This window comes from Diuraphis noxia, unplaced genomic scaffold (genome assembly GCF_037042655.1).
Source record: "Diuraphis noxia isolate RWA-SAM2 unplaced genomic scaffold, SU_Dnox_SAM2 contig0001, whole genome shotgun sequence".
NCBI lineage: Eukaryota > Metazoa > Arthropoda > Insecta > Hemiptera > Aphididae > Diuraphis > Diuraphis noxia.
In genome coordinates this window covers 85529196-85743357 of record NW_028301711.1, presented here as the reverse complement: position 1 = coordinate 85743357, position 214162 = coordinate 85529196, and the positions used below count along the sequence as shown (strand labels likewise).

The following is a 214162-nucleotide window of genomic DNA, read 5'->3' as shown; positions in this document are numbered from 1 at the left end:
TAAAATTTACCCAAAATTAAAGTTCTCCGGTTGTAATATTAATTTTGTATTTATATTTTAAATAATTATATTATGTATTCTCCAAAATGTATTTTACTTAACTAAAATCAAAATTTTTTCCCTCCACATATCATGAATATTTGCTAATAATAAATTAATTTCCTGTTCATGACTAATTTAGGTAAAAATCATACATCTATTTTAAAATGCATGCTAATAACTAACATCTAACATCAATATAATATAAATTTCGAATAATTAATGCAACAGACCACATTAATGTGTGAAACATCAATTAGTATACGTTAAATTTATGGCATTAATTCACGATATTTTTTTTTTAAACGTAGGATCACTGAAAAATTTAGATGATGTACGTAAAATACCAAGTTTTTAGTTTCTCTATTTATAATTTTATTAACCTTTTTTCATTGTTATTGCAATTGAAATGGTTAAGGATAATTTTTATAAATTATATCAAGTGGTAACTAGAGCCCAAATTTATAAGCTCTAAAAACCTTAGGAATATGCATTTATGCTCTTATTTTGTAGGAATATATTCTAAAAAATAAGAAATTTGCAAATAAAATTGATTAAATAAGTCTTCTATTTTCATTATTTTTATATGTTTTCATAAAACTATATTATATTAATATAATTCTTTTTTGACATTTTAAATATAAATTAAATCAAATGAAAATTAGTAAATTACAAATTTGATATGTATTGTATATATCCATATACAATAGTGGGCTCTAGTAATAAGTTATACATTGTATGGATAATTTAAACATAATATAATAATGATTTATCTTTCTAATAATTGTTATTGTTTTATTATCATTAAAAAAAAAAGATTTATAGAAACTTGAAACTTTCTTACACCATAGCATAAATTATCATTCCCTTTCAACAATGATGACATTTAAACAAGATAATTATGAACTATTTATAGACAATTTAAATTATTTAGTTTTTATCAAGCTTAGTCAAAAAGCATAAAAATATAATACATAGCCTCACATAAGTTCCGACAATAATATAAAAATTTAAAAAAATACAAGGAAACAATTTTTGATTTGCTGAAGACATAATACATTTAAAATTCATCTACAAATTACTAATTTAAAATTTGGGTGATTAATGTTTTGTATAATTATCAGTTGAAATGAAGTTAGCTTTTAACTGTCAAACATTTGAATTATCCTTTTAATTAACTGTTTTTTTTTTTATCCACTGTAATTTTGTTTTAAGTGACATTTATAATTACACTTAGGCACACTTAGTTATTTGAAAATAATATTAATTAAGTCAGGTATTTTGTTTTTGAAGGGTGGTAAGATTCGATAAAACAGAATCTGATTAAGTTCTTTTGATTTTGATAAATCAATTGAGAAAATAAAAAGATAAATAGTGATATTTTCTTCAAAAATATTTTTGTTTAGAAATAAAAAATAAATACATTTTTCTACCTTCTGTATATACCTTCTTATTTTTATGACGGGTAAAGTAAAATCATTATTTTATATTTAATAATCATAATAAGAAGTATTTATAGCCTAACATTACAATTAGAAGTGTTGTACATACTAGACGGTTTAAATATAGGTATGACGGTTTAAGAAAACATAAAATGTTTAATATGGATATATTATCTCATGAACAATGACTCAATGCTGTAGCATGTGTCTATTTCCTAGATCTTAAACTACTAGACAAGAATTGTTTATAGAAACATCATTATATGCAATGTACAAATATCTCGCAGTGGTGTAGTTTTATATTGATGACTAAATACAATTATCTTCATATATACATATATTATCACATAACCATAAACAATGAATAAAAGTGTAAAAAAAGAGTGCCATATTTTTTGTGACACTTTCTACACGCTTATTACATGTCTAGTAATATAAGGTAGGCAATCTTTGTCAAATATCAGATTTGAGCTTCTCAGTAATTTAAATTACACAATACATACAATGTATCATTATCAGATAACAATGGAGGCTAATGGTTGAATAAAAAAATATAACTAACTTGATATTTTAGATCAAAGTAACAAACATACTTCCTACAGACAGCTTGTCACATTTATTATAATAACCGAGAACATGAATCATTAATTTTGAATAATAGGAAAATTATATAACTATTATAAAAAAGTGCGTTAAGTTCTCTTAATCACTAACATTAATGCAATGTAAACATTGAATAATTAAACTTGAACGATCTAAAAAAAATTATACAATAGATTAACTAACAGACCACACTCATTGTGTGAAATATCAAATAGTATTATATTTATTCTCTTATGAACAAATAATAGTTCAAAACTTAGGTTTTTTGTTTCATAATTATTAATACAGTATTACAGATGGAATATAAATTAAACAGTGTTAAAAACAATTTGTTTATACTGTGTTGTAGGATAAAAACCTCGAATAATCTTATAAATGCAGTCCGTGTTGAAATCATCAACAAATAAGATAAAGCTGATAAAATTTAGTTGAACAAAAAATTCTTACGTTTCTAGTTTCTAGATTTATAGCATAAAATAATTTTAAGGCTAATGGGGTTCATTGATAGTTTATCATTGTATGCATGAAAATAATAAGAATAATTTTTTTTCATTTAAAAATGTAAACTAATAATTTATGTACGTTAAGACATCATGGGAGTAATTGAAATAAACACTAATGGTACCCCCCCATAGTATGTACTGAGTTATTTTGGTCCGTACATTACATTTAATAATAATAATAGTAATAATAATGGCGGATTTTTAACTGATCGAGGATTTAATTAAAAATTGTAAACTACACATCAAATCTTCTTTACACATTCACCAGACATGCACTTCACGGATCTCGCTAATGATGTTGTTAGCATTCTGTAAGGCCTGTTGAGAAAAATTATGTACTTATAATATTTTATGTAGAAATGATAGTAAACATATATACAATACCTTAAGCATATCAATAGCTTCTTTTCTGCGGTTGGATATATGTTCAGATTCATTAAGTAACTCTTCTACTTGGTCGGATTTATATAAATGTGTAACTAGTTCTGATTGCAGGTAGTTCTTCACAAAATTTACTAAAAAGTGCATTATAGCCTTTGGAACACTATCTTGAATAGATTTCCTCACAATGTAGAAATACGATTTGATCAATCTTTCTGTAAATCATCGAGAACAGATAGATCAAAATTAATAAACATTTGACAAGTTAACAATGTGTTATAACAATTTTTAATTAGAAACCAATATGTACCAATTACGTCACAATCACGCAGTTCTTTCTCAGATAAGTTCCTGTTAGATGGACTCTGTAAATCCATGCTGTTAAAACTGTTGACTATAGTCGGAGGCATGCATTCGTTTTGCATTTGATGCACAGGTGTTGTCGCTGGAGAAGATTCTACGGAATTCATTTCACTATTCATGTCCACTTGTTGCTGTTTTGGCGTTTTCTTCAATGATCCAGTGCTGACGACACTCTTTAAAACATAAAATATATAAAAAATAACAAACCAAAATCCTCTGGTAGGGGTGGGCCATACTCTCTACTACACACTCTTATGATAAATAACAAATATTAATGAATTAACGTGTTATTTTTTGTTGACACTTGAAAATTCAAAAATTATTAATCATCCAAAAATGATAAGAGATATAATACAATATTACAATATTTAATTTTATACAAATCAATTCATTTTCTAACAACATAGTGGCTATATATAATGAAAGAAAAAAGTTATTTAAAGAAAATTGACTATGTAGATTAATCTACTCCAGATCTAACTATCTAATGCCATTAAGAATAAGGATAAGAAGCACAGAACATAGTCCTATTGACTGCAGTAAAACGTGAAAAGGTATTATTTTTTAAACATAATGTCATGAAAATAATAGTTAATTTTAAAGGGTTTTTGGATTATTTAAAATATATAACATTGAAATGATTTTTAATGTTCCAAAAAAAGTTTGTTAAATATACAAAAAATGATTTAGATACAAATTAATAAATTGGCTGATTCGATTAATAAAAACTATTTAACTTAAATCCTATAATTTTTTCCAACATTATATTATGTTTTGTTTTGTATTTGTAAATAGTGATTATAATACACATAGACATAACAGAAATGTAAGTATATTGAAATGTGAACAGATTAAACATAATAAATTTATTCATATAAATGGCAAGAACATAGTTAGATTAGACACACAATAATGAATATTTATGAATCATATAACTATCAAAATACCATCATAGAATCACATCAATTTTCTATTATAATTTTCTACGAAAACATGATCAACTGTAGTTATTTTAAAAAACATTATCAGTCTTAGATATTCACAACTTAAGAATATTGTACAAAAAATGACTACAAAAATATCAAGTTGAAAGGATTGTATCTCTAAATTGTATTTCTTATTTACAATTTATTGTTTGTTTAAGAATTATTGCCAACTAGTGGATTTATTAATATTCCAAATATTTGCCAATATTAAATATTTTGGGTTAACTCTAATGTGTATACTTGAAAATACAATAAAACTAAATAAGAAATGAACTAAATGAAATAGTCAACGATATTTGTTTATAGTCTGAATGTAAATTATATTGTAATGATCCTTGATTTGTTATTTAAGTTCATTAATTTTACCATTAATACTATTAATTGTTAATATTTATAATTCAAAAAAATTCATAATCTTAACAACAATTTTAGTATAACAATATATAATAACTAATAAGATATATTTCTTCTGATGGTTTTGTACAATATAAATTTAACAACATTGAAAATCAAATTACATTTAACACTTACGTCTCTATCACATCCAGCCATAGAGTGATTCACATTGTATTTCCTCAACATGCGTTGCCTTGAAAATTCATCTTCTTCAGCACTTTTCATCATCAACGATACAAGTTCTGCATCCCTATGAAAATCTGGATGTTTGGTATTTATGTACGCCAATTCAATGGCCACCAAGTTTTCAACCTATTTGTATAAACATAATTAATATTAATTCTGTTGTTAGTCATAAATACTTAAAATATACCATTGCATTTGTAGTAGGTAAGCGTCTACGCAATAACTGTGTCACAACATCTACAATGCTTTCATGGAGTTTAGGAAATCTGATCATTTCCTGTTGTGATTCAATGCCGCAGTGTTGGATCATACGCTGCATTTCTTCATGCACAAGTTCTACACACCGCAAAGAAGGTTCTTCTAGTCGGCGTATTTGTCTTTTAACTAACAACTCAAAAGATACTTCTGGAACAAACAATGCAGGTCTAGGCCCTGTGGCATTTCTGATGGCGGTCAATACATCCATTTTAGATAAACCTGTCAGAGGATGAATAGAATCCAAAACTTTGCCAAATGTCTCGTGAAATATGTAACATATCCGAGCACCGCCACATCTATAATTAAATAGAATAGTTATTTATGCAAAAAAAAAAAATAGATCAATATGTTTCGTTACAATTCAGTTGTTTCAATATTCTTCGAAGTACCATCAATTGTTGAACAATATGCCGCAGCAAATTTTGTGATGATTTGCAATAATGTTTGACTCTTATCAGATACATCGTCACCAAATGAATACAATAGTGATTGAAATTGTGAAACCATAACATTTACTCTTGTCTAAAACCATACCACAGGTCATAAACATCTTCAAATTATTAATGTATAGGATAACTATATAAAATCACGTAAAGATCATAGGATTCAAAGATTTACTTTTTTTTTCAATACACAATTAATGTTTTATTTATTAAGTACACTGGGCATTTAAATTTTTAAAACAAATAAAGGTGTATTAAAAATAATTTTTTGAGCTGATTTATTATCAACCTTAAAGGTAAGAACAATATTTCTGTTGTCTCATTGGTTTTTTACGGTATGGTATTTTAATTGTTAAGAAAGTTATGAGTATGTAAAATATTAATATACAAAATTGCTGATAGCTTGTTTGAAAATTAAAATATTATAAAAAACTAACAACAGAACCCGGGGCAAAGTGTACATATAAGCACTGTAAGCAGTGCTTACACTTGAAAACAGAAAGTTTTTTTGGTAAAAATCAAGTCAAATAATTAATTAAGTAAAATGTATAAGCTATTTAAATATAGTAGGACATACAAGCCGTCGCACCACCACACAACACCACCCACATCGAAGATGTCCACAATAATGTTCAGAAATGTATTCTTGTATTACTTTATTTATACTTTCTGCCATGTAATGTGAATCGAAAATGCTTGAGCGAGTCTAGTACAGTGATATAGCCATATAGGCATATTGCCATAGGAAGACACGTATTATAACACAGTTTTTAATCATTTTTCATAACGCATACATGACACTGTAATAGTTTAGTTTTTCAAAAAAGTTTGATCATCGAATGCAAGTATGTCATGCATTTATATAGCTCAATGTTTTTTTTTAAGCCCTATCATATAAAATTGGGTTCTTCAGGTAATAAAGATTGTAATTACATCATTCAAAAATTAATAATTAAAAACCATTTAGGTCAAATATCATCATGATGATGTAATTGACGATTTCACTAAACATCAAGCATAATTAATTTGATATAGAAATAAAATATTTTATTATTTGTTAATGAATAATTGTAAAAATCGTAACTAAATTAATTTGTGCATTTTGGTGTGTTACATTGGTATGTACTAATGTTAACACTCATTCACAACCTGTGTCATACCATTGAATAGAACACAAATAATTGTCTAACCTTTAAGTTTGATATTAAGTTAATTTTCGCCAATAACTTATAAATTTAAAGTAAAAACTCAAAAATGGTTTTACTGAACTCAAATTTCATGCTCTAAGTTTGTAAGGTGGAGACAACATGAATGGAAGTTAAATTCTCTTTAAAATTAAAATTTATAATTTATTTTATTATCAACTGATGACTTGAACATTCTGTATGCCATATAAAGTCTTGGTATTTATATTAGTGATACATTATATATATCATACATCATATATATACATTGTATGATAATTGCCATTCAAAGTATAACAATACCTAAATACTTATACTTTCATATACTAACTAGCATAATATTTCTTAGTACAATCAATGATCTCTAATAAGTAAAGATTGTATAAAAGCAGTTGTAGACTTTCTAAATAATTACTTTTAAGTTTGGTAAACAATCTCTAATGTGATGCATTAAAAGTCTGTTAAGTGTCTTTGTTAAGTATGGAGTTCCATTTCGGTTTGCCAATGAGGGATATTTCCTTTGCAAGAAAGTAGATTCATCTTTTAGAGCATTAGCAATTGACTGCAAAAAAATGAAAGTAATAAAAAAGTTAATATAGCACTATTTTACTAGTTGTTCTTTAATTCAAACCTTATTGTCATTTATATCTTGTTGTGATCTATTAACAACACCAATTATTCCAAGTTTAACAGGAATCACCCGACCACACAAAATATCAACTGCATCAGTACCTACAAAAAAAAAAAGCAAGATCTATAAATTACAGAAAATTTGAGATAAGTAAATTAAATATTACCTGCATCCATTAGATCAAGTTTAGTGATTACAGCTAGAGTTCTTTTTCCTTCAGAATCTACTTCTTTGGCCAACTTCAAACTTTCACTATTTGTCATATCTGTGTTAGCAGTACTTACTGCCAAAATAATTGAGTTTGGATTTTGAATATACTTGACAACTAAATTTTTCACTTGAGATTCAATATCTTCAGGTTGGTCGCCCACAGGTACCTAAAAAAAATGTATTTTATGACACTAAAAAATACATTCAATTTTAAATATTAAACATGAAATCATTAGTCTCTACTTTAGTTATTCCAGGCAGGTCCACAAGTGATAAATTTAATACGTGTATGGAATATATTTTCAGGCTAATTGGTTCGTGGCAAATTCCTTTATTGCTTCCAGCAACTCTGTTGGTCTCATTCTGAATTTCATCTCGTATTTCATTAAAATCTTTGAAAACTTTATTCTTACAATGCAGAAATTCACCCCATTCCTCCAAATTAACTGTACCTATATAATTGTGCAATAAAAACATTTAGATTAATTTATTACAATAATAATATGATGAACAATAACATATAACAATTAATTCTATCACCATTTTCAGAACTTCTATGTTCTTTATCAGTGAAAGGACAATTGACAAGCTGCAGAATTAATGGACATCTAGTAACAATCCCAATACCTCTAGGTAAAAATGATCTGCCAACAATACTTTCTATTACTGAGCTTTTACCAGAACTCTGTAAAAAAAAAAAAATAAATAAAATAAAGTGCTAATGATTTTGTTTATTTAAAACTTTGATCAAACCGTTCTATGATGAAAGTATAATATTAAAATATCTATTGTTAAAATTGAAAATCAAAAATTAAAAGTTACATACAAATTTATATATTATTTGCACCTAACTCTAGATTAGAATTATTTAAGAAATATATAACAATTTGACAATATAAATAAATTCACAATATTCCAAAATAGATTTCAGTAATAATTAATGATAGTAATTAATTATTTTTTTTTTTGTATTTAAAACTATAACCTATTAGACATGTATAAACTTGAACTAAAAATAAATTAATATTTGAAACATAAAATATTAAAAAATATTAAATAAATATTATTTAAGACTACAACAAGATAAAATTAATAAAATTTGTTATTGTTACAGTTACAGTTGAAAAGTACAATAAATAACAACATGCCAAGCCATTTTAATGTTCTAAAATTATTTCTATATTTTTGATTTTCATTGGTGTGTCAATGTATAAAAGTGGGACGAAGGTGTTTAATAACTCAACCTTATTTGAGGTCATAAAATTGAGTTCAAATAGTAGTAATAAGTAGTAATAAGTAAATAGTAAATAGTATTATAATAGTGTTTAAAAATGTAACCATCCAATTCTCTGGATCTTGATTCATAACTTAGAGAGGACACTACACGTACATTTGTCGTCTCTGTTTTACAAGTATTTAACATATTAAATTTACGCACAGTAGATCAGGTTTAATTCCATTAGTTTAAAATTTGGAATAAATCAAACTATAATAGAAATTGATGGTTAGAATATTATTTGTGTTTGTACCTTTTGGTATTTATATGGGTTTCTTTAGGATACTTTGTTTTAATTTACACTGTAACTAAATAAATAAGTATGATAACAAAAACCAGTTTTAGCATGATTGACACATCCTCACACTACTCTACCTACAAACAAAACAATTGCTAGTAGCTACTCACATTTCATTGGTCGGTAATGCTAATATAATATAATAGAAGCGGAAAACTATGCGATAAATGAAGCAAGATTGGTAAGTGTATCACCAAGTTATAATCAATAGTCAAATCTATTTATTTAGTCATAATTTACGCTACGTTTCTTACCATCAAGTTACATAATAGGTCAATTCACTTTAAATTTTAATCTAACGGAATTAAACATGATCTGCTGAGCATAAATTTGCAATGTTACACATAGTTACGCACTAGTAAAACGGAGACAACAAATACCAAAAAATATCCTCTTAAATATTTTAAATAACATAATAAGTACATATAAAAGGTTGATGGTGAAAATTAATAATAATAACTAATAAACCATCATCACTTTTAATAGTTAATATTATAATCTACATTTTTTAAATGGAAACTATTTTAAAAATCCTTTATAATAAATTATGTTATTTTGAAAGTAATTAATAAAATATAAAAATCTTAATGTCTAGTAGTATATTTATTTATTATATACAAAAAATAACAATTAGATCAATATATTTTATTCTTAACAATATTTGCATAAACACAAGTTTCAATACTACTGTTAATGTACCATACTTTGCTATAAGTCATACCTTTTACAATAATTTTTTTTTATTTTCAGTTTTTTATGGAGGTGGAACAAGTTCCATTATTTTAAGTTATAATTTTTATGTAGGCAGGTAACAGACTCAAAGTTATACTGACAAACTAAAAAGTAAAAAGTGATAGTATAGATATTACAGTCCTCTTATACTTTACACAGTAGATCAGTATGTTATTACTAGATCTTGGATTTCAATATTTTTTCTGTAATGCTTGACATAATGCTTTCTAAGATACAAATATTATGTTTCAAGTATATTCTATACCAACAACAAATTTTACGTAGGACATTTATTTACATTTTTCAATATCTTTGATGTTTAAGTACATTTTTAAGCGATTTTATGTCATTTTATAACTTATTTCCAGTAATATTACAAAAAAAATAAATAAAATACATAAATATACATATTGTACTAAAATCAAAACTTTAATCATCATTTATAACTAGGGATCAGATTTATATGTATTTATGTAAATTTATATAACCAAAATATATATTTAAATAACAAAAATATGTGTTAAAAAATTCTAAATATTACAAAAAAAAAAAAAAAAAATGATAATATAATTTATAAATTAATAATAAAATGAAGTATAATAAAAAAAAATGGCTAAAATGCACTATACCACCCCCGCAAAATTTTTGATTTTTTTTTGGAACATATTAATATTAACTAATTAAGAATAATGGTGCAATCAGAATTTGTCGGTCAAACTTAGTTTCGAAGTTATGGGCTTTAGAAGTTGGCAATTTTGCGTTTTTTACGCGTGAGCGCAACGCTACGTTTATCACGTCTTTTACAATTCTTTTGATTTTTTTTCCCCGGGGGGGTTTGATGGCCGAGCCTTCATCCAAAGAGAGGTCCGGAGGACCTCGAGTTTGACCGCCAGAGCCGGCAGGCGTAGGGAGTGACTCTACTTGTAACTAGTCAGACCCAAATTTGCTCCCTATACTTTAATTATAGCATTATGGGTAGGTACGCGTATAAAACACAAAATTTTAAAAATTGACTACTTCGAAACTAAGTCCGACCGATAAATTCTGAAACCACCACCGTTCTTAAATAGTTATTATTAGTATGTTCCAAAAAAAAAATAGAAAATTTTGAGGGGGGTGGTAGACTGTATTTGTTCCAAAAAAATATTAATCCAACCATCGAATTATTTTGAATTATGAACAACAAACACAGATTAACCCACGAAAGCTTCATTGTCAGTAGTCACGCAAACACATAATATTAATAAATCATTGTCTATCGTTTATTGAAGTCATAAATATTGAATATATATTGACCGTAGAATAAGTTTAATAATTGATACTTTCTTACTATTTTGTACTTATGGAAACGCTGGAAATTTGAAAAACAAAATCGTATACAATTAATAATAATTATTAAATAATAAAATATCGTAAATGAACAAATTGTCCAAATATGTAGGAAAAAATGGAATTATTGAGAAATATGTAAAAACATGTACTTGTAACAAGATAAATAAAAGTATGTAAAATAAAATATAGTTAATATCAATGGAAATCCTTTGAAACAAATTTATGACTTACCTAAATTAATTTATCAAGTCACAGTAAAATAGTACAGTAACAGTATTTGCATATAAATCTGAGCCCTATTTATAATGTATTAACAGTAAAAATTAAGAAGTTATGAAATTTTAATTTATAGTAAATTGTTATGTTTTTATTTAGCTAAATAGTATGATTTTTAGAGCGTAATTTGATTGCATACTTGGTAATTTTTTAGTACATGAATGCATACATATTACAGTAATTTTAAGAGCTTTAAAACCCAAGCACTAATTATGATTAAGTACTTATCAGGTCTTACAACATTTTTTTACTAATTTATTATTACATTATTTAGCTAAATAAGAGTCACAAATTGTAACACTTATTGGAAAATTATTAATTAATAATTGATAGTGATATTGAACATTTCAAATTAATTAAAATCCAAGGAAATAATGTACTGTAGAAACCACTTATTATGGTGCTGTACATTCTAAAAGACTTCATTTTTATTTTGAGAGGCCAAAATTTGGCTCAGAAGCTACTATTATTATTTTTCTCACTAATCCAACTTATAACAAAATCTCCTACTGGACACACCACTACTAGTTAATATTTTATACTAAATAGATAATAGATTGCAGTTAAATTTTAAATAGGTACAGTACTTTAAGACAGTATTACCAGTAAGATCAAATTTTATTTACAAACAAACATATATTAAAATTCTTAAATAAATAACTCTTAACTAGTTTAAATTAAAGTTATAAAAAAAAATGAAAAAAAAAAAATGTTAACTAGTGAAAAGCCTATTAACATATTTAGTTTTTAAATAGTTTTAAACACTTAATTTTTTGAATTATTTGAATACAAAATGATTTTATTTAAATGTATAGGAACCATAATTTAAGTTAAGATAAAAAATTTGATGCATGAGGATAAAATTATGAAAACAAATATTTGTTTTAAGTGCTTAAGAATAAAATAATAGATAGGTAGTAGACAATTAAAAATGTAATCCAATTGAAATATCTAATAAGTAAATCTAATTGAGTAGATAAAAAAAAAGTGGGTATGTTTGAGATGATATATTATAAATATGTTGTTAATAGGAAACTGCATACTCAAAGATGTTTTTTGACAATTAGGATAGTTAAATGACCAATTGTAATTATTAGCTATAATAAGGAACACAATTATATCAGAGTGAAATTTTTTTTCACACAAAATTGTAGCTAAGTTATTATAAGTTACTACATTGATAAAATTGAACTCATAGTGAAAAGTAATATGAGTCCATAAAATTATTACCTCTAAAAAGTAACAGATCTACATAGTCTTACCATGACAGAAAACGAACATACCTGCGAGCCCACAACTACGATTTGAGGAAGTTGTATGGCATCATAACCGACAGTGTTAAACACGTCTTGTAATCGGTTGATGACAGGAATCAATGCCTCCATTGTAAGCGTCGATGGTCCACTAACAGACGGGCAGACACCACGCAGGCTAGTTCTTCAGGCACGGAGTGACTTACCACCGATGCGTACAACTCGTTGGCGTTAGCTGGAGAACAGGAAAAGATAACTTTTTTTACCTTATTCTAAAGCGTCGTCTACAAATATTCTACCGGGCGTATAAAATTCGGATGTCGGTGGCAGATACCAGTGGTTGGCTAATGTTCTGAAATTCAAACGACAACGGGAACAGATAATATCGAAGTAATAAATAAGAATAACAAACACGATCGGCGGGGAATGGGAATGCGCACAATAAAAATATTAATATATTATAGGTAATGTCTGAAAAATAACAGTCGGTAATGTTCACTGTTCACTGTGTGTCGGGATCGGGCCGATCGGGGATCGACGCGCTGAGGTGATAACGATAACGATTTTCTTTTCTGCCGCGACCCGACGACGACCAGCTGCTGCCTGCTACTAACACTGCAGCTGCGCTACCGCAAATGTGAATAGTCGGACCATGGTAACAGACGCCACCACTGATTGTACCGTAAAAATGGCTGTGAAGGTTTTGATTGATAAGCGAAAAAACAGTGGCTGTCTCGCTGATATCCGCTCAAAACAGTCAAAACGGTCAAAATACGAATTAATTCGTGCCATTCGTGGCTCAAAAGTCATAACCAAATACAAATTTTCAATTTTACGTAAATGCTATAAATGTTAAGATTATATTGGGAAATTTATATTTTATAATATGCCCATGAAGTAAACTCTAAAATCGAGTGACCAAAGAATGAATCAATAGAAAACTACTTTTTATTTCTATGGAATATGCCAATATGGTTATTTGACATTTTTAATAGTAATTATATAGCTATAAATTATAATAGTGTAAACGTAGTGTTTTTTTTAACTTTTTAACTGTCGATAAGTACAAAATGTTTGTTAGAAATTTTTCAGGTCACAAATCATAATTTAGGTACCTACTCAAAACAGTTATACCTATTACAGAACTCAGCCAATCAATATTTATTGAATTGTATGTTAAAATTTGAGTGGAGAAATAAATGGATTTCTTTTACAGAGATGTGTTTTTTTTTTTATCTCATCACTTTTTTGGCAGTGAACAATTTTGATGTTAAACAATACATTCAGTAATAATTATCTACACACTCTAGTTTAAGTATATTTATATGCATATAAAGGAAGTAAAAATTCTGAGATGACGGCCTTGAAATATTTTTTTATTTAAAATATTTTTGGTTATTCAGTTATTATTATTATTAACCTAGCCTTTTTTACCAATTCTTTTTTTGTTTATAATATATGTTTTTAAGTTTTTTACATCTATACATTTTAATAATTTATTTGTGTGAAATTGTGAAATTCGGGCATGTAAGTATAGTATATTAGTATATCATTGAAAAAAATAATACTAATGACCTTTTTTTATTTATTTTTTGCTTTTACATCCATGGAAGGGAGCCTTGACAGTTTTACATTAAATTTAGGGGGCCCTATAACAAAACAGGTTGAGAAGCACTGCATTACAATATCGGGTTTTGTAATTTATGTTATTGCTATATAGTATATTAATAAAGATGTTGGATCTAGTTCTAGAGGGTATGTTACACCTATATTTATTGTCTCCGTCTTACAAGTTTCAAGTGCATAACATAACAAAACTTACACTCAGCATTCAGCAGATCACGTTTACCTCCGTTAGTTTAAAAATTAGAGTGAATTGTCCTCTTATAACATTTAAAGCTAAGATTATTATCTAGAACTAGATGATGTCTTAGGTTTTTAATCATCTTTTAATTTTAAAGTGAGTTGCTGAGTTACAAGTATTTTAAGTTGTACAATAAAGCGTGATTGGTATGTTACCTGGCATAACGTACTTGTAAAACAAAGATAACAAAGTATGTCATTGTGACAGTGTCCTGCCACTATCCCTGCAAGACAACACTACACTCTTATTTTTTGTCTCCGTTTAACAAATGTACAACATAACCAAAACTGTTTAACGTGGGACAATTATATTATACTCCCTCTGTATTTATGTAGATTTACCAACTCCACATCATTAATTTATATTTATAATTATTATTATTATTATTAAAAAATTTTTATTAATTTAAATTGCATAAAAAATTATACATGAATAATATGTTATATGAAGCAAAAAATATTCTGTAAATCATTGTTAAAAGCAAAAATAAAAATACACACACTAGTAACAATAATAAAATCTGTGCAAAGGGCTACTAAAATAAAGATAATAAATTATATACTAATAATATTATTAAATAAATCGTAAAAATTAAAACAAAATACTTATACCAATTAAAATAGAGTACAGGTGATATGATGATATATTGATATATTACTGATATATTATTTAGTTTATCTCATCACAACACTCTAGAAAGCTACCAAATATGAATTTTACATTTTTTAATATCAAAAATATATTTCTATTTCTTCTATGGACCTTTTTTGAAAAGTAAGGTGAATATAAAATATAAATCCATATTCACTTACATAGTTACATGTTACATAATTAAATATATTTTATTTAGAGTATAAAAATGGTATAACTGAACTGAAATATAGTATTCGAAAATTAATTAATTAATTTCACTATCTTTATATTTATTGCATTTTAAATTGCAAGAATAATAATTAAATTAAATTAAAACTAATCTATTACAAAAAATTTTTTTTATAATAATATGTATAACTTAAGTACCTATAGCAGTCGGTAATTTTTTTCTGAATAATACTTTTAATTTTAATTTCAAAAGCGAGTTACCTTAATCGACGTACCAACAAAATATCATTACTATCCATGTTCTCATCTTCCGCCCATTACAATACAGTATTCAGTGCATTCACTGCTTCTGAAGGAGAAACTTCGAAAGAAGCATCGATTTATTATGTACCTACATACATGTATTAGTCTTTACTAGGAACGTAGGTAATACAAATGACAAAATTGTATTTGTCTATAACAATATTTTATAGATTAATTGGGTTGCGGGAATTCTCTTAAAATTTATTTACAAACAAATGGAATTTTGCCATCTCGATTACCGCGTTCACCAGATTATCGGAGGTCTGGACTATCGAAGCTCTACTGTAACTTTAAATTCAATGATTCATAACGGAAACAGTATTCATTCAAATATCTTATTTCAAACAAATCTTAACTCATAATAACAATAAAAATAGTTATTTATATATATGTTTTAGGTTTTAAGGCGACGACATGAACTACTTTTAAAAAACATTGTTTTGAATTGTCAATACTTACAGCTATAAAAACTGAAAATTTTATAAATTTGTAGTCACAAAATAAGTTTCAAATTTTTGAGATTTTGATGATTTATGTGAAGTATTTATTTATTTATTTAGCATACAATACGGACGTGAGCCCAATTTCATATAATATTAATATAACAATTACAATAATGTGATAACAGTGAAATATAAAGATACATAAATACTTGGTTAGGTTATGAAATAGAAAAGAAGGGGTCTGAATTAGCAATAGACATACAGCGTTGAAGTGGTTCATTTAAATCATAATTTGTGGAGGCGGTTAAATTGAAAGAGGTGTGTTGACGGGTGAAGCGTAAAGGGACATTTAAAGGAATTAGAGAGGAATTATTGAACTTAGGATATTATAAAATTATTACTTATGTCAGTAATGTTGGTATTTTTGAATTGCTAATACCTAATAAGTACCTAATATGTACTTTGACCTCTCGTAAAAATTAATTACACTTTTTCAATTAAATACATAACTCAAAATAAGTTAAATAATTTTTGAAATTCAATGAGATATATATGAAAATGGTAATATAAACATCTGTTAAAAATGTAACAGATATTAGTTTTTAGTGACAATGAAAACACTTAGGTAATCAATTTTGTTAAAAACAGGTTTTGATTAAAAATCCTTATTTTTCAATTGTTTTTGTAAAAACATTTTAATTATGTATGGCAGTATGCTGTGTGAATATTTTTAAGGTTTAACTCTTCAGTTTTCACAAAAAAAATATTAACATTTTAATTATATTTATAATTTATATAGTATTAATAAAGATCATCAAGTTTTTAATAGAAAATTATGTTAGGTACCTATACTCAAAGTGTCTCCAACAACTTAGTTCTTAGGCAATGAAGATGTAATTTTAATGAATGTCGTACATACATTTAATATATTTAAGTGACTTTCCTCAATGGCATTCAACACTCGATGCTTACTGACAGCTAAGTAGTACTCCGTATATTATCCCCCTTATTACAATAGAATTTTCATAGTGTTAAAGTTCTAAAATCAATCAATACTATAAGTGTAAAAATACTATGCAAACAATGGAAGTTATTGAAACATAAACCTATGTAATATCAGTGCCATAGAAACTGCGGTGCGGGCGGTTCATTGCACCGGGGCCCCACGTTGCAATTTCTAATATGAGACCCTTACTTAAATAAATTAATATAAGAATTAAGAATCTATACTAAGAACAATTTTTTTTAATAAGATCATAATATAATTATAATGCCGTTAGCACTTTATTATTTTAGCATAATATAGCATCCCCCAGGCTTCAAATTAGCACTCCCAGTTCCCAAACAATAACATGTAACAATATAATTATTTTTAAATATTTTGAATACATAATATATGATGTACAGTATAGTTGCTTAATAGTTTAAATAAATAAAGAGTAGCGATTACATTAACATTTATACAATTTCAACTTTATTATTAGTTATTAATTTGTCTGAACAAAGTATTGAAGAAAAATTGATCAAAATTTTAATTAATTACATTAATTGTATTATAATTAAAAAGTAAGAATATGAATGAGTAAAAATTTAAAATTATTGCAATGCAGTTTATTGCAGTGGGGTTACAGACTGTGGGGGGAAAGCCCCCACAGATCTGTGTACCATCAATTATATCAGCACCCCATATATGCACCCAACGTGCGTCTATTTAAAGGGGCCACAAATTAAATTTGCACCGGGCCCATCTAGTTCTAGCTACAACGGTACTGTGTAATATTATAATATTATATACGTACGACATGTTTACTATAATTAGGTTATACTTGCTCGCTGGTATATTATAATTATTAATTATTATTGCAGTTAATGATGTTTATACACAAATTTCTAGGTAGTTTTTGGTGTGGAATTCTCTACGTTTGTAATATCTAATATTACTAATATTATAGTTCATGGCTTCATGCGGCATGAATTAAATATTAAATCATGCCACCGATATCGGTATTCGGTAGACGGTAATGTTTACTTTTTCATTTTGATAACAACGTTATCTATCTCACATCTCTATGGACAATAAATATTTATTATTATTATTATTTAACCTGTTAGCACAGATTATATAAAACTGTTTTATAATATAATCTGTGCTGTTAGACATCCCATTGGTCGATAATCGTAAATCGATATTCATAAACACCGGAGTTGATCTTTTACCGATCGTTCCGCACTGTATTCGCAATGTTATAATTATTATAGTTTTACCTTAATTAAAACATAGTATATCGACTGGTGGAATAATGTGAAAAATTATCGCCTTGTATAACAATAACAATAATTATTAATAATCACAAATACTATCGTTGAGCGATCGTTCTATTTTTTTTTTTTTTTATCGCAGTTTTTGTCACCTGTCGTTAATCCATAGTGACGACATTATACTGTGCATTTTCATATTCGTTTTCGTTCATACGGATCACACCAATAACTGCATAACGAAATAGGTTGAGTAAGGGCCGCGCCTTATACGTTCGTGACGATGAATATGTAATTACGTTCCAATTTTATTGCGATTTACGCGACTAACAGTCTCCATCCGTGTTTGTTCGTACGATCGTTTAAACGACATTAAAACACTATGAATGGAACTCAGGATAATGCTAGATATGGACCCTCTGACCAGTTAAATCTGTCGAGCGGAACAAACAATGTGGATCACTACAACGATTCCGGTATGGTTTTGAAGTTTCATTGTGCATTCATTGAAAATGATCTTGATTTTTTTTTATTATTATAACCTTGTTAATGTCTACAGTTTGTCTCTAACCGGTTTTCATCCATCATCGGTACCAGTGGCGTATATAGAAATAATTTTTGGGATGGGCTATAATAATATAAGTAACTAAAAAATGATCTATCACCTAGAAAGTACTATATATTTAATAGTTACGACTAATTTCATGGGGGGGAGCTACAGCCCACCAGTCACCTCTTATATACGCCACTGATTGGTGCCTATATTGGTATATCTATAATATTTTTGGAACACATCTTGAATTAATAAATAAAAAATAAAAAACTAAATAAGAATTGCGGAAAAAAATCCCCCCGACGAACGACCCCAGAAAAAAAATCCCCAGAGTGCAATATTACTCACAACGTCTTGAAAATGGTTGAACATATATGTTTATCGTTAATTATTATCTATAATTAGCACATTATTAATATTTAAATTAGTTTTAAGTACATTCGGACATCTTAAAGAACTTAATTTAGAACACCGCCAACGTATAAAATTTGAGCACTCTTTTTGAAAATGATAAATAAATCCGATGTGCGCAGGCTTAGGTTTTTTACCATTAGTTTTAAAAATTTTCACCGTTTCCATAACGTTGTCATTCTGTACTTGTGTAGTGTGTGTTGTGTCCTAAATGTGTATTGAGACCTATAATATGTGGTGCACTGAAAAACGTTGCTAATTTTTATTGTACAATACAATGTTTGAACATAACCAACACTCATTTATTTTAAGATAGAGAATATCAAAATTATGTTTGTGAGCCCATTACAGATAAGATAGGTAGTTGTAACCTTTTACCTTATAATATATATTATCGAAGGTAACCGGTAGGTACCAAACTATACTGCACACAACAATCATATTAAATAACATTTGAAAATTTTATTTCGGGGATTTAATTTTTACAGACTTATATTTAAAAATATAATTTTTTAATAAAAACTTTGTTTTTCTAACAACTATATTAATTTATTGAATGATATAATATAATATAATATACGTATTTGTAATTCAATATTAATAATGTGGTAATTATAGATATAATATATTAATGTTTAGAAAATATTTATGAATGAGGTTGTGAGTAATATTGTAGTCTGGGGATTTTTTTTCCTAGGGTCGGGGATAGGGTCTAGGGCCGGGGTCTTTCATTGAGGGATTTTTTTTTCCGATTACCTGCAATAAATGTGCTTATTTGTAAATGTCTAGACGTCTTATGACGGATAGTGATATACTGATATTGGTACATCAGTACAAATTATAAAAATAATGAATTTGATAAATGAAAAATGGAAAATTAGATCAAACATTATATCTTGATATGTGTATTAACTTTATATACAGTATCTAATACAGGTAGGAATCTCACAAATATAGTTCTACAGCTCGAAAATAAAAATAATCATCAACAAACTTGTTCATAATATTATCTTGCTTATTACAATTGAGTTGCTATTAAAACATAGTATGTTTTTAGTATCTTTCTAAAAATGTTATATCGCTCAGGGTGTCTCTCCAAAAAAAGTTTAATCATGTGTAACATGCAAGGAATAAACTGCAGTTTAGTACTCATGATCATTAAATTTTTTTTCAAAATAAAAGTATTTTCAATAAAATGACCAATACCATTTAATTTATTCATATGAATAATAACATCCCTCCTCCTCTACAGTCAATAAGTATGTATTAAACACTAAAATTTGATTGTTCCATCATACTCAGTGTAAAAACACAACTAGAAGAAAATCAACATTGATTAGTTTTTTATAAGATGAGGTAACCACAATTTAAAAAAAAAAAAACAGTTTTCCCATTTTTTCTTCAATATAACTTTCAATACCTATAAAAAAAGAGCGATCATTTTTCAATCACTTTCAGATATACTTAAAATTTATAACAGATTTTTGAGAAATAAGTTGCAAAATATGCTTAGTATAACTTAATTTATGCCAAAATTAGTTAACACTAAAAATAAAATAACATACCTATAAAAAATAAATAAATATTGGCTCAAACAATTATTTTTTTTATACCCATGCTGTTTAATATTTGTATTTTCAAAGACATTTGTTTATAAGTGTTAATATTTCAAGTCTCTAGAAAGACCAGTTTTAATTTTTTTTTTTTTACTGAAGTTACCACTAAATAATTAAAATAAATTTCATAATTTAGCAAAATTACCGTTTTTAGTCTAATATTAACATTAAAACTAAATTGTTTAAAACAATAGCCCTAAAAATTACATGGTAGGTACAATATTTGATAGTTATTCCTAAATTTGTACAAAACTATTGAGAATTTTGAGAAATAATCTCCTTTAGTAGCAATTTAAGATAATTTTTAACCTTAAAAGAAAGTGCCAAAAATGTGGATACAGAATAAATAAATACCATTGTTAAACCAATAAATCTATTTACTCAAGATATAAAATCTAAAATAATAGTTTAATGTAAAAATATAATTTGATGTGAATTTAATTTAGACATGTAAAATAGATATATTATTTATATTAGATCCTAAGCAAAGCTGATGAATGTATAGATTTTATTAAGATATCTATGTGCTTTTTATTATTGTTTTTGTCTGTGTACAAGATAAGTAGTTGAAATAATGCTTTGATTTTCAACTTCAATGTCTTTTCTGATGGGAAAATGATTCTAGTTAGGGCATCCAAGAGGTTAAAATTTCCAGTAGTTTTCAAAAGCATTGAAAAAAAAAAAATTAAGGAAAACCTCGACAAATATTGATTTTTGTGTTAAGTTTCTGTAAGTGGGAATATTGACATGTAAGTGTAGATATTTTAGATTTACACAAAAAATTTTCATCATTTGATCACAATACATTTTCATCATGTTTAAATTTTTTACAGACTTTTAGTTTTTTTTTATCTATAAATGTCAATTTTATTCATTAGATAAAAAAGTTTGAAAACTTAATACATGGCTCCTAACATATTGTTACAATAGTAGCTGAAAAATATCACAAATAGATAGCCACAAATTTTTTTATAAGCATTTAATGTTCACATTTTGATAACATTAATCAAATTGAAAATTTATAAATTATTTTTTAGTTAAAAATGTATAATATGTTTAATTTTTATAGCTAAGAACTGAACATTTAAAATAAAATTCTATGTAAGTAGTTCATTCTGTAACAATACATTTTGTTGTATTTAGAAATATTATTTGTGGGTACTTAACATTTTTAGAATAAGTAGGTATATGATTATACTTCATACACACAATTACATTTTCAAATGCAATTTTTTCCACAAAAATAAATTTAACTGTGGTACTTATCCTCAGTAATAACATAAATTACTTTAATAACAATAATATCAGAAAACAAATCTACTTAGTCATACTATAGGCAGACAGACAGCTCAGTATTAGCTCAGAATGGTTTTTTTGTATACAATGATTTTATAATATTAGATTTAAATTTAACACATTCATTACAATGACTCTCTAGACACCGTATACACGGCGGCAAAACATTACCTTCTTACCCAATTTTTATTTTTATTTTTGGAGGTCTTCAGTCTTAAATAAATTATTTGAGGAGAGCTCCCCTAAGCCCTTATCAGCTTACACTGAGTACTAGCCTCCACATAATAGTATGTGTACTTGGTAATGTCACAATAGCATGAAATTTTCATCAATGCATTTTGTAAGTAAAGAATCAGCCTAAATAAAAATCTAAAAATTTAAATTTACAGACCAAAACACATATTTAAGTTTTTAGATATTTATTACTAATATATATTTGTCCAAATCACTATTTATTTCATGTTTAATGATTTTGCTTGCTATCTTCCAAAATATAGATACTTATCATCTAGTAATATCTGTTAAATCTAATTTATCATTTTGCAATTTATATGTTCCCTTAAAAATAATTATTGAGTTTATTTTACAAGAAAAATATAATAAAAGATATATCTTAAACATCTTTATTTCAATTTTTATTGGCTGAAGTTAATGGGTTTGTTAAAACTTGTGTGTAAATTGTGATTTGAGACTCCTGACTTATTACAATGTTTGTCATTATCTAGATTTGTTATTGGACAATGAAGAAGAATACATTCATCCTTATTCAGATGAATACGTACTTCTGGAGAGGAAGATGCGTAACCGATTAACTTTTTTCTTTATGAATCCAATTGAAAAATGGAAAACAAGAAGGAGGTTTCCATATAAATTTTTAACCCAAATTATCAAAATAATATTGGTTACACTTCAAGTAATGAATGAGATAATAAATATTTTATTATTTCTGTTATTATTTAATTTATATAATTTTTTTTTTTTAAGCTTTCGTTATTTGCTCATACTCGTTACAGTCATGTAAATTATACGTGGGGAAATAGGATTACATTTTCACATTTGTTTATTAAAGGATGGGACCCAGCACGAGAAATAGTCTCTTATCCACCTGCACTGGGACCATTAGCTATTTATAATATTGAATCATTTTATTCAACAATTAACTATGCTGTGGTTGGTGTAAGTATAGAATTTACTTATTGTAATTATTGTTTGTAAAATATTCTTACTTATCTACTTTTTCTGAAACAACAACTAATAAATAATTTTGTGTATCACAAGAAAAATGCTATATTTTTTTGCTGGCATTATGTAGAATTTTTTTTTGTTTTTACCAAAAATGTAAGTAGGTATGTAAGTATTTAATCATTAATATAAATATAAACAATGTTAAAAAATATTTCGTTAAAATTGTGGGGTATCCAAAATTCAATAAATTTATGAAAACCAGCATTTCATTATTATATAGACATAATCAGCAATAGCAAATTAACCATCATAATTCATAATATTTGAAGATATTATTTAACCTCTCGATTTTATGACAGTTTTACAAGATTTTTTTAAAATTATTTTGTAATTTTAGTTGACTGTCATAATATGTTATTATAATTTTAATAAAAATTAAATTAACTCTTGCTCATATTTAATATTATTAAAATGTCTATTATTACAGTAGAGTTTTGCTAATCTGGAAATCTATTTTTCGTACTTTAGTACTCGTGTATAATGTATATACTCGAGAATACCCATGATTAAGATACATATTATCGACTTATCGTTTCGATTACATATTAAAAAACTGTTTCGTTTAGTGGTGATTGTGTACTCATGTATCATAATAATAACAATAGTAATGTGTAATGTAAAATTGTAATTCAATAAAATATTTTGAATTCGTATAAATATATAAGGTGTTTTTTGTTGATATTTATTAATAACTTAAAAAGAACATAATTTCGTTTAATCCGGATTAGCGAGAACTCTACTGTACATCTTATTTTAAATTATTGATGATAATTTAAAAGATATGATTTTTATTAATGAACTATATGGACATATGGTAATACTATTATTTTTTGAACTACAGATTGTAGATGTAGAATACTTTTTGTTGTCATATGTATGTTTTATTTATTTTTTTAATATATTATATTTTATAGTAATTGAATGATTTTTTTTAAATTTATACTATTTTATGAATATAGTACTGTTTTTGTGGTTATTTTAATGAAGTACTGAAAGTTGTATTTTATCGTTTTAATTTTAAATTATTATATATTTTTATAGTATGCCAACATCAGTAACGCAATTGGATCATACTCATATCTAAGTGAAGATAGTAAAGTTGTAGATCCAATATTTTGTATTGTTCATTATAAAGAAGGTAGCGTGTTTGGTTTCAACGAAAGTTATACCTTTGATGGAGAAATAATACAAGGTAACTGGAATATGTGCTACTAAAATCCTAAGTTACAGTTATTGTGTAGTTAAATTTATTTAATTTAAAATTTTTAGAATGCCTGAATGTTACTATAACTGATGATATAAAAACTAAGGGATTTTCAATCAAGGATTATCTAATTGAACAAAATAAAACAATCTATTTTTCATCTTTATTAAAAGCGAAATTAAAATTTGCATTAAAAACTGTTAACTTCAGAGTTGCCGGAAAGTATTCGCCTCCCGATTGTTACAAATTTGAAATTCAAGTAAATATGATTTTCTGTTAATTTTTAAGAATTTTGTAATGAAACATTAATTGATGACTAGGTAAGTTTGTGTGTTGAATTCTCCAGAAATATGCACAACCTTTTAAAATTTAAAATATAATCTAATTTAAAAATAAAAGCATGACATTTTGAGTAATTTTTATTTAATCATTGATAAAAGTAAATATTTTATAACTGATATTATAAAAATATATTTTTCTTCAATAATGCATTTATCTTAGATTTATTTTATTGTATTATTATTTTAGATAAACAATCTATATCAGTATACATTTAATGGATTTTATTACAGATAACATTAAACAATGAAGATATGGATGGTCAAGTATTGGTAGATTTGCAAGTAAATCCTTTTAGGTTGAATTGTAAAGGTAGCGTGGAATATATCAGTAAGTTAAACAAATAGTTTTTGCAATATGTCAGATAGATATTATTAATATTATTTTTCTTATGTTGAAGTTGATAATAAAGTCGAATCGTTTTTAAGAAGTGTATTAAATTATCTTGTTATCATTGTGTGTACTATTTCAATGATACTATGTACAAGGGCTATATTGAGAGCACAGCTACTGAAGTATGTAAGTATTATAATTTTGTCCAATATCAATGTAATTTGTTACCTAATAAAATTTATTTTCAACTTCAGGAAACAATAAGATATTTTGAAGACATGCTAAAGTCAACATTGAGTTATAAAGCACGGTGGGAGTTTTGGAATTTATGGTATATAATGATAATCATCAATGACATACTAATTATATGTGGTTCAGGAATAAAGGAGCGTATAGAGAAAAAGGTGATATAAAATGATATATTATAATATTGTGTATACCAATCCCTAGACTTTTTTCTCTTTTCTGTATATAAAAATTTGAAAATGTTTCAATAAAACATATATTTATAAGTATCCTCCCCCACACATTGAAAATTATCTTGTGCACCACATTATAATCATATTAAATATTAATATTGTATAGCGAATAAGTATAAGTAAATAACTTTATGTTTTTAGCAATTTATTGGTGACCAATGGAATTTATGTAGTGTATTACTTGGAACTGGAAATTTGCTTGTCTGGTTTGGAGTTCTAAGATATCTAACATTCTTTAAAACTTACAATGTAAGTTTAAATAATGTTTTATTTATCATAATTCATAGTAAATTATACTGTAGGGATAATTAAATGTTTATTTTTAGGGTGTAATATTAACATTGCGGCAAGCTTTTCCAAATACTTCAAGGTTCATTTTATGTGCGATTCTATTGTATGCTGGCTTCACATTTTGTGGTTGGTTGGTATTAGGACCATATCATATGAAAGTAAGGGTTTATCTTAAAATCTTAGATAAAACATTAAAAATTATTTTCTAAAATTTCCATAACATGCTAATTGTAATTTTATCCATTCTTCATTCCTTTCTTTATTATTATAAATTATTATAGCTATATATAAAATTATTTGTAGATATTAAACTTTTAAAATTATACTACTATATTAAGTACATATTATACATATTGTAATTTAAAAATATTTTTCTGAGAATATCTAAAATGTTTATTTAATTAATAAATATGTTCTAACAACTAGTTGTGTTTGAAAAAATGCCTCTTCTTAAATTTCTAATATTTTTTTTTTAAATATTTATTTAAAGTTAATAATTACTAAATATTAGTATACTCTATAAAACACAATAATGAGTTCATTTATTTTGTATTAGTAATAACATGTTTTATAGTATATGATCATAGGCGTTTTCATATTTTTCATATTTCATGTTTTTAAGTTTTCACTTTTAAACAATTATTAATTATTAATTTCATTATAGTGAAATAATTAATTAATAACCCAGTATTTAGCTTAAGTGATATAGTAAAGATTCATATAATTTTTTAATAAATGTATTTGTGTTTTTAGTTCCGGTCGCTGGCAAGTACATCTGAATGCTTATTCTCTTTAATAAATGGAGATGATATGTATGCCACATTTACAATCATGGCTACAAAATCTTCATTATTATGGTGGTTTAGTCGTTTGTACTTATATTGCTTTATAAGTCTATTTATTTATGTGGTTATCAATCTCTTTCTATCGGTTATCATTGACTCTTATGAAACAATTAAGGTAAATTCAATTTAATTTTAAAAAAAAATTCCATTATAAAATGTAATTTAAAATTGTATGATTTTTTGGATTGTGTTAGTAAATATTAAGTGTTTCCCCAAATATAACAGTTCAATTTATTTGGATTAATTTAGATTTGTTTTTTAACTTTGCAAACCACTAGTGCAGAGGTAACTAAATGGTGGCTCCAAACCACATATGGCTGTGGAATAACTTTTATGTGTCAAAAGGATAATAAATTAATTTTTTAAATCCTTATTTCTTATTGTATCTGCATTAATGATATTTTCATTCTATTTTTCTTATTACTTCATTTTATTTTTTGATCTTATCTTTGCCTACTTTCTTTGGTTAAATATGATTATTTAATTTTGATGCCCCCAAAACACCAAATTATTAATTTGTGACTCCTTATAAATGGTATGTGTGTTTGAAGTTAAAATTAGATTTATTAATAACATTAAACATTATATGCTTTCTGGTGTTTTGTGAACATTTTTAAATTAAAATTTAATTGTGATTTGTAAACAATAATGTATATTATTATACTTTTGATTGATTATTTTATGATTTATTCAAAATTTGTTTTTTAGAATCAACCACGTAATTATAAACCTAAGACTGACCTGGAACAGTTTATGGCTGAAGGTACATTTCCTACATCATCATTTGATATTACTGAAGAGACTGATAATTGGGCTCAAGTATCTTTTGCTCAAGCAGTTAGGAGAATATTTTGTAGTTTTTGTATGTAAGTTCAAGTTTAATATAATTATATCTGAATTAATGGATAAACCTAACCTAACCTAACGAATTAAGATAATCAAATTTAATATAATAAACAATAATTGACATATTATGAGTGGCGTTATTCCAATTAGACAATGAGAATAATGATTTACATAGTTCATGGTGAAATATTTTTTATTTAACAAGTTTTATTTTCAGCAATTTCAAAAATTTACGCCAAACATGTTTGTTTATTTATCAAAGAAGCCGACATTTAATTATTTGATTTGAAGATGGCTATCTATCTATTTTTAATTTTATATTTTCGTTACCAATATTTATTATTATTTAAACTATATTATTCACATTTTATGAATGTTTATTATACTATATTTATATTATAGACTGATTATCACTGTGTATCCTATCCTAACGGCACTTCACTAATTGAACTATAATTATTTAATTAATTTAGTTACATAAGAGTGATCTGGTAGGAATATAAGAGAAACTACTATTATAGGCACATTATTTTTATACTTAATTCCACTCAATGAATTGTTAAAAATGTTTATTATTAAACAAGTTATTGTTATTGTTTTGTTTGGTAAATAATGTGAGAGGACAGACATAATAATAATTATTGCTTTCATGAGGCGTTCCTAAAAGTCAATTATTGTTAACCTAAATTTTATTATGCATACCGTTTAACATACATTTAATATGAACTAAGTTATAATGTTTAATTACTGTTTGGAATTGCATTTCACATTTTTTTTTAAGTAATAAATTATATCATGTTGTATTTTATCTATGATTAAATAAACATGAATTGTTGTAACTTCATATTTTGTTTGTTACAATCTTGGGATTTTAATTACCATATGTCAATGCTAGATTAAATAATGTGTTTATGTAAAATATATTATACAATCTAACTTATATCAAGATAATTTTATTTTTGTATTCAATTTATTGTTTTTTTAATAGTTTAATTGTGGTTATACATTTTCACTAATGTAAGTATTTTCAAGTATAATAGGATTTTAAAAATTGTTGGCCATTTTTGAGTTATATACAGGGTGATTCTTTTATCAAACAACACTTATATGGTGTCTGTGTGTAAATACCACCTAACATACACCTATAACACACAAACACTACCCAAAACCACCCAACTTTGGGAGGCTATATCTTGTAAACGGATTAACGAAAAATGAAAATTTAAACGTGAAAATTCATTGAAAAATAGCCTTTTTAATTTATGAAATTTTAAGTATAGGTTGTCATTTGAAAATCAAAAGTTGATAATGGTTAACCTGATAAATATAAGGGTGAAAATATTATTTAATGTAGTTGATACTTTTAGAAGGTCAAAATTTAAAATTCTTAGCTGCTTTTGATAATAATCGAAAAAACAAAAAACAACCAAGAACATTTGTTAAAATTTAAATATAATTATTAAAATATTTACTTGGTTACCTTTTTTCATATTTTTTTTAATATTGATAATAAGTTTTCAGTGTCAAAAAGTTTGATTATTTCATACAAAGTTCCTAATAACTCATAAGTTGCTCATTTTATATTTGAAAAATACTTATAATAGGTACTATAGGAAAAAATTGAAATTCATTTTTTAGTTATAAATGTATAAGATAATTAATATTCATACCTATGTTTTTTGAATTTGATACAAGAATTTTCATAAGTGTTGTTGTTTGAATTAAAAAATAAAGTTTATATTAAATCTATAAGTATTTTTATGATTGTTTGATATTTGGATAAACTTATTAAGTTAAAACCTATTACAGGAAAAGCAATTTACTTGAATTTTTACAGTTTATTTCTAAAATCATGACATGTGGTTGCCATTTACACAAGCAAAATAATTTTTTACTAAAAATAATTACAACTTTTAATGAGGAAATTGTTCCATATTAATTCGCTCAATAAATCAAAATGTAGAGTAGATTATTAAAAATATATTGTACTTTTGAATAAAATTATCAAAACAGTTTTTTAAAGTAGATACAATCGACATTTTGTTGAAAATGATAATAGAATGTATATCTTACACATTTAATTGATCTTTAAAAATGGGTATTATCCGCTTTTAACTTACAGTCCATTTATTTTTATCAACAATACTCATTTTCATTAAGTGAGATTTCGACAGATTCAACAAAAACAATTTTTATACTTCTATTTAAACTTAAACATTATTAAATAGTAAATGTGTCTAAAATACTGTTATGATGACGTCTCACACGCATACTACATACCAAATTTTTGTCCACTAATTCCAACAGTATGCTATTAGTTTTGATATTAGTGAGTTGACCTATTATCATATTTTTAGATAAGAGATACCATTAACTGTGTTCCCTCGTTGGTTTTTTACTATATTTTAATTTTTAAATATATGACTACATACTCAATTCCTAATCTACATACTCCTAACGTGGTACCTCAACTTGAGTCACATGAAACAGTCTGTGATTTGTTTAAATTTTCTTGACTATGCCTACAATTTTGAAAATATTATATGGTTTTTATTGAGCTGTTATGGATATTTTAAATTGTCAATATTTTTTTTTCAATATCTATAACTAATCTTACTTAAGCATATTGAAAATGTAGACTCATAGTCACAATTTATTATCATTTAAATTATGATAATATTGGATATTTAAATTACTTCCTCCAAATATTCAATCTGGAGCTGGGACCTCATCAAAAATAAAAATGTATAATATATTTTAATATTTGATAAAATCTAAAAATAAAAAAATTTCAAAACCAAGAATATTTTAATACTGGTTTTTGATATAATATTTTATAATAAAGCAATAACCATATAGAAATTAAAATTTACAATTTACATTCAACATTTATAATGACATTTTCCATGTATAGGTACCTAATTAGTTTTCAAAATATTTAAAAAAATTAAAATTTTTTTTTAAATATATTAAATTTTCAACTTATTTTTTTTACTCTTTTCAATGTCAATTTTTTTTTTAAGTCAAAACATTTGAAAGTGTAATCAAAGATGAGTAAGCTGTTCTTAAAGATTTTAAAGAAAATAAAAAAAACTAAACCAATTTTTTTAGCTTTGTAACTTGGAAGTTCAAATTTTGATAAGTAATAAATATACATAATAATATAATATCAATGAAATAACTGATTATTTTTCAATTATAAATATATTTATAGTAAGAACTTAGGATTTAGTAGCATTACCTACGGTTATCATTATTTTCTATATACTTTGAATTTTTCAAAATATTTTGAAGAATTGTATGCTATTAACATTCATGTTTATACAACAAACCTTTTAATGTCATTTTATAATATATTAAAAAGCTCATGAGATTAGGTAGTGAGATAAGAGCTTCGTTAGTTTAAAAATTAGTTTGAATTGACCTATTATGAAACTCGATGGTAAGACCATCTGTGTTTGTAATTTTGTATGTTAAAATTTTTTTTAAATAATTCAGTTTTTGTGTGAGTAGTGAACATTTTTAATTTAAAACTCAAAACTTACTAAAAGAATTACCTATTATAAAAAATCCTACACACAAACACAATATTCATAGGTCAATAGTAGGTCGTATTCATTATAGGCCGTTTGACTCTAATTTTTAAATTAACAAATCTTAATGTGATTTTCCAAACTTGAGCCATGTTACAAGATGGAGACAACACTTGCGACACTAACGTCCTCTTAATAATTTTATATCATAAGCAATGATTTTGGCAAAAATTAATTAAACTCGCCAAATTAAGAAAATTATATAAATGTATAATATTGCATAAATATGGATGCTGACACCGTGCCCTCTTTAAATCGTTTTATGTGCCTATACAATAATATTTGTCATAGAATTAAATTAAACAAACCATCATTTTTTAGGTAATTAATTGTGATCTTAACTACGGGCTAGTATGTATATCATTTGAGTCTGAAAATTACAATGATGATTTGAATATTTTATCTGTTGATGAACTGTTAGATGCTGTATATTGTATATAATAATTATCATGGTAAGAAACTACTCTGACAAATGATTATAGCCCCTATTGTACTTGTACAATAAGTAGAATTGTATTCAAATTTATTAAATGCAACAAATCTAAAAATTGTATTACATTCTAGTATCTAAAAAATGTATTGATTTTGAGAATACCAAACCTTTTGGTGATAGCAATAATTATCAAATAAATATTAATATCATCAATCATTTATTCACTTTGAATTTTATAATTTCAACAAAAGATTAGAATACATTGGTATTGACTATGAACATCAAAATATTGAAGTTTTTGACTATAAAGATAAAAGTTCATAAAATATAAATAAGGAAAACATTAAATACATGTAACACAATATTAAGTACTTCAATAAATGATACTGAAGACCAAAATATAAATGAGGAAACGTTGGATCCACTTACCATAGTTTTTTTCAATAAATAACACCAATCAAAATATTGCAGAAGTTAGTAAATAGAGAAGTAATAATTAATTAGTTAGTACTCAAGTAGTTAAAAAGTAAGTTGCAGAATAAGAAAAAATTCTCATCACAATTTACAAAATTATATTAGGAAAATGATAGGAAACGGATGAAGTTTTAAATCCAGATTTTTGGAATAGAAATAAAACTAAAATTAAAGTGTATTAGGCATTTAAAAGTTAGGAATAAACTAAATTGGTGTGTATAAAAATATGTTTTTAAGTACTTATTCTTTAAATTAATCTATTATGAAAGTAACCTCGAGATATTAATTAGAAACACAAATTTCAAGATATATTACCTAGGAAATGAGAATGGAAGGTGAAAACGCTGAACTTTTTGTCAATGAACTGTTTTGTATAATTCACAATTAAGGACATTAACAATTCATGAATACTTAAACATTATTAACTTTAATTTCCAAAGCACGTTCACAACTGGCTCCACTACAACAACAAGAAGTAAGTAGCACATAGTGAATATTAAACTTTTGTGGTTAGGGCTACAGCAGTGTAATAAGACTCAATATATGTGATTCTAGGAGTGCAATAAAAATAAAACAAACTTGAATACTTTTTTTTTAATTAACTTTTAAAACTGTTATAATATTACTATAAACAGTAAAAAATCTTCAAGAAAATAAAACCTAAAAACAAAAAAAAATTCTATAACATAACTTACCAACAAACCATTGTGCATTATGCCACAAATGTTGTCAATATAATTTAAAAAAAACTTAGCTGAAGATGAATACAAAATAAGACATATTCATAAAAATATCAAGCAACAAACGATAAATCCAAAGACAACATTTTTACAAAAGCTGGTGAATGTAATTTATTTACTTGTGATTTAATGACAGTACAGACTACAACAGCAGCTTCTATAATCCATATTCACTAGAGCAAGTTATGTTTATTTTAAAATTAAGCTAGCTGTTAACAACTACACACAGTGAACTTACTAATTTTCTTCTAGCTTCGTAGTATACTCAATTACTGATTTGATGAGAGTCAAACAAAATTCATCACATTTTTACTTGTTTCATGTTTGACTGATATTATTGAAGAAACTTTAAAGAAAAGCTTAAAACCATTTCTTATTTACTCTAATGGTTATACAGCACAGAACTGGAATTGTGTTATACCTATCAACTTCTTTATTACATATTAGCATAAGCAATTACCTTTATAAGTAGGTATAACATAAACTTTTATAAAGAAAAGCCATAGTTAAATGGAGTATGATAGTGAATACAGTGTTATTGAAAGAAAACTTAAAAGCAAAAAGCATATAGGTACTCAACCAAAAAAAAATTTTCCATGCTTGGTTTTGGTATGAAAAAAAAAAATCATAAAAACAAAATATGAAGAAAAAAAATTATTTACAGAGTTATACTGTGAGATCATTGCGTCTGACGTCTTCACGCGGCACTTCATGGCTGGCGGTAGCAGCAAACCGTGAAATAAAACGTATAAATAATATTCTTGTTGCATAAAAGTTAAAGATCGTTAATTATGTTATTATGGTTATTCATGAATATTATATAATATTCATTACGTTTAATACTATTCTGTATTGATATTTTATCATAAGTTAACAATTAATAATATCCAAAACAGTCTATACTCTATACCGAATATTGCATAGGTAGTATTCCAGTACTATTTATTGTCTCAGTCTTACAAACGCGTAACATGGAAAATTTACGCTCAGAGATCTCGTTTTATTAATTTAGCTAAATTAGAATGAATAGACCTATTATGAAACTTGATGGTAAATTGGTATAAGAACATTATCGGCAGTGTTTTGTTGTAAGTTTTTTACGATGATTCAGTTTTTAAGTGAGTTAAGACAGTGGCGTATTTACGGGGGGGGATTGATCCTCCTTGGTCTTTTTTCTATTGTTAAAGAATTTACCTATATATATCACTATTCACTAGACACTAAATCGTGTTTAGTATTTTTATGTGTGATATTCAATGGGTCATCCCCTCCCTATAACAATTCTCAAATACGCCGCTGAGTTAAGAGCATTTTTACTTTACAATTTATTATACACGCATAACTCACTTGAAAACTGAATCATCGTAAAAATAACTTCCAACAAACACAGATTATGTTCTTACTATCAAGTAAAAAGGATCTTCGCAAGTAAAAAGATTTTGTTCGTATATAATATTGCCTATATTTGGCCCCTTATTTGCAGCTAACAAAATGTTATGACTTATAACATAATATACATAATTATTAATTTTCATTATAATATTATAGTATTACTATCTTATTAGTTTTCTTACTTTGCCAGAAATCCTTGGATAAAATGATCAATGAGAGTAATAGTATGAATAATGAATATTCTATTGGATTAACTTTTTACGTTGATGTTTTCTTTACAATTTTACATTTACGTTATTCTTCAATCTCATGTTTCCATTTCTCAAATTTTAATTATATAAATAATGACGTATAAATGTTGAAGTTAATTTAAAAAATATTTGGTGGTATTAGAAGTTTACATTTTGTTAAATTCTTGTCGCTTCTGTAGCCCCTCAAAATAAGTATTCCAACCATCGGCTTTATATAATATGAGATCTATTTTTTACATTTTTTTGTCTAACAATCAATTAGATAGTTAGTTCATTATTTTTAAGTCCAATGAAATTTTATATATTATTTTATAAGATTATATATTTACGTCTTTATGTTTTAATCTATTTAACTTTGTTATGATTAACATTGAAGCAAATTGACCCACCATCAAATTTAGAAGTAAGAATATTATCTAGTGAATCACTTTGATTTTTTTTAGATTTTTAATTTTAAAGCAAGTTATGAGTATTTTTAAATTGTAAATTGTTTATGCATTTTAAATACTCATGACTTGCTTTAAAATTAAAATCTAAAAAACCCTATGTGGTTCCCTAGATAATAGTCTTACTTCTAAATTTGATAATACTATAATATGCCAATAATTCTAATTACTATATATCTTGGTTCATGGTATGTTTATACATCTGACGGTAGTTAGCATATCAATCACCTTATTATGATTTAAAAAAATATATATTGGGGCTATTGGGCTATATCATATACTGGCTTTAATTTCAATAGACAAAATTAGTATAAGAATAGTTTTTTTTGGATTAAACATTACCTGAACCTTATGAATTGGACAACAATTATTCGAAAATTCTGCTAATCCAACAAGCGTTTATGTCAGGATGTAACGCGCGGTTTTTAAAATAAAGAATTTGACAACAAACCGAAGATATCAATGAGCTAGTAAAATGGTAATAAACTAATTACTATAACAATTATAATGACAACAAAAATATAACAATGAAATATTTCTTTTTAAAATGTTTTTATTTTCATAAATAGCCACTATAGGTATTTACGGCGGGCTACACCGGCTTATAATAATAGTAATTAATAATTATAATACTTCCTATATAAATCGTAATAATAATAATAATAATAATAATAACACGGGTGGTCTACCCGTCACAGCGTTTGTCAACACAATTAATATAATATATAGGAATAAATTTTATTTTATTTTTTTGAAAGACTCGGCCGGCCGATCACGCTTCGAGAGGGTAGACCTCACATTTACATAATTGCACTCGAGAACCTGACAAAAATCAACAAAACAAAATAACAATGTATGCGCTCAATATATAGCACACGTCTCTGCAGTATCAACACAATCACAATTAACATGATAAATTTATACACAATAAGGTAGGTACTGCCGATACGGTCATCGGGTCATCACGTTATGGGTAACGATTCACAAAATCTCGTGTTAAAAATAAAATATATTATTACAATTTACAATAAACAGCAGCGCGGTTCACAATGTTATATTATTCCTATACGAGTATATTATAATATGCGGTCCTAATCATCTATCAGTCATAATAAACCTATATATCGTAAGAATTTAAGAAAAACAGAAAATATTCGCAAACGTCGCAGCTATAATAATAATATATAATAATCATACCTATTGTTGTAGTATTGTTATTATACCATATAGGTACATGCGATGTAAAAAGATTGTCCAACGAAAAAAATTTCATAGGTACGTACCTACAGCTACAGCAATACATAGTATTTTGTGTATCGAAATAACTTGTAAAGCGCTTTATTACAAACGAAAAAAATATGTCATACAAATTTATATGTTAATAGTTCATATTATTGTGTACCTGCGTTAAATCTGAGAGAATACTATGAGATCAGAGTAAAAATTATGACTCCGAAATATCCGACCGCGGTTGAACACGTAATACATATAATCATTATTATGATAATAAAATATTATGTTTATTACAATAGGTTTTAATATTATATGCACATGCATTTTGTGCCTACGCGATAATTGCAGTTATTTGAGTGACGTATACTCGCGCGAATATTATTATATTGAATATTCTAGATAGTAAACATTTGCTACGCGTCTGAGGAATTTGATTTTGGTGTGGGATTCATGGTTTCGTACAATTTTCGGTTTCCAAATATCAAAGTTATTACGAATATTGACTTTTGAACTATAGCTGCTTTTTTTAGTTTTTAGGCGATTTAAATAGTTCCTCTTGTCTACACCTATTTATTGAAGTGCAAAGGGGTCGAACCCACAGGAGCGCCATTTGTGGGTAACAATAGGTGTACATTACAGCACGATATTTTTCTGTGTTTAATCATCCTGCCTTACAATTTACAAAAGCACCAAAATTACATAATATGAGTAAAAAGTACAAGATATATTATGAAAAGTATACCTAGGTTACGAATGCATGACAACCAATATTTTCTACCGTCCAAATTTTTTCGTTATAATAATATAATACTATAATAAGTCGTTATTTATAGTAATAATTATATTGTTTAAAATTGTTGAATGTGAAATGTAATTTGATCACTATTCATTACTTATTATATTTGATTAAAGGCAGACGTTTTTACACGATGTCGTGTTTTTATAATTTGTATACCTAGTCTGTTATTATTTTAATAATCATATACCTATAGAGTATATAATTATACTGTGTTGACGATATACCTACACTCTACAGCATATGTTTATGTATATTTTAAAGACCATTGGCAACATGGGTCATTGAGTGTGGGGGGTGGTTACGGTTAATTAATGCTACACGAATTTATTTGGGGCGAGGATTCGTCGATAAACGTCGGGAGATCATTATCATCTAGGAGCTAGTGACACTGGACATCAGTGTGACCGTGGCCATCCGCCTGCCACACCAGGACCCCTAATATATATTTATATTAAAACTAAAATCCAAAGAAAAACATGGTGAAAAATAATTAATAACTAATAATTCATTCAAATACATATTAACCTTTCAGCCCCAGCATACACGCACCGCAGAAAAAAATCCATGTAGCTACCTATTTCTTATGATGAAAGAAGCGATAAAAAAATGTTTTCCTTAAATTTTTCACTATTATTAAAAATAAAAATCAGAAGCCACCACAGCAAATCCAGTTCACATTATTGCATCAATTAAGTGTGTAGTCACTGCTCGAAAAGATGTGTATCAAGTACCATCAAACCACAATACTCATTTTCACTTACTACCCCTTATACGATGTCTCAGAATTCGATAGAAATTATATTTAACCACCGTTCGAAAAAGTTTTTTTTGTCATACAGTTGACGGCGATGGAATCAAATTTAAAAGCCAATGCAAACTGCCAACTCGATAGAAAGGTCTATCAGTTTTGACATATTTGAAGCATTTCAATAATATATTTTTATTTTTTATTAGACATTTTTAATAATAAGTTTTGATTCGATGTTTTTAAAGGATATCGAATCATACATTTTAATCAAATTTAAACTCTCTGAAAAATATTTATATTTTAAAGTATAAAAACGGTATTAGAGTAAACTCTACGAATAAATCTCGACTGTCAAAATAAGATGTACATAAATATCTTTATACTTATGTATATCGCGCGTATCGAAATATTGATTATTAACTTTTTCATTATAATTATTACTATATTTACTATTAGGAATGATTATAATATATATATATATATATATTTATACACCTACCTACTCGAGATAAAAGAAGCATATTATACACGAATATAATTTATTGAATTATATTATTATTATTATTATTGTATTAAGAATACCCAAAAGCAAAAGGAAATTAATTAATAACATAAATCATTTTTGCCCAAGTTGTTAAGATAATTGCCTAGTCGTGAGTTGTGAATGATCGCTTCACAGCTAAATCCGAAAAACGGTTATTATTTTACCTATACATTTACTCAAATCTCTCGTTCCTATAGTTTATAAACAATCTATAGGTATACCAATATTGAAAATAACGATATTCCGTCTGCGATGAGAGTAGTAGTTAATAGTAATAAAATTAATCGTTCTACGACACAACATCATCATGGTTATTCTTACTCGAATTGCTTAATATCCTCACGGTTAAAAGAAAGCTCTTGGTAATTGTATAAGAAAAATAGTGTATTCATTTAAAAATATTTATATTGATGTCCAACTAAAATGTCTAGGGAGTTGTTTCCTTACAATGTACTATTTTTAATTAAATGAAACGATCAGACACATATCAATAGGCTAAATCAATATCACCTACCTATATATTTCCAACATTAAAGCGCGTGTAGGCATTTGAATATTATGATTACATTTTGTCGTGTTCTAAACTATTATAACAATAAAATTGATCGATCGTATAGTACCTATCAACCAATGTAGCTATACCTCGTTTATCGATATTCTACAACAACAAAAATTCTATATGAACGACATTAAACTCGATAGTTTTTATAAATAATAGGAAAAACGCACGTTTGCGTGGTAAATTATTAATAAATAAAATCAAAATACCTATCTATTATTATTACAGCGTACGTGGCCCGACAGAACGTTCACCGTCATTGCTTCGGGTTGAGTCGACAAAGAAATGTGGGAAAAAATCCAGAATTTAACTCACGTCGTTACCAATCAAATCACCGTTATAACATAACAAGGCGATAGTAATATATTCGTGAGATACTCATATCGCAAGTCTCGAAAATGTAATTATGCTGAAATAAATTACAAGTCGCACGTTTGAAATACAAGCAATCAAATGTGTACCTAACCTCGTGGGTTAAAATTAGTTACTATATATTGTGATTATGTTGTATTGGAGGTACAACAACAGAACGCGAAACAGACACGTGACAATCGTATTCAATCTATTCCGGTAAATTCTGTCGAATATTGTTGTTCGACATCGATCCGAGTGTAAGTGGTGCGCGTAGCGTTTTAAAAATGTAAAAAAAAAAAATCGACGATAAGCACAGTTCGTACTTTCAGAACACGAGAATACTTTCAAACTATATTATATTATATATAAACGAATGTCGTCATATCTACAATATCTATACAATATGACTCGTGTCGTTTCCGCCGACCTCGGTAAATCGTTATTATGTTCAAAGTCAACGGTATCGTTTTCGTTAGGTACTAAAATAGCCCTACTAATTAACTACTATAAATACTACTAATAAATAAATAATGATAATATTAATAATAATAATAATAATAATAATATAACAACATCAAAAATATGTCAGCCAAACGCCAAATACTACGGCGGCGTACTATTAACATATTATGTGGTTGCATTATAATATAATAATATCATCGCAGCCTGCCACGAGTGATGGTGTGTAATATTTGGATCATATTGTATACAGGGTGTTTGTGGAGGGGGCGAAGTTTGTACACCTCGCACGGGGTCGATGGAGGACGGGGACAATAATATAATATTATTATTATTATTTTGGTGGCGTCAGCTGACGACTCCGACGAGGAGTGACTGCAGCAATGAACGGACGAAGAACGGACGACGGTGCGATAGGTCGTCGGCGCGTTTAGTCGCTCGTCAGGTCTTTGAGCTCTGTGTAGCCGCCGCACATTTTCTTGCACAGGGCTCGGTCAGACGCATAAAGCTGGTACCGCTTCTTGTACACCGCGAACCTGAAAGATATACAGACAAAACTGCAAATTAGACACCCATCGAGTGTGATAGTATACTCTCGTAATATGTTATGTATTGCAAGATTATTATTATTATTATTATTTTATGCATAATATGCGTATCGTGCACCGTACTGATCATCTGCGTAGGTTTTGTGTCAACGAGTGAATTTGATTTTAGCACATTGTTCTCGATATCAATCATTGAATAAAACGTGGTTTAACTTTTAATTATTAACGTTTTAGTTTGTTAACGAGTAGAGTACACTAGTAGAGCACGACAACATTGTACTATGTACCATTAGCTATTTTACTCCACTCCTATATTTTCTTCGATATTTTTAAATATTAATAATAATTTAAAATGTTTTTAATATATTTATAAATTCAAATTGACAAACAGATAAAACCATTGCAGACGATCGTAGGTCGTGTGGCCAGGGATATACTATATATAATAGTAATAATATGGTTCGGGTGCGCTTTATTGAGACATCGCAGATGATATATCCTAATTAATTATTGGATAATATATCCATGTTAAGAAATGACCCATTGAGACCGATTCCTGCAAATGTAACCCCCGATTTGGTATTTTAACAAGGATCCCCTGTCATTTCCAATGATAACTAATACATTCAAAAATGATAATAGCAACATCAATTTTGGAAAATGACAGAAAACAAAATACTTAGGAGTTTGAACACCTACTATAAATATGGATGGCGATTGGAAGTTTTGTTTTGGTAATTGAAACCAATATTAGCGCAGCGCAATAGAATAGCCTGTACGTAAATATAATAATACATAGCGAGTAATTGTAAAATGATAACCGAATCAACTTGAGCGAACGCCACAAGAAAGTCTGATGTTTTTGTTCCACATGTTATTTCGAAAATAAACACGTTTGTGAACAGATGGGTAGTATTATTTAAATCTTTCTATTTTTTATAGTTAAAATTTTTGTTCTTTGAGAATTACTCGAAAAAAATTGCTCTCGATTGATCGCGCTATGTATGTTACTCTCTTCATTACGATATCAAGTCGTTAAAGTTAAAAAAAATCAACTATCGAGAATACGCGAAATTTTCAGACATAACAAATATTGTCGTGGCTATCTTATTTTGTATGTACCTAATACAAAGGTACACTAATTAATGCTCCCGAGTAGAACGTATTTATCTAACCCCGTACGTACGGAGATGTGCTTTTAAACAGTTTTCGTCACTATTATAAGAACACATGGGCGCCCATTGAGGGGGGGGGAGACGAGGAACTTGTCCCCCTGGAAAAATTGTATGAACTTATAATTTAATAACTATTAGCATGATATTGATAGCATAAAATGAAAAACTTGAGAATTTTGTTATTTTGCCCCCTCCTGAAAAGTTACCTATGGGCGCCCATGATGTATGAACACTATCACATACGTTCTCTGGAGGTGGGTCGATAACGCTGCAGAACGTAATTGTCATCTTGAAAATTGTCTACAGACGGCTGTGATCGGTGTTTCTCTATATAATATATATTTTTGGACCCCCTCGTTCCATCTAGGCCATAGAGAAATCGCAGTAATATTATATTGCAGGCAGTCTAACACGCGAAACGTACAAAACGCTTTGGTTTAATCACAGACTCCATTCGGCAGTACCGAATGACATCTACATAATAAATTAACGTCCACAACAATATAATTGTGCAAACAATTTATCTAGAGAGTCCATTAACATATAAGAGAGTGATCAACTGGTGTTATAGCAGCCATTAATCGTCCAAACAATTCCCACATTTTTTTAAATTAAAAAGTATATATTATACAGTATGATGTTATATATCAGCCAATTTATAAAATATTAAACAATTATGCATACCCAATATAGGAAATGTCGTATGGGTGTACTAACTATTGGTAGGTAAGTACCTTTAATATATTATATTTGTTCATTATACATAGCTATATAAATTCAAAATATGAATACTGATATTACATTATTATGGTACAAAAAAACCATGTGAATAATAAATAATAATGGACAAATAATTTTCATGATTACATATTATTTAAATTAAATTATCGTGTAAAAAAAATGGCGGTTATAAAAAATTTGACTCAATCAATCGACCACGAGGTTCATTATCAATGATAACAATCAACCAATAGAAAATGTTCGCCGAGAGTAAACCACTTTCTTACATATTAAGATTCTTTAGACTTATCTGTTGGACGAAAAAAATTATTCATCGTTGTTCGCTGTAAATCGCATTGTTAGTCAGCTAAAAAATATTGTCAATCAAGAACAGCGAAATTGTTTTTACGGTTGGGCGAATTTAATAATATTAAATACTATACATTATTCTCTCTGTTAATCGATTAGTCGCAATACATTTTTCCAAAAACTAATAACATAATATTATAAATGAATCGGGATCGAAATCCCGTCTCAAATGGCGATGTAGGGGTCGCCTATTCGGGGTCGCAGTGCAGGGAGTGTTTTTTTATTTCTGTCAATTTGACAAACGGCATTATGCAAAATGCCACAGCTCCACCGAAGGTAATACAATTTTAAATACTAATAATAATAATAATACGCATACAACCCTCATTAAAATATTTAAAAACTATAAAACAATATTATTTAGTAATAGGTTTATATTATAGATGAATTATTATTATATTACCTGCAGATGATGTCGGTAATGTATGTGTGTATGGTGAACAGCGAATGATTTAAGCCTGAACTATACGTAACAACAACGGTGCTTGCCCACCGACAACTAAGCATGCACAAAACTAAGTAGGTAAGTATATATTATTATTAAAAGGAATCATAGGTATATTATTGTTATTGTTGTATACAACCACAATGTATTATACTATTATACCCAGTAGGTACACACTACTGAATGCGTTTGCACTCTGCAACTAGTAGGCATAATATATTTTTGAGATCGAAGCGCTAAATAATATTATAATATTATGAGATCAAGATTACTATACTACTTAGGCAAACGTAACATGATGATTGGTAATGCAACACACATGGTCAAAAACGATATTATTATGATGTTAATTACTCTTCGTCCGATGTCCACATTCGTAAGAATAGTAAATACATATGTAATCGGGGCTGTGAATTTGTATGCTTTGTTTTTTTCGCTATTCTGTAGAAGCAATAATTGAGTTTAATAAAAATATGTTATAAGAAAGTATACGAAATTATATTTTCCTACCACAGCATAGACAAAAAAACTAGGATCTTTTTAAAAAAAAGTTGTAATTTGTATTATTTGTTAATATTAATGTTATTTTAATTCAATGTTTTCTTTTATATTATTCAATTTTTGTTTGAAATATAAATACATTTTTATGTCCTATTGCTGTTTTTAATGTTTTAATACATTTTGGGATTTTTATAGAGCTTATCTATTGGCCAATTTTTAGTGTTTATAAATGTATGCTTACAATTTTTTAGAGCACTAAATTCACAGCCCAGTAGGTACCTTTAAAAGACAACATCCAGTAATATGTGTGCTCATGAATAAATTCAATGATACAATATTAACATTGAATTTATAAGTTCACACATGCAAGTGTAGAAGTACGTACAATACGTTTATACCTATGTATAAATGTAATATTTTGAATTTGGAATTGAGTTACATGAAAAAATAAATAAATATACAAATAATAATATTATATGTATTTGTACAATGTACATACATATATTATTATATAATACAATACAAGTTATTTGGTAAACGTCACTGTGAGACTACAAACAAACCTCCGACAACGTTTCCGAGGGATTCGTACAACAATTGCCGGCCCAAACTACGCTATAAATTATGTATAATGCATTAGTATTAATATAGGTAATATAATATATAATATACTATCATGTTATGGGTGAAAACGAAAAAAAAACACAACAAACTTTACTAGAAAAAAAATGTTAACGGTAATATAATAATAATAAAAAAAATACGATGAGACGTACGGTTGGTTCGGTAGCCAGTTATTATAGCTGTTAGTTGTTACAGCATATTACAATAATAATAATAATAATAATAATAATAATAATAATACAATATGTGTAGTATAGGTACTTTATACGTATTACCTATTAGCAAATGGCGAATAGGAATTAATATACGTCAATATTGTTAGGATTTTTAAAATGTCACTATAATAATATGAATATAACGACTGCAATGTATTGCGCGCGCGCAATGCACATAATTATTATAATGTAATATGAATGGTTAGGTACCTAGCCGAACCAACGTGATCACATCGCGTTTTGTACAACATTGTTAAATAAATAAGTATATCCATTCTCTAATATATTATAAATACTAAATTAAATTATTTAATCATAATGGATAATGATAGTAGCGAAATAATAATAGTAATAATAATAAAAATAATAATAGTAATAATAATTATCATACAAGTATCGTAGAGAAACAAGAGGGAAAAAACAATCAAAAGCCAACTCTTACAAATACTAATCGAAACGTTATAAAATACAGGCTTTCGATAAAAATATAATAATTTTTATAATTACTAATATATTAGATTAGATAGGTACACTTTTAAAAGATGATCAATGAACATGTTTAGCATACAATAATTATTAAAAACAAACTAAATATAAGCCTATAACAGTGCAAATAATACAATTATGTATATATGGATAATATATTATACAATACATATATACATACAATTTTGATGCATATAATATTATTATTAAATTAAAATTAAAAATGGTAACAAAGCAAGCAGGTACAAATCGGTGCGCAAAATGTTTACTATTTAATTTTTCTCTTTTATAAATAAAATGTCTTATAACACATATACATATGATAGAATAAATTATTGAATAATTGCACATGATATAATTCCCGCTAATTGGCTTACGTTGCGATCGTATATTATTATATCGAATCGGCAAGATAAGTCATATGGTCAAATGCATTAAACAATATTTATGCGAAGGTGACATAAAAACGGTATTATTTTGCTTTTGAACTACAGATTAGACATACATAGATAATATATATATATATATATATAGTGTATGAATGTGTGCATATCTGTACTCAGTATATATAAATGTATGTAAGTTTGTCTGTGACTGTGTGTGTTTGTTGAAAAAATTATACTAGTAAATAAATAAATAAATAAATAAACTGTGACGAAAATTTAAATTAAATGTATTATTAAATGTATAATTGAAAATTTATGAACTTTCAACGTCACTACAAAAACAATTTAAAAAAATAATTACATTATAATAACTCGAATTAAGCGAAAGGAGAGGGTTTTTTTATAATCAAGCTGCTTTCTATACAATCATGGATCGTTCTTGTTGCGTGTGTGTGTATGTATGCATAAAACAACTGCCATTAAGCCGGACATTATGAAATCGGTATGTGTGTTATAAAAAAATTTAACTTTTTTCCTTCGTATAAAAAGTCCGAAAATTTAGATTATTTTTCCCTTTCCGCTGCACTCGAATTTTAAACAATTCCTTCTCTCCCACTCTTTATTTCGTATTGGTGAGCGGTAGTACGTCTTATTGTACTCAAATGAAGTATACAGGTTTATTGGATGATTGTATGAATATTATAAATTTAAATGAGTAATTATACCTGTATTTTTTTAATGTTTTTATAAATGATTGACGATTGACTAGATTCGATTGCATTGCGAAAGTGAAAAATAACCCATGAAATACATACAATGTGTATAATATTTGTATATATTTTGTGTGAAATGTATATATATATATATGTATGTATGTTAAAAACAGAGTTAAAATGTTAATGACGATTTATTGGTTAATATTATTGTGTTAAAATTACTAGGATTCTACTATATAGGAACTACTTGGAAGTGGTATAATTATTTCGAACCAAAACCCTATTTGCACTAGAAATTTTATGTTAAAAACAAAACAAAATAATTATACAACAATAAAAATTAACTTGAGCCAATTATTTCGATATAGTCTTACACAGCACCAATTCTTTTTTTTATTAACAAATATTACATCGTTCACGCGGAAATTAAGAAACAGATACCTCTATTATAATTTATAACATAAATTATGGAATGTGTGTGAAATGTTACGATGGCATTAACTTATGAGTATTACGAGTTTATACCTATTTATCACATTCGAAATAATTATAAATTTATTGTAAAATATATATATATATATATATATATATATATATATTATTGTTGTCGTTATGAAAAATTATGTAGTTTATTGAGACAACCATTGTGTAATGGATACGGTTATATAACACGTGAAGTATATAATATTTTAACATTCAAACGAAGAACCTTATTTTTCTTTAAACGTTATTAACAATATCATTCAATTTATGAAAATTAACATTAATTTACGCCAAGTATATAATAGAAAATAAATAAATAAATATTAAAATATGTCAATTTATGCATAAAAATATTATGAATATTACCTACCATGAAATAACAATTTTAAAAAAGCACAGATAGGTATATTTACGATACCACATAACATTGATATTTATAAGTTATATGTATTTTTCTAAATGAGTGATTAGAACGAATTTACGATAAAAGTATACCTAAATATTTAATATATTATTTAAAAATGTATGTATATATCATAAGAGGCAAATGTCATGGACATTTCAGAAATTAAAAATAATTTGAAAAAATGACGATAAATTAAAAAAAAGAGAATGAAACATATAAAATTATAAACCGACTATACGAGGCATGTACACATTTTGTTACTCATTAGACTGAGTTAGGCGCGCAATTTGTTTTTCGTTTAAATCTCACTAAAACGTGTTAATCTATATTTTATAATTTATAAAACCTTAACGTATTACATCACTTTGCTTTATTTTTCAATTAAAATGTCAAGCAAATATTCTACTGTGCAAACAACTCTATAATCGATTTGGTTGAATTCACAGAAATATGATTGCTCGAAGGAACTTAAACTCCATTAATTAATAATAGTTAATATTTAAAATATTATTATTATCATGATAAAACCACTAGTAAGTTCAGATTTAAACTTTAGGATCTACTTTTTGATCTACTACTATCCATTCAAAGTTGGTCTTTCCGTATTGCTCGGTAATGTTTTTTTAGATGTAAATTATTTTACTTTTTTTGACCATATAAAACTTGCATGTGCCAATAAATTAAAGCATAACACTAACTCACATGTACAAAAAAAAAAAAACAATAATTAGGCTAATGTGATAGCACAAATAAAGAAACTAATGATCAACTAAGTAAACCTCTTTGTTAAATACGTCTGACCTGATAATTAAGAGATCCTTCCGACTTTTCATAAGGGAATGTTCTTATAATTTAACTACATAATTTAACTTGTAAACATCTGAAACAAAGAAAATACACAAAAAAATCAATTAGTTGGTTTAGTTTAAAAAATTACCATTCTAAAAAATAAATAAATAACAATGCCTATAAAAATGCTTAAAAATATAGGTAGCACAAATTTTTTTTTTCTATTTCCCTAGAAAAAAATATACAGACATAATATATATTATATAAGTATATATTTATCTAATTATTTATTTGAATGAATTGATCACTTAATGAAAGTCCTAAAAATACTCGGAGGTGCTGGGGGTGCTACCAAATTATGGAGCCATTCAGTCATACTGAGCTAATGATGGGTTGATTTTAAATATTGTATATTGTTATGAATCATAAATATTATTTTTAACTTACTAATTTATTGTAGGATCTATGACCCGACTGGGCATTTTTGATAGGTACCTTTATGTTTATTAAACTGTTTAGGTACTTATTTCAGAATTATATTTTAACTGGGCTGCGTAAAATATGTTTAGACCCCCGTAATTAAATACATAGTTTTGGCATTGCCTGGCATATAATAATCGATATTGTATGCAATATATATATATATATAATAAATTCGTTTATAAATTAAAATTATTTCATTAAATTTTAATATCACTATTGTAATCATTATACCAATTGAATGAGTAATAATGAAAGTTTAGTGTTTTATTCTACCTAAGAAATGTGCACCATTATTATTAAACAACGATGTTGTAGTCAAATTAAATTGTATATAATGTCATACGCGAGTATGTCATTTCGGGCGTTGTTCGTTATCATTTTATTTATTATGAAATTGCTTATTTTTTCCGAGCTGTAAACGACGTGTGAAACAGCAGTAAGTAAATGCCTATGTGGCTATGTATATAGTCTACCTGCCATAAATGCTCTAAAACTTACCCAACTAAATTTGAACACTATATTTATAATATATTATTAGTATCACCTTATTTATATATTTGATATTTTAATATAAAAGGAGTTATTTTTGTTTTACAATTGTTGCTGTTACAATAGCATGTTATTGTGCAGTAATTGTTCAAATTTATCAAGTGCTGAAAAAGTGAGTATATAACGAGTTGATAAGTGAGTGATTAACTTACAGTAAGATAAATTTGTAATCGTATACAATAACTTTAATGAATTTATTTCTGATAGAAGGTACTAGGTACTATAGTACATAAACCTGTTACAGACCGATCTTAATGAAATATAAACGTCGAGACTTTTGGATTAAATATGCGTTTTTATTTTTTTTTTTAATAGAAAATTATATGGACTGGAAAAAAATGTCGTGGTATGGACAATTTCAAGTTAATAAAGTTTTGAATTATACACGTTTGACTTTAAAATATCTCTTATAAAAAATAATAATGAAACATGAAAGAATAAAATTATTTATATATTTATTTTAAGAAAATGTCATGAACAAACATAATTTACGTATAAACACTATAAACATACGTAATTTATAAGGCTCAGCAGAATTTAATGTCTTATGACAAGCGATTACAATAATGCAATGCATGTTGTATTGACAGATGAACGTTCGTGTATTGCCGTACATTGGTAGGTATTTGAAACAATCAATAAAATTATACAGAGCGATTCACTAAGTGTTCCCACCCTTTAATTCATATTCAAAATCTGATAATTATAATTTTTAAATATTCTTTAACAACATATTTTTGAAGTCTTGAGATATGTTTATAGTTTATACTACCTACTTAACTAACGGAGTGTCCTGTGGTGGAGATACAAACTCGTTTTTTTATTTAAGTTCTCTCATTTCTACTGTAAATTATTTAGAGGATAATTTGAAAAAAATGGTATTTAATTATATTTCAAAATTTCAAAAGTCGGAATTTGAATAAATTCATCACTTAATAAAAAAATAGGGGTGAGCATGATTGACGTATCCTGTACATAATTTTATTATTTGTGACTAATATAAATAGAAAGAATTTAATTTTAGCAAAATTGCATTAATGGTACCTACCTAATATTATAATATTAATATATTTTTGTTTAAAGCACAATGATAAAAAACTTATTATCTATTTAATGATCAACGAATGTTTTTTTTAAAATATATATTCTGAAAAACGTGTTTTATCATTATTTCTGTTATTGTATTAATACATAGACAGTGCCACATTGGGTAATGGGTATGTACTTATTTAGTTGATGAAAAACAATTTTTAAGAGGTGAATTATATTTTAAAGGGCTATTATTCGATGTAATTCAGCTCTATACCAAAATATCTTTTATCAAAATAACTAAAAAAAATAATATTATAAGCCATTAGCCATAGGTGTATGTATATTATATGTATGGGTATAAGACATTTTGGTACTTATTGTTTGTATTTTGTAGAGGAAACAACATAAAATCACGAAAGTCATGAACATGTAAAAATCTAGCTACACTGACAATGCCTACTTATAGTACCTATACTCAAATAGCGGCTGCGGCGGGAAAACGTACTTTGACAATAATATTTTAGTTTTGTACCATTGCACGTGCTCATTTCGATACTGCGCTATCTTATAGCCATATATTACAAACACGTTTTAATCGCAGTATGTATAATACAACAAAATATTTTTAGGTACCTAAAGTACTTAATGCGTACGAGTGTACCAATTAGTGCCGTAGAGCGCGTCTGAAATATTGTCATTATTATGAATTATGATTGTGTAAACGTTGTACGAACTATAATTGCTGATTTTATATTAGAACAAATTTAATAGAACGCTACAACCGTGTGTTGTCGCTAAATTCTACTTTACAAACGTGTAACTTTAATTAACGTGCAAATTTACGTTAAACAGAGCAAAGCTGCCTTTAATATTTGTACGATTGACCTACTATCGAACTCAAAATTAAAAATATCAGAGCGCATGGCTTGTGAATGCCGGTCAAATCGCGAAACGTTAATATGGGAGCTGCGTTAATAAATTTGTGGCAACAAATTTTCACCCTTTCACCCTTTATTAGATATTATTATCTTTGATGTATACGTATTGCCTACTATAGCAAAATATGAATTAATACCTAATCTTAGTGAAAGAAGAGACAATGCCAAAAAAGAATATTGTTGGAAAATTCAATTTTAAAATGGGTCAATTTAAAAAAAATAATTTATATAAATTATGGATATTTTAGAGAGAAATTGCAAGTATTATTCAGCCTTTGACGTATTACGATACATTTTATTTTCAAAACTTTTATTCTTATTTTGTAAGTGTCCAAACTGTATTAAAAATACCTATTTAATGTCTGTAGTTTAATCTGTGTGAAAAATATCAACAATTATTCACATAAGTTACTTTTGAACGCCTCCTATAATAACCGGTGTGTATACATTGGCACACCTACGGGGGTGCCAGGGGGTGCTTAGCACCCCTAAGTCTTAAATTAGCACCCCCAAATTTTTTTGAATTAAATCATTTTGTTTTAAGTGTAATTTTGCATTTAGAATGAATAATTTCCAGTTTATATTGGTAATGCAATAATTTTTACTAAAAATGTTGTTTTCGTATACTGCAATGTCTATCGGAATGATGATTTATTGATATGAAAATAATGATATAAACTAAAATTATTTAGTTTGATAGTATAGAAATGTTCAGCCATCTATTCTTAGTTAGTAGTTTTTTAATATGATGTTTTTGATTCAGTGACAACTTCACTGATATTAAATTATTTTATTTTATTATTATTTCCATTGTTCTGCATAAATACCAACAATTTATTAATTCAATGTCAAGTAATAAATGCAATATTTTATATTATTCACATTACATTACTTGTTTCAATGTTTCCTGTACATTTAAATTGGGTAAAATAAAAAAAATAAAAAAATGATGAAAGTAGTGAAAATGTAGACAACCCTAATTTCAACACTTGTTCATTTAATAATATTATAATAATCAGTTATAGGATATATTGAAAATCAGATTCATTAATTTGAGAATTTTAATGTAGTTATGTAGTAATTTATTTGAAATAGTAAGTGTAACCCGGAAACCGTATAGGTGGTGTGTGGAGAGCAAAATCTCCCACTAGTCACTTTGAGGTAAAAGATTTTACCACTCCCAAGTTTAAGACTTAATGTGCGCCTATAGTGTATAGCATAATATTAGTGAACTATTAATAATATAACAGCTGTTGATAACGATAAGACATTGTTTCGTTTCACGTTTGACGTAAAATGGGTAAGCGGTTGAAGAAAAATTACCTACGTAGAAAAAGTAAAACCATTGTGATCGTATATACAACCGCTTCTATAATGATTACTATAGAATATAGCTGCAAAGTAGACATAATTATTAATCATAGTAGTAATATATACTATATAATAGTTATTATAATAAGCTGATGAAATAATATACCGTAAAATTCATTAAATCATATTGATGACATTTGACACACCTTATCTGGCGAGTGAACACATTTATTATTATAAAATAATAATAATATTAATTATAAACGATTAATTTTAATTATTTTGCTAGCCGGCTAACGTATGTATAGTTTATATTTATCGAATGAAAACTGCCTACATGTTTCACGGGAATCACACTTTTATGGTTCCTATAAATATTATGATATAATCTCTTTTAAATATTACTTTTTGATAGTTTGATTTGATTTTTTTAAGCAAAAATTTAAGTAATTAAACTGCCTATTCTAACATTAATGAATAGCTCGTTTATTATTAATACATTTTAAAGTTTTAAGTTGATGCTACTTATCAAGTCTTGAAGAGAAACATTTTTTAAAATTTTAAAATTTTCTAAAGTTATAGACGATTAAAATGTCAAAATATTATCTGTAAAAAAAAAAGTACATATTTTATGAAAAATCAAAAAAAAATCCATTACACTCCCATATTTATAATCTAAACCTACTCGCAATTCAGTATTTACTATTTAATGATCATAATATATGCCATCAAACCAGTGGCGTAATTAAGAATTTGATTTAGGGGGAATATGTTTTTAGGGAAATCTGTAAGCCTCATATAGTAGCCTTCCCTACTAAATATAAAATGTTAGCAGTAAAATAAAAAATTTGGTGGGTTCTATCTGTCTAAGGATCTATCTCCTTCATCCCCCTTAATTACGCCCATATATCATACCAAGTAAAACCATCATGCATCCTGTGATCTACTGCAGTAGTGCGCAACCTTTTTTGATCTACGACCCCCCAAAATTATTTATTTAATAATACAACCCCCATTCCTACCAAGATTATGTAAATTTATAATATAAATTTACTTTTTCATTTGGTGTAAAATTATTGGCGACCCCTAATAAAATTTGTTACGTTTGTAAGATATAGACAAATATAACAAACGCTGATGTAATGTCCTATTAAGCAATTTTTAAAACTTGTAATTCAAAAAATTAAGTTGAAATTTTTCTGTAGAACTCTGAATTATTGTGGAAGCGATGGTGTGATTACTTTTGAAATGATTTTTATATTTTGAATGTAAAGAAAGAAAATTAGTGTGATGATTTTTCAATAATGATATGTTTTGTTTTTCACGCGCTTTTTTAACTTAGACTTTTTAGGAAGTAAAAATAGGTTCAAAAAAATAGAAATGACACTCACCTCACCCTATGCATCCGGCCGATATCGTGGCCAGTATTGCAAGTGTGGCAGTCATGACTTGTGTCGCCGAAGACACGGTCTTGGTGTTGTAGTCAGTACTGCTTGAGCTGGAGCCTATGTTGGCGCTGGTCTGCGGCGCCTCGATGAATTTGTCCTCAGCTGTAACCCTGGATCCGTACTTCTGAAGGAACTCCAAGATTATGCCATTGGTCCAGCCAAAACCTAGCTGCACCTCATATTCACCCCCACTGCCGTGACCTCCGGGTACGGTCGCATCGTACTGTCAAACACGTCATGTATGAGTACACCGATAATCGACGAAAAGATAATTCATTGAGAGAGCAGAAATAAGTCTACAGATATAGTTGTGTGTATTAAAATAAAAATTACTGTATCCACGTCTTACATGAAACCCGTCACCACCAACACAATTCTTAATAATTTACTAGCAGGCTAATTGATGTGTTCCTAATGTTATTTTTATAGCTATTTTAAAGATTTGTTTTAAATAACCTTACGATGTATACCTTTATCATGGTAACAATCGTTTTGAATAATAATGATCAAATCATAATTAAAAAGGCTTTAGTAAAATGTATGGTTAAATATTTATAATATTTTTTTTTTACACTGAACAGTATCCCCTCAACTGTCAACCTGATAAATTTTTTACCTCACTCAAATCAACCAGGACTTACTTTTTCATACATGGCGTTGGTCTCGTTGTATGCTTTGTAGTTGGATCTCATCCATCTTTCAGCTATTTCGAACGCCAAGTCCTGCGCCCAGTTATCGCCTGAGTTGTCTAGTGACATGACCATTATGTACTGGAGTGGGGGCCATGCATTCGGGTAGTCCCATTGTTCACCGGAATGCTCCAGGGTAGTTGGTATGCCCCCCAGGTTGTTCATTATTTGTGTCTTTTCCAAGTACTTAAGCGTCCGGGACACAAAGTCTTCGGTTTTTTTTGGGTCATAACAGCCAGTCCATAGAGGTGATATGTTGGTTGGGTAAAAATAATCACGCTTGATTTCGTTCAGCATGTCGTAGTCCAACCATGCACCTACTTCCTCGTGCCATAGAACCGCCGTCACTGCTTCTATCCATTTATTGGCGATGTTTTCGTACTTCAGTGCCTTGTCAGACACATTCAGCTCTCGGTAGAAATCACTTAATATCTTGGCATTCCAATACACTATAGCGTTCAAGTCCACCGGAATGATGAACCGTGTTTTCAAGTTGGTCAGATTTCCTGCAATCATACAATGAAATTAGCTATTATGTGCAACGTTTTCGCGCATACTAGTCTATTACAATATTATCCGATAAAGTGCAGCTTTTACTCATTTACTGAGTAATACAATTGAGAAAATTGTATTTAATACATTTTTCCATCAATGTATTAAATTTCAACATTATTTTAATTTTATTATATTATTTATCTGTCAAATAAATCGAAATACTTGGCAGATCAAAATAATAAGTAAGAAAAGCTCATATGCATATATAGGAGTCTTCTTGAACATTAAACAGGTATTTGATCGAGTTTGACACCAAGGGCTCCTCCAAAATATTAAAGCAATTTCCCCCCCCCTTCCCATACTTATTTTTACTTATAAAATCATATTTTAGTAATCGCCACTTTTCTGTGCGCTCAGGAACAACTTTTTCAAATATTTCTAAAATAAAAGCCGGTGTCCAGTAAGGTGCAGTTATTGCACCATTCCTTTTTAACATCTACACCGCGGACCAACTCACAACTCAAAACACAATAGTAGCCGAATTTTTGGACGGCAAATCACTACTTGCATTCCACTTTGACCCAGACATAGCTGCCTCTTTTATGCAAACTTATCTTGACCTACTAGCCTCATGGTACACAGAATGGGGCCTGAAATTAAACTAAACGAAATCGCTCTACTCTGCCATCACACTACGCCCCAGAGACTATCCACAACTATTCTTCAATAATCAACATCTACCCTACTCTAAAAACGTCAAATATCTTTGACTAACCCTAGAGCGCCGGCTTACATGGGCTTCTCATATACGCTCCAAACGTTTTACGCTCAATGATCGTAGCCGTAGACTACAACACCTACTGACCTCTAAACATATTCCTCTGAACAACAAGCTCTTTATGTACAAAATTTTATTTAAACCAATATGGGTCTATGGTATACAGTTCTGAGAGTCAGGAAAACCTACTAACATCAATAGAATACAAACCTATCAATTCAAAACTTTAAGACAAATCACTAAAGCACCTTATTATACGTTTCCAATCCATCACGACCTCTACATAACCTTTGTTGCAGACGGCTAAAACACACTACAAAAGATTCCATAACCGCCTCTTAAACTAGGTACAGAAACCCACTCGTGCATGATATATCTTTCTTGACTATCCCTGGAAATCCTCCCAAACGGCTAAAGCGCAAGTGGTGTAGAAATCTACAGACAAACTAATTCAATCTTAATATTCATGTTTTTTTTTACTGTAGTACCTCCACTGGGAGGCTTCTGCGCTCTATTATATCTATATATTTGTTTTATTATTATTTTTATTACTCTCTATTATCTCAGTTACTCTTATTGTTCTTTTTTGAAACCGATTAAATAAAACATAGTAAATAATAATAATAGGAATTAAATTAAAATTATTTTCGATGGGAGGATTATAAAAATCGTAAATTATTTCGAACATACCTGAAGTGATTAAATTCTATTTATTGAAATATCGTAAGCACCATCAAAGCAAATTCGAGTTATAATTAAGTTTAGTAGATAAAAATAAAATAAAATAAAAACAATCATGTCTCACATTAATTGTAATGCTCATATTTTTAGCAAAACATAAAATAATTAACAAGATGATACATTTTAGGTGCACATCATTTATATAGTATAATGTAGGTACACAGGGTGACGTATAATTGTTAGTTATTTAGTCTTATTCGCAAGACATTATTATAATATGTGGTATACACGACTATACAACACACTTAGAAATGGTTTAGAAATATTTACTTTATATACCAAATTTTAATTTGTATAAAAACTATGATCAAATCGTGTATCTAACAATTATTGTAAAAATGACCTTTAATATTCTGGTATTATAAATTTAAATATCTAGTTAATTACGATAGCTCTTAATTTCATTGAAATATTAATCCCTCAAACGTAGTTCTATACTAAGTCAATGTAGGTACTTTCAATTTCGTTTTAATTTTAAATAGTCCTAAAAGGATACAATTTTTCTATAGGAGCAACACAAATACATTTTGATGTAATAAACTTGCCTATACCTACGTTAACAAAAATAATCCAACAATGAACCTAGTCCTGATTTAATTGTTGACCAACAATGCAAGCATTAATTGAACATGTATATAGAGTAGCATATTTTCAAGGTCATGATAATTTATAAAATTTATTTGCTTTAATTTTATGATGCGCATATTTAAAAAAAATATATATATTTTATTAATTTGTATTCAAACTTAATTTGTAATTTACATGAATTTATATATAATTCACTCCCATTTTTTAGATACTACAGATCTTTCAGAAGTAAAATAAGTACCTATATGTATTTTATGATATACTTGCAACTAATATCTACCATTTATTAGTATTATAGCTAGTGTATTTTCAAAATGTAAAGTACATTTCAACATTTTGTAATCTACAATTAAGTCGTAACAATAGTTATTGAAATCAATACACAGAATCTAAAATTAATAGATATTTGATTTAATGATAATTAATAAAATTTATTAAATGAGCGCTGTTTTAATATTTTTTTGAAATAGTATAAATTAAATTATTAACGAACATTTAAATTTATATTTTTTCCATTAGTACATTTTTGACGAAGTAAGAAAAATCATTTACACATCAATCGTTAGATTAAATATTATCTTTCTCGCGAAGACTGAAAAGTAAATATTTTGTTTCAAAATTCATAATATTCAAGATATTTTTTATAATAGTGTAGGTAGGTATTATATAATTTATACCGTATGCGATAATACATCAATACAGAGTATTAAAAAGCGTTTTGACAATTTTTTAAAGGTATATAATTTATAATTTAATGTAACAATATACAATGTATAAACAATAGTACTTATACAAAAAATATGATAAAAAATGGTTTTAGATTTCTATTTATAGTACTAAGTTTAAATAGGTATTTATATTCATATAAAAGTATTTAAATTATAAATTTAATGATTAAATATTTTTAATTTGTATTATTTAGTTTGTAAGTATATTGTAATTGAAATTTTAATATTATATTAAAGTCACCTATATTTAAAATCTTATGAAGACATAAAGATTTATGTTAACTGGTTTGGTTCAAATTTATTATGTAGTAATAATTAAGTAATATGTTTAAGGAGCCACGAAGACTCGAATTGAATTTGTAATTCTATAAAATTATGAAATAATACTATGATTGTATGAGTATTAAACACATCTTATGTTTTTTTCACAAATTATTCATTTAAATTATTTTGTGTAGACAAAATATATTCGTCAAAGTAATAAAAAACTGGTGTTTTTAGAAAAGTTAATTTGTTTGTTAAGTGTTATTATGACCATACCAGGTAAGTCAAAACAAAACAAAATAAAATAAAACTGAGATTTTTTAAAATTTAAACTACTATTTAATAATATAGCGTTTATTTTTCAAACAATAGATTTTATACTATAGGCAAATAATAAGGTATTGTTATTTACTACATTTCCGGCACAAGCGTTGCATAGGTTCTATAGGGCAAAATATATACAACAATTTCCTATAGAAACCCATATATTATATTATAGTAGAAAAATTGAAAACTATACTACATATAATAGTAATACATTAATAAAAGTAAAAGTTCCTCGATATGAATCTTAATGGAGACCACAGGTCATGGTTGACTAAGTCATGATTTTATAAAAAAATTTACTCTGAAAAAATTAACGATGATAAATAAATAATCAGAAAAGAAAAACTATATACAAAATATAACCTTGAGGTATACAAGAAAAAATATCCGGTAGTGCTAAGTACAGATAGAGTCAGTACACTGAGTTCAAAACTATTGTTTTAAAATAAACGTATGACTAGGCGCTTTTATTTCATTGTCATAGATATAAATTTCGTTGTAACTATTACAGTAGATGTGATTTTTACCCATATTTAAGCAAACACGGAAAGCACAACATACCGTGAACGATTTTTAGCGTTACTGGAACTTGGAAGTATAAATAATCTTGTAAATTATAAATAAAACACTAGCCAGTTATTTACCTTTATTTGTTCCATTTAGTATGAACCATCTACTAGAAAAATCCCACCCAGACTCCGCAGCGGCTTTTAGTTCAGAATAGTAGTTTTCTTTATCGTTATCGGTTTTCAGTGTTTGTGCACTCATGATATCTTCCCTATAAAAATACAAAATATTATTAAATAAATATTTGAGATGCAGGTACTAATAATATTCTAAGTAAATATTTATAATTTGAAGGCAAATGGGTAATATAAAGATGCACATTGCACATATGGCCATAGGAAAAATTTAATTATTTGAAATTATTAGTTCATCGTTGATAGTATGTTCAATCAGAAATAATTTGTAACTCGAATTAATATTTTCAAAACTATAAATTAATTTTGAGTTAACTTTTATTAAATTCAAAACTTAATTACCTGTATGATTCGGGCCTGGGTCCTGTTGACGAATCTTTATATCTGGCCAATGTGTATACTTTTCCATCTTTTTCTATGTCTACTGTATGATTTAACATCCAATAGCTGAATTCTTTTTCCAGTATATCTACATTTTCTTTAAGGAAAGTTGTGTCATTTGTAGCCTCGATGTAACTTTTCATCATTGGTACCAGCATGGGGGGCTGAGACCGCATTGCATAATAAACTCTACCCCCGTTTGGAATATGACCGTAGGTGTTAATAATCGATAAAAAGTTGCTAAGCATTCCTTTTACGGTAGTATACATTTCAGATAGTAGCAGACCTCTAATAATCCAGTACGAATCCCAATAGTAAAATTCACGGAATCGGCCACCAGGTACAATAACAGGATACGGAACATAGATGATTGAATAATGGTCGGGATGTAAACGTACATCATCTTTAATTTTTTTACCGAGAAGTTTCCATAACAAGTGCAAGCCTCTAGCCCATTCTTGGAAATTTGAGTCCTTAATATCACCAATAAATTTGGGCTCTGGCTTCCAATCAGAGGGATCCCAAATTTCGAATTCACTACCTTCTTTTTCGAATGTTTCGTTGAGAAACATCTCCAGTTCTAATTTTGATGGCCTTTGTCCCGTTCTTTTCATCATATCCAAGAATATGCTCATAGTCTCATTTGGCGAATATTTCATTTTCATGTCAACAAACGTTTTTGAATCTGGGAATATGCTAGACATTTGAATCGCATGCAGCAATGGTCCATAACAGTAAATATTACTGAAATAAAAACATATTAATTGCACACAAAATTAAATTTAAATGTTTTAAATAAATCTACTACTGTCCATTGTAACTTAATAACATTCGTTTTAACTAAATTCATATGATCTTTTTCAAACTAACTACTTTTATTTATTATAACTATGTATGATTTTTTGGATAATCCTTCTTAAAGTTTGATTTTTAAGGTAGGTACCAATCATAAACTATAAATACAAGGACATGCGTCATTGAAAGTTTCGTTACACTTTTCATTTTAGTAGATGATTTTGACAACTGATAAATGCGTGAAAATTTATACACGTCCTTGCATAAAAGTAAGGAGAATCGATAAAGTATCTAATTAATTTAAACCAAAACAAAGTATACTTTATCAAAAATATACTATATTCAATGAAAAAATGGTTAAAATACAATTTGATTTAACAAAAAAGGAACTCAATAAAGTATTATTTGGTCTTTACTATTGAGTAAATAAATATACAAGTTTTTTGACATGACTAACATTAATAATTGTTGTACATTTATTTCGTAATACGAATAATAATTATTTCTATCATCATTTAAGTTTATGAGTTAAAAACTCTGAGTAATGTAGAAATTATTTTACTTTAATACACCTTTCAAATTCAAATTATTACACCATGCTTTATTATATATTCATTCAGAGAGCTTTCAGGTAATAACAGTATTATAGTATGTGATTTATTAAACATAATACATCAAGTAGGTAGTAGGTACTTAATTTAAATTCTGAATTCAAGATGTTTTTAGGTGCAAAAATAATAGTAGAATACATTTATAATAACACAATAACAATTACCCGCCATTCAATACATTTCGTCAATAAAATACTAATTTAGACTTTGAAAGTTTAAAGAAAGGGCAAATATAGTTAAAACTCGATAAGATTTCAATAAAATATTCTGTATTATAATAAAATTAAAAAAATAGGGACAAATATTAAAACTGATTAGGTATGAGTAATTCTTTTTTTGTATCTACCCAATAATAGATGATCAATAATTTTTTTAATTATACCTACGAAATAACGTTAAACTTTAAACAGGCGCCTACAATTTGTCAATAAAATTAAAGCCAATGTGACTTTAAAATCAGAATATCATTGATAAACTGATCATTTGATGCGAAAAATTCCAATAATTTATACAATTAAAATATTAACGATAAAAGAAATCAAGTCTTCCGCTAACTTTTATGTAATTGAAACTCGAAAATGAATATTCTTAGTACCTACCATTTAACCAAAACCAATGTTTAATTAGATATATGGAAATATATTTTCATTGCACAATATATAAATAGATAATCTATAGATAAATCATATAATCAGATCTATAATCTAGATTTAAACAATAATTTACTAATTTACATTAGCTTTGATGAAATAAAATAAATTGCATGCAAAATAATATATATTTACAAGCTTGATCTAATCTTTAGAGTATTTTATTTTTTAAATATTTATAATTAAAATGCATATACATAAAAACAACATAATAAAGTTTTGATGCACAATTTAGTGCGAAAGCAGTACAGTAGTGACTAGAGGGGCAAATAAAGCAACACCTTGCCGAAAAAGTCAAATTATCTGATAAATCCATTCAATTTTTAGCAAAACATTTGTGACTACTACCTTGAGAAAAGCAATTCTTAAATCGTATTAAATGAAAGTAAAAATGTACAAACAGTCACACTTAATGACTTGTATCATTAAGAAAAGTTAGAAGAGTAAGTAATACGCTATGATACATGAAAAAAAAATAGGTACCTACAACCATGATAAGTAAGTACAATTAAGTACTTCAGTAAATAAACTAGCAAGAATTATTTAACTGAACACAAATTGAAGGATACTATTTGTATTAAAGATTCATAATCATTTTTATGTGCATAATATAATAAAATAATAAATTCGAATAACGTTATGATTCAATATAGTGAAAAACGGTTGTGAACTATAGCGTAAACACTTAAATCTATTATTTATTTTCCATTCTTAAAATAATATTTATATGTTGAATATTTACGCATAATTGAAAGAAATGTATTCATTTCAAATATCGTAATAAACTTTTCATTTCTTAATGATATAATGATCGTACTGTAGCTCACAATACTAAATGAGTGATATAGGTACAATTTATTTCCATTTTTTTGGCCGAATAAGAAAACTAAGATTAATTATATAATGTGAATTTATAAGATATTATTCTTTTGTCTTAGATATAATTACGAGTTTTCAATTACCACGAAAATATAATTCATTATTTCTTTTTCTATGCACATCTCCTAGTCATGGATCTGAAGTAACCTTGACACATCACTACGTATTTTCATGTAAATGGAATGGTCGATCGCGGTATACTGTACAATTTTGATATCCACTGCCAATTATTATAAGAAATTCATTTTGGAAATTGTATGACCTTAATTTGAGTAACGATAACTGTTCTACGTATAAACATAATGCGAAATGTACTCTTCAAATTAGCACCTATAATCTATATTTTACGTACTTCTCGTACCGCTCAGTTGCTTGAACATACTTAAGTGACACTTATGATGTTATATGAATTTTGTTAATAAAATAATAATAGTGATAATAATAAGAAAAAGCTTACAACAACAAATTGGCACTAGGTGTGCTGTAGTATTACATAATAATATGGTTCGTCTGCTACACGGGTTATGCATAAAGGATGTACGTAAGGTCACGTCACGCTCGCGATGGGGATGGTAATGACGTAATGATATATACTATTGAAATATAAACGACGTGAGTGTGCACGCGTATCCAATAAAGCAATTTGTGCAGTTTAAGCATTGTAACGATTTTATAATTTACCACATAGCAACTTTGTATATTGTAGGTATATTTATATTATGTTATATGTTATATTATAATAGTAGACACTCGCAATACTCTATACCATACGATAGTGGCTCTGTCTACAAAATGGATTGTTTATATTATATAATTGCATGTATAATTGTACCGATTCGGAAACTTCTATAACGATTTTTCTATTTCTTATTATATTTCCACTAGATAGTGCATTTAACTGATAACTGAAGAACAGGTAAATAAAGACGGATTTGATTGACATTGACACCGATTAGAACAGTGTTGCCTATCGACGACGATGGCGGCGAGCAGCCATATGTAACTCTGGTCTCTCAGTCTTTCTCTATCATACACACACATACAGAGTAATTGACGGGTTGCCAATATACAGCTTACACAGCTATTTCGTTAGACACTACCTATGTCGCGCGCGCCACAAGACGAAACACATACAGACACAGGTACGAATAATAAATAACAGTACATAGGAATATAATGTGTACACACGCAATTATTATTATTTTTTTTTTTTATGACCTACATCCTAGGTCCGTGAAACGAAAATAACGTAAAATAACAAACGCCAGAGATCAAATATATATATATATATATATTATGTACTATTATATTCTGGAAGAACGCATCGCGAAGCCAATGACAATTATTGTTATTATAACATAGGCATGTAGATGATAATAACAATAATAATATGTTATGTACACCCATGTAAATATACTAGGCATATCGAACGATAACCGTGCGCAGATTTTAAAACAAATCACTGGCACGCGCAGGTAAATAATGCATATAATATAGCCATAGATAGTGTTGTAGAATTTGTATTATATTATACGATTAATAGTGCCTAATAATAACAATAAGCCAGTCATAAACGTAACTTATTATGATCGCTGGAACTAATAGACCAAACACTAATCAATGGAACCGATTTCGAATAATTTGACCTACACAATTCACTTTCAAATAGTACTACGCTGTGCGACTATTCACCGGTGTTAAATTGAATTTAGAGAATGATGGAGAGAGAGAAAAGGTAAAAATTATTATTATCCATAAAGCCATATCATTGTATTGATAAATACCACACGTATGGATGACTGGCGTAATAATAAATATTTTTGTTTTAGCTTAATATGCTATTCTGATAATATATGCTTTCATATTTTGTCGCACGTCCAAGACCCCGAAATTCGAGAATTCTTGTATGGAAATTGTAGAACACGAACTGTAAAGTAAACGGTCGCTTTTAATACTTTTTTTTTCAAAGTTTTCGATGATGGTCGGTAAATTCTTATTGTAGTTATTTTTTGATAATAAGCAAGAGCACATCATTGTCGTCGTATAAATACTAAATAGGGACTGCTTGTATTGTAAATGTAAATGTACCGGCTAGTTAGGTTTTTTTTTAATGTAGCAGGGCGCGGGAAGTTTGAATGACATAAGATTGAGAGAAAAATCTACTGACACTAGGGTAAATCTTTGTAATCTTGCCAAAATATTTGTGAACATGAGTATGAAAAAAAAGCAAAACGGTATAAATAGATGGGACCTGAAATCACGCCACAAAATCGAAATAATCTCGTAAAAGAAATAAGTAATTTTGTCACAAAATTCTTCAATAAGCCTTATAAAATTATAAAAGTTTAGTTTAATTTTTACGATTAAAATTCAATGAATTTACATTGATAACTAACAAACAACAAATATACCTACCACTTACCAGGGAAATCAAAGTTTTAAAAATTCACCAAAACTGCACAAGATCCGTATGCTTATACCCCACCTATCAAATTTTTTATAACTAATTTTCATCAAATACTATTAACATAAGTTTATGATATGTCGATATACGAGATGACTAAAAACGTGATTAGATTTTTTCTGATATTGTTAGTATAATACAATATAATGACATTTTTTTTTTCATACATCATGCGTCTATTGAGACATTATCTGTTGAGACTTGGGTGGAAATAATAAAATGTATGTTATGTAAGCTACGGAAATAATAATAATATAAATAATAATGTTAAAATATTTCATATAGTAACTAAAGAAATAAAAACGTGGTACAATCAATATAAATGCCAAAATAGAAACTACAAAACAAAACACGGAATAATAATTACTCTACATTTTAATGACATGAGATTAATTTTAGATAATTTTATTGTCTAGCTTTGTACATTACGTGGTGACGTCAGAAGTAAAACGAGTTCTATGTACGTGATTTGACAACAAGGAAAGCAGATTAAGTACGAATTCATCTTAAAATAGGTATACTATAAGTACCACCAAAAATTATTGGGAATTCTTTGAAGAAAAAAATAATAATTTTAGTTATCTTCTAAAAATCGTGTATAAGTATATAAAAAACGACCACATTGTATAGAATTCTCTGAGAACGTGTTTGCAATACGTTAATGTATAATTTTCGAATTGAAATTAAAATGTACACTAAAAACAAGTGACGGCCAAGATAAATATCATATACAAACCTTGAATTAATATTTTAATTCAATGCGGGAGCTGGTTCGTATTAAACAAGTTATAATGTATAGGCAGAGATCGCCTAGAAAGGAGAAGTAAAAAAAAAAACAACTTAAAGTTACCAGACAGGGCGTCCCGGGATGTCCCGGAGGGGATAAACAGGCCAACTCGTTAGTTATATATAAAAATTTATTCGGCGAGATTGACTGAATTTTTTTATTTAATTTACCACTTTAACTAATAATGTTGTTTTTAGCCTTATCAAAGAAAAAGAAAGAAATTATGCAATATGGCGTTTACCTGTTATATACTTAGGTATAATAATCTTAAAATAAAAATAAGCAATGAAACGCCAGATATTAAAGGATTAAGGAGAAAATGTATGATATGCAAATTACACTATATAGCATTATGTAGGAACTAAATTGAGATTGACAAATTAGAATTATTTTTATAATTATTACTAAATTAACGAATTTTAGTTACAACTGTTATTTGTAAATATTATACCCATGTCCTATAATATGTTGTTTTACTTTTATAAATATTGTAACCGTAAAATACTCATGTGGATATAGATGAATCTAAGATTAAATTTAAGAATTTGGGACATTTAATTACCAAATTATTTAATTATGATTATGAAATAGAGTATAACGAGAATAGGAGCACAAACGAGATATGGAATATTAAATAACTCGCGCAAGGAAGGCCAATCAACATTATTATCCTCCAAATTTATAAACGGCGAGTTTTATTTTTAGAATATTAATATGAAGCTAAGAGATAATTTGGGCATCATCATTTTTAAGTTCAATATGTTAGCAATTTATAGTGTACACTAATTAAAGCAATAATATTAAATTATCTGTACCAAATGGATGCAATTAATGGAAGATAATAAAAATGCAATTTGAGACCTATCTTACCTGTCACATGTGGGAGACGAAGCAACATGTTGATCCGCATCAGTACTCCAACATCCACACAAGGAGCTGATCAGTAGGATTAAAGTTATCATAACAGAGTTTGTAAGTACGCCCGCACTTTGAGGCATTTTATTAGTTGTTTTCTCAATAACTTTAAGAAGCGAAATAAAAAATAAAAACGATAAACACTATTTGTGATCGCAATAATAATGATAATTAAAAACAGTATTTAAATAAAAAATAACACTATCACAGATCAAGCTTATTTTCCCAGCAAAACGAAGACTTGTAATTTTTATAAATTATTGTGATTTATCATTATCTTTTTATAATAAATTAAAGTATATATTTTTGGCCTCGATAAGTTATAGTTAGATTCTTGAAACCAACGGGGATGAAAATGTGTGTGTTTTGTCGAGAGCTTACTTCCTTGTAACAATCTTTGACGCTGCTGCTGATTTGCCACCTATCGTTCCAGTAGTGTTGACTAGTGTCTTCAGTTTGGTAATGCGGCGGAGGCTCAGTGGCTGTATTCGAGTCCTGGAAAAAGAGCGGAGTGTTTTATATTAGACGTGTGTATTTAAACAAAATAAACTCATATACAATATTATATATTATATATATGTGTAAAAAAATTATTACATAAAATTAATAATAAAAACAGTAGGTACTATTATAATATATAGTTGTAATATCTTCTCTGCGATATGATATTTTTTCGTCCGATCGTGACTTGATATATGGGTACACGACGAATTTAATCTATGTTTACAATGAACTCATACGTGGTGTAAAAATATATGTGTCTATTTATAAATATACACATAAACACGCGTATGTATTTCAAAAAACAAAAAATAAATTATACAATTTACGACAATATTATTAAAAATTCTCGATATTCGTGCGTCCGTCTGCTGTGGTCGTCCGCGGCCACCGAAACGGATTGAGGAACCACGTACGCACGCGACACCACACTTTGAAACACGCAAAGAAATCACACACAAGCAGAGAATAAAAAAATAAATAATAATAATTGATATTATTATTATTCAATTTTCAGACACCCGCGAGCACAGGGACACGATCTCGGCGGCGTCGTCGTCGCTGTAATGTGATGTAGCGTAGTGGCTAAGTCGTCGTCTTCGTCAACTACTCGACGACACACTCGCAAAAATTATTCGTTTGTGCGTGTATGATTATACTGAATTTTTTTTTATTATTCGTGTTTCTCGTCTGCGTGTGTGGACCTGTGCTTTTTTTCGGTTGGCGCAGACACTCCACAGAATCGGCACTGACAGCCGAGTCCACCGCCACCGCCGTGCCGTTCTGCCTTGGTTCACTAAATATCCCTACTACCGCCGTCAACGTCGCGAATTATTATTGCCATTGCATAAATTAGAGGGAGATTGTAATCGCGCGCGCACACACGCAAAAACGCAGCTCGCGCACGCAACACACTCGACACTCACTCACTCGCACGCACGCGGTATACTTTTCTGCAATATGCGATTATTATAAAGCTATAAATTATTGTTTATTATATTTTATTACGGTCATTTTATTGTTTAGTCAAAAATTTCGACTTCCCGGTGATAATGTAGGTAATATTAATATCTTCGTCATCGACTAGAAAATGCGAAACGTGTAATTATTGGTATAATATAATATTATAATATCTTAGATCATAATAGAAGTAGTATTAATATAATAAATTAATAACCAATAAGAAATACACATATACAATCGGATCTGAAACATCACAGACCACGTTGATAGCATTAGTGCAGTTGGACGTCACCTATTATTACAATTTACAATAAATATTACAAAGTCGACAGAATTATATTTGTGGACAATTTCAAAATTATAAAACTGCTATAATTTTAGTTAATAACCATATTATTTGGATTGCGTAGGCTCTAGATAACCTTTATTCAATTATTAATTTATCTACACATTTTATATTTTATTGCTAGCGACCGACTCCAATAAACTATTGTAATTATTTACTTATTACCGCTAGAACCAAACGACATTTGTTTTAGATTCTGAACGAAGTGATGAATGTATTGATTTTACAATGTGTGTTTTTTTTTTGTCTGTGTACAGCATAACTAGTCGAAATAATGCTTCAATTTCAAACTTTGGGGGTGGTTTCTGATGTAAAAGTGAATATCCTTGGTGCATTATAGAGGTCAAAAGTAAATATTTTCCAACAGTTTTCAAAAAAATCGAGAAAAACAAAAAAAAAATAAGAGAAAAACGGGAATTTTTACGCAAAACCAGTTTTCGACCAAATCGATTTTTTTAAATGGTTGTAATTCAAAAACTAATCATTGTAAATACTTGAAATTTTCACCAAATGTTTATGTTAGTGTTATCTATATACAGTTTAATTTTCAAAAATGTTTAACTTTTTTTGAGTTATTTATAGACCACTGAAATTTTCGATTTTTTTGAGAATTTTTTTTTGAAGTGTCGGTAAAAAAATGTTGGACGACCAAAAAAACTTGAAAATTTTATACAAGGTTCCTTATGAGTTGTTCTTATTTCAGCTAAAAAAAATTAAAAATCGTTAGTCACAATTTTTTTTTATAAGCGTTTATAGTTCAAATTGTTACGAAATCTGTCAAAAACGCGAAAATTTGCAAGTAATTTTGAAGTTTAAAAATCATAACATTTTTTGTATTCATAACTAAGGATTAAAAATACAACAATAAGTTTTCCATAAGTTTTCCTTCAAATAGCTATAGAGAAAACTCGAAGCATCGTTATAGGAAAAATTTTAAATTTGTTTGAATTTTAAATTTTTACGAAAAAGCGTAACGATAACGATTTATCCTCAAACGATTTTAAACATTTATTATTATTCAAAAAGTATAAGTCATAGATACTTGAAAATTTTACCAGTTATTTATATTGGCATTTTATTTACATGATTTAATTTTCAAAATATTTTGACTTTTTTTTTAGGTATTTATAGACAACTGAAATTTTCAATTTTTCTGAAAATTTTTTTTTGAAGTGTCGATAAAATTTTTTGGCCCTATCAAAATACTTGAAAATTTAACACAAAATTCCTCATAAGTTATTCTTAAAGTGATTAAAAAATTATAAAAATACATAGGCACAATTTTTTTTTATTAGCATATGAAGTTCAAATATTGACTTAATACGTAAAAATTACGGCAATGTAAAAGTTTTTCTTTTTAGATCTAAGATTTGAAAATTAAATACTAGCTTCCTAACATATTTTTACAATAGTACCTAGTTGAAAAATAAAAGAAATATATATGCCTAATTTTTTTTTAAAGTATTCAAAGTTTGAATTTTGACAAAATATGTAAAAATCACGAAAATTCTCAAATTATTTTAAACTAGAAATTCATTAAGTATTTTCCTTTTATATCTAAGATTTGAAAAATTAATACAAGGCTCCTAACATATTTTTACGATAGCAGTTGAAAAATAAAAAAAATATAAAATCACAAATTTTTTTTATAAGCATTTACAGTTCAAATTTTGACTAAATACATAAAAATTACGCCAATGTTCAAATTATCTTAGATTGAAATTCATAAAAGTTTTTCTTTTTAATTCTAAGATTTGAAAATTTAATACAAGACTCATAATATATTTTTAAAATAGCAGTTGAAAAATAAAAGAAATTAATAGTCATAATTTTTTTTTATAAGCATTCAAAGTTTGAATTATGACAACATACGTAAAAATCATGATAATTTGTAAATTATTTTAAGCTAGAAATGCATAAAATTTTTTCTTTTTAAATCCAAGATTTGAAAATTTTTAATAATCTATATTATATCCTAGACAGATAAACCGTCTCCGTTCAGAATCGTTTTTCGTATACAATGATACCTATCATTGCATTCAAATTTAACCTACCCTAGTCAGAGGTCCACCCCACTCTCAATGTACAGCAAAGCGATACCCACTTACCCGCTTTTTTACGTTTTATATGTTATAAAACATAACAGAATAAAATAATTTGGATTCAATGTGAATCCCATTTCCGGAAAAATGTGTAAGTCTTAAGACGTTCAAATTGTATCGTTGTTGTGATCATTATAAATTATTTCTGGTATGTTTTTCAGGAAAAAAATTCATCGCTACAGAATAGTTTCTCGATCTCATAACAAATATGAGAGGATTTCTCGCGACTCTTCTAAACGCCTGTGCAAAATTACAGTTGTATCATTAACAATATATTAGGCGATTTCACGCTATTAAATGGAAATTCTGACAAAAACCTAATGGATAAGTATTACAGCTAATGGTAATCGTTTGATTTATAAGAAACAGTAAAACCCGGAGTTCGTGATTTCACGAAAATGTATATTACTTATCTAATATCTATTAATTCGTCCTATTTTATTTGTGTAAATTTAATCTAAAAAACTCTTGTTTAAAAATAATTATATTTCATGAAATAATTAGGGACACATACACGTTTTTATATAGACGTAGGCAAATAATTTTTTATTTTTATTTTAAAAATTTAAATTATAATATGTACGTCGATGTTTTTATTTTTTTATATATCTATGATTTAGCCTACAGATATATATATATATTTTAAGTAATCCAACTATATTAGTGTCTGTGCATACAAAATTATTTGAGACGATTACCCATAGATAGAGTCAGAAGATATCAGAAAATACTTCTATTTTACCATAAACACATGATGAAATTTGGTCACGACTGCCCATCTATGTATATATGTATCATATGCATGATTAAATCTAATAAAATTTGTAATACTAAAACCAATAGCCAACAGGTTACACACACAATTTGATAATATTTATTAATTATGAAAACAAATATTTACTCATCATATTTATTTATAAGTTCCACAAGACAACAAAGTACCTAATACAAAATAGAAATTGTTTTTGATTTTGCTTTAATTATTCGATAGTTAATAACTCTATCTAAAAATATATTTACTAAGTTCCAATTTATCAATTGAGAGTATTATAAAATATGACATAGCCATGAGTTTCTTATACATGCCATGCATACTTGAAACATATTTTGAGGTTTTTTGAACTTGGCCTACAAAGTAATTGCTTTGAATCAACCTCAGATAAATTAAAAATAATGGTCCAAGGATAAAATCTACGAATTTTAAACTACATTTTCTCCAATAATTAATCAAACATTTTTTTTCTTTAGAGAAAGACTTAAAATGAAAATATTCGAAAACTATACCTATTGTAATAATTCATTTCGTCACCGTCGTATTACTTTATATATAGTGTACTCGTAAAATAAAATTAATCAGTTCAATATTGACTCTAAGACATACTTAGTCACTTCTAATAATGGATGACGAGTGTTTAGAATAATTATTTGGAAAAAATTTACATTTATAAATGATGTGACTGAAAAACATAAAATAGAAAATCCACGACGGAAATATTGAAGATAATAAAGAATTTGATGTACCTATGTAATTATATTAGCTTCTTAAGATTTCTAATTATTTAAGCATCAATTTGAATTACTTATTTATATAGGTATATATAATTAATATTTTTTATTAAGCCAGTGACTTGAAATAAGAGCCACTAATGTTATGTTTTGGTAAAGTTTAGTTTATGAGCGTTGTATAATACATGTTATTTAGGAAATATTTAATATATTTTATATGCGAGAAAAACGAATGTCAAACTATAAAAGTAATAAAAAATATCCATGTAATTTAACACATATACCTATATATTTAAAATCAAATTTGTATTGATACAAACAAAACCATTACGACGAATCTTAAAATAATCATATTTACATCATGTCATATGGACAATGTTTTGAAATTAGAATATTTATAGAAATACAAATGTATTTAATATCATGCATACATACCTATATATATATACCTATTTAAACAAACACTACCTATATCAATTTTGAATGTTCACCACTAAAATATTATCTATATATATTTTTTTTCTATTTAGTTACTATCTTATTGATAGATAAAAAATTTAAGAACTATCCAAATTTCATCACTCCATACATTTTTAACCATGCTGCCGTGTGACCTATATAATGTTATGAAAGTTTTTTAGTACTCTACTATTCAGCAAAAATATATAAATGATAATAATAAAAAAAAAAATATTGAGAAATAAAATATTATATGCTATTTAATTGTTGACATACTATATTACACCTTTTTTCGTTTAGAACCGAAATGATAGGATCACTGTTTTCATAAGGCTTCCTTAAAATATATATGTTATACCTAGGTATGTGTATAATTAATAAAAATTTTTCTAATACAATTTGACATAAAAGGTATGTAATAATTACGATGTTATTATAGATACCTACAATTATTATTTATTATTTTATTAATATACATTGTTGGAGTAATTTATTTGTTGCATTTTGAGAAAAAATGTTTAAACTAAAATAGGTTAGTTAGAATAATAATAATATTTTGTTAAAGTTAGGTTTTAGTCACTTAACGTTTAATTTATATTTCTAACTTTTTAATACAATAATTATAGTAAAAATGATGCAAATCAAATATAAAATGATTTAATATCACTGTAATATTCGAATTTGTAAAATGAACATACGTAAATTTCAAAACACGAGATTGAAAACCATGAGTATTTAACCAATTAGACCTTGATATTTTTGCAGTCTTAGAGGCCTAAAGGAAATATTACCAAGGCTAATAGAAAATAATAAAAGCAATTTCGTTTACCGTAGAGAAATATACATACAAACAATTTTAAATCCAAAAGCATAAATTAAGAGTGACGTCACTTTAGGTATAACTTATAAAAACCCGGTTAGAGTTTTAGGTACCTACAGTAATATTGTACATTATTTATAATAAGACATCTTACATAATTTCATTTTAAAATATGCATGTTAAATTGGTCAACGAGAATTAAATTTGAACAAAACTATTAAGCCGTGTCAAATATACCAGACAAAATTTACCTTAAAAACAGCTAACACTTTATAACAATTAACAGTACAATTTAGTGCCTATTTGTAGAAGGAAAATTATTGATTACGATTTTAAAGTAGCACATTAATAATATATTGTAATAGTATACTAAGCAATAGAAAAATTATAATTCTATACTACACAAAGAAATATTTTTTCTAAAAGATGATTTTAATTGAGGATGATCAAAAAACCATATGATAAAACTTGAATGGCAAGATTCATTAAAAACGATTTAATTATTTAATTATTAAAAATCATCTGGTAAATGACCTGATATATTCAATGTTACAAACTGTGTATTATTTACTTCTTTAATTTTTATAATTTTATTTTAAAATAAATCATGATTTAATAACTGAAATAATTAAGTCATTATTAAACCTGAGTAAATAAATTATTATTATACAACCGTTTCAAAATGTTCAGATAAGAAACATAAAATGCAATAAATATTATTGGTATTTTTGATTATTTAAAGATTAAGTTGATTTCAATGCTCATAGTACAAATACAATTAAAAAATATAAAATAGAATACATTAATTTTTATTCTAACATTAAATCACACTTTTTATGTCATATATTATACAATACCTACCTATTTCTAATTGTTATAAACCACCCATTATAAAAACTTACAACTAATAACATAGTAAATTACTGCATAGGTATTATTTATAACAATAATTTTAATTTATACTAACTAAAAATAAATTAATATCGTTAAATACTCAAAAGTATAATGTAACGTTAATAATAATTATTTGTTCGTAATAATATTATGCGTTTACTAGTTGAACACAAATTACAAAAGAATAAAAGTTATCTTATAAAGTTATAACTGTTATTCAATTAATGTTATCCAAAAGCATGTGAAGAGAAGAATATTGGATATATAAACTCTGTGTGAAAACATGGGGGAGAAAGCCTGGTGTAGAAAGTAAGGTTTAGAATAGTTTGCAACTACATTACAGCAATATGAGATGAAATAAAGAATATATTTAAATGCATGATTTTACAATCAGGGAATGATTAATTTATCTCTAAAAACAATGTAATTACAGTATAAAAGGAAGTTGTTTAATTAAATTCATTTTTTTTTTTTTTAAATGATTATTGTAATATTATTAGCTTGTGATTATCACAAATAATATATTATAAAAAAAAAATAAAAATCAATAATCAAGTTTTCGAAAGTTAAAACTTATCAATATTTTATGATTTTTCCTGAGATTTGTTAACAATAATGTATAAGTCTACTTACTCTAATAAAATGTACAGCATTATTAATGTACAGATGAGTCTTAAGTGAAGTTCTTGAACCTTTATGCAATATTTCAACCAGAAAGCTATTTATTTTTCTAATACAATGGAAACTGTAAAAAAATTAGACATAATATCGTGGAAATTCTATATATGTATCACCTATGACATAAAAAATGTATATTCCCTTTTAAAGCCAGAAGGTGAGTATCGATAATCGAAAATGAGGCGTATTTTAATAATACAAGTAAAAATTGTTTTATTCATCTTTTTGGTGCATTTAATATAATAGTAAACCTACATTAAAATATATGTCAGTGAAATATAATACCTACACTGAAATTTACATAAAATATAGAATGGAAAGTTAATACTTAAAAAATAATTTTGGCAATGAAATAATTTTACACATTCATAATATGTATTTACTGTTCGTCTGTTCACTAGTGTACAACTTTAGTAGAAAAGTAAGAACAACGTGAACATAGCTATTAGGTTATACGTATTGCACATTGTCATAGTCCTTTGAACGATAAAAACCAATAGAAGACAATCAGACTAAAAGATGTGGTGAGGTCAACGAGAAGCAATTGGCACGGATCGTTATAAAATACTTGACTGATGACCCTGAAGGGCGGTGTGCACTTGTCATTCATTTAACTTCCTAAATAATGGAAATCTAAACGCTAATACATTTAGAAAATTCATGATACCAAAATAGCAAAATTTGTCGGTACAGTAGTAAAATAGTTACGAACAAATATACGTAACATGGAATGACAATTTATTGTAATTCTTTAAATGTATATCAAATTTTACTTACGATTTGGCTGAAACAATTTTAAATTTCTTTCTCTAGATTATATATACCAGTCGAATAATAGATACTTATGCCAATTTTTTTTTCAACAAGTGTTTTCAAAAACAAGTCAATGTGTTGCCAAAGTTATAAAACTTCCGATCTTATTTAAAGTATTTTAAACCTAAATGAATCCTTACAAACGTCATTTTAGCGTTAGCCTATAACTATATAATATACAGCAAAACTTCCGTATAAAGAACTTTCATATAACGAATTATTTTGAGAACTATACGACTTTGTAATATGGGAATTTCACTATATATACCACATTACCTAAAGTTCTAGGAATTATTGTTTTCAGCAAAAAGTAATATTTTATGATACAAAAAAATATTCTCATATTAATCATGTTTAAATAAACAGGCATTATTAATTTATTATTAGGCATGGACAAAATCGATATCAACTGGAACTGGATAATATATAGGTATTACAATTATAACATCTACTTCAAGTCTCGAGAATGAACAGTGTTATCTAGTTACTAGGTACTTAATTGTTTTCATCATGAAATTGTGATGATAAAAAAAATTTAGACATATATTATACGTAATTGTTATTTTAAGTCTTTAAGGGGACGCTACACCCGCATGTGCTGTCTTTGTGTTACTAATGCATAATATAACAAATTTTACGCTCAGCAAATCACGTTTAGCTCTGTTAGTTAGAAATTTAGTGTAAGTTGGCTTCTTATAAAAATTAAAGATAATATTATTACGGAGGGCTTTTCAAGGGCTTTTTATTATATTTTAAAATAAAAATAAGATATAATAAAAAGCCCATGAGAAGTAATATAATAAAAAAATAAAAAGCCCTCCATAATAATGTTATCTTTAATTTTTATAAGAAGTCAACTCACTCTAAGTAGTCTAAATTTTAAACGGAGCTAAACATGATTTGCTGAGTGTAAAATTTGCCATGTTATGCACTTGTAAGACGGGACAACACATGCAGGTGTTCTCATAGCGTCCTCTTAATTATAAATTAGATCATAGAATAAAAAAATATGTTTTCTTTTACATTTGCATGTAGGTAATATATATATATATATATATATATAAGTATAGATTAGAGATACATATATTTGAAATAAAAATACATTTTACATTTGTACTTATGGTTTTTAATTTTTACACGACAATATCTTATAAGTTATACTTATAATACACAATCAACCATGAATGTGTCGTCTTTATAATTATATAAATCGATGTTTAATTATATCATTATAATCACGTCATCGACATAAATGTAATAAATATAATAACCGACAGTCATGATAATATACCATACAATAGATATATAGTCATATAGGTAATATACAGGTTAGGTATAATTGTTTGAATTGGATGGCTCAGAAGTGGTTTTGTCAAAAAAAATTTGCAAAAAATATCCCGTAATTATTATGATCACATTTATTTTTTTCGTATCTTCCCACGCCGCCGAAACCCAATTTGCCGACACCCCAGTTCGCCGACTCTCAATTCGCCGACACCCCATTTCGCCGACTATTTTTTACATGTTCCCAATTTGCCGATTCCCAATTCGCCGAGGATAAATATTATATAAAAAAGTCAAAATAAATTAAAATAAAAAATTTGAAACGTTTTTGGTTTAAAAGCCAAATCATTTCTCAAGGCAGTTTCTTTAATAATATTGAACATCCTTGTATAAATATTAGTGCTTTTATTCGGTAAAAGAGCATAAACCTAAATATAAATAAATATTTCAAATTATAATGTTTGATATGAATGAATTATTTCATAATAACAGAAAAATGATTCAAAATGTATTTGTATGTATTTATATATTTTATATATAATAATAAAAAATCACCCTGTATAGGAAAATTGCTTTTGTCAACATACGCCGATCATACACGCTTATCAAACCTAATACTTATCGAGTATTATATTTATAAATTGTATGGAATAAATCTGATAAACACGATTAAATTGACATGAACATATTGATCGACGTATAAGTATATTATTATTATATATAATATTATACTATTTTAGATGATAACATACCATTGGTACCATAACTCCCATTACAAAGTAGTGTAATGTATATATTTGCAAAAATAATTTTGGAGCGGATTTAAATGTACCATTCATGAAAACAATTTCACTGTTACAAAGCCGTTTTAAAAATCCTTCTGTTCCAAATATAATTATTTTATTATCATTTCCTTCTGAACCTAATTAGTTTATAAATATTATAAATATATTACTTTATATTGACTTGTAATATTTATATGGAATAGATTAAAATTTTAAAATAATTACCTAATAAAAAATCTCTCCACAACTAAATTCACCAATCTGTACTCCCTCTGGATTTTATATGTGGGAAATCATTTAATCATTGAACTTATCGACAACATACTGTGTTATCGCTGTCATAAAATCCGTTTTTGATAAAAATTATTGTCACCTGTCGGCGAATCGGGAAAATTGAAACTATATTTATAATTTGTCGGCAAACTAGACTGTCGGCGAAATGGGAATGTTTCTAAAATATTTTAAAACTGGAATATTTGTCGGTGAACTGAGTTGTCGGCAAATTGGGTATGAACCATTTTTTTATTTTATTTTTTTAAACATTTGAATATTTGAGATAAATTTTAAGACCTGAATTTTTTTATACACAATGTTTAAAATAAAAACTTAAAAATAAATTAAATTAAAAACTTATGCTTACACATATTTAAAATTTTTAACTTACACGAACAATACAATTCAAATTATAAAAAATTCAAAACTCAGAATAAAAATTTTTGATAAGGAATACAAGAATACCATCTCCAATATATTGTATATTATCATAATTTAATATCTATATTCAATCATATCACAGCAGAATTGTTGTCAACAGCTACCTATATTCTATAAATATAAATTTATTTTTGTCATTATATTTTCGATCATTTAAGATTTCACAACTGCATACATTTCATACTTAAAAAAATAAAACATTTTTAACTTATAATTTTATTTAGTTTCTTACCAGATGGGTTATATTTTTCTATTTTATCTATTCCTATTATAATATTATCGATTACCACCTACTTAAACTTGCAAAAATATTTAAATTTATAAATCATAATATGATAAAAATAAAAACAATTTTAACAGTTTGCTTAGTTTAAAGAATTTTAATCTTGAAAATAATAATAAAATGTTAGGTACCAACAAGAATCTAATCAGCATAAAATAAATAAAATAATTATTTTTCGTTATTTAAATTAACCACCAATACAGACAGTCTACTCGATGAAAATAGATTATTTTTTTTTTATTCTGTCTAATTATATTTAAATTTAGCATGATTATTGATTAAAAATTAATAATTATGATCTATTTAAATAATATTTTAGTTATTAGAGATTTAGTTAAGCTTTTAATTAGATTTATAAATTAGCTCTGATAAATTACAAAACACAGATTCAACAAATTCATCAAGGCGTCGATCGTTATGTAAGAAAACAAACACGGTAGTTAACATACACACACACACACACACACAATATTGCTTGTAAGTATGTAGCCATGTAGACATATAATATCAGTTTCGTCGTGTAATTAATACAAAGACGGTAGTCAGAAAAACACCGTTTCTTAATTGGACACTATTTTCGTACTTATAGGAATAAAAATAATAATTTATAGCCTTTTAAATAATAACTTACTAACATTCCGTGGCGAACATGACTACGTATAACAACTCGGTAACGTTAAACATTCTTTCGGTAACTTGTATGTAGGTACCTACTGTTTTTGCTGTTGACGCGTAGAACTTTTAAGCGCTCATATCTGAGGCATTAGAGCAATAGTAAATGCACAGCCGTTAATAAATCGACCAAATTACTAGACTATTACTAGACATCACTTTCAAGGGCAAACCGTTTTTTTTATTTTTGTCTTATCAGGTATCGCAACGATCTCGTTATCTTTGTCATCCGGCACACGCGGGACCCGCCAAACGCACAGCTGTTGCAGGCTATGGAATGGAGGAGAAAACGAATATTATTGTTATTAATCACGCCTAATTCAAACGTCCGTGTGGATTATTCGCGAATTTATTTGTGAAAGAGATGCGGCCAAAAATCTAACGTTGAAACCGTGATAAAATCGTTTGAAATGTATCATATTAAAATAGGTACCTATATTTATGGTTACGATGTGTACTTTTGTACACAAGATTATGATATTATTTATCATCAGTAACCTACCCATAAATGATTACTGGCTGCATACTGCCGGCAATCTGCAACAGCGGTTTGTTGAAGCCATTGGTGTGATGGCACCCTGCAAGAGATCGAATGACGTGTTTCGCGGCGGATCAGCAAAACGAAAGGTTGGCCAGTAGTAAGTAATCGGCGAAAGAGAAACGGCGAAAAACTAAAACAAAACGGAAACGCGAAGACGCGGTATAGGTACTGCAAAAATTACGTTCGTGGTGGCAATCGACGTTACTGTGCTGCTCGGCGCATTATTTTCTTTGGCTACGGTCGCGGCCACTGCTGCCACCGCCGCCGTCGCTGCAATGCCGACTGATGACGACTGATGGAAGGGGGGTTGGCGCATTAATGTAATAATAATAACAATAATTGTAATGCTGATGATGATAATAATAATAGTCCTACGATATGATGATGAATGATGATTGAGGTTCATAGCTCTGATCACGAATGATCGAAGATAATGTACGAGAACACAAACGTACAATATACATCATCATATAATTTAGTCGAGCATAACGTTATTCAATTTAATCGCGGGTTCGTCTCGTGCTATTTTAACGATTTGACACGGGCGTGGGATGACGATTTCCGTCTTAATTTAAGCAATTGTTTGCTGATGTAAGCTTGTTTTGTCGCCCGACTGTATGTTCCTACCTATATATTATAAATACACACGATTATTTCTCAACAGTACGTAAGACGTAACCGCATACCGTACTAAATATCGTGGTGGATGTAAGTGCGTGGTGCCTCGTGTAAGAGCGACTACAAGAGATCAATTTTCCAACACTCCGTTTACGCCGTGCCAAATCGTCGCATTCTATCCCTAATAAGTTTTGACATGCGTAATTATTTATCACGCTGTATAGTTGTTATTTCCACGAAACGGTTAGGTATTATTATTAAAGCAATGCGTGATATAAATACTAGAAACATTAAAAATTAGAAATTTATAAATATAATGTTGTTTTTTTTTTCTTTTCGCCTCAACTATGTTATTTCGATGATAATGTTTCGACTTTTTCAAAGATAAACAGTGTAAAAGATGCTTTGGTAACATAATATTTAAATTGTGTCATTGAAACTGACAGATAATCCACCAAGGTATTAGATACTACCTACTGAGCAGTAAGAAAATAAGCCAAATTTTATGCCGTGAATTTCCTATAACAGTAATAAATGCTTCATGTTTATTATTATGTAGGTAATTACCTACTCAAAATATATTAAAAAACCGTATCAAAATGTGTTCGTAGGGAAAAAATACTGATTGATAATTTATTGAAGTTTAATATAACTACGGTGTTTGCATAGGTAGTAAATATGAGAAAAGCTTATCATTAAAAATCATCTTTCGTATAGGTAACATAATATAATCTTATAGCCTAAAGATTACACCGGTCGATATCTATAAAAGTATTTGTTTACAATTTGAAGTTTCAGTGTTTAAATAAACGAAGTGTATTATGATATGGTAATAATTTTCGTCGACGACAGTGATGTCAATATATAATAATGTACAGGAAATGCAAAGTAATCAAATGACTACATGACACACCGTTTGCCACGTTGTGTAACGTTAAGACACCGAGATAATTCATGTTAAATTTTTTTCCTATAATTGATCATTATTAACAATAACACACATATATACGTAGTATACGACGATATAAGGTTATACATTAATGCTTAACGACGCTATATGATATACAACAAAATATGTATTACTATAGCATGATTATTAAGATTTTAGAGAGTGGAACTTGGCCGTTTATTGTTTAAATGCCAGAAAATAAAACTCATCAATGAGAGATACAATACAATTTATAAATATAGTAAGATTTAACTAAGGCTGAACAAAAAAGTATATTTATGTATAAATAACTATTAAAAATATGTAAATAAGAGTGAAGCTGGGAAACTCATCTAGTATACCTACTGTATTATAATATTTAAACCTCATGGACAAACACTTTTTTTATATTTACAAATATGAAAATAATGTATATTGATATTATTTTTTTTTTGTTTTTGCTGGTAAATAATAAATATACTTGTATCATATTACAGGGTTTATTTAAAATATAATTACATTATGGCTCGTTTTTCAACCACAGTGAATGAAAAGCCCTTAAACGTGTACCTAACTATAAAGGAACAAATAAACTCGTAAAATATAATTTTTTTACATACAATATAGTAAAATGGTTATTCTACCTATGATACTATTATTGCAGTAAAGTTTCAACAGCGTGTATCACAAACTTCGCGGCTAGCAGAAAGGTAAGAATATATTTTTTCAGCATTATAATAGGGATTAAATAGCACCTGCAGTGGTGTGTTCGATCAGTCCTAGCATTTACAACCTTGAACGTTTCCGAACATATAGGTATAGTCGTATAGATGTAGGCGTGGATTGCTTAATTTTTCTATCTGATTAAATCTTAAGCGATTAATTTAAGTGATTTTTACGTGAATACAACTTTAGCATATAATATATTATATAGGTATATATCAATTTATTACGTAATTAACTTATTAATATGTTGTTGTCTATTTTTCATTGTAGACTGTAGTAGGGTAACACATGATAACTAGTTGTATTGGTGGTATTTTTCATGACTTGTATCTATATAAAATAGATTTTGAATAATATACCGACCTATATATGACATCTAATGTCGTATACCTATGCAGTTTGTATTTAAAACAAAATTTTTGGTACAATTCTTGATGCATTTTTGTTATAATATTTTATTCGATTTCGTCGAACTTTAGATTATTTAATCTATCATTATCTTGTCAATAAAATTTTGATACCTGATGACGATGTATTTTTTCAAAAATGTTATGAAAATGAGTAATAACTTATTAATTTATATAGATTTTAATGTAACCAGAACTACTGTTGAATAAGTAAACATATTATTATTGCAGAGGTGTTAAGCCTCATGAGTTAATGGATTGATTAGGAGATCTGCTATACACAATGCGTTAGACGCCATAGTCACGAAACTGCTGATCCGGTGATATGTTTCGCTGACGGAATGTCCGCACAGATCGGAGCTGCGGAAGCCTGCAGTGTGTAAAAGAGCACAAACAAAACGAAGCGCATCGCACACATTCGAAAGAAACCGTTGAACCTGCGGACGAGGACGACGGCAGTCGAAAACAGAAATATTTCTCCCGCCATCCAACGCCCTATCGGACGAATATCAATAATGTGTATATATAATATTATGTATTATCTATACCTCACCTACCTGTGTAGATATTATACACCTAAATAATAATACGACGTGTATAAACGGTGAACGAGACAATATATTATAATAGATGTAATGTGGTTGCCAACTGAAAACGACAGCTGGCAACCGGTCGAAATAAATAATAATAATTCAACACATAATAAACAATATTCGCAAACGTAATAATAACTGTACATAACAATATAACATACCTACCTAATATGATTGATTTTTTACAATGATAATATATTGTTGTTAACGATTATTATCAAACAATATATCAAGCAAACTTACTAGTTAGTATAGTTACTACTACAGATATATAAAAATACTAGATATCCGACTGCTATTATAGTCCATACGTAAAAAATAATGTCTCCAACAAAATGGCCACTAATCGTTATCTAAGAGGTGACTGTTTTCAAATTTAAATGATATGATAAGTAATAAGATGCAATTTGGAGGGGCTATAATATTTTAAATTTTGTTGGGACGTAAGACTTAAGAACATTTTTTTCCGAATAATATTTATCTGGAACTATTTGGTTGGAGCAAAAATTCGGATTCTTTTATTATTTATATAAAAAATTTAATATTTAAATATAATATTTTATTGCATTTGCATGTAATTACATAGAACAATATGATAATCACCAGCTATTTATTAAGCTTCTCAAACGCATATGAAACTTGATGAATCTTAATAATAATCATAAGATAGACCCCATTAATTAGTTTTAATTGCATTACTTATACAGAAATATTTAAGCATAAGATCACATTTTCATTTGGTAAAATGTATTCTACAGATATTTTAAGCCCAATAAGTAACAGTCGTAAATTGACGAAAGAAATTTTATTTATGAATCAATAATATTGTTGTACCTATACCTACGAGATGTAGTTTAAAATACCTCTTATTTCTTTATTGTTATGTATAATAATTTCATTTTGATAAACCCAAGGAATGAAGTTATGTTGAAAAATCTAAATTAAAAATGTATTTTTATTTTATTAAGATTGTACTGATTAAATAAAGCATTTGATCATTTTTTTTTTAAATTGTTATACTTTATTAGAAATTATATCATCCCTTGGTATATTAGTATTTGTATTACAATAAATTATTTTTTGACTCGCACATTTATCTTTGAAGACAATTTTTCTTGCATAAACCATACATAAAAACTTACCTCCACCCAAAACCTGTATAAAATAATAATTGTTTTTAAAGTTTACATGTTTAAAACTATTTATTATAACACCATTCTTCAATTGATTATTTATAATATAAAATATAAACATTCACCTCTTAGATAAGGTTAGGTTAGGTTAGGTTATTTTACAGGCTATTTTACTGGCGACAATAATAATACCGAAGTCGGCTATCTAGTATTTTTATATATCTGTGGTTACTATACCTACATGGGAAACTATGATGGAGTGCAGTGTGCATCACACGTATTGTGTGAATGCAGGGTAGTGGTGACTCTTGACGGTTCGGTTGTAGTATTCAATACGAGGTACGCTTTAATGATACGCGATGGTAGTGATTATATAATGCAATTGATAATATTATACGACAATAAATAACAATATGACAATATGTTTTGTTAGTACTTAGTAGGGCAAAAGAGTTGTGTATTCACCGCTTTTCACGCTTTGGTCACTGTGTACCATAATTATGTACTTATATTGTTTGTTAGTAATCAGCTATACCTGGTGTCCTATTCTATAATAATATGGCGTGTTCAAGTCATACCATAATCGTAGGTGAAAAAAAAACTACTTTTTTACAGTATTTTTGCAACGAGGTTTCATTTGCGATTGCTATATATATAGTTTACGTTTAAAAATAATATGTATTTTTTAAACAAAATATCATAAGTCTATTCAATATTGTAATATTGTTACGATCATATTATGATGCCATATTGGATATAGGTAGATTATGCGAATAATTTTATCTAGTAATTTACTATAAACATTTCTCTATTTTACGTTTACTTATAAGATATAGTAGTATTGTAGTAAAGTATAGGTGTATATTGTGTATACTATATATTACTTTAATATTCCAAAACGCCAATCCTATACGACAGGTTCATTTGGGACAGGGGGAATGGGATAAAGTAATAATAATAATAATAATAATAACGAAAAGAACTTACGACAATAATAATAAAATATAATATAACGATGCCACTTCCCAAGGTTCACGCAAGGTCAACGAAAATCGTCTCCCCACCGTAAGCCGTCATCGTCGACTACTATAATAATATAATGTACACGCATACACACACACTTGAGTTAAATTATTTATTTATTTATGCACCTATACAACAAATTATGCGGAATAATAGGTGTACAATGATTCTATTTATTTGTATATAAATTTAAGTACTGTGTTATGTATGTTATAATACATTATATGCTCGGGGCACATATCATTATTGTCTAATGCTGAATTTTCGATTGGTCAATTTAAATACATATATATATATATATATATTTATTTATTTATTAAATTGTGTAGCCGACCAACTAACCTAACTTACCTATATATATATATATATATATAATATAATATGTGTGTGTGATAAAGTGATTCATCTGCCTATATATAATAATATTATGTACCGCGCGAATATTGTTAAACGCGCCCCTGCCAACACGCAGTACGCGTGCATGGTGCATGTGAGCAGTGTTAATAAATCGATTTAGCCTTCGTCCAGTTCTTTTCCTGGTGAAAAAAAAAATGGTTTTGCCGTAATCACGAGAACGATTCGACGACGATGCGTATATACTAAATAGTGAATACCAAGTGTATATATATAATACATAATACTATCCATAAATAATATTATTTAATAATAGGTAGGTACCTACTACATTTATTATATCGTATGAATATAAAATACCTAATAATATTAACTATTATCCTAGATAAACGACTTTGAGGAAGTCACAGCGCCGTGGGCCATAAATTATTAGGCACTATGTAGATCAAATACACCGCCTATATAATTACAATATTATTATATATTCATTATTTTTATTATTATTATTAAAGTGCGCACTGTACCTAAAATTTCATTTGCGACGACAACGATGACGAAATGCGATACCTCAACTATAGGTAGTATTTTAGTATTTATATATATTATATATTTTAATTCTTATACATCTATATATTGCGACCATACGGTATACATGCGTATTATATCTATATTCATATATAAGTATGTATACATTATTGCAGGGTTTAATAAAAGTACCTAGTTAACTCGGAATGTACCTACCTAAGTATATAATATATGTCGCCTCTTGATATTAGCCAACTACCAATAGCTGTGTAGGTATATCTCTGAAGTTTTAAAATTGTTGAGCCAGTATACATGACATTATTGAACACGGGGCTTGAATTCGTACGCGATTGCATTTTTTCACGATTCAACGTAAGTACTTTGTATGCTATAATAGCTTATATAACTCATAAGTATCAGTGCTAGGTAGTACGTATTATACAAGACATGCCTATGTATTTTTAAGAAATAATTTTTCAATTTTTATAAAAGAACATGTAATTTAGTAAACTTTTCAGAATTCGAGACAGAAAAAAATCCAAATATAAGTAAATGCTAATAAAATCTTAAGAAACACTGTTTTTACCTATGTTTAATTACTATTATATCATTAATTATGGTTCTAGATTTATAAATAATTGTCTGATAAAAATAGATAAACAAAGTAGCAGACTTACATTTTTTACTTTTTAAGTTTTTTGTTGTTGGAATAATTGGGACTTGGATATTTTTCTAGTAATTTTAATGTTTTTTTTTTTTGCATTTAAGTCCAATCTTTGTCTCTAGTTTCTATAATAATATAACCATAATATATTATCTATATAGTAGAAATATTGATTTTGTTTAAATTTAATATGTTTAATACTGCAACCTTCCTACTAATTCAAACTATAAGTAAAATATAAAATAATCAATAAGTAATTACACACATGCGAATTCAACTCGAGATATAAAATACAATTAATTAATTAAATTATTTATTCGGAATTGAAATTCATAAAATTATTACGTATAATTTATATAATATATGCGTATAGGTATGATACCTACATGTATATAAATATACGATATACGTTATATAACTACAAATTCTCATTTCATATGAAAAAATGTATGTATATAGTATATCTATGTAGTATATTTCCTTAAAAACTAATATGTTTTTGTATACATATAAATTGCTTTTATGTCGTATAATAATTCATCTTAAAATTCTACAACAAAATTAATGTAAAAATTAGAGACCACGAAAAAACAACTAAAATAATGATAGTAATATATAAATATAATATAATATATTTAAACTGATAAATAAAATAACATGTAAATGGTGAATTTCATCCCAATGATTACTGCTACCAATGATAAGTTTTTAAAAAAAATATAATAATACGTAAGTATAAAATTGTTTAATTATGTCATGAATAGCTGATTTAACAGAAAGAAAATACTAAGGTCAATAATATACAACGTGAATTAATGTGGTATACGAAATTTCTTGTGTCGCCTGATACGTAATTCCTACCATGAGAATTCAACGGTGTAAAAGAAGAAGAATATAGTTCGGAAACTAATAGCTACTCGGCAATTACTGCAAACAGTGCAAACCAAAAATGTTTGCTCTACTCATCGTACAATTGTATTCTTCGGGGAACCGGAAGGCAAAAATAATATAATACTAAAATTATACTCGTACTTGCTGATAAATCACTAAATAATCAGTTTCATCGCGATTCAACGTGCTATATTGAAGGCAGGACTGAGGACAGTTCAAAAAGATAAGAAACTAATGTTTCGTATGACACATTCTGTCGAAATATAGTGTAATAATAAATTAAGAGTTAAAAAAAGGAAGAATGTGTAGGTAGACATTCTGCCTACTATATAGTTGTCGAGTGGTATACCTTGTCATTGATTAATAGCCCAGCCATTTAAGCTCCAAAAAAGGCGTTTTGAGGAATTAAATCGTGGTAAGTTTTGAAACTTTGCAGAAAGTTTGGTTGTGAGTTCCTGATTAACCCTAAAAAAGTTGCCATAGTTGCTAGATCCGGAAGTGTCCGCCATCTTGGATTTAATATGCAATATTTCAGTATTTTTAAATTATCATTAAAAATATTCAGTTTATCACAAAAATACATTTGTACAAAAGTATTGCTGATAAAATGTACAGCAACAAATTTATGCTTTTATATATTTTTGTAGCTTAAACAGGTGAACGGTGAAATCCATCAGCGCATTGTAATACTTGATAAGTCAATGTAATAGATAGGTATGTTAAATTTTAATTCAATGATAGTACGGAAATCTTATTCAGATTATATTACTAAGCACATTTTATGATATATGTATTTATAATTTATATTGATATAATAGTAATCTATTTTACTATTACATATTAGTACATTACTATTACAGCTAGGTTGAATTAATATTTACCAAAAGTATTATATTTATTATATTATGAATAATTAATTTATAATCGAGAAATTAAAAAAAAAAACTATATTGAAAATGTTACATGCTGATAAAAAGTTTAAATTTAATCTAAATATTATTACATTTTCATTGAGTATAGACAATTATAATAATTTAAAAGTTGAGGAGTATTTTAAGTTTCTGCCGTGAATACTTTTTCAATTTCAACAAAATAACTAAAATCGTTAGATAAGACATAGTAATTTTACGTGTGAATATCTTGTTTCGTCAAAATGTAAACTTCAGTCGATTTTAAAGAAATACTTATTAAATTTTTTTTTTATAATAATTGTGCAAGAAAAATTTAAATGGTACCTTATATTCAATTTTTAAACCTAAGATATGAATGTTTTAATGTAACAAAATAATTTACAAAGTTTGCTGGATTTAATAGCATCTTAATTTTAAAAGCTTTTTTAAATAATATTGTGATATTGTATTTTCGAAATTTTAGATTAATGTATAAACAACTTTTAAGAACCCTTGTACGATAAAATTATGTATTATATAATAGTACATCATTTTTAAGTGGACTCCGTTGAAATAGAAAAACAATGTCGATACCTAATGACATGATATGATATTATGATTCAAACGATTTCGTTAATTGTAAAGTGATATCATGTAAATTACTAAAATATATTAATTATAGCACTCACTTGGCACCTACAATCTACATAGGAACAGAAAACCATTAGGCAATTAAAATGTCTCAGTTATAAGGAATTTTGTGCAAATCCATTTTTATGGTGATGTAAAAAATCATTCATCACTGATTAATCGTAAACATTTATATAAAAATGTATAAATAAAAAAAAATATGATTAAAAATAATAGGAATTTTACATATCATAAAATGTTGATAAATGAAGGTACCTCCTTTTACAAATGTGTTAATTAATTACTTTCTTAACCAATTTTCATTGTTATACATATACTTTCGTACGCGTAGTGTTTAATTCTAAGCTATTAACCTTCAAGAGTATTCATGACTTGCTAAAAATATATACTTACCTATTTATTCAATATGCTAATAATTCATACATCTGTTACAACGCAAACTCTAAATATAACATTAATTGTAGTAATTGTTCTTATACAAATGGAATGTACTTCAATATAGTTCAAGTACAACAAGTCATTGAACGCTGTACAAATGTTTATTATTTTATTACTGACTTAGCAATGAAACCATTAAGACCATATTATAATCAAATATGAAACAGCAATATTAAAATAATCGTAGTATCGAAAATTACATAATTATGATCAGTGATTACTTACATATTACAATTTCGTATAGTTAGGCAGTCTAATAGTGTGAGTCGACTAAAGCCGTTCTATCTTGAAATTATATATTATGTTAGACTAGTCTCTAGCAGAGATACATATCAGACTATGGTCAGATTATAATACAATGGAATTTTAATCTCATTATCTCGCACAGCAAAACTCAAAAATGTTATATGATAACTGATAAGTAGGGATGAGAAGTTATAGGATTTGCATATTTTTTTCTATATCTCCTATTTATAGCTAGGTGAGCTAAAAATCTGTTCTATAACCTAATGAATTGAAATTTGATATTCAAATTTTGCATATTTTTGCATATATTGGTAGTTTTCTTAAAAGTTGCATATTCATGCGTTTTTGTGCATAAAAATGCATATTTAGTAAAATTATTTATTATTTAATTGAATTTTATAAGTTCGTAGTCAATAACCAATAACATTTAATAGTATATAAAAGTAAATTTAGGATTAGTATCATTTATTGGATAAATCACATCTATGGACGAATTGCCAGAAGACTTAACCGGAAATGACCGTATTTACTTCAAGTATGCCCCCATAACTTCAGTTGATGTGGAAAGAAGTTTTTCGCGATACAAAAATATTCTTTCGGATAATCGTCGGAGGACAGAGATTGGATGTCGAAAATATTTTAAAAAACTTTGGTGGTTCAATGCAACAAATTTACAGATTATTTAGTGATTAAATCACCTGACTATCAATATACGTATAATCAATACACCTACCAATCGTTTATTTAATCGTTTTCCTTGCATATTTTGTCTATTTTAGTTCCTATAAGTTCTCATCTCTACTGATGAGATATCAAAAATTTTAATGTTTTCATGTAGGTGTAGATATTTAGTAACTATTCAGTAGCATCAACTCAATAAATTGTATTATTTTATAGTTGATAATTTCAAAATTTTTAGTAATTTGTAAATGTCTTTAATGCCCATAAACATTCACATTAATTATAATTTATGACGGATCAAAATGTTTGAAACAAAACTACTAGGTAGTTAACAGGGGATGAGATGAATGTATTATGAACATTAATCTCCAATAGATTCCAAACATATCACAGCTCTACATTTTATGATTTAGTTTACAAAACCTAAAACACACTATATAAATAACAGCATCGAGTACTTATATAATAAATAATAATACAAGTAAATAATTTTAATTTTCGAAACGAAATCAATTTCACATCTCCAAACAAATCTGTCAAGCACTTGGACCAAACCCACAGGACGTAAAAAACTTAATTTTGTTCTTAAAAAAAAAAAAAAAAACAGAAATTGTACAATTAATGTAAAAAATGTAAATACATAAAATACTTACATTGTAACCAAAAACAATTAATTTGTCCTGCATTGACATACGGTATTCAAATCTGGGGCACACAACCAAAAACTCAAAACTAAATCTTCCCCAATCCCTTCAGTCGATTACTCTCAGTCTTCTGACAAATGCACCTTGGTATGTTAGTAATCATATAATCCATAAAGACCTGAACATTCCAACAACTCTTCACATCCTCACTTCAACACACTATAAAAATTTCATTCTAAAACAAATAATCATTCATACCCGCTAATTTCAATCTCTCCTCTAAGACTCTCCCGGATAACCCTCCCCGTCGACTAAAATGAAATTGGCCCCGTGATTTACTTCGTTAAATAAAAAAAAAAATAATAGGTATACACATTTGTTCTGAGAAATAATTGACGTGACGGAAGTGACTTATTTAAGCCACCTAAGCTTGTTTCTTTGAATTGTAATTTATTATGTTTCGTATAATATATCATATTGATAAATTATAAATTTTTTACATTGTGATAAAAAAAAATACAATAGTTTTATTTTAATTAATTAAATGTAATTTTTTTATTATGAATTATATATATTATATTTAAAACTCTTAGTTCAATATATAATATGTAAATATAACATTTTATAAGATAAATAATAATATTTATTGTTATAAAATCAACTACTATATTGTTTGGTAAACATCCACTGCGACAACGGATGTCATGACGGATGAATTACGGAGATTCACTGCAGGCATTCTATATAACGTATTTAAACTGTAGATAGTAAATGAATCAATAATATTATGAATTTATTGATCATGATATTATGATATAATTATTATTTAAAAGAAAGCGGACGTTCTTGCAGGCACATCACAGGGGCGTTCTGGTGTGTTATCATATTAAGCACCAAATTTGAAAGTGGCTATTTATATATACAGTGTAATGTAATATATAGAACTGACTTTTGGAATAAATTTTGTTCAAACTAATGTTTTTTTATTTATTTATTCTTTTGTTTGTTAAATGACCATAGCGTTACATATAACGCTGTTCATATGTACAATAATAACTTTTTTTAGATTCTGAACGAAATGATGAATGTATTGATTTTACAATGATGTGTGTGTGTTTTTTTTTTGTGTCTGTGTACAGCATAACTAGTCAAAATAATGCTTCAATTTCAAACTTTGGGGGTGGTTTCCGATGTAAAAGTGAATATCCTTGGTGCATTATCAGTAGCGTGCACAGGGGGGAGGATAGGGTTAACCCCCTCCCCCCATCGGATCAAGAAAATTATATGATAGTATTTTATATTAATATTACACATCGTATTCCCATGTCATAACGATTACAAAGAACTTTATAATCTTTATAATCGTGCTTGTCATTCAATATTTAATCAGATAATTCGACTGGTAAAAAACATACCTAAGAAATACAACATCAGAAAATAGATTGAATGGTTTGGCGCTTCTAAATATACACCAAGAAATTAAAGTTACACCTGATAATGTTTTAAACTTATTATCAGCTAATGCCAGAAAATTAAACTTTAGACTAGATTAATTTTTTTAATCAATAAATATGTATGTATAACTATAATATAATATAGTTAAAATTTACTTTTGTTCTTGTATAGTGCCTTATTAGTAGCTTATTATATTAGTATAATACTATATTATATTATATTATATTATAAGACTTCCTTTCTAAAAACCTATTTTAATTTTTTTTGCTCAGTATCTATAGTGTCTAGATTCTAGGGCCTACAATAGTGATAATCCGGACCTTCTTTGAACCCCCCCCCCCATTTTGAAATCCTGGGCACGCAACTGTGCATTATAGAGATCAAAAATAAACATCTTCCAACAGTTTTCAAAAAATTCGAGAAAAACAAAAAAAAAAAAATGACAGAAAAACGGAAATTTTTACGCAAAACCAGTTTTTGACCAAATCGAATTTTTTATATGGTTGCAATTCAAAAACTAATCAGAATTTATGAGAATTGTTTATTGAAGTGTCAGTAAAAAAATTTTGGATTACCAAAATAACTTGAAAATTTAATACAAGGTTCCTTATGAGTTGTTCTTATTGTAGCTAAAAAAAACTAAAAATCGTTAGTCACAATTTTTTTTATAAGCGTTTATACTTCCAATTTTTACGAAATCTGTCGAAAATTTGCAAATAATTTTGAAGTTAAAAAATCATAAAATTTTTTGTTAAAACATTTGTTATTATTCAAAACGTATAAGTCGTAGATACTTGAATACCAGTTATATATATTGGCATTTTATTCACATGATTTAATTTTCAAAATATTTTGACTTTTTTTGAGATATTTATAGACAACTGAAATTTTCAATTTTTCTGAACATTTTTTTTTAAAGTGTCGATAAATTTTTTTTGGCCCTATCAAAATACTTGAAATTTTAACACAAAGTTTCTCATAAGTTATTCTTATAGTGATTAAGAAATTATAAGAATACATAGGCACAATTTTTTTAAATTAGCATTTGAAGTTCAAATTTTGACTAAATACCTACGTAAAAATTACGGCAATGTTCAAATTATCTTAGATAGAAATTCATAAAAGTTTTTCTTTTTAATTCTAAGATTTGAAAATTTAATAAAAGGCTCCTAACATATTTTTACAATAGCAGTTGAAAAATAAAAGAAATACATACTCACAATTTTTTTTTATAAGCATTCGAAGTTTGAATTATGACAACATACGTAAAAATCATGATAATTTGTAAATTATATATAATTAAGCTAGAAATGCATAAAAATTTTTCTTTTTAAATCCAAGATTTGAAAATTTTTAATAATCTATATTATATCCTAGACAGATAAACCGTCTCCGTTCAGAATCGTTTTTTGTATACAATGATATAATATCGTAGGATTTAAATTTAATTTCATCCATTACAGTAACCCACTTAAGGTTACAATTGTAACCAACTATACAGCAGAGTGACATCCACGACTTACCCGCTTTTTATATATTTATTTTTTAGTACTGAAAATAAAAAAATTTAAATTTAACGAAAAAAATGTTTAAATAAATTCAAAATAGCCTGTTTGTGAATCTTGATATAAGAACAATTTTGATGGTCAAAAGATTTATCTATGTTAAGTTTATTTTTTAGAACTTTTTTAAAATTCAATATTTTATTGGTTAAATTAATTTATTTGGAAAGTAATAATTTTTTAACATGAGTATATTTCTTAAATTATTTACTTATCATATAATATAACAATTTTTGTCATACGTTAATCAGCATCATTTTTTTTTTTTTTTGGTCAAGTCTTTCTGTTACACCCTGTATATATATATATATATATATATACCTTCAGACAACTGTGTAGAGTTTAGTTAACTTTAGGTACATAATAATATAATTATATTTCAGGAATCAAAATATCACTAATATGGATTCCGGGGCACAGCGACATTAAGGGCAACGAAAAGGCAGACCAAGAAGCTATATAAGAAAGCAGCAGAGTGCACATAGATATCCCCACATTAAATTTTACTACTTTCGTAGACATAAAAAACCAAATTAAAGAACTGATTAAAATCAAATGGCAAACACACTGGCTCGAACAAAACACCAAGTTGATAAAAATTAAAAACTACATATTCAGTTGGCCTAATCCCCTCACGAAAAAAAGAAAAAGAGTAATGATTAACAGAATTCGTGACGGGCATATTCGATTAACCCATGGCAAAGGACGAAAAACCTATGTGCACAACCTGTGGTATCTAACTTACAGTTAACCATATCCTTACAGAATGCCGTCAATACACAGAGGAACTAGATTATTAGCTCAACTTCCCCAACACCTTAGATGCAGCCCTCGGACCAAACGCATACACCACCTACCAAATCTTCTGAATCGAATAATTTAATTAAAAATATTATATTTAAGATATACACTGAAAAAAAAACTTGTAATTAACGCAATGACTATGACTAATGGCCGTTGTCGTCGATGTCTTGTTTAGATTAATAAAATATATATATATAATTATAATATTGTGATAACAAAAAAAAAATGTTTTGAAATAAATATAAAGAAATAATTGTAATTTGTACAAGATACATAAAAAAGTGATAATTATTGTTAAAATGATTGGCCATTAACATAAAAAATAATGAATTATTTTCAATCAAATCCAAATTCCATTTATTTGCCTAATAAATTGTAATAAAATTATTATTTTTTATTCATGCACTATTACACAATAAGAAATTAAAATTGGAATCTTAAATTAATTTATCTTTGTCATTAACCAAAATTGTTCAATATAAATAAAATTTTATCACAAAACTTCCTACATATATTTCAGAGTCTCTCGGCCCTCTGCTACAACTCATTTTCACTCACACCATCAAATCATAAAAGTAAATTTTCAAAACAAAGTGTAAAAAAACTGTTTTACAAATGTCCACACATTTTATAGAATATAACATTAGAATAATTAAGCTCTCGTTATAAATAATACACTTGTTTCCCAATGTCGACACAAGTATTTTATTTATAAAACTACCTATATCTAAGCTATTGTATATTTATAAAAATAAGTTAGTTTAAGCATAAATTAATTGTTGATTTCTGTACAACTTTTATCTTAACTCAATTAAAACAAATTAGTCAACTATTAATTTAAAACTTTTTAAAATGTCTTCTATAAATTTAACATGACTCAATCAAAAATATATTGATAACATGACAAACCTTGTACCTTTTAACCTATTCCTATGTGTAAAATGTAAAATTCCAATTATTTAGGAGTTTGGAATTCGACATAAAATCATAATAATATATAGTACTATACATATGGGCAATAAAATGTGTTTTACGAAGAAAATACCTTTCGCCTCGTTTTGATTTTAATTTCAGAGTTGAAAAAAATGTTATTCGAATCCTCAATTATTTGCAAATTTGTCATGAATTAATTCTGTATACATTAATATATTTTGACTTATTAAAAGCATTGTATAAATAGAAAATCACATATGCTTATTTTATGAATTAAGTCTTATCTCACAAAACTATATTTATCGAAACTAATTATAACATTGTATTTATTAAAAATAATCATATCTCATCATAATTCATAATTATCTGAATTAAAATATAAAATGTTGATTAATTACCAACTACGCCCAGCATAATCTTATTTTCTTAATACCTAATAGAAATCATATTTATTTTATCTAATATTATAACATTTATTTAAAATTATTTGCAATTTAGTTTGTGTTATTTGTCTTTATTTATATTCATAAAAAACACAATGGTTTACTTCTATTAATCATCAAACAATTATTTGTAATACATTTTAATTTTAAACACAAAATTATATGTTCATCATTATTCGTAATTAATATTAATTACTAGTTCAAAAATAAAATTGTTTATTCTTATTTAAATTTAAAATTTAAAAAAGTGATAAACATTAAATATTATAACGACAAAAATATAAACAATGTAAATATTTTCAAAAACGTTTATATTATTGGAAATAATGAACGTTGTCTCTTGTCTGTTTAAGGTTAAACCTACAGTTAGTTAGTTATATTATATTTTATACTTATTTTAAATTTCAATGAATATGCAATATATTTATGTTAACTACATAGATATCAGATATTAACACATAATTTTGATGTAGAAATATTAAATTGTTTTAATGATTAGTATTTAAGTTTTAAATATTAACAAAACATATAAGTACGAATTTTCTTAACCTTCCTACCATTTATAACTTAAATGTGATTTAATTGTGTGTAATGTTTTATGTATCAATATAAATTAAGAGTGCATATTTTTAGATTCTGCGAGGAACAATAAATGTTTTGATATTACATGGAATGTCTATTGTGTGTGTGTGTGTGTTTTTTTAGTAGAAATTATGCTTTGATTTTCAACTTGAGCATATTTTATGATGGGGAAGTGATTCTATTTCTTCTGAGAGATTAAATTCGAAAATAGCCTTTAGTTTTCGAGTGTCAGAAAAAATAAAAAATAAATTAAAGGAAAACGGGAATTTTTATACTCTGTCAAAAAAAACTTGAATATTTGTAGTTGCAAATTTATAAAATGTTCAGTGATTATACCTCAAGATTGAAAATTTAGAACAAGGTTTGTCATGAGTTGTTCATAATATCACCAAAAACTCAAAACAATTTATAAACACGGTTTTTTCCATAAATATTTTAAGTTTAAATTTGGATGATGTTGGATATTTAAACGGAAATTAATGAATACTGTAATTTTTTTATAATTAAAAAATGGTAGATCGTCTCCGCTCAGAATAGTTATTCTTATACGATGATATTATTTATTTAAATTTAATACAATTTATTTTAATGACTTGTACGAAGTCTAATTTACAGAAGAGTGATACCCACTTGTTCATATTTTTAATTTACTAACTTATTAATATCTGTATACTACATCTAATAAGTGATGTTAAAGTATTGAATGTATCGTTTCTTGAAAATAAATCGATGTTATCAAATTGTACATACTTAATAATTAGTAATAATTTATAGATGAAACGTTATTATATACAGTCATATATACGTGATATTTTTAGGCTCAATATGACTAATGCTCAGTGCTCACTGATAAGAAGACCGTTAATAGATATGAAAATACACAAATATTTAATGCATTTCACTTATGTCAAGTGGAATTAATTAAAATATAATACGGAAACACTCATACTGTATAATCAGTAACTCTTTAAAAACATTAACCTATAACCTTATGTTTACCTAATATCTAATACATTAAGTGGCGGAGGAAGAGAGGACAATCAGATTTAAGACGACAGAACTCATAGGGATATAGGTACTATTCACCATCATAATAAGGATATTATACCTATAATAGTTAAAATTAAAATTTATGAAAAATTGTCTCAACCTATACTGTTATTTACTACACTTTCGAGTTTGGTAGTTATATAATATACAAATAATTAAAAATATAATTAATAAAAATAAATATCATTAGACTTTGTGTTAAAGTATGATTAATTTTACTATCTATATAATTTTACGCATAGGCAAATTGTATTCATTGTAACATCAATATTATTTCGTCTTGATTCTTTTATATTAAAATGTATGTCAACACTGAAGGTGTTTGGGCAACTGATAATTTAATTATTTTTTACACATATATAGCAATCAAAATATAAAAATAAATACGATAACACACATTTAAAAATATGTCGTGTGTTAAGAAGTGGCGTGTGAAATATGAATATAGTGGCATACTATAATATGTTTTTATAAATAAATCATACAAATTAAATAATAATAACAACAATAAAATCTATTCCCATTTTGTATATCTATGTTTTTATGATTTTAGCTAAGAACTCGCAGCTGTTAAATGGTATATTTATGTAATTCTACGTCGGTGTATATCAGGTCAAAGAGACCAAAAGTTCAAATAATATCAGCTATGGAAAAAAATTAACTATCGTTCAATTTACTCACGAATGAAATTTATATAAGGCGATTAAATAAAAATGCATACTAATGACTTAATACTTAATGTCTTAACGCATAGTCTATAAATATAACCTATACAATTCGATTTTGTATACCTACACTTAGTATACCTATATAACCTTTAACGTTTTCGTCTATTGAATAACACAATATTATTACGACAATATAAATGACATCATGAATATCTATACAAAAAGATTGTTTGAATTTTAGGTTCTGAGAGAAGCGCTGAGTGTATTAACTTTGAAGTTAAATAATAGAAAAAAATTAAGGAAAAACGGGAATTTTTACGTAAAATCAGGTTTCAACAAAATCGATTTTGGTTTTTGGACTTATCTAACACTGAACTTCAAAATTGCACCGAATGTTTAATTTTAGATTTTTTTTAAATTTAATATTATTATTTTATATGCCCCCTAAAATTTTCAAAATATTTTGACTTATGTTTAGCTATTTTGAAATTTCTGATTATTATTAATTTTTTTAACTAATGTTGAAAAAAAAATTTTCGTTTGAAAAACTTGAAAATTGAATACAAGGTTCCTATTAAGATGTTGTTAGTGGAAATTAAAATGACAGTTGAGGGGAATCCACAATAATTTTTTATAAACATCTGGATTTTGAATTTCAAAAAATATGCACCTAAACATTTTCAAATTATTTTGAATTAGAAATGCATAAAAAAGTTTCTTTTAAATCTAAGATTTGAAAATTTGATGCAAGATTCTTCATATAAGTTTATCTATCTTTATAGAAAAAATATTTACTGGAAAGTTAGATTAAATTATTATGAGCATTTTAAGTTTGAAGTTCAAATTTACACAACATTTGATATTCGTTCGATTTCTCATTGAACCATTTTCTTAATTTGTTGTTATTTAAAAACGAATATCGAACAGTAGTTTACATCAAGCTACTTGAAATTTACACCAAATGTTTATTTTATCATTTCCTATTAGTGATAAAATTTTCACTTTTAGAGTAGGTACCTATGGTATGTAATTGATACATTATACACAGTGACACAGTGACATTTTCAAATGCAATTTGTTTAACAAAAATTATTTAATCTACTATATTATGTCTATATATAGTATTAATACCTGTATAATAAAGTAAATTACTTGAATCATAATAATATCATAATATTTACCTACTCATTAATATTATGATAGACTGACAGACCCTCTCCGAACAGAATCGTTTTTCGTAGCCAGGATTTTTCTTTGCGGGGGGGGGGGGGCTGGGCTGATCAATTTTTACACTGCGGTAATTCCACCTAGGTTCTTCCATAAGTTTGAATTGTAGAAAAAAAATAGTAAAAATATACGGTTAAGTAAGTGGATGTCGCTCTGATGTACAGTAGGTTACAAGTGGGTTACTGTAATGGATGATGTTATAAATTTGAATTCAATGATGAAATATCATTGTTTACGAAAAAACGATTCTGAGTGGAGACGGTTTATCAGTATCAGACACAAAAAAAACACACATATCATAGTAAAATAAATAACTTCATCGCTCCGCATAGAATCTAAAATAAAACTTTCTTTTTATATTTTAAAAACAATTTAAGACTTTTTTAATAATTTTCATAGACCATTAAAATAATTATAACACGCTCATTACAGTGACTCAAACACCTTATGTATAGCAGAGTGTTACCAACTATTACCCACTTTTTAAAATTATAAATTGATAGTTGTGAATCAATAAGGCGTACGTATAGGTATAACATATCTACTGAAAAATTGTATTTGTTTTTAAAATCGCAAATATATCGAAGAATAAGGGTGTTATTGAACAATGAGCCATACATTTCTATTTATTACTTTTATTACAAAAAGGATTTTTAGTTTGCTCTGTTATATTTTATGTAGCTCTAACAAGTAAAGGTGTACTGTGTACATACCTACTGTGACTTTTGTAGCCTGCGGATTTTCTAGGGAAATAAACCTTTATATCCACTAAAAGAGAAAATAGTTAATTACGTAAAGACAATATAAGGTATTTTTTAGTCAGAATAATTTGTTACGGATTCGGGCAAAGAGGATATTACAGTTTCATTATAAACAATTAGGCAAGTATTGTAGCATGCAAAAAAACACTCATATTTTATATTAGATGTGGAAAGCGGAAATAAATATGACGAATTTATTTATTAGATAAATAGAGAACAAAATGATATTAGTAGTTCGAACAATGGGGTTAAAGAAAAATCTTCAAATAACTCAAAAATAATATATTTGAATATATTATCATGTAAATTTAGTAAATCGGGAAATATTAAACATAATTTATTTATTAGAATGAGTTCACGCAATTCTACTGATGGAAAAATAACGGTGATAATAAAAATATTTGCAATAATTTATAGTAAAAAATAAAAATAAGATAAAAATACTAATTAATAATAATTATTGATACTAAATGTAATTCATATTGCGTTATACCTATACATACATATATAATATCATTCTTTATAGAAAAAGAAAGAATTTAGTTGAGCTCAAATGTAAAATAGTAGGATCATGTATTGTACAAAGTAGATAGTTGCAGGAAAATAAAAAATATATTTTAATAATATATTATACTAACTGATTTTCTGAGTCCATAGGCATGCACTCAAAATCCTCCAAAAAACAATATTAGGCACCGCTCTTTCAACATTATTCATAAACACAACACTAACTTGTAAACTCTTTGACTAAAATTTATCAAAGATACTAATTTATACTTAACCTTATATAATATAATCAGAACAAATGTATATCTATAACTATTTTGTTTAATTTTTGATTGTTACTTGTTATTTAATTATTTAAATCGATGTTAAAAAAAAAAATTGTATTCTTATAATTTAAGTACTAAAAAGAAATTTGTAACAGACCAATGCAACCGAGGCCTTGTATTTATAATAATGAAAAAAAAATGTTTTGAACTGTTATTTTGGAATACAAATATAAATTGTTCGGTATGTTAATGTTTGTAAATTATATAGGAATAAAACGTACCTTTAAAATCCTAATCAGTGTACCACACCCTGTTTAAAGACAGTGCTTAACGAAAACCGCTTTCTATTGGTTCTATATATAGATGAAGTGGGTAGTTATCAATTTATATGTTTTACCCTTTTAAAAGATAGAAAGTCGCTCAGAAAAATAGTGAGTTTGTGTAGACTGTAGCTATCCATGAGTGGACAATATGATTTTGTTAAATTCAATGTTCAAATAAAGTAAAAATGAGTACATTAATAATATTATCACTTAGATCAAATACCTATTAATAATGTAAAATAATGTTAGGTATTTGTTTGACTTATATTATTTATGCTGCAGTGAAACCTCCCTGAACGAGCATCACTTCTAATTAGCGAACGCCTCTCAATAACGGACAAATATTCCGGTCCTGGTCCATTGGAATTATTGAAATACAGACATATTATCTTAATAACGGACGCGGACAAGTTTTGGTAGTCCGGTCTCCGGTGAGAGTTAAATACCTTTAGATAACGGACAGACATACTGAGTAACAAAAATCTACTTGTACATAATATCACATATGTATTATATGCTATTTTTATATTTCCGATGGAGACATTTATTTTTTATGATTTAATGGATACGATTAGGTACCTAATGTACTTATGTGCAATCCATAAATCTAATAGATGATAAAAAAAATACAGATAGCACGAAATCCCAACTTGATATGCACCGTATATACCTAATATGTACCTAATAATATCCTGATCTACCTCCCTAATGTATTTTAAATAAAATATTTATTTTTTTAAGTGAGTAAAACTTAAATTTTTATTTTTGTTCATTTTTCCCAAAAGCGGACACCTCTCAATTGGACTAGTGGTTAGGTCTGTTGGTGTCCGTTATTAGAATTTTTACTGTATCACTATACTACTACTGGGTAGAATTTATTTGTAATTTTGAAATATTCTGTATTGTAGGACACTGGTGGCAAACACTATCGCAACATTTGCATTCTATTAGAGTCCCCATTTTAAAACCTACTGAATAAACGAGTTTTAAAAAAACAATGTAAATATTTTAATTGCAATGTTTGACATTAGTGAGATTAATCTGTTCAGCTATTATAATATGCGTCCACAATTAATTGATAAATAGTAAACTATTATTTGGTCAAGGCTTTTCACCGGTGGTGTGCTGACGAACAACTCATAAATTAAAACAAAATAATATACTGTTCATTTGTAGATGCATAACAAATCAAAATATACGGTATAACACTACATTCATCTATATAGACTGTTTGAACTTTTTCAGATAATTATGCTTCCTACGCACGACAAATGTACAACGGAAAAAATGTTTTTTTAAATAAGTTGTATTTTGCGTAGAAAATTAATTAATTTTTAATCATTTTGTTTTTGTAGACTTAGTTTACAACATGTACCTAATATAACTGTTTTTCTTTGTATATTATTGTTTAGGAAATTACGAATACGAATAATCGAACGAAGAATTGATTTTCTCAATACGCACTGCGTGTGCAAATAATTTCATTACAAGGCAATTAAAGGGATCTACGTCTTTAAAAAATATATTTTCGTAGTTGTGGTTCAAAAATGTGAACACGAAATTAATTTATACTTAATTGTGTCTTAGGAAAGACAAACAAAATATATATACTTCACTATATACTATTATGAAGATGCCATGCTGTATATACGAAAAAGATTTAAAATGATTGGTATTTTATATCTAAAATGTTTGTTAATTATAATTAATGTTTTTAAATCTTTGAAATATGTAATAATAATTATATTAATTCCTAAGTGTTTAATCATCCATAAACTAATATTGTGAATTATCTTATCAATACGAATAAAATGTATTTGATATTTAAAATATTCAGTTATAATTAATGTTATATGGTTTATTATTTTTCACTAACAGCAACTTATATATGAGACATTTTGAATTCCCTTTTTAAGTAGGTATTTTGACTGAATGAAATTTTTTTTTCTCGACAATAGTTAAATAAAAACTAATTTAAATATAAATTTTCTTATCCCTATATACATATATAGCTCAAAAACAGATTATATGATTGGAAAATCGATACAAACATTTCAAGGATCTACTGTTAATAGTTTTTGTGTTACAGAAAAAAAATTTTGTCGAAAAATGGTTTGTGGTAAAAATTCCAGTTTCTTTATATTTGTTTTTAGTGAAACTTTTGAAAATTGTTGGATATTTTTTATTTTTTGTTTATTGACTTTCTCAAACTACCAACTAGATTCACAATCCTACCAGAAAAGGTGATAATGAAGAAAATCGAGGCATATTTGATTTTTACTGCTCCAAAACGTGTCGATAGACACAAACAAAAATTTTAAAATCAAATATATTCATCTCTCCAAAATGAATCACCGAACAAAAGTCCGGTGAAAAAAAGTCCGGTTACAAAAGTCCCACGAAAAAAAGTCCGATGTCATAAAAGTCCCGCAAAAAAAAGTCCGGCTTAAAGATACCCAATAAATCGAAATCAATGTAGTTATATTTTTATATTATTATTTTTATTATCTTTTTTATTAATTAAGTACCAAATAATTATAAATAAATTACAATGTTTTTATATTTATACGAATAAATCCTTTTTTTAATGACCTTTTTAAGTGTTTTTTTATTTTTAGTGCATATTTATAAGTTTACGGGTCATATAATATAAGCGCAGACCTGTACTAGAGCAGCTGTACCTTAAACTTATTCTTTATAATCTGGTGTACATAATTTTCGATTGTGGTTTACCCCTCGTAAATAAATAAACCGGACTTTTTTTCGCGGGACTTTTGTACCCGGACTTTTGTTCGTCGGACTTTCTTTCGCCGGACTTTTAGATAGAATCCCCTCTAAAATGTATTTCGAATTTTTAACGGGATGTTTGTATCATTGAAATAATAAAATCAAACTCTTGTCTCTACATTATGGAAGTTTTTTTTTAAATAACAAATAAATTATTTTGAAGTTTCCTAAAAGTACCTAAATTCTTGTAGGAAACTAAAAACTATACAATTGTTTTTCATAAGTAACTAGCCACTGTTTTGAGATTTATAAACGCTTTTTATTTTTTGTTAAAAGTTTTAACCTGTAAATTTCGAGGAAAATTATAATACAAAATTTAGCAATAAACTGTTGGTATTAGACCAAACACATCACGTTATGATATTCACATATAAGCAATAAACATCATCGCAAAATTAAATTAAATTAGGGCTGATTAGTGCATTTTGAGCAGTCAACAGATTACAAAATATCATACCGCATTAATTAGTACTCTCACAGATATATTATGTTTACGATTTATCAAATGTTTTTAGTAAGTATTCGATTAGGTAAAATAAACACGCAGTTCATATTGATCAGACTACACGAACGAGTATTTGTGTGTGTGTGTTTTATTACTGTTAGTTCATTGATATTTATTATTTAATAACACTGATAGACAATATCATTGATTATGACTTGGGAATCTAAATAATAAATTTATCAAACAGGAAAAATGTCAGAAAATAATTGGCAACGAGCGCAAGGGCATGGATTATATCACGTGTTATTTATCGTAACCCGGCCGTATTTTATTTTTTGAGTTGAGAGCAGATTAATATAATACTTTTAAATTTAAAGCTTAAAAATATATTATGATAAAAAATCGGTAGAATATACTCAAAAAATTCTGTGACGATAAAGAAGTATTCCGTAAGCCTCAATATTATGTATTCTGGTATTCAAATTCATCATAATTTATAAAATAACTTTTTATCTTTAAAATATCAATTGTCATAATTGAATTGTGCTAGTAACTCTTCTTGTCTGTTCTACGAGACCTATATTTCTACTGTAGAAAATTTGTTTTCCACTCTCTTGCTTGTCGAAAATGAATTTAGTGTTAGTTGTCTTTTCTTCAATAGTTCAAGAGCTGTAAATCCAGCATTTTCCATTGATTTTATCCCAGTTAGCAATTTATTTATAGTGCACATCTCATCCTTTTATTGAATTTCTTTAGGCCAATTATTCTTGTAATAACATATAAGTATATAACTGAGTCGATCGTCAGTACTAGGTATGACAGTTATGTAATATGTGGATACCGATTCTGCAGCGTGTGCAATGTGAATTATTTGATACCTTTGCAAGCATTTAATTTTCGTTATGTCCATATTATATTAATTTTACCTTGTCTAACTTTTTTCCAGCCGAGTTCACATGTTATTTAATTGATTAGTAATTCAGTAAATCCCTCGTTATTTAAAATTATGTGAATACCAAATAGTATTTCTTTTCTCGGAGCATAAATACATATCAAAATAGCAAAATAGAAAATTTAAAATCTACTGAAGCTACTTTTTATACTAATCCATCAAGGTTTCAGAAATTTATTAATACTAATAGATTTGGTCAATCTCAGGTTGTGTTAGCTCTATGATATTGGCTGGGAGAATGGCTGATGGGGTTGATCCCCTGACATCGAGTTAGCCATAGTCTTAGTCGATTGGTCTTGATGACTTTTCAGACGCTTTTCTGGTATTAAATGTCTAGTGTATACCCTGAGATATTTAGTTTTAGACCGGTTAAGTTTCTGATGTTGGATATCATAAAACTATAACTATCTTCAATCATATAATAAAACATTTCGAGTGTATAGTTTATACAATCAGTGGAAAATCAAGCCTTATTGGTAAATAATATACGAAGTCTGGTCATTATGTAACCACGGATTATTTTATATTCTTAAATAGGTAATGTGTTAGGTGTTTTTAATGCAGTAATCAAGCTGATGTAATTTACACTTCTTGTGTACAATTATTTTCTAAGCTCAATATTATGGAAACCAAGTTTCTTAGAAAGTATGAGGAAATAGGATCGCTTTGATGGTATACTTAAGCTTCTTCGTTAATAGGATTCAAACACATTATTCCCATATTTAATCCAAATGAATTTAAAAATAGTCGTATGTTGTTTTTAAATCATAATTTATAATACTGATTTCAGTTTATTTTTATTTTTTTAAATACTTCGACAAAACATTATTTTTTTAAGTATTTCAAGTAAAAATATTGGCAAAACCGCAATTTGTAAATAAGAATGTATATAGGTAAGGCTTGAAAATATAATATAAGATTTTCAAATCTGTGGTGTACGTTTATACGTGGGTATTTAGCGTATACCCTAGCACCAGTCTACTGAAACTTTAGCGTGTATCCTATACAATTAATATATACCCTAAACATACCAAGTATGGAATTATGTAACAAAAAGTAAGTTCAACTTCACCTCGTGCATATACGTATATATAGTTAAAATTATTTGGTTTAGGCGGGGTATACCTTTGCATAAAATAAGCATGGTTAGATAAGACATATTTTTTTTTTTTGAGAGTGACCAAGTCCTCAAGCTCCTGCCCTTTCCCGTTATATGCCCATGTGCTGAGCGTAGATCGTAGAAGATACACGCAGTTCATACTTTTACCAAAAAATTACTGATTATTTTAGGAACATCGGTAGGTATGCAAATAAAATGTTTTTGAAAAAATTAATTAGTTGTTGGCTAACTTTAGTTAATCTTCTGAGATGCATATTAATTTACGTCCTTGTTTACTAGTTGGCAACAATTGAAACTTGTAAAATAGATTTTTTTAAGTTATAATAATATCGTTTAAGGGGGAAGGAGGGTTCAGCCAGTATGCTACTATAGTTACCTAATGTATAAGGTCATGTAATATTAAATTCGCGAGATAAATGTAATTCCAAGAAATGCCGATTTTCGGTATTCAAAATTCAACGTAAACACGACTATAGACGTCACCCAAATTCACTATAACATATTGCTAATCAATAATTTTATATGAAATGAAAGCACATGCTCCGTGCGCACTTCAATATATTATATTTAGTCAAAAGTAATATATAAAATTGATTGAAAATTGTTTCTAAATAGGTTATAGTTAGGTTAGGTCTCCGTTGAAACTGCAGACACATCAATCATTTGGTAGGTACGATGTGTGTGTATAATACCTGTATATTATAAAAAAGAAAATGTTTTGAAACACGTGTGGTCGTACTCATAATAATCAGAAACAATAATATTTGAAAGTGTATTTTGGTGCAGTAGCGTTGTAGGCACAGTTAAGTAAAACAAAACAGAATATATTATATTATGTAAATAACAATTTATCAGACGAGGTCATCGTGACCCATGGAGCATCAACGAATCCAATAGGGACACCTTCCAAAGCACATTACAAGACGTACCTACTCATCGGTATACACGCGAAGAGAATATTAAGATGTTTTATCTAATGTGTCTCCGCGAAATTCCTATGCCAATCATAATACATTTGAAAAGCACGGGATTTGTTTTTTTTTCTACCATCGAAGTATTAATTCGAGAGCGTATACCCATAGAAGATTAACGGTGCGCGCGGGTAATCATTACTTTTTATCATCATCAGGCGCACTCGGAAACAATATAATGTGTGCACACACACACACATTGATGCAGACTGATGCATAATAACATACAATATATATATATAATATTATTATTATTGTGTTACACAACGCGAATATCGCGAATACAGCTATTACCTACATAATATGAAACCGAAGGGCGTTCGTTCGACGAGGTGCCAATAATACGTTACCTGCAGCGCGCGTATATGGTCGGCCCGACTGAAATAATACGGACGTGTGTGGTGTGTATTATAATAATTCATAAATGTAACCCACAGACGTCGATGAACGACACGATACGTAATTTATGAAACGTGTCGTTAAGACAAACAAAACGCGCATACCTAATACATATATAGGTATATAATATAAACCGTGCAGGTACTATATAGATGATTAACAGCCTTTTTTTTTTTTATCCTGAATACCTGCAATAAACGGAGTTGCGATAATGGGCAACGTAGGTATATTATATGCATAAGACCTAACATAATATTATGTAGCGTCGTCAGCGTGTGTGTGTATTATATGTCCGATAAACACAATATAGAGCAGCAGTGCTATTAAATTACCCATAGCCTTAAAGTCGTTTATGCGAACCGTATTCACTATATTATAATATCGCATGAATTATATTATGAAAGTGTCTGTGAGCGATTGCAATTCCCTTTCTTGATATTTTTGTGTTTCATTTACGGTGCAAACCCGACAAGTGTCCCTTATGTTTTGCCGTTTTACAGTAGAAAGGGATGGTGGACAATCAGTGCTCGAATTGGGGGAGGGGGTGCAGGGGACAGAGCTCCCCTACTATTTTTGTTTTTTTTGTGCACCCCTAATATTTTTTTAGACGGGGAGGCGGTACAAACTAATGTCCGAAATAATTTTTATTAAAATATGAATTTTTAATTAATGTCAATTATATAAAACTTTTACTATATTTCATATCAAAATTATTTTTGATTTATTATATCTTTTCTCCACGGTTTAATATCTACAGCCGTGCTTTTCTACGGTCCACAGAATAGATAATATGGTGCACAGATACAAGTGTGTGATAGTTACTATCTAAAAAAAATCGTGTTCTGAACAATATATAGGATAAGATCTTACTCTATGGTTCCGAACGAAATGTTATCAGTTTCAGTTATTACTGTTATGATGGTTATCACTTTAATCGGTGTTTTGAATTTTTTTGATTTTGCATTGTAATCGAATTTGACGAATTTCGACTTTTCGAGTCATTTTGTGTTCAATTAATTATTAAAATTATAATAATTGAAGACATTAAAAATATTATAATATGTTTTCTTTACAAATTACACATTCACACAGACCGGAACAAGATTATAACAATCAGTATTTTTCATATAATTAAATTATGTGTAGCTGAAAAGTGGTAGGTAAAATTACTTGGTGTTGGGAAGGGGGTGTGGGGCTTTTGCCCCCCTACGGGTCTGCTTTGATTAATTGTGCACTTGGAACACAGTTTTTAAATCGTTGGATTGAGCTTTTCTAATTAATTTTTCCCAATTCGAGCACTGTGGACAAGTGTACGGCTGTGTGTCATGTCCATGTGCGACCTACACATACATCTACACAACTTTTAAATTTCGTATAATAAGCGACGTCCGATATTGCACAAAATACTGCGATAGAAATTACATCTATAACGGCAAATTGCGTTTGGAAACCGAATGACCGAATGACATAAACATGAAGTCGTCCATCGTGCCCGCTTTGATACAGTATACCAAATCATTTTAAATTGGGTTTCAATTTCTTATCTTATTCTCTATTTCAAGTATTTTGTTCATAATTTTCAAAATTTTACTATTAAGTTAATGTTTTGCAGTGATCGTTAAGATTTTGTTTCCTTTACATGTTTCTTATTTATTTACGCCTAATAGTGAAACTTTAAACATTAAGCGCTTTTCATCAATAGCCTATTTTATAACTATTAGACGTTTTTGGTTTTGCTGAATTTCTTAGTAAATTTCTGAATTGTTAAACCATCACTGAATTCCTATGTGCGGATCAAGTGGCAGTGCTGTCATGCTGTATTAAATAGATTTTTTTTAGTAAGGTGACATCATACAATTTCCATGTATTTATAAATACTCAAATAAACTTCAAATAATTCTAATAAATTCAAATCGATATTTGTACAGCCATTACAGATGGTTAATAGTTATAGATAGTGACTCCTTACTATAATAATGTGATGTATTGGTATTTTGCAATGATTACTGAGTATAGATAATAGGAACAAAATAGTAACTTTAGATTCATAGATTTAATTTAATGTTTTTATCTTTTGCACCCAATATAACTTGGTTAGTTATTAGTCGTATATATTCATTTTCGCTGTCCATCGCCCGCCGATGTTCTATCTGCAAGCAGGGCCGGCGAAAGCTATGGGCGACCTGGGCGACTGCCCAGGGTGCCAGCACGTAGGGGCGCCAAACTGAAAATTATTTTTATTTATTTATCTTTTAAAACGCATTAACAATCTATACAATTTGAAATATTCATTATCTAATGTCGTTTTAATTGAAGATGCATCTTCAATTGTCTCATATTAGTCATATTTGTAGAATATAAGAATAATATAACAGTGCATCGATACCGCTGGTTTTGATGTAAAAATAATACATGGAATTATGGAAGCATACCACCGCATTTGTGAAAAACCGTGGCGGTAAAACTCATTCGGACCTTACGGTGAAAATACCGCAGAATATAGCGTAAATCAAAAAGACACAATTGTCTGACACACACAATTATTTATTCAATTTATTGTTTTCGACGAGCTCTCGCTCCGTACGGTCTGCTGTGTAATGTCAAATACTCAAATGTATAAGCTAACAAGTAACTGCCAACCATAGGCTGCAAGCTGGGGCATTTGTCCCCCTGGCTTTTTCAAAATATTTTTTTTAATTGAATGTTTTAAGATAAATGACTATTATATATACTATACAACAAATTTAAAGTATAAAATAAGTTGAAATATAATAAAATATAATACTACATTGTACACGAGTATAATAAAAAATGTTATTATTTTAAAACACCAAGTAAAATTATAATATTTATCCTCAAATCCTAACATTGCCCCCCCTAGAAAAATTTCTGTGGGCGCCAACAGGTAATCAATATTCATATGATGATATATTTTGTTTAGTAAATTTGTACATAGTATTTTGGTTTCTTTTTTACAATAAATTCCGTTTTAATTAATAAGTAGTTAGTGAAATCAGAAACACAATATTCCTATATTATAGGCAGTGGTGGGCTGGTGGCGTGAAATAATATTATATTATTTGATTTGATATTTTATGTTAATGAATATCCTTTGAATTTTGATAATTGATATTAATGTATGATGATATATAATAATTAATATATGGCGCAACGGTCGATATAACGAGGTGAATCGCACATTCGCACATTCGCATATTTATTATTATGAAAATTAGTATTATTAACTTAACACGTTTTTCGGAGTATCTATAAATATGATAATATAAATTTAATATTATTTTCGTTGTACAATTTTTTAAGTTAATAAAATAATATGTCTAACCTTATTACAATATTGTTATGATACAAAATACATGCTAATTTTATTTAACTTACTAAAAAACTTAATTTTAATACTACTCAAACTAGTCTTGGTGGGGGGGGGGGGGGGGGGGTCAAAACAGGGCGCCAAAACTTCTTGCGCCGGCCCTGTCTGCAAGTGCGATTGAAACCGATTTGTAACCATTAGCCTAATTAACTAAACCTTATAATATATCATAACATAATGTAGGTATGTATCCGAGTACTACTGTACTAGTAAGTTTGAGCTACACGCGTACATAATAATAATAATAAATCATATTATACGTACGTAGCTATAATAATATGCGTTGCAACGCTATTTCTGGGATATTAACCGCAACGTTATTAACCATTGGGTGTGGGTATGGTTGTTTTGGCGTTTGATACAGAAACCTTTATTGTGCCATCGCGTTAAACGGTGGTTAGGTATGGAAGTACGATTTTAATCATATACGTCATCGGGTTATGGAGACGGACAAATTTAGACAATTATTTACTTCCGGTAACGCACGCAGACGGCCACTCCGCCGCGTGAATGATGAACGAATGTTACATGTATAGATACGCATATTGCATGTAATTGTTTATATATATAAGCGGTACAGGGACGTAGCGGCGGCCTTGTTATTTTTAATATTAGGGCACTGATTTTTGTGTAAATAAAAAATATTAAAGGCAACATATGTGCTGTATTAGTGTATTCAGGAGATCGTTTAAATATTTAATTAATGCAGGCAATATAATTTTTTTTACAACCATTTATGCAGCAGTTTTTTTTTATAAACTATCTAGGTACTAAAACGAATTCAGCCAGTTGCGAAACGACGTATGTACATTCATGATTTTTATCGTTTGTTTTGACATCCATAATACAACGTTTAACAAGTGGTTGACAAAATAAGTCAAGTGGTTGACTCGATAATATTCATCTTTGATTTCGTGATCAATGAAATATAACGAAGCATTACCTACTCATGTACTTACCGTTGAACATTATCAAACTTAAAAAGTCATCTAAACTCCAGTTCAAACTCAACGACATGTATTACATTATATAAATTGGATTATATTCATATGTGTTTAGGCCAGACTTGCATTATTTAATTTGTTGTGTATTTCGAATCTCCTGCGCTTTATTTGATTGAATGAATTTTTAAATCAGAACTTTTTACAGACGATTTCAATACTTTCGGTAGATACCTTCAAATACCCCATAATAAACGACAGACATGAACCATTCATACATATTTTTGATCTCTAATTTTATTCTTTTTCTTATTAATGTGTATTGATATCGTTGCGATCGCGTGGTATTGTGATGGGATGAGAGATCTGTTAAAAAATAACTGAAAATAATATCGTAAAAATGACTACTATTATGGTAAAAAATAAAATCGAAACGGTAAGCGAGGAGGCGGCGGATCGTCACCGATACAGAGAGATGCTGAATTGATCCGAAGGCCACAGTTGTTATTTTGACCCCTACAGGAAATAATTTATAACACAATATATTGCGCACGCACTCGCATATAGGTACAATGCAACGAGCAAAATGACGAACCGTGCAGTGTCGAATTACGTACAACGCGTTGGTCCTTGATTCTTCAAACCGCCGTAATGATGGCGACATCATGTGCATAATAAAATTATAAATATATATGTTTGGTTTTGACGTTTCGCACGGAAGACGTATCATATGATCCTACGTCACTGGGAATGTTGTTGGTCGGGAATTGTTCTTTCTCGGCCAACGGCCGCACATGCCTGATGCTTGTAACGTATGGACATATATAAATTATATAGGTACCGTTTAACGAGATAATTTATATAATACTACAAGCTTATTAATATTGTCGCAAGCAAAGAGCGGTGGTTGCTGAGTCCAACTCCAAACCCTAAACCTTTCATCTCTCGTCATGTAGTTAGCTATCTGTGTGTTAGATATTATACAGTCTACACTGTTGTAATAGGATTTGTAAGCGAAAAACAATTGTTTCAAATTGCAACTATATACTTGCAGTAGATAGGTATATATAATTATATTAGGAGGTACTTATTATGCTAAATCTGTACATGATAAAATCCTAATTCAAGGATTTTCTACACAGTTCTCGCGTGTGCGTTCTGTAATTAAACACTGTAATTAGATCTGTTAAGATCTTTTAATCTGTTTTTAATAAGATCAATAAGATTTATATTTATAACTATATTATTCACATTATTGACGCATTGTATATACCAAGCAGCATACAAGTCGTCTTTCAGCACTCCTTAATAATATGGGGAGGTTGTGCTATATACCCGACCACGTACTTAGCTTAATAATAATAGTCATAATAATTTATATGCATTTTTTTATAGTGGGGTGAATTTATTAATCAATGCAATTTGTATATGTATTTTAATTCATTGTACCTATATACATTTTTTTCATCTAATAAAAATATAAATAAGCTAAGAAAGAGTAGCATTATTATTATGACACTTAATTAATATATCGTTAAACTATATTAATTTTTCATTTATTATTATGCTTGAAGTTTAGTATATATACAAATCATAGGTATACCTAAAAATACATGTTTAAAAAAAAATACCATGTATAAAATATATTGTGAGTTCTCATGTCGAAATATCGATCCCATCCCACTTTTTCCCATAACTATACTAAAAAACATATTGTGTGCATAATATATTTTCGAAAAATTTTTAATTACTTTAAGATAAATTTATACGGAACCTTCTCATACGTTTCTAAGATTTAATTTTTACTCAGAACACTTTTTTATTGATTACATTTATATAAATTCTCAAAAAAGGATGGAGAGAAAGGGAATTCTATGACACGGGAGTCCACCCACAAGTTACAAGTTGCACCTCTCACTCAAGTACGTAACGAAATCTACAGTAAGTTCCCCACGCTCGCAGCATTTTATTAGAAAGATAATTTCGAGTGTCACTGTAAAAATTATTGCGTCGCTTTTTATACACATTGTACGCAATCTGTTACAGTAGGTGTTGGATATGTCATTGTGGAAGAACTCAAATGCACATTAAATCCGTATCGAGTGGCCTACAGGGCATGAATCAAATATTGGGGTAGGGTTGTGTGCGTGATTTGAGTTAGGACCATTTAAATTGTGATAGGTATTAGGTACCTACTATAGTAATATTTTACATACGAATATATAACAGAGATGGACTACTCAATGTTACTAGAGACCCAATTTTAATAAATTTAAAATCTAGTGAGCCGTATAGCATAGAAAAACAGTCATCAAACTGTTTGCAACTTGTATATTTCTAACTAGTATAAAAGGTCTTGATTTTCAATATTAAAGTAATTCAATTGATAACGCACAAGTTCAACTTCTTCACATTGCTTTTTGAAATATACAATTAATTCGTTTTTTGTATAACTTCACAATAGAAAAATGTTCAACATCTATTCATAAAATATATTCTAACACTTCTAATTTTTGTCTGAATCCATTTAACCCCTAATAATTTGAGATTGTTTTTAAATTGCTAACATTTTATCAAATAATTTGAAAATGTATTACAGGTAATAAAATCACACATCTACGTTAATTCCTATACAGGGTGATTTTTTTATCATGAACCAGTTAATATCTCGGGAAGTATAAGGAATTTTAAAATAATTGAACTATATGACTAGACAACTCAATTTGACCAGCAATTAATGCAAATTTACATTGCTTGCTACTGGTATCTGATATGAAATAAAAGAATAAAATATATGTACATATTTCTATGTTATATTATAATCTTTTAACAAACTAAACAATCATTTATGTAAGTGTGAATTTTTTTTTATAAAATAAAAAATTTGATGTTTATCATAATTATTGTTTATTTTTTAGAAAATTAATTTTGTTTTCTTTCAAATTTCAATTGCAATTAGTAGTATTAACTTTTAGTTCAAATATCTATAACAAGATTGGATGAACAAAATATATAATTTGTTATTTTGGTTAGTCTCAGCATTACATCTCACCTGATAACTTAATAAGTATGAATAAATAGTTTTTTTTCTACAATAAATTATTTCTATAAATAAATAATTTAATGTTTTTATTTTAGTTGCATTCAGATAAAAAAAAAAACAGTGCAGCATCAAGATCAACTACTTATATATTTGTAAAATTTGTTGAATGTCATATTAATAGTTAATTTTATGTTTAAATAATTAGGTTAAGTTATTGATAAACTATTTTCCATAATTAGGGTTATGGAGTTTAGTAACCTAAATTGGCGAATTGAAAATTTTTTCTAATATGATAGTATCATTTTTATGCAATATTAAAAGATTTTTATATCATAAAATATTAATTAAAAATTAACATAATTTAAAAAATAAGTGTAAAAATGAATAATTTTTTAAAACATCCATAGCCCTAAAAATATGTTGTAATCTAGAGTAGATATTATAAAGTATGTTCAATGGTCATTTAATTTTTATTAATTTATCTAGGGTAGTGGACATGTTAAGTGTTAATATTTTTTATTAATTATGACCTTACCCAAATCCTGCAAAAATGTGCACTACGGATTTGTTCATACTCTAGTAAAATTATTGTTAACTAATGTGTTTATTGCCTTAGATAATTTAGTATTGAATTAATGTCCATTATTTGGTCTATTCACACACAAGATACTTTTGATATAAAATGCGAATTATACATTAAACAAAAAATATATCCCAGAATACCTATATTTATAAAAGTATAAATTTCGGGGTTGGCACTATGACAATGGGCTCTGGGCCTATAGCCTCGGCGCCTCGCATTAGATTTACAATGCAGGACTCACTTCCTCGATGAACAAAACATTGTAATATCAGTCTGATGTAGGTTATTCGTGTAATCAAAATAGGTAACTTACCTATCCAATTTTGATTTTAGTATACACAGATTGATTTGTAATTATTTAATTTTATTAAAACGAAAACTTTAAATGATAGGAGCAATGTAAAAATGTATTACTAAAAAAAAGGAATATGTGAATAGACCTTTAACTACTTTAGTCTTGGCTCTAAATCCTGAATCCAAGTACATAAATTATACCTTTGTAACTGCATATTTATAAATTATTTCTCTAAACACATAGAAATTGTTGATTTATTTTGTTTTAAAATTAATAAATGTTATCTGTTTAATATAATAATTTACTATAGTAATAAGTAATTAAGATACACCATATTGTTTTAAAAAAATATTTATTTTGTGATTTACTAGTCAATCTGATATAGAAATATAAATTACCTATATTAATTAAATACATATGTATTATGTATAATTAACAAATTATACAACATAATATCTTCTTGAAATAAAGCATTTGGTTTTCCAAATTTATATAATTTTAGTTATCTAAGTTACATACCTACATATCAATATGAAACATAATTGATTGAAAGATGAATATGACATGTTTCACATAGCCACATAGGCAAAAAGATAAAGGTACCTTTCCTATCTATTTCCTACAATTATAGTATCATTGGTTTTTCACAAATTATCTGCGCTCCATTGAGTTAACATCTCACAGTTACTTTTAAATATATTAACTTACTGTTAGATATAATAGTTAAATATTTTATTTCATTAAAAAATATGGGTAAGATGGATGAATTTCCAAGTTCATATGAACAATTTTTAAAAGTTCATAAAAAAACTGTAGGTATCTGATGTGTATGAATCAGAATTTTATAAAATGGGCTATTTATTTTTATTTTCAATCAAAGAGACAAATATTGATTATGAATTTTTAGATGTAAGGGAGATTGGATTATTTGTTGAAAATTTAAGTTATTATATAGCTGGTTTAGTGAGTAGAGCAATTGAAAATAAAATTAACTGTGAAAACTGTAAGAAAATGTACACGACGATTACGACGATTCGTGAAGATTATTAACAAAAATATAAAAAGTGATAATTAGGTAATTAGACTCTAATATTAACCTAAACATTAAAATTTCAAGTTAACGCTGTGAAATATAAAAAACTAAAACTAAAACTAAATCAAAAATTTAAAATATTTTGTTTTTCATATTCAACAAAAAACTTCAGCTAGTACTTGAACTTGTATTAGATCAAGTAGGATATTTTTATATCATTTACATAAAGTGCATTAACTGTCAAGTTAGATACTCATGAGTCATGACTAATACAGATAATTACTAATTAGTAAATGTGCACGTCAAAATAATTTTACAAATAAAATAAAATCTAGATAAAGAATTTTACAATTATTCACCAAAAGTATTCACTACTTATTCAATCAATTATCTACATGTTGTTCAATATTTATAAATAATGACAAAGACATACACAAAATACTTCATAATTAATGACTTGCAATTTGTATTGATTATTCGTCAAACAATTGATACAACTTAATTATATTTCTTTTACATTTATTTTAATAAACGCGAATTAACTACTATACATTATTGATATTGTCAGCTAATTCATTATCTTTGAACGGGATCCAGTATTTGGACCGTAGAATATTAATATTTCAAAAATTTACTACAAGGGGTTGATGAGAGAGAAAGAAAGTTGATTACATTGATAGAGCCACATTATTCAGCATATTGTGTTAAATTTCGAAATTCAAAAATAATTTTTAAGTCAATGCCTCTTTTTATAACTAATACAATAGCACCATAGGTTACAAACCTCGTTTTATATTTAGTTATTACTTTGTTATGCGTAGATATTATTTTTAAAATAAAATAGAAAAACATTGAATTTAAAAATTATTTGTAAATACTTGATTCGTATGGCTAAATGAGCCTGGACAAGTAAACTAATTTATTTAACTTATAACTTATAAGTAAGTTAATAGCTAGTATAGGAAAATACGTGTTAAATTTAAAGCTAATTGAATTTTTTTATACTTGTTTAAATTATAAGATAAGTAGAAGAAAAATTTGTTAGAAGCAAGTACTTACATTCGACATCTTATCAAAAATAAAAACTTTACGAGCTTTTAGAAAACTTTTATTTACTATTTTTATGAGTACTGCTTGGATAAAAAAAAAATCAATAAATTAAAATACATTGATTGTTCCACTTAAAAGGAGTAATCCTTGGTTAGAATTGTTAAACAACTTTTTACATAAAATGATTAGTTCTGTTATAATGTATAGATGACAAAATGATTATTAATCAAACTTTTACTCTGTAAAATTTCTTTATATTAAGAAATTATAACTGTTTTCTACATTCGGCCATTTAATAATTAATTACTATGTAGTATTACCAATATGTTCACAAAACTTAAGCCAATACGCGTACGCAGTTAAAGTCAAGCTGGTAATTAGTCTTTTTGAGTCCACCAAGTCAGTAAAATCTCATTATAGATCTCAAACACACTGAAAAATAAGAACCCAAGAACCCCAAAACCATAAGCCGCAGTATATTATTAAATACCAAAATTATGACCACACTTAAAATTACTATCAATACCCACCCCACTGTATCTGGATTTGATACAATTATTACAACGGTTGAAAGGAAAAAGGGCGTAAGCGACATTTTTAACGAAAATCGGTTTTTTGCATTAAGGCGTAAACGACATAATTCGATTGTACCCACCCGATTATCGATATCATAATAATTGACAAATTTATGATCGATAATTAAATAATCGATAGTTGAAGGCTTAAACGTCATCTTTCAAATTAAGGCGTAAGTGCCGATAAACGGGCGTAAGCGCCAACTATTTTTTTTTATAACGGGCGTAAGCGACAAAAAATGAGGCGTAAGCGGCAAATGGCGTAAGCACCGTCTCCCAAAAAATGTTTGGCGTAAGCACCAAAAAATTTAAAACCAAACTTTTCAGGTAAACAAAAATAACAATCACTATTTTGTATGATGCCAATTTATTTAGAATAGTAATATCAAAAAATTTTGTTCAGGTGAAAATTCAATGAAATTATTTTAAACGGCTTCAAAATTTAAAAAAGTAGAAAAATTCGTTTTTTTGGCTCTACTGTAAAATTGATAAAATGTCGCTTACGCCCTTTTTCTTTTCAGACGTCGATTATTAAACTAGCTGCCCTGAAGTGAGCTCTTTGCGTGAACAATCATACGACCAACTATAAAGGTTATACCTACTGGGTACAGAGAACTTCAACAATTCAAGCACTCCAATTATTCAAAAAGTAACTAATTGTCATTTAATCCTAGCTTTACTGCTTTAGGAATACAAAGTTGGCAAGCAAGCCACATAATTTCTCACTCAAAATTCATTGTCTCCAAACATTCCATCCAAAGGCATGTCTGAAAACAATTTTACTGCCCCCTTCATCTGAACATTAATTAACTATAATGTCGGGCTTCTTAGAAGAATATAAACTATATGGAATGGAAGGTTTTAGGGATTGGAAAGTGCTGAAAAATCCAACTTTAGTAAAATGTAATACTTTCAAAATATTAGCCTCGGAAAATTAACTTATCCTTCCTTACATGTTTAATCGTATATCAAAATTATATAAGAACAATGCCAGAGTACACGACAAAGGCTAAATTCATATTTCTATAACATATTTCACAGTAAACTACCCTACCTTCTCCTTAAAAAATTATCGTCCTTCTCCATTCCAAGAAATCTTCAAAGTCGCTTAAAAGCGCCACGGGTATTTAGATTTTTTTTTAATTGCTAACATAAAGCAATATTAAAAGTATAACACTAATCCATTACCTATCAAAATATTTTTAAAATAATTAGTCTCCACTGATAGATGGCCTCTTCCATCGAAAATTTCCTCGTTTATTTTCTCCCATTTCACGTTTATATGTTATTCATTACAGTCTCTACACATTATTTAATAGATTGTAAATATTATGTAGAAACAAAAATTGTCTTTATACGATACGTATGCTCATCATATAATGCACTTGTATTTGTTTGTATTTATTAGTTATTTGCTAACAAACGTTACATGGCACATGGCACAGTTAAATATAATGGAAGTTGGTGTAATAAATTTATGTAATTAACCTACAATATACAATTTTTTTATTAGGTAAGATTTTCTGGTGGGCAACTCAATAATCTAACCTGCTTGAATAAATAATAATAATGATATTTATACATTTGTACTTTACATTTATTATAGAGTAAATTCCACAGGTGACGGCAATATTACGATAAAAAAAATATAACATACAATTCTCACATAAAAACAATATTATTAGTTTTATACAAAACTGATAGGAATCCATATATTAGCCATTTAAAAAATGAAATATGTTGATTGTATTTAAATTTACTCACCAAATCAATACATACAGGTATTCATTTAAAAAAAATGTTTGCAAAGGTTTTTTTTTAGAAATAAATAATTTGACATTTAAATAATTTATATATACGAAATCATTGAAACCATACATACAATATATCTTACATAATAATTATTATGGAACACGATGAAATTCATTAGTACTCGAAGAATACAATTATGTGCATTCAACAGAATAAGAATAACATATTAAATATACTTCAATAGGTATGTATAATGATTGTATTAATTAATCATACACATTTAAGTTTTCAATCAAATTGGATCGGTTCTATAAATGTACCTATATTATTATTTATTATAATGGTTCTATTTTGCGGAGCGACATTTTTTTACCTCAGTATTGATACAAAATTCAGCATTTAAACTTGGAACATTATAAAAAAACACCTAGGTAACCTTGAATTGAATGTACTAGATAGAATAAATTATGTATAGGTATAGTGTTATAAGAATAATTATAACGTACTGCATGTCATTTCTAATGATGTGTCTGGGTATTGTGTATACCTACCTATCATCGTCGTTGCTCAGTTTCATTCGACAATTTAAAGTTTTGAAATATAAGAAGATTTGATAAAAGCACGTTTCGTTTTTATATGGCGAAATTGAGTTCATATAATAATTGTGTCTATGGTTCAGTGGATTGCCAAAATGCACCACAAAGTTCTAATATAATGAAATGAATTGCGAAAATTCATAGACGAATAAGTATTAATGAATTAATACTGAAAAAATCTGTTGAGTATGGTCAAAAACAGTTAATAAAAATAAATTACTATGAAGGTCAACGCGAAAAATGAAATTGCTTTCGATAGAAATCGGCAGTAGGTACGTGAAAAAAACCAATGACCTCCACATCAACTGTGGTGGCCAATTAAAAAATAAAAACGGTGATTAGCGCACTTTCATCTAGATACCCATGAATAACACTACTAAAAAAAAAAACCCACAATAGTATAAGTATTTAGACAACAATCATTTTCATTATGATATGTAAGAATTTGATTAAAAATACTTGATCAAACGGAACAGGTATCACGAGTTGAACCACGGAAGCAATAATAATAATAATAATATCAATAATAAAATAGTAATGGAATTTAATCTTGATCCACGCACTTATATATTCTCGTGTAAGCTGTGTTATTTTTATTCTATATAATCGAGGAAATAAAATAATGTTCGAATTACCTATTTAAACGAGATATTATGTTGTTCTCGGCTAATGAATTAAAAATCCTGTTTCTGGGATAAGGAAAAAAAACATCGACGGGGATCAGAAATTTGAAACATATTAAATTTATAAGGATCAAAAACAAATAGATTAACAAAATTATCGAACAAACACTAAGCGCCCAAAAGATGCGTAACAGCGTAACAGCGTATTATGTAAATCTCCGTTAAGCTAGTGTATGATATTATAATATATACATAAATACAATAATGGTATATTGTACTTAAGTATATTATACAAAAAAATTATTCATAATTATCTGACTAATAATGTTTAACAAATTTTAATCAACAAATAATTGTTTATTATTATTACTATTAATTCTTGTTGAAATAATTAAAACGAATTAATATTCAATAAAGAATTAATAATGTTTTCGTCACGCAATATTTAATGCCATAATACACTCGGTCAGTTTAACCAAGCCTAACTAGCATAGACAAACTAATAAGCCAAGTAAGCAGAATTCACTGATCTTCAGTTCAGCATTATAGCTGCACAGTAAAAATAATTTATACACTTGGGGCATATTATATTTCGCGAATCGCACGTGTTTGATCAATATATTTTACATATGTTAATAGAGTATTCAAAAGGTCAACGAGTAAGACTATTTTTACTTTACATAATTATTGAAGATTCTTTTTGGAGATTGAGTATTAGTAAAAAAAAATCCTTTTGGACCTAATGAATATAATTTAAAATTTAAAAAACTTAGTACTATATAATATATAATATATTGATATTATTTATTGAAATAAATGTGTACCTATACATTTTATTATGAAACATATTTACATGCCAGAATGATTATCATAATTTTTTCTAGATTTAAAATTTTAAGTTAAAGAATAATGACCTGATTAGATATTAAAACTCGAGAAGACGCCATCACATTATCATTTTTTTGTAATATTTATCTATCTGGCATGTCGCATGTAACACGAGAAAAATATTTAATATACAATAATTTATTGTCTTAAACCTAAAACAATAGGTACAATTAATGTTTAATCACATTTTGTAATAGTGACCTTAAAGTTTTTTTTACAAAAAATATAGACGTTAAAGCAAAATTTCTGATATTTAATTAAATAAAATTAATATACATCTATAAGCCCATACTATAAATTTACTTTATCTTACATTATATAATGTAGGTACCAACTTGTCGAATGAATTAGAATTAAACGTGTCACGACAATTGAAAGAAAGGTTTTTCAAAAATTGCTTAAAAATATATATCTACTATTAGATAGGTAGGTATGTTGATACCGATCCTCGGAAATTGCAAGTGATATAACTAGAATCAGTAGATAGTAACATTGGTTTTAATGACTAAAACAAAAATTACATTTCCAAGAATCAGTTAAACACACAAAAAAACGTAATGAAATTCAATGAATGTCATTATACTTATAGATTTAGAGTCGTCGCGACGGAGTTATTGATTTTACATTACGTACTTTTATAATAACTGACAGTATAAAGCAAAAAAAAAAAATAGTTTCAAGAAGTATCTCTAATTATTGATTGAAAACTTGACTAGAAAAATGATACAATTTTCCAAATGATTTTAAAAATGAACAGAAAATGCAATTTCTTCACACATGGATAATAGGTACATTATGAAACAGCAAAGTATTTAATACATTGAATGCATTTATTATATAAACCACTAGGTACTACAACTACAAAAGAAAAAAAGTGATACGAAACGTGATAAAAATTAATTTATAGTAGAACAACGATAACCTTAGAAAAAATAAAAAACGTCAGGCCAAAAATAAAATTAACCAATATTAATTCAGCCAAATTGAATATTATTTATTAAAAGATTATAATTCAATTTAAGCAGAATAAAATTATTGTATTTTAAACAACAATAAATTAAATTGTAACGATTCAGATAAAAATCATGCAAATGAATAGGTTCAATTAAATCTTAACACCTTTGATCGAAGACATTAATTTTGTTTCAATTTAAAATTTATTTTTTATATACATATATAATATGTATATTTTATAGCCCGTTATAGGCATATAAAACAAGATAATATATTAATAGCATCTTTACAATCTATAAATATAATATATTATTATAATGCTGTATATAATACAACTTCACAACACAAGACGTTATTCTAATTCATAAGTTTAAAAAAAAATTGTACAATAAGATAAGATAACTTCAAATAAAAAATCATATCCGACAAGCGTTTTAAATGCTAATAAATAATGACCTTGTAGGTCGATGCTAATATGTAATGAATCTTAGAAAGGTATTGCATAAAATAAATCTAAGTATGAAATAGGCGATAGTAGGTAGGTATTCGGTATTATATGCGATTTGCGTTTAAAATTAAATAAATACCTAAAATAGTTTAATGATTAATTTTGTTTAGAATGTGTTTTGTGTTATCAGAAAACTGGAAAATAAAAAATAATTACTAATTAGTATACAATATGAAAACTAAAAATGCGAATTGTATACCTACCTACTATTTATAATATAATCTATAATCTATAATCTATTTAAAATAAAGTTCATTAATCAATTTTATATCTTTGTAAATAAATAATTTTCATCCGCTTTGGTGTTAAGAAAAAAAGATAGGTAACACATTTCGTAATGCTAAAAAATACTAAAATGAGAATTAATTTGGAAAAAATAAAATATGGGGTGAAATAGCAACCTATAGTATACCTCTGTATTAGGTTATTTGTTCGACTTTGGGAACCCTTATGTCAAACCATAAAAATAAAGTCAATCACCAGGCCAACTTTCCAAAATTATTGGTTGGATTCATTTAGGTTCCATAATAGTAGCAATATTAAATTTAAAAACATGAGCCTCTACACAAGAATAGAAGAATAGTCTATGCAAGTACCTACCAATTAACAATGACTTATCCAACTCAAATATTAAATTACGTTATATATGTTAAGCCTCTGGCTAGTATTGGCTTCAAATGAGTCCACAGTCTCATAATCAATTACTCTGGAACACTGACATTAACATATCAGATGTACCACAGTCGTTATTCATAAAGTTACTAAATAGTGTTGCAGTTTAAAAATAATTATTGTTGTGACACTTCAAAATCAATTTTTAACATAGTTACCATTGTTATATTATTTTTTTTCCAATTCCTAACGACAACTGCAGCACCCGCAGAAGACTTGAGTAATTATTATTAGTTACAAGATTTTGCACGAATTATAAGATATAAAATAATTGGAAATTCAATGGTTAAAGATGGTATTGTTAATTTTATTAAAAATCGTATGGTATCTGTAAACATTTGTTTAAAACGTTTTGATGCTAATTAGGTATGGTATTTTACCTTCATTAAAATTATTTCAGCATTTTCCAATACTAAAAAAAAATACTAGAAGAATATGATAAATTACTTATACCTACCGTATCGCATTATTTATTGTAACTAATATAAAAATTTCATGAAGATCATCTATAACCTATAGTAGATACCTATAACATTATTTTGCGTTCCAGAATAAAAATATAATAAACCCAACGCACAAACGTATTTCTCTTTTATAGTAAAATTTAAATTCTTCAATTAATTACACTATAACAAGCTATAAATATGAATGACACAAAATTTAATTTTAATATTTTAAGTACCTACCTATTCAATACTGTTTGTAACAAATAACTATTTGATAAGTACCTACTCGTTTATTTTTTATAAACTGTCTACTTGTGAGCTTACGGTACAAATATTGAATTATGTTCACACGTGTAAATGGTATACTAATTCTTAAACAAGATTTGAAATTCAGCAAAAGCTAATTATTGTATGAATATTTAAAAATAAGTGTGTTATTTTTCATTTTGAATGTGTTCATTTGACTTTGAACGGTTTGGCTGTGTGTCAAAAACTCATTGGCAACACATCTACTGTACGACAACGCGATACATTAGATACTAGAGATGCTAATAAATAATAATTTAAATCAAAACTCATATAATTTTTATTTGTACGGAATTAAGCAACGCTATTAATTGCTATTAATATGATTTATTAAAAATGATACGAAATGTTTCTATTGTTTTAACGTTTTAACGTTTTGCAATAAATCATAACATGATATACAAAATTAAATATAATTTAGTTTACACTCAGACTCAGCAACAAAATATTTGAAATACGATTATCTAAATTGTTGCTAAACAATTTTTTTTATTATTATCATCAAACCGCGGTATCAAAAAGGAATTGGAATATTTTCGTTATTACAAAATACTAACTGAACTAATATTCAACATTTTTAAACAAGACATATTATGTTTCATACCAGATACTGTTGTCTATTATTATTAATCTATATTGTGTAACATCAAGGTATACTAGCCAGTTTCAGTATTTTATGCTTATTATAGAACTCAGGAGTCACAACATAATATATTATAATATGAATTCAAAGACAAACATAAATCACAAGTTTTTAACTGTTTTTAATAAGTTGAGTTATTCAAGTTAATCAAATTTAAGACTTTTTAACGTCACTAGTAAGTTACCACTGTATAACTATCTAAGATTTTATCACTTAAAATAGAACGCCTCACACCCGTTTTTAAGGGGTTTGATGTAGGCAATCTTAGTGAAGCATTTAGAAAAGCTTAAAATATAATATAGTAAGTTTTTAGACTTTTAAATTATAAATAGGTACTAATTCGAAGTAATTGTAGAAACGATCCCAAGTCATTCCTCCATTGTAGGCTTTTGTGTTAAAGAACCACCTAATCTATTTCAAAATTAAGAAATAAAATTGATAAACATACATAATAATGAAGACAATAATATAATTGTTGTCACTAAGATATAAATACAAGAAAAGTTATTTTAGTTAAAAAATAAAAGAATAATGAATTCTATGTAATAACTTTTTTTGAATTAATGACTGAACCAAAAATGCTATGATACAAAAAAATTGTCTTCTGTACTGTATGTATATTAATTTAGTAGTTATGACCGTAAAGCCTGAAAATGTCTTTTTTGCATGAAACTTTTTTTACAACAATTTAATTGTTAATGTTTAAAAAAATATATCTTGTTTTTACATATCCACAAGAATATTACCGTAGTTAATATAAATATTTTTTTGTTTTGTTTTGACATCACGCTGTACGAAATGATTTTTGATAAAAATAAATAAAAATCTATATATTTCTTGAATTAATAATTTAGTATAGGTACACAATTAGGTTATTGCCTAACCACTACAGTGCAGTGCATCAAGTAGGAAGAATGTTTAACAATAAACAGTTAATTAATTTGTTTTTAATAACTAAAAGTTACACTATCATCACTTGATACCTAGGTGCAGTAATTAAATAAAATCAATTAACTTTATTTACTGAGCTTAGTTAGTTTCTAATGCACGATTCCCTGTAGTAACTTTTAACTTTTAGCATTCAGATTTAAATAAGCTATGTGTAAATTATTATTATCATTCAATTTAACGTTGATTTGACTTAATACTAACTTACAATTAACATATTATTTTGATTACCATCTACGTTCATTATGTATTGTTTATCTTATGCTTTGATTCATCATTAAAAAAAAAAAATTAGCACATTTATTTTAACAATTTAACACACCTACTCAATGACGAAGAACACTCAAAATCTTCGCTATATGTATATCAGAACAAAATCGACAATTTTTTTTACTGAATTTTATATAATATATCATATTCCGATAAATAGCACTGACGCTAACAATTTTTTAAGAATATTTAGTATTTAAAACTTTTAACGTAAAGAATTATACTATATAGTATAATATAATAATGATCATACATCATTTATTATTGGCCACTAAAACGTGTCTTACACTTTAACCTAAGATTAGATTAACATAATAGTATGTTTATCATTTCATTAAATGCGATAATAATTAAAATTCTTATATCTACATAAAATCCCGCGTGGTGTTTGTCCACTACTGCCCTAATCTAATTTTAGATAGATACTTACAGCTTATTTACTAAGTACGTTTTCCGGTTTTCGTACCTCATACTACTTCAAAATTGTATTTTTGTCCATTGATATTTTCTGAAAAATGTTCAGCTTCAGAATATTAAATAAAAATGTATATTTTCATTCAGAAAAAAAAAATAAATATTAGTCAAAATTATAATTTTAAAAAAATATGTTTTTTTTTAAATTTCAATTTTTTTCAAAATACTTGAGTGCTCTACATAAGACACAATACTCTGTATAATATATATTTTTATTAAAATTAAATTATTATTATTTCAAAAAAGAAGAATGCAATTATTAGATGATTGCATGTGCATAATAATTAAATAATATTGTAATTTTATTTAAAAATAAAATATAATTTAAGGTAGGTACCGCCTATCTAACATAAAATAGTACTATTGGAATCATTAGTATTACAATCACGTGTTGTATAAAGTACACTGTTATGTAATATATTACTACGATAATTTAAAATGAAAAAAAAATTGTTACTGTAATTAATTTTTATTTACTATTTTTAGACCCCTACCCCAACCCCATTTAAAAATCCTGGATGCGTCACTATACTCAACAGAACGCCAGCACTGTATATCACACGACAGCGTAAGATTTATATGTGAAGTGTTCGTCATGCAGCATATTACTTCACCTGTCCTGTTTTTATTTTAGCTCTGATATTGCAGATTCATTCGATTAACCTTGATGAATTTAACGACAATTACCACTTAGTTTTATTGAGCTAAAAATAAACACCATCCAGTTAATATAGCGATATAAAAGGGTCTTGTATGAAGGAAAGGTCATTTTCCTCCTACACACAATATAGAAAACAGTTTACGTGTCATAAATAATTGGTTTATAGGAAGCTAGTCCGCGGTACTTAATTTTAATAAAAATACATCAACGCGTATATACTATATATATATACGTATGTGTTACAATAATTCAACATTTAAAATCTTAATTGAGTGAAAAATATGTTTTAATATTTAATCTATTAATAACATGCACAGCATTGAAACTACAATACAAGTATACAAACCGTTTATAAACCGTATCCTCTTTCGATACACCAACGTGACTATGTAGAATTAGGTACCTACTAAATAGAATACAATATTACAATATGATGTAGTGCTCATTGCATTTGCATATTTGTTTGTATCCTTTTTGGAATTTATCACTGCAGAGTAAAGTAAAGGTTCACTTCATGATACGACGAGCAAATTAAAAGTTCATATTACGGTATATTTTCGGGTAGATGTGATGATATTTTATTGTAAGTAACTTATGCATATTTTCTAATTTTTACGAATTGTTATGCATATTTCATAATTATTGCACCAACATTTAATAAAATAAAAAAATCTATAAAATATTTGAATGTTTTTGTAAAAATTAAAAATTCTGTACTAAAAATATAATCGAATCCACCAAAAAGTTTAAAATTATAAGTGTTGAATGTGTTAGTTTTACAATGTGTTTTTATGCATCTGTAGATGCAATTTTTAGAAATAAAAAGTTAAAATCATACAGTCACGATTATCTTCAACGAGAGTTAAAAATTTTAAATCATAAAAATTTGAAAAATATTAAGTAAATAAAAATTTCATATAATTATTTTATGCATACCAAAAATATCATATTTTCAATTTGAATAGCCTATAAGTTCGATAATAATTTATGGCATGGTCCCTCGATTCTCACAAGTTGTTATTACCTACTGCAATTTAAAAATATCAAAAATACACTTCATGCAAATCATATTTTATGTAGACCTAATCATTTGCATGTTCCACAGTAAATCAAAATTGTAAACTACTTTGTATTTCTAATAATAAGTAAAAACTTATGAAAATATATATCTACAGAATGATTTTATATGGGTAAAAATTATAATTTGGTGTCTGACTATGAAGAAAATACCCTCATAGACATGGCAGCACAACCATAACTGACAGCGTCAGACAAATGCGAAGTACATTCAATTCATTTTTTTTTCAATATTATTGGACTCTATTTTCATCAGTGTTTTTTAGTCGTTGCAGTGACTATTACGAGGTAGTGCACCACTCAAAATCTAATTAACAGTAAACAGCCTTCCTCGATTTTTTTCTTAATTTAAATTATTAAAAATGTATTATGAGTTTCAGTACATTAGTAAAATATGTTTAAGAATAAAAAATGTAATTAAACTACTTGAGTATTTATCTTTTTCAATTCAAACATTTATGGCTGAGATTTTTTGAGAGCATTTACCCGCATTTGTTGTAACCGTCGTCATATAAACGTGAACATACCAAAATTTTATTCAGAAGTTCCAATTTTGTGTTATATAATATGAAAAATATTGTCATAATTTAAACTAATGATAATTTTAAAACAATAAATCCATTTTTGTTGAATTGTTATGCTTTATTTAACTGCAGAACTACTACCGTAAATTTTAAATATTTCTTTAAATCGTTAAGTTTCGAAACCTAAATTAATACGGTCAAAACAGAACACCTGTTGATAAAAAATATTATGTTATTATTAACACAGTATTGATCTCAATAATGTATTACAATACATACATAGATTTTGACTTTTGGAATATACATATGTTGACCAATTAAGATTACATTACTAACAGTTATAACTTATAATCCAACCAGTACCGACAACAGTAGGTAGACGGACAATATTCATTGATAAACTTATAGGTATACATAATCATAATATGATGGTAAAAATGTTTACACTTCATTGCAGTCTCCACTGGTGGCTGATAAAAACTTAAACTTTGCAATACAGTGCACCTGCTCTCTTATAATTATAATATGGCGTAGGTATTATATACGGTATTTGTGTGTTATTTATTTTATAATATTTTAACCGTAGTAGGTCATTAGTCGTAATTATTGTCGATGAACACTATTAATGAAATATAATATACTCACAACGCACTCTTCAGATTGGAATAGACGTGATGCACCATAGTTGAAGAGTATGGAAAGTATTGATTGATATCTTCCGATGTTGGCTGCAGGTAGGTAGGTGCCTCCTATTACTGTAATATACAGTCGGAAGATGGCGATGTAAATAAATACTGGCAGTTACCTAGCTGCTACCACTCGATCGGTTTCACTAATCGAAAAACCTGGAAAATAAAAAATAATATAGCTATAAAAAGTGATGCGTGAAATTATAGTCCTTTCACAAAATATAGGTTCATGCGTTATAAAATATAAATGGACGTGCTCGCCAAGGATATAGATAGGGTTCAAATATTTATTTCCCCCCTATACGATTGCTTTTTTGCAATATTTATTATAAATATATTTGGTTTTCATATTTATGTCAAATATTATTATTATTTTAAATGTTATACCTACTTAAATCCTAACGATGGTGGTGTACGAACATCGAAAGACTATATAAAATAAAATTACCACATAGATATTAACTACAGAGCACAATTAATTAGAAATGCCTTTTGTTGTTTGATAATCTAATAGATCATATATATAATATACCTATAAATTATTATTCTTACAACATACCATAATATGTATATTGCTTAAATAGCTAGAACAATCTGGAAATTTTGATGTATAAAAGTTGAACTTCAAAAGAATAGTTAATTATTTATGGTAATTTATATAGAATTCAAAGCTTGGTGAACAAGTAGAGTGGCATTAATGGTTGAATTATATCAATATTAAAAATAACTAACTATAAGTACCTATACCGGCTATACCTACTACAGTTAACTAATGGTTAAAATTTTGATTTCTTATAAGTACAACAAAATATTCTGTTTCGGATTGCGTAATTACAAAATATGTATGTATGGTATCGTTCATAAAAATAAAATTTGAAAAATGATAGGAAAAAAATATACTGATACAAATTAAAAATATAAAAAGTGATTACCTATTGTTATTTTATTTATTATTATTAACGAACATATTATAAAGTACCTATGCATTTGAGAGATAGATTACTCGTATAACAAGTTTTCGTTATCATTAAAGTATTAAACATAAATTGTAATTATATTTTTATATTTTTATGTATATTTTTATATATATTAATTATTTATTATTGACGTGTATCTATCTGTGTATGATTTGGTATAGATTTATATATTGTACAAATATTATTAATATTGACGTTCATTGTATAATTTTTTTATATTGACTGAAAAAAACTATTTATAATACATATTTTTATACACTAGGACTAGGTGTAATGTAGAATAATATTATAATTTATAAACCCTGAAAACAACTGAGCGCAATAATTGGTATATTAAAAGGTCATTTTAAGCGCAATTGATAAACTCCCATTTACACAAATGTGACAATAATGTATTTCTAAAAATCGCATTATTATTTTTATTTAAGTAAGTTAATATTTAATAGGTAGGTACAGTTTACACCTAATTATTATAAATAATATAAAAATATAATTATTTATTTTCTTAAAATAATATTACGAGATAAGAAATAAAATAAAACCGGTGAAGTCGATTTATTGATATGTCGAGTACCTATTGTTGGTCATTGAGTAGCCGCCAGCATGTCAATGTAACAAATGTGTTAAATTTGAATTCGAAGATAAATCAACGGATATTGTGAAATGCAATATGAACGCAAATGGCATATCCCTTAATATATTTTATTATCTACATATTATTATGTAGTATAAATAGTGTCGTCCTAGCCATGGCCACTGGGCCGTAAACCTGAAACCATAGAGTCATATTATAAGTCTATAACTCTATGCTGCGAACGCGGTCAGGGTCCCTCCTAGGGGTATACTCGTATTTAGGATTTTTTCAAGGAGAAATATATGTTAACAAACATTTAATTTATCCAAGGGGAGGGTTCACTTACCACTGTCACTTACCACTAGTTCACTTACCATCGAAATCACAATTTAATAAATAAATAACAAATAATAAGAGACCGAAGGGGATCTCTCTACAATGCCTATAGGATGTGGCTTGGGGAGAGAGGCTAATCCTACCTAATGTGAATTTAGCACCCCCCCCCCCCCCAGGTTTATTATCGTACTAATGTAATTTTTGTAAGTAAAAAAATAAAATATGACCTACATACTAGGTGCATAATGCATAAAAATAAATTGAAAAAAAAATACTTAAAAAAAATCAAAGGTATACTTGTACTCGTATTTTATAAAAATTGTTCAAAAATGTTGAATGTTTTGTACGATGTACATAAATTACATAAGTTATTATCAGAAATAATATTAATAGTTTTAGTTTTATCTTTGTATTTAGCACGATAATATTGACAATAGATATCAAATTGTCACTACTCACTGAGTTATTTAAATAAGGCTGTTTTACCCAAAACGTATATTTGTTGTTTTGTGCCCGACGATCATTGAAATCATAAATTGGTTGATCACAATTGTGTACTTAAATTTATTATTTTAAATGATTGTGATTTTTGTAATTTAATTAAGCTTTTATCTTTCAATATTACAGCTGTTAGTGTTTTTAACTAATAATAATAGTTTAATAATTATTTTGGATCATTTACAAAGTATGGAGACAAAGCCTCAACTTATTTTTAATTTAAAAATGATAAGGCTGAAGTCTCCGATATTGAAATTCCCTGTTTGTGTATATGCCGTGGGGCCCAAAAAAATTTTACGCCGGGCACCGAAAACCATCGTGCCGACACTGAGTGATCCGCAGGAACTATAGTGTTTCGCTGTTGATGGACGATGTCTACCCAAAAATAATTGAAAAAATAGTTATTATAGCTGAGCATAGAATAAAGAGTATAACTTAGTATATAAAATAAACTTCATTCAGCTATTACTTCAAAACTAAGTTCGACAGCCAAATTCTGACTTCAGCATTGTCAATATAAATCAATATAAATAACTAAATAAGCTTAAAAACAAAATTGCAAAAAAATTGTGTCCGGCAAAGTAGCAAAGTTAATTTTCTTTTAATAAAGAGCCTAATAATTAAATTCAGACATTTTAACTGAATTTATTTATTCTAAAATGCAGACAATAAGTCTTTTGAATATCTAAACAAGTACTAAAAGGTAAACTAAAATACTTAAAGTAGGTAACATTTACACATTAATTATTTTAACTATTATTAATACCATAAAAATAGATATAGTATAGCATATGATGTTATACAAATAACAAAGTTCAAATGTACAATTATATAGGTATTATATAAAATTCAATTCATTTCTGCAAGTATCAAAATACTGCCATAAATAATTAAAATATAATTTATATTTAAGCGCGCAAGAGAAAGTATTTCTGGACAAATTAATAACAGCTATATAACATTAAATTATGTAAGAATCGATAGCGCAAAAACGAACGCGTAGTGTAAATAAATTAAGTACATTCTGGTACGATTCGTGAATGGATCTAATAATGTTAAATTTAAGTGTGATGAAGTGCAAATAATCATTTTATACGAATTCAATGACTTCAACTGTCTTAGATGGACTATTAATCCAAATCGAAGGGCAATATTCAAGGTTGAAACTTGAAGCAAACGAGAGAGCAATTGTAGAGTGTTTTAAAATTGTCTTCCTTGTTACTTTCTAAAGTATGCAGTAGAACATTTTGTAATGTTAAACCGGCTTATGATTTTTATAAATGTAGTTAAAATTAAATAGATTTACATTTATATACTTACTACTTACTAGGTACGTATTACTTAATTCGAATAATAAAGATTGAAACTTATTTAAATTTCGAATAAATGTGGATACAAGTTTGCCTCACTCCATACCAGTTTGTGTGATTATCATTAATTTATTAACACTTAGAACATTATAAACTTGTTGGAAATTGGAATTAATATACAATGTTAAGATATAGTATAGATATTACGTTGTGTGGATTTACATCTTACTTATTTTTAACAATTAAATACTGCATATACTACATAAACTACATCCCATTTAAAAATCATTTGACTATCACAGCTTCACAAATCTAAAAACCAGTGCCGCAACAATAGGGGAGGCAGGGTATGAAATGCATTCCCTGGCCAGGTTTTATGTTATGGGGGGGAGGGCCATCATCAAAGGGAAAAATTAAGCAAGTTATTAATAAAAAAAAAAAAAAATGGAAAATGTACATTCTATATTTCTATAATAGATAATGTTACAAATTACAATCAACCGCCAAATGTTGAATAAATATCCGACAAATTTAAGACCACTCACCACTGATAACTGATAATCTTTGTTTACATGTACGGTGGTAATTCACATTTGAAAATTAAAAATAGATTTATTTATAACTCTCAACATGGCTCGGGCCATGGACACACAACACATTTATTATGATAGGTATATCAGTAATCAGTATAACTAATGCCTACTAAAATTGTAACTCGTTAATCGTTTATCTTTATGATTACTATTATAGTATTATTACATAAATACTCGAATTCTTCATGAGCATTGAGCTCCTCAGCACGACGGAGTAAAGAAATCTAGAAATACTATAATGATAATATTGTGGCGATACTCGTTGAATTTGATCATATTTTTGTGTGTTATACTTAATTTTTAACTTTTGTAACTAAGTTAAGTTTATTGTTTTAATATCGTTATCGTTTTATTAAAACTTCTGTAAAAAATGATGAAACCAAAAGTCCTCAGTGGTGTGGCTAAAAGGAAGAAAAATAAAGAGCAAAAAGAAATTATTTTAAAAAGTAATAAAAAAATTTTTAAATTTTTTAAAGCAGATCAACATGAACAAAGTAAGTTTTATTAGAAATATTTCATTTTTTTAGTTTAATTATTATTATTATATTACAAATTGCAAAGCATACATGTAACTAGATATAATAATATAGTAAACCAATACAATAAATACTGCTAATATTGTAATTTCAGTAGAATTTTTAACTCTATAGTTATATTGTAACTCCCTATTAAAAAAAATATTGCATTACCAATACTCAATTATTGTAAAATACTGTGTTTTTATGTTATGTTAATTTATAAAAAAATATAATGAATACCTAGTTGGTATATGTTTTTCAAACATTTATTTTCAATAGTCTTACATTTTTTAACTAAACATTTATATGTTATATTGATTTATATAACAATTTAAGTAAATAACAGTAAATAATCCATAATGTTTTTAAAATTGATTCTAGATGAAGATGACCATCTAAGACATGGGGTTGAATCAGATATTATATTGGACACCGAATCATCTGCTATACATGGTAATAAAATAATATATTTTGTGTTAGCGTTAATATGTATAATTTTGTCATTTTGTGTATTGCTTAGGAATTCTGTACAGTATCTGACGATTTTTAAACATGTGTATAATATTTATTTTTTTACAAGCATTTTTGGGTATTTTATGCAATAACTAGGAATTTCATAATACCTATGACAAACCTATTTATTTTTATTTTACTGACTTATTTCATTAAACTAAATTGATTTTAATAAAATTAATGGGATAAAATGGGTGGCAGATATCTTACTAAAAATTTGGAATAATTAACGCCTTCAGATATTAAGCACTTCAAATATGCTCCAATTACATCGGTTGATGTGAAACGATAATTTAGCCGTTTTAAAAATAATTTGAAACCTGATTAGTAAAACTTAACATACAATAATTTAAAAGAAATTGTAATTACTCAACACATATTTTATATTTTTATAATTATATTTCATGATTTTTTTCCATAAATGCATTAATTTTTACTTAGAATTAAAAAAAAATTCTTACATATTTTCGTTATTTTTAGCACATAATTATACTCTAATTAATATTTTTATTACAAATAAATCAGTTTTAACGTTATCACCGTTTGGGGGAATTAAATTACTTCGATTTTTTTATTTTAGTATTTTTCTGATAGGAAAATATCTCTAGTTGCTATTATTACGCATAACCAGTATTCGAAAAAATCATTTTAGTTTTTTTAATGTTATTCAAAAACTAATAACTTTAAATACTCAAAATATTCACCAAATGTTTGTATGACAAAAAATTCTCCTTATATAGGATAAAATTTTCAAAATATTTTGATTCTTTTTGAGCTGTTTATAGCCCAAGAGAATTTTTCGATTTTTATAAGCTTATTCAGGAAAGTCGCTAAAACTCTTTTTTGGATTAGTTTTTACCAGTTCGTAAAGTCACTAAAACATTCCATTCATTTAATGTCCGTATGTCTTTCACAAGTTACATGTACTGCGTTTGGAGACTACATTTTTGACAACTAAATCGAAAGTAGTTACCGACGATAATTTGGATCTATCCAATCAGTGACTACAAATGGCGTTGAAAAATTTCACTTAGGATTTAATCCTGAATTTTACACTCAGGGTCCATCTGTGTTTATGGTTATTGATGTTTAACGAAATATTCATATCGATACAGGGTTACATATTAATAACCAATGCCATAAGGGATTTCAAAATATTGTCCCGTCCAATTTAAAAACAAAAACAAGTTAGTACCTAAATACATGGGTAATTGCAATATTTTATTATAATTTTTAATTAAATAGCGCTTATTTGTATGTTGGCAAGAATATCTTAAATTTTTGAATTTATAAATTGTAAATATTTTTTTTAAATTTAGATTTTACATAATATGTATAGACAAAGTGTTATGTTTTTAGATAAAACAATTAAAAAAATTATGCGATTTTTGTTGTTACCCCGATATTTTTTATAAGCATGTAGGTACCAACATATTATATAATATTTCCACGGTTTTCACTCGTTTCGTTATAATTGATTGCATTTTTTTAATTGAAAATGTTTAATAGGTATATGATATCATTTAGGACATTTTAATTTAGGGATAAAAAAGGTACCTATACCTAATTTTTAATTGATTTACGATGGTATAATTTACCTACTCAATAGCTATAAAATACACAACATATATTATATTTCCAAATCGTCTTAACGTTCTGTTCAATGATGCGATGTACTTGAATTTGTTGATTTGATTGCGTTTTACTGGTGTCATAGACAATCCAGCCAAATTTTTAGTTATGCCATGTGGGTGTATTAGCAGGTCCACTGATCTTACCATTTAGTATGCTATCCATAGACTTCAGCTCCTAATAATAGATCAATACGTTCAGGTATGTGGAAGTTTGGATTTGCTAAAGAGACATCTTTAAAGTGAGTTCCTGTACCAATGCTGCACTTCTTAGTGGATAAATCCACGGCGACCCGCGGCGTGACGATGGCAGTCAATGTATAGCTTGTATCTGATGTACGAGACGACACAAACAGAAATGTCATTTCAGACATCTTGGTTGACGCATCTGAAATGCCTTCAACGGTTACAGGACAGTGGGCCCGTCGTAGTCCTAGCTTCGTGACCAAAATGTTTGATATGAAGTGGGACTGTGAGGCTGAATCCAGCAACACTCTGCACAGTTCTGTCCTACCGTTGGACTCATGTACTTTTACAAGTGCAGGGGGAAGAAATACTGATGACAATGCTGGAGAACGCGGCATCCCGTGTGCGACGATTGCTACATTGGTATCTGTAATTATTGTTACACTCACTGTTTCACTAATGAGAGTGGTTTTTGATGTAGATTCAGTATCTTCTTCAGACACCTGTTGTTTGGCTGCTACGTTATGTAATAATGTATGCTGCTTGTACCCACAGATTTTGTAAACTTTTTTTTTGCAAGTTTTTTAGCAAATTGCATGACCTCCAGTGCATGTATGCGACCTTCAGTGAATGAACATAATGTACTTCACTTTGGGAAATCTACCTGCAGACTCAATTTTCCAAGTTGTAAGTATGTCAGGCGGCAGTTTAGTCGACACTATATATACTAATACATCATCCCAATGTTCAACATGGCGTCCTAATGTCTTCAACGCTTACATGATTGTTAGTTGTGTCGATCAACATTTTTAACATATTCGGTGCTTCAGTCTGTACCACTGGTTGTGTAAACAAGCAATTTAAATGTATTTGAAACACTAGATGTTTATTGTCAAACCGACCTTTAATTAAATTCCAAGCTTCTGTATATATATTACTACGAGCGTCAGATGACATTGATGATATGACTGATGCTGCTTGCTCCATTAAGCTACTCTTTAGATAATGCATCTTTTATGTGTTTTCAATGCTTACATTATTATGTACGATGACTTCAAACAGGTCTTTAAAATTAAACCATTCCTCCAATTTTCCACTGAACTGCGGTAGGTTTATTGGAGGTAATTTGATGTGTCTGTCCATCTCACAGACATCAGTAGCCTTCTTGTCAGCCAACATACTTTTTAAATTTGATTTCACTCTCATGTATGTGATTGACTCGTTCTCAAACTATTCTATGAGACTGTCTAATTCACTATCATCTTCAAGTATTTGAAATAATTCATCATACGCCTTAACATATATTATGTTAAACGCACTCTCTAATAGTTCAATTTGTGTAATAATTTCATTGGTGTTGACGGTGTTGTATGTATTCAGCATTTTGAATATGTTATGCTTGAACTTCTTAATTTTGTTTTGTTAAGTAAAACGCGACGTAGCTGCTTCATGATGTGGTAATGCAGTATGCACGTGCTTACGACTAAGTAATGTAATAACTTAGTTGCAATTAAAACGAAACTTCGCAAACACAATTTATCGACGCTAACGCACTCAATTGAATGTATGATACGTATGAAATAAACAGAAAACGATCCGGCTCGAAGGACCATAAATAATGTTGTAAAAAAAAAAGACGTGCGACGGACTTTTTTGTTTATCGAGTGGACTGTATTTATTTTAAGTGTGTACTGGCAAAAAAGAATAAATTGAGATGTACATTGCATGACAAAAACAATTACTGTTTGATGCTAAGACAAAAAATATAGCCTGCTATCCTAATTTTTATCACAGCATATGTGTTTGTGAACATGGTAACGATTGATAATAATTTTCAAGTGTCCCTATCATAATATCATGTGTTTCCATCAACGGTTGATGATTAAATTCATATATTGGCCATCTATATCAGGTATCAAAAAACGCTAATCCAAGTAATAACAAAAGTAAAATAATTAATTATATTATGTCTAATTTTTCTTATCTTTTATTAGGTATTTATTTGCTGCTGAAATGTCTTATAATTATAAAAAATGTAATATTATAATCATTCTTTTAAATTGTTTGGTATGCATAAATTATTTATATTAACTTATTTATTATTTATTGGAGAAAAATTGTCAAAAATTATTTTTTACTTTTTTTGAGGAAAATAGATAATGGAGGAAAACAAACACGGTGTCTCATTTTTGAAGAAAACTGGCTACAGCTGGGATATCAGACATAATAATAGTAGGCTACTATTTATAAGATAGGTAAGCGGACTTACCTATAAGATCAATTGAATATAGGTAACTAATTTATTCTGACAGTGACCGCATGCCGTATTTTTTTTTATACATACTGATTGAACGGTGTGTACTAGTTGCGGTCATAATCAAAAATGACGTACTAGTTGCAGTCACCCCTCAAAAAGGTTACATACTAGTTGCGGTCACCCATCAAAAAGGTTACATACTAGTTGCGGTCACTCAAAATAATAACTAAGTATACTAAATAATATAATATAATATAGTTTATATAATAATTAATAGGGCCCGGATTTATATGCAACAAAAATCTATAAAATATGCAGTTGCATATCATAAATATGCAAAATAATTTTTTTTACAAATTAACAAACTATAAGGTTTTGAGTAAAAAATTTACACAATCTAAATATATTATGTATACAAATTTTTTTAAATTTATTAAAAAACCACATACATGTGTAATGTAAACACTTACATTATGTAAGTATACCTAAAAGTATTATAAATTAATTAGGTAAAGTATTATATAAAATTATTATTTTAAAACTCAGAATAACATTATTTTTATAAAATTGTGTTTAAAAATATTAGATAGGTAGCTTACTATTTATATTAAATTATTATGTTGAGACGAGTACCAACTACCAGCATGAAGTAATAAATATTGATTTTAAGTTTTCGAATTGAAAGGATCTACGATTATCTCGGAGCATACTTTTGTACTTGGAAAAACTTCTTTCCACGTTACAAGATACAATTGGTGCATATTTAAAACTAGATAGATCTCCAACAGTTCCTCGTCATCGTCACATTCCGTTACCTTGCCGTTGATTATACTATTAATTTTTTTCAATGTCGAATATCCACTATTTTTTGCCAAAACATTTTTAAATTCAGATCTAGCGAAATCTATTCCTGGCCCTCCTTCTTCGAGTTTAATTTTAATATTTTCTATGAGCAATAGGCTATTTCTTAATGTAACATTAGATTTCTCTAGTTTAGTTATGTATCTATTAAACACTGAAAGTGTGTTGTAATAACGGCGAGCTCATTTTTTAACTCGTTATTATTACCTATATAAACTACGTGCGTTTTCAAAACACTTCGCTTCGTTTTGGTTAAAACTGTTAAAAACGTTAATAACACATTTTATCTCATTGAAATATTTCCCATAGTACATTGCTACTTCAAGCCATGTACCTCAACGAGTTAATATTAGTTGTGGAGGTAAACTCAAATTGGGATACATTTCTTTGAAAGTATTTACGTATTTCGAATACGTATTGTACAGTATGTACACTTATACCTACTGTTATCTAATGTAGACGTGTATTATTATACATTTATAAATTTACTACAAGAAAGTCCAATATTTGTCGATAACTTATTGATGTACATTATAATGGATTACTTACGATCGGCAGTAGATATTTTTATAGACGTAAAATCTACGAAGTTTAGAATATGCAACATTTATGCAATTATAAAGAAATATGCAATAAATATGCATTTTCATTCAAATATGCAAAAATATGCAAAAAAAAAAAAACTAACCATAGAATCTACACATTTCGAAACGTCGACATTTATAATCAAAATTATTCTAGGTGATTTATAGAAGAACATGCATCCCTAATAATTAAATATGTAATTAATATTTCGTTTATTTATTTAATTTAGAAAAACGTATCAATCAACATTTTCCTTCCCATTTATATCGAAAATATATCATACTTAGGACTGTCTACACACTATTATTTATTATGTAGGTATGGTTAAAAATGTTGATACTTATGTTTAAATTATTCGAATATTCGAAACTATGATCGGAGTATACAATTTAAGCTATTTTATTTATAAACGCTGTGTACATTATATCGAAAAATTTGTTTATCGTATAATATGAATTTCGCCTGGAATTGGAGTTAATAAAGCTAGGTATGACCGCAATTAAGATATTACCTAAATTGGCGTGACCGCAACTGTTATATCTGTTTATCTCAAAAAATCGTCATGACCGCAACTAGTATGCAGCCCTGATTGAATACACGTAAGACATAATATTTCTACTTATAAGAATGTAAAAACATTTTCAAAATTCTATTCAGTAGGTACCTTTCTGTAGGTACCTAACAACACACCTCCTGCAGCACATAGGACAAGTCCTGTACAACACATAATAAAGGGAATGTGACATGTAAATGAAAACAACGCAACCTAAATTGGCAAATTGCCTAATTAATTCAATTTGCAGGTATTCGATTTCATTGTATCTGTCCAAACAGATTTTAATCACGTTTGTGTAATTATAATTTATAGTCGGTGTGTTTTAATATGTAATATTAAGGTTTATAATATACACACATAGCTGTTAATAATGTACGTTGAATCAATTATAAATATTTTTGGATAAATTAAGTACGATGTAACCTACCTAACTGATGAATTTATAATTTATTTGGTTTTAACGAGGTGAAAGAGACTCTGACTCCTGTTCACCAGCTTCTCTTAAACCTTTTTTTGCGATCTCAAAGTATATAACTTTAATATAATATTGTTTTCTCTGATTTCTGCTTAATTTCTTTTGTCTATTCGTCTCATATCTGAAGCCTTACTCTATCCATCTTAAAATATACAAAGTAACTAATCTGGGTCGTTCAACTAACCATAGTCATTATTTGTCTGAATATTTTTTTTAAACTTTTATTTATAATAAAAATATGTTAATATTAGTTTGTTTGTATTGAATGTGAATAATGTGATATTCAATTTGTTAGTTTCTTGAGTTCATTAATTTTTGTCATCAATGAAACGTGATAATAAATAATAAAATGACAGTGAGTAATTTTATAAAACGTAGTTTTAATTTTTAACAAGATATATCATATATTATACTTTTTATCCCTTCCGTTAAATTTCCTACCTCATTTTCAAACAAACTATCGATATTGTTTATTGTGCGTATGTACTGTTGTATACTACTGCATAGTACTATAGTTTAGGTATTAATTAAACAATTACTTTTGAAATTGGGGCATTACACTAATAAGCCGTCATTATTAAAATTAGCAGATGACTCTACCTATGAAGCTTTAGATATTTAAAAAAATCAACGCTAATATTTTAAAATAAAATATTCGTCATTTATATTTGTACCTATTCATACAATTCAATTAAAAAGTATAATTGTGTAATGCCTAAATCACAATGCCTAAATTTAAGCTATTTAAGGAATATAAAAACGTAACCTATATAATACAATTACCTTTTGGCTCCATTCAGTTTAATCGATGATATTTAAGTGGTAAACAATTTGCGTAAAATAGTTATATATTCAAACACATTTTTCATGAATATTGGATCAAACTGCAAAGTATATATTATGTATATTTCTTGATGTTGAATGATGTTAATGATTTAATTTTCATATATTTTTATACCCAGACATTATACCTATAATCTTGAAGAGTAAAAGATTTATTTTTATAATGCTGTATTTAAGAATGCAGAAATATAGTATTTACATATTTATAAAATAGTACCTATATAATTATGTCACTAGCAAAAGGTATTTAGACCAATTAATATAGGGCTATACTTTGTTATTGTCAAAATTGTGATAAATACTTTATGATATTATGTAAGATTATCTATCATCATATGGTACCTAACAATTGGAAATATAATTTACTCTTAGTTGAATTTGATGAACTTAAATTTTAAACTAGATATCTAGTTCATTAAAAAAAAAAAACATTCCTATTCTGCACTTAACATGTACTATGTTGTACCAGGTCGTTCAATTTATCTCTTTTTGTAAAACCTAAATATTGTAATGAAAATAGCTTTTTAATTTAATAAAGAGATCCATTTTAGTGGCTCAGAAGCTTAACTCAAAGAAACTTAACAAAGAAGATTTGATTAAATTGATCAATATCATATTGTAAAGAATATCAATCATAATTTTATACAAGTTCTGAATACATATAAATATATAATATAACCTTAAATGTCAAAGTCATAGAACGGGGGTCTAATCACTAATCTTAATTTTGGAAGCCAAAAATCTATGAAACTAATTCAAAGTGAGCCACATTTTTAAAATACGTTAATAAAATGAAGATATATTTTTCATTATATAACAAATAAAGAAATATTTATTTTTTATACTACATAGAATATTATTGTTCAGGTGCACATTAAGGAATGAGATCTTACTTTTGCAAAATGCTTTTCATATTACATTATTAATTTTACTCGTAAGTTTTGTGTCAAGAGCCGCATGTGGCTCGCAAGCCTCTTTATTGCCACCCTTGTTATATATAATATAATATTTTAATTACCTTTCTAATCAAACCTAACTCCTAGCCATGGAGTGAATAGTAATAAGATCAACTGTAAGCACAACAAAATAATACATAAATAACAACTATTTGTAGATTTAATTGATTTTTCATAGTTTAAGTTTAAGTTTTTTATTTTTTGTGTTAAAAATTTGTTTCATATACATACCTAGTAGCTTTCTCAGTTATTTCCATAAAATTATATTTGATTAAGTATGGTCTTCCAATTTCGAACAGGTTTTTTTTATATAGTTTGGTCTTTGTGAAACAGCTACATGGAACCACTTAAAACAGTAAATTACTATTTACTTTATATTTAAATGCCTATGTTTTAATTTATAATTTTAATATTTTCCCAAATTTCATTAAAATTATTTATATAAAAACCACTTAAAAGTACTAATTAAGAATTTGGGATACTTAGTTTTATTTTATTTTTTGGTGTTGAAGTTAAATTATTAATGATTAAATACTCAGTGCCGTAATTAGCTCTATGTGCGCCCTTGGCAACCAATGTTATAAATTTAAAATTGATTTTTAGTATTTATATATGAAATAAAAATTGTGCCCCTAGCGCGATCATTTTAAACTGCCCCCTTGGCCACCGCCCACCTTGCCAATGCCTAGATACGGCACTGTAAATACTAAATACTAATGAATTTTAACCATTTTTTAGAAGGTCAATTTATTTACTATTTAATAAATCTATGTTTTAAATACATTGATTAATTATACTAAAAATTAATAAAAAAAAATGTATTAGAAAATAATATTTTCTTATAATAATTCTTATTATAAAAAATTTAATGAACGCATTCATTTTTTCAAAGAATGTGAACTTGAATAATATGTTTGTTGGGAAAAAACACAAACGTGAATGAGTTTCTTTATTAAGGATTGAACATGTACGTGAACTTAATAATTTTTTTTTTTGTGAACATTCCGAACACTTTGATTATAATGTAATAGAAAAAAAATATTTTACACAATAGTATTTTATTATTTATTATTAAATAAATTTGTATAATAGCTAGTCACAGCAGTAATTAATTTATAAAATAATGCAATTAATCAATTAGAATGAGTAAAATATTGAGTGCACTGTGCTTCAGTGTATATCTATACGTATATTACTTACCTTCATTTTATGAATTGTAATGCTATTATTAATTCAATTAAATAGAAAATAAAAATTGTAAACTAATTATATAAATATCATTATCACAATTTAAAGGTAAGAATATTTTAATTTTGAAACGAGTTATAAGTATTTTATAACTGCACATTTTATATAAATCTTAAAAATTAAAATATCGTAAAAGGATCGAATAAATGGTATTCTTACCTTTAAATTTTATAAGAGGTCATTTATCGTCTTTATTCGTAATAATTTGTAAATTAATTTTGGAAAGAATTTAATTATCTACTTTTATTAATATCATAAAAGACGTAAGTTTTTTAAAAATATGAATGAGTAATTTTACATCTGAAATCTGAGTATAATATAAGTAATCACTCTAATTTTTAAACTAACAGAGCTAAAAGTGATCTGCTGAGCGTAAAATTTGCTATGTTACACACTTGTAAGATAGAGACAACACATGTGGGTATCAGTTTTAACATTATAACATACAAATGGACTATGTATCTTTTAGATTAATTATTATAAATGAATATAATAGTTTATGTTCTATAGCTCAATATTAACTAAGCCCTATTTAAATATTGAGATGTTCATTATTACATTATATTATAAACAAGTATTTACAGCCTTGTAGAATTGTTTAATTATTTCAATAGCAATGAATTATGAGCATACCTATTACCTATAATATATTATACTCAGATTTCAGATGTAAAATTACTAAAAAACTTACGTCTTTTATTATGCATGATATTAATAAAAGTAGGTAATTAAATTCTTACCAAAATTAATTTACAAATTATTACAAATAAAGACGATAAATCTTACATCATAATCGCAATAACATACTATATTAATAAAATAAATTAAACCAATCAATAAGGTTTTAAACAGTAATAAACAGAAAAACAGTATAGCAGTTTTCAAGATTTTTACGAATGTAAAATTGTATTTTTTTATTTAAAATGAATGATTTCATAAAAATAACAACATTTTTAGTGCAAGGCATGCAATGCATCCTAGTATTTTTTCCTGATTGTCACTTTTTAGGTACAACTAAACAGTATATTCATAGAGCTTAACCTGTTTGATAGAACTTTTCAAGTTAGACATTTGTCTCTACTTATTTTAAATTAAAAGCTAATTAAATTTACATAAACTCAAAAGAATAATATAAAGTATTAACTACTAGAAAAAAAAGTTATTACACATCATATTTTAATATTTATTACTTTTAAATACCTTCTTAAATACTTTAAGTACCTAGCCCAGTAGCCCTTTTATTTTATTGTAATCCTAATTTTTTAACTTTGAAATTTAAAACAAAATTTAAAGTTATACTGGTACATCATTAATGGGTTAATTTTATTAACATTGGTCAGGATTTAATGGTTTAGATTTATTTATTTAATTTGTTGGAACAATAATTGTTTAGATAGTGAAATATATTAAAATAATACAATAAAGTAGGTTAATAAAAATGTATTATAATATTGGGATGACATTTATACTTGGAATTATTTTAAATTAAATTTCATAAGCTAAACGATTATCATGGAACTAACTCATTGGATTCCTAAACCGATTCAACATTATAACACAAAACTAAAAATGCAAGACTTGGAGTACTTATCATAAATAGGACAAATATATTACATACTATGATGAATTTTCAAAATTTGAATTAATACATTTTATAGTAAATTCAGTAGATTGTAGATGCATTTTATTAATATCAAAACTTGAAGAAAATTAATAATACAATAATATAGGCATACATATACAATTTATAATTAATGCAAAAGATGTATTTCAATTATATAGATAACCTGTAAGTACCTATACAAGTTGTGGGTGTATTGATAATTTATAAAAAGGTACAAATATATTTTTAGTTTCTAAAGTTTTCGAGTAAAAGTATAAAAAGTTTCCTAAAATTGATTACTATTTTACACTCAGTAATTCAGAAATATTCAATAAGTCAGTTTCAATATAAATAATTTTTATTAATAAATACATATTTAAAAATGATGTCGGGTGGGTTTTCTTAAAATATAATATTTAAAATACATAAAATAACCCTAATGCAATAGGATATGGTAAAACATAGAAGTATTAATAATAAGGTAGCTACTACTTAAGTATTAATGTTCAAATTTAGAACTTATTTATTGAAATAATAATAACTGAACTTTAATTTGTTAAAAAAGATACTTAGCTTGGAACTAAAAATATACCACAAATTCAGTAGAGTTTGTTTAATAGGAACACTGATAATTGATACAATTGCGTTATTGTTACAAAATGCCTTGGGGTTTGAATGACCTGGTCATATACTAAAAAATAGAAAATCAATTGGAGTATTTAAAAACACAATGGTTATTTGAAATAATAAGACCAAGCTCAATGAAATCTAGTTTAAATATACAGTCAATCTCTCAGAATATGTGTGGAAATAGGATTAATGTGTCCTCAGGAGAGCATTCTAGCATTGTGCAGACTAAAAAGGCTTTGATCAGCATTAATCATAAAAGCACGGTCATTAAGTTACTCAACAGTCAACACAAAAAATCAAACATTGATAGATAGATATTTTACTAAATACTAAAAATAATGTAAATACCTAAACAATAATGTTATTACATTTTTTTTCAATTGTAAGTTTTTAAATATTTTTTTTATAATACCTACCTATAAATTAAGTTTATTAAATACAATTAATACGGTACCCAATTGCCTACTAGAAACAATCGGTTAATAGATACATTTCTTTTTGGTCCAAGAATATTTCTAATGAACGGCTTTCATTATACAGGGTGATTCATGGAGCGTACAACACTCATTATTTCCAAAAGTGTAAATGTTTTTGAAAATATAATTTTACATAGCTTCAAGTCGTTTACAAAACCATGTTTTTATTAAAAAATTTATATTTTTAACATTTTTTTATCCCTATAATTTTTTAAGTTTTTTACTTTTTTGAATGACAACATGTAGTTTTAATTTGATATTCCAAAACAATATTTTTCTAAGTATTTTGATACATAAAAATTGAATTTAGGACAAGTAGTTAATGAGTTATAAATATTTAAAGTTTAGATGAGTGGAGTAGTGGACAAATATGTCGCGGGGTAACCCCGTACCTCTCTACTCCGCTCATCTAAACTTTAAATACCTATATCTCGTAAACTACTTGCCCTATTCTGTTTTGGAATATCAAATTAAAACTACATGTTGTCATTCAAAAAAGTAAAATACTTAAAAAATTATAGGGATAAAAAAGTTTTAAAAATATAATTTTTTAATAAAAACATTGTTTTGTGAATGACTTGAAGCTATGTAAAATTATATTTTCAAAAACATTTACACTTTTTAAAATAATGAGTGATTTACACTTCATAAATCACCCCGTATACTACGATGAAAAGATTTATTTATTTTTATTTTTTCAAGTAAATACTTATCAATACTTTTTTTAAATGTATATTTTTATGCTTTGACAGTTAATTTCATATTTATAAAACAGATAGGTAATCATTAAATAATTTATAAAACTGATTATCTACAAAATATCAACAACAAATATACGTTTAATCATGAATCAATACTGAACATTAGTTTAAGTGTCTATAAAATGTTAACCAATCACTTAAAACAAAAAAGCCCATAATTCACAATGTAAATAAAACTGAATACAAATAATAAAAAACTGTCAAGTTCTCAAATTGAATGTTTTTTATTTATCTTTTAAACAAGTAATTTTGCTTTAATAAAAATACCTAATTATCTTTGTGTGATAAATCGTAGAACATTACCAAATTTACACCAGAGATAATGGTACATACCTCACAAATTGTCCTTTCAAGTTTGATGTATATTATACATATTTTATTGTAAGTATAATATGCTATACTTGTAAATAATATTATTTATTTTGATAAAGTTCAGATCTTAATGCAGTTGTTAGGAAAGAGCATACATATTTAAAAAAAAAAGATTTTGCACTAACTGAAAATACATATATCGGTGATAATTTTAATATAATTCAAAACTACAGGAATGTTATATGAAATGTGTAAATAGTATTTGTAATCAAATTTCATTTAAACTAACATAGAATAATACCGGTATGAAAAATTATCCCTAGACCCTACAAAAGAACATTGCCGTGTCAACAATAATTATGATAAAATACTACAAACTAACCTAACTATATAATCCAAATATAAAATATATAACAAATACACTAATTTTATTTTTTGTCTAAAATTGCAAGCTTGCAGTACAACATATCATAAATGTATTTTTTTGTGTATTTTCAATGCCATTCAATATAATAGACTGGTCTAATCATAATAAGTATAATGATTACGGCTAGACTCGTGTAATATTATTATTGTAGATACTGGGAAGGTCATCGACGACGTTTGTTAGCAAACCACTATTCCCTTCAAATCGACATAGTTTCGCTCGAAACAACTATGTGACAGTGACATACTGACATAACAACAGTCGTCGAAGGGTCATAAGCTGCTGGTAAGACAAAACCACAAAACCACAAAAAAAACAAACAAACAAAACCAAGATAACATCTACTTCTCACGAACAAAGACATGACGAGGTCCCGTTCTGGGTCAGTCGGGGATAGGCACAGGTACCTGAATTTTGGCATTTTCATGTCCACGCCGACCACGCCAGCGGCGGCATCGACAGCAGTTCAGCAGGAACGGTCCCGGAACGGCACCGCGACGGCGGCTGTCGACGAAAAGAGGGCGGCGGGAAAATTCCAATACCTACGCCACGACGGGGCGCGTCGAAGACCGTACGCGGTGCGCGCGCGAATAGCGTATAATAACGCGTACTCGGGGCGCCGCGACGGTGGTGGTGGCGGCGGCGGCGTGCAAAGGTTCCGTTCAAGGGTAAGGGCGCCGTCACGCGAGCGCGCCGAGTGTCTGAGCGTGCGATGAGCGCATCACCCCGTCCCCTTTGATGGGGTTGTGGGCGGACGGGGGATGCGGAAAAGTTGCGAGAAAATTGCCAACGGTGAGTCCAGGTCCAGCGGCGGTGGCGTAGAAGGGCGGCAAGTTGCGGATCGACGGCACATGTCGTCCGCGAGCGTGATAACAGTACGGTGCGTGATAACTGCACGTGATAACAATACGGTGCGTGATAACTGCACGTGATAACCTCATGTGATAACCGCGATCGAAACCGCCACGGCCGGCGCGCGTGTTCGAGACTCGTGCCCCGTTCAAAAATCATCGCAATAAATAAACACCGTGTTTATTTATATTGTAATAAAATAATTGATGTATATAAAACACGGTATTATCAATGTTATATACGTTAGTAATGTTTAGTTAGTGCATATTTGAACCGACTTTAATAATTATAAATTAATTATATATATTTTATATGCTTGTAGTCTATTATGTGATTGTGTAATATTATAATTATCGGATAAAATCTATTTGATTAATATTCATGAATTCGTAAATTGTAAAGGAGTGGCGTTTTGATTGTGTGAATATGGCAATATTTACGCAGTTGCGATTGTTTGGGTTTGGATATCGGCGACGGCTAATTCCTCAGTAAATGTTAAAAATCGTCAAATGTACCGATTCAATGGATATCAGTATAACAGTAGTTCACTATTTACAGAAATCAGGATATTCTCATAAATTCACTAAATTTGAAAATACGAGCAGATACCTATAACTGAAAATATGGATGGTTTAATTTAATTTATGTTTGGCAATCAAAAATATTAGTACTCATATAGGTAACAAGGGGTGGCTCCAAGTGGGACTCAAGAACCGCGGCCCACTCCATCGTATTTCTAAAAAAAATGTTTACTATTAAAAACAAAATTACAAATAATACATGTTATACCTAATATCAAGTTTTCTGAAAAATTTGACTTAGCCCCCCCTCAATGGCCTTAACCATGTATCTAGAACCGCCCTTGAAGGCATCATAAACTATTAGGTAGGTACTGTCGTCTGTCACGGAAGATGAATTGTTATAGTATCTAACAGATAAATAGATTTACTTACAATGTGCTACGTACGGATTTCATCACAATTGACGCTAATATTTCTTTATTTCATAAAAATGAAATATATAAAATATTATTATAACTTTGATGCACTTAATTTCCGATTAAAATACATTAATAGGGATAAAGGGCGGGATGAATAACATTTTTAAGGAAATTTAAAGTTTAAAATTTTCTATGTAATATATGTTGGATTGTTAAAATTTATAATTAGTTATTTACCTTAGTTATTAAGAATATTAGGACAAGTAGAAAATTAATTAAACTTATCCTTGTAATATATTTTGTCGTTGTTAAAAGTGTTGTACTTTTGTTTTATATTATTATTATTTAGCATACCTACTTTTACCGACTTTTAAAAAAAATAAGAAATTATTTTGGAGTACTTTAAGCCCTGTAGCAAAATCACAGTTTTACTAGGTACAAATATGTTAATAATTTTATTTCATTTAAAATTAAACAGATGGGCCCCGTGCTTCTACGACTTCATTGTCCTAACTGAAATAATATAATATGTAGCCATGTATAGCCATGTAGGTATTTGGCATCTCCGTCAGCTATAGGCGCAATTTCAATTAAAAAAATAAGGGTACTTAAGTTATGCATTTTCTCATTTTAGTTTTAGATGTTATTTTATACATAAATACGAACATTATTTGAGGGAGCTAATTTTAAAATTGGGAGAGTTATTAACTCTTATGAGTTATGACCCCAGAACTCCCAATAGTTGCGACACCACCTCAACCCTTAATATGTTATGTTTAGTGCGTATACAACTATGAGCGTACATTTTATCGTGAGAAAAAAATTGAGAATATATTAGTATTGTATCGAACGATTTGTAGGTACCAGTTGAAGGGTAGGTCTTACTTGAAATACTAGTCAAAATTTAACCACCTATTTTTATTAAACTTGATGTCACTAACTATATACTTGGTCACACGGCCGCACAAGTAGGTAGGTACCTATAAAAATGCATTTTTAGTAGGTAATCTATATCTATTATGTTAGTTAAAATAACGGCACTAACGACAGGGACTAATAAGCTGTAAGTTAAGTAAACGTAAAAGTTTGAAGCTGATTGTTTTTTTTTTACATACAAGTTTATTGACTATACTTTTTTATTTAATCAAATGACATCGACGATTTAACAATGTTACAGACGTATCGACAAAATCTTACAAATTTTATATCTATTAAGTATCCATGATATAATTACCTATTTGGAGCGTATTTGCAGCAGATCAGCAGATTTTGTTGCAACCGCCATCGTCATTGGTTCAAATGGTATATATATTTATGGTATGTTGTACTACGTGTGTGATACGCGTCTATAATACGGTTATACGCTGTTATATAATTGTCAATTGATAACGTATATATGGTAATATTAGTATATTTAAAAGTAAAAATTTATAAGAATATTTATATTTTAGTCACGTACTAGTTTTTAAAAAGTTCACCAATGTTAAGAAACCGAATATATTGTTATTTCAGAATTCGTATTATTACCTATTATTGTTTGGTTCGATTTTTCGAAAAATATATCATTAATAATTAATAATTATAATATTTGCATTGATAAAATAATACTGTTTTATTTATCAATGGTATGAGTAGGACGCGTACCTAACTGGCCGGAATAGATATACAGACTAGATAGTAAGCTATAGGTGGTAACCTACGCGCGCGTGTTATTTTAACTGTTGGGATTTTTCCAACCACACCTGCTCATAGTTTTATTTTATTTTTTATTTGACATTATATTACCTATACGAAAAACGATATGTATGATGAGGAGTAACCGCCACACCGGCGCTCGGAAATCAAACAATATCACTAAACATGTTATTAATTATTTTGACGAGACCTTTAGACTGTATAATAATATTAAACTAGCAATACAGGTACTTACTACTTACAATTTAATTTTATAGGTATATTATATACAATGTGTCGTAATCGTAACACAATATATCACGGTTAACGGTTAGGTTAACTGTATTTGATTTATCTAAAAATATAGTTTTGCGTCGGCTGCACATAATATTCAATGTACCAAGCTTAGTAGTGCGGAAAAGTCCAACGGGCGCGCCCGAGACCACACCCCGCCGGCCACCACCATCTCTAACCCACTCACTAGGCAGTAGGGTCAACCGCGACGGCCGCGTATAATTCGCTTATTCTATACGCAAAATACGATCGGCGGGAGTGACCGAATACGCGCCAGTGTATGAATTTCCTCGTCCATGGCGGCGGTGGTGGCTATTATCCATACCACCCATCCCGACCCATCGATCCGCGTACTTGTGAAAATGTTGACCTTGACCTGATACGATCGTTAAAAAAAAAAAAAAACAGTCTGATGATTTTTTGTTTTGCTTTTGACAAATTGGACGTAATTACTTAAAAATAAAGAACGATTTTTGATATCGTATCAAAGGTCAAACGCATACATCGAATGATATCAATAAATACATAAACGAGTAACGACTAAAATGTATAATTTAGTAAAATTATAATATAATTTATTATTATAATAACTAAAGCTATATAGATTGCATAATGTGATTATGTCTACATATTACAATTAATTAAATGTATTACACACACACTCACACACACACGACACACATACATATATAAAGTGTAACAAATAACTTACGGAAATACGTACCTATACTCCTCACTCGTTGATATCCATAGCCGATAGGAATACTACCACATAACGGCCAAAACCCTATTTATATAACCACTACAATGAAGGAATTATCAATAAACTCCATATAGGAGTCCACTCTAAGATGTCCCATGTGTATCTTATGCGAAGAGAAGAACCCAAACTGTGCCAAGCCTGCGAAGAACCTCCTACAATCAAACACCTCGTAATTCGTACACTGTTGAACATTTAAACTTCATTGTTTCAACCTGAAACCACGTAGACACCGGAGGTAACCTAGGGGTTCCATATAACCTTTCAGGTGCTCTGAGTCCAGGGTATAACTCAATCTATATAAGAAATTTAAGCTAATAATCTTATAGTTGTTGATGTTGTACGCCTCTGTACCATTAATATATACATATACGTATATTATGTGGATGAGAAAGACACAGAACCGTTCAATTAATGCTAAAACTATAGAATGATCTACCTACAATAATGATTAAAATGTAAACCTAATTTATTTTGACATTGAAACGCAACGGATTAGGTATAGCAACAGGAATTATTGCTGTGTATACTTTTTTGCTGTGATGTGACACACTTTTGTGGTTTAGTTGATTAGTGGCTCGAAAAACAGAAACAACAATAGTCTGTGCAGACTATACTCTGTAATGAATTTGGCACACATTTAGAATACATTCGACATTGAGATGGCACCCTTGAATTTTAATCACAAACAAATTGATTTTAAGTTTAAATTTTCTATAAAAAAAAAAAATATATTAATGAATGATAAATCGACTACATGCATGCAAGACATTGACCACATTATATACCTAGCCATCGGCCATCGGGTTATAGTTATAAATTATAATCATACGCTAGCTTACGCATGGCTTCTTCGTCATAAAATATAATCCCTTCACGTGTGTAAAACATAAAAACAGTATTCTAATTCTAATTCACATTTAAGGTCTCCTATTATATACCTACATAACATGAAATGTATAAATCTATATAATGAATGAATATCAAACCCGCAATGTGTAGGTGGAATAAGATCAATTTTGATATTATGTATTCAACCAATATGGCTCCTCAAATTGCATTGCCAAACAGACGATCTACATATTAATAAATGTACAGATTTCTATTGTCTCATGTGAAAATTGACATATTTGATAAATATTTTTTGAACATGAAAACATCATGTCTCATTTTTTTCTAACTACAATATTGCTTATTAATTGAAATGAATCATACATTTTTTCGTGACAAAATAATAATTATTTATTTGGTATAGTTTTTCGAAAAACATCACATCCAATATCTTCTAGAAATTATATGGAATAATTTCATAGCAGCTTTTAATAACATTTTGATCTTCTTCGAGTCAACAGAGATTCGCAAAAATTGAAGGTGTCATTTCAGAATACAATTATTCGTCAGCACTTTCAAACTTCAATTTAGGTAATCACCGAGATTTTAGATGTATTTAAAATTTAAATTTCAGCAAAACGAAACTATTATAGGTTGTGTGCACAGTGCACATCACACATTCCGACATTCGTCGACCGTTACCAGATCACGGTGTTCTACTTCTTTTCGTAATCGTGCTTATTAGTTACTTTTTAAAAATTAACAATATTATATTATATTTGACAATAGATAAATAATAAATATTAACAACCATATAATACAAGCAGTGTTTCGGAAAAACTTCACTCATGAACCATGAACGCATATGTTCACACGATCACGTTCATATATAAACTATTATAAATTGAACGACACGCGATCGTTACTGTTTTTTTTCAAATTGAACGTAGACATGATTGACGTTTATGTTTTAATGAGTTTGAATGATTTTTATGACGCTCAATTTATTTATCATTTTATTATTAAATTGATTAATTAAATTCTAAAAAATGAAATGAACTAATTCATTTTTCAAAGAACGTGAAAGTGAACATATTCCTTTTTTAGGACTGAACAAAAACGTAAGCGATTTCATTTTTTTTTAGTGGCGTCCAAAACACTGTATATATATTTTTAGTAGGTATAATATGTACCTATATTTCAGTTGGTGAATTAAAAAATATTTATATCAAAAAAGTTTTTTAACACAACTATATACGGCAGTAATGATTAGCACGCGACCAACATTCCGTAAACACAATCAGTCGGTAACAAAACTTAATGACGTAGATGTTGTTAATTTATATTCACTGCCAAAATCTGAAATTACCAAAAAAATAACCAAACTTTTAAAATAGAACCAACGTCACGTAACGTATATTTATATAAATATATACAATACAAATGTTCATAACACTATATAAAATATAATAGGTACCTTACCGGAAACACAATGTAATCATATACCGAACAGATAAACTATAAATAGGATGTATTGTTGACATTTATTTTGAATTCTATTTTATGGTTTACTCGATTATACGCCTATACTGGTTAAATTTTAGAACGGCACAATTTATTTTGATAAAAATGGGAACACTAATATTAATAATACTAAACACTAATACTAATATTTGACTATTTTTAGTATGATTAAATGTTGAAGTATTATTATAATTATATGGGAACATATAAAAATAATTATTTATTTCCTTTGTTAAGAGATTCTAATGAAAACTAATACCATACCATTTTATTACGCCTATATTTTATAAGAAATTAGGTACCTATATCTATTTTACTTTTCAATACCAGGAAATAGATTCAAATTGATTGAATTAAATAATAATAATACATTATAATTAGCAGCGAACAATTTATTAAAATATTATTTCATAATAAATAAATTTCTTACCATAATATTATAATAATGACAAATATTAAGTAGGTATATTACAATTAAATAATTTATAATAATATTTATTGAAAAATGTATTATTCAATTCCTAAGTATATTTAATGCTTGTGAAACGTTTGTTAGGTCGATATAAAAATATAGCACACTGTTGTAGGTACACTCGTACACTGGTACATAGAAATAAATAGATATTTCTAATATTTTTGTGATTAAACTATCATTGACGTCTTTTGAGCGATATATGTATATAACACGAGTACACGACACATATTGCTTATAACTTACCTTTTTGGAAACATGATTGCATACTTGTGTATAATATATTTTGTCGTTATGTCGTATAGGTAGGAAACAAAAGATTCTCAATACGACGTAATTTCATACTAAATAGGCAACGTTTAACGTTGTCAAATTTATAATAGCCATTCAATTTTGTCAATTTATAAACAAAATTTATAAACATGTTTTTAGGATTTTAGGCTAAAAATAAATTTTAATTTAAATTGTCATTTAATTTGATTTGTTATAATTATAATGAATTTTTAGCAATTATCATTTTTTAGAAGTACTTATATTGCTTGATGATAATTTTATTTTTTATTTTTATATCAAAATTTAGCGAAGAACTTTTTATGAGCTGATCAAGATCATATTATTAAATTTATTTTTAACAAATCGAATATTCTTTTTTATTTATCGATGGCTATGATTGGTATACATGCATTATAATGGGTATGGCTCATCAAAAAAATAATATGCATATTTCATTATACATTCATAGGATAGGTGCCTAATATATTTTTTTTGATTTGTATGATATAATTTGTCAAATGCAATAAAGTTTCACTCATTACAAAAATATATTGTCAACATGTAATATTATACTAATAATCAGAGTAAATGATCAAACCGATCAATAGAATCAATTGATATTGATTTATTTCAAAGCTTTTAGATTTAGATTTTTTTATAATTTTTGCTAAAGATTTTCTTGTATATAGGACATTTTTTATTTACATAATCCAAAATAGTTCTATAGACTCGGCTCAAGCGTTTAAATAAATCTAAGTATACTTCTATGTTTTATTGGCCTTTATATATAGATACATATAAATACTACGTCAAATATTTTTAAATGCCATTCTACGTCTGGAACTATTATTTCACCTACCTTCAGCCCCCCCCCCCCTTGAGCCGAGCCAGTTATTTGTATAATTTTATTCTATTTATTGTTTAATTATTTATAAATTAACGTAACTTGAATTCGATTAAAAATAAATCGTTATTTATTAAGCTAATGTCAATTAAAATAAGTTAAGTTAAAAATTAAGATAATGAAAATTAAATTTGAAAATGTTAAGCTAAAAAACTTAAAATCGACTTAACTAAATTTGCGAGTGTTCTATCATTTAGCATTAATAGTAGTTAGATTAATAATATAGGTTATTATTATTATTATTATTATTATTATTACTATTTATTAGGTACCAAATGTACCATTGTAATTTGCTGCAATTAAATAATGATTTCCATAACTTTATCGTTAAATTGACAGCAGAATAAATTAGGGTCCAGAAGTTTATGGTTAAAAAAAAAAAAAATCAAAAAAGAAGATATTCGTTTCTTTTCTTACACAATATGTATTGAAACGATTTTTTTTTGAAATAATACTACCTATAATAGGTTTCATTATAATGAAAATACTATTACTATGAAGTATGAATAATCATATTGTGACTTAATTTTTACTAAAAAATATTTATAATAAATACAAAATATATAATTTTTTTGTAATTTTAAGATTGTTCGTGATATATAATTTAAATTATATAAATCACCTAGTTATCGTTATTTGGGTTTGTCTAGATCAACGACCAACCTGGAACGATCACATAAAAAATAAATAATCCTTCTAAACTTTAGATGAAAATCAATAAAATCCATGCTCGGTAAATAAGTACTCTAAACTCAATACAAAACTTTATTAATGATTATTTCAACATACGTCCATACGTGATCCAGTTATGGGGTGTAGCCAAAAATTCCAGCACAAATAAAATACAAACCTTTCATTCCACAACTTCCAAATAATCACAAATGCAAAATGCCCAATTTTTTGTTTCTAATCAGACCCTTCATACGGATCTAAAAATCAATACAATAATAGAAGAAACTGCCAAAATCCGATAAAAACGTTTCTGCTCCTGATTGACAAACCACTCCAATCCTGGAAATCTCACTTTTCGTTGAAAGAGAGAGTGGTCTAAGTGGAGAAAGATATCTAAATTTCAATATATTATACTACCTATATAATATAAGTTACAAATCGTTGCCACTATGTTAAGCTTCGATCGCATAAAAATATTACCAAGTAATAATAATGCAATATCGTATAATTATTCCATAAAAATAATATCTAACGTATCATCACAGATAAGTTGGTACAAGGCCACTGTGTTACAGAAGAGTGGCATACAAACCGGTGTTTGTCAATTGCGCCGATTTTTCTAGACTAGGTACCTGAAATTTATACATCTTTTGCGCCGGTGGATTTATCCCAAACGAAAAAGGTCTTTGCGCCAATAAATCTATCACAAATTAATTTGGTATCCATAATATATATCTATTGTGCCAGGAAGATATTATAAAATATCATATTATTATACTATTATTAGATTATAATATAATTATCAAACATATAAAATAAAGTGTAATTTAAAAAATATAAAAATTTCATAAAATTAAATCATAAAAACTAAAATACATATAAATAAACGATGATAAAATTGAAATAAATTGAAAATGAATAAATTGTCAAAAAGTATTAAAATTTCATTTCTTGTAATGATGGTGACTTACCGACTTCACAAATTGAAACATATTGATAGTACCGTTTTTATATCTTGAAATATGATCATCGATGTTTGTTTTTTGTTTTTTATACTTACTATTTTGTATTTTCTTTTCTTTTTGAATACTATTGATTTTTATGTATGCCTGTACTTGTATAAGTTTCAAAACTTCCAAAAATACAAAAATATTTGGGTGTGCTGAGTAAAAGTATTTTCCGAATGCTGAATGAAACGACTCGCAGGCATTTGTAGTTATTTCACTTGATATACTGCACGACGCTCACATAAATGGTGGAAAAGTTGCGTCTTCGTCAATATACATATTAATAAGATAATCACTAAATTGAGTTACGCGTCATCCGTAGATTTTATACTCATAAAATCGTTTGCAAAGAGATTTCCAACATTTTCTGGTTCAAGTAGTGATAGACCGAATATACCTTAACCATTGTCCAATTTCACTTAAATCATTCTTATACTCACTAGTTAAGCCTAAATTTTGAATTTTTCTCCACCATGCTTGAGATAAATGAAAACGACAGCCGTGTAAAATTATAGTAGGCCTGCAAACAGTAATTATAGCATTATGTAAACTTTTCTCAAAATCTACAACACATACTTTTGGATTGAATTTAATTGATAATTTTGATTCACAAATATCAATTAAAGCCTTTAGAGCTCTTTCATAGACAATAGATTCTTTACTTGGTAAAAGAAAAAAAATTAATGGAATATAATGTCCATTTTTTACTGTATGTAAATAATTGGTAAAAATATTTCGGACAGTAAGAAAAGGTCCCATCCATAAATATTTTTTCTTGACAATAGATGAACTTTAAATCAGTTACCGTTGAAAACGCTGTTATAAATTATTTTCAAAATCATTTATTAATAAATATTCTTCATTTCTATTTGTAAGTGTTGTTGTGGACATTATTATTTCCTGAGTTTCTCGCAAATTCTTGGGTAATTTTGGTATAGATTTTCTTCTTGCTCTATATAAATTTTGTCGTATATTTGATATGTCTTCAATTTTGAGATCATTTGTTGATTTTTCAGTAAATATTTGTTTGTTAATTAATTTTAACGGCTTTTCTATTAAATCATCCATAGCTTTTCTTTTAACTTGGTTTGATATAATTTGTCGTTGAACGTTTTTAGGAGGGAGATGATTGTGTTCAGTTTCTTCTTTTAATATTGTAGTTTTAACCTCGTCAACATACAATTTAGCGTTACAAGTTTTTCTGCACGCCGCCACTTACGTCCATTTTTAGTAAGATTTTTACATGAAAATTTATAATTTTTATAAAGAATTAGATCTTTTACACGTTCACTCAAAATCACTTCCATTATAATATTATACGAAATTGCTATTGCTATAGACTATTTCACGTAAACGAATTTATACGAACGACGACACGATACTGATCATTTGGAAAAAAGAAAAATAACTTGTTAGTTATTACTTCCATAATATAATATTATTACGTTATCTCATTTTTATTAGCGGATATTCCGATTTGACTAATTTATTGCATGTAGATAGATAACGTATAGTATGTACAGTTCAAAACGTCGCGATTTTAAATCGTCCGTGTGTAATATAAACGCAGACGAGTACGTTCAAATCGCCTAGTGTGTAATCAGCTTATTTTTCAACTTCAGTATTGCCGGCGTATAATCTTTTTTGGACCTAAATATCGTCCGGCGCAGTTGATGTATAACCTTTTTGAATCCCATAATTTTTTTTTCCTTACCTGTGATTTCTGGCGCAATTGACATAAACAACATCCCCTGTCAACGTCAACGAGCAAAATGCTTGACGATGTTGTTTGTTGAGTTTTTGTAGTAATCAGTGAAATGTTAGGAAAAAAATGTGGGTTGTGTTAAAACGAGAAAGAATTTAGACTAATGAAATGTAATTACAAGTAAATATAATATATTTAAGTGAATTAAATAATGAGTGAAACCTATTTTTTACATCCGCATGTTTTTTCTTAAAAAAATGTGTTGTTATTTATGACATAAATACTAAATAGGTACTATACACGGGGTTGACAGTGCAATTCAATTGAATGACAAATATGTTGCCAATGCCGATATGTATGCAAAGCTATGATAGTCGGTATTAAATGATATCATTTTTAATTAAAAACATATTTTTAACTATATACCTATATTTTAGATTAATAATAGTAAAAAAAGTTACTTTGCAAGATTAACAAATTAAAAATATCTGAACATAAAATATTGAGTTATTTTGTTGGTGGTTTCGTCTTAGATCCTTAAAATATTTTCGGTAATCACCTGATATCAACAAAGTATTATCTGAGAATTGAAAAATGCAAGTACCTAATTATAGAATAAATTGTTTACGTCCCACAAAATTCCAATAGGAATTATTGAAAATGTAGTAAGTATGCGTATACTAAAACTAAAAGTGCATTTACGCCGTACCTACTTCCGCATACCACCCATTCGCCCAATAATCAATACATCACTGATTAATTAGGAACATACCTATACTTTCTTATTTCAGTTAGTAATAATCTGTAACCATTCGTTAAATTCTTTACGCCTAAATTCTTCATATATGTGACGTAATTATACACTATTGATGTTATAGGTTTTTAAATAAAATCATACCTACCTATAGAACTATAGAAGATAAAATGGTTTTATTTTTATACAACAATACTATAATAAACTAAAAGTATCTAAATTTATGTTTTTGTCTGTTACTCAAAATATTTGTCATCGTGGTAATGTTTTTATTTTTACAAGAAATTTATATTTTATGTATTTTGTTTTTTATGTTGTGTTCTAGAAGTACTTATACTATTTATAGTCTATACTTACTATATAGATACCAACAATTATATATATATATATATATATATATATATTTTAAATTATAAATGGCATTTAAATTATTACTTAGGTAATAGGTATATTAACTAATAAGGCAATACCCTTTGAATGTAATATGATGGAGTGTAGATGTAAAATAATAATACTTTTACTCGCGTAGGTATTGCACAGATATGGTTCCATGAATAAAATATACTGGTTCTTAAATGTTTAATACTCAGGTGGCTAGGTTCGATACAAAATGAAAGTGTGTTACAATATATTTATATACTTACATAAAATATAAAATATCTATGACATTTAAATAAAAATAACTTCAATATATTTCCAGTTCCTATTATTGCCTGTAAATAGGTAACTCTTGTCATCTTTTGAAATAATTATAAAAATTATGACTGTAATTATTAATATAAGTATTAATTCCTCTTCATACAGGTAAATGTATTATTATATTTTAATATTAACAAAAGCATTTTGATATACAAATTATTGTTGTAAAAAAAAGATCCAATCTACCATATTCTATAAGTTGCCTACAACTTAAAGGTTATACCTACTATAAATTCTACTGAGTACAGGAGCATATCAATAATTACTATACAATTTACCAATTTTAATGATTTGTAGTTAAAAAATTATAAAATGTAATAATACCACTAAAGGGTTTTCCGGTGGGTACATATTTTAGAGCTAGTCCAACTTCTATTTTCAATAAATATTTAAAATAGATTCTCCACCTAACAAACAAAATGTTTCTTCCTCGTGGCCTACGCTATATCACTTTTTAAATACTTTGATTTATACATACCTAATTTATATTTTTTGAATCAAAAAATCGGTTTAATTTAAATTCAAATAATCAATAATTGAATTGTTAAAACAAATTCTAAAACAATGTTTACTCTCAATAATACAAATAGGTACTAACTACCAACAACATTACAGCTAGTACGTATATTGAATATAGATATTTATAAATATGAAAGCAGCGTAAAAATAAAAATGTATAATTTAATATTTCTTCAAATTACCAAATATAGGTATAAAAGAATTTTAAAGTATCTCAAACGTACACGTACGTATAATATAGGCATTATTAATATTATTTGCTATATATTTAATCAATTAGTTAGGTATTTCAATATTTTGTACGTGCTAATTTTACATAGGTAATATTATAGGATAGCAAATAAGTAAATAGGTAATTAATAACATATTTTTTTGTTTGTCAAACGATCTTTTAAAAGTAAATGCTCTAAACATACACAAACGTACTTATAGCGTTTTAATAGTTAATGGCCCCATCAATGATAAATTATGTTCTAACACTAATAACTCAAGAACACGTACCTATTTTGTATTGAAAAGTGTTAAATTTTAACCAGCGAGATAACTGAAGTGCGTTGGTGCATCATTATTGTAGAAATATGTTATAAATTATAAATAGTAGTAGGTATACCAAATACCTACGTAATATTAAAAACGACTTAAATTTTAAAATATTGGAATAGGTTCAAGGGGATTGGAATAGGTTCAAGGGGATTGGAAGTGGCAATTTTCTGCTTTTGTCTAACACATGTACAACATAGGATTACAGATGTGTTCTATTTCCAACGTACCGATTGATATAATGAAGCGATATGAATTCTGAAAACAGATTTGAATTTGTCATCAAGACTTCTTGAGATCAGCTTTCCACATTTTTGATTTTTAATTAAATCTTCTCCAAAAATGAAAATAAGTCAATTTTTTAATTACTCTCTTTTAATCTATCGTATTTACGATTTTGACGGATAATATCAAAAGTGTGGGAAAGTTGTTCTTAAGAAGACTTGACGAAAAATTCAAATCTATCAACAGATCTTTTATCGTTTCATTATATCAATCGGTACGTTGGAAATAGAACACATCTATCCTTATCATAAACCGATGTTGCACGTGTGTTAGCCAAAGACAGAAAATCACCACACCAATTAGTTTAAGAAGACGCTAATACATAACCATTTGTTATCTCCGTCTTACAAGTGCATAACATTGTAAATTATGATTAATAACGCGCAGCAGATCACGTTTAGTATCGTTAGTTTAAAAATTAGTGAATCGACCTATTTTGAAACTTGATTTTAAGAACATTATCTGCGTTAGTAAGTGGGTTTTTACGATAGGTAGTTCAATTTTGTAGCAAGTTATGCATATATAAAAAAGTAAAAATTAAAAATACTCATAACTCACTTAAAAATTAAGTTATTGTAAAAATCCTCTTTAGAAAACACAGATAATGTTTTTACCATCAAGTTTCATAATAGGTCAATTTACTCTAATTTTTAAACTAACGGAATAAATGTGATCTGCTAAGCGTAAATTTGGTATGTTACGCATTTGTAAGACGGAAACAACAAATATGTGTGTAGCGTCCTTTTAAGAGGCAAGATTAGTAAAACTTGAAATATTGTTGACCATAAAAAGAGTTATCATAATTTCTAATTTTTGAACATTTTTTACTGTACCTACCTTTTTTTCTTTATTCTGACACCTATACCTATGGTAATTTTAGGTCATATTAAGTGCCTAATACTATCCAGTATTTCTTGGTACAGACCCAAGTAGAAATCATATATTTATTTAACAATAAATAAATTTTTGAGCTATAGCCCTTAGTAGATACTTGATAGGCCACTTAATATGAAACACTGTGATACACTCATTATTTATCACACATATATGTTTCAATGTTGGATTACTTTGTTTTAATACTAAAAAAAAAATAATCGTAAACATAATTTATTTTGCACCTACTACCTAACAAAGGAATTGTTTACCTAAATTATTATGATCTACATTTTAACAATTAATAATTAGAAATACCTTTATACCTTTTCATTCCTAATGATTTATATTTTTTTTTTTATATTTACTCGATATTTATTTCCTACCTAGTAAAAAAAATATAAATATACAGATAATGCTTATATTTTACTGTGTTTGATATTATTTTACAATTTTATACGAATTATATTTTAAAGATAGAAAAAATAAATAAAAAAAGTTACAAAATAGGAAGTATAAGTGCCGTCGTTGCCATATGGTAACAGCTAATATCTTGAAAACTATGAGTTGAAAAAAAATTATTTTTTTACCAATAAAAGTATATTCTTAGAAGTTCTCAAGAATAATTTATTGAAAGTTAAAAAAAAATTAGGTTGCTAATGGATTAAGTAATATATAATTTATTAAATAAGTTTTTAAAAAGTTAACTATTTAAAGAACTAAATTTAACTAGGAATGTAGACCATCGAGTAAAACTCTGTAAATTTGTCACAAGTTAACAATATTGGTGTTAAGCAGTAACAATTTTTAAAGGATCATATTATTAAAGACAGTTTCAATGAAACGATAAGAAAAGTTATATTATTCAATAATCATTTATCAAATTACACAGAACAATCAACAAGAGAATAAAGGTAGTTTTAAATCATAATATTTGTTACATATATATTTTAAATTTAAACAACAAGTATAACATAGTTAACAAATTACTATCCTTAATATTACAACACTGTTTTAATTTCGCTTAATTCTAAAATAAATACACAATTTTTTCCCACCATGAATATTAACATATAAGATCTTTAAGATACTTTAAAAAGGAACTCGCTAGTTATACCAACTCAAATTTGCTATAAATACATCTATTAGAAACCTCCAGTAAAATAAATTTTAATTAGGTAAACAAATTATTAGTAACTAATGGGTAGTTACCAAATATTTTAGATTTATCTTACTAAAAAAAAGCATTAACAAAAAAAGGAATACAATAGACCTTATAGACTCATAGACCAACCCTGCCAATATTAGGCCTCTAGAACTGAAATACAGTGCAAATACCCCACTCTGTAGTTGAATATATACTTTCATAAAATTTAATTATTTTATACTTCCACTAGTGCCCTCCATCATGGATCTCATTTGAATTCATAGGGCTGGTCCATGAGTAAAAGGTCTATGCTAATAGTAGATCATTATACATAAATATCAAGATAATCTAATAAAGCATTTAAGCATTAAATTATATACAATATAACAGTTCTCTCAAACATAATAGTATATTTAATTAAACCAACATTTCATAAATACCTTAATTCATTCACTCAGCCTTATTATAATTAAAATAATATATTATATGGATATTTATATATAGCTATTTGTATACTATTAATTTTTTTGTTTTTTATAATTTCATACAAAAATATATTTAATATTTATAACACATACATAAACTTCTCACCCAAAACAGTAAGTGATACACATTATATACTACTCAAATAATATTATTTTTGAATATTGAATAAATTACTAAATAAAATCATAATAACTAACAATAAATAGTAATAAAAAGGTAGGTAATCTAAAAAAAAAAACTCACAATTGTCTTATTAACATAGTATAACATATGACATGCCAATTTTCTTTAGGATTCTAAGAAATAAGGTTAATGACATTTAGATAAATTAGGTAGGTAACTCAAATGTTGTATTAACAAAAGTGTTATTTGTTTTTGGTTAAAAATACAATAAATCATCCTGAAAACATATTAAGTTTCTCAGTATGGTAAAAAGGTAGTATAATGGAGGTTTAACATGGAACAACATCAATAACAAAATTTACTTAATAGTTTTATAATAGAAAGAAAAACAACAAAATAATAATATTAAAACATAATTAAATAAATTTTACTAAAAAAAAAACATTCTAAAAGGAAAAATTGGACGGTTGTAAAATTTGCAATCATAAACAACAATATAAAAACACATTTTGGAAATTTTTTATCTGACCAAGCTTCTTAAATAATTTATTTTATTTTTAAGCAACCAAAAATAAGTTAAAAAAATTATATTTTTATAATTTGAAATATTTGAATATTTAATTACCACACATGTGTTATTGCCATAAACACACATGTGTTTTGACAATTTTATAATTTATGGCTTGAAATAAGTAATTAAAACAATACATACAGATAAGTACAATTCCCAAAAATGAATTATGTTATTAAAAGGGCATATTTTTGCTATCACAATATTTAAAAACATCACAAAAGATAGACAAGATAAAAATTACAAAGTGGACTATACATAGTTAAAAGTATAATACGTATAACGTAAATTCAAAAAACATTTTACAATTGTATAGATCTGAAAATATAAATATTTGAGCTGAAATAAGTTGTTTTAACATTGCTCTATAAATTTAGATAACAGTGTACAAGAATAATGATTTATACAGTTCAAATTAAAAAGGGTTTCAAATAACTTTAATTTAGATGATCTGACATTATATAAGTCAGTTAACGATGAAAGTCTGTGAATTATTAATTTGTACAATATTTTCTAAAACTTAAAAAACAATTTTAGGAATAGTGGCAAACAATATCTATGAAATAAAATTCTTGGATAGTAAAATTTTTAATTATTTTAAATATGAATGATACAATTTGAATACATGAATTGATGGATTTAATGATTAAATCTATTTGAAACCAACCAAACAAAATTTATAAATTATTGTAAGAAATTAATAATTTGAATTCTTAAAAATGTATTATTTATTTTAAAGATAAATATAATTTATTAGATTGGTATTTTAGTATAATAAAATAGGTTTAAAAGCTTTGATATTAGTTTATTGTCTGCCAACTGTTATTTTCTAAATAATTTAACAAGTCATTTTATGTACTGAACATATAACATATATCATTTACTTGTAGTATCTATATAATTATACTTTATTTACTAGACTAGATATTATCAATTTGAGTAGCTAAAGTCTGAGTATTAATAGGAGAAGGATTAGAGAACATGTTGATAGGTTGATCTGCAAGAGACATAGTTGGTTCTTTATTGATAACATCCTTATATTCATCAACAGATTCATTGACTTCGGTAGCTATTACTTCATCATCACCTAGAATTTTTAAAGCTACGACTAGATCTTGTAAGATTTCAGTTTCACGAAGCTCAATCAATTGATAACGATGATTAAATACTGACAGATGAGCAAACACACAATTTAAATGTGTATGCAAATTTAAAAGTACTAACTCACGAAAGTGACTATGATAAAGATGAGCTAAAACATGAAACAACAATCTTAAAATTTTTTTTACTACAATCTCAAAGCCGACAGGAAATTCATTAGCTGTAAAAATAAACATAATTAATGCATAAATAAATAAATAAATCTAATGTATAATTAATAACTGTTAAAAATATATTATGTACCATATTTAGTTGGAAAAATTGTCTCATCATTAATAGTTTTTTGAACAAATGTCATAACATAATCAATGTATAATGGTGCAGCAACGCGAGATTTTTTTCCTTTTTCGTCAAACCACAAATAGGTTCTATACAACAAAATTTTAAAATGCAATAAATAAATAGTAATAATAAAACATAACTTTAGCTGAAAAGCATTACATGTAATTTTTTTTTGTAATCAATAATATTTTTATTTAAATATTATACTACATAATTGATATTTAATATATCAATAAAAATGTATTAACACTATTAATTGAATAACAAATAATTTTTCAATTTATAACTTATGAAATACCTATAACTTGGTCCAACCATATCAGGACATCCTGAAATTGTACAGAATTCTGACACAGTTCCATAAATCAAGTTGGTGTTGTCAAAAATTGAAATTGCTAGGATAAATAAAAATAGAAATGAAAATAAGAAACAGATATTGACAAAAAAATATATTTACTTACTATGAGAAGCGAGCCACTCATTAAAATCTATTCCATTTGGCATTTCAACTAATATCCTAAGATCAATGTCTGGTAACTTTTTTTCTAATACAGCTTCTTCCAAATACAATTTGTTATCATCACTACATAATGATTCCTTGTCTTTTGCCTTTCGACCTTTCCTATAAACAAACAAATATATATTTTAATAGGAATTGAATTTATCTATTTAGACTAATTTATAATTAAAATTGACAGTTGAACTGAAATGTTTAAATATTTGTTAGAATTTATTATTATTTATTTATTTTTAACACTGATAAACATACCTAAATTTTGTATTTAGTCATATCATCAACACTATCTAGACCAAAGGTTCCTAAACTTTTCAGTATACGACCCATTTTGGAAAATGTTTACATTTTGGCAACCCACTAAATATAAATGAGCTTTTTTTATTTCATTGAAGATCACTATCTTGGTAATAACTTTGAGCTTATCAGTGTCATGGTGACATATATCAGGTATAATTGTAATTGTAACATATGATTATCAATGATACAATTAAAAAAAAAATGTACAATCTAGTGCTATGGACTAGTGTCCCGCATTGCATACTTCACAATCAACTAGGTACCAGCCAAACAAAGTTAGGGTAGGGTGCGACCAACTTTGTAATTGTAGGAGAGAAAGCATTTCGTGGAAATCATTAACATTAGGGACATACTAAATCATGTGAGCAGACAACTATAAAAATGTTCTCATTAAGGGTGCACAAGACGTAGGGTTATGCATCATTACAAAAGTTCCAAGAACCAAATGTTCACATGTAATATAATAATATATATTTTTAATGTTAACAATAATATAAATCATCAAGGCCTGCAGCTACACGGGATGCACATTTGGCTTTCAAGTGGGCGAGTAACATTTCCCGTCAGTCTAGATAATTATACCATATCCGTGAGAACAGCGACAAGAGCAAGTAGACTATGGGGAGTAGAGGGTAGCACTATATAAGGGACCCCGAAACGGCCTGTATTCAGACGCGACTTGACCAGACTAGCCAGAGCACCTTCACGCCAGTCTGTTCTCTAATTAATAATTAATTAAATTGGACTTAGAAAAATTCCCATAAAATAATATTCTGAACTTAGAAAATATTCGAGTCAAACCGAATTTATTCTAGTAATTCAGAATACTTAAGAGTGCTTAATATTTATAATAGAATTTTCAAAATTTCACAATGCACAAAAAAATAACGACGCTATGACACAGATAAAGTTCTTATCTATGCGTTGTGGAATTTTGGTAATTCTACTATAAATACAAAGGGAGTAAAGTTGTCCCGCGCTAAACAGATTTTGCTATGTTACACGTTTGTAAGACGGAGACAACACATGCGGGTGTGGCGTCCTCTTAACTTGTTAAATAAATTCAGCTTTCATGTTTATAAATAAATATATATTTTGTGAAAATAAATAATTAAATAATCTAACTAAGAAGAATTCCACGTTGTTTTTCCAACATCATCCTTGACTACTGATACCTGTAGGCGACGTGATCACTACACTAGTTACATAGAAAATATAAGATTATATTAAAATTACATAATATTTGAATTTATACTCATGTTTATACATTAGATATCTTTTTTTTTTTAGATGACTTGTTCGAATGCTTAAGAACATGCTACACCCACATATGATATCTCTGTTTTACAAGTTTAACAAATTTTACGCTCGCTTTAAGATCACGTTTAGCTCCGTTAGTTTAACATTTAGAGTGAATTGACTTCTTATAACATTTAAAGGTAAGATATAGGCATTGTAAAGGGCTTTTTATTAATTTTAAATAAAACAAGCTATAAGTATATTATTAAAATATAATAAGAAGCCTATGATACTGCTTAAAAATCTTACCTTAAAATTATAAAAGAGGTCAATTAACTATAAATTATTTTAAACTGATGAAACTTAATGTGATCTGCTGAGCGAAAAATTTTCTATGTTTTGCACTTGTAACACTGAGAAAACAATTATGCTTGGTGTAATGGGTTTAAACTTTGGAACCTACATAAAAAGTGTCTTGGTTCATAAGTCATAATAAATACTTAGTAAAAGATTGGCTATTAAACTTAAATTGTATTATCAATAAGCACATTTTTATTAAAATTATAATTGTTTAGGTATAATGAAATTCTTGATTTAACAATAAACACATTAACAGATGTGAAAAATAAATATGAATCAATGCATATTATATAACATGTAACTAATATATATATTAAATATTTTTAAAAACTCAATTAAATAATAATACCTATACCAATATAATTAATGATAAATCTAGATAAAGCCGATATAAAGAGATAAAAGCTATTATAAATATATATGTATAATATACTATAATATATTAAAATATTTCTGTAAGACTGTATGTGTACCATTGACTGAAAACAATGGACATAAACATTATTTCCTAGTCAATATCGTATACTGTCTAATTTGATGGGAAATATTGTTACTGACTTATTTTATAGAAATATTAAATCAATTTATTTATATAATCAGTAATTACAAAAATGTACTTTCCAACTTTAATCAGTCAATGGTTTTAAATTAGGTCAATAATATATTTGAAAATAGATATACAATATACATAAGACTCATAAGAGAATAAGAAAAACAAACAGTATGCAACTCTCCTTGTAAGCATAGCTTGTATTGTGAGAGCAGAGTTCAGTTTATAAGTTAAAATACTATTTATTATATCAAAAGCATGACACAAAGAATATAATGGAAGTAAAATAATAAATAAACATAAAATAAAAATAATTTAAACAAATATAAATATTAGTTCAAATATTGTCAAAGTCTAGATTATGCAAAAAAGATTTTAATTCCTTAATAGTTTTGAAATTAAATAAATTAATGTTCAACTTTTTACATAAATTTGCTCCTACAAATTACAATTAATGTACCTTATGAACCAAAAATAAACCTATTAGGTAAAACATATCAATATATCATACATCTGTCATCTATATAGTAGGTGTAAAATATAAATCACGATAACTTATGTTATAATAATTAATTAAATTATAATATTTGTATTTACATACACCTAGCATATTGTGTAACATGTATCTAAATAGTATCTACCTATAGGATTTACTTACATTCAAATTGCTTGCACAGTACATCAAATTGTGAAAATACATTATTTAATTTATGTAATATTTATCTAATATAATTTAATTTCTGACCTAATTTCAATATTTCGCTATACATAATTATTAACATTGTCTATAAGAAAGGAGTAAACCATTGTTGGGAATTAGGTAAAAAAAAGTGTAGGAATTACATGGAAGTCCTGGAAATTACAAAAAAGTTCTTGGAATTACGTGGAATTTTTTAGAAGTCATGGGTGGTGCATATAAATCTTAAATTTAAAAAAAGCCTTCATGTTATTTGATAAGACCTGCTAAAGCATAAAATAAGATAGTATGGACTAAATTAAACAAAATTAAAAGAGACATCGGCCGGAAAACTCACCCGGTCCTTAACCGACTTCGCATAGGACACACCAGAATCACCCATGGTTTCCTTATGGCAAAAGAGGATCTCCCTATTTGTCAAACCTGTGGTACTGCATTAACAGTAAAACATACAATAGCCGACTGTCTAATCTACAACCAAGAACGCGCCGAACATAAAATATCATTCAACCTCGACTCCACACTCGGACCTATTCATGATAAAAACCTAGATATAATTAATTTTTTAAGAAAAACAAAATTGTTCAATCTTATATAAAAAAAAAAAAATGTTTTATCCAAATTAATAACTTTCTATTGTATCAATATGTATTATATTATATAATTACTGTATAAATAAGTGTAACTAATGGCCTTTGTTGTCGATGTAAATATGCTCAATAAAAAAAAAAAGATAGTATGGAGCTTAGATCATATTATACTATTGATGGAGCCACAGGGTATTATACAAATATAAAAAAAAATGATGCTAATAACAGCGACAAGTCACCGAAATTAGTTGTTTGATGTAAATTACATTTTAAAAATGGTAATTACTAATTATATTGCACAAGTTACTAAATTATAATGCTTGTTTTTTTTCTCGGAATTTATAATCTAACTGAAAATAATAACACTGATTCCAAAAAAAAACAGAAGATTCTGATCACCATGATCCTTTTGAAGAGGCTGAACAATGTTTGAACATAAAATTACCTTAAGAACTAATAAAAAAATTTTCATTTTCAATGGATTCAACAATAAATATATACTTTCCTAATTGGAAGAAACTAACATGTTAGATAATGAAACATTTGCAACAGAATTACTTCCAGATCTTATTGAAAAAACCTAATACCCTGAGTACTATGGGATATTTAAAAATAATATTGATAAATTCAACATGTTGGATTAAGATAACTAATTTTTTGTGTATTTAGTTTTTATAGTGATCAGTTGAAACGAGATAAATCTGCTAACATATTTACAAAAAAAAAAGTTGATACCAAAATCATAACAAATAAGTAGTGCATCAACTTTAGTTATTGAATCAGAACCTACAGGAGAGTGTGTTGAACCAAATTCTAAAAGGCTATGCATAGAAAGGGTAAATATTGATTTGAACGAAAAAAAGTAATTTGTCGTTAAAAAAAAATCAAGAATTGGATTCTAATTAATGTATTAAATATGTATAATAATGAAGGTATTGAGGTTTCCATACAATTACGTAGATGGCTACATTAGAAATAATATACAAAATAATACAATAGAAAATACACAAAGTATAATAAATAACAACTTTAAAGCAAAGGTCTATTGCTTTTTATGTAATCTACCATTGTATATACATAAGTAGCACTAGGACATCTAAAGAAAAGGTGGGTGTATTCTAATTATTATAAACACATAAAAACTCATAAATCAAAACAGAGAAAATAAATTGAAAGATTTCAAAAAATTGGGACTGAAGAAAGGGACGTTAGATAATTTTGTTGAATCGAATAATTGTATGATTAATTAAGACAAAGATGAGACTTTTTCCAGCAGAAAAGCAATTAGAAGACAATAATCAGGATTGTTATAACTACAGGGTTATTATTGAGCTCTCGATAGGCGGAGAGTTTCAACAAGTTAAGCATACGACTGTGCAACACCAAGCCACATCAAATAAAATTATGAATGATAATAACTAGGGAACGGATTTTATTGTAAATACATATTTTTATTGGAATGAGATATTTTAAATCTGATAAAAAAATGTATATAATTTAGATCATTCTAATTAAAATAAACTCAAATTTATTTTACATATTTTGGTATAAATACGTATTTTTACATATTTGGTAAATAAGTACATATTTTAGTGATTTTTAATTTTCGATGACTTTAAACATTATCTGCTTCGTCTAAATTAATAAGATCAGTAATTTTTGACGACCACCAAATATTATCGTACTCAGCATATATCTACATCCAAGCACCAACAAAATAGAGATCGTAAAAAAAATGTCAACAAAATTTCTTGAATTCAGCCATCTACGTCTTTCAATAATTTGTCAGCTTTTAATACTGATTTGTATCATAATATGTTAATTCGCACGAAAATTCCTATTTTCAAACTAAAATATCGAGAATTCACAGATTTTTAGAGAAATATACCAGACAACAAATTCCAGATGAAAGTACCATCCGAAAGAATTATATTAATATAATTTATGAGGAAACATTAAAATCAATTCGAGAGTTTATTCAAGATGGATTCAATATGGGTTTCAATTGATGAATCAACAGATGCAGAGGGCAAGTATATTAGTAATGTAATCATCGGCAGGTTGATCAATTAATAGCGACCATTAAAAAAATATTCTTAAAAGCGTCAAGTAGTATTTCAAAATTTAAAGAAATGTATCCTGATCTTAATTTACCTTCTGAACCTATTATAACAAAATGGGGTACGTGGCTTGAAGCCATCCAACAGTATTGCGATCATTTTAACAAAATAAAAAATGTTATTTTAAATTTCTATACTGAATCGTCCGCAGCTATTAAAAAAGAAAATTCACTGATGCAATATATCAATTTAAAAAACAATTTGACATACATTTCTGCAAACTTTTGTTTTTTGATTCAGTTATACAATTGGAAACTAAAAACATGTCTTTGTTAGAAAGTATTAGCATTGTAGAAAAATCTGCAGATAAATTAGAAAACACTCAAGGGCACATGGAAGAAATATTCAAACACAAAATTGCCGATATCATTGAAAAAAACACTGGATTTCAAACTATTAAAATCATAAAAAAAATTTTAATAGGTAAAAATCAACAAGGATCTCTGAACATTGTATTCACTCTTTCTGATATAGTGAACATGAATTACACCCCTATCACATCTGTTGACGTAGAACGGCGTATGACGTAGAATTTGTTTGTATTTATGGTTTAAATTGCACGGAAATGTCCTGTAACTTATATTATAATTTCTTTTTGTTTTGTAATTGCTAGCAACAGTAATAAAAGTATCTCAAATTATTTTCTAAACAATGAAATGTTAAATTATATAATATAGTATAATCACCTACCCATATTATCATTATGAAACAGACTAATTTTATGAAAAGTTTTTAAAAATTACCGATTTTTATGTTTTTTTATAGCAATATATATAACTACAAATAATTAGGTACACCAGGACTTTTTAGTAAATTTTAAATTTTTAAATGAAAGCATTTACAAAAAATTCAAATATTAACAAAAAATTATTCAAATGCTTACTTACAAAGCTAAACTGCTATCTTAATGTTATGCAGAATAATTTATTCTTATAATATTAAAAGGTCGCTAAAGTCACGTATGTTATTTCTGTCTTACAAATGTACGAAATAGCAAAACCTATTGACAACTCTTCCCTCTATATTTATAGTTAACTACCAAAATTACAAAAAGAAGAACTTTATCTGTGTCATAGTATTTCTATTATTTGGATAACATAAATATAATTAAAGTTTTCAGTTTGTGAACATTAATTTTTTCTGTTTAATTTTTCATTTAATTATCAAAAATTATTGGTTAGTGCAGTGGTTCTCAACCGGTGTGCCGCGGCACAATACTGTACCGAGAGATCGACTAGGTGTGCCGCGACAAGTTTCTGATATTTGTAATTAAGCTGGTAAAAATATTGAAAACAGTAATTTATTTCATTACATTTGTGTTGAGTGTGCCGCGAAAACTTGTGATGTATAATTATGTGCCGTGAACCAAAAAAGCTTGAGAACCTCTGGGTTAGTGTTATCAAAAAATAAAAATAGTATAATAATGTAATATTTTGTGATTATAATTTTTTTACATGTTGTGAAATTTCCGAGGAAATTTTGGTAGTATTTAGCATTTTAGTATTTTGGAAATTCTCATGGACACCTCACTTTTTATATTATTCATGTACCTACCTCAGAGGGTAAAATGTCAAATTAATAAAAATATAAAAAAAGAGAAATAGAAAATAAAATTGCTCAAATATATGAGTGAACATAACAGGTCAGTCAAATTACTAGTTTCATTAAATATCATTGAAAATATTACTGTACAAACAGTATTACTCAATTTTTTTGGTTTTGTAAATTACTGCTATAGCAATACCTGTGAATAATAATACTATATAATTTAACTAATACCACTATTTACTAGAGCTACAAAGGCTTGTTTTTGTTATTTTAACGCGATATCAAGTTTGAAGTTATGATTATCTTAAATTATACAAAATAAGGTATTTACAATTTTAAAACGTACATAACTAACCTTAAAATTAAAATATAAAAAACCAAGTGGATCCTAGATAAAAGTCTTACATTTACTTCCTTCTAATAATATTTACTTTAATATCAAAAGTAACAGATTTAAATGAATTATTCTGAACATAACAATAATTGCTATGTTACTCATTAGTAAGACAACATTATTACTTTCTATTATATATATGTATGTATACATTTTTTAAAAATTAAATTATATAGTTATATAGAAACAAGTCGCAACAACTTATAACAATGTATATACTATTATTATAGGTAAATAACATTAAATCCACAGAATTTATATGAAATACTCAAATACTGCTAATTGAGTAGTCAGTTATTACTGAAATTTGGTAAAGTTAATTTTTATCACATAAATTATTAATAATTATAATATGATCTATCATCAAAATATTACAAAAGTAAAAACTGTCGAAAATGACCATGAATCATATTTATGAATAATTGATTAATTATTTATTTAGAAAATGTTAAATGGTGGATACCTACTTAAATAATAAATATTCAAAACAAATATTAAATTAGCTTTTAAATAAAAACGACATATAAAAATATTTTCTTAAGATTTGAGATAATTTGGTTATAAGTAATAATTTTAATAAAAATAAAATCGGTAAATCATGAAACTAATGCATCTGTATGCTGTGGTTGATTAAAAAACAAATATAACCAGGGAAAACTATATTACTGGTCTTCCAATTTGTTTTGTTCTGGGTTTATTTAGTGAATAAATTCAAAAGAACATGTTGCTTTCAGTTTAGTAATGACTAAACAAAATAACTTAAATTTTGTACTAAATAAAAATAGAATAGAATATTAAATTTTAAAAAATGCCGTCATTTTTATCTAATAATAAATCAATTTTATTTTTAACCATGGAATACTGAAACATTAATATAATCAAATATATTTTTCTTTCCAGCAATAAACGGGAATGCCTCTAATTATCATTTGTATGAACAGCCGACTTTTAAACACGGTACACTAGGAAAGGTCCTGATATCCTATCAGTATAGACTGCCTTTGCCTGTATGTACTTTTTAGATGTTAATGATTTTAATTTTTATTGGATTCAAGTAGCCAAGTAGGAATTAATATACACATAGTTTCTTATTAAAATTGATCATAGTAACAGGTAATTTCCTAATAAATAATTATTGTACAGTACTCAAAAAACTAATATTGCAAACATGCTCTTGACCATTAAAAATAAACTTTTCTTAATGGACCTTGTAAAAGCATTCATTGACATAACTATTAATCAATTGATTTTTCTTAAGGTTAGAAAATGTCAAGAAAAAAAAATGTTTCTAAAAATACTACTAATAGTTACAAACTAAATATTTAACTTCTAAAAATGGCTGTTAAAATTCATAGTAATACACTGTTTGTTCATAGATGTCAAAGGTTCATATATATTATTATGATTCTAACTATATAGAGTTAAACTAAGTAATATAAATTATGAGGGAACAACAATATTAATAGCAACCATATAGGTAAAAGTTATCGTATTGTGATTAAAAAAATAATTATCTTTGTACCTACCAATAATTTATAAATATTTTTGGCTAAATTTGTACTTTAAAAACGTAATATTTTCTATTGGTTTTATTACATTATTTACATTTAAGGGAGTTAGGAGTATGTAATAACCCATGTATTAACCTAACCTAAATAATATTCTTACTTTTAATTTTGATAACTAAGTAGTATAATATTAATATTTAATGATATATAAATATCTCTTAACTACTACAGGTAGGTATTACTTTATGGGGTCAGCTTATCTAAGAATCAGACATTCAATATTGCCTTGAATTTTATCTGACAAACTCAACAATGAATATATTCTAAAAGTTTAAATTAACAGGAAATTGTAGCCAAGCAATTGATAATAAAAACAAAGTGAACAGTTGATTTGTAACGAAAACAAATATTATATAATATTTTAGATTACATTAATTTTGTGGTTATAGAATTTAAAGGTTTTATAGTATGACATAATAATTTATTAAATCATTAGATATTATGTTTTAATTTTATAGCATTATAGGAAAATATCAGATCTTATTTAACAATATAAGAAAATGTTAAAATTTTTAGAAGTTTAATATTCAGTATTTCAAATTAAAAATAGATTTTACTTAACAGTATAATCAGGTGTAACCTAGTAATCATTAATACTTAAATTTTTAGGTGAACATAAATATTTCATTATTCATCCTTATAATTCAACCAATTACTTATTAAACAATGGAATGATTAATATATAATTATTTAGTTTTTAATTTTATCAAGTAACTTTCATTTAAACTAATGAAAAGTTAAATCTGCTTTAAAACATTTTATTAATATAACACTTATATCTTTGACTCGATACATTATTACATCTTTCGAATTACAATTACATCATCCAAATTTTGGATTCAAGTTGTCTTTTCTGTACTTAGGATATCACACTAAATTGACTAAGGACAAAAACACAAAGTTTTTACATCTAATCTTTTTTAAAAACTAGAAACTTATTACTGAATATGTCAAGTTTAAAATATTTAATTAGAGAATTGTATGTGATACATGCATTACATTATACACATATAAATATATGTATTATTTAAATACATTAATATATTCTATGAAAAAAAATATAACTAACTAATCGTATCAGACATTATAATATGATTCAGATATTAAATAATCGTAATCCAGATTAAACAGATTATATTTTTTGTTTTAATCTAGATTTTAGATAGGTAATCTAAATATGGATTTATCCTAATCTGGTGTACAGCACCCAACTAGGTTCACACAATCAAACGATAGTGCAATAGATTTTTTTATAACAGAAGTGCTGCGATTAAGCGGTAAATCCAGTGCTGCCTAATGGGTTAGAGACCACACGAGCACCCACGGAGGTAATAATTTTATGAACAACTGACCGACTGACTTACCCCATAAACCAGTCCACGGTGTCGCGGAGATACTCTGGTAACTTGTCCAGTTTGTCGGATTGTCTAGGCGTCCACCATTCGAATATTAACAGGCACGGAATGCCGCACTAACACCACCGTGGTGTGTTATAGATCGGAGATCCGGAGGCGGTCGTCAGGTGTCCATGTCCGACTTTGAACAATGAACACGGGCACAAGTCTTGGTGGTTTTGATGTGGCGTATTATTATTGTAACGACGACGACGACGATGACAGCGGCTGTGGCGGCAGCAGCGGCGACGGCGATCGTATGGTAGACGACCAAAATATGCACATCGCAATCAATTCAATCGGTGCTGAAACGATGACGGAACAATCCGACATTTACGAGCGAAAAGAAAAATATACACAGACATTCGTTTCGTTGAGTATGACGATATTGAAATATTATTATTGCAGCTGTCGATGTTTCTTTTTTACTGTTGTTGTTGTCGCGGTCGTAAGTTTTGACTAGGAAAAAAAATAACAAGCTGGAGGGAACGACGTAAAAACTCCTTATCACTACGTTGCTCTACGTGATAAGCATTTAGCACACACCGTCGTACTACAATAATATTGTTACCACACTATAATGGACTACGGCCTGTGGCAACTGACTAATTAGTATTGGCTACAGCTGCTGCAAACCAGGCACATACGTGCGATGTTGGCATGTTGCTGATCGTAATAAAATTGATAATAATAATAATAAATACGGTGATTACTGATTAGTAATTTAAATAGTTGGAAGTACGCAAGTCTACGCTGTATTGTCATGTGACGTGCGGTATTATTGTATTAATGCTATTAAATATTATTTTTATAATAAATTAATATTGTTATTATTATACAATACTCGTAGTTCGTACAGTGTACACCCAAGCGTCCCAAGCTATAGCTATATCTAATAATCATGGACTAAGATAATGATAATGCATATTAATATACATTGTAGTTTGTACTACACCTATGACATTGTGATACTCGGTGACACACTGACACTTGTTTTATGTTTTCCGTTGTTGCGGATCAGGTGTAAATGTCATCGGTGGCGAGGCATAAGGGGGGGGGGACGCCTAACCGGCAGCAGTGGTGGGAATTTTCGTTCCTTTTGTGGAATTGTTCCAATCGGTACAGTTACAAGTTACAACAAAGTACCGATTCCAAAATATTCGTTACATCTATACAATCGGTAAATTTTTTATTTAGTTACTGTAATTCAGATAGGTACAGTTCGGTATTTAAGTATTAAGTGTACTCGTTCCTGTAACAAAATTGATGATTATTGATTAGGAACGCAGAATGAATAGTGAATACGCTTCGTACGTAGTACGTGTACGTCCATGCAACACTATTCTAAAATGAAAAACAATGTATAGACGTATAGTGTATAATATAATTAAACATTATGATTGTTGTGGTAGCACTGTTTTTTGTATTGACTGGTCTCTTTCTAGCAGTATTGTACTGGCTGTTGTTTTTTGTAAAAGTTATACATGTTAAAGTTAATATATGTTTTTGACTATTGTAAATATATTCTAAAATAAAAATAATAGGTGTTATAATACAATACATGAAATGTCGGTGGATTGTTATTGTTTCTAAATTAACTGATCTTCTAAGTACACAACATGGCTCAGTCGAATAATTAATTGATGTATTAGGATCGGTCGGTTTAATAAATCGGTAATGAGTTTAATAAGCCTGATCACCTCAGATTGGAAGGTAACCTAGAAGAGAACTTCAGACGTTTTAGACAGGAAGTGGATATTTACTTTACAGCAACGGAGACTGATGTGAAGGATGAAAAAATTAAAATCGCCAGAGTATTGAATTTAGTTGGTCTTGAAGCACTCAGGTTGTATAATACTTTTAAATTAAAACCGAAAACAGCTGAAGATGTCTTAAAGGCTTTCGAGGAATATTGCATTCCCAAGAAAAATGAGGTTATGGAACATTTTCGTTTCTTCTCAAGAAAGCAATTGGAAAAGGAAACTTTTGATCAGTTTTATACTGATCTTAAAGCACTGGTGGCTACATGTTCATTTGATGCATTGGAGAGCAAGTTACTGCGTACTCAGGTAGTTATTGGGTTGAGTAACAAGGAACTACAAGCCCGGCTACTGAGGGAAAACATAGAACTGGACAAAATAATAAAACTGTGTCAAGCAATGGAGCAGGCGGAGTTGAACAGACAGTTACTTCAAAGTGATTCAAAAGAAGTACATGTTATGTCTGGTGGAGATCAAAAAAGTCATCGGGGATCTGGACAAAATCATAAAATGAACAAAAACTCAAGAATATGGGAGTCGTTTTACTGAAGGAGACAAATCAAAGTAGATGCAAGTTAAGTTAATTCAAAATTGTAAGAGGTGTGGGATGACTCACAAAATTAATGAGTGTTTTGCTTTTGGTAAATATTGTCATAAATGTAATAAATTGAATCATTTTGCTAAATGTTGTAATGCTAAGAGTGTTAGCTATGAGAAATATAATCAAGTACATAATATTGATAAAAGTGAGATTGAAATAGATAAATTTGTTGTTTTGAGTTTATTAGAAGTAAACGGTAGTAGTTGGGTTGAAAAGGTTGAAATAAATAATAGTGAAATTAGTATTAAAATAGATACAGGGGCAGAGATTAATGTTATGCCATTATCTTTTTCTAAAAAACTGAAGTTAAAACCAATAGTTTTTAATTTAAAAATTGAGGCGTTTGGAGGTTTTATTATTAAGCCTGTTGGTAAGGTTATTGTGAATTTGGCAAACGATAAAATTAAAATAAAGACTGAGTTTGTAGTAGTTGATACACCAGCTAAACCATTGTTGGGATTGACTGACAGTAGAAAGTTAAAATACATTGGAAATATTAGTAAATTAGAATGTTTGGTGGATAAGGAAAAGGAAAGATTTGTAAATAAAAATATTGATGTGTTTACTGGAATGGGTTCGTTTCCAGACCAGGTAGTCATTAAGTTGAGTAAAGAAGCTGTACCTAAAATATGCCCTGCCAGAAGGGTACCTTATGCTGTAAAAGATAAATTGAGAGAAACATTAAATGAATTAGTTGGTCAAAATATTATAACAGAAGTAAATGAGCCTTGTGAGTGGGTTAGCAACATGGTAGTAGTTGAGAAACAAGATAAAACTTTGCGCATATGCTTAGACCCTTCTGAGCTAAATAAATATATTGTGAGAGAGGTATATCAGATACCATCGTTAGAGGAGATTAAAATAGAACTTACAAATAAAAAATTTTTCAGTGTTTTAGATGTTAAAAGTAGTTTTTATCATATTGTCTTAGATGATGCATCTAGTAAGTTGTTTTGTTTTAGTACACCATTTGGAATTTTTAAATTTAAAAGATTACCATTTGGAGTATCAGCTCCTGAAATTTTTCAAAAATTAATGCATAGGTATTTTGGTGATATCAAAGGGGTTGTGTTGTACTTTGATGACTTGCTTGTTTGTGCTCAAACTAAGGTTGAGCATGACATATTATTAGGTAAAGTAATTGAGCGGGCAAGATTGATAAACATTAAATTCAATGTGAATAAGTTGCAGTTAAGTGTAAAAGAAGTAAAATATATTGGTTTTCTTTTTAATCAGGAAGGAATTAAGCCAGACAAAGATCGAATAGAATCAATTATTAATTTAAAAAAAACAAAAAATAAAAAAGAATTGCAGATGATATTAGGAATCATAAATTATATCAGAGAATTTATTCCAAACTTAGCAGAAATTTCAAGTTCCCTTAGAGAGCTGTTAAAGAAAGATGTGATTTGGGATTGGAATGGGGCTCATGAGGACCCTTTTAATAATATAAAGAAGTTTATTGCAGAAGTCACAGTACTAAATACATTTGACCCCAAATTTCCATTAGAGATACAGTGTGATGCATCACAGGATGCAATAGGTTGTTGTCTTATGCAACATAAAAAACCATTATCATATTTTTCTCGTTCTTTAACTGATATAGAGAAGTCTTGGGCTCAAATTGAAAAGGAATTTTTAGCAGTTACTGAGTCGTGTAAAAAGTTTCATAACTGTATTTATGGTAAAAAGAATACAGTTATCTATACTGATCATTTACCATTGGTCTCAATTATTAAGAAACAGTTAAATCAAATTCACAATAATAGAATCAAAAGATCAAAATTAAAATTAGTCATGTATACATTCAATCTTAAATATCTACCAGGGAAATTTATGTATATTGCTGATCTGTTGAGTAGAAATATTATAAATAAGAGGGTGGAGGAAGACAGTGAAATTAACGATGTAGTACACTCAATGTATGTACATGAGGTAAGAATAACTGATAGGTGGTTAGAGGAACTTAGAATTGAAACAAAGAAAGATGATATTTTAAGTGTAGTATTAAAAAATTATCAGTTAATTATAAACATCGGAAAAATGAAAATCCGGAACTAAACAATTATTTTTACAACAGATCAGAAATATTGGTAGAAAATGATATCATATTTTTTGGAACTAGAGTTGTAGCACCCAGAGTACTTAGAAAGTGGATAGTAGAGTTATTGCATGAAACACAATTAGGATCGAATAAGACTTATTTAAAAGCAAGAAATTTCTACTATTGGCCAGGGTTGAAATCTTATATAGAAAATTGTATTAATGCCTGCAATGTGTGTCAAAAATATAGCACCAGTAAGTGCAAGGAACCTATGCTAAATCATGTAATACCAGATACGCCTTTATGATAATAGCTATGGATATAGCTGAACACCAGGGTAAAATATATTTGATTGTGTAAGATTACTACTCTCGTTGGCTAGAAGTTAAATTGATGAGAGATAAGACGGCAGAAAGTGTGATAAATTAGTTAAAGAAAATTTTTAGTACATTTGGTATACCAGAGCAGACAGTTAGTGACAATAACCCTTTTGACAGTTTACAATTTAAAAATTTTGCTAAAAGTTGGTCTTTTGAGATAATAACATCTAGTCCAAATTACCCTAGGGGAAATGGATTAGCGGAAAAGGGTGTTGGCATAGCCAAATCTATGCTTAAAAAGTCTGATTTTACCAAAACAGATTTTGAGTTATATTTGCTAAATTATAGAAACACACAAATTCCAGGTTTAAGTTTTTCTCCAGCTCAAATGCTACAGAGTAGAGAATTGAGGACCAAACTGGTGTGGGTTAATAGTGGTAACTATATTCCTAAAATAATGAAGCCAATAGAGAATAATATTAACTATAAAGATCAACAGAAAAAATGGTATAATAGGAATGCTAAACAAGGAGTAAATTTCACTACAGGTCAATTGGCATGATGTGAAGATAAGTTTAGCAAAGAATGGTTAGAAGCAGTTATAATTAAAAAGCTACAGCAGCCTAGATCATACTTAGTTAAAATTAAAAATAAAAGACAAACATTGAGGAGGAATAGTGATTTTATTAAACCTAGAACTAGTTTTGAGGATGATAAGCTAAATAAAAACACCCAGGCTGATAAGTCTGAGGAAGATGGTGATAATGTAAATGTTGAAAGAGAAGATAATAATTTAAATAGAAGTTCTGAACAAGGAAGTATTATATCTGATGATAGTATAAGGGACTATACGAGTGATGAAAACAAAGATGACTTAAGAGTGTTTCAAAATGTTAAAGGCACAACGACTCGGAGTGGAAGAGTTGTGAGTGCACCTTCTAGATATAAGTCTTAATAATAAATTAAAAAAAAGTGTGTCAATATTAGATTAAGTATTAGTCACTGTAATATTATATATTAATATTATAAATTAATATTATATATTATATTGTATAATTAATAATTATGTTTATATTGTATTATATTTTTCTTTGTAAAAAAAAAAGAGATGTTGTGGTAGCACTGTTTTTTGTATTGACTGGTCTCTCTCTAGCAGTATTGTACTGGCTGTTGTTTTTTGTAAAAGTTATACATGTTAAAGTTAATATATGTTGATGACTATTGTAAATATATTCTAAAATAAAAATAATAGGTGTTATAATACAATACATGAAATATCGGTGGTTTGTTATTGTTTCTAAATTAGCTGATCTTAGAAGTACACAACAATGATCAGGGTCGGATTTAGGGCTGGGCGAGTGGGGCTCACGCCCAAGGCCTTGCGCCTTACATGTTTATGTGAATAAAAATGTTTGGGTATTCGTATTTTGTGCTGCGTTATTGATTTTATAATACACAGATATTCACTGCTGTATAGAAATATGGCTACCGATTCCACGTCGTTAATTATTATGAAATATTTAGAATTTAGATACAAATATGATTATTTACTTACAAATATTTAATAACTATAAATTATTATTGTTCGAAGCAAGTCGACTAGGGGAGCACGATTATCATTTTAATTAAAAATCGTGGAAATAGCAGTGTAAGGCATTCAGTCATTATTTATAACTTATTTGTAGATTGACAAAATTAATTTTATTTGACCACTTTATTTTCATTTTTGACCATGAATGGTTAGGTTAGGTCTTCAGTCTTGTCGATTAATATATATAAAAGACGGAACAAATGCAATTTACCACGGACCTCACGAATTTCAATTTTTTTTTTTCTAAGACGTGTTTTTCAACGCTGATTTCGAAGCTGTTTAATTTTTGCGCGGAGACAATTATTTTGGAAGTTATAGCCTCTCAAAGTTTGCGATCTTATGTTTATACTCTTGCCCGCAACACTACTATACACTACTGCCGTGCGTAGCGCGTAAAACGGTTTTAGATTTTTTTTTTCCCCGATGACCAGGGCCTAAAATTGTGTAACACACTATGTGCAGTAGCAAATTTGCCAAATTTAAAAGTGTGCAGTACTTTTTTTTGGCTTTTATAAATTTTTATTTAAATTATTTTCAATATTGATTATTGAAAATTACTAATTACCAAATTGTATTTGTTTAAAATCCTTAACACACAAAAATAAAAATAAATAATAATGCCGACTACACGGCCACCTGGCCGTGGCGCCGATAACGACATTCCAACGCATGACGTCGGAATGTTGTAGTACCAATCTACGTTAGCAGACCTATAGTACAACTGTCGCAGTTACCAAAGATAATAACTCAATAGATGAAATTTAATCTATTCTGTGATAATAATGTTATGTATAATATTATACAATATGACCGTCAGTGGCGGACTGAACTTAAATTTTAAATGACGCAATTTCATATTTTAGTATATACAACCACCACCACCTCCTAATCAGGGACGTGCCTAGATCGAATTTTTGGTGGGGGGGGGGGTTTAACCTCCCCGCCGATTCTGACTTGAATATAATGTCAAGGCTCACAAATCTGGGGGGCAGTTCTTCTCCCCTCAGTTTTCAAATTTACTCGTATTATGATACAAATATTACACTTTCTTAAATTCTATGTATTAGGTTTAAAGTAAATATTTGGCAAGTTTTTAAGTGGTCAATAAGCATATGAGTTTGAAATTAAATCTATTGTGTAAGTACATTACATATATACATACAAATATACAATGCTATTCTCTATAAAAAAAAATAAAAAATATCACAATAAAAACTATACAAAAAAATAAACAAATTAATTAAGAACTTTATTAACAAGTCACAACAATGACGATAACAGAAATTTTTAATGACAAACTTCAAATGTAGTATTATTTAAAAGTTAATGCATTTTTTAAGAGATCTGAAGACTGTGAAAATTTATCAATAACAATATTTATATCTATTGGAATATCTCTTTCGCAACTCAGAAGTAAGAGACTCTCTAATCTACCTTGCCCCATTGTTGATCTTAGTCTTGTTTTAATCAATTTCACCTAGAATTTCATGTTTAGAATTTATAAAATATTTTTTTTTTATTATGTATTACTAATTTATAAAGACAATATACTTAATTACTACCTTTGAAAAAGATCTTTCGGCTGATGCAGATGATGCTGGAATTGTTGCCAGAGCTCTATACGCAACGTGCACATTAGGAAAGGCTGAGTCAAGTCCATACTTTGTCAATAATTGAATTATAGTTGTAATAGTTACATTTTTATTCAAATCAATATTTTCATCCATGATATTCAAATTTCCGTCATCACTTGAACAATCATCATTCTCAGTATTTTGTACTTTGCTAGTGTCGTCGTGAATCTCAGTAGGTAATTCTAATCCATTTATAAGTTCATAAATATTATTTTTAAATTGAATATATTCTGTCCTAAGTTGGTCAGTATTGATGTTTTCAAGCCACAGTGAAATGTGTTGAAAACAATCACTTGGCAGATTTTGTGAAACTTTCGCCATTAAACGATCAGGATTTAATATTGCCAAATCTTTTAGTATTTCTTGTGATTGACTAAATCTTTCATGTAATGACATTGTTATTTTATCAAGAGCAGCATAATATGTCTTAATTTTAAATTGAACCATAGAAGAAACATTTGAATTATCATCTGGAGTTTCTCCTGCAAGTAACTTTCTCGTCCTTTTTCTCATTTCTTTAAAGTCTTTTTCTGGCACGTTATTAAAATTTGCAAATTCCTTAACTTCGTTAATAAATACTTCATACTTGCATTCTGATCGCATTTTATTTATTTTTTTTTGCCACATTAACTAATTGTATTGCTTCAAAGAAATCAATAGTTTTACACTGTAGGTAGTTAGAAAGTGGTGTAGTCACAATGAAAATATTTTTAAAAAATATTAAACATAATACAAACTTAAAAGTTGAAATTGTCTTTAAAAATGTCCTTGAACTAGATGCTGTAATTCTATCACTAGAATTTTGTAAGACTTCTAAAGCATCAATCAATGCCTTATATTTACAAAATATGACATTTAAAACTTTACCATGTGAGGTCCATCGAGTATCTGAAAAACTTTTCAATCGCAAAACTCTCTCATCTTTATAAATTTTTTTTTGGCATTCAATAAAAACAGCTGTTCTTTTGCGAGCTTTTAGAAAAAATACTAATGATTGAACATCTCCAAAAAAATTTTTAGTATCAGTACATGAATCACATGTATCTACCACTACTAAGTTTAATATGTGGGCAAAACACCAAACGTAAATTGCTCTAGGATTTTTATGTTGAATAAAACTTCGTAGACCTGAATAAATTCCTTGCATAGATGCTGCACCATCGAATGATTGTGCACACAAATGTTTTTCCCAGTTGATGTCATATTTACTTGTTATTGTACAAAAGGTATTGAATAATCCTTGTCCTGTAGCATCACTTGCAGTTTCTAAAGCCAACAATCGCTCTTCTATTACACCAGTACTGTTAACATATCTCACTATAAATGTAAACTGTTCTTGGTTTGATATATCCGTAGTGGTATCAACTATAACAGCAAAATGGCAAGCATTTTTCACATCTTTCAATATTTGTGCTCGAACCATTTCACCTAATATACTCAACAGTTTTTCTTGACTTTTAGAAGACATAAATGTTAATCTGTTATTATTACTTTTGTTTATTTTTTCAAGATGCATCATAACAGGGGCACTGTGACGTCCTATGACTTTTAATAGCTCTAAAAAATTTCCACGGTTTAATGATTGAACATTTTCATTGTGTCCTCGTAGCGATATATTTTGTCGAGCAGCAAAAATCAATACTTCAATAACAGTTCGAACCACTTCTCTATTATTAGCTACTTCACGATTAGCACAATTAATTGGTCATTTAAATCAATTCGATTACTTTGTAAATAAAGACCCCGACTGATTTCTGACTGTATATGATTATGTGAGTGTTCGTGATTATTAATAAGTCTTTGTATATTAGACCAATCATTTGAACCATTCAAAGCTAAATTTGATTTTTCGGCTTTTGGTAAACCAAAAAGTTTACAGGAAATACAAAAAATAAGATCCTTACTTGGTGAATAAGATAGCCAAAGTCTTCTAGATTTATTATTGTTTGCCAATTTTTTTTAATAATAAGACTCGTGGAAAGATCTGTTCATATGATTCCAGTCTTTTTTTTTTTTTAATGAATGTTGGGGTAAATCATTTGGTGTTGGTTGGCAAGGGCCAAGGTTGGCGAAGTAACTCAATAGTTCAGCAGATATAGAACTAGGGATATAAGCAGGATCATTGTCAAATTTAGTTGTTTCTATGATGGATATCTCTGTAATAAGTAATCAATACAATTTTTATTAAAACAAATATATACTAATTGAATTCTTATTTTTAACAACTCTCCAGCTATTACTTTTTAATTAACAATCATAAAAAAAAATAATAATAGCTTTTTTAAGTTATGCCATTTTAACTATATGTTGCCATTCGAAAATCAAAAGTATAAATAGTGGTTTAACCTATAATTATATGGGTAAAAAAAATATTATACACTTTTAGAAAAACATAGGTAAATCTAAAATTTTGAAGAAAAAAAAATTTGGAAATAGTCAATAATTTGCAAGAAAATTAATGTACTCACTTATAGGGTGATTCATTTACTCCCTGTATAATAATTACAATTTAAAAATGAACTTGGAAAATATTTAAATTTGTCATACAAATTTTTTTATGTAGTAACAACCAAATCAGTATTTGCTTCAAGCAGGGTTATTTAAGTAACATTTTTGATAAAAATATTTTATACACAAATAATGAAAATCTCAATGTGTAATAAATCTTGTTAATTTAGATTTGCAATATATCAGGGATGGGCAACTGGCGGCCAGCGCTACATTTTCAAATTACTTCATATAATTTTAGCGCTTATCTGTATTTTATTTTATTACATTTTTTGATGAAATGTAGATATAAATTCTTATCTAGTTTTAAACCGAAACTAAATTATTAAATGTCTAAATATATATTTATAATGGCATAGCTAACATACTATTTATTTCATTTTATCGGTTTAGTCATATCCGTACTGCCGTACCGTACTGCCGTACCGTACTGCCGTAGTGTCACACCGCCGCGCCGTTAGTACTATTATTTTCGTGTTTTATTATTATTTTGCTTTCTCCTGCGGCCCGCTAGATTTTAAAGTATTTAAAAGTGGCCCGCTAGTTACTTTGAGTTGCCCATCCCTGCAATATATCATCAACATTTAATTTAAAATAATATTTGATTTAGATAATATACTTGAAGTAATAATAATAGATGAAATTATAAAAAAAGTATGCATATAATAACAATGTACGCGACCAACAAATGTTGGGGTACCCGAAGGACCACTCGGTAACGTCCGAGAGCGAAGAGTATAAGAATCTGTTAAGGGGCGTAGGTAGGCAACTAAAGAGCCGTCGCCTTATACTCTCTAGGATAGGCAATATGAAATGCACTACGAACAACGACGACGTGGACAGGAACTAATGTACACGGAAAGAGGATGTGACAGTTTAGTTATGGGCGGGGGTCTCTGTGGTCGATCCGGTCTGGTGCAATGACCACAGAGCTCACAACAAGTCAGGGACAATACTTAAACTAAACTTAAATTAATGAGGTCTTGAGGTGATTGGCTTGCAATGACGTTGGTCTGGACGGCCTGGGCGGCCTCACACACACCACGGCGAGTGCTGGCGGTCTTACGCGGGTGTGGACAGCACGATGCTTAGATGAAGATGGCCTCGAGGAACTCGAGGAAGCTGAGGACCTTGTCAACCTGGGTGGCCTCCCACGCAACACGGCTAGTGCTGGCGTTCTTACGCAACGGTGAACAGTCCGAAGTCGTAATCGACGGGTATGCAATATATATGAGTACGTACTAACCTTAAGTAGGAGTCGAAGTAGTGATAGTTACACACGACAAATCGAGTGATGAATAAAATAGTAAAAACAACACCAATGAATTTTACGCCTTACTGGCGAGACAAATATAATGAAATTTCGTATCGCATTGACAACGAATAAACCAAATCTTACAACAATATGAAAATAATAATAATAATTGATGATTGCGCTCAATGCGACTTACAAAAGAAAACACTACATAATTCAGCACGACAAAACAACGCTACAGTAGCGGCTTAGAGAATATCAACATAACCATATACGGCATAAGAAAAAAACACGTAGACACCGAGACGCCAATATTAATAATAATAATAATTAGGGCGTTGGCCGCATAATAATAACAATAATAATAATAATAATTGATAGGAACATATGGTATTTAAGATAATAATCGTACGGCAATAACCGACCATTAATTAAAACACAGAGAACATATAAACAAAGAGAATAAATAATACACAGGTATAATAATTTGACAATTAAAACCACAAAAAGAAGGAGTGGTGTTCGGGGAAGACGGAAAAAAGTGGACAGACCGATAAGAACTTCCACGTTGCCGCGCACCGCTCGCATTAGCATATCGCGATAAAATTTTCAGCGCCAACATCACCGCCCACTTTGAAGGAACTTCAACAAAGAGGCAATGGGCACAGCTTAACAGCTGGCCTAGTCAATATACCAGATGACGTATGGACAGTAGCAACGCGTGATACGCCGTCTTGTCCAGGATGGAGTTGCACAATACGTCCGAGTCGCCAAGACAGAGGGTGTGAGGGTTCCTTTATTAAAACAAGACCTCCAACGTTCAGCGGTTCTCCGTGATCAGACCATTTTGTGCGCAGCTGCAGAGTGGATAAGTACTCATTCTTCCACCTGGTCCAGAAATAACGGTGAAGGTCGGCAACTAAGCGCCAACGTTGCATTTTGGAGAGTGATACCTTTTTCAAATCAGGGTCGGGGAGAGAAGTTGAAGGCTCCAGTGTTAAAAAATGGCTTGGTGTCAGCGCCTCTAAGTCCTTAGGATCATTACTTAGGGCACACAAAGGCCGGGAGTTCAGCGTGGCCTCAATTTTGGCAAGCAAAGTGATCAATTCTTCACTTGTGAGTAAGTGTGTTCCAATGGATCGATAGATTAGAGACTTAGTTGACTTTACTCCAGCCTCCCACAGCCCCCCAAAGTGAGGAGATGACGGAGGGTTGAAAAACCAAGTTGTTTGGTGTTTTGCCAAATGGTTGCGCACGCTAGTTTGGTATTTCTCTGAGGCGATGAAGGTATGCAATGGATTTAAGAGGTTCGCAGCGCCAACAAAATTAGTACCATTGTCACTATGGACCTCTTTGATTGGTCCCCGACGAGCAGCAAAGCGAGTGAATGCTAACAGGAAGGTTTCGGTTGAGAGGTCAGAGCTGAGCTCGATGTGCAATGCTTTGGTGACAGTACAGACGAATAAACAAATGTAGGCTGAGTTCCTGGAGGATGGTCGACCACGGGAGCCCTTGACAGCTATCGGTCCAGCATAGTCAACGCCTGTTATAGCAAACGGCTTTATTTGTTGTACTCGGTACTTAGGAAGAGCAGCCATTTTTGGTTGCACCGATTGAGGTCTTGTGCGAAAGCATGGAATACATAGACGCAGTCGGGATCTAATAGCTTGTCTCGCTGACAGAATCCAAAACTCACGTTGTAAATGTGATTGGAGTGTCATAGCTCCAGGATGACTCAATACTTGATGATTGTGATCAATTATTAGTTCCGTTAAACGATGACGAGAAGGCAAAAGTGCTGGATGCTTGTGAATGTACGGAATATCTGCATTGCGCAGCCTACCGCCCACTCTGAGAATACCAACGGGATCGAGAAATAGGTCTAAACGTCGAAATGATCTTGAGTAGGGAACACCATTTGACAGATTTGCAATTTCGACGGCAAAAGTTTGACGTTGAACTAAGAATACCAAAGCGGTGAGCGCACCAGCTCTTTCATCGGCATTTATAACGTTGGTAGTTGGGGCGTCAGACCGTGGCTTGGAAAAACGAAAACAGTAAGCGACTACACGAAGGATCTTCTCCAATGAAGATACGCGATTTAACAAATTTATAATCGGAATGTCTACAGCAACGTTGAGAACAGTAGGTGGTCGAGCTTCATGAGAAGGAGGCCCGTCGTAGTCTTCAAGCTCAGTCAAAAGCAATTTTGGCCATTCATCTGGAGGCCTTAACAAGAACGATGGACCAGTCCACCACAATGCGTGATTGAAGAGATCAGATGGAAACAGGCCGCGTGAGGCGCAATCAACGGGATTATCTTTTGTTGGAACGTGGCGCCAGATTGCAGGTGAGCTCAACTTGTGTATCATACTGGTTCGGTTAGCGATAAAGGTGGACCATCGATGAGGGGACGATCGGATCCAAACGAGAGCTGTGGTGGAATCGGTCCAGGCGTGTAATTCATCAATAGTTATACGATCAGTGTACGCATCAGAAACTATACGGAGTAATTTCGCAGCTAAAACGGCACCACATAATTCCAAACGGGGAATTGTGGAACGCTTTATTGGGGCAACTTTCGATTTTCCTGTTATCAGGTGACAATGAACTGATGTTACAGTCGTCACACGGAGATAAATTGCTGCGGCATAGCCCTTTTCAGAGCTATCGGAAAAGGCATGGAGCTGTACAGAAATAGCATGATCATAGGTTATACGACGAGGAATTGTAATGGTTTCAACGAGTTGAATTTCGGACTGATATCGGGCCCACAAAGCTGCAATATCAGGTGGGAGTGGATCGTCCCAATTGACACCGGAAATCCACAGCTGCTGCATGACATGTTTTGTGAAAAAAGTCATGGGAGCTAATAGTCCTAACGGATCAAACACACGGGCAATATCGGAAAGAACAGATCGTTTTGTTGGTTGAGTCGCTGATGGCTGAGCGCTGAAGGAGAAGGTGTCAGCGGATGGGTCCCATTTTAACCCTAGCATTTTCATATCAGATAGTTCGCCACTGTTGAACAAAATTGATACAGACATTGCACGAGCTTCTGGTGGGACCATTTGTAAAATGTTTACGTTGTTACTGGCCCACTTGCGGAGTTCAAATTGTGCAAGTGCACAGAGATTTATCAGCTGATCTTGACATTTCAGTGCTTCTTCTTCCGAGTTAGCACCAGTTAAAATATCGTCGACAAAAGTGTCGTTGAGCAACACATTTGCAGCTATCGGCCATGTAGCACCGTCGAGTGTGGCAAGATGACGAATAGTTCGCAGCGCTTGAAAAGGTGCGGCTGAAGTCCCATATGTTACTGTGCAAAGCCGATACTCATCAATGGGAACCGAGGGTGAAAAACGCCAAAGGATTCTCAGATAATCTCGATCTGGTGGTTGAACTAAAATTTGGCGATACATCTGCTTGATATCAGCCATAAAGAGATATTTCCAGAGACGAGAACGGAGTAGTACTATCTGGATATCTGGTTGTAACTTTGGACCAGTATACAGACTCTCATTCAAGGAAACGCCAATAGAAGTTTTAGCTGATGCATTGAACACCACACGCAATTTTGTTGTCTTACTGTCAGGTTTTATAACACAATGATGGGGTATATAGTAATTTAATGGATTTTCCCGCTCATTGAATGGTACAAGTTCCATGTGCCCACTTGACAAATAGTCTTGCATAAATTCAACATATTGCTGACGCAGATCGGGTTTTCGAGCTAGACGGAATTCAAGCGCCTTAAACCGTTGAAGAGCATGTGATTTAGAGTCACCTAGCAATGGAAATGGCGTTCGAAAAGGTAGGGTGACCATAAAACGACCGGAACTGGTTCGAGTAGTAGTAGATATGTAGATTTCATCTGCAGCCTCGTCATCTGGACTGAAGTGGTGAACTACAGGCAGTTCTTCCAGCTCCCAGAACTTTCTTAAAGTCGCATCAAGGTTGATGGAGGTTGACACACACATTGTGGTCAGTGACAAAGGTGCAGCTGAAGTGGTTGGCCCAAACAAAACCCAACCAAATATAGTTTTCAATGCAGTGGGCTCACCTACACGACCCGATACGAGACTGTCACACAATATGGATGGCAGAATGTCGGCACCCAAAAGAAAATCTACTTCACCAGGAAGATGATATAACGGATCAGCTAAGGGCAAGTTGTGGATATGTGTCCATTTTCCAGGTTTGATCGAAATTTGTGGAGTCTTGCCTGTGATGTGTGGTACAATCAAAACGTCAACACTTAGGATGGGCGATTGTTTTCCATGAGGCGTCACCATTACAACCGATGCTCCACAAACAGGAGTAGTATTCGTGTTGGCAAACGTGGTTATATTTACAGGTGAACGACGGCGATTAAGCATGAGAATGTCAGCCGATTTTTGCGTTATGAAACTGGCTTGAGAACCACTGTCTAGGAGGGCTCGAAACGAATGATGACGACCGTCAGCAGCACAGATGTCGAGAAGCACAGTTGATAATAACACCACTTTATGGGGCTGATCCTTTACGACTAACGTGACTGTGCTTGTTGGATCACTGGACTGAACTACCATGGACCCACTAGGTTGAGAAACAGTCGCGGCTGGAGTTGATTCAAAATGCAACAACGTATGGTGTGATCGCTTACACGATTGGCATTTGAATTTTGAAGGACAAGCAGCAGACGAGTGGCCACAGCCGAGACAGTTTATACAGAGACGGTGTGTTTTAGCAAGCTGAAACCTATCAGAAGGACTTTTACTAATAAACAGTTGACATTGTCGAATCGAGTGTGGTTTATTGCAAAGCTGGCATTTACTGATGACAGGTACATTCTTATACGATTCAGTAGGTAGTGTTGTATTGGTGGTCATCACTTTTGGTCGATAAATTGGACGAGAGTGTGATGTATGTGATTTATTAGACTGTTTTTGATTTGAGGTACCAGAGGATAAGTTTGACGAATAATTGCCAGCACGAGCCTCGGCTGAACGAACGTGACTTCTTAAGAAATCTACAAAATCACTCAAGGAAGGTTGATGGCGATCTCCAACTGTGATCTCCCATCGCGCACGAAGGTCATAATCCAGGTGATTCTCAAATATATGAACCAGGATAGGACTCCATTGCCGAGTTACAAAATCTAGGTTATCCAATGCCGCGGTGTGTTCAAGAATGGTCGTAAGAAGAGTTTTTATAGATGATGCGTCGTTACAATTCACTGTTTGAGGTGCTAGTAACGCGTCCAAATGAAGCCGGGCCAAATCTCGCTTATTACCATAACGCGCCCGTAACACCTCCCAAGCTTTATTATAGTTTGCAGACGTTAACGGAAGATGTGCCACCAATGACAGAGCTTCACCTTGTAAAGAAGTTTTTAAAAACTCAAACCGTTCGACGTCAGGTAGATCAGGTGCATGGGACAAAATTGATTTGAATAGATCTTCGAAGCCTTGCCATTCAGTCAGAACTCCAGAAAATGTAGGGAACGTCCGTTTGGGTAGTTGATAATGGGACAAATTGTTTAAGCTTTGGTTTGGTGCACCTTGGGCGGTTGAAGTATCCATGCCAGGAGATAGCGAAAAATGGTATACATCAGCAAAAGCAGCAAGTTCATAATACAAATTGTCAAATTCAGAACTGAATTTCAGACTCTCTTTATTGTCTACGACTTCTGGAGGGGCTAGATTCTTACCAACAGACGTTTCCATTACTTGGAGATCGTCTTCGGTAGTTCTACGGATGTCATTTAACTCAGACAACATTTTAGAGATTTTGGCATGTTTGCCCGCATTCGAGCGTTCAGATTTATAGTCACCGGCTGCGGCGACAAACGAGGTGATTTTTGCAATAGCACGGACAATCCGCGCTTTTGCATCAGCATATGTCATTGACGATGGAGCGATCATTGTAACAACAAAAATTATGAAGAAAGATATGTAGTTGGATGACAATAAAACAAACTGTTTTAATCGTTCAAATTGTGATGAGACACCTAAACCAAACGAAGTTTAATGACAAATCAACACGTCATCACAGCCAGATACCAAATACAGATTACAGGGACTGTGTACCACTACCATAGGGTCGCGGTTTGCTTTACTAATCCGGCCCGAAGGACCAAAAAATGTACGCGACCAACAAATGTTGGGGTACCCGAAGGACCACTCGGTAACGTCCGAGAGCGAAGAGTATAAGACTCTGTTAAGGGGCGTAGGTAGGCAACTAAAGAGCCGTCGCCTTATACTCTCTAGGATAGGCAATATGAAATGCACTACGAACAACGACGACGTGGACAGGAACTAATGTACAATGGAAAGAGGATGTGACAGTTTAGTTATGGGCGGGGGTCTCTGTGGTCGATCCGGTCTGGTGCAATGACCACAGAGCTCACAACAAGTCAGGGACAATACTTAAACTAAACTTAAATTAATGAGGTCTTGAGGTGATTGGCTTGCAATGACGTTGGTCAGGACGGCCTGGGCGGCCTCACACACACCACGGCGAGTGCTGGCGGTCTTACGCGGGTGTGGACAGCACGATGCTTAGATGAAGATGGCCTCGAGGAACTCGAGGAAGCTGAGGACCTTGTCAACCTGGGTGGCCTCCCACGCAACACGGCTAGTGCTGGCGGTCTTACGCAACGGTGAACAGTCCGAAGTCGTAATCGACGGGTATGCAATATATATGAGTACGTACTAACCTTAAGTAGGAGTCGAAGTAGTGATAGTTACACACGACAAATCGAGTGATGAATAAAATAGTAAAAACAACACCAATGAATTTTACGCCTTACTGGCGAGACAAATATAATGAAATTTCGTATCGCATTGACAACGTATAAACCAAATCTTACAACAATATGAAAATAATAATAATAATTGATGATTGCGCTCAATGCGACTTACAAAAGAAAACACTACATAATTCAGCACGACAAAACAACGCTACAGTAGCGGCTTAGAGAATATCAACATAACCATATACGGCATAAGAAAAAAACACGTAGACACCGAGACGCCAATATTAATAATAATAATAATTAGGGCGTTGGCCGCATAATAATAACAATAATAATAATAATAATTGATAGGAACATATGGTATTTAAGATAATAATCGTACGGCAATAACCGACCATTAATTAAAACACAGAGAACATATAAACAAAGAGAATAAATAATACACAGGTATAATAATTTGACAATTAAAACCACAAAAAGAAGGAGTGGTGTTCGGGGAAGACGGAAAAATGTGGACAGACCGATAAGAACTTCCACGTTGCCGCGCACCGCTCGCATTAGCATATCGCGATAAAATTTTCAGCGCCAACAAACAATAATATAATATATAATCATTAATAACAAATTTTTATTAAATAATAAAAGCTGAATATTTTCTTATGGTTTTTTAATTGTTAAAAATATATTTTTTAAAACCTATCAAAATAAATTATTAGCCCATTTATAAAAAATTAATTAATTACCTTCTGAATCAGTAGATGTTACAAAATCATTGTTCAAGTTAATACTACGATCAATATTCAACTCATGTTTCTCAGCTATCATACTGTGGTCCAATGAATTTGAATTACCAGATACTAGAATATCACAATATTATTTTATAACTGTATTCAAAATATAAATAATTTAAAATACTACCTTCTGGATCAATACATGTAACAAAATCATTTTTCAAATTCATACTACAATCAATATTCAACTCATGTTTCTCATCTGCAATACTGTGGCCTAATGAATTTGAATTACCAGATACTTGAAAAACAAAATTACATTTTACAATTATTATATTAATAAATTAAAAATGTTGAATACCCTACCAAAAACTTTTTTTTAAAACAGTAAGTTTGTATCTAGGATATATGGGAAATGTGATTAGATTAAAAACTAAGAAGTATTAGTGCTTACCGTTATTGGCTTGGATTTTTATCCTTTTATTAAAAAAATTATGAATTGAGTTTGACTGCATTTGTACTTCGTTTAATTTTTTTTTCCTTTTGTTAGTAATGTTTTTTAATGCACAAGCATTAGTGTGTCTCTTCCAATTGGTTGAATTCATATTACGATATCGAATACGTCCACACGTAACACAATTATTTGCCATTTTTTTAATTTAAGTTATTATTATAAGATAATAAAGTAAAATATGCACAAACTTTTCACAATATCACATCGGTATGATTATAATACGGAGATATTGTAGGGAATGAACAATAAAATGAGAAATAATAGTACAATATAATGAACATGGGAAAAAGATGTAATATATTATACTATAATATAGCTATTAGTAAATAATTTAATTTACCCTGTTGTGAATTTTGGTGGCGGTGGTGGTGTTCGTTATACGGATACGTTATCGGATACGCATTACGCGATGTTATCTGTTATGATCAGATTTTCCAAAAATTGTTGGTATTTAATTTATTAATAGATTCAGACGGACGATCGTTCGGTTGGGGATATGGGCAATCATATTTCTATTATTATTATATTTGATATATTCTGTGAAATTATAAACAACGCACAAGACGTATCTAACACCGCCGTGAAGTTGGCACCCCGACTTTGTCGTATCGTCCCCAAACCAATACCATATTTTTGCAAATAATTTGCAACAATTTGCAACACCAGAAAAAAAATTTGCAACATAGTTTTACAACCCCCACAATAAAACATGTTTCGGGGTGCCAAGTTCACGTTGGCACCCCGACTTTGTCGTATCGTCCCCAAACCAATACCATATTTTTGCAAATAATTTGCAACAATTTGCAACACCAGAAAAAAAATTTGCAACATAGTTTTACAACCCCCACAATAAAACATGTTTCGGGGTGCCAAGTTCACGTTGGCACCCCGACTTTGTCGTATCGTCCCCAAACCAATATCATATTTTTGCAAATAATTTGCAACAATTTGCAACACAGAAAAAAAAATTTGCAACACATTTTTTTACGCCAAGAAAAATAAAATTCGTTCGGGATGCCAAATTCACGTTGCACCCCGACTTTGTCGTATCGTCCCCAAACCAATATCATACTTTTGCAATTAATTTGCAAAAATTTGCAACACAAAAAAAAAATTTGCAACACATTTTTTTACGCCAAGAAAAATAAAATTCGTTCGGGGTGCCAAATTCACGTTGCACCCCGACTTTGTCGTATCGTCCCCAAACCAATATCATATTTTTGCAAATATTTGCAACAATTATATTTTTAGATTTAACTTCTATGGCGTTATAGCATATGGTAATAATCACTATGTGTCTTACATAAAAAGAGGAGACACTTGGGAAAATCATAATGATCTTCAAAGGAAAATCAATAAATTCACCGAGGCCAAAAACAAGTTTGTTAAACCACATATGCTGATTTACATAAAACATGATTAATATTAAAGTAACTTTTTGTAAAATAATAAAATGTTTATCATATTTTAATTGTCAATAATTAACATTTATTATTTTTAATATTTTTAATATTTTAAACAGACTTTTAAACAAAATTATTTTATATTATATAAATTAAGTACAATAGATTCTTAACATATTGTATATAATTCAAACTTCAATAAGAATCATACAAAGCTGTGTTAATTTTTTATTTTAAGTACCTACACATGAAAAAACTAAATTTAAGTTGTTTTTTTATAAAATTTATGTTTAAATCAAATAAATTTTAAAATTGAAATTAAGATTATTGTGTGTAACCCATATACTTAGAATATTTTATTTATAGATTGATACAAGCTATATGCATCTACCTATATTTTACTGCAGTGGAACTTATTATACTTATACAGGAAATTACTAACTTTCAAACCTCTACATAAGGCATTTCAATAAGAAAAAACAAAAATTTACCAAAATTTAGTAAGTACACATCCTTGCGCAAAAAATGTGTTGCAAATTTTTTTTTCTGTGTTGCAAATTGTTGCAAATTATTTGCAAAAATATGATATTGGTTTGGGGACGATACGACAAAGTCGGGGTGCCAACGTGAACTTGGCACCCCGAAACATGTTTTATCATTTTTCACCGTCTTAGTAAATTATCTAATGTTCAAAAATCATTTATAGCACCAATGGACAAAATCGTTTCAACACAGAACCATAAATTGTCACAAAAAATTGCAGAACTTATGTGTAAAGTTTTCAACGATGCAAAACGAGGCACTCTTAGTGGATGGTCATGGCCTTCGAGAGAAGTAGCAGCTCTTAAAAGAAAATCTCTAAATATCCATGAACCGTTTGAAGAGTATACACCTCAAAATGGTGATTTACAATACATTAATCCCACTGGTTATAGGGATTTATTAAAGTGTATTGTTCGATCAGATTTTTTTTTATTAATTTATTAATAATATTAATCGAATTCGCAACAAATTAGAAACCAGTCTTGCAATTTCACTACGTGTAGATGGGTCTGTTGATCGTATGCAGATAGATAATATTCACGTATTGGCAAAAATTTTTAATTCTGATGGTGATACAGAATTAATTTTTATTGGTTTCCATGAACCTGAATCAAAAGGAGCTATAGGTTATTATAATGCAATAAAATCAGCAACAAAACATGTAATACCTTGGGATAAATTAATGCCATTAATTTCATCAATTGTTACTGATGGCGCATCAATTAATACTGGAGAAAATAGTGACATTCTAATAGAATTGAAGACAACTCAGTATTATCATCTATATAATGAGCGGTAAGAGCTATAAAAGATTGGTTATTAATGGACGTCCATGCATCTGTGGTTAAACAAATCACTTGTATATTTTTTTAATTTATGTTTTGTTTCAGTTACCGTGGACTCATATAACTGAGGTATTAAACTATTTGCGATTGTTTTTCTGCTTGAAAGTGTGTATCCAGGTGCCAGTAAATGTATTAAGTTTTTTAAATTCTTTCTCTTCGACCAGGCTAAAAAGGGTGATAATGCTTAATAATTAATTTTGTAATTTGTGAATTGATTTTTTTTGATTTTGAAATTGTTATAGGTTTCTGAATAAAGGAATTTATAGAAGTCTGGATTGGTTTAGGAACTAATTGTAATGGCCTTATGGATGTCTGGGCTGGTTCGGGTTCAGAATATGTTAATTGTGATGATGTTGATGGCTGATTAAAAATAGTTGTTCCTGTCGTTCCTGAGCTTCTAGGATCATCAACATTTTCCTCGTTCACTAAGTTTTGAGCCTGTTTTCGCATGCCTTGGTCAAGTGGTACTGTTATATGTTTTGTTTTGATTACTTATAACTTTAGCGGAACAATAACTGCATTTTGCATATTGTTCATCTATTGTTGTGAAATGATTCCAAATATGACTTCTTTTTAAAAATATTTGGGCATTTTAATTAATTATTCGTTATTAGTTAAAATAAAAAACATGATTGTTATAGGCGTTTTACAATTTGTATTAACATTAATAATATTATTTTTTTTTCTTGTATGATACTACCACAATAAACATTTTAATGGTTTTTTTGAGAATATTAGTTATGTCTCATTTAAAGTTATTAAAAAATGTTGAATATTATTGAATTTTGTAATTTAATATTTTGAATTTAATTCGCATGACGTGTTTTAAGAAAAAAAAAATTATTATTAACTACATAATAACACAATTATTGTAATGCTTTCTGTAAATAGATGTAATAGTCAATTGGCAAATATTTAATATTGAATTGTATGGAGAAAAAAGCCACAAAAAAAATATCAGTTGGTCAAATAGACAGGTAAGACTGAATGAATTTTATAAAACAGTTCTATCTTAACCAAAAGAAGGGAATTTCCATCAATAAAATGCCAGCAAATGCCATACATTGAACAGAAATAACATGGCATTTTGTGGATAAACTACCTACTTACATATTATCTTGAAATCAATTAATTTATGTCTTCTTCATCTATATATCTATAACTATAATGTATATACTTTATACGGTGTGATTCTTTTTTAAAAGTACATATTCTAGTATGAACTTCTTATATTAAGTTATACACAGGGGTTAAAGTGGAGATTCAGTCACCCTAATTCTAAATGTGGTTAAAAAACGTTCCCTTTAACAAATTATTTGTAAAGTAATGCTGTATTGCTGTTTAATTTAAATTATAAAAATTTATGGTTGAATAAAATGTGTCACATTTCAAAAAATTGATTTTGCGATTTAAACCTAAAATACGGGGAAAAATAACATATGATTTGATAACAACAACAGCAACCTCTAAGGAGATTAAACCGATTAAGGACTTCATAGTTCGTTCTATCGTTCTTTGTTGTAAAATTGAGCAAATGAACGAATCAAATTACCGATTCATTTGACTGATTCGAATCACTCAAGTGACCTAACCATCCTATCTCTAGTCAGAGAGGGCAGGGAGAAAAAGTCGCATATTGGTATCAAATAGGCGCAATTGAAACTGGGTTTACGACGGGCCAACGCTAAGTATTTTGACACCTTGTGCAGTTAAAAAAATACCACCCCTTTCAATTATTTTGGCCACATAATTAGTACATAGTATTATTTATACGAAATGAACAAAATTAATTATAAACTGGGCTATAATACATTTTAAATTGTTACAATTGATAATATTTTTTTCACAAAAGTTTGTTATGTACATTTATTAAAACAAATGGTAGTTCATATTTATAATTAATATACAGGATGATTCTTTTATCAAACAACACTCATTGTTTAAAAAAGTATTGTCTTTTTTCAAAATATTTTTTTACATAGTTTCAAGTTGTTAAAAAACCGACGTTTTTATTTAAAAATTATATTTTTAAATATTTTTTATCCTTATCATTTTTTAAGTTTTTTATTTTTTTGAATGACAACATAGAGTTTTAATTTCATATTCCAAAGCAGAATATTTTTCTAAGTATTTTGATTCATAAAAATCGAATTTAGGACTAGTAGTTTATGAGTTATAAGTATTTAAAGTTTAGACAAGCGGAGTAGTGGACTAACATTTTGCGGGGTAACCCCGTACCACTCCACTCTGCCAATCAAAACTTTAAATACTTATAACTCATAAACTACTAGCCCTGAATTCGATTTTTATGAATCAAAATACTTAGAAAAATATTCTGCTTTGGAATATGAAATTAAAACTCTGTTATCATTCAAAAAAGTAAAAACTTAAAAAATGATAAGGATAAAAATATTTAAAAATACAATTTTTTAATAAAAACGTTAGTTTTTTAACAACTTGAAACTATGTAAAAAAATATTTTGAAAAAAGTCAATACTTTTTTAAATAATGAGTTTTGTTTGATAAAAGAATCACCCTGTATAATTCATACTGCAACAATAAATCATAACTCATAAATCTTTTCTTGCTTTTAACTTTGCAAAATCGTCGACTAACTCTTTCTCTGTTAATTCTTGACCAATTTCATTTCAAATGAGATCATGACTAGACTACAAAATTGTTCGTTTTTCATTGTCGAGCGTAAGTATGTTTTGATAAGATTCAATTTCGAAAAACTTCTTTCGCCAGTTGCCACTGATGCTGGTAAAGTTAGCAAAATTCGTAAGGCAGTGGATAGGTTTGGTGCAAACTCACCTGTACTTATTACAAATGTTAAGAGTTAGTAAAGGTCAGGGCTTGAAACCGATTACCGGTTTTTACCGAAAACCGGTAATTTCCCGAAATTTTAGGAACCTAAATTCGATTACCGTTATCTTAAACTCATTTTTATTCCCGGTTATTGGTTACCGGTTACCGTGACGATTTTCCAGCTATAACATAAAACGTTATTAACATAATATGTTTTAACCGGTTAAAAACCGATTACCGATATTTATGACCTTTTTACTTATTAGTTAGTACCGACTATATTTACCCATGAATAGTATGAAGTATAAAATGTATAATTTATTTTAGCTTCTTAAATAATGATAAGTTTGTAGCTACTAGGCTACTATAAATTACAATAGACTCAGGGCCGGATTTAGAACAAGTGCCGCCCTAGGCCCTTTTAAATATGCCGCCTCTACCCCAAGAAAAAAAAATTGTAATTATTACAAATAAATTTATTTCATTTTAAAGAAATTAGGTCAATAGTCATTATAAACAAAACAAATAATAATTATAAATCCTAATTAGGCATTATCAGTATACATTTTGAATCTTAATCTTAAAATAATCTTAATAATCTTTAATCTTATACCTAGTAATACTTAATAGTTAAACTTATACCTAATCATAACCTATGTTATCTATAACATTTTACGACGAACTTTTTTAGACGCGAAATCGTCGATTATATCATCATAATTTATACTTCGAAGCATCTCAGATTCTATGTGTAGTATTGATGTCGCGTTTAATCTATCTGACTCCAAAGTTGAACGAAGATGCGATTTTACTCTTTTCAATGCTGAAAACGACCGCTCTGCTGTACAATTTGTTGCAAACGTGCACAAATACATACGTAACGCTGTTGTGACGTTCGGATAAATATCTATTAAATCATTTGTATACAACATCTTACAAAGTTCTTGGGCGTTTCTTTTTTTATCAGATTTAAAAAAAAGATGATCACGCAAATGAAGACATTCATTTGTAAATGATTCTTCAATATCATTAGGATATTGTTCTATTAGTGCCCTAGTTTTTTCAGAAATTATTTCCTCGTCAAAACTACAAATATTTGTAAGAAAATCAAACTTGACACATAAATTTTTATATGAACTGCCTCGCCTTACGAGTTCAGCATTCAATGACCAAATCCGATTCGCACTTACTCGTTTCAATCTCTTCTAAATCATGTTGATGTTGTTGACCATTATCAGGTGCATTCAAAGAAGACGGTGTAGCAGGTTTAAAGAAAGTACTTAGTTTAGGTATTTTATTTAGAACTTTACTCTCTTTATATTCTTTATCTTTGGCTCGCTTTTTATACTCTGAACCACTAAAACGTTTACGACCGTCACTCATAGTGAAAAAATGCTAAATATTGTAAATTATTAATTATTATTTATTAAATATATTATGTTGTAATATGCACTCCCGACAATGACGAACAATAAACTGAAATGAATTGTGGTCGTGTGCGATGTGGATACACAAACACAATATCTTTAGCCAATTTCTATATATATTATATTTTTATCGTAATTACTTTTAGGAACAACTTATATTATTATATACCTAGGTATCTTATCTTTATAGCTCACATTACGAGAAAATTGATTTCGGGTTAGTGACATTTTCAGTTTCATGCGCCCGTATATTTTACATACAGATATCTAAAAAAAAATCATATAAATATTTCATGCATTCATATGATTCTTTTTTTATTTCTTACAAAATTTGCCGCCCCAAAAAATTTGCCGCCCTAGGCCCGGGCCTCACGGGCCTAGGCGTAAATACGGCCCTGACAATAGTCTAATATTAATATTACATAATTACGTATTGGTATTATCATAGTATTAATTTTTTTCTCCTATATAGTCTAAATTCGTGTTATAATAATTCAAATAATTGGTATTCTATTTCTATCTAGTATCTACCCATAACATAAATAATTATAAACGTAATATAGTTGGTTGGTTCTCGATAGTCCCGGTTATCCTCATTGTATATTATTGTACTGGGAAATCTAAAAATAGCTTGATTCCTACAACCACACGAATAATGAATATTACAAGCAAATAACAATCCTCACTGAGTCACATGATAATTGATAACTAGTGATAAGTTAAACATTTTATTTTTAATATTATAGGCATTGATCTTTGTTAACAGCCAACTGGGGCCATGGCCCCCTCTAAATTTGTCTTGGCCACCCCTTGGCCCCCTCTAAATTTGTCTTGGCCACCCCTTGGCCCCCCTAACCGCAAGAAAAAAAAAATTATTTAAAAGAATAGATTATAAATCGAAATATAGAATAATTGTGGTTATAAATTATTATTATTATAAGACCGTATGATGCCGGTCTGCACGGCTATATAATATATAATATATAATATAATATAATATATATTAATATATTATATATTATACTATATAATATATTATATATTATATTATATTATATTATATATTATATTATATAATATATTTATATATTAATATATAATATATATTATTATATAATATATAATATTATATCCGCGAGCCGTGCCTATCTGTGACATAATGTCATTTGTCAACGATTTAGTATTTTATTGACAATGAGTATTATTATTTTTGTCTACGTTTTACGTTTACATTTTACAATTTTACAGTGCATACCTAATACAGTTTAATCGGTTTAATGTTATCTATACCATGTCGAATATGAAAAACGGGAAAACCCCAATAATAATACGATTTAAAAGACGCGTAGTTAAACAACAAAGATTATCATTATACTTACGTACTCGTAAAGGATATCATCTTAACTTAATAATGTCCAAACGAAAAATAAATGACTTTTTTGCATCAGTAATAAATAAAAAACAAACTAATGATTCTGATTCAATTTTGTCACAAAAAAGCAAGTAAGAGATTTTAATTTCAATTATTATTTTAGAATAATAAATTAGAGTATATAATTTATTTATTTTATATTATTTTTTTTAATTTAGTGACTTTGGTGAACTCATTAGTGAAGATAGTAAGAAGAAAATGTTGGTAGTTTAAACAGGTACCATTGGTACCAATATAATTAAATTTAATATCTATTTAAAAAAAATATGTGTATATTTTTCATTCACCAACCTAATCATAAATATTCCTATATTTAATAGTACCTACTCATTATTTATGTAAGTTTGTTGAAAATGTTATCTAATGTTTAAGTGTGATATTTATGATAAATTAAAATGAAAACCAATAATTATATGAAAACTTAGTATATGCAACACAGTCTTTACAATAGATAGTGTGTAAGCCCCCTACCCTATACTGAGCCTATGAATGGGAAAAAGACCACGAATTGGGACTTTTTTGGCCCTACCAAATTTTCAAAGGCCACCAATGGCCCAATGGCCCCCCCCCAAGATAAAATTCCTGGCGCCGCCACTGGTCGTTGGATAGTATAATTAAAGTTACAAAAAAAAGTATAAAGATTTCTTTATCAAAAGATGATATAATTAATGCTTGTGTGGAAATGGTAACAGTAAATGGCCGACCATTTACTATCCTCCATGATTCAGGATTTAGAAAGTTGCTAAATCCTATCATAGAAGGATTGCCAGAAACAGGTAAATATTTACTTAATTCTTAATTAACAAATAAAAATTAGTAATTTAAAATTTAAATTGAATTCTTTATCTATATCTGCCTAACCAATTATTTTTATCCTATAGGATTTTCAATTAACTCCCATAACATAAAAAGTCATATTATAGACAAAGCACAACTCATAGTAAAAACTATAGCAACTGATGTAGCTAATCGGTTAATCAGTTTGAAGGTAGATTGTGTAACAAGACATAATAGATCTTTAATAGGAATCAACATACAATATATGCAAAATAATGTTCTACAGTTGAAAACCTTAGCAATCACTGAATTGATGGAGCGACACAGTGCTATATACTTAAAAGAAATGGTAATAATATGGTACTATAAAATATTAAAATTAGAGTTTAAAATCATTAATTGTAATAAAATCATTTTAATTTTGATTTACTAATTAATGGTTTTGTACCTATTATTAATTTATTTGAAATAGTTTTGAATTTTTTTTTTATTTTTTTTATTGCTTACAGGTATTAAATGTGTTGGATAAGTATGGTATAACTAAGACACAAATATTTTCTATTACCAGTGATAATGCTGCCAACATATTGAAAATGACTGATATCATTGATGATCCTAGTGATACTACAGAGAATGGTTTGTTTATATTTTAATATTTTATACCTAGGTGGCTAGGTAGTAGGTATTATTTTATGCATTACTTGAATTGGGAAAAAATAGAAGGTAGATGCAAAAGTGTATATACTTCAAATTTAAAACTTAAGTAATATTTTAATTTTTGTTACATTATCAATGAAGATGACGATTTTGTTATGGCACCAAACGATGAAATTGAGGAATTTGAAAGTAATGTGATTCAAGCAATTGAACCTGAACCTCTTACAAAAAAAGTGAGATGTTCAGCTCATACACTGAATTTGTGTATAGAAGATGGATTGAAAATTAGATTATTACAAAATCTTATTGGTCGCATCAGAAGTGTAAGGACATCAATTTTATACAAATTATATTTTTTAATTTATTCATAAATCATAAAGAATATTATTTATTTTTATAATAACCAGAATACAACCAAAAAGTATATTATAATAGAACTGTTATAATTTAGGTTGTAAAAAAAATTCGAACTCAAAAATATACATGTATTTAAAAAAAAATGGGCTTAAAGTATGCGATAATTGACGTTGAAACACGGTGGACATCAATGTATGACATGCTACAAAGGCTACATGAAATTAAACCTTTTTGTATAGAATATCAAGATGCAATGCCTGATCTTAAGTTATCAGTTAATGATTGGGAAGCACTTAAGGATATGGTAATTATTTTTTATATTAAAAATAAAAATTACCACAATATATTAATATTACAATTAAGTATATACCAGATATACGATAATACTATATGTTACTATACTAAAATATTTTTATTATTTTGTAATTGATAGATTGATTCACTTCAACCTGCTAGAGATGGAATAATTTTTCTTCAAAAACATGATATTACAATGGAAGATTTCTTTGGTTGCTGGTGGAAAATTATTTCAAAATTAAAAAAAAAAAATACAGCATTATCTAACTCTATAGCAAAGTCAATGGAAAAGCGACAAAAAGCTTTATTTGAAAATCCAATATTCAGCTCAGGTATAGTAATTACTTATTAATTTATTAATTATTATTTCATGAAAACAAAAATAATACATATTGATACATAATAGTATAATACCTAGGTTTATTAATATATTATATACTATTATTTTTGTTTATAGCTCTATTTATGGATCCAAGGTTTCAGTGTTTGCTAAATGATACAAGTAAAATAGAAGCAAAGGATCAACGGCAAAGGATCAACGATCGCCGCGGCTTTTGTATGAACAGTGTTTACACGTAGTGCCAATAGACTGGTTTCCAATGCGCGGCTGCGGCTCTACCGCGACGAGAGCGGTGTATCGCGACAGCCGCCGGCGACTCTAGTCGAAAATAGTGTTAAAACTTTTCAGTCGCTATAGTATATAGTATCATTGATTATAAATACTATAGATTGCTCACTGGCCGGTTTTTCGGTGGCGTACATTAAAACTCTCGATAGATGGCGATAAGAACAAACAATATTAATAAATTCGTATTTTATTCCGAATGCCGTAACCGCGATTGTCGCGGTGCGGGTATAACTGGTTTTTGTCACTCGTCAGTCGTCATGACGTCGACGACTCCCGATCCCGAAGTCCGACTTCTAATAATAATCAAATAATCACTATTTTTATTTTGAATGATTTGGTCGTGTGCGCTGTGTCTACGGGCATCAATTTTTATTTTTGTTTTACGTTACCGATCGATGTTCACTGAAATGAGTGACCATTTATTTTGCTCTCCGCTGATCGTCATTTCAATAATTATTTATATTATTAATTAATAATCAAACCTTCAACTATTGTCTATTAACATATTGGGAAAAGAAACTAATTTAGAGCGTTCTAATTTACTATTAATTATAAGAGCTGTTAGAAAATTAAGAAAGAGTAAACTAAAAAATATTGGAAAGATGGGACTTATCTATTCTTAGTTTATTTAGGTAGGTATTTTACTCAAATAAACAGTAACTAATATTCCAGTAATTATTTTATATACCTATAATACCTAGGTACAATTAGTAAATCATAAACCATTAAGAGTTTGAGTTAATGATATTGTTGCAATTTTTATTATTAAATTCGATGGAGCTTTAAGTCCTTATGTTTGCTCAACAAAATCAAAAGTTTTATTTTAATGGCTTTCGATTGATGAAAACATTTTTTTAAATATATTCACGTTTACAGAAATAATTATACAAACAATAATAAAAATTTACAACTACAAGGTTCAATTAATATACTGTATTTATAAACATTTATTTTTATTTATAACGGGTTAATTTTTAAGATTTCTTGTAAAATAACTAAAACTATCAAATGAATACGTACTTTATGCAGCACCAATCAATTACTTATTTTTAAAAAATTTTAATTTGTCTGCATTTTGTAATTCTCTTTTTTTATTTGAATTGTCATTAATCCATTTGCATTGTTTATATATTTTTGTTCTAAATAGAAGTTCAATAAGGTAATTAAAATGAGTTTGACATGAATGGTTCAGACAGTTTAACTTGTTTTTAATTTTACGTGATGCTGTAGATATTAATTTCTTTAGAATTTTTTTTTTGTTTTTCTCGATTTTTTTGAAAACTGTTGGAAAATGTTTACTTTTCACCTCTATAATGCACCAAGAATATTCACTTTTACATCAGAAACCACCCCCAAAGTTTGAAATCGAAGCATTTTTTCGACTAGTTATGCTGTACACAGACACACATCATTGTAAAATCAATACATTCATCACTTCGTTCAGAATCTAAAATCAATAATAAATTATGATATACATACAAATAAATATAAATTTAATAAATTGGTTGATTTTTAATCCTATTTTTTTCACATATTCTAAACGATTTATTTCGCAATCCTGGTATTTCTTCGTGAGATACCCTTAATTTATTGTTAGGAGGAGAGTTCATATAAATAAATGTTTCGCTTTATAATTTTAATAATACGTCAATTACTATGGACGGAACAATGAGCAAAATTAAATTGATCTTTTAAATGTCGATGATATGATTCAGCTGCATTTGTAGTTCGTATAACCTCATTATCCGGAATTTCAGCCCAAATTTACACAGGTACCTAGGATTTTGGCGCTTTCGTACGATACGATTTTGGCGCTTTTGTACGATAAGAGTATAAGACTTTATTTTGTCTTATCTAATTTTGGCGCTTATGTCTTCCATCGTAACAGATAGAACTGACTTTTAGAATAACTTTTGTTCTAATTAATATTTTTTTATTTTTTTTGTTCATCATTAAGAGATCCTTGCGCTTACAATATGAAAATAAAAATTTTATTTTTTTAATAGTAAAAATAAAAGAATTTAAATTTGATTAAATTTTTATTGAAAAAATTCAAAATAGCCAATTTGTAAATTGAATTTAAAACAAATTTTGATGGTAAAAATATTTATCTAAATCTTGTTAATTTTTTAGAATTTTTTAAAATATCAATATTTTTTTGCATAAATTAATTTGGAGTGTTATAACTTCTTTCAA

General features: G+C 28.0%; 5 protein-coding genes and 1 long non-coding RNA gene across 19 annotated transcripts; 2 read left to right on the top strand and 4 right to left on the bottom strand.

Annotated features, from left to right (window-relative positions):
• Nucleotides 1-1762: 1762 nt before the first annotated feature.
• Nucleotides 1763-13356, bottom strand: Drp1 (dynamin related protein 1). Of its 2 annotated transcripts, XM_015515995.2 has the most exons (13): nucleotides 13092-13356; nucleotides 12823-13027; nucleotides 8166-8310; nucleotides 7869-8077; nucleotides 7582-7792; nucleotides 7416-7516; nucleotides 7200-7346; nucleotides 5516-5679; nucleotides 5087-5453; nucleotides 4849-5025; nucleotides 3279-3504; nucleotides 2972-3183; nucleotides 1763-2905 (listed from the first exon to the last, which is right to left on the bottom strand). In XM_015515995.2, the coding sequence occupies exons 2-13, from the start codon at nucleotides 12922-12924 to the stop codon at nucleotides 2849-2851; spliced, it is 2118 nt and encodes a 705-aa protein (XP_015371481.1). In that variant the 5' UTR covers nucleotides 12925-13027; nucleotides 13092-13356; the 3' UTR covers nucleotides 1763-2848. The 2 variants fall into 2 exon arrangements, with proteins under 2 accessions (XP_015371481.1, XP_089074314.1); XM_089218188.1 differs by having other exon boundaries at nucleotides 12823-13356.
• A 5001-nt stretch (nucleotides 13357-18357) lies between these two features.
• LOC107167089 (mucolipin-3-like) lies at nucleotides 18358-28878 on the top strand. 2 transcript variants are annotated; one of them, XM_089216528.1, is made up of 14 exons: nucleotides 18359-18956; nucleotides 22130-22161; nucleotides 23082-23269; nucleotides 23341-23532; nucleotides 24643-24793; nucleotides 24871-25064; nucleotides 25378-25474; nucleotides 25545-25663; nucleotides 25732-25881; nucleotides 26098-26205; nucleotides 26283-26405; nucleotides 27001-27207; nucleotides 27801-27958; nucleotides 28156-28878. In XM_089216528.1, the coding sequence occupies exons 3-14, from the start codon at nucleotides 23153-23155 to the stop codon at nucleotides 28220-28222; spliced, it is 1683 nt and encodes a 560-aa protein (XP_089072654.1). In that variant the 5' UTR covers nucleotides 18359-18956; nucleotides 22130-22161; nucleotides 23082-23152; the 3' UTR covers nucleotides 28223-28878. The 2 variants fall into 2 exon arrangements, with proteins under 2 accessions (XP_015371472.2, XP_089072654.1); XM_015515986.2 differs by lacking the exon at nucleotides 22130-22161 and having other exon boundaries at nucleotides 18358-18956.
• Nucleotides 28879-35802: 6924 nt separating this feature from the next.
• On the bottom strand, nucleotides 35803-153628 carry Treh (Trehalase). 12 transcript variants are annotated; one of them, XM_089218039.1, is made up of 8 exons: nucleotides 153500-153628; nucleotides 131304-131503; nucleotides 66762-66875; nucleotides 59241-60023; nucleotides 58842-58975; nucleotides 54229-54782; nucleotides 53536-53810; nucleotides 35803-40499 (listed from the first exon to the last, which is right to left on the bottom strand). In XM_089218039.1, the coding sequence occupies exons 2-8, from the start codon at nucleotides 131339-131341 to the stop codon at nucleotides 40394-40396; spliced, it is 2004 nt and encodes a 667-aa protein (XP_089074165.1). In that variant the 5' UTR covers nucleotides 131342-131503; nucleotides 153500-153628; the 3' UTR covers nucleotides 35803-40393. The 12 variants fall into 12 exon arrangements, with proteins under 12 accessions (XP_089074165.1, XP_089074163.1, XP_089074168.1 ...); XM_089218037.1 differs by lacking the exon at nucleotides 153500-153628 and adding an exon at nucleotides 150881-151278; XM_089218047.1 differs by lacking the exons at nucleotides 35803-40499; nucleotides 153500-153628 and adding exons at nucleotides 44180-47917; nucleotides 150881-151275 and having other exon boundaries at nucleotides 53531-53810.
• On the top strand, nucleotides 135773-136693 carry LOC149062255 (uncharacterized). The gene is made up of 3 exons (XR_016189316.1): nucleotides 135773-136129; nucleotides 136535-136606; nucleotides 136674-136693. It is a non-coding gene; the product is annotated as an uncharacterized LOC149062255 (long non-coding RNA).
• A 13262-nt stretch (nucleotides 153629-166890) lies between the features above and the next one.
• Nucleotides 166891-181703, bottom strand: Mob2 (MOB kinase activator 2). The gene is made up of 5 exons (XM_089216892.1): nucleotides 181066-181703; nucleotides 170283-170443; nucleotides 170120-170216; nucleotides 169783-169907; nucleotides 166891-169699 (listed from the first exon to the last, which is right to left on the bottom strand). The coding sequence occupies exons 1-5, from the start codon at nucleotides 181068-181070 to the stop codon at nucleotides 169299-169301; spliced, it is 789 nt and encodes a 262-aa protein (XP_089073018.1). The 5' UTR covers nucleotides 181071-181703; the 3' UTR covers nucleotides 166891-169298.
• A 7020-nt stretch (nucleotides 181704-188723) lies between these two features.
• On the bottom strand, nucleotides 188724-191271 carry LOC107170670 (uncharacterized). The gene is made up of 2 exons (XM_089216210.1): nucleotides 188974-191271; nucleotides 188724-188888 (listed from the first exon to the last, which is right to left on the bottom strand). The coding sequence occupies exons 1-2, from the start codon at nucleotides 189670-189672 to the stop codon at nucleotides 188724-188726; spliced, it is 864 nt and encodes a 287-aa protein (XP_089072336.1). The 5' UTR covers nucleotides 189673-191271.
• Nucleotides 191272-214162: the final 22891 nt, after the last annotated feature.

Excerpts from the sequence above, each read along its gene's own strand:
- Drp1 (XM_089218188.1), bottom strand. The coding sequence starts at position 12,924 with ATGGAGGCATTGATTCCTGTCATCAACCGATTACAAGACGTGTTTAAC. Across the intron at positions 5,026-5,086 it reads TACCTACTACAAATGCAATG|GTTGAAAACTTGGTGGCCAT; the intron begins GTATATTTTAAG and ends TTATACAAATAG. Across the intron at positions 3,184-3,278 it reads GCGTGATTGTGACGTAATTG|AAAGATTGATCAAATCGTAT; the intron begins GTACATATTGGT and ends GATGATTTACAG.
- LOC107167089 (XM_015515986.2), top strand. The coding sequence starts at position 18,863 with ATGAATGGAACTCAGGATAATGCTAGATATGGACCCTCTGACCAGTTA. Across the intron at positions 25,475-25,544 it reads AGGTAGCGTGGAATATATCA|TTGATAATAAAGTCGAATCG; the intron begins GTAAGTTAAACA and ends CTTATGTTGAAG. Across the intron at positions 25,882-26,097 it reads AGGAGCGTATAGAGAAAAAG|CAATTTATTGGTGACCAATG; the intron begins GTGATATAAAAT and ends TTATGTTTTTAG.
- Treh (XM_089218039.1), bottom strand. The coding sequence starts at position 131,341 with ATGGTGCATCACGTCTATTCCAATCTGAAGAGTGCGTT. Across the intron at positions 66,876-131,303 it reads TCCAATCTGAAGAGTGCGTT|GACTCGAATACAGCCACTGA; the intron begins GTGAGTATATTA and ends CTCTTTTTCCAG. Across the intron at positions 53,811-54,228 it reads CCAACGCCATGTATGAAAAA|TACGATGCGACCGTACCCGG; the intron begins GTAAGTCCTGGT and ends CGTGTTTGACAG.
- Mob2 (XM_089216892.1), bottom strand. Across the intron at positions 170,217-170,282 it reads TGAGTGGCTCGCTTCTCATA|CAATTTCAATTTTTGACAAC; the intron begins GTAAGTAAATAT and ends TATTTATCCTAG. Across the intron at positions 169,700-169,782 it reads AATTTTTCCAACTAAATATG|CTAATGAATTTCCTGTCGGC; the intron begins GTACATAATATA and ends TTATTTTTACAG.
- LOC107170670 (XM_089216210.1), bottom strand. The coding sequence starts at position 189,672 with ATGTGGCAAAAAAAAATAAATAAAATGCGATCAGAATGCAAGTATGAA. Across the intron at positions 188,889-188,973 it reads CCGAAAGATCTTTTTCAAAG|GTGAAATTGATTAAAACAAG; the intron begins GTAGTAATTAAG and ends ATGAAATTCTAG.